Source organism: Platalea leucorodia (assembly GCF_965183815.1).
Source record: "Platalea leucorodia genome assembly, chromosome: 3".
NCBI classification, from domain to species: domain Eukaryota; kingdom Metazoa; phylum Chordata; class Aves; order Pelecaniformes; family Threskiornithidae; genus Platalea; species Platalea leucorodia.
The window spans coordinates 114,119,490-114,407,847 of NC_138825.1; the positions used below are offsets into that span (position 1 = coordinate 114,119,490).

Below are 288,358 nucleotides of genomic sequence, written 5' to 3' on the forward strand. Positions count from 1 at the left end.
TTGCAGCCTTTTGTTTCAATGTTTGCAGGAATACAGAAATATACATTACTATAAATAGCAACTAACTACACATTGAATGTTCGGAAATGCCAGAGCTTACCTCTGCAGAAGTCAGTGGACACAAAGGGTTTTTTCAACTGAAAGTCCAAGGCATGATGAATATAAAATGAAATGCATGGGCAATATTAGAGAACAATTTTTAATCATTTTATCTGACTTAATAAAAAGCGCTTTACTGTGTTAAAAGCCATTAAGAATCTCACTAAAAACAGGAAGGGAAAAATCCTTAATTCAAAATCATATCATCATTCCAGCAGGTGGAGAAAAGCAAACTGGAAAATACCAAAAACTTTACTAAGTCTTACCTTCACATTAAGAATGATAGAAATTGATCCTTCAGACTTTCACTTTTTTTTTTAAGGTACACAGAATATCAGTTTTTCATGTAAAATACAAATTAAATCCATCTATTTTACAGTTTCTAAGGAAAAAAAAACACCTACAAATCCATAAACATACCCAAAACGAGGAGACTGGAGTTCTGCCCTGTCTCAAATAATTTTGTGGAGCTGAGCAGAAACAAATTCTAACCAAAACAAAACAATAATTGTAATAAAGTTGTTTGTATCATTGATAATATCTCATTTGGATAATTCTTACAATTTAACGTTGACATAAAAATAACCAAAAGAAGTCATTTTGTAAAGTCATTTTGAAATAAAGCTTATATTTATTTTTAAACGACTTTAAAAGATTATTTGTAAGAATCATCAAAACAACCCTTTTCAATGAAAAATTTCTATTTCAATAAATTACTGTTTCATACTAAGGTAAAAATGTGGTTCAACTAGGTAGCTTTATCTGGCATCTGTCTAGATTTCAAAAAACTTCTACCAAGCCATCATAAAATTCCCAGTTTCCCAGACTGTTCCTCTCTGTTGATTTCTCTTATAACTTGATTCTTCAAAGTTTGACACCAGGGTTTTTATGGTGTGGGTTTTTTTTCCTTTTTGTTTGACTGGCAAAAATATTCCTCTTTAGCTATAACCTACCTTTCATGTTACTGGTACTTCAAATTGTGAATGCATTTGTATGTTTGTTTAGCCACATAATTTTATATATATCATTTTATGAGATTACAGAATTAGTTACAAATAAAACAGAACAGGTTATGTATATTTTCCATAGTGTCAGCATTTATTTTGCATTTAGTTTTGTGAGAATAATAAAACAAATAAGCATAGCTAAATCAAAGCCATTGTCATTACAATACCATAGCTTTTACTTGCAATAATACAATAGGTGTTAATCCACTAGACTTTTACCAGTAGAAACTAGGCAGGACCTAAGTGAAAGAAGATTGATTTTCTCCTTGAATTGTTACTGATCATTTCTCTTCATTAGACATTCAGATTCCACTGTGATGAGGGGCAGACAAAGATTACTATATTATTTCAATACAATCTCTGCTCAAAACCCCATCTCAAAGTAATATGGACTTTACTTTCAGGGACAAGACAGAGGTATTTTTGTGAAGGTACTTAAGAGGTTTGACAGCCCAGCTTCTACTTGTCTACAGTAAGTTGTTTAAACATTTTATTTGAAGGAATACAGTTATTTTTCAGGTTTCCTGAAAGACAGAGGAAGAACCAGAGAAACCTGAATATGCTTAGATCATAAGAAATAATTGGACTGAGTATGAGCTATCACCTTAAGCATGTAATTGCAAAGATAACAAGAAAGCACATCTAATGAGATGAGATTACTAAATAGTCATAGCTGACTTATGTTCTCATCCCAGGCAAAGGGACTGGACTTGCAACAAGATGAGCAGTTTCAAAGTAATTAAACGCTTGTGATATCAGCTGCAAGGTTGCCTCTCCAAACCAACAGCGTTTTTACTAGCATCCAGCAAACCACTAATAAGAGTCAGGAATGAAACGGCTGGGGGCTGCAGAATCGTGTTGCCATGGAAACCACTGCAGGTGCATGGTCCAAGGAATAATAAACTCCAGATTTTTAGAGTTTATAAAAAAATAAGGAAGAAAGGAAAAGAAGACACGGAGTGAAATAAATATCACAAACCAAGAGCACTGCAAACACTTTTGAAAAGAGAACAGAATAGTATTGTTAAATGTGATCTGTCAGAAAGAACATTGCAGGGGACAAAGGGATTTAGCTGAAAGATATCTCAGTGTATAAGCATGCCAGAAAAAGGAAGAAGAAAACAGAACTAAATGAAAGAAAAATACAAACACCAGAGGGCACTGAAACAGAAATAAAATCTATTACAGGTCACTGAGTTCAGAAGAAACAACAGGAAAAAAAAAGAACAGTTCAGAAACTGATGTGGGAATCAGGACCTCTTGGATTGCCTAACATAGTTCTGGTTCTTTTGTGCCAAAAATCATTTGAACATCAAGTCTTCAGTCATACACCACATGGACCAGCCTTTCCCAGAATAAGAGCTGATTCATCTATGTACAGCACAATGTAAGTCTGATGGATTTGATTTTCAAAGGTATTTAGTTAGAGTCCTGAAACTGTAGCTGGTGGGATTTGCTCAGCTCCCAAACAGGCTGAGCACTTAATTCACATTCACGTCAGTGGAACTGAGGTACCTCCTGTTCACCTTGCCTGTCTGCGGACTAATGGCACCCTAAATTTTCTCTATGGTCAAGTGAGGGCGATGTGTAGCTCTAAGACTGACTGAAACAATCCAGATGATTGTTTTTTTTCTCTCTTAAGTGACTCTATAGGACACATTATCGATGACATTTTTATTAAGACTATATTTATCCATGCAGCTTCCTATTTGTAGGGTTTATGAGTAAAAGGAAGAATGCTGTCCAGAGATGATGTAGAGTGATCTCACCCCAGTTCACAATAATCATGCAAAAGAGGAGGAGAGGTCTCAGAAGATCATGACGTTTGCAATCCTATACATGGTGATGGTTTCTCCACACGATGGCCACATACTGCCCTGCAATACATTTACCTTCACAGAGCAAGGAGAGGTGGAAGATTCAGTTATCAAGAACACTGATGACAAGGTTTGTGATACTAGCAAGAATCCTCTGGTGACTTTTCTGACTGGGGGCAGGGCGGGGTGGGGAGGGAAGGGCAGTTTTATAAAGCACCTTAAGAACAAATACAAGGACAAGACAACCGTTATGGTACACTGACATGCCAATGACCTAGAGAATGGTAAGAGAGGTTCTGGAGACAAAATACAAGTAGTGACTTGTATCATGGGGCACTAAAGACCAGGAACTTCATGACAGCATCTCCTGATTTTACCCCTTAGTGGATAAGCAGCCAGAAGGCAAAATCATAGTGCAAAGCTGAAAAATTAGATTAAGTCATTAAAACCTGTGTACCTTCAAATAAAGAATAGAACAGAGGACAGCAAAACTCAAACAGGAAAATATTTTGACCAGACTTGAACAAAGAGAGTACCCTTTAAACAGCACCTGAAAATCTGGGAAACTGGATGAAGTAAACATACAACCACACAGAGACTAGAAAACTTAAAAAAACCCAACCAAACCAAACAAAAAAAACCAAACCAAACCAAAACAAAAACCACCAAAACCACAGCTATATTAGCCAGCATGCTTGGTTTTCAGGAATGCATTCACTTAATCAGCATATTGAAAAATACCACCTCTTCTCCCCCAAATCCATTATGAAGTGGTTCATCTCAAAAGGCATATGGCATAAAAATAAGAAAGATGATTGTTATTTTCAGATCACAAATGAGAGCCAAAAGATTTTGCAGCTACAGAGATTGTTTAAATACACCATCCCAAAGGCTGAAAAGATAACCAACTGCTCTCCAAACAGAAACTAAGACTAGACAGCAGACAGAGATGAAGCACAAGGTTAGGGAAGCTGCTAGAAATAAGATGGTGTTTAGAGTCATGTCCAAGCGAGGAAGTAGAAAAGAACATACTCTGGAAGAAAAATTAAGGCAAGCAAAAAAAGTTGAAGAAAATATTACTTAAGGCATAAAAACAAATAGTAACTATGCTTTCAAAGAAAAAGTAGAAAGCCAGTAGAAAGCCTGGGAAGAGTGTCTCTTGGGCTACTAGATGATCAAGGTGTAAAAGAAGTACTCAGAAAAGATACAGCCATAGCAGGAAAGCTACATAAGTTCCTTGTAACTGTGCTCATCATGAAAGAAATCAGGGAGGAGACAGAGCTTTCAAGGAACAACAGACCAGTAAGGCTAGTGCTTGTATCACACAAATTGCACAGCTGAAACTGTTAAAAATATGTAGTTAATAGACATACAGATAACATCAGGTATTAGGAAAGATTACAGTATCTGAACAAATACCAGAGTTTTACTTATGTTGTTAAATTGAATTACACCCCAAGATTGTTTATTTTTCTCTGTAGAAGAACAGGATGATTTCTTCACATGTAAATATCCGTGCAGTAGATGTCTAATGCTGGGTGCCACAAATATGCCATGAAGAGAGAGGCCATGCCTCAAAAATCTGTTAAAGAAGTTCTTTGCAAGAGTCAAAAAGTGTATGGACACAGAGACTTGGCTAATGTAATCAATTCAGATTTCCCCCCCAAAAAAGTTATAAGGAAGCAAATTGTCTCATCAATTAGATAGCAAAAGGGGAGGGAAAGAAAAAATAAATAAATACAAAAAGAAAACAAAGGGCATGAGTAAGTCTTCAAGGGCATGAGTAAGTCTTCAGTTATCTCAATATAGGGGTTGATCTTTGCAGTCTAGGAACTTATGCTAGGATTTTTATTGTACCCTGAATGATTTACATGAGATCTTCATAACACAGCAGAATTTTCAGAGTACTAAAATCCTGAATGTGAAGAGCTGCAGGAGAATCTTGTAATACTGAGCAACTGGTGATATAATGGCAAGTAAAATTGAGTTCTGAGAAATATAAATCAATGTATCCATTCGTAGCGATGGACTGTGAATTAGATATTACTCATCAGGAAGAAGATTCCATTAGGGAGCAAAAGAAATGGAAATTTGCTTCTACAAAGCTAAAAAAAAAAAAAAAAAAAAATATCAGAGATAACCCACGTGCAAAGCTGTGGATTTCTATGCATGACAGAGGCAAAAAGAAGATTGGTGTCGTAGTGAAGACGAAAGAGGGGAGCAAAACCAAGCAAGAGACATAATAGACAATTAATTTTATATGACAAAAAAATCCCAACAAATATAGCATTCATTGGCAAAGGAAAGCAAATAGATGATGAGAAGAACTGAAATATTCAGTGCCTTTTTTCCCCAATTTTCCCAAGAAAAATTGTGTGACTAGATATTCAACACAATTAGCATTTGTAACTGGTAACAGTAAAACGAGCCAAAACAAAAAAATGCTTTGTTAAAGATAAGTGAGATACAGTCAAGGCAGCTAAGCCTCATGAAAATTTACACTATGTATTTAAGAAACAAGCCAAAGCAACCTCCAAATCATTAATTGTTATCTTCAAGAGGTTAAGGAAGGTAGGAGGTACTCCAGAGTAAAAAAGTACCTACCTTTAAATGAAAAGAAGTAAAAATACATCAGTCACTAAGGAACTGAAGATCAAACTCTGGTATCTGTAAGAAAGTTGAAAAAATATGAAACAATTATTTTGTAAGCTAGTAGATGACATTAACATGACAAGAAATATAAAAATGGAATGTCTAAAATACATAGTGTCACACTAATCAAATTTACTTCCCTGACAGGGCTCCCAGACTAGTGGGAAGAAGTTTAACATATGCATCTTGCCTTTAGTAAAGCTTCTGGCATTTGACATTTATGTAGGAAAATTAAGGATATATCATTTAAGTGAAGTTAATATTAAAATGCCTGCACAATCAATTGAAAATAATAAGAAAACAACATGTTCATAGAACAGTTATTAATAGTTACTTTTAGCCTGGAAAGGTGGGAGATGAAATGGAAGATCTGTCATAGGTTTTGAATTATATTCTGAATTTCCAGTAGTGATATGGTTGATGATAGAGCAGAAACAATTTGTGGATGCTGCAAAAGCCTTAAAGATTCTCAAGGACATGGTTAAAGCCTCTTATCAAAAAAATGCCATGAAATTTAACCAAAAAGATGGTACACCTGAGAAAGAAGAATTAAAGTTGCAAATACAAAAAATGAGAATAACTGTTTACACAACACAACTGCAGAAACATAGCTGGGGTTACAGTAAACCACAAACAAAACGAGTTCAGAACATGAGTACAGACCAAAAGTCATTCTGGACTGAAAGTAGAGGAGCATTGCATGAACGTAATGAAAAGTAGCTATCCCATTCTGCAAAGTATTGACAAGGCCGTGACTATGGTACAATATTTCAAATAAAATTTGACAAATCAAGGAGAAACCAAAGGATGTGTTCTAAAAAGTAAGAGGGGGAAAAAAAGGATAGAAAAACCAAAGGAAGAATTATAGTTGTTTAAACTAGAGAAGATTTTCTAAAAAGCCTTTCAAAATATAAAAGGTTATAATAATGAAGGAAGCAACACTGAGGTATTCTCCAAGATGCTAACAGTTAATTTGAGAAAGGGATATTTTTCTATTACACTTTTAGGAAAATTAAACAGAACAAAGCTTTTCAAAATGATGACAGTTAAGTACTAGGACTAATTATCTGTGGAGAGTACCTAGCATGGTTTCTAATTTGGCCTCTATTATTGTCAAATCACTGCTTGAAACAGAGTGGCAGTAAAAGTACCCAATAATGTGGAGCCTAGTTTCTGTCTGTTGTCACTAGGTTGACTTTCTCAGTGTTGAAGATGTTTGACCCAGTTTCTGTTTGGGTAATGACTGGGATGAAAAAGGATTGATCTCTGCAGGGAATTTATTTGTACTATATATTTGCAATTGCTTACTTACAAGAGGTTGTGAGAGATATTTTTAAAGTAACGAACTTTAAGAGCAAGAATTGTCTATTTGCTAAATGCATCAGAGTTCTTCCCACATTAACTCTGAAAATAGCACAGCAACAGAGTAGTAGTAGATACAGTGTGCCGCTTCTTCTGGGGTTAAAAAGGGCATTGTTTTTTCAAGGTTTTGCATTCTAGATAGCAGATTTCATTACCTCAACTAAGCATTTTGCACTGTTATGTCACATAAGATACCAGAACTCAGAGAAAATAATATCATAGAATCATAGAATCATTAAGGTTAGAAAAGACCCTTAAGATCATCGAGTCCAACCGTTAACCTATCACTGCCAAGTCCACCACTAAACCATGTCCTCGAGGTGGGAAAGGACAAGTCAGGACAGTGTTTTGTTAACCTGTACCTATCAACACGAACAGCAGACGCTATGCGCACCCTTTAAAAGATGAGCTTTAACTCGTCTTTTCATTGGCAACCTGCATACAGAAGGTTGAACAAGACCTATCAATTTGAACAGGTTAGGGAAAAGCACCCTATGGTTCCAGACCAGACAGAAATCATTGCCAAATCAAAGCACGGAGCTAATGCATCTGTGTAACGTCATCTAATTATTGGCAGATAGATTATTTCACAGTATTCTCCCAGGCCGAGTCATAAAGGATTCACAAACACGCTTTAGGATACAAGCCATGAATTCATAGCACTGGGGTCTGAAGCTCTTTTATTTTTATTCTAAACATCTGTAAAGGAGATTTTTTGCTGCTATACACAGGGATATCTATGGCATTTACATATCACAGATTCTGATGCACTTCTATCACCACCTTGTCTCCCTCTTGCAAAACATTAAAACAGCTTTAGCTACGTCATCCAGGAGCAAAACAATAGCATGTATGGGGCTTTTAAATCCTTTTAGCCAAATGAATAGATTAATTAAAAATACTAGAAGCTCAGAAAAGTAACAGGTTTTGGTAGGCAGTCTGGATAATAAAACTCGTGTAAAAACAGCCACTGGAATATTCAAAATAAGAAAAATCAGTAAAAATTTGAGCACGTCTAGAAGTAACTCAAACAGGAAAACCAGGCTACATTTGTCCATTTAATTTTCCATCAAAAATGGCTGGAATAGCTCTAAAAAGAGCTACTTACTTCCATTCTTTCAGGCCCATAATGTTTGAAGCCCTCATATGGTTCACATTGATGATATGGTTAAAAATCAAAGCAGAACAATTGGGATAGGCACCCATAAATGAAGTAACCACATGATCATTCAGAAATTAAAGGTAATTTCTAAAATAATGTTTGCACAAAAATAATTTACCTCTCTCTAATCCATCTTCTCTCCACTCTAAGCTCTAACTTCTTAAAAAAAGGCAAAAAGATGAACCAAATGGTCTCTTCTTCCTTCTGGCGCATATCTGGACGGAGCATCCAGGATTTGGCTGAGGGTACATTTCCTAATGGCTGCTCTAAAAGAGAGGAGCAGGCTGGACAAGCAGCAAAGTCTCTGGACACCTCTGGACAACTGCCTTCTTTTCACTCATAAAATCTACAAATAAGAAGCTGCGTACATAAGTGTAGTCTTAGTAAAAATAGCATTGATAAGGCATGCTATAGAGTCACTGGAAAGAGAGAACATGATTCAAATCCTGGTTGGTTCAGCCAGTCTTAGAGCTACATATCCTCTCCACTAGGCTGTAGGATTAAGTCCCTCAGAAAAGGATGTTTCCAAAAGTGACTACCAAAAATACATTAATAAACTTCCAGTTACAGTTTTGATACAAACACTTTGGCTCACTTGAGATGATTGCTTAATTTTTGGTAATGTCAGAAGCTCTGACTGTACATCCCTGCGGCTACAGGAGTAGTAACAACTGTTAAAATTCTCCAGGCCAGTGAGGAAAAATCTTGGCAGACTGCAGGAGAACAAGCAACCACAAAGTCCTCCTTCCTCTGCCCCACAGTTCGCTTTTTATAGCTCACCATGCAAACCACTAACTGCAACGATCAGGCAAGGGAAATTTCATCCCGTAAGGTCAACAGCTCAAAGTTACAAATCTATTAAGCGATGCAAACTGATCTGCAGCTCTTAGGAGCTGGAAAAGCTGCCAGCTCCAAGAACTGAAAGCTAACACTCTTGACGTCAAACACCCCCAAAGCATTATTTTCCACAGCAATGCTAAATACTATTATTTAAGAGGAGAGAGCTCTCAGGCCTAGGGTTAAGCCAATCTCATCAGTGAAGTAGAGCTTTGTGATGTTGGCTGTCAACCACCACCTCCCACATACGGTTGTGTGACACTTCTCGGTAATCTTCAGTGGCAGCTCTGTAAACACTGGAGGTTGTGTTATTCAAACTTTTCGTATGGATGCCAGGAATTACACCACACTTTTCCCCACAATTATGATGATGCTTTGTCTGTGGATATGCCTCTGGTTAAGCCTTTGTAGATTTGAAGTTTGGTAGAGCATAGAGGTGTTTTAGGATTATAAAATCCAGCTTGCTGATTTCTGTTCACCTGCAGATTTAACCCTTAATTATTGAACTGTGATTAAAACCAGAAGCTGAAACTAGCAGTTGCAGTAAGTAACATAGTAATGAAAGATCTTCCCAAATAAGTTAGTTGTTGGTACCAATTGTTTTTCTCTCGAGACAGATTACATCCATAGGACAACAGATCAGACTGGTACTGCATGCCAGAAAGAAGATTTATTTTGTACCATCAGAGGCCTCTCCCAACAGCATAGAACAGCGTTAAGCCCTTGATAAAAATCTCAAATGCCACAAAATGCCATGAAAAACAAACAAGAAGGATGCAGAACATTGCCAGTGTCTTTGGTCAGAACGACAGCAGGGAGTTTAACATAGAAAGGTGATTCTGCTCCCCCTTTTGTTCCTCTGTTGATAATCCTAAGGACCTTGAGCCTTTCCCAATAGGTGTTGGATACACTGAGATCAGTGAGCATCTGAGCGAACAAGGTCACACTTCAGAAGGTGCTCCCTGCATTTCAGGTCTGAAGTTTAACAGACTGAGCTGCGGGTACTTGTACTTTGCTGTGTATACAGGTCTTTTGGTTTTCAGGTGCATTACTCTACAATAAAGCCAGAACTAAGACATTAGCATAAGCACCACCTGTGCTCTCTTTCCTTACTTCTCTGACTTTTCAGCTTACAGGATGGGAAAAACAACTTTTTAAGTCAATAATAACTCACCACATTTAAAGCAGGATCTTGCAGTACAGAGAAGTTATCAAAAATACCAACTATTTTTAGAGGCCTCATGTGGGCAACTGAAAAGTATTTTATTGGCATTTCATGAAATTAGACGTAAATGTGTTAAAAAGCTCCTGCAGCTAGTAAAGTGCTAAGAGCAAAAGTTATTTTTTCTTTACCCCTTCTTTTTTCAATACTGCCAATTTTACACATAAATATGATTATGGAATGATAAGAAAAAGAAGGAACTACTCTTTCTGTCTTCAGAGAGGACTGATGGCTTTATTATGACTTCTGCAAACTAATCTTATGTGTCAAAAACAAGTATTTTCCTCTGTTTTTGCTCCTAAAATATTGCTTGGCATTTACTGAAATCTGAAGAAATACCCTACTTTCCATATCCCCTCCTGAAAGTCACTGAGAAAAGAAGTTCTGAAATAACTTCTTGTTCACTTCTGAATAGAGATGCTCTTAAAGCTGTCACTGATATTCCTTCATTTTCTTTGAAAGAAAGAGCCAGATTGCCCAGATGCAGGGCACAAACAGAGCACTGACATTTAACCAGAGGCAGGGTATCCTTCCTAGCCTGTAGTATTTTTCCCTGCTAATTGGCACATAAGACCAAACTTCTGTTTGAGCTAAGAATCATTAGATAAAGGTGATGAAAGAAACAAGCTCAATTTGGTGAACAAAGTGAAGAAGACATCTTCAACCTGGTATGGTTCATGTTGGTAAGGCCAGGCAGATGTTGAGCAGAATCTATGCAAAGATCATATTATCGCAATGTCTTCGCTGCTTATTTTCTCTAAGCACATCATCTTTATCACATCATGTAAATATTCTGTGCATACAGGTGCAGTGCTTTCACAGTATGAGTCTTTACTGGGGCCTCCAGGGACTACCACCATAATAAATACGGCCCTCTGAAAGCAAAATGATCTGAAGGAATCAACAGCTAATTAAAAAACCTAGAGCTCTAATTACAAACAGTGGCTTGTAGTCCCCTTCATTAATTTACCTTTGCTCGCTGCTCATCTCTATAAGAAAGATATACTACTTTCATTCCTCTCCAGACCAAGACCCTCAAAATCCTGAATTGTATGTGTTAAATAAAATATTTTAGAAAATCCCACAATTAATCTGAGCTGTTTGGCATGGTCATGCCAGTTGTTTTTCCATCATTATGAACAAGAAAAAAAAAAAAACTAACCACACCACTTAAATATTTATCTAGGAGTTTCCTTCCTCTGGAGATCTATCAAGTCATTGAAGAGATATAGATTATGCCTGGATATGAAACTAACAACAACCCAAAACTTAAATCTTTAAATATCTTGAGTCTTAAACCATCTCAAACTGGACCCTACTTCGTATGGGAAGCCATATCTCACAATCATTTTTAGTTTTTCATCCACTTATGTCCAGCAATTTTAAACAGTTTAAGAAAGTGCCAAAGACTGGGGAAAAAAAAAGAAAATCACATCTTAGGAACATTTTTGTTACAGAACAGCTCTAGCACTTATAGCTCCAAAGTCCAAAATGGCTGAGGTTAGTTTTTGCTCTGCTTTTCTCTGCAATGCCTTTACCAGAAATAACATTTAAAACAGTGCTATGACAAACATTCAATTAAGTGCTTAAATGAATGGAAGACATCACAAAAGAAACACTTCCAGGACTGGACCTTCAATTGCACTACCGTTCCCTTTTCAAGATTATATAGGAGACTGCCTATATATATTTCACGTACATACTATTGAAAGTTGCATACAGATACTGTTGTGTCTTTTTTCCTCTATAGCCAGAACCAGCGCAGATGGCACTACCAGATTAATTAAAATCACCCCCTGGTTTCACTCGCAGTTTGCGTTCTGTATTGTTCTCCCATTTAGACTAAACTCCTTCTGCTTATTTGTTTTCAAGCATTACTTTTTATTTTTAAACAGCATACATCTGCTTTGCTCATTAGAATAAATATTTTACACACACATTATGTAGATAAAGATTCTAACAGAAAAAGGCTGTCATGCAGTTTTCTGTATCTGGGCTGCAAAGGACATTGGATTACAAACCAGAACTCTGTGTGAAGCTGGTTTCCCTGTTACCGTGCCTTGCAAGCAAGGGAAGCCTAGGAGGGCAGACTAAGAGGACACTCAGTGACAGGGTGTCAGCACAGCTTGGCAGAAGATGCTGACTTTCAGAGGGAGAGGAATACACCTTAAGTAGACTATTCAGTTTTAATGGTAATCACATGTTTTATGTTAAGCCTTATATATACTGACTTTCACCATTAAGTCTTATTTCCCTTGGAGATTACCACTAATTAATTGTTTCACTCTTTTTCCTTATAAATAGTGCACCAGGTCTGGTATTTTATTACCTTTGTGCCTTGAGAAAAGAGGCTGACTTGCACCAACTGCTATCAGGAAATGTTTTAGCATTTCATACCTTCGGAAGAATGAATCTCGGTTTAATACTCAGCTTTGCTGGAACTAGGCATGCTGACCAGCAACTAAATCAGATATTTCAGCCTCTACAGCTATTTCAGTAACAACCACATATAAATTGATTATACATAAAAAATTTCTACTAACTGTCATGTATCTGCTATTGATAAGCGATGCAGGAAGCTGGGGTTTGGTAATGACGTGGCTGTGCAACAGGGAAGCTGTTGGGGACTCTGCCACCTGCTCCCAGGCAGCTTCAGAAAGCAGAGTCTCTATTTTTAGGTAGAAATGCTGACCAGGTTGTCAGATCTAGCTATGACTGAGCTGGACATAACATCAGACTTTATCTCCTGTTTGCACAGCTTAGTGTATCCTACAAAGGTTCAGTCAACATGATAAAACACCCTGCTTTGTTCAAATAGCATAGTCATTAGCGTGAGCACTGAGCCATTCCTTTTGTTAGCCAATCCCAAAGCAAGTGAAGAAAAATGAGATTAAATTTATTACTATAAGAAGAAATCAAAGTAAATAAGATTTTCATGTTTCTGAATGTCACACTAGTCAGAGAGGTTTAGAGAGGGCTTTTTTTTTTTTTTTTTTTTTATGAAGTCTTTGCTGTTATAATTACCTAATGAAAATACTGGTTGTACTTAAAAACCAACTCTCCTAAGCACTAAAGAAAGATGAGGCTCTGTACTTGTGTTGCTGAGGTCTTCCTGCTCTATGATGGGGTGCTCATTCATTCTGGAAACTCAGTACTCCATCTAGTGCAACAGAGCATCACTGAGGACAAACATAGGAGACCTTAAGACACTGAGGTTTTGTGGAGAATGGAACCATGTCAGTAGCTGATTTAACCAAGCTAAAGGAGTCTGTTTCTGACCATCTGTAGGACCTTTATCTACTCTTCTGCTTTTATATATGTGCCTCATCTTCAGCAAAATGACCTAGCTGTTTCCAAGTGCTGGCAATTGCTAAAGAGATTCAAGTTTACAATTTTCTGTGTCTACAAAAGGGGACCAATAGTAAAGGTGTTGAAGAGTGCTGATGAAGATAAGTTTTTGAGTAAGAACAAGGCTTGGATGAAAAACTGTTGCAAGTCTTTCTGAAACGTACTGTCTGGGTGATCAGCTGGTAAATGGACTTCAATCTGTAACTACAATGATGTACATGAAAAAAATAATCTTAAAATAAACCATAAAAAACCCATATAAAGTAATGTAATGTCAGATGACTGCTACCAATGTGGAAAGAGAGCTCAGGATCACACCAAATAATCCTATGCAAACACTACCTTAAGCGCTCAGTAACAGTTAAACAATCAAATTGAAAAACACTTTTATGCCACTAGATGAACCTTTGGTGTGTCTGCAACATTTGATACAAGGCATGGCTCTGCTCCTCCCTTCCATGTCTCAAAAAATATATCAAAAAAGATAGAGAGATAAATAAAAAGGATGACCAAAGGTTATAGAGAAATAAGTACGCTAGGACGCATCAGGTTGGAAAAGATACAACTAAGCCTGAGTATATTAAAAGTCCATAAAACAGAGAGGGTGAACAGTGATTTAGTTTTTCAGGTTTTTCTGATATAAGAAGTAGGGACATCATTTGAAGCAAATGAAAAATGAAAACACATAAATAAGGGAGGTGGCTCTTCTGACAGAGAAGTTTATGACAAGTTGGGCATACAGATCAAGTCATATAACCTTTGAAGTGAGACAAGTCTCAGGGCTTTAGTGAAAATCTGTACTCTCTTATAAAAATACTAGAACTTAGGAACCTTCAAATTTTTAAGTAGGAAATGTGGCAGACAGGGTGGGCAATGCCACAGCAGTAAATCCATTTTGAAGGTGGAACACTTCTAGTTTTGTGTTCATTCCCTTCCTTCAGAACCTCTAAGTCTACGATGAATCAGTACAATAAACCAGCAAGGTGTTAGATGTCACTTGTGTGTTTTGTAGTGAAATATAACCCTGGGAAAATCCTTGCCTTGGGCCCCTTTTTCACTTACTTCAATTGCTGTAGCTGTTTTAATGTTGCCCTGCCCTTGATTTGCTCTCCAGCTAGAGCTTTCTTGTTCAGTACTCACCTGCCGACAGATGAAAGCAGGTAAAATCTTCAGTTCCCATGAGGTCTGCTCTCATCCTTTGCTTCTGCATAAGCAACACACTGGGAGAAGAGCTGGCCGGGTGGTAACCCACCACCATTCTCAGGGGCAAATGGCCTAAGGTTTCACCTAGCACCCCCTGTTTTGTGGGTAACAGAGGCACAGTGACTGTCTGCATACTGTTTCGTGAAAGCTGACCCTGTGCAGAACACTTGCCCAGTTTGCTGAGTTTTGAAGGGAACGTAGAGGTAAATAAAACAAGCTTGAAAAATGATTGTGTTTTTGCAAGTGTAGGAATTCTTACTCATATGATGACGGTATCCATATTCTATGGCCATCCTCTCAAAGTGTCTTTTCACAGTGCAGCATGTCAAAAACAATAAATCACAGAAAGAATCATCACACAAGGAAAATATCTGAATCATATGTAGCCTTCCCACTCATTGAATTGCACTGGTTTGTTTATAAATACAAAAGTGTCTACTCTGCATACCTGTTCCAATGACGTACTGTCTCCACTTAGTATTTCCAGCAGAAAAACAAATTGTGAGTTATGATCTTTCTTCCCTAATCTCTGGTTCTACTTATACAAAAGAAAGGTGATACATTTTGCTGCTTTAGTACATCTATCAGACAGCAAAAAGCTCCTCAAAGATGTAAACACTGTCAGTGTTTTTCAGGCAAAAGAAGATTAATCGCACTACGAAGTATTACTCCTGGAGACACAACTGAACTCTTTATTCACTTACTTTTGAGAGCACAAACATCTCCAGAGCATGGACTTGTTTTGGGTAAAAAAAAACCATCAGCTCATGCTGTATTCTGAACAGGTCCCAGCTGCAAATCAAATGAACTGACAAAACTGTCTCAAGTGTCAGTTCAGCTCTTTTGTGATTTTTTTTTGTCTTAAGTACTATCAATAATACCAAGGTGAGTTTCTTAACCTTAAAAAAAAAAAAAAAAAAAAAGTCCAAAAAACCCCAACCCTCAAAACCAACACAATAACATTTGGCAGTGTATCTTGGTCACTCCCAGAGCCTCAAATGTTATTCTACCATACAGAAGATACTAAAAGGCTGGCACTGGGATACACATACCCTTGATACGTGCCTCTTCTTTCACTTTTTTTTTTTTTTTCCTTAAACTTTATTTTATTTGGAACATACACCAATATAGGCTGATCATTTTGGATGTATATACAAAAACTATTCCTTATAGCTAAAAGTTTTGAATACAGAATAAATCAGTAGCAGTCCTGGCTGCAAGGAAAACATTTATGATGGATCTGTAATGCCAGCAAAACAGAAAATGGACAGAAGATCAGTAACACTCATTAGAGCTTTATCTACAGCTCAGCTCTAAAGTAACACTAAGCACAAACTTTTCATGATCCTGAATGAGAATGGTCAGAAAATCTAGCACTGAACTTACTGACCCAAGAACAATACATGCAGACAGACCAAAAAGCTCCATCGTGAAGTACAGAAATATCTTCTACAGAATAATCCAATTCTTGCTGGAGGTAAGCCTCGTGGGTTGCCTGCATCTACTGATTTCCAGTTACATTACCTTTTTTAAGTTTTTCCTTTCTTTTGTCTGCAATTCCAATATACTTTGCTTTACTAGTCTGGGGCTCTTGGGACTGCTAGCATAAGAGAACAGAATTAAGGCAATATACCTGAATGATATAAATTTGAATTTGATATGCATGTCAGATACATGGATGAGAAAACCTTCCTTAAAACACTGAAGGACAGCAAGTACAAAAACCAGGGTAACAATCTGAAGAATTAAAGCATTGTTAAAAATCTTATTAAGAATTATATGTAAAGTGGGAAGTAAGGCTAACAACTGAACAATTTTCAGAGTCAGTAAAAGCTGATAAAACAAAGCAGATCCCAAGTCAAAGACGATGATAATAAAGTCAATTTTGGTTCCACAAATGTCATCACCCATTTCTAAACCCTGAAGTCTAGGAAAGAACTCAGTAATACCAATTTGTAACGAAATAGCTACTTCAAGCTTTTAACTCACTCTTCTTCCTTCTTTATGATTTAGGCTGACATTTAGGAAAAAGAAGGATTTTAGAAACTACTGTCTCAATAATAGTCAGCTTGTTACTACATTGCATAATGAAGGGCTGGCTATCCCAAACAGCAGAAAGCTCAAAAAACAGCGTTATTACCGAAGCACAGAGCAACTGCACCTGAACTGCATCCCTCTGTTGCCAAATTTTGACTGAAGTGTCTGTACTGTAGGCATGGTACAGACACTTAAATCACCTATGAACTGCAGTCACTGCACTAGAATTATTGTTGGGTTCTTCTTTTAGGTTTTGTTTGCTTTGAGGAGGGAAGGCTATGGGGGACCCAATAACTAAAAAAAGGTTATCAAGGTGATGGAGCCAGGCTCTTCACAGAGTCCATGGTGGGAGGATGAAACACAACTGGAAGAAGCTGAAATGAGACAGATTCAAAGAAGAGAACATACGTTAAAAGGTTTTCAACATGGGGACAGCCAAGCAGCGGGACATCCATCCTTGGAGGTTTTCAAGACCCAGCTGAATACAGCCCTGAGCAACCTGCTCCAACAATAAAGGAACCCTGCCTTGAAGAGGAGGTTAGATTTCATTATCTGTAGAGATTGTTTCCAACCTGTATTATCCTACGGATCCTATCATGTGTAATGCGTCTGTACATTATTACATCAAAATTAATCTGAACACAAGATTAGGCAAAAGATTTACAGATTAATTTAAACAACAAATTCCTATAAACACACAGAAACATCAAAACCTTCTGGTAATGCAGTGTAATAAACAGACAGTCCCCTTGTTAAAAAAACTCAGAAAACAATCAGAAATACTTTGCCTTATTAAAACAGAAAGGCATTTGGGAATAAATACATCTATGTAATTTTTCAAAACTCAAGAAAAATGTAATTAAAATACTTCGAAAGTGCATTCACAAAAGGTATCAACGAATGATTAGGATTTGAGATGAGGCTTCCCAAATTGTGAAGAAAAATACCTCAAAGACTAGAACTGTCTGCAAGCACAGAGAAGTTCAACTTGTCCTTATGAATAAACATCACTGAGGAGACAGGAATTTCAGAAAAAGTGGCGGACGAAAGAAAATATTTATCTGTCTAAAAGCAGGAAAAAAGAGACTACAATAAATGCAAAATGTTTTACTTATTGCAAACGAAAGCTGTAGTAAGAACACTGCATAATACCAAATTTCAAGGTTTTGAAATTCTTGAAAATTACTCTTCATTGTGATTTTTTTTCTCCATATATCTTCATAATTATATTTTTACATGAGTTTTACATTATGACAAGAGTAAGTTACAGAAATTAAGACAAATTGTATATAACCTACCAGCTTACTAATGTTTCATTTATACATCACAGAGTGTAATCATTTAACACTTTGATCTGAAAAGGATTATCAGATTCAATGCTTTGCTAGACATATAACAGAACGATACGGTCTGCACCAATATTTTTTTTTAAATGATTAGAAGTATATGGGAATTCACTGGAAGTGTGCTGTTTGCATTTTCTACAGAACATAGGCAATAACTAACTTTGTTACTTCACTAGAACAACAATTTCTCCCTTTTGTGTAAGATCTCCAGCAAAAAGGCAGACAAATGCACAAATCCAACATTTTTAGATCCAATGCTGAATAGCCTGGAGGGCAGTAGTAAAAGTCCTGAGTGCAGGATGAGTCCCTCGATGAGACATCAAGAGGGACCCAGCCTCTGCGTTGAACCCTGCTTCTTTAAGTTGTTTTGCTATTTCCTCTACATCCCAGCCTCCTTCTCCCTGGTTAGCCAGTAAGTGCTCAATAAGGCGAGGATAGAAGGCAGTAGATATGCACTTCACCACTAACTTGGCATTGAGGAGCAAGGAAAGTATTTCAGCGTCACAACTGGAATCATCAACCTACGAAGAAAGAAAAATCCAAAGTAATTAAAAATTAATTACCAGATACATCCATGAACTAGAACATGTCACGACTGTTCTAACTGCACAGTGTGACCTTGAAAGTGAGATGAGTATTCTATATGGATTAACAACCAGGATACACACTTTGCGCCTGTCAGAATATGTAAAGGTATGTCTTTAACAGTCGTCATCACATTAATATAAATATTTGACCTGCACAAAGTTAAAGAATAAGGATGCTTAACAACCTGGCTAGGATTACATGAACAGTTTTATAGACTCTTCACAAGTTCTCAGCCCCAGTACAGAACAGACCACACCACTTACCTCCGTATCAAGAATGACACCCTGAGGAAGGTCAGAGCAGAGTATATTAAATTTTGGTCACTTTATATTAATATGTTACATTCCACATATTAATATGATAAGCAACGTTTGCAGAACCAACCAGATTTTCCAGAGTTTCATCACTCACAGCAAGGATGAGATTTTCAGAAGAATACAACTTATATTTTAAAAGATTTGGAGCACAGAGCTGCTATCTCTACGAGGCACCCTGGATGCCTCAGAAAAACACGGTTACTTGATACATGAGAGCAGATATTGTCTTGAAAATCTTGTCTATAGCTTTACAAATAACACTACTGAATACTTCAAATTCTATTTCAGTTAATTTTGACATGTCTTTCCTGAGTTCCTTGAAATGCAGTGTTGTTTTAATCAGCTTAGGTGTCTTACCATTTCAAGAAGCGCAATGAAACAAATACATATAACAAAAAAAAGGGCCAAAGGAGGGGTAGGCAATAGTCAGTTTTCAATGACTGCATCTTACCAAGTTACAAATAAGCTAACCAAATTATGCTATGTTTACAAAACAACCTCTTAGCTTTTTTAAAAAAAAAAAAAAAATCTGTCTGGTTAGCCTTTGTTTAATTTTCATAAAAATGGTGTTTTACGATGTAAAACATCTTATATGGCTGGTACGAGGGTACCACCAAGTACCAGTGATTCAAGTACCCTTGAAGATCAATTCAACTGCTACACAGGACCACGGGACATCATTACTGTATAATGAGAGATTTGGCACTGCCACTTGACAGTTGAAATTAAGCAATTTTTAATCTAATTAGCATCACAAAACTTTTAACCCTGATTCTTTTTAAAACAGCATTTAAAGTCTCCTTGTCTCTCTGTTTTAGTTCAAGCTAAAACAGTGCAGAGCTTTGCTTACTCATGTTCACGTGCAATGGGCTGTATCCCCCCTTGCCCCACCGTTGACACCATGAGCACACTGCAACAGGCACTTCTTGCTTATAACCCAATTCTCTGTCCCGTGAAGTTTCCACAACCATTTCTTAGTAAGACGTAACAGTGTCAATTTGCAGTTGTGGTTTTTTTTTTTTAATTATTATTTTTTTCCAGAAAGATTGAACAGAAATACGATCTATTAGTCCAGAAAACCAAATGTACTGGTAAAAAAAAAAAAAAAAAAAAAAAAATCTTACCTACTCAGACACATACACTGTGAGAGATCATGCACACCCTTTAACATGGACCATCTACTGTGGGAGACTACTCTCTCCAGTTTCCCTATACAGGCAGTCAAACCAGAAACAGGATCCTCAAAGCATAAATCAGAACAAGTACCTAATTTTCTCTTGAATGCATGGAATTGCAAGACTCCCAAGGTTTGGCATCTTTTTTTGAGGAATCAATATTACATTTGCATGTAGAGGAATACAGAGAGTTCATGAAGAACTACCAGGTAGCAGATGAGAAATCTGCAACTAGCTTCAGGAGAAAGAAGCTCCTTTGAAGTAACAACAAACTCTTTTAGAAGAAAGATCTTTATTGTATCTAAATGGTTTTAGACTAATGAATATAAATTTCACTTCTGTGAAAGAGCTGAAAAGTCAGCATGATGACTGAAAGCATTTATGTGATAAGGAACAGAAACAGAATAATTTGTTGCTCTATTTTGGAAAAGATGCACTCTACACAAAATATAATTTAAAAAGGAAAAACACAAAACATGAAATATTGTAGCACGAAAAGCTGTTATACCTCTTTTTATCACCTTCAATTTACCATTAATAACACATAATCATTACTTTCAATTTACTATTTTCACTTCCTTTGGAACTTCAGAAGCTTTCCAGAAAAACAGAATGTATTTATCATGTTAACCAGGAAGAGAGTTTGCTGTTTCACCCTCATGCTACTTCTGCCATTACTTCATTTAGATATTTGTGTTTTTCTTTCCATTGAAATCTTTAAAATAAACTTCATTTCCTCCAAGTCTTTCAGCATTTCCACAATTACATAAACTTCTTATGGATTACAAAGCTAATGCAATAGTGGGTAGCGGTTATAGGTCCAGTTTACAAAACAGTTCTAAGAACGGTAGGCATGTCCAATCTTTAAGTTGCCCACTGTAAGTCTTTAATTATTTAATAATTCCTCTAAATTGTCATATGTTAATTACTGACATGTTTTCCTGTTGAAGACAGGTTGATTACTAAACAAAATTCCTAGCGTTGGCATCTCATAGCATACCATGCAGCATACTAAGCCATTATCCAAACAGCTCTCATCTTTTCTGAGATGGGAGGCTGGAGGGATATTCCGCCCCACTTCTGAGCTCTGTGTGCTCTATTCTTGACCTGTATGTAGGATGCAACTTTACACAGGGCTTCAGTGTTTGATTTTGTGAAGATAAAACGCAAATAGTAATTACAGTAATGAGATAAAAAGCAGATGGGAGGTTTAAGTAAGTTTTTAGGCTATTATTCAGTTAATGAAAAGTTCTATAGATTAGTGTGATTTCATATGCCAAAAACCTACAAATTGGAGAGAGACAAGTCTGAATGTAAAAGAACTTTTCTAGTATAAAGCCATTAAACATCTGAGCTATACTATGGGGATGAAGATGCCCGCATGCAACACAGAAGCAGAGCAACCTGTCTGTACCCATGCATAAATGAGATCATTGTGTCTTTATACATAACAAGAGAACACACAAAAGCCTCTTGGTTGTGTCTGACAGCTCATCCTTAAGCTCAAATAGTACAGTAGGTTTAAATTGATTAACATTTCCCATTTTCTGAATTCAAGGCCATCTGAAGACCTGGTCAGAAACAGGAGACCTTTGTAATGTAATTGTCTCCACACAACTGGATGGGGACACAAGATGGCAACCAGACCCTGTGAACGCATTTCACACAGCTAAGGCCACTATCAATTCTGCAACTTTTCATTAAATCTAAGCAGAGTCTGACAGGTGTGGGAAGAACACAGAGAAGCCAAGGTTTAATGAGAAATCTGTATAAAAATAGGCAGCTGAGAAAGATAGATTAACTATTTATTTTTATCAGTTTTGCAACTCCAGATCATGCCAACATTTTGGGTGTCAATGGCATACGAAGAAACAGTCATTAGTTTAAATAACAACAAATGCACACACAGAAATTCCTTACCAACACCTACACAGACAGTCAATAATGGGGCTACATCTGGCTGGTGACCGGTCACCAGTGGTGCTCCTCAGGGCTCATATTCTAGCACCAGTTCAGTTCAATATATTTATCAACAATCTGGATGCAGGAGTTGAATGTACCATTAGCAAGTTTGCTGACGATACCAAACTGGGAGGTGCTGTTGACTCTCTTGAGGGACAAGAGGCGCTGCAGAGGGATCTAGATAAATTGGAGCACTGAACAATCATCAATGGCATGAAATTATACAAGTCCAAATGCTGGATTCTGCACCTGGGATGGAGTAACGCCAGGCACAAGTATAAATGGGGAGAGGAGTGGCTGGAGAGCAGCCCTGCAGAAAGGGATGCAGGGGTGCTGGTCGATAGCAAGCTCAGTATCAGTCAGCAGTGTGCCCTGGCAGCCCAGGGCAAACTGCATCCTGGGGTGCATCAAACACAGCATAACCAGCCGGTCAAAAGAGGTGATTATCCCGCTGTATTTAGCGATGGTGTGGCCTGACCTTGAATACTGTGTGCAGTTCTGGGCCCCACAATTTAAGAAGGATGTGAAGGTCCTTGAACGTGTCCAGAGGAGGGCAACAAAGCTGGTGAAAGCGCTGGAAGGCATATCCTGTGAGGAGCGGCTAAGGACTCTGGGCTTGTCTAGTTTGGAGAAAAGGAGGCTGAGGGGCAATGTCATTGCTCTCTTCAGTTTCCCAAGGAGGGGAAGTGGAGAGGGAGGTGCTGATCTCTTCTCCCTGGTATCCAGTGATAGGATGTGTAGGAATGGTTCAAAGCTGCATCAGGGGAGGTTAGGACATTAGGAAGCATTTCTTTACCACAAGGGTGGTCACACACTGGAACAGGCTTCCTAGAGAGGTGGTTGATGCCCCAAGCCTGTTGATGTTTAAGAGGCATTTGGACAATGCCCTTAACAACATGTTTTAACTTTTGATTGGCCCTGAATTGGTCAGGCAGTTGGACTAGATGATCGTTGTAGCTCCCTTCCAACTGAAATAGTCTATTCTAATAAATTAATGTATATTTCAAAACCTTAATTAAGATAGTTTTATTTAAGCATTGCTGCTCAGTGTATAAGCTTGATTGATAAAAATAAAATTAAGTTAAATGTACCTTAAGACTATATCTATTTAAAATTAATTTTAAATTAGAACAACAAGCACTAAAGCAAAAAATTCTAGAACAATATAAAGGTAAACACACACAGCATATATTTAAAAGTAAAAATACACCACAGAGAGTATAATATGGTGCCTGTACAAGAAATGACTTGGCAAAACCAGGACTCCCTAATCTATAAAAGAGGCAGCTTAGAGGGTATAGAGCAGATAGCAACATCATTAGAGTATACAAGGATTGATTAAACACATTCTGTCATAAAAAAAAATAAAATTATGAAGCATCAAATGAATCTAGTAGGATCAGATTCAGAGTAAATAAAAGGAAATAGGTGTTTTTTTTACACTGTTGAACTCTTTGGCAAATGATACCGCAGAATGTAAAAGCTCATCCAAGTTTAAGGAGAAACCGGACAAAATGGAGAAAGAAAACCACTGGCAGTTACTTAGTACACAAATACATACAGCTGAAAGTGACTGGAAGTTGGGAGAGCAGTATGTCACAAAAAGAGCCTATATATTTGCCCTGTTCTTACTCTTGGCTAGATCTGTAATTCTTCCCTCTGTTGGAGCCAGGATACTGTTCCAGATGGACTTTTGATCCTCAGAATTTTACCTTTTAAAAAATATTAATTCAAAACAACCTTAAGGGTTATTTTTGTTTGTCAATGATTTCCATCATATTTGAAATGTTGTTTAAATTACCACAGATTGGCTGCAAGTATATACTTCTAGCACGCATACCAAATATTAGCCTACAGTAGACATAGACTCTCTAAATGGCATTATATTTTCTTTTTCAAAATCACTCTTTTGACAAGACTTGTTTACAAGAGAGTAAAACTCGATTAAGATAATTACTAAAAAGCAACCTTACCATCCCAGTGTTAAAAAGCTACTGCTTCATCCTACAGCAGAGGTAGGATCTTATTAATGAGTCACTTCTGATCTGCCTGCATGGGGAGAGCCCTTACTATCCCAAGATCCTAACTAAGTCTTAAAACACTGGTTCCAGCAAAGTTATCACTGATCCCAGAAACACTGTTCCAGTGATATGGAACGCAGCTGACTGCAGTTTAAGCAAGTCTCAGAGGTGCAGGTTATCTTCTGTACAAATGAATACACAACCACTTTCCATATTGTGTGAACATGTGAATACACTATAAACCACAACAATGACAAACTCAGAGTATATACAAGGGAGAAAAAACATTATGCCTATCTAGACTTCCATGTTCAGGCTGCTAAATTTTTCATTAGTATAAAACCTGTTACTTCTAGAAGGCGTAAAAGGGAGAGTATTTTTTCATATCCATCTCTTCTTCAGTAGGATTTGACAGTGCGGATTTAGTGTGGTGCCCACACACAATGCGCACGCGTACAACTAAAAGAATAGGGATAATTTTGCTAATGAGAGGATAACCATTTTTTTTTTTCCTTGACTTACATACCTATTTAGGTATTGCCTGAAATCTACTTTCAAACTGTAGGCATTCAAGTGGTTTCTCTGATGACTAGCTCACTCCTTTAGACTGTGATGATCAATACCTTTCCCTGCTAGAGACATGCATATTCATCTAGAAAGTGAGACAGAACAGAAACAGAATTGCAACAGATGCACTCATAATTTCCACTGAAGCAGTGCTGCAGCACTCTGCTTCACACAGCGCTTCTGCATTTTATCAAATGTATCTCTAATTTATAGAGAATTTATAAATGGATCTGCATCTACAGATGGAAAACCACATCTTTGCAAGGTTCCCCTCAACAGGTGCAGAAGTGAGGACCCACTTGCACTCTGTCTCCACAACTCCTGAACTCTTTCTGCACATCTTCAGCAGGATGAGTAGGAGCCTCAACCAAGGCTACTAAGTGCTGCTCTTAGAGAGGATACAGGATTCAAGCTGTTCCCCTAACGCCCTTGGCAAATGATCCAAACATGAAGCAGTTGTACAATCTGTATTCACCCCTATGCTGACTGCTGTATTTCTGAATCAGAATGGCAGTTTGTGTTTTATGCTGAACTCAGTGCTGTCAGTGCATAATTAGTAAGGGTTAAGCATGCCTGCCTGAGGCTTTGCCATCAGCACACTAATGTTACCAACTGCAAATGGGCTCAGGCTTGAGGCACTCAGCTCTACCAAGGCGGCGGGTCCCCTGGGCAAGCAGAGACAGGGAGCCTTCAAGTTTCAAGAAAGCTTGCGTGTGAAATAGGTGGGTGAAGATCAGCTTTGCCACAGATGACACCTCTTCTGATGTACTCAGATGAGGAACTTGAGGCACCTAGAAAGCTTTACTGATAAATCACTGAGGCCTCCACAAATTCATGCAACCATGAATGCAAGAATTTTGTGGATCTGCTCTCCAAGACCACGGACACATCTTATATCAGCATCCAGTATTTTTTTTGGTTGCTAATACACCCTACATGGACATTGTACCTGTACTTGCTATGATGCGGTGTATGTGAAAAGAAGAAGAAGGAAAAAAAAATCAACCTCCCCTGTAGTGAGAATTTCAAATAAGCAAGAGCAGTTCAGGTGGTATCTTTTGCCTAAATAAAGGGCAAGTCAGAGTCTGGGCAATTCCCTGTCAGCATTGTTGCAAGTGTCTACAGGTTCTGGTATTAGCAATAGGCAATATTTCATCCATAACTTATGCATTATAAAATCCATGCATTATGAAATATGGATACTAATGGAAAGATAAGAGCTGCTGCTGCTGTAACAGTAAAAAAGAACTGAACCTGCTATTTCCCAGAGTATTAGCTCTCCACTACTACTGGAGGTAAAAATGCTTTTCATTTTATTCTTGAATGGAGTCTATAGCTATAGCACAAATAAATGAAGGGAGAAGAAAACAAAGAGATATTTAAAAACCCTAGAAAACTAAACTAGAGATATTTTACCATAGTCACTGTTAGCTTATATACACATAATTTAACAAGATTTCTTTTACAAGGTAAGCCACACCAAGTGAGTAGCCATAAATGGCATAAGACACTGGAGACAACTGGAAATTCTGTTATTTCACACATTCTTTATGATTTTTCATATTACATTTTTCAATTAATCATGTTGCAAAGGTAGTCTCAGTACTTCATCATTGAAAGTATAGTATGTAAACTGAGCTAAGGTATTATTTTAGAGTAACTAAAAACATTTTCTACTTCTAGTTTCTACTAAATCCTTGGTTGAAGAAGTATTTGCATTGATTATATTAACTCCCATTTGTTGGCTGTTTGAACTATGTACTACCAACGGGTAATAGAATATTTACTTGCTCTGCCAGAAGTATAAAAATCAGTCTTAATCTTTGAAAGATAACCAAGTGAACAGACAACACCGAAACCATTCTCAAAACCAGTCTGACTCTTAAGGGCAAACTCTGAGCCCTATTGGCAGTAATAAGCTTCTTTGAGTAAACTGATTGTTAAAATTATTCACGTACCACAAAATACAGAGGAAGAATAGTTATTTCTGTTCTCCAAAAAAGACAAGTGCCAGTTTATAAAAAGATACACAATAAAAAGAGAGGTCGGCAGTTTCAAAAAAGCTTACACATAATCTTGGTTGTTTTATTACAGGCAAAAGCTATACAATTCCTAGTATCAGCACTTCAGCATCATCCTTAACTGTAAACATCCATAAAGCTGTCAGCACCATACAACAAATGGCTAACTAATACATTGTATCAGCAAGCAAGTGCTGTATTTTTCTCACAGCCATGTTTGTGAGCTGTGTTAGCACTATGTCAGGGAATCAATAGCTATGATTTCCCTTTGCCAGATGTTATTTGTGCTTTTCCTGTTTAATGTAAGCAGAAATGGGCTTCCTATGAAAAATTCATTAAGAATTCTACAAAAAGCATTAACAGTCTGAATACTGTTTTTAAAAAGCAAAAAGTATGCATAAAAAATACTGAATAAAGAACATTGACACGGGTAAGCAATATATGCACTTTTAATACACCACCAACTAATGCAATCATAAGAGATGCATATAAAACAAGGGGTAAGAGATACTTTCTAAACACTATAAGAACAACTTTTAAGTTTAGCATTGCACCCTTCTGTATAGTTGCTTTTCCAACACTGGCAGTGGAATGTCACATTCAAGGTACTGGATAAACTCTATGCCTGATGTAATGAATTCAATAGTTAAAATTTTCATTGACTTAAGATGAAACATTAGACCAAAGCTAAATGCTTTGAAAATTCTAGGTTATACAGCACTCTTAAAGAACTATGTGCTCAAATGAATACTCAATTTAAAAGGAAAATTCACAAACAGCTTATCAAGCTGCCTCCTGAATAAGAAGGCCAAAAAGAATATTATTTTAGGCATGCACAGGTGTACAAAGTGCTTTATATTAGTAAGAAGATAATATGGTTCCTGGCCCTAAAACCGCAATATAATGTAATCAACCTAGAGTGTAGAAAATTGAAAGCCATGGCACACTAGAAAGAAAAGGCCAGTTAAGAGAGCAATACAATTAGCAGCCATTCAGAAAGTGCTACTGCACAGCACTGTGCTTTAAAAATAGTTAAATAAAATGTACTCAGATACAAATTCCTGCTGGCAAGCTTCAAAGCTAGTCACTTACACAGCAGCTTTCATCTGTTAACAAAAAAGTCAATTTTAAAAGGTTAACAAGAACATATAGATGAGAAAGTGCAGGCATATATCAGATCCCCAATTGCTTTTCCATGAGATCATCTTGTTTGAAAACAACTGCAAAAAAACCTTGCTTTGCAGACACGAAATCTAAAGTTGCAGGTGGTAAAAGAAAACAAACAATATACTAAAGATAATCTACCATTGTTTTGGTGGTTAATATTTATAAAATTACGTTTTGTGGAAAATTCAGAAAATTTGTGGTTTATTTGTAGAAGGAAAAGGGAATAGGAACACCTTCATAAAACCCTGTGGTTCTTTGCTTAGAATGCCAAACTCAACTAGGAAATACTCCAAATTCATACTGGATACTAACTATGACGTTGGAATTTTGATACAAGCAGATGTGTATTACATATCATCTGCCCTGCCACCTTCCATGCAACCACTTTAAATGTTCATAGAGAACACGTTAAAAAAAGCTGGTGCCTCATCCATTTTGGTAACTAAGTCCTTTTGAAGGAAAATTAGCAACATCTGAGATGGAGCCTCTGCTTCCAGATCTATTGCTTCTCTGACTGGTCTTCACTGCTGTGTTCTGGAGTGTTCCTGAAGGGGAGGGAGATAAATCCTTTCTCAAGCTATCCAATGGATACAAAAAGCAAAAGCTTCTGGAATACAATGTGCAGCATAAGAAGGAAAGACACAGCACATGAGGAGGAATAAGTGAGAGGAGGAGAGACTTAAGGGAGAATCCTGGGAAGAGCAGGATGCAGAACATCTTTCCTAGGAACAGTGGAAGTTGTGAGAGCAGGGGATAGGATTGCACTCTTTGTTGCAACCAAGGAATCTGAAAAATTTGTTGCAATTAATGTAACAAGAGCAGAGAGTCTGCCCTAGAAGGCTCCTGCAGAAACAGGGGAATGTTTGGCTACTTTGTGTGTCTCAGAAAAAAGTTATAATTTCCATCTGAATTCCTATAAATCACATTTTTAAAGCTTTTGTGTTTTGTAGATGCTTATTTTCAAAAGATATACAGTTCCATTTGTTTCTATATGGGCAGTTTCATTTTGAAGTGGCATACAGGAAATTTACCATCAATTATTATTTTATACTGTAACACACAACCAAGAGCTCCCTAATATATGGTGCAGAATTTGAAAATTTAGAGATGTGGTATTCCTACCTAAATATTATGATGCCGGGAACTTTCAATGCAGTTAATTCAGCCAGACAGGAAAGCCATTCTCTTTCATATAAAGGTCTGAGACAATACCTCCCTTCTCTTTTGTGGTAGAGTGCTAGATCGTAGACCATAGCTAACACAAAATCCAAGAAAGTCAGGTTGTACATGCACAAGTTCAATCAAGAGCTTGAAGAAGTTTTAAACCCACCTCAGTTTTCAGAAAAAAAAGAAGATAAAAGATAATATAACGCTAGCAAATACACAGGGGAAAAAAGAGTAATGTAACTTTATACAACAACTGAAAAATATACAGTAATGTCTTTCAGTTCTTGTCAAAAAAAAAAAAAAAAAAGGGACAGTATTTAGGTTTTTTCTCTAGAAACTTTGCTGCAGTATTGAATAAAACCTGTTTAGAATTCCATGAAAGTCCCCAAACATATCATCTTGCATTTTAAGCTTTCTACAACAAAAACAGGGATACAACAGCTTTCCACGTGTATATGAACAGACTGCTGAGTTTGTCAGGAACAAGCTAACTCACCCGATGTACTATTATCACTTTAAAAACCCCCAAAGTGCTAGAATATGAACACGGAGATAACAATCTACTTTATATAACAGAATAGTTTCTGTTCCACCACTCTGACTTAAAATAGCATACTAGATAACTTAAAGAAAGTGCTATGAGTTTTAATCACCTCAAGTATATATAAAAGATCTTACTAGCCCTGAGTTACTGCTCACTGTGGACACAATAGCTGTGGAAAATCTTAATAACGATAAGGGTCTCAATAGTCTCTGCTTACTATATGAAGATAAAAGAGCTAATTTATTACCTCAAACTCTGAAAGGTGGTTAATTCAACTGCTCATACCTTAGCAACAGCTGTTATCTGCTCCAGTGCCACAGCGTGAAGATCTTGATCTTTGCTTTCTACCAGCAGTTTCAGGGATGGCAGCAGGAGGGACTGGTTAAGCAGCAGCAAACATAACTCTTTTATACACTGAAAATAAAAGTAAACTCATTCGGTGAGATCTCTGGAGATACTAACATCATCACTCACACTAAAATTTATGAAAATTCTATGTCAAATGCAAAATGAAAACAAACCTTTAAAACAAATGAACTCCCTGTTGGAAATAACTCTTTGGAAACTTGAAAGGACACATTTAAAAAAAATGTGGAATACAGGGTTATAAGTGCAATGTTTGTTATATTAAGACAAGGCAGGTACTGAATCACCATTACAACCTGGAGTTTTACTGAAAGAACAACAGAGCAATCACAGCTCGCTGTGGGACTAATATATTTGTGCCTACTGAAATACTGCAAAGCACAGGAAGAAACTTAACAGACACCTGTGACATTTCTGTAACTCAGTTATACAACCATAAAAGTGGAACAAAATAAAGAGGGAATAACAGTACATAAGAGTTCAACATTATAAAGCTCTGTTGCAAAATCTTTTCAAATTTTATAGAAATTTTTATACACAATTAAAACTTAGTAAATTAACTTTCACTCATCTAATTTCTCATATTTTATAATATAGCACAAATTTAGCATCATAAACCTTCTGTAAGAAGAAACTGGCCAGAGAAATATCTTAAAAACAAACAAACAAACAAACAAACAACAAACCTACTATGCATTTCCAAATCTTTACTTTGCCTTTAGTTAAAAATCAATCAATCAATCAATAAATAATAATAATTAAAAAAATCTCCTACACGTAACTTGTGGTTTTGTTTTTCCTCAACATTGCAGTGATTTATTCATTTATACACCAAAAAGTATTTCGACTAACAAATTATGTTATAAACCAAATTATAACTTCCCTTTACCCTTTTGTCATTTCCAAGAATTTCGGTCATTTGCCACAACCACTTCCCAATGAGGCCCATCAAAGATGTCCCACATCCCAGGACAACTTACACTATGTGCTCTGGGTATTGTATGATAGTCACCTTGAAAACGGTATCCAGCTCTTAGAGGTGCTCTCTGTTTCACTCCAACATTTAGAGAGCAATTGTCTAAGGAGTTCATCAGCTGAATATTAAGTTGAGAGAATGCAAATTATGTATTTTTTACATCTTTTTGAAGTTTAATGACAAGTTAACAATTTGATAACCAAAATGCAACCGCACTTTTAGCAACACGGTTCTAGTAGCTGCTTGTGAACTGGAAAGTCTAAAAATTATTTGAAGGCGAGATGTTAAATGCTCTAACTGTAACGTACTGCAGAGTCACCTGGCCTTGCCTGGCACAGGGAACTCTCTGGCTGCATGTTGCTCAGTCTCTTCTAAATTTATACCTTCAAGAAACACTGCCTAGACGGATATATTCTACCACACTAAGCTCTGAGTCACTGAGGCAAGGCTTGTTCTCTTACCCAGACTTGTTCCTCTAAACTTGTGTTCTGTACTGCTTCTGATTATGTTTTCGGTGAAGGATACAACATAGGATCAAGTAATAAGAACATTAAATAAATACGTTAAGCTTTGTCTGATCAGTCGTATGCTTATTAAACTGCTGATAATTTCATATTCCATTGTATTTGAGTAGTATGCCTGTCACACCAGCAAACTTACTGAATGCAAATTTAGAGATTCACACTACACGTCTCCTTTTCTTGAAGAGGTGTATCCACAGCAATAAACGCAGCTTATGTTCAGAAAAACTAATTCTGAGAGTCATAAGACACATAACCTGAACAAAAGAGCAATTTTACCATGCTTGCTTTTTCTGTCTGAAAGCCTCACAAAACTAAATGGAGAAGCAGTGTCATAAGAAATAACCCATATTATAAAAAGGCTCTCTAAAAAGAACCTCAAATCATATTTTGGGGTTGTGAGAGGAAGAAAAGGAAAACTAAGCAAATTGTAAGATGTAACTAGGTACTGTACATTTGTAAGGCAACAGGGCAGAGAGAGAAAAGATGCAGATGTTGGATCAGTTTGCTGCCTTAATGAGCCGCTTTAAAATAAAGAAAAATTTTATCTCTCAGCAAGCAAATGCAGTAATACAGATATTAACATTGCTATTTTCAAAGTAGTAACATTTAACTCAGATGAAATGCCAGCATTTTGTTTTTTTCTTAGATGCTTCACAATTACACTCTAGTACTGGTTACACATTCTAATGGGACATGTTCTAACACGATCTGCTTTGTTCATCACACAGGCATAAAGGCCTCCATATAAGAAAAACATGCTTAGCTATCCAAATAACCTCTGTTTATCTTACACTAGCAGATTTTGAAGCCAAATGTCATTAGATTTCAGGTAGGTACCAGGCAGATGACTTGATTAGCTTTGTGCCTGATTATAGCCCGTCTAGCAGACATATCTAGTCTTACCTACAAAATCCATCATCTCTCTTGAAGGAGAAATATACGTTCCAACAATTAATTTTACTTACTGTCAAAATATCGTGCCTTATGCTAAAAATTGAAATGGTATAAATTAAACTCAATTGGTTCTTGTTACGCCTTTCTTTGTAAATCAAGAGAGAGTTTTATTAGCTTTTGTTCCATCTAAAAATATCTGCATAATAAAAATCAATCACCTCTTGATCTCTGATAATACACTGCACTCTTTCGGTCTTCTACTTCAAGGTGTTTTCACTGCACGCTAATTTTTGCGGGTTGTCTCTTTTGTGTCTCGTTTTTCAGAGCCCTCTTAAAATGTAGCTATACTAACATGGTGTTTTATTTTAATGCCAGTCTCACTAGTGGTTTATGGAGAAGGGTACTTCTTATCCACTCTTCTTCACTTGATATCTCTTATAAAGTAAGACTGCACTGCCTCTGTTTTCCTGGTACACTTGTGATACATCATCATGATTAATGACATACTGATACAAAAATTCAGTAACAAAAAGCCAAGAAAAGCTAAGCATTAAAATATCTGTTTTGCTTCAATTCTAATTGAAAGAACTCAGTCAAATGAACAATTAAGAGTGGACAATAATAATGGGTGAGACTTCAGCATTGAAAATTCAGTCTCAAATAAAAAGAAGATATTTCTGGGGCTGAAAAATTCACTGCAAAACACCTAAAGAAACAATAAATCAAGTTAAGAGACATCACCCTTGAGAACACGACAGGTTACAGAAGACTGGAAAAGAGAAATACAGTCTGTCTTTCAGACATGGAAGAAAGTGGGCACACAAGGGAAAAAGTATTATGGACCTATCAGACATTCCCAGTCCATGAAAACCATCAAAAACAAACAAAAACATTGTACAGAAATACGTTCCTGAAGGCCCCTGCAACAGGTTCTGTAGTTAAGAATAAGGCCATCACTATGGCATATTTTAAGTTTAGCAACACTTTGAAAATGTGACATGAAATACTGTCAGAGGCACCAGAGAAATAAGGTGTAGGATAGTGTGGTCCATTCTGCAAACCTTTGGAGTAGCCTCCATCCCTTTTCCCACAGGAAGGGACTGGACAACTTGCCAAGCAGACTGTCCAAACAGTACAAACACCTCCTCATACGTCTGCCACAAATGACTGCACTGCTGCTCTGGACAGCAATTGAAAATCCAACCCTAAGCAGCAAGCTCACCACTCACAGCGCTTCTCAGAGCAACACAAGTGGCTTTATTTTCTACAATAAGCACTCTAGAGCATTTGAGTGTCCGCCTGCCTGCGGTGAGAGGCTGGGCGTAGCAGGGGTATGATGTTACCTGTGAGAGGGACAAGGGAAGTCCTACATCAAAACCTGGATTACCACAATTTAGCTGAAACTTTTCTAAGATAACCTTTGTCTTCTATCTAGTTACGCAGCTATCAATGGTTCACTGTAACACCAGTGAGGCTTACAAAATGGATTTCATAGGAGTCTGTTTTGGGTCCAGTATTATTCAGTACTTTCATGGATGGCTTGAAGGGCTGGATAATAAGTACAAACAGTATTGTGTCTGGAGAGGCTGAAAGCAGACCAAAGGGCAGCATTTAAATTCAAAATTATCTGAACAAAATGATCAGAGACAACTGTGAATGAAGAAAAACATAAAATGTAAACTCATATATAAAAAATGGGAACAACTAGCTGCAGAAATAGAAAAAAGGAGATCAACTGGCTGCTATATTATTCTAGGAGATAAGCATCTTATGGCCACTAGGACCCCGGGATGATTACAGATAAGAGACTAGATGCATTCTCCCATTTAGGTGTTTATGTTAACTGACACATGACCCATAGGTTGACAGAAAAACATGAGATATTCAGAGGAGTCACACTTTAACACTTACTGGGGGGAGAAGGATTTGCCCTTTTCTAAAGAGATTAATCAGGCAGTGCAGGAGATGTCAGACAGTCCAAACACATGTGCATTCCAAGCAAAGAAAACAATGCTTATTTCAACAAAGGGGAATGGAAAAATCTATCCACTGAATAATGCAAATAAACTCCACACACACACATACACAGATACAAAGATTAAAGCTATGCAACTCCCCAAAAGACATTAAAAAAGAACTTGGCTGTAAAAAATTAGAAAGACCAGCAGGAGGTGGAATAAAGGAAGAGAGAAATCTTTCAGACTACATCCGAAGAAACAGTTTTTCTAACTTCTACGCCATCATGACGAAGTTAAATGTTTTTTCCATCACAACCTTTGGACTTCAGAATGGCAAATGTTATTCATGGGGATAAATTAATCTCTCAGTTTTCAGAATTCTATCATTCTAGGTCTATCTTCTTAATCATGTATTTATTGAAATGTGAAGTCATCTAAACAGGTTAATTGTCAGTAATCAGATTTTCATCTTATTCAGCCACGTGATTTTAACTCTCTAATTTGTGCACTTAAGTACTGTAGCTGTGCATACAAATAACTTACTTAAATTTATCCATGTCATTCCTCCTCTTCCCAAGCAGAGACTTAAAGCAATATAGTTTGTGTTTGTAGGTAACTGTACAATTACACATTTTAGTGCAACTCCTGTTGCTGTACAGCATTCTAGTCATAAAAAAAAAAAAAAGTATTTTACATTGGTAAAGCTATTTTATGATTGAGGACCAGAATATCTTCATACTGTATCAGTATATTCACACCTACGCAGAGGGCTCTTCCAACATCCTGTACCATCAAAAAAGGCAGGCACCTCCAACCAAAGCTGCCAACCAATACCAAAACTGTGTATAAATAAGGACTCATTATGGAATTCAAGAAAAAGTTTACTCAATTAAGAGAACTGAGCAAACCACGACCCATTCTTGAGCAGAACTCTTGGTGAACTGACTGCTGTGCAACAGTGACCCTCGGTGGGATTTGTCTTCCTGGTTCACCGAGGTGAGTTAGAAAATTCTACTGTGACGAAGTTTGACTACTCCTGTGCATGAGTAAGATCATGAGTTTACAAGCTATGATGCGCCATTCAACACCTTGTAAAGAAAAGCTACATATACTTATGCAAGTCACAGGACAGGGAGACCTGCCTTGCTCCAAAATTTTTGGTGGAATGCATGAATTAATAAATGTATTTATCATTTCAGCTTACTGACACCTTCTGGAACCACGTTTTACTTAGATTTTGAACTTGACTCAAATCAGTCTGTTCGACTATTTAAAAAAAACCCCCACACTCCACCTGTCTGTATTTTAAACAGAATGTGTTGTTTCTATTCTGCTTCTAGTCTTAACATCAGCTGTTTTCTATAACAGACTGTGATTGCATGAAGATGATTATAAGGGATTAATCAGCCTACTAAAAATATGCACATGACTACTCTAAAGTTGTGTGAAGTTTATTAAGCATTTCTCAAATCTGTCTTCATTAGTATACAATGTTTACGTACAAAATACTTCAATAATTTTATACTTAAGAGATGCTTGTATTGAAGTATGCATACATAGTTAAGTAGGACAGAACACCAGGATTATTACAAGGCAATTACTTTTATATTAGTTTTTTTCACCACCAACACATTTTTCAAGGATTCTTCACTAAATCTTTATGTATTTATTAGTGAGAAAATTACTGATTATTTAATTAACAGCTTTTGCAACACTAACATCAATGACAATGCACTATTAAAGCCTTTCTATAGATACTTCAATGAATAATTCACACTGGAACAGCTAAAGGTCAGCTAATCCAACTAGCCCCCACTCAAAGCAAGTCCAACAAGATCAAATTGCCCGTGACATGATCCAGTCAAGTTCTGAACACCTCCAAGGATGGAGACTCTTCTAGAGTCTTCTAGATATCTCTTCTAGGCATCCACCTATTCTAATGTTTCACCACTTTAATGGTGAAAAACATTTTCCTTGTATGTAATGAGAGTTCTTGATGATGTGACTTGTCTCTATTGCCTCTTGTCCTATCACTGCGCATCTCTGAGAACAGGCTGGCTCCACCTCCTCTACATGTTTCATCATCCGCATATTTAAAGACAGCAGTATGATCTCCCTCAGCCATCTCTTAAGACAGAATGAACCCAGTTCTCTCAGCCTCTCTGCATTTATCGTGCACCAGCCCCCTAATCATCTTGTTAGCTCTCCATTGGACTTGATCCAATATGGCAACATCTTTCTTGTAGTTAGGACCCCAAAACAAGACTCACATCCATGACCCAAAGTTAAAACTTACCTCAACAGGGAGCATGTGCTTCGTCTCATACAAAGAACGGCAGATTTTCAAAATTTCATTTCCTGTGTTCTCCTTTTCCTCAGGTGGGCATCTCTGTAGCATAACAGTCCCCAGTTTCACCCAGGGATTATCATCTGTGCATGATCTGCCCAGAAAAAACAGACATGTATATAGAATATAAATATATACAACCCTACCATTTTCTGCAGGTGTGTTGTTGTTTGTTTGTTTGTTTGTTTGTTTTTGTGAAGTACAATCTCATGAGAGAGAGAGGAAAAAGTTCTGAGACAAGTTACTATCTTGATGCCATCCTTCTTTCAATGCAACAAAGAAGCCTAAAGTATTTTGAACTATAACATGCTGTTATAATCCCTGAGCAATCAGCACCAGGTAAAGACTGATCAAATTGGAATAGCATAAGAACAGCTTCTCCTGGCTTTTTTCCCTAGCAGCTGATTTCCCTAGCAGAATGGTATCGAAGGAGGGGTGACAGGAATCTAGCATTCCTAATTTTGTTTGCTTTGATCACATTCTAACAGCATCTGTTTCTCAAGTATCTGTCTCTTGCTTCTGAGTGGAGAAAATATTTCCAAGATACATATTTTAATTTTCAGGTCCAACAAGTACAAACAAAAATAAACTTTTTTTATAGCCCATCCAAACAGGGTAGGAGAGTGAAAGTAAAAGCATCTGCACTTGTCTGTTAGTAGATATGGATGCAGATACATTTGTTTTACATATTTAAAATGTTCTTTTCATTCAACACAGAACTTCATGCCGTGTCACCAGTACACAGTCAGACTTAAACAGACGGCAGACAGTAGATACAAGTAAATTTTATCACACATGATGGCAGACAATGTTCACCATAAAGTTTTGTTGCTGAAACATTTCTTGGCCTACAGCCACTATTTGCCAGGTGATGGAGATGTTTGGCTACTTTTGTTAGTGACAGGTGTACTTGGTAGGACTAGATGTACTGACAGAAATGGGTAGCAGATCGGAGCTTTTAAATGATAGCATGAAGTGCAACACTGGACCACATCCACACTGCCATTTTCCTAATGTGAATTAAGTTAATGCATTTCAATTCCCATGTACAATGGGCTAAAATCATGCAGAATCAAAGCTTAGATCATGATCATATTAAGTCACGGTAACACAACCTCTATGTTCATCTGTGCATAAACTTAGGAAGGCACAAAAGGTGGTTTAAAAATCACCCCATCAATCTCTTCGGCTATGAATCAGCATCCGAAAGATATGGGAAACTTTTAATTTTAGCTTGAAGGAAAAAATGAAAAAAAAAAAAGTCACAGCAAGACCAAATCTGGCAGGTTGGTCTTACAGTTTAGTGTAAATTAAGATAGTCATATTATCATAAAATCGTTAAGGTTGGAAAAGACCCTTAAGATCATCGAGTCCAACCGTTAACCTAGCACTGCCAAGTCCACCACTAAACCATGTCCTCGAGCACCACGTCTACCCTTACCTCCAGGGATGGGGACTCAACCATTTCCCTCAGCAGCCTGTTCCAGTGCCTGACTACCCTTTCGGTGAAGAAGTTTTTCCTAATATCCAACCTAAACTTCCCCTGCCACAACTTCAGGCCGTTTCCTCTCATCCTATCGCTTGTTACTAAGGAGAAGAGACCAACCCCCACCTCACTACAACCTCCTTTCAGGTAGTTGTAGAGAGCAATAAGGTCTCCCCTCAGCCTCCTCTTCTCCAGACTAAACAACCCCAGCTCCCTCAGCCGCTCCTCATAAGACTTGTGCTCTAGACCCTTCACCAGCTTCGTTGCCCTCCTCTGGACACACTCCAGCACCTCGATGTCCTTCTTGTAGTGAGGGGCTCAAAACTGAACACAGGACTCGAGGTGCGGCCTCACCAGTGCCGAGTATAGGGGCACTATCACCTCCCTGGTCCTGCTGGCCACACTATTCCTGATACAAGCCAGGGTGCTATTGGCCTTCTTGGCCACCTGAGCACACTGCTGGCTCATGTTCAGGTGGCTGTCAACCAACACCCCCAGGTCCTTTTCCGCCAGGCAGCTCTCCAGCCACTCCTCCCCCAGCCTGTAGCATTGCATGGGGTTGTTGTGACCCAAGTGCAGGACCCAGCACTGAGCCTTGTTGAATCTCATACAGTTGGTCCTGGCCCAATGATCCAGACTGTGCAGATCTCTCTGCAGGGCCTTCCTACCCTCCAGCAGATCAATACTCCCACCCAACTTGGTGCCATCTGCAAACTTATTGAGGGTGCACTCAATCCCCTCATCCAGATCATCAATGAAGATATTGAACAGGTCCGGCCCCAACACCGAGCCCTGGGGAACACCACTTGTGACCAGCCACCAACTGGATTTGACTCCATTCACCACCACTCTCTGGGCTCGGCCGTCCAGCCAGTTTTTAACCCAGCACAGAGTGCACTTATCCAAGCCGTCACGCAGCACATGTGTAGGAAGGTGTAGTAAAGTGCTGTCAAAGTACTGCTTTTCAAAGATATTATTTAGCAGCAATTGTTGAAAGTAACACATTAATATAACTGTAAATGAGTCCACTAAGGGAGTCTGTTAGATTGACATATACCACGGACTAGGTCTGACAACTCTGGAGTGGACAACTACCAATATCTACTATTTCATATATAAAAGCTCTCTCCTGCTCATCTTTCACTTTCAAAAGTACATACTGTAAACAAATAAACATGCTCCACATGAAGCTGACATTACATCCTAACAGGAAAACCAGACAGAGATGCTAGGAGTGGGTAACTTTGAATGCAAACTATATAGAAGTCATTATCTCTATTCCTTCTGAATTGAGACTTTCCATCAGTCACAGTCACTGAGCACAGAGCTGCCACAAGTCTGGCTGGGAACAGCAGAGCTCCTCCTCTCCTCTCCTTCCAACCTGATGGGTTGAGCCCAAGGATGCCAGCTTATTCAACAAGCAGAGCATGATGCACTTAAACTACAAACCCCCAGTAAGGTTAGGAGAAGAAAAAAAATCCCCACAACTCCATCTTTGCCAGTGGTTAAATTGATAGCTCCTGCTATGTGACCCATGTCTTTCTCAGAGGCACAGAGAGTCATAACGAATTTCCATTTTTATAGCTGCTGCCTCCAAGGTACATTAAGAAAACATGTAAGAATTTCCTATTAGAAATAGAAAACAGAACTCACACTTCAAAACACAGCAGTTAGAAATAATCAGAAAGATGCAAGGCCACAAGGCTTGCCATGTGCAGGTCTATTTAAGTATCAGACATATACTTTACAGATATAAAGCTTTTCTCAACACAATTCCTTATAATTATTTCAAATACTTGTGTGATCTATTAACAAATATCTGTTATCTGCCATCTCTAAATAAAACCAAGATTCGGCTAACAAAAATATGACACTTACAACTAGAATTCAGTTTTTTTTTCTCCTGAGTTTTACCTTAGTTCAACTATGGTTAAAAAAGAAGTTATTTCTCAACATGAAAAAAGTAATTATTTCAAAACCAGCATGAATGCATTATTTTTTGTCCAGAACCAAAAAAAGGGAAATTTTGGATGAAGTTAAAAAAAGAAAAGTGAACTAAGGTATTGAGTCACTAAAAGCTGGTCTTTTCGAGTTCCAAAATACCTTATCAATATTTAAAATAAATATAAAAAATGCCTTTTGAATGTAGGCAGCAAGTTCCAAAGGACTGCAGAGCTTCAAGTACTGTCAATATCTTTTTTTAAAAAACATCTTTATGAAGTGCATAAAATGACATCTGAATATGAGACACCTAGATGGAAGAGCATGCACACATAACAAGGGTGAGAAAATAAAGTTTTAAAAAGTATATGGTTTTGAGTGCTGACTGAAACAACCAAGCTACCTCCTCTGCTTCCTCACAGTCAACATGGCAGATTATGATACGAAGACAATCGTATTTGCAGGTGAATAATGAACATTATTTTAGCTGGAGTGTTTTAAAATACAAGAACTCAAAACAACATTAAAAAGCACAGACTTATTAACAGAGAGGCCACAAAAATTCTTTAAAAAAAAATTAAAGGCTACTAAAAAAACCCCCAAACTTCAGTTCTTTTACTTCCTCCTTTTGAGCCTTTATAGAATGTAAATTGTATTTTCTAGCTTAATATTCAATTATAAGTATTAGATATTTACTGTTAGGCTGAAAACCAAAATTCTAAGTATTCAGATGACTCAGACTTTAATTCCCCAGATCCCGCACATACAATTATATTGGCAGTAAACAATCAGTTAGCAACAACGACCCTTTGCTGAAGCAGAAGAGAAAAAAAAAAAAGTAAAGATTAAGCAAAAATCTTAATTCATATGGCTTAACTGCTTGCAGTTTTCCTCTTTGCTCAAGAATTTAATACAACTTGCTTTAAAATGAGATTGTTGCAAACCTCACTAACAAAACAGTTCCTGCTCCTTACTCCAACCCAGACATCAAGGTAGGTTTTTCAGAAATACAATTTCAGGAACATATATGTAAAAAAAACCCTAGGCTGGTAAACATAAATGAATGCTGTTAGCATGGAAGCATGCACCAGAGGCAGAAGCGTGCACCAGAGGCAGAAGAGGGAAGAAGGAGCAATGCAAGAAGAGAAGACCCCGGAGCAGAGCATGCTTGCAGTAGCCTTCCCAAAGATGCAGAGATGGGCATGTGACAGTGACTGTCAATAACAACAGGGAGAGAGAGGAGAGAAGGTTCAGATAAAGAAGGTGGAAAGTACCAAAGATTTTTTTTGATTGTTGCTGGGCTTCCTATTTACAGCACAGCCTTTGCTTCCTGGCTGGCATGAATAATTCCAGGGTTTACAAAGTCAAATAGAATCATAGAATCATTTAGGTTGGAAAAAGACCTTTAAGATCATCGATTCCAACCGTTAATACAAATAATACAAATTAATAACATTCAAAATAATAAAAAAAGAGATGTAAACTATTCCCAGCGCACTATATTCCCAGCGCACTATAACAACAGGCAGTTGAAAAGAAAAAAAATCTACTTCACAAGAGTTTATGAAATTAATTCTGTCTCATATCAAGGAATACTAAAGAGAGCTGTACCTGACTTTTTAAAACCAATCGTACTTGAGGTAGTAGGATTGAGGGTGGAATGAGGACAGAACTTCATTTCAGGAGTGCTAGTAGATGTTAAGACAGATTTTTTTAGTTCACACAAATTCATTTGAATGACAGCACACTGATTATAAAAGTCAAAATTTGAGAACATTTCTGCACACCAAATATATTATTTCTGCAGACAAAAGTAAGAAATACACATTTTAGTTATATATAAAATGTGTAATTATATGGCCTGGATTTAAATTTAGGTTAAGTACTTATAACAAGTACTTAATGTTTGTCCTTTAGACTTGTCAAACAGAACAAAAAAACCAAAGCACGCCAAAAAAGAAACCACCACAGAACTCCAAAATATATTTGACTAAGCCAATACAACTAAGTGGAGGAAAAGATAATTTACAAAAAGGACTCATAACTATGATCATACTGTCTACTATTAAAAAATCACATATGTTTTTTGAAAGCACTAGAAATGAGCTACAAAGAAGGACTTCCAAGTCACAATGAGTATTCCTGCTGACACAGGATTTAAAAGTACTTAACCAGTCTTGCAAGTATTGTTAGTAACAGAAACAAAAGTGATAATAAAAGGAAACCACAGAAAGACCCCAGGGAGTGAAAACGCCCCTATTTTTCTATCGGAACAACTCTTAGGAGGGAAGGGAAAACTGAACCATCATTGACTTACTCAAACGAATAAATAAATAAATAATGAAAGAAACCCAAACTGCAACATTCCTACTGAGACGAGAACCAATAAAAAAGGAGGGAAGGAGCAGAAGGAGAGCTACATCTCTGTCACTTTTTTCAAGATGCAGCCTCAATTGTCTTCTCCCCAAGGAAAACACTGCTAAGACAGGGAAGAGAGTAGACTAGATGATTCTTCCCATCCTTCAAGCTAGCAGAGAGAACTGAAGAATGAAACAACGGTGGCAACCATGCCCTGTACCCACCACCACCATCCCCCCACCAAAAAAAAAAAAAAAAAAAAAAAAAAAAAAAGCTAAAACCTAAAACTTTCCTATATTATGAACACAATTGATTGCTCTGCTAATTTTTTTTTTTTTCTTCATTTTTTTGTTGTCTAGACTTTCAGGCAAACTCAAGAAAATCTGGCAAATCTGAACTACTCTTTATTTCTCTGGAGATAATGACTGTCCGTTTTGGTGCTGAGCTTCAGAAAACTAGTTGGGAGTCCGCACTGTAGATCACATTTGGGAATTCTACGAGTCAGAGGTTCTCCATGAAATCAGTATAAGTGGCTATTACTAATGAAAGAGAAGGGGGCAATTTTCTCCTGAAGGCTTTCCAAAGCCTCCTGGCAAAGTCAAAGCAATGAAGAGAGACACAGAAATTTTAGTAATAACAGAAAATATTAAAAAATCATAAAATATGATTATTAAATAATAATAATTAAAAAATATCTAATCACAGGATGAAAGTTGTGGTTTTTTCTTAGCATAAAGTCTCAAGACATGTGCTGGTTAGCCTCACCTCAGTTCCTGGAAAGATGAAGCAAATCCTCCTGGGAACATTTCCAAGCAAATGGAGGATGGGAAGTAGACTGAGAATAGCCAGCATGGACTTAAAAAGGGGAACTCATGCCTCAGCAACCTGATACCCTTCTACAATGAAATGACTGGCTTCGTGGATGACAGCTGATATTATGTACCTTGAATTCATTCAGCAAGGCTTCAACACTATCTCCCACAATATCCTCATTGACAAACTGATGAGGTATGGGCTAGATAAGTGGACAGTGAGGCAGACTGAAAATTGGTTGAACTGCCAAGCTCAAATGGCTGTGATCAGTGGCACAAAGTCCAGCTGGAGACCAGTGACCACTGGTGGACCCCAGGGGTCTATAGTGAGGCCAATACTCTAACATCTTCACTGAGGACCAGGATGAAGATTAGAGAGTGCGCTCTCAGGAAGTTTGCAGATCATACAAAACTGGGAGAGAGTGGCCGATACACCAGATGGTTGTGCTGCCATTCAGTGGTACCTCAAGAGGCTGGAGGAACGGACAGAGAAACCATACGAAACTCAGCAAAGGGAAATCCAAAGCCTACTCCCTACCTGGGAAGGAATACCCATCAGTACAGGCGTAGAGCCAACCAGATGGAAAGGAGCTTGGCAGAGAAGGACCTGGGGTCCTGATGGACAACAAGGTGACCATGAGTAAGCAATGCACCCTCGCAGCAAAGAAAGGCAACAGCATCTTGGGTTGCATCAGGAAGAGTGCTGCCAGCAGGGTGAGGGAGGTGATCCTTCCCCTCTGCTCAGCACTGGTGAGACATCTGGAGTGCTGAGTCCAGTTCTGGGCTCCCCAGTACAAAAGTGACATGGACATACTGAAGTGAGTCCAGGAAAGTGTCACAAAGAAGATGAAGGGATTGGAATATCTGTCCCATGAGCAGAGGCTGAGAGACATGAGAAAGTTGGGACTAGTTCAGCCTGGAAAAGAGAAGGCTTGGGGGAATTGCATCAATTGTATAAATACCTGGTGAAGAAAGTAAAGAAGAGGGAGTGCGACTCTTCTCAGTGATGCCCAACAATAGCACAATAGGCACAAATAGAAACACAGTATGTTTTACTAAAACGTAAGAGAAAACCGTTTGTTGTAGTAGTTGTGGAGTCTCCAATCTTGGAGATATTCAAAATTCAAGGCAATGGCCTTGAGCAGCCTGCTCTAGCTGACGCCGCTTTGAGCAGGGAAGGTGGAGCAGACATCTCCAGAGATCCTTTCTCACCTCAGCTATTGCTAAATACATGAAAATCACAGAATCACATATAAGGTTGTGAATTAATTTACCCTGTTCTCTTGCCTCTTATCTTAGCCAGATTGATCTCTTTATGTCAAAATTGCGACTATGTAAATGCCCAAGAGCTACACTAACTACTTTAGATCCTAAATGAGTTATGATACAGGTGATCTAAGTATTTTGCACAAATTTTCAGACTTCACCGATCTTGGAACTAAGAGGCATCCCACCTCTGAAATTTAATCCACTGTTAGTTGTGACTACAAATCACATTTCATCATTATTTTGTTTTCTCTTCTTCATTTTAGGAAGTCAGCCTGAAGGAACAGAACACCAAATGGGAGATAAAATTAAATAATTTTTATTTTCCTCTGTTACAGAGCAGTAGACAAGAACTGTCTATACACAAGAAGTGTTCTCCTTTCACAAAATCTTTAGTCTTTCTGTTCAACACAAAGAAAAAGAGTTTTGCTAATTACAGCAATAGTTCACTTGACCCTTTGTTCCATAAGTTTAAAACTTTTTTTTTTTTATCTAAACACTACCTTAAACAAAGTTTGACAGTTCCCACACACTGTGAGACATCCAATTTTCATTTACAATTAAAACAAAGCTAAAAAGGAAAGTTGAATATGAAATTGTGACAGATCACACAGCAGTGCTGGTACTTCTTAATGCACTGAAGACAATTTTTGGCTCATAAAACTGTCACAAAGAATTTAGGTTAATGCTCATCCAGAAATTGCAAACAAACTGCAGGCTTGAAGGTGAACAACACTTACAGATTACCTTCTAATGGACTAGTTCTCTACAAGTACACAAAGGAGTTACTCTTCATAGAAAGCTAAGCCTTAACTTTTCTGACAAATCAATGCACACAAACACTTTGGGGAGTGTAGTCCCCAAGTTAAAACAGGTTGTAATCAATGCCCCAATGTAATCCAATGGAAGTATCATTTAGTGTCTCTAACCTAAATACCATCAGATAAAACATGGCATATTGTACTTGCTAGCCAAAAAATTATTAATATTATTGCTGTCCTTGAAAGATACATCACTTTTGCCTCATAACATAAGATTATATGAATCCTTGTATCTTAGAAGTGATCATCAGTTATAGAATAGAACAGCTAAAATTTTTACCTTTAAATGTGTTCAGGAAGTCACAGACAAAAAACAAAGAATCGGTAAAAAAATAATGTAGGTAAGATGTGCCAAATTAGCACTTTCAATAAATACCTATTTTGATGGGTGCAATGCTGAAGTTTTAAATAATTATTTAGATTTTAAATTGTTGGGCTAGGATATGTCTGCCCTAGCATATATTCTTTACTTTTGGATACTTTATTCAGAGACAGAAAAAATAGGTAGTCGATCTAGAAAAGAGAAGCACCATTGATTGGTACCATTACCCTCAGAGACCTCCTGCAGACTGTCTGCCACAGCCATCTGAAGATTAACTTTCAAAGGTTTTTCTGCAAAGTGTAACTTTGAATGGAAAAAACAGTCAGAACTTCCTACTCCTTTTCATGGTTTTTGTACATACTGTCAAAAATAAGAGCAAAATACGTAACTTAAATTTAAGTAGATAGAAAACCGTCATATACAACAGTTCAGGCAATAAAATGGTTTTCTGCCTCCTCCATGACTCATACTACATATGAATATACAGTTTTTACAAGAAACCGATTGATTCTATTCTGCTTTAAATAAACCCTTTATTTTTCCCAGTATGACCCTTTCCAAAGGTCATACTCCTCTTAGCCATGTTTGAATTCACTGACTGAAAACTACATGATATTATCAAGCAAGAAGACTTAGAACTCTTCTGTTACATGACTGAAGAAATGCTCACCCATTGCTCACGTCCATTGGTGGCCAAGCTTGAAGGAGTAAAACCAAGTGCTGAAACTCAGATGGACTGTGACTAGACTCCAGAAGTCCCAGGAAGAGATCATACCTTTTTTCTTCATTTTCAACATCTGTTATCTCTACCTGAAAGACAAAACAAAATCCAACAGATAATTTTTTTTTTTTAAGGAATCAATTATTTGAAAGCAATCAATCAACAAACTATTTGTGAAGGATATCACTGTTATAAAAAATTTTCCCAGAAACCCATTTTCTTACCTCTCATTTTCAATTATATGCAAATAAAATGGGAGAGCATGCAGATGTTGGGGAATGACTTAGGTGTTTGTTCCTAAAACAATGTAACCCCACACAAGTACATTTGTAAATTAGTTCAGAGGATCTTATCTCTGTGGCCTTCAAAGAACCAACTCCTTAAATTTCCTTTTCTCGATATATAGAATCATAGAATCGTCAAGGTTGGAAAAGACCCTTAAGATCATCGAGTCCAACCGTCAACCTATCACTGCCAAGTCCATCTATACCATGTCTTCAAGCACCGTATCTATCCGTTCTTTAAATACCTCCAGGAATGGAGACTCAGAAATATATAGATACATATACATACACACATATTCGTATTTTTAAAGAATGGGTATGTCTATTGCTTCCCTAATGTATATTACTCTCACTCACCTATGAAAATTCAATAGTTTTATCTGAATTTACAGCATCTAATCCTTTCTCCCACAGGAAAGATGATTCTAAATTAATTTACTCAGTGAAGAACATCTGCTGACAAGTACTGTAATATTTCTCTGTACAGGTGTTTGAACCTGAGAAAAACAAAAACCCACACCCCATCAGCCAGTCATCAGACAACTCTATCTCAGGAGAAGTGTCCACCTAAGTTTAAAACCTGCAGCTTCTGCCAGGACTTGAATTCACTTCAGTTGATGACAGGTTCTTTTACAGATAATTACTGCTTGCAGTTTGCATGGTAAAAAAAGTACAAGGCAAAAGGTCTGACTGTTGAAGGAAGGTTGCTACAAATGAGAAGCTGCTTTTGTTTAAAAGTTTGGCTATCACACTAGGAGGGCTTTCACAAATGGCATAGCTATTCACTCTCTACCTGACACACAAAAGTTCTTGGAGTTTAAAAATAATTTGTTACAATAACAAGGTAGCTTCCTCTGCGTTATTAACGCATTCTAGCACTGAATTTTTCTTCCAAAGTTCGAAAAGTTCCAGGATATGAAACTGAAGTGTTTGATCGTATAATTCCGCTGAAGATACACAGCATTAACTGTTAACTTTTCTGTTTCAGCCCAAGTAGTTCTAAGACATCAAACATGGACAAAGTTTTCCTTAGTTCTACAGCTACTCTAAAAGATTAAAGATCGCATTGCCATCTTTTCAAAGCGACTCTGATACATCAAGGGCAAATTTTTCAAAAGAGGTTGGAAAACAAATATTATTGATGCATTTATTGAGTTGCCTACAAAATTTGTGACTTTAAAATATTTAGTGCAGTAAAACTGTTCACTTCTGTCTCCAGGGTACATCTGAAAGCACCATATATGAAAACATTTTAGATAGTGAAGAAATGTTTCTGAGATCTGTCCATTTACAATATTTCTCTGTACTGCAAATGTCATACAGCAGACACCGGTTATGCACTTGTAATATCCCTAAATTCCATCTATACCTGCTAATACAAAATATTATCATCTTCAATATTTAAATCACAAGGCTGAAAAGAGAAGGGATAAGAACAGGAAAGGGTAGAAGGGACACAAGACATTCTGACCTCTAAGGATCAAAAATATTTAGCAATTTAGCAAATTACGTACTATCTAGACAACAGAAGCTCTCACACTGCTTCATCTGTCCCCAAACCCCTTTTTCAGACAACTAGCTCTTTAAATATTTAAACCAAGTAAGTAGCATTCTCAGTGGTCCATTGAGTACATTTTAATATATTTGCACAAACTGCGTGTTACTTCAAAACACAGACTAAATGTTCAGATCTCTCTAACGATAATGGTAAAAATGGAAAGAAATAGCACAGACAATATTAATAGATGAGAAGAGCTGTCACAGAAATTGAGCTATTAGTAGCAGAGAGCAGATGACAGTGGATCAGACATCCTATTCAACATGAACTGAATTCCAATAATTCTGCCTAATAACGCATCTTTACAGACTCGGGTTTACATTTTTTAATGAGGTTAATTAATCTAACATTATAATGTTGCGTTTTGGACAGCTGGATCCTTGCAACATGATTGCTCACATTAATACGATCAAAGTAACTCAGAAGAATTACCTTTCTATTCTTAAACATGGTGCGTGCATTTCTGCAATATTTCTTTCTACAATGGCCTTTTTCAAGTCACCTACATTTCCCACTAAACGTAATAAAAATAAAGTGAACTTTCTACAGTGTTAGTTATTTATAGTTTAAGTTTTTACAGACAACAATTTTGAAAATTCACTTTTTATACAGCATTTTAAATGCACGTCACTTCCATTTACTGTGAAACAGGCGAGATTAGAAAGTAGCAACATAGCGTATAAGTATGCAAACCTTTATGCGTGCATGTGGTGATCTAAAATGCAGGACTAAGGACAGAGGAAATGGAAGTTTATTGAAAGAGCAACAAACGGAAAATACCTAAGTATTGATAAATAGATGACAAGTATGATTACTTTAAAAAAAAAAAAAAATAGCTAGTGTTATCCTACCTTAAACTCCCAACCCCTCCACCTTCTAAGTCCTAGCCATATTCCCTTCGTCAATGTATCTTATGCTTCTGTTGCATCTATCAGTTGTGTCTATACTCCACATACATCTGCGTTTCAAGTATGTTTTAAGCATTATTTCACTCCTGTGACAATGTGGTTGTTGAAATAACTTTTTTTTGAAAAAGAAAAGCTGACATTCAGGTGTAAACCCATGCTTTAACACCAAGAATGCCTGACTATGTGTGACAATGGTCACACAGCCAACGGTATCAGGAATATTTTTCAAAAGTATTCCTGAATTGAATCATCATCAAATAGACACTGATTCTGCAAAGACTGTGTCCACACTTCACATTACACATTGATAAGCAGTCCTACTGGTTTAAATAAGATTGCACAATGTCTGAAACTGTACCTTCTGAGAAGCAGCTGTATTTAACTCGTGTGTATATGCCTTCATACAGTCATGATGACTGAAATCTATGCATGATTCATCCACTAGCATCACTAGAAAAATCCTAACGAGTAGAAGATCAACACTATGTACCAGAAACACAGACAAGAATAAAACATTTAAAATCTTCATTTCAAGGTATTGGTATTCTTATAAAACAGAAGAGTCCTTTTTAAGTTAAATATCAGTGCTATGAAGTAAATCAAGGCATTATCCTTAAAGTTTCTGCATTGCTTTATAGTTTGAATGACAAGATACCTTGTTCTGTCTCTAATTCTTTCCTTATAATTCTCCAGAAATAGAAGTTACAATCAAACCACGAAAAAAGTGATAGTTCCTTGCTACAAAAAAGCAGTAACTTAAGCAACAGGTTGGAATGAGGTTTTTTATTTATATTTACTACACATATGTATATGTGTTTGTGTGCATGTGTATGTGTGTGTGTATGTGTATATATACACACACACACACACACAGAGAACATAGGCTTTCCTCTGTATTGTCTTTACTTTCCAAGGCTGAGGGAGAGCATGGTGAGGAAGCAGCCACCTCACACAGCAGGAACAGAGCATGCTCTGTGTAAAAAGGTAGAAATTTCATCCAAACAGAGGTGAAAGCTAGCTGAGATGAAGTTACCATGGTTAGTTAAGCCTGTTGTTTTGTTGTAATAACACAGCAAAAAGATTAAAAATTCCACTTTTAACTGAACACCGTCTTTGTAGTGACTCTGAATGATCTATTCAGATGACTCTGAATGTTGTAACGCAACCAGGCACCGCATTTTTACCAGTATGATCAACTTAAACCATGGTAATGGGATACTATAACTCAGCTTCCCCCACTCCCCCCCCCCCTTTTTTTTTAAACAACAAAAAAATATCCTTCTAAAATACTCAAAGGCTATGCAAAGATGGCCCGCCATGAACTGCTCAGAGCCCTGATAGCACAACTGCCTGTAAAGAAGAATCTGTCACTAAACAGAATAATGAGGCCTATAGCAAGGCAGTAAGGAGTATGCTTGAACTTCAGATGATCCCAAAGGAATATGAAGAAAAGAAAAAAAAAAAAAAAAAGGCAAGGAAAAGGAAAGCAAAGACTTTCAATTTTAACAACAGATTTGCTCAATTCTGTTTTGATTTTCCCTCATTTCATGGCTTCTCTTTGGCAGTAGAACACAGCTGGCTTCATGTTTTTCATTAAAATAAAAGGCTGCACAAATATTTACCACAATGGGAAAGTCAATTAGGGGAATTAATTTTAGAAATTATACTCATGATAGATTATAAAACAAAATACAAATTAAGTAAAACCAAACCTTATGTTAAACTGTTAAAATACACAATTTCATTATCAACAAGGGACTACATATGTTTAAAATCAAGAATATGCAAACATCTGCATATGCTAATGGTCCTTAAAAAAATATACAGGAAATTAACAAAGCAAAACACAGGCTACACAAACAGCACTGAGTGTTGCTTAAAACTGCATTAGATATTACCCGCTGTCTGAACCAGTGCAAACTCCTCTTAATTGTATGTTCTCCTCCTGAGCACTTGCTTTTACATCTTTTCCCAGTTTCTCCTGTTATTAATTAGTAGTAGTTAGGATGGCCCATAAAGTTCTGACTCATCCCATATTATCACTGCTTAATAAAGGTAAAAATCAGTCCACCTTTCTCCAATATTGACCAAGACAGAAAATTAACCACATTTCTGAATGAGAGTGCAAACTGCGGCTACAGTGTGTAGCAGCTATGGTCTGCCAGAAGACAAAAGTCATATTTTCTTTTTATCTGAGATATATTATTTTGCATGTCTTTGAGCATGGCCACCCAATACACCTCATTGAACTAAATGATTTTAGCCATCAAAACAGCTATTTTTCCTCAAGCAGTTATGGTCTGCTTACCAGTAGCAGAGACTTGACATAGCATATGTTTAATCACCCATCCTCTTACAGGGACAGTTTTGAACTTGCTGTAACTTGCAAATCTTAAGAAAACTAAAACACTGCTGAAAAATTTACTGCTGGAGTCCACTTGTTTATCAAACGATTGGCCAAAATATCTCAGTTCTGACATCATTTTGCTAATAAGAAGTTACATCAGACAACATTCCTACAAGCTTTTTAAAACATTTGGTTTTATATAAAAAACACATGAACTATATGGGTTTGGGTGCTTCTACTGCTAAAGTATAAATGGTAAGAGGAATCTGGCAGTTGGTTGAGATACTTGTAATCTTTTCAACAGTACATTATCTGAGCACAAACATACCCTTTATCTGACTTCAGCCATCCTGAGCAAACTTGGAAGATGTGTTCTTTATATCCAGTGCTGAAATAAAAACTTAATGCACTTACAACCCCTCCTCAAATAAAATCCCAAACTGTTCTGCCTGATGATAAAATCTTTCAAAAATTCATATAGCTCTCTTTCCTCACAGACTAGATCCTATTAGATGCCCAAAATGTTGAAACCACTCAACATGCTTTATCCACTTTCAGCACACAAACTTTTGACTTCATCATCTCGTTCCATTGACTTGTTATTGCGTTATAGTTACTCATCATGTGACACACGTGAAGGAGTCCAAATATGAAAAGTTCCCTCAGATGTTTGTTCTGTAGCTTTTAGAAACCTAGTATTTTTTAAAAACTGTAAGATGATAGACTTGAAGAATGCTAAGGTTAAAGCAAGCTGTGGACATCATACATGACTGATAAAAACCTTTGGCACGGCAGTCCACAGATCAGTTGTTTAGTTCAGCACGTTATCTCACTCTTGAAAGTGAAGTTAGTTTAAAATCACTATGGACAGCAACAGTGGAATGTTTATGTATCTAAATTGTGTCCCTGAGGCATAGATATCCACTACATAATGTTCTCCTAATCCTAAAGGACAGAGACACCTGATAGAGTTGTAAATGCTTTATTGCTAAAGCTATATAATTTGAGAATCTGGCGCTGAACAATTCGGCTGATAACCTAGACAGAGTTTTGTTTAAGAAATGGAAATGCCAATAAAAAGATCCAGCCAATCCAATCCTCTCCTTCCCCTAAGATAAAATACAAAACGCTGCCTATTTACATATGAGAATGGTGCACCAGAAAGTAATGCAGACAGACCTCTGCCTCCTTCTGCCCAATAAAATCTATTCTGCAAATTACATTTTTACTCCCTGTGTGCATGGCAGAGACATGTTTTTCATCAACAGATTTTGTTCACTACTAATGTTCTAATGAAATAATTGATAAGGGTGTTTGTAGCCAACGAATCAAGATGTAGAAATCAGAAAAATATTTTCCTTCATTATAATCGCTTGTTTATTGAGAAAAGCTATATCCGTGCTTAAAACCAGCTCCCTATATTAAAGGCAGAGACATTTGTGGTTTCCAAGATCTGCCACCAAAATCCTACTGATTTACATGATTATACAATTCATTTTATTACGTCCAACAGATTGTAAATGTAAATGTTTCAAAATATGTTCATGTTCCTCACTGCAGCATAAATTTGAATTAATATGGCACTGAAAGCAGAAACACTAAGCAGGCATTTGAGTAGTGCCTTATTGCTATGATACATTTTCAATTCATCAGGACTTCCTTGTAAAATGCACTAGGTTTTTATTTATCTTCCCCACACCCCCTCCTACCCAAAAGCTCTAGTGGTAGAGAATTCATCTATGCTGCATTTGAAAATAATAGGCAGATCTGACATGACAGATTTTATTCAGATTCGAGATAGGGAATGCTGATGCTAACTAAAACTTGCTTCCACTCATGAGACAGAGCTTAACACGGTTTATAAGCAGTGACTGAAAGGATTGATAGCAATTTGATAGAATTTCTGTAAATGCCATCTTGGTGTGCTGTTCATGGCAGAAAAACAAAACAGTCTTGTCTTAAGGAGTTCACAATCTCATCGGGTAAATCAGCAAAGAAAATACTGCTCTTCCTACACAAACAGGCCAGACAGGGTTGGTCACTGAAGAATTTAATCCTCCCATCTTGTGGGTCAACCCGTAGTCCATTGTTCCCTATTCTGCTGGTATCTGTGCGACTACTGAAAAGCTTTAACAAACATAAGTTACTGAAACCTACTTCCAGTACAAGGCTGCAAAGCTAAAAGCTTGTTACAAAAGACATAAAATTACAAACTAAGTTAAATAGATATTTAAAAGTTAATTACTCACAATATGAACACAAATGTGAAAAATCACCAGTGAAAACACACTGCAAAAGTGTACAGCTGTTTCTGAAAATGTATAGCTACTGACCCTGCAAAGATAAGATTAGGAGCTTTTAAAGGCTATTATTTATTTCATTCTCTTCTAACTGTTTCAAGATGCCAGACATCCTATCAACCTTGATGTTAGACACATTACATACTTGTGAAACAAAGCAAAACCACAAGCACATATTGAAACATCTTATGGAGGAGGCCATTATTGATGATCTACGTATCACTATGTATAACTTTATGCAATAATTTTAAAATCGTAACATCTGTTCGAGCTAGAATGCTTCCCAATAGACTTACTTTTTCATAGAATCATAGAATCGTCAAGGTTGGAAAAGACCTCTAAGATCATCGAGTCCAACCGTTAACCTAGCACTGCCAAGTCCATCTATACCATGTCCTTGAGCACCACATCTATCCGTTCTTTAAATACCTCTAGGGATGGAGACTCAACCACTTCCCTGGGAAGCCTGTTCCAATGCCTGACAAACCTTTTGGTGAAGAAATTTTTCCTAGTATCCAATCTAAACCTCCCCTGCTGCAACTTGAGGCCATTTCCCCTTGTCCTATTGCTTGTTACTTGGCAGAAGAGGCCGACCCCCACCTCACTACAACCTCCTTTCAGGTAGCTGTAGAGAGCAATAAGGTCTCCCCTCAGCCTCCTCTTCTCCAGACTAAACAACCCCAGCTCCCTCAGCCGCTCCTCATAAGACTTGTGCTCTAGACACTTTACCAACTTCGTTGCCCTCCTCTGGACACGCTCCAGCACCTCAGCGTCCTTCTTGGAGTGAGGGGCCCAACACTGAACACAGGACTCGAGGTGCGGCCTCACCAGTGCCGAGTATAGGGGCACTATCACCATCCCGGTCCTGCTGGCCACACTATTCTTGATACAAGCCAGGATGCCATTGGTCCTCTTGGCCACCTGAGCACACTGCTGGCTCATGTTCAGGCGGCTGTCAACCAACACCTCCAGGTCCTTTTCCGCCAGGCAGCTCTCCAGCCACTCCTCCCCAAGCCTGTAGCGTTGCATGGGGTTGTTGTGACCCAAGTGCAGGACCCAGCACTGAGCCTTGTTGAACCTCATACAGTTGGTCCCGGCCCAACAATCCAGCCTGTCCAGGTCCCTCTGCAGGGCCTTCCTTCCCTCCAGCAGATCGACACTTCCACCCAACTTGGTGCCATCTGCAAACTTATTGAGGGTGCACTCAATCCCCTCATCCAGATCATCAATGAAGATGTTGAACAGGACCGGGCCCAATACTGAGCCCTGGGGAACACCACTCGTGACCGGCCGCCAACTGGATTTGACTCCATTCACCACCACTCTCTGGGCTTGGCCGCCCAGCCAGTTTTTAACCCAGCATAGAGTGCACCCATCCAAGCCGTGTGCAGCCAGCTTCTCCAGGAGAATGTTGGACTTAAGTCCCATTTTTTGACTTAAGTAAACAAGTTTAAGGTGTAAACAAGTAAACAAGTTTAATATCTTTCTGGTAAATTAGTCCAACCTGTCACTCAAAAGGTAACTCTTCCTAATTTGACTTTATCAAGACTCCACTTAGTAGATCTTGCCATGGTAACACTTGAACTTACAGCTTGCCTACACAAAGTTGTTGCCAGTTCCTATTCCTGACTAAACCCCTCTGACTACTCAGAGATGAGGACAATATTGGAGTAAATTTCATATATACTTTTCCTATTCTTCCTTCCATGTCTGTTTTTTGGCCACTGTTGGACACAGAATACTGGGCTGGATTGGACCTTGATCTGAACCAGCACTGACATTTTTATATACTCACACAGTAATTAAAATTTACATTATGAAAACACACTGGGCACACAATGTTTTGTTATACACAGTTTTCAAATGGAATGGGGGGAACACAAGGACTCAAGCAAGATTATAATTTTCAATATGTGAATTGTGTACTCTCACAAGGTAGCTGAACAGGAGTCAATGAGGTCAAGCAAAAGTTGCTTCTCAAGATATACTTTACAGATTTCACTTCAAACTTAGTATCTCTTTAAAGTTCTTTCCCTGGTATTTATCCAAGTTTTGAAGTTTAAACAATAAGGTGATACAGTATCTTTCACTCTACGTCCTAGCATCATATTGCCATGTACAGAGTTAAAGGCAATTAAGAAAAATAAAGAACACATTTATACAGCACTAGGTTTTATATACTTTAAATATTCACAGTGTTTTAGAATTAAATTCAAAAGATTTCCTAGAAAAAAGAATACTGCCAAATGACTGCTGCAAGGCACTGACACATACTGCCTCAGTTTCCTTACTCAGCATTCAGTCTTAGTACCGCACTTACTTCCTGTTTTTTGGAAAGCCGATAAGAACTTTTACTTTTGAGAAAACCCATGGAAAGCCATGGTTTAGATTATAAAAGTATTAGTTTACTCACACCGCTGTTGGATAAGAAAAGTGTAATTCGAAGACCACATACATACAACTAAATTGTAAACCTGGCAAGTTCGAAGATTTCCTTTGAACTAAATTACATTAACAAAATTTTGTATGCTAATGTATGTCATTTGAGAAGTCCATCTTTCCTTTAGCACAGATGAGTTTTACCTTCTCAGAAATATATTCCAAATATATTCCCCTTATAGCAGAGGAACCTGTCAGCTTTAAATAAGACTTTTTCATCTTACTTTTTTCCATCTGCCCAAGTTCATATGTGGATAATCCTACTTTCAATCCATTTTGGATCTTGGTAAATGGAAATACATTACATGGCAGTAAGCCAAAGCTGAGAGATGGTAACTTTTTAAAAACTGTTCTACTGGGCTCAAAAATGCCCCTGTACAATGATGGAATTTAGTTCTATTTTATGAAACAACACTGTAGGAAAAACGCGAGGTGGTTTGGAGCCTGGACCAGTGTTGTAGATTAAATTCCCTTGCTTGAAAGAAGCATTTTTGAAGCCATGCCTAAGGAGTTATCCCAAATAATAAAAAGCGACAACTTTATTAAGGAATATCAGTAAATCTGTATGTTATGATGCAGTTCAGCCCATGTTCTCCACTTTAAAAAACCAACAAACCAAAACCAACAAAAAAACCCCAAAACCCACCATATTCAAAATACTCTTGATTTCCATTACTAGGGGGAACATAACCTGAGACAGCAATGCAAAGGCCTACCGCACATCTCCTCTCCATCTGAGTTTAAGACCAACAAGCAGACAGGAGTTCTTGGTGGAGCATATTCCAAGTCCTGAACTCGGAGAACGCGGGCTGCTATGACCTAGACTTTGGAAAAACAGCCACTGCCTAACAGACCAGAAAGAAGTGTCTGCTGTCAAAACAACAATCTTAGAGCAATCAATACAAAATTAAAATTGAAGTCAAGAGTTTTGCGTGACAAGCTGTGTTCACAACCTATACCTTCGACCCCAAAGGAGGGCAAACTCTGAGGTCAGGCTTTCTTGCACTTTCAGCCAAAGCTGGCCTTCACATATTAAAAATTATTATGAACGCTGACCACATGTGAACGCCTGCTGCACACAGATAATAAAGGGATGGGCATAATCTCACAGGTCAAATCCTGCTCAAACTGAAGCCAGTGAAGAGGATAAGCAAGTTATGGGATTCAAGTTTAAAAACAAATCAACCAGAAGCCTACCAGTGATGAATTAAACAAAGCCTCTGCCACATGTTGAGTTGCCTGTCTTGTAGAAATACCCAAGAACTTTTTTCTTCTAAACTGATTTATATATTGCTTAATTCTTTATCTGCTTGATATGCAGCTCACTAAGAAATGCATATAGATTCACTAAACACAAATGCATTGCCTAATGCATAAAAATGCATAACTTGTGCGGAAAATAAAATCCATTCATTTGTATTCTGCAGGAGACTATGTCCTAATCTGCAAATACATTTTGGCACAAAGAAAACGCCTGAAGACTGTACATAGATATTGATAGAGAGATAAGGGCAAATAAAGAAAAAATTATGCATTTGAAAGATTTATATAACTAGCTATCTAAAACTCAAAAGAGACAGGATTAACATACGTATAATTTAAAATGTATATTGACTAGGTGTCAGTTAATAGGTAAAAATTTGGATCTATGTAAATCATGGATAAAACTAACATCTGTGCAACACAAGGGACTTAAAAAGATGTAAGTCATTTTACTTGTATGTGCCAACTACTAATCACTGTTTCATCTTTCATAATCTACGTATAATACAGATACTCTACATTTAGAACTGAAGAGGGTGTTGGAAGATGCAGCCTGGAAATGACAAGATTTTAGTCCTTAAATATTACTTTCAACTGTGGCATCAGCCGTTTCCCCCATACCTCATACAAGTGGCTCTTCAATTTACCTTTGGTGATCATCACTGCCATCAAGAAGCAGTGCGTGCACAAGCTCCCAGTATTCAACTGTATGTATAACTGCTGTCTTGATAATCAAAGTCTGCAATTCTCGCTAAGAGAAGAAAAATGATTTTAAAAGCTTTTTTCATGTCATTAATTAATCTTTCACAAATGTCATCCTGCAGATAGGCTAAACTGACAAGGTAAAAAATGCATTTTTAAAAAGAACAGCCCACAATAAACTAAGATACCCTCTTTTAGGAACAACAGGTTGTTGATGTTGACTCCAATTTTAAGTAATATTTATTTAAGCTGTAAACATTGAAATAAATGAGTAGCTCTGTTGCAGCCATAAAAATAATCAGAAGAAGGTAGTCAGCATCATGCAACTGTCATACTAAACAGCATTATGAAAGCACTGCAATTGGTGGTTTTCTTTTTGATTTGATGTAGTCAAAGTCCTAGCAGTCACAGTCATTACAGCTGAGTCCCTATGTAATATCAGCAACAACGTGGAAAAAAAAAGCCCTCAGTCAACATGAACTATCAGAAATTACAATGAAGTAAGAACGATTTTAGGAATACCTGAGTGGGGCTCCTCAGATGATACAGAGTTTACAGACCTCTAAATAAAAAGTGTCAGCTAGCAAGATGATTGATAGAATAAGATACGACAGACAAAAAGCATGGCATCAACTGAACATCACAGTTCTTAATAGAAAATACTCCTTTAAGATATTAACAAAATAATGCCTAAAGAAAAATATTTTTACCGTTTACTTATATTTTCAAAAGGCTTTTAACAACATCCCTGACTAGAAACCATGGAAGAACTTGATCTGCTAACACGAACAAAACCAAAAAAGACAAACAAAACCCAGTTGATGATCAAATGGTAAAGGTAAAAAGTAGAATTTCTCATGATTTTATGACTGCTTCTTTGCTTATATAAATTAAATGATGTTTTCGGAGGACTGCAAGCACTGAATAGATAATACGGCACACAAATGAGCCAGCTTATGTTCGTCAAGAACACTGTAGAAAGAAACTTCCAATTGACTTAAAAAAAAAAAAATCTAGGTTAAGTAAATGACCATATGATGCCAAATAAAACGTAACAATGGTAAAGCCACCACATTTTAAAACATGCTAAATTAGCCTCATCAAGTCAAAACAGGAATCTGAGCCTCACTGAATGAAATTCAAAGACCTCTGGTTAATGTACAGCTGAAGTCAAGAGATCAATCAAGGTGCCGGGATGCATAAGCATGCACTGTTAATTTCCACAAGGACACCACATTCACTTCTCCAAGTATCTCCTTTCAGGAGATATAATGCATATCACAGTGGGCTCTGAGATAGACGGGAGAATAGTATAGATGTAGATAACACTGTAGATGAGGTACCATGACTTGTTTACTTAGATTGAGTAAGCAACAGAATAAGGAAAAAAGTGATGAAGTACATAAAACAGAGCAGGGACTCTGAATTTTTGGATTTTGCTATCCTATAAAACATAGAACACCACCACATATCAAATCACATAAAGAGGTAAAAAAAAAAAAAAAAAAATATCCTTCTACAATGTTTCAACATGTTTTCCCCTCAATGCTGTATGGTGTACCAATTCCAAGCATTTGGCAAGAGACACCCAGGGTTGAATCGCAGTTCATCCACCAATTTCCTTGCGACATAATAAGAGAACTCTGAATACATCGCTAATGAGCTCTTAATTTTTCTGAAACTGAGATAGAAGCAGAATTTGCAAGGTTTAAACCATTCTCCACTTATACCTTCATTACAAAAGACCTATTACAGACAGAGAATTATCCCCCACGAATCCACTCCAGAGCACTCTCATCTTCCTCTGAAGCAACTGCTGCCAGCCACAGAATACTGTAGTACCCAGGGCTTGCATTCGAAACAGTCATGTTCACTCAAGCTATACTGCTTTTCTCTCCACTTTGTCTTATCCGTTTTACTTGTGCAGTTAATGGAAAATATTTCATTTGCATCTTAAAGTATTTAATTAATCATACACGCTACAATTTATGTTCCCGGAAAAAAATACATTTCACATGTTCTTATATGGATAAATTGCATCTGCAAGGAACGGAAATTAGTTTTTCAAAATATTAATTAAAACTTAAATTAGGTTTCTTAAACTTAATTTTTATGCATTACCAGTAGAGAAACAATGTCTCTAGAAGTATAAACAACATTGTAACAAATTTACTCAAAGTTGATAGGACCATAAATCTTTCTTCTAATTAAGCATGCTTCACAAATAAAAGATGGCTGAGGATTAAACGGATACAGCTCCTTCACCTATATTTTGCCAGATCAAACTAAATACAGGTCATTGTTACCTGACAAATTACTTCAGCAAAATGACTTGGGAATTCTTAAATCTCACTTTGCTTTCAAAATATTTAGGTTTAAATGTAGCTGACACAAGTACAGGCAATGGGAAAAAGCTGAAAATCACAGGACACCGAATTATTCCCATTGAGACCTTTCTTTATGAAGTCACATGAAGAAATACCATGTAAACGGATATCTATTTTTCATATACTGAGGGAAGAGGGATAAAAGAGTAATGGGCGCTTGAGAGCCACACCGAAGTTCTCAGAAAGTCATTAGGTTAATGTAGACATTACTATGGTTGCTGAGACACATAAAACTTGCATATGGCATACATAAATTGTTTATATGAAGGAAGGGCAAATGTGTGTGGGATGTACACAACACAAATACAAATTAATCTGGGAATTTTTCAAAGCTAAACTTTAGGGAAAAAAAAACCTTGATAAAATAAGAAAGGTGGCTAAAGTTACAATCTTAAATTCATACTAGATACCCCTTCCAGTTTTCAAAAATGCTTAGCCCTCAGCAGCTCTGTATACCCCAAGATCATGAAGAAACATAATATAACAAAATGAGGGGAAAGGCTAAATGAGATTACCTTCTCTAAATGACAAAGCTATTTGCATTTAAGTGGCATGCAAATAGTAATTACATTTAGCATTTGCATAACAATTAAACAATCCTTTTAAGACAAGGTGTGTCTTATAGAAGCTTCACAGTTATTAACTATCTTAAACTAACCCTTGGTTTACCTACAGAAGCTTTGTTAGTGCCGCTGTAACTTCCTGGGGCAAAATCCTAACTCTTATTACTGTAACTTACGTCTTGTAACTGGTCACTGAACTGAACAACTATGTACACACACATAACCTGTTAGTTGACACCTTACACGTTAGACAGTGCTGTGAGTCATTACAGACGATATTTTTATATATTATATGAAAACAAATGGATTTCCCATCTTAGATGGATAAAGCTAAAATTTGATACGAACATTCTAAGCCATGTTTTTCACTCCCCCAACATTTTTTTTTAATATATAAAAAAGTCAGTATTTTGACCCATATTTTTCATGCATCAGTTAACTAGAAAATTACAGAACCTGAAGAGCTTAGATAAAATTCATCATGGGGATTAAAACAATGCATGTCTCCTCCCTCCAATAGTGTGGGATGCTACTGGAATGTGAATTAAAGACTCTCAAGTCTTTGAAAAATGAGGACCCTTGAATTTTTAATTTTGTTAACTAATCATTAGAGAACTGGAAATTGCTGTGTTTCTGACTGTTTGATAGGTAGCTGCTTCCATAAAGTACATTTTTAATTTTGCAAAAGCTGGCCTGTTTCCCAGCAGCACATTGATTTGTGGGACCACTACTTACAGCACCTAGAGCTTAATTAAATATTAAGTCCCTCCTTGATGTATGCAAAGTCTGACTAAGAGGATTAGCAGACACACTGAGGGTGGCTTTCACACATTTTCTGGTAATTGAACACTGCAATATCATTAAACTTATCTTTACTCAATAGAAAACCACATTCATCCTTTACAATATCTGCTGTCCCTTTTTGTACTGAGGAATGGTAAAGGGAAAGAGGGATCCCCTAAAAGCATGTAAGGAGGCTGTAGTGAGGTGGGGGTCGGTCTCTTCTCCCAAGTAACAAGCAATAGGACAAGAGGAAATGGCCTCAAGTTGCGCCAGGGGAGGTTTAGGTTAGATATTAGGAAAAACTTCTTCACCAAAAGCATTGTCAAGCATTGGAACAGGCTGCCCAGGGAAGTGGTGGAGTCCCCATCCCTGGAGGTATTTGAAAGACAGGTAGATGTGGTGCTTAGGGACATGGTTTAGTGGTGGACTTGGCACTGCTAGGTTAACGGTTGGACTTGGTGATCTCAGAGGTCTTTTCCAAGCTAAATGATTCTATGATTCTAAGAAATGTCAAGCAAAAAAGAATAAAACAATCTGGAAGTAAGATAACAAATACATTTTTGAAATATTTACAAAAGTTCATTAAAAAAAAAAAAACCCAAACACAAACCCAAAACAAACCTTTAAATGCATTCCTCTACAAGCTAAATCAGCATTTGATTCACCCACACCCCTCTTTTTTTTCTTTCTTTTTTTTTTTTTTTTAACGTGATGAAGGGTTTTACTACTTCACTGGATGAGAAAGGATGACCAAATTAATAAAGGTGTTAGTGATGTTAGAGAAATTGATACCTACAGACAAGGCAGACAGACTGACACAGCAATCTGAGCACACATTTGAAAGATGTAATTCCTCATGTCTATTTTTTGACCCTGCTTCACTCAGGATTATCCAGCAACCTGAGAAAACTTCTAAGTTGTGCTTCAACATCCTCTTCTGTAGAACAGGGTTGCTTTTGAAGGTCTTTGCACCCGACATGTTAACTTGCACAAGAAATTTGCTTAACTAATGGTTTGACAAAAACTCATATACAAATCTCTCCACTTTTCAGCAGTCATGTAACTACTGAATTCCGCAGTGTTGTTTCACTAACATACCATGAAGGACTGTGAAATGTACAGTTTTCATTATGCTATTTTATTATGCTATTTTCCCTGTTTGTTAATACACAAAATAAGCAAACTTAATCATCAAATAAGGTCATCACTTGCTTTTTTCTAATACCAACTTGTAGACTAGCATTTGACATTAGCTGACTAGAAGAGAAAAAAAGAAAAAAAAATAGTTTAAGTAGTGGATTACTCATTTGTTTTCTTGGACATTTGTGAAGAACTCTGAATTTCAATGACTGGTACCTAACAGATAAACCAATATGACTCTTCTGCCTAAATCACATATTAGTTACCTAGCAAAAAATATGAAAAAGAAAAAAAATATTGAAAACAAAGGGTTCTCATCTATTACATTTAGCTTGAACTGACATGAAAATTAGATTAGTTTTTACATATATTCCAACAGGAGTCTTATAATTGGTATGTTTTCCTGCTCGAAACTAGGAGTAATCTAAAAATGCACCACTTTAGGAGACAAAAATTATTAACAGATTATATGGAGAGACCTAAACAGACCTAAACAAGAATCGCACAAGGTTTAACAGCTGTGCTGCACCCAGGGCAGCACAAGTGGAGAGAGCCAGGCTGGGGACAGCCAGGCCAGGGAGCAGCTCTGCTGAGAGGGCCCTGGAGGTCCTGGTGGGCGGTGAGCTACATGTGAGCCAGCGGTATATGCAATGCATTCAATTAATTCCTAAAACATCACAAGATAAAAGCAAATAGATGCGAGTTTCATGTTCTAAAGAAATATATATTTTGACTTAACCGATTATGGGAGAAAATAAAAGTGATCTTACATATTTCTCAAACAGGTGTAATGAGTCTCACAAAGTTTCTGTCAAATACAGGTTCTTTTTCTGTCTTCTACAGACAAGGCTGAAAGCTATTATCTACCCATAGCTTTATTCTTAAAACATACTCTAGTTGAATCTTTTAGACTTGAAATGTTTTTGGATTGGAAAGCAGGTCACAGGAAACAAATATTGACAAAGGACTGACTGAACTGAAGATGAGGAATCCAATCATAGACAGACACCTGAAGAGCAGTTGAGGAGTTCAGCGCTGGTATTATTGTGAATGCAAGAGAAAAAGTAATTTCTAAAGAAAGCAAAAGATAAGATTTTCTTTTTCTTTTAAGATTTTTATTATGATCATTCCCTTGGATGATCTTAGCACAGTGAGTCAAAACCGAGATATTGCTTTTGTTGTATATGAATATAAAATAGTTTTGTGCATAGACTTTTTGAGGAACTATTAGAAACATTCTATTTCAATTTCATAAGGTCTTGGCATGGGTGGGGTAGGCATTTAGAAAATGGATAAAAAGTAACTCTGCTTCTGAACAATTCTACATGAAACAAGTAATACTCATCTGATTTCAAAATGGCACAAGCTTCAAAGACAAGACTACTTCCTGTTAAGCCTTTAGTACATCTTCATTGTACTTAGAAATTTAGAACCTCTAAAAATACGTACATTGATATTAAGCACTTCACCAAAATGAGTCATGAAATAAAGCAGTTAAAATATTAATGAATAACCAACAAGAACCTTTTTGTATATATGGAATTGTTAATATTCTACTTGATAAACTCAAGCATTTTCACTCCTGAGAACATTCACTAGATGATCCTTATTAGTCTTAGATCAACTTTTACATATACTTAAAAAATTAAAGTTGGGCATTTTATCACCGTTTAATTCAGAAGGAAAATTAATCTGTTTTAGACTTGAAAACTTGAACTAGAAGCACTGTCTCTCTTAGTTGGAAACAAATAAATATAGCTACAGGTAACTTCTTTCAGCAATTATTTTACCCTATTTTTTTCCTGACTTTGCACTGAAAAAGACTTAAAATTCATCACTTGAGCAGTTAAAGGTATGAACTGTTTTTCTTTCAGTTGTTAGGTGCTGCCTCTGAAGAGACAACAGCACACTAACTATGACTGAATGCATTCCCTATCAATTAAGTCTTTCTATTTGAAAAGAAAGAATATACAAAAACTTCAAAGGCAATGCTTGACTTGGAGGAAAATCATTAGTGTTTAATCAAGTTTGGTATTATGTCCTCCTGATCCCAAACAAAAGCTGAGGAGTTCATTAACTTCACATAACTTTGTTTTTCAAATAATCATAATGTATTAGAAACCTGATTCAAAAGGAAGGTAGGATTCGTTCCCATACCAACAGGATGCATTGCAACCATATATTGCAAAACAGCATTTCATCATATAATCTGCGTATAAAACCAGTCTTATGCTATCATTTATAGCTATCAATATTAATACCTTTGTTTCAGGCCAGCAAGCTCTAAGAACAGCTTGCGTCCTGAAGTACACAAGTAGCTTGCTATCTTCATCACTGAGATGGAAGGCTTGCTCCAGAATTTGCAATACTCTGATGCGAGGCTTCACTGCTAAAGAGTCATCACCACAGAAAGGTCTCAACCACTCCAGAAGGTCATCTGAAGAAACTACTTTCTCCCTGTAATTAAACAATACTGTGTTAAACAGTCTTCAGTAATCCTAATGAAAATACTACATGTACTTTCAAAGCTGTTAACAAGTACATTCAATACATAACAACTACATAACACTGGAAATGGAAAAGCTCACCTCTGTGATGTTGCAGAGAAACTAGCCCTCGTAAAACAGGTGCCTAAGGCTAAGTGGTGTAAGAACTTTTTTTGAACTTCAAATAACTGTGTAATACCATAGAAATCCATCTATACAGTTACATGTTCTCCTACGTACTACCTTGACTGCCAACTGTATTGAAACAGTGCTGGATTTCAGCACCAGAAAATCCAAGCCTTTTTTATGATGTCTGGTCCTGACTGATGCCTGTACATCCACCTCATCTGGCTTTGTGGAAAACCAGCTTGACTGCTTGCATTTTAAGTATGACATTTTTATATCTGATGTGTGTTCATATTGTCCTATATTCTCTTGCTTTCCTTACAAATCCCTTCTTTACGCTCCACATACACAAATCAGTTTCTCCTGATTGCAGCTCTAGCCATTTCTTATTTTTTTCTGTATCATCTCTAGCAAGCTTGATTACTGTATGTTCTATTATGATAATGATTACAGAATGCCCGTAATCCCTAGAAAGAAAAAAAAGACTTCTAAAAAACTAAGTTTTGGCATTTTCCTAACAGCTAATTAGAAAAACTCTCGATTAAATAATTTGATTCAAAAAGTATATTATATTCAATACATTCTAACTGTGTGAAAGCATTTACAGTACACAGATTACTATGAACTCAGCCAGCCAGCTACCAGTTGCAGACAGAATAAACTGTTATGTCCCTTACAGGCTATAAACTAGCATGTGACAAATCAGTAAATGCTATTCTGCTATCTTTCAGTAGTACTTTAAACTAAAGCTATTTTTTTTCTTTAAAAAAAAAAAAAAAAGAAAATCAAGAAACTGGTCCCAGGTGGAATGTGATTTATAACTAATGTTCCCTTATTTGTCTTAACAAGACAGACAGGAAAGCAATATCAGACAGAAAACACTAATTTAACCTGTCTTGCAGATCTGAAATAATAAACATTGACAGCTTAGGTTTTCATATTACAAGGATTTCAATTTTACTTAGGCTTTATATTGTCTGAATGATGGTGCTAGAACAGAACTTCAGCTAAATTAGACATGCCTCTGTCGAACAGGTGGCATTCAAACTGTAAATTAGAAGTTTGGGAATTAAGAGGACCTGCTGGAATATTTCGAGAGTTTTGTAGAGCTCACACCTGATGTTTATATATGTTTTCCTGGGGGAAAGATTTATATTTTGTAAATTGAATAGCTGAGGTTTAAGGAGATAAATAAGAACAAGTATTTAAATAAATGTAAACAATCTCCTGTAATCACGACGACTTTCACTTCAGCTTATTGTTTCAGCAGTTAAATGTTCATGAAGTATCCAAATAAAAGACTCCAGAAAATGCATCTCAGAATAAAATAGTACCGACTCTCCCACTCTACCTTATAATACTGCAAATGATATTTACTGTAGATTTTGACATCAATTCAGTCTACTTCAGTATCCAGTATTTAACTGATTTAATGTCAGTGGAGAAGCCTCCACACAATAGTGCAATTGGTTTTGTTGGCTACCAGAGAGTATGGGCTTTTATTCTTATCATACCTGAGTTGTTAGCTTGTACATCTGGAAAGAAAAGGTTTTTTTGTTTGTTTGTTTGTTTTCTTGTCTTTACTAGAAATGCAATGGAAAATGTCAATGAGACATACAGACCATTATTTGACCTGAAATAAGGACATCCCCAGAAGAGAAGAAAAAAATGTGGTGAAGCATTATACAGCATTTGTGAAATAGTTCCTGCACTATACCCTACAAATATTGACAAATTTAGATATCTAAATTCAGATATCTGAAAGTGAGTCACTATTATTTGTAATTTATCTACTAAACTGAAACAAAAGCAGTGAAGTACTCATGGTATATATACAATCTGCAGTAGTCACAGCAGAAAAAACATTTTCTCAAATCACCATAATGCATAGTTATCTAAATTTTCAGTTCAGTGACTTGCTTTCTTCCACATGATCAAGTAAAGGCTTCTGTCAGTACTCAGATTTTGAACCTGATAAATGACAGCCTGTTCCAGAACAAAGTCTTAGAAAATTAAGTGTAAACCCATTATATACATCCATGAAGAAAAATCATCCATATTCAGTATCGTACCTTCAATGCTTTCATGAGAAGTATCTTTCAAAGTCTTAAGCAAAGAATTCATACAGTAAGTTCTTACCCTTTCTCAACACTTGCATGCACTGCAGAAACAATGCCTTCTAGGATTCCAAGTGGATCTTTCACTGATGTAGATGAGCCACCATTTCCACTGTTAAGGTAAGACATGAAATTACCATAAAAATGGTCTTTAATATCGTATCTAATTCTATCTACCTGTAGGATTTACATGAATTGTTCAATAATATAGCAATTTTCCACTTTCCCTGCTTAACTAGTACCTTTATTTTTATGTCAAAGTAACGTGAGGAGCAACAAGAAAAGAGTGGGAAAGAGAAATACTAACATGCTTAAGTGAAACTTGAAAGAAAAAGAATAGTTAAAATTTAGCACTTCTAATACAGATTAGGTCAGCAAAATGTCCACAGGTAATCTCACTACCTTAAAGATCTCATCAGTATCGACGAAACAGATTGAAGGTTACACATAAATGTCACCATCTCTTCTTTTCAAATATCTTGCAGTATCACTATTTTTAAATCACAAGTTTAAACAAACTTGACTGTAACCTGATTCAAAAGAATCCTATCTGGTGAATCAGCAGATTTCTTTTCCCACGCCCTCTGAGATTCATTTTCAGTTGGATCAACCAGGTGGATGCTTACCAGAACCAACAAAGTTAAAAAGGAGGGAACGTGTGGTCAAGAACAGCACATGGGAAAGGGGAGGATTAAGCCACTCATCAAATGACACCCACTATGCACGTGTAGGAATAGAAAAATGTGAATCACACTGCCCATCAGACGTTCCAGTTATACAATAATGTTCTTCTGCAGGTCAAAAGGTAGTAAATATTGTGGGGGTGGGGTGGAAATCACTCTAGTAGGGAAAAAAAATTGCATTAGGAGTGACGCTTAAGTGACATTTTCTGCTAAGATTTTCAGCAAAACAAACCTAAGATGTGACTTGGTGCTGAAAGAGGCAGGAATTTTGCACTGGCACTCCAATAAAGCACACAGTGTCTCTTCATGGAAACCACTGCAGTGGCAATGATGCCTGGATGAACTAGAAAAAAAAATAACAGTTTTGCCTCTCTTAAGAGAGTTTGTCAATGATGCGTTAAAGAAAGAAAGGCAAATAGTTCCAAAGTTAGTTTACTACAGATGACTCAAGAACCCAGAGATAAAGTGTATTTTCTCTACAGTTCATCAGCATATCAAAGCTCTTCTGCTACTAAAAATGTCTGCCTCTTCCTAGATGATTTCTTAATAAAAATGAATACATGTCCAGACTACCCTGACTGTTCTGTCCAAAGCCAAAATACATTGTATAGCTGATTGTAATGTGTAAAAATAACTGCAATATTTCAATTTTTTTCCAAGAGTTATGAGTGTGTTTATAACTTTGTCATTTATTACTTCAGAAAGATAAATATATTGCCTAAAAAATGATTATGCTATATGGCATAGCGACCTGAATTTTCAGAACCTTTAATGTCTTCCTGCATTCAGAACTTTCATCTTTTCTATTTTTATGTTAATAGGTGACCCGCACTTCACTGAACAACGCTAGATTTATAAACAACATGACTCCACTCAGAATAGATGCAAGATAATTTGTTGCATGATGTAATCTCAGGTTACCTTAGTATACGCATTTTATATTGCTATACTGCACTCATAAGTTCAAAGTAGGAATAGAAAGGTCATAACACTGGTCTTTTTCTCAAAAAATACTGTTACATATGACTATGACAGAAATGCCATTGTTAATAACAATACTATCATATGGCAGCCAAATAAATTTTAGAAGAGTGAAGTTTAAATCTAGATATTTTCCTAAACATCTTCTGAATATTTGGAAACAATCAAATTATAATGTATAGTAGAGAAATATCCAGGATTTTAGACTCCTGAAGAGAGATAATGCCTGTCCAAAAGATAAAAATCTGTTTTCGCCAAAAAAGACATAAAAAATTTCACTCTCAGAGGGGAGGCGGGGGGTGGGGGTGGGGGGAAAGAAGGTGTATTTTTTCACAGGAGACATAACAGAACTGAATGGTCTGTTCATTAAAAAAAAAAAAAAAAAAAAATACATTTAGACTACACCAGTACTGCAGAAGTGTGGAAATGGTAAAAAGAGCAGCAGTATTAAAGTAATAATTTTACGCAAGCAGCTATATGCATTAGGAGATGGTTTCAAATTTGTTTTAAAATAAAAAGGCTAAGAAAATTTAAGATATGTTCCCAGAGTGAAGACAGATATAAGCGACTTCATTAATGTTCTGTTTACAGGCCAAATTTAAATTATCCTGTGTTATTATGCTTTTTGTGGTTTTTTTTTTTTTTTTTTTCCAATTAAGTTTGTAATAAAAATATATCAACAAAGGGATTTAACATGGCATATCTAAAGAAAACTAGAAGAATACTGATAAAGCTTACAGACTAAGAAGAGAATGATGATTGTCTGACATAGAATAGGACATGGAGTACAGAAATGAAGATCTTGCTAGCTCTACTTACTCTAAATTATCTTTCGTGTATATAAGCAACTTTCATATCAAAGGAGAATGACCAGCAAACCTTACGTTTTGGGTACCCTCGATTTTGGAGATTGGTTCTGAATAGTTCTAGCACTTGCTCTTCAAAAACCCTTCATCTTTCTAATTAGAAATGAAAGTCTTTAGCTCCTATCACAACTAGGCTCTGAGCACCTCAAAAAAACTCGGGTCAAAAGAAACGTATACCCAGAAGTTAACGGGCATTTCTGAAAACAGGAAACCGCTGTTTCAGACAATACATCTGTGAAGCCAGTTCTCAAGTACAACACATGTATGAACATCCACAGAAAGCTTCAAGTTTGTCATACACAGACAGCTACTATTCTACTAAGCAGGAGGAAAGGAGAAAAAAATCTAAGCAGTAAGTTACAGTTATCTAGAATAAGAAAGTATTTTAAAAAGAAATCTAGAAAGATTGAAAGCTAGCTTTTTTTTTTTAAGCTTAATATTGCCTTTACTGCCTAATAGTTAGAGAAACTAAAAAGAGATTACAGCTCATGAGACAAATAATCGTGTCAAGTTTCCACAGATTGTTGCCTTGTTCTTTTCTTAATAATTAATGATTAAAAATAAGCAGCTACTAACAGAAACAAATATAATTAATGAAGGATTAGTCTTCCACATGGATTATATGCTATTTTATGCATGTTTTAAACAACAGAACAGGATTCAATGTTCACCTCAAAACTCCTAGGTATGAGCCTAGGTAATTACACTGATAAAGGCTTATTTCGATTTCAGTTCAGCTTCAGAAAAAGTGATGCATATTTAATCAAGTCCCTCAAACACAATAAAGTACAAAGAATGCTTCAAAGGAGAATAAATTAACTTCATCTAAATCTTTTAACCTAATTATGGTATTTATTGAAAAGACTTGATATCGTCTTATTTCTCCAGCCTTATTTTCCTCTTTCTGTTTGTGCTTCCTCTAAATATCAGGAAAATAAGAAAACAATATATTGTTGGTGTGATGATTCAAAGCTGGGGAAAAAAGTCACAATGCCAAACCACGTTTCTATCAGAAATACCATGAAATTATGATATCCAAGTTACAAAATTACTCTGTATGACCCTTGCTCAAATGAGACGAGATAGTAAAAAAATCTGCAGGTTTTTTACCTTCGAAGTTAGCTACTCAATCTAATAAAGCTGATTTTACCTTCTTCACGAAACATTGGCCATTAAACAAGAAGTCAAAATTTCACCAAACCTTTCCTGTTCATTGTCTGCTGAATACTTCCAAAATTTCATGAAATGCTGCATCCATCTGGATACCTAAGACAAGATATTTAGGAGCTGCAACTGAAGGAGGCCATAATGTCTTCACCAGACAAACTGTCTTCCCTGGCTAACCATCCACGCACATGCCTACAGACATGCACCATGCAAAGCCTCCAGTATATCATGTGAGTGATCTTAGCTAATGGGTAAGTCTTGGATAAGTCTAGTCAGACTACCATCATTATCAAAACCTTTTGGTTTTTTTTCAGAGGTTCATGATTTGTACTGAAGAAGCAACTGATTTTTATTTATAGTAGCTGTTTCCATAGGCAAACAAGGAAGTGCCCAATATATGTCGTATAAAGTATGCAGATATGCTCTGCTGGAGAGATTTTATACATACCAATGTAAGACTTCGAATTTTGACAAGAGAGTCAATGGAGATAAAAGTAATTAACAGAACTAGGCAATACTGCTCTTGAAATTACAATACAGGTACCTAATATTAGGCAAATATTTGTATGTTATATTTAACAAGAAGTCTGTTTCTGAGAAGGTGTGAGAGTTTTTAAGCCTGTGATATTGTACGCTGCTGAAAAATGAAGCCAAAAAGTAACTTAATTCATCTTTCATAAAGGCAATACTTTCTAGAAGGTTATTCTGCAATATTCAGTAAATATACTAATAACAAAAGATATTTTACTGTGTTTGAAGGAGGGTTGTAGTTATGAAACTGAAAGAAAGGATGCATATTTTCAATCACAGAAGCGGTGGATTGATGCCTAACTTTCAGGTAAATCACCGACACTACCATAATTTTTCACATCCATACATGCCTGCTTCACTTATGGTTACAATACCTTAATTACATTCTGTGTTACCATAGATACAGACAATTCAAGTTCAATACTATAACCTTGGAACTGCTACTTTGAAGGTTAACTGTCAAAGAAGGAATTTTTCAATATGATCTCTTTCAAAACTATTGTCTAAAATAACCACACTGTATAACACATCAAAGCTCCAATAAATAAAACTGAAGAGTTTTCCCTTGAAATATTACATTTATTGAATAGTAGTTTGTCATTTCAGGTACACAGGCAAGAATACTTCTTTAAGTGTAGTTTTTGCCCGTTAACCCTGAAATGCAAGTATTGCACCTTAACAGAGTGTGTTACGAACGGCAAGGTGAGCTAGAACTGAGCATCAAACAAAATCAAGGAAAAGCACCTTATTTCACTGAAAGGCTTTTAAACAGTGTGCTTTTAACAATTTTTAACAATTCTACGTTCCCAGAGATGACTACATTCTCCCAAATGCCAGACAAACTAAAACCGTTTCAGTGAACTTGTGAAAAAAAGCCATGTCCCTTCTGGGCTATAAGACATGAAGTACAGAGGCTGATAAGTAAGTAAGCAGTAAGTTAGTAAGAGAGCTAACCAAACAGGCAAGACTTCAATGCAGGACTCTCCTCCCTTGCCCAAGGGAGGGCTGACTAGTACTGAAGAATGCACCATGCCTACAGTAGTTTTAAACTGTCACAAGTGTTAGAACTGTAATTTGGAAGTAGGACTATAAAGAATATATTCAGCTAAAAGATTATCTCATTGAAGTTAATGCTAACTTTAAACTCGCTGTTAGTAAGATTAAGATGGTCAGCATCAACTGTATTTCACGTTCCTTTGTATCATCCAGGTCTTACCCAGATCTCAACAGAATTATTCAGGGATGTGTAAGTATAAACTGTGTGGAAGCTAGTTATTTTGCATTTTCTGTTCTCCTAGCCTATTTCTCCACAATATTTTAAAATAAGAGATGACTCAGTTTGCTGGGGTTGCATGAACAGGTTGGTTATTTGGTTTGTGTCATGCCATGGAAAGGACAATTGCTGAGATTTGAGGCTGTGAATCCCTGAAAAAGATGGAGACAAAGCTTGCTTCTGGTATAGCGTGTGGGATTGTTCATAGTATGATGGCACTAGTAACAGCAAGAAACGGTAACAATGACAACACTGAAAGAGTCGAGCAAAGCAATCCCCTTCCTCACATTACAAACCTGTTCCTCTCCAAGAAGTTAGCAGGTTGGGGGTTTTTTTAGGGTATTATTGTTCCTTTTAAGTGCTGTAGGAAGCATAAAGCACTCACACTTGCTGTTTAATTTGGAGGTAGGGTGTGACACAAAGGGAGATGGAAGAAGAGCAGCAAAAACTCTAAGAAGCATTATTTACGAGAACAAAGAAGAAAAACATATAGCTGATATTTTAAGGACGAACACATTTTTTCAAAACCTTGCAAATAGAAAAAAAACAACCTAAACCAACCCAAAAACCAGCTCCCAGAAATACCCCAGCAAGTTATTCCAAAGATAGAAATTGTACTTTTTCCTGCAGGACGAGCTGTTGTGGCAACAGCCATTGCTAGGCCTCTACTGCCCAAATACCCACATGAGCAGTTTTTGTACCCACCACTTCCAACAAACGTGCCTTTTGACTCTGTTTAAGAGGGAAGAATTATGTGCAATCGTAAATTTGCCAAAAATTCACAAGTGCACACACATGTAACGGAACAATATTGTACAGACAAGGTTTTTAACTGAAAAGCACCCTCCAGTGAATGGGATGAGTTCTGTGTCTTGCTGTGTTAGATTGCCCAGGCTTCCCAAACTCCGAAAAAATATAACTGTCTTATCTACATATGAAATTATAGGTAAATAGGAGCATAAACGATCCAAGAACTCATTTCCTGTTACTGCCCAATTTTCTGCAAAATACAGACATTCAAAGGAAACAAGTACTCACTACAAAAAGCCAATCAATCAATCAGACAAACAAACAAAAAAACCAACCCAAAACAACCATCCAACTGAAAAAAAAAAGACAAAAAACCCAGAAGAAAGGTTTTTGGACTTAATTGTGACAGTGTACTTACCTTAATGTACATACAATTTTTTTAATAGCACATTGGACAATATCCTTGGGAGAAAGACCTAGATCTCCAACAGCCACTTGTAACAACTGTTGTATCATGTCCAGGGGTTGACCATCTATACACATAGCTACTGCTTGTTCATGGATTTTCGCTTTCTCTGACCTTGACAAATCATATAAATAGCCATACTTCTGTAGTGCCTCCTGTGAACAGATAATTTTTTAACACGAATCAGCGTACTCTTTATTTACAGGGATGTATCAGTGTCTTTCTTTCTACCAAGATTTAACATATACTATGAAAAAGGAAAGACTGATGGAAGTGAATTTTCAAAAACCAGGTCAACAAAACCAAAGGTACAAAACATTAATAAAATACGACAGGAGATTGATGTCCCTCATTGTTAGTCATAGTAACACTCAAAAGAAGCATCTGATCAGTAATCATTACCTGTTTGCTGTTTTTCAAGTAAGTGATAAAACTATGAGTGAGTGTTTCCAGATGTGCAAGAGATTGCTGCAAGTGATTCAGAGTTTCTTCATAAGTAACAGATGGATTTTCAGCACCTTCCATGCCATTCTCAGAAGGTTTTTTTCTTGATTTCTCAGAAAGATGTTCGACTGCCTTAATAGCCTTCTTAGTCACTTCTATCCTGGCTTCAACTGGCAGCTGAAAAAGATTACTCGATATTTAATCATTCATCATCTGTACACTACTATTTGTATTACAGCAGTGCCTAGAGGTCAGGTGGCTTCACTGTTGTACAGCACAGCATAAAACTAAATGAAGTATTTTATGAGAAACAGCTTTATTTCTTATTAGTCATTTATTTAAAAAGGATTAGTATTCCATTGCTTTCTTCTGTTGCCCTTCCTTTTATTGATGTTGAATCTGGCTCATTTTAAACCATATGAAACTTCTTTCCCCTAATAATATATATGATTTTTTGTAGACTGCCACCTTATAATCTTTGTTTTTTAATTCTGCATTGAGAGATGTCTGGGGATCGTTTTACAAGATTAACTGACAATCCCAAATGCTGAAAATTAAGGATAGTTTTGTCAGGTTTACATCACTATTTAAAATATATCCCTAAGACCATAATCGTAAGCAAAAAAACAGTAGGAGGTCTACCACTTTTAAATCAATCTATTTAAAGAAAGAGTTATACGAACCAGCAAGTTACTATTTTGAAAGACCTGTACAACTAGATGTATCTAGCCATTAAACTGAAACAAGGAAGTCTGGGGGTTTTTTTCCCATTACACTTCTCATAGAGTTTGAATTTTTAAAGAGAGTCATATATACACTGAATGAAGTTTTCCCCTACCCCTCCACCTAGCACAGAAGGGTCATTCCAGTGTGTCAGAATGGAATTTAGGACTTCAGAATGGAGCCTGGGCAACAATCACAGATTGCCAAGCTTCCAGAAACCAAGAGTATGTTGGAAAAGGATATAGATAGAAATACTCTTTATATAGACAGTACTTGCAGCAAACTGTTATGCTTTTAAGTCAGGAAAGACACAGGTTCAGCTATAAGTCCAAACCAAAGTCTGAAATATTATTTTAAAAATTCATGTATAATTTGTTAGTTTATAACTTCAAGTGCAGTTTTAAGGATGCTTGCAATATATTTTCTAATGGGTAGGGGTCTCCTCTGCCTAAACCCACAGCATTAGGTACTTTAAACATCAGGTGTTTTGGTTACTAGAATACTGGACAAAGACAGGGAAACAAGTTTAACTTTCAAGTTGAAATACACAAGAAACTGGGGGAAAAAAAAAAAAGCTTGAATATGTATGACACACTGAATAAGAAAGAGGTTGAATTACCACAGAAAGAGGAAAATTAAACTGCTATAGCATTCTTCATAAGAAAGCCAAATTGAAGTTTACATCATGAATTAAACTATCTACTTATAAAGACACAGAAAGCTTGATAAGGATTAGTTACAGTAAAGTTTTACAGGTTATATGTTTAAATTATCCTCCCCACCCCCTAAAAACAGAGTGAAAGATGTAGGGGTTACTCCTGGGTTTTAGTGCTGTTGCTGTGAACCACAGCAATGGTCTACTAGACATTTTTAATGATAAAAGCAAAATGGGTGGACATTTTTGTAAGAGCTAAGGAAACATGCCAGCATTAACAGGGTAAATACAAAGGGTATTCTACCATTCGTTCCAAACTCGATTCAGTTCCATTCCCGCCAAAAGAAATTAGGTACAATTTTGTTACTTTGACCAAGGTCTCAATATCAGGTTTTACTATAAGCAGGGAAAAAGTGATACACTTCACCTTCACTATCACATTAAAATTTAATGACCACAGATGGATTTATATATTCATTTTGTAAACCTGATAAAAGATGAAACAGCTACATATTTCATTTTTCCCCTTCTACTGCACATTCTAATGTTCAAAATGCAATTAAGAGAGATGCAAAAGGCAAACAATTTATTTCATCTGTTATATCCTAGAGAACAGTGTGAATATACTGTCAGTTTAGAAGTCATGATGCCATAAGCATATATAGAATAGAGCATTAACAAAAAAAAGAATACAGGTTCTTCCCAAGACTATTTTAATTTTGCATTCATATCTGCATAGTGTCAAAATGGAGTGCTACCAATATATCATTTCTCTGATCATTTTATTCATGAATATGAACATGAATAGCTATCCTCCGTACTTCTACTCAGCTTCACTAATGAGATCTGGTATCATGCCCAATGATAGAAAAAGAAGTAGCTTAGGGGCTAGTTCAATCTTTGTTTGCATGTGAAGTGAAGTTTTATTTTTAAAAAGCTCTTACAGTTTAAAAAGAATTTTAATTCTATAGGCTATAATGTGTAATGAAAAATCCTAAAAATCTGTTTTATTTCATTTTCAAATCAAGGAACATCACATACAAATTCAGCTCAACAGATTTCACTCCTCAGGGCAAAAACTCATCTCAGAAGCCCATTCCCTTCAGAATATGTAAATATTTCTTAATAAAGTATTGTACAAGTACCATTCACTTGCATGTGAAGACACTGACCCTGCCATTCTTATTGCCAGTGATTATCATGCAACTTTGAGATGATGGAAACAGCTCCCCTCCTTTTAATGCCACCGGAACCTGGGATCACAGCAACATTGAAACACAGAATGGTTGAGGTTAGAAGGGACATCTGCAGGGCATCTGGTACAAACCTCCTGTTTAAGGAGGGCCACCTAGAGCCAGTTGCCTAGGACCATGTCCAGGTGGCTTTTGAATATCTCCAATGTGGGAGACTCCACAACCTCTCTGTGCAACCTTTGCCAGTGATCGGTCACCATCATACCGAAAAGTGTTTCCTGCTGTTCAGATGGAACAGTTTGGTCCAGTTCCCATCTCTGCCACTAAATCCCAGCTTTACATATTCTACCAACCAAATGTAATGTAGCTACAAGCCAACAAGATATACTAGAATGGAAAGCAAACTACATTAGTTAATTCAAAAGTAAGTTAAACAGTTATGGAATAACAAAAGCTGGTTCCCAGTTCCTACAGGGGGAGAGACAAAGAAGAGCAAAAGCACAAGAACTTGTGGATCAAGATAAAGATAGCTTAACACATGAAGGAGAGAGGGGAAAAAAAAAAAATAACAAACCAAAACTAAAGTGCGGTAAAGGCAATCACTCGCCACAAGCAGACCAATGCCCAGCCAACCGCCAAGCAGCAACCATCTCTGAAGACACCCTCCCACTCCCTGTTTTTTACTGCTGAGCATGACATTATACCACACAGAATGCCCCTGTGGCCAGCCCAGGTCAGCTGTCCTGGCTCTGTCCCCTCCCCACTTTTTGCCTACCTGCGGCCTACTCAGGGCTGGGGTGTTGAGAGAAAGAGAAAGGCTTGACACTGTGCAAGCAGTGCTCAGCAACAGCCAGAACACTGATGTGTTATCAACACTGTTTTAGTCAGAAATCCAAAGCACAGCCCCATAGGGGCTGCTATGAACAAAGTTAACTCTATCCCTGCCAGTCCCAGTACAGTTCATCTGGAGATCAGTGTAAAAGTTCTAATGCATGTAAGGAACTAGCTAAAGAAAAGACATTATTCATGAAGTTTCCTATTATGCAGCCCTGAAGCAGATTTAATTAAAATAACTATATTAATGGCAAGGCACAAGCAAGTATGTAAAAATGTACTGATATCAGAAAAAGAGGTACTGTCAATACCCATGAAGAAAACAAGGTCATACAAGACAAACTGACTAAACCGGAGCACAGTGATAAAAACTAATAAAAAGAAGCCAAGTAATTCAAAAGGTAACATCGGAATGCAGTCATGCTACATGAGAACACTATTAACACATTTCTTGTACATCTTGAGGCAATGTCATGCCTTGTCTTTTTCCTCAGCATTTTATACAGCGTTAAGAAGTCAATCAGCCAGACAAAGGATACTGAACATTACTTTGAGATTTTTTTTTTAAACTGAGCTTTTTATACAATTATTAAAAATGGCATTTAAGGTCATTACAATTGAAAGAGAAAATGATGTAGGTTAATATCCAGTCATAACAGGTTCCCATTCCACACTCATTTAGTGTGTGGTCAAAATGTGAATATTGTATTCCTGCTTAAGCAAGAAGAATATGGTCAAAAAAGCATTACTGACTCAGAGAAAATAAAAGTCAACCTTTCAATTAATATTAAGTTGCAAGCAAAGTTCTTCCTTTGCATCAGAAGTTGGAAAACAAGTTATAAAGGACGGAATAGTAAAGAAAAAATATCATCAGCCATAGTTTGAATGAATGTGGTAGAGCCTATGGAAGGCTGCAAGGAAGAGCCTGCGTAAGGAAAATTTCAACTTCTCTTTCACTACAGAAGACCTAAATGATGATACCACTGCCTTTTATTCTACTTTTGCTGTCTAAAGCTGTAGTCTTTTCTTCCTAATCAACATACTGTGCCCATCCCCATTGGCAGTGTGTGTTCAATAATGAAAACACAGCGATTAAAAAAGTAATTGTTTTCAGTAGTGGCTTTGTTTTTTTGGTTTTGTTGTGTTGGGCTTTTTTTTCCAGAGTACTGTTAATCAACAAACATCAGGGCAATGACCTATGAGCTCTGAAACAGATGGTTCTTTGAAGACATACACAACTATCTAGCACAACGAACGAAATGCTGGCAACAAAGGAATAAAAAAAATCCCCAAATTACCTAAAATGCTTCACACAGATCACACAAAGGGGAATAAATGGGAAATCATCAAGATAAAAAAAGTTGATATGATCATTAGCATAATTAAGAATCTATGAAGTCAGCACTATTTAAAAGCAAACAGAGCTGCTGGAAGAAAAGATGATAGACCCAAAATGCATGCAAAAATGTAAGCAGTAGTTCCACTGAACATTTGGAATATCTCCCTTGTAGAAAGAAATCTGTTCCATACATGCAAATAGCCTACGCTTACCACTCTGGAGGTGGACTGAATTATTATTTAGTCAGAAAAACATGCCGAGTTATTCAGAATTAAAAGCATTTCTGAGCAGAAGTGCCACAAGCAGGAACCCTCTTACTGCGTGCAGTAGTGAGCTGCTGTGGTCAAAGGATCAATACTTCAGTCCTTCAATGCGTGAGGGTACTGATGAAAATGACTTCACCTATTTACTTCACCTATTTCACACAATAGGAATGTTGCATCAATCTCCACCTTCTTCAATTGAAGACAGATGCTGATATACTGGAGCCAAAGAAGAGTTGTGATAATAATGGAAGAGTTGGGAAAAAAAGAAAACAAAACACCCCCCTGCCTAAAAAAAACCTAACCAAACACACACACACACACACAAAAAAAAACCCAAACCCCAAACCAAAACGAAGAAAAAACCCCCTAGTGAATAATTAGCCACTAGAGCAATCAAAGATTGCTTTGGATTCACAAGCCACCCTTACCCCCTCAAAAACTGTAAAACATCTCTGATGGGGTGTGCTGGAGATCAAAAGATGAAATTTTGGGAAGCAGTCTGATCTGTCTCGTACAGAATATCCAGTATATTAACCATGTTACTTTGTGTCTATGATTTATTAAAGTCCCACTAGGATGCATTTCTGCTCACACAATTCCCACCACTTCTCTAAACCCTTAAGGCTGGGGAACTGAATCTCATCTTCCAGGTGGTAACTCATTTCTGCTGATTGCAGGAAACATGGGAGAAGAGAATCTCTGAGCTCCTAGAGCTAAGAGCACCTAAAACCTTGTCACACCCTAAACTACATGGCAGCATAACAACGTTACTTGCCCTTTCACAAGCGTACACTGCCCATCCATCTCTCAAATTTAGACATTCTCTCAACTCCTTTGCCCAGTCAAGCACTGTTCATTCATACACCTTTCCACTCAGTTACCACTGGCCCAACTCATCAGAAGGTTAATTATCCTTCAATTTTCAATACTACCTCTTTCATCTCAGATGTTCATTTACTAGTAGCACAGAAGGAGCAACAAAGCAATGAGCAGCTATGGCATCCTCACACAATGCAAATGCAAACTATTTCTCTATGTGACCAGAAGGAAGATTCTGTAATAAATCAGACCTCCAGCTGCCCTCTCTTCTTTACCAACCCATGCTCCATGCTGCAATTATTGTGACATTACACACAAATGAAGTGTCTCATGCTAAAACATGAGATTTTAAAAAATAAAGTAAAAAGAGGAGCTAGCGGAAGGGGACAAGTGAAGAAGAGGCCCTTTGTCAAAGTCCAGCATGTTCCTGTCTTTCTCAGTAAGAACGGGAAGTTGCAGAACTGTGTTTTCATTCCCTTTTGTACAATTACACATTCTGCTCCCAGGTTCTCTGTCATATCAAGGGACATGCAAGTAGAAGAGGTTTCCTATTGCTTTGCTGGCCTGTCACCTGCCTCTCCTTAGTACTGTTGATATACTGAAACAGCGGGGGATATTCTGATGTCTACTTTCCAAGTTTCCATGAGGTGATAACAGCAATGGTACCCTTGAAGTTCAGCTCATGCAGCCTACACTGCTACACAGCCTATCTCCCATTACCCCTCATCACTCAAGACTTTTCTTGATTGTTTCTGACCAAGAGACGCTTTTCAATCGAGGTGCTGTTCCACAAGGATAATGATGGAGTGCATTTCACCACCTCCCTGGACTACTCTCTCTTTCCTTCCCCCCTCTCGCCTTTTGAAATTTTGAGGGGGTCGGAGGGGGGTGGTGTGTAGGTGTTTTTTTGGTTTTTTGTTTGGTTGGTTGGTTTTTTGGTTGGTTGGTTTTTTGGGTTTTTTTTTTTTTGCTTGTTTGTTTGTTTTTTTGCAAAGGGGGAAGGACCCAATTCACCTCTCAGCATTCCTAAAAAACCTACTTACACTATCTCACTTTAAGCTTCCTCTCAAGGTCCACTTAAAAGAACTCCACAAATTTTCTGTATGTGAGAAAACTCAGCTGTCTCAGTGAAAGCAGAGATTATTTCATGGTAATGACCATGGTTTTTTTGCAGTCCTTTACATATATTAAATATCAGTGCTTCCATGAAATACAGAAATGTGCATCTGTTACGGGAATGGGAAACTGATATAATAAAGTATTGGGCTGAGAAGAAAGCGCTGAATAGAGATTAAAAGAGTGATCGCATGACCAGTGCAGCCTCAAAACAGGATACAATTTTACGTAAAAGGTGCAAGCCAAAAGGCAGCTTTTACGTACGAAGCATTTTTCATATCAAAGTTAAAGGAAAGTGATCTCCAATAAGTTTTCAGGTTCTACAATGATAATTTTTCATTGTACACTTCCACTTGAAAACTGGATGGGATCCTGAGGCAAAACTAGTTGCAAGCTGGTTAAACAGCTGTTTCATTCCCAAATCCAGTGCAGGGGACACTAAATCAGCTGATTTGACCAAGTGTTTCAAACACTTTTTGAGTATCTTTCATGGCCAAAATGCTAACAGATTTCTGCTATGAAGTTCTGCTTAGCCACCAGCCACAATAATCCTGCCATCAATATTTCCTTCCTGCTACTCCTACTCATCTTAAGAGAGCAGAGAAACTGTATTAGAATCCTGAACAGAAATAAACAAATGAAAATAAACAATGTGTTTCAAAACAGATACACAGTGGAGGCTATCTATCTTCTCCCCGCATCATTCATCTGGAATAAATGAGAAATAATCTTGAAATGCCCAAGATATATCAACAGCAAGAGTTTCAAGCACTCACTATCGGTGATCATACGTGAAGACAGTATTTCCTTCTCATTAGACAAGTCACTCCCTTGCTACCTCAGTCCAGGGTCAGGTCTGGCAACTGAGATCTCAGGATGAGTGTCAGTCTTTCTGATAAGCACGAAACACTCAGTGATACAAAAGGATCAAAACACCTAAACAAGACAGTGGCTCTGCTGAACATGCTTAAGAGACAGCTGATGGGACCAGACTAATTTGGTCTATTAGCATGACAGACAGATCAAAGTACAAATTTGGTGCTGACAAAGCTTTTCATTTTCCCAGGATTTCAATGAATAGCAATTATTTTTCAACAAATTCTGGTATAGATACAGGTTAGATGGTTCTAATAAATTTATACTAGTATCATGGGAACACTAAAATACTATCCAGAGACAGAACAAATGACACCTTATTGAATGCAGTGAATAAACACCTCTGGAAAATGAGCGCAATCCAGAACAGAGAAGACAAACACACATTCATAGAATCATAGAATTGTTAAGGTTGGAAAAGACCCTTAAGATCATCGAGTCCAACCGTCAACCTATCACTGCCAAGTCTTCACTATTCCATGTCCTCGAGCACCGCGTCTCTCCATTCTTTAAATACCTCCAGGGATGGAGACTCAACCACTTCCCTCAGCAGCCTGTTCCAATGCTTGACCACCCTCTCAGTGAAGAAGTTTTTCCTAATATCCAACCTAAACCTCCCCTGGCGCAGCTTGAGGCCGTTTCCTCTTGTCCTATCACTTGTTACTTGGGAGAAGAGACTGACCCCCACCTCGCTACAACCTCCTTTCAGGTAGTTGTAGAGAGCAACAAGGTCTCCCCTCAGCCTCCTCTTCTCCAGACTAAACAACCCCAGCTCCCTCAGCCACTCCTCATAAGACTTGTGCTCTAGTCCCTGCACCAGCTTCGTTGCCCTTCTCTGGGCACGCTCCAGCACCTCGATGTCCTTCTTGGAGTGAGGGGCCCAACACTGAACACAGTACTCGAGGTACGGCCTCACCAGTGCTGAGTACAGGGGCACTATCACCTCCCTGGTACTGCTGGCCACACTATTCTTGATACAGGCCAGGATGCCATTGGCCCTCTTGGTCACCTGGGCACACTGCTGGGCACACAAAAAACCTCACAAAACATCTCTTCTTTATCATCTTTTCATTTCAGATTAAGTTAGTGAAGACATCTCAAGATCTTTTAATAAGGAAATATCTAAGAAATCTCATCTCGTTTTTGTGCTTGGCAGTAAAAGATACATAAGAAAGCATGGGTAAAACTTTATGTTAGAAATACCCTTATAAGCAAGTTTCACTGGACAAAAAGAAATTGCAGATCTGGTAATACATGTAACGGACACGAAAGCACGTTCTTTCAATTACAGGTTTTCAGCCAGATGGAGATTACGACAGAGTTTATAATTTATATTATTACAGTGCCTAGAAACCATATGCGTTGGCCCAGAACACTTTTCAGTGGAGCATCCTATTCAGAATGCAAAAGCCTGGTACTAAACACAAGCCTGCAGCACAATGGATTTTAGGATGAGCACAAGTTAAATAAATACAGAAGAAGAAAATCTTATTCTCTTCTGAACCAGAATACAGGGACTTTGGGGTTCCATTAAAACCTCTCTTATCCACAGAGCCAACTCTTCTAACTGAATACAAATCTTTTTTTATACTGGCAGTCATAAGAACAAGAGGTTGGCAGAGGAAGGTAGGTTTATGAATTTATCTAAAAACTGTACAATAAAAAAAATGTAAAATTTTGCTGGGACTTTCTCCTTGATACTCTATTCAACTGTGCCTCACCTGAGGCCTGAAATTCTTCAAATATATCTGCTTACCTTTGTGACAGCTTTTGAAGAAAAGGTAATTTCATCAATAAAAGTGACAAGATCGTCTGGATCAAGTCTATCGAAGTACTTTGAACACATATCATACGCATGTAGCCACTCATCCATGGTTTCTGGTATTTTTTTAATGAGATGGTGATCACCATTCCAAAAAAGTTTTTGTAACCAGACAGCATAAATAGAGCTTGGTGACAGCATACTGCCATCTTTTTTAGGAATTTTGGGAGCCAGTTTGGAAATAGATAAGATATTTTGACTTGTAAGGATGGGCTCCAGTGTCTCCAGAGGGTTTTCATTTTCATCTGTTAGCTTTTTGTAATTAAGACCTATTGACAGAAGGAGAAAGAGGCAAACAAAATAAAAGTTTTTCATAGTTAAATCTACTCAAACTCTACATTTATGTGTAAAACAATCAGTACTAAACCAGTATCTGCAGAACCAGACTCTACTCCATCTCATTTTACTATCATACATACTGACAAGACTGAGGAGGAAGACAAGGTTGTATACAGGTAACATTGGGATTTTATGATGTCCTGATGCATGTAAAAATCTCTCAGTCCCTGGAACATATTTTAATGTCATATATTGATACAAACTAAAAAAGTAAATTCTCAAAGAAGCAAGAATATATAATGTATAGAATTGTGCTACTATTTTTTTAATATACATCCTAGAAAACCTCATGCACTCACTTCCTTAGTTAAGTCTTCATTAATTAAAAAAAGATGTATTCTGATCATGTAACAATTGGCACTTACTACCTATCTCAGCAAAAATGCAAGGCAGATAAACTAAGTAAGGTCAACTAGAGACAGGACATGTAGATCCATTAACATGAATATATATATAACACAAAAGTCCTCTTACTACTTTGGTTCCTACAGGAAGAAAATTCTTGCAAATTATTCTAGAAACAACAAAATATTTCTAGCAACAACACTACTTTATTCTCTATGCATATAATTCCTAAAACAACTGACTTCTGTTGCCATGTGTTTCTTCATATACATAGGGCCTGTAACCTCTACAAACACTTTGATGTTGTTCCTTGCCTACCAGCTGTAAATTATGCTGAATACTGAGAATTTTAATTAAGGGTGTAATACAATAGATCTAATTTTTTACCATACAAAGTGACTGATTTATATCTGATGTATGGTCCTAGGAGTTTTTTGAGAAACATTTGAAAATAACTTTGAAGGCAAACAATAACTTCTTGACAGATTTTTCTTCAACAAGCACCGTAAAACTTGAGTGTTTAAACACATCAATGAGAACTGAAGGTAACCCCTCCCTCCCAAAAAAATTATTGCCTCTTTTTCTTCCTGCAATACATGAATTCACATGCACAATCTGTCAAATTCTGCAGCAAATTTAGTGTCCGATACACATGAGGTTCCAGTATTGAACAATTAATTCATCCCCACAGCAGGTAATCCTATACAGGGCATATTTTTCATTCTGAAACTGGATTCTGAGTTATTCAAGTGAAATTCAAGATACTGCTAATACTTGACTAACAAGCAAATTGAAAGTAGTATTCAAAATTTCAGAGTGCTTTCCAGCAGCTCATTTTTATAGGCATTGTCTGATAATGTAGGACAAATAATGTTGTAGTTCTGCAAAAGCAAAAGGTAACATCAAGCATAAAACACAAAATAAAATTACCCTCTTCAAAACAAACAAGCAAAAAAAATGCTTAGAGTTCCTGATATATTATGCAATTCAGACTTTTGAAAGGTAAACTGTGTTAAATTATTTGAGAATATTCATGTTAAACTTTCAGTGTTAAAAAATTATACTCTAGGAGGTCTGTATTTTTTCTTTAAAAATTCACTATGAACCACTGCCAATAATTTTAACTTGCATCACTAACAGAAACCTGTTTTTAAATATTTTTTGCTTGTTGTGATAAACTAAATTTCCATTAATTCAAAGAAAGAACTTACTCCTATAAGACATGACTAATCTACTAAATTACTTGCATTAATCTGATATGCTCATTGAAAAAAAAACTTACCTGGAGAGTATAAACTAGATAAACATAATCATGTCAACACTCACATAACAAAATAATAAATACAGCCATGAACTATGCTCCTACCTGGTGCAACCGCTTTGAATTTTTTCAGGAGTCGGATGTGAGTTTCAGGTTTAACAGCATGCTTCACCACTTCTGAGCAACCACAGTTTTCAAGGAGTGTAAAATAATAAAGCAACCGCTGGTGATCTCTACCTTCAATACTTGGGTAAACATATTTAACCATGTGTTCATGTAAGGTTTCAGGATTGGTTTTCAGAGTCTCAAACAGACCAAGAGTTTGTGCTCTTTCTTCTATTTCCAGTGTTGATAACCTGCATTTAGAAAGAATTTTGGCATTAAAGGCCTGGACATGCCATGAAAGACTCTTCAGCTGCACGCTTGGGAGGCAGGACAATACTTTCTTTTATTTAAGCAGTAAAGTTCAACTTTGTAAGACGTTTTGAAAGAGTAAATTCTCTTTCATAAATATTTAGATAGCTGTTATCCTCCATAAACATAAGGTAAGGAGCTCTTGTGTTTCCTGATCTTGTTATCTGTTGACTTGGACCTGCAGATTAAGGGTCATGAAAACTGAAGTGGGATTCAAAGCAGCATTTCACATCTCTAATTATAGCTATATGTAAAAGTAGATATATGTCCAGAGCTTTTTGTACAGGAAGCCTTTTTTAAAAACCAACCAACCAAACAAAATAAACCAAAACAAAACCTTGTGGCTGAGAGATGCTAGAAAATCATATTCCCCAATTAGAAGCTCTCCCAATCTATTATATTCTATTTTCTGTAGTAGATGAGCACCTGTGTATGCTTTGAGAGATATTATCACTGAAAATTGGCTCTTGCCCACTAGTTAATGTATTTCACGCTATTATTCATGCTCAGCATATTTCATTTGACAGTTTTATTAAGTTGCCTCTCAAATTGTCATCCATGAAAACTTATGAAAATATCAGCAAGTCTTGGGTTGACCTCAGCCAGTCTCACTGCTTCAGGAAATTTTGTTCTTGACCCTTTTGAAAAGAATACATTAGCTCTTTCACAGCATGAATTCAGACACCTCCAGCTGACTACATAAAAGATAGCTGAATGCAATCACTCCTTTTTTCCTCACCTGGGATAAAAATGGGTGCATATCAAGGAAGCCTCATCTTAAGTTTATACCTTTCTCAATTGAAAGTTTTACCTAAAATCTGAGGAAAGAAGTCACCTATGGATGACTACCACCTTGACTCTCCCCAGAGTCCAATCATATGCCATGTTAGGTAGTACGTTTCACTTGGAGATCTGATGTCTTCTAATCCCATTTGAATTTCTTAAACCTTTAAAAGTGATTAAATTAGAATTTCAACACTAATTTCTCCTACGTATAAATGGCACACATAAGTTAGTGCTTCTCTTTAATATCCAAGTAAAATATGTCTTAGTTTCATTCTTAAAGATGATTTTCTTGCAATAAATACCACTAACACAACCTTTTCTCAGTTTAAAATGAATCTCCGATTTCTGAGGGATTTATAGGTAAGGTATTTTGAGTTATTTTTACATCTAGAACCTACCTCAGTTAGGTTGTTAACCTCGTAGGCATTATTTTAAATCTCTACATTCTTGCTATTTTTTAAGTGTTTTACTATATTAATGGAAATAAGTACAATATTAATGGAAATAAAGCATCATTCACTCTTCATATAAGACAGAACAGACACTTGGGACTGATGTATTTCAAGAGTGGGATTTGAATACATTTTTCTGTCCACACCCAAAGTTCAAACTAAAGGCTAGATGGACACTAAATTATATTGACAGTATCTACAGAAGTTTGCCGTGTGTTTTTGGGATGTGGGGGTGGGAGGGTGGGGAAGGTGGAAGGGATCATTATGCTGTTCAGAAAGATTCTGGAATATTACATTCTGTGTCAGGCAAACTTAACGTTTCCTTTCACTGAAATAATAAAACATATTTTATAGGGTTTTGGTCCTCAAATTTGATCATATTCTTCAAAAGAAACAATTAAATTTCCACTGCATTAAAAAAAATAATTCTAAACCATTTTCATCAGACTCAAAATTACAGCATAACAGAAAAATGGGATGTTTGTCATCAAGTAATCACAGAAATAGTTAATACACACTATTTAAAGTGCTTCTTTTGAGCTTCTCCCTTCATAAAGTGGCTTATAGAAATACTGCATATTTGGTTAAAGAGATTAAGTCTTAGAATAAACTTCTTTTCAGTTCAGAATGAATGCATAACAAGGCATGCATTATTAATGCCATAATCTCAAGACTAAAATATACTGTAATGGCCACATGCTGTCAATCAACTTTAAAATGAGATTATGATACAACAAAAACATGCTCAGCAGCATATTATGCTATTACAGATCAATTTTCAAGACTTTTTTGAATTTCATTAGGGAAAAGGTTGTTACTTTGTATTTTAGTGATTTCAGAATTCTATGAATACTAACTCATGGAGGACAAGAACAAAGAAGATGATAGAAAACTGTTGCAAAATACCTTAGGTAATATTCTAGTCCCAGAAAAGTCAGTTGGCTCTTTCACACTCACCCCAGTGTCGTCATGTTTATACCCCGACTGTCTATTTTGTTTAAAGCACTAAATAATTTAGCAGCATCAAAATTTAGAGGGTATGGCTTCTCTGTTTTCTGGAGGAAGCAAAGAAAATCTCAGAATGTTATTTCATCTTCTCAGATCTTGCACCAACATCTATCAGGCTTTGTTTTTTTATACCTCATGTTTTATGAAACATTTTAATGCCTTTTAATTAATAGTTAACATTAAGAGAGGTACAAATACTGCTGCAAGCTAAAGCTGCTTTCACAACTTAAAATTTGAAACAAACTAGACTAATTTGATCATGTATGTCAGAACAGTAGACAAGAGCTGCTGTATTACACAGGGGGCTCTGCATCACTGACATCCAAATGCACTATTTGGGTAAGTAGCTTAGTCTTTCATTGAATGGGTTTACTCATCTTTCAGTGGGCAAAAAATACTTGTCTGACTGAGAAGATATCCAAGTTAAAAATAGCCCTGGAACCAACTCTGGAATAGAAAAGCATCCCTCCCCCAATGCCCCCAACAATGCCAGGTCTGGTCTGCCATATTCTTGTAGGCTAGAATAGTTCAAAGGAAATCCTGTAAAAAAAGGACTTCTATAAAAAACTGAAAATAAGATGAATAGATGAATAATGTGAATGTGAAGCTCCAATATATTTATTTCCTTTGCTGTTATGTAGAAGAGATCAATAAATAGCAAAATTTTTTAAAAAAATAATTATATAAAAATGATCAAGCTTCAGGACATATTCCAAGGGACTGTAAAAATGACTACAAGATAAGTTGCTATCAGAAGAGAGCACTAAGCATTCAAAGCTGTGGAAACCTAAACACTGAAACAAAGTCCCAGGATACTTATAAGAACACAATAAGATACATACGGACTTTTATCCTTGCTTGTAACACCTATTTTCGTGGCTGGTTACAAAAGCATCACATGGAAAAGACAAAAAAATTCTCAAACTATCACAACACAAGAAATATGAAAACACAAACCACACTCTACCCCCAATATACTTCAATTTTCTCATAGGTTAGCACATATTTCCGTGTAACAGAATCCCATGTGTATCTGCAGGGCAGACAACTTACCCACTGTCAGTGAATAAAAATTCCAGATGGGTCATATAAACTTCCCAAAGTGGAACACTGTATCGCTGAGCCAAAGAAACAGCAATCTTGTAGACATTTTCTTCAAGTGTTCTTATAGAGACATGAAAAAAAATAAGGAAAAGTTACACTAAGGCCCTAGAGACATGACATGAAAATAAATATTTACATTAGAAAAGTAATAATTTCTTTTTAATTTTTTTCATAAACCAAAAAACTAGATTTTATTCACTAGTTTGAATTACAGTTAAATAAAAATACACAGTGTGTTTTCTTGCATTTACTTATACTCAGTGCTGCATTTGGAAAAAAAATAGAAAAAGAAAGGAGAAAAAAAATCAAACTACAGAGCTTTTCCAAAGACAGGCACCTGCTCCACATACATTTTGGTTCTCAATGACAGTTTCTGCTTAACCTTTGTGCTAAAGTAAAAACCTCAGTTTTCATTTCATTTCAATTACTAAGTGATAAAGGATGTAATGTATCACAGTCAGCATTTACTTGATTTAGTTGCAACACCTACAGTCTTTTAGCACAACTGGTATGTAGGTCCTCAAAGCTCTTCCTAGAAATTCACAGACAGAAACACTGTTAGTATTTGCAGACTAAAAGGTGTGAAAATGTCCAGCTCCATTCTGTAAATGTCCAAAATATATTAAAAGCTGGTTTTCTGTTATTGTATATCCCTTTAACAGAACAATAGATGGAGAACCTGTTAAGTGATGAAAGCCTGAAGTTAACTTCATATTAATTTTTCCTAATCCACTGAAGCTAGTATGGCTCAAATAGACACATGTGGGTTTTGGTTTTATGATGGTATAGGAGCAATTATTAAGGCTGATGCTAGGGTTTTTTTTTGTTTTGGTTTTCGTTTCTGGTTTGTTTGTTTGTTTGTTTTTCCAGGATAATTCCAAGAAAAATACTATCTGTTTATAATTACATCCTAATAGACCTGTCACAAACAACTATTTAAAAAAATTATTTAATGTGAATACAGCTGACCATATTGTTTTAGATTCTTTAATTAAAAAGTCATGTGGGACTAAAGAAAAAAGTCTTACACAACATGAACTATTACAAAATACAGTTGCAACTGTCAGTAAATTAGTTTACGAAATTATATTAACATCACTTGTCTACAGACTCATGTTAGGTCCATAAACTCGAGTGACCTCACCATGTGTTTAACACCTTCCTTAGATCCAGTACATTGTTTTCTACAATATTGGAGGGTAGGGAGCAGACTTTGTGGAGCAACAATAACTTTTAGTACAACATTTTCTGCCCTATCACCATTATCCATGTATGACAATAAAAGGAAAGCAGAAAAAAAAGTACAGATTAGAGAGCATATTCTCCCAGTTCTTTTTTTGCCATTTACAAACGTAGATCTCTACCATATCTTGATCTATGCCAAACAGGGCTTACAGCTGGAGTCTATGATTTTCTCTCCACCCTAGGTGAACAGCTGACACATCCATACACCTTAATTCTCACTTTTAGACACTCAATCCAACATATCATTACTTTCCACTGTGACAGTTGCTATACATATTGTAGAATTAAAATAAGATATGGGATGCAGAGTAGAAAAGCAAAATGCCAAGAAAGAACGTAATGATGAAAAATCTTCACAACCAGCTATCAGAATAGCCTTTGCATTATAACCATTGCTCTAATAGTTTAAAAAAAAAAAAAAAAAAAAAAGGCAAAAAACCCACAGCCCTCTTGTAATGACTCTTAGTTATGACAACCTCTGAAAAATATTAGGCACTTTTCACTGAATACCATGTATGCAAATTAAAGGAGGGAGAACACAAGCATTAAAAGATATACATTTTAAGATAAATAAAATATTTGTTTAAATACATTTAAAAAGAAAGAAGAAAGAAAAAAAAATCCCACACTCTATCCTGTCTCTTCTGTTCCAATGGCCACAGCACTTTCCCTCTGATTTCCCAGCACCGCAAGGCTTCCTGTACCCAGCCTCTTGAAACTAGACTCCGTACTTCAACGCAAACAGAACACTTTTTAACCCAGCAAGCAATGATGTATGTTTTGCTGGTTTTGGCTGGGATAGAGTTAATTTTCTTCATAGTAGCTAGTAGGAGGCTATGTTTTGGATTTGTGACCAAAACAGTGTTGATAATTCAGGGATGTTTCAGTTATTGCTGAGCAGTCCTTACACAGAGTCGAGGCCTTTTCTGCTTCTCACCCCATCCCCACCAGCGAGTAGGCTGGGGGTGCACAAGCAGCTGGGAGGGGACACGGCTGGGACAGCTGACCCCAACTGACCAAAGGGCTATTCCATACCATATGACATCATGCTCAGCCTATAAAGCTGGGGGAAGAAGAAGGAAGGGGGGGATGCTGGGAGTGATGGCATTAGTATTCCCAAGTAACCGTTACGCGTGACAGAGCCCTGCTTTCCTGGAGATGGCTGAACACCTGCCTGCCCATGGGAAGTAGTAAATGAATTCCTTGTTTTGCTTTGCTTGCAGGTGTGGCTTTTGCTTTACCTATTAAACTGTCTTTATCTCAACCCATGAGTTTTCTCACTTTTACTCTTCCGATTCTCTCCCCTATCCCGCTGGGGGGCAGTGAGTGAGTGGCTGTGTGGGGCTTAGTTGCCAGCTGGGTTAAATGTGTTTAAGAAGATGATGATCTAGACTTTTTCAAAAATACTCAATAAAGTCATCTAATCATTAAAGGCAGATCCTCTATTCTGTTTTTTGACATTAAGGAGAAGTACCATGACAACACTACATTGTGAATTCCAGATTAGTAGCCACAGTTTGTGCAGGTTGTCATTCAGTACATAAAAGCAGATCTTCTTTTAACCAGGGATACACAACAGCTGCTGCCAAATCACTACACGTAAACTTACATTCCTTTGCCTTTTCCAGAAATCATTTGATGTACTGTCAAGCAAGGGACTACTAGTCAAAGTGAAGGCAAAGACTGATGCAAGAACTGCACAGCAAGTATGCCACTGGCTAAGCGGAAGATAACAGAGGATATTCAGGAAAAGGTACACTGGAGGTGATGAGGTTAACAGCACTATTCTGCAGGCTAGTCCTCAAAACTGATCTCAATACTTTCATTAATTATTAAAAAAAAAAAAATACAATATATTACTTTCCTTGTATCATCAATTCAGATACAGAATATCTTAACAGAAGGAAAAGGTGATCTTTAGGAATGATCTAATAACCCTTAACTTAAAAAGTAAATACTACAACTTCTGAAATGAACTGAGCAGTTCTGAAATGAATGATGGAGCTACTGGAGAGAGTCCAGTGAAGGGCCACAAAGATGATGAAGGCACTGGAGCATCGCTCCTTTGAGGAAAGTCTGAGAGAGCTGGGACTGTTCAGCCTGGAGAAGAGAAGGCTCACGGGGGATCTCATCAATGTATATAAATACCTGAAGGGAGGGTGCAAAGAGGACAGAGCCAGGCTCTTTTCAGTGGTGCCCAGTGACAGCACCAGAGGCAATGGGCACAAACTGAAACACGGGAGGTTCCCTCTGAACATCAGGAAACACTTCGTTACTGTGACTGAGCACTTGCACAAGTTGTCCAGGGGGCTGCGGAGTCTGCATCCTTGGAGGTATTCAAAAGCCATCCAGACACAGCCCTGGGCAACTGGCTCTAAGTGGCCCTGCTTGAGCAGAGGGGTTAGACCATATGATCTCCAGAGGACCCTCTCAACCTCAGCCATTCTGTGATTCAGTGAAAGAGGAAGATGATACGAATGCTTTAGTTGCACAATAACTCGGTCAGTCATACAAATCAGGAGTGGCTCTTGGAGCTAGTGGGATCCATTCCCCCTAGAACTTTATAAACCTTCCTAAAATCCTGTCTTTCTGTCTTAAGAGTGGCATGCCATGGCAGCATAAGGCAATGGAGGTTTAAGGAAATGATATTGTATAAATGAAGAACAGTAACAAGCTGTTCATTGCCTAGATAATACTGACAAGACAAGAACAAATAGTTGCTACGCAATGAAAAGCTGAAAAAACAGCCAGGGAAATCCCCACTGCAGGCTCCGGTGCAGGCACAGTTTGCATGTACTTCCTCTGTGTTGCTGCACCAAGACTGGTGCAAAAGCAGTCAGAAGCAGTTCTTGTGGATGGTCTCAGCCACCCTGCCTGTGTGCTAGCACGCATTTCCTAAGTATCAAAAAATATTCCTGTGAAAGCATCAAAAAAATATGCCTATGCAGTAGCATTCAGCTGGGATTTTGCTGACTATCTTCAGGCTCACAGAAATAAACATTTGGCAGCTCAGAGCAATTTTTTTTTCTGTCTTGTTCTCTAAAACCTCTGTCTATCACAGATGTGCATGTGTTTGCTCACAATCACTGTCTTCAACATTTTCTGTTGGCAATCAGCTACAAAGCATTAGAACCACCACTGGATTCAATCATAATAAAGGGACATGAGATCCACTTTTCCTGTCGTCTGTCCTCAAAAAATGTTTAAAAACAAAAAGAAATCCAACTTGGAGAAGTGAAACAAAGATTTAAGCCGAGAGCCTTTAGTTTCCTCTCATGTTTGAAGCAGGAAAATGAGATGGAAGGCTACGGCTGTTTGTTAAGTTCTGCAGCAGCAATGTATCAAGAAGAGAAGGCTGTCTCTGTACTGGCAACAGAGCAGAGCAGTATAGCAAAAGCATACACAATGGTTCAAAAGCTATTGTTACTAGTAAGAGCTGAAGTACAAAGTGGTTTTATACAGGACCTTCTGGTTTAGTCTTCTGGAAAGAGACCTAGTTCTTCTGCACCAAAATCATTCTGAGAACCCAATAAGCACAAACTGAGTTATGAAATTCAGATTGCTTGATAATTGCACAATTTTTCTAAAAATCTAAAATAAGTATTTCAGATCAGTGACATAAGAGAAGCAAGAAATTGGTATTAAAATCACTAAAATCAACTTCTGATTTCAACATTTTAAGAGAAGCAGTGACAGGCTGAAGACCTCAGAGAAGGTGAATGAAAAAAGAAATGAATGAAAAAAAGCCACCTAAAAGCTGGCCTCAAGTCAAAGAATAATTCAGAAATCTTATACACCATAGTTGGCTTGAAGCTACATGGGACCACCTGATTACTCAAGAATTCCCATTCAGTCTTGCTTTAGTTTCCCCAATTCCTTTCCAGATACATTCTGGTTCTGTTTTGCCCAAATAAATTGTTAACTGCTTGAGACCAAACCTTGATTAAGTCTGCGACGCACCCAGATCTTTAAATATTTGATAAATAATGCATAATAAGCTCTAATGACAATACACCAAATATGAAAGATAAAATTGACAACTATTTGGTAAATAGTTTTAGCAAATTGCTCATTCTAGTGCAAAGCTGTTTTGTAAATAAGATACCATCTCTTCCAGGTGTTGTTCCTGCAAACAGCACTTCATAAAATATTAAAAACATGAGGCACTTAATGATAATTCAAAAATAAGAAAAAATATGCTACACAATTAGATTGAATTTGCACATTGTTTTCATTAGAAAACGCAGATTAAGAGTCAGCTGAGAAGATTAAAGCAAGGAAGCTGTACGCTGAACAATTACTTAACTGGATCTTTGCAACTGCCTAATATGGAACTACCATGCTCACCCACATGCTATGAAGCCTTATTTTTACTAACCCTTTCATATGGTGTTTCGATCTCTACTTACTGTAAGGAACTTTCTCTTCATATTTACTTTATTTTTATGAAAGAGATTATCTAAAGGACACTTAGATGAGACTGTAAGTAAGCATGCTGCATCCAAAATAAGTATCTGTAATATTAGAAGGATTTTTATGTTGAAGTTACTGTAGATAATCATCAAGATGTAACATTCACCTAGTAACATACAACCAATATATGTGCTCAGTGAACAATATATACAAAACAGGTAACTCCAATGGAAACATTAAAAGATGCTTACTAGCTATTTTTATGAATGCAGTGCCAAAAATCTATGCAGATACAGATTTTATAGATGCAAAGCAGCAGCTTGCTTAGTGTTCAAAACCTGAGGTTATACTACTATTCTTATTCAGCATTTCATATCAATGTTTTTTTACTAACAAATTTCTATTGGAATTGTAGCCATAAGTAGCTACATAGGTGGAAAGCTGTAAACACCTAAATATGCTCTTCAAAAGCTTTATGCACAGAGATATCCTATATCTTTCCTTTTTTTCTACTCTGGGTAACTGAAAGGTGAGACAAAAGCATTCTAAATATCAGAACACGTGCAGTGAAGGCTTCAGTACTTCCAAATGACTACAAGGGCAAAATATTGGAACGTACATTACGTTTAACTAAATTATTAAAAATAAAATACAGTTTGCTAACTTTTTTTTTTTTAAACTATAGTTCATTACAAACTTTGATGCTTAGGCATACCCTAATAGACTGCTACAGCAGGTCTACAGGAAATGAAAAGATCAGACCTCCACCTAGGCTCTGATTTCATTCATTCCTGACTAACTTTAATATTAGCAGTTATCAAACAAAGAGTTCTAGCTTCCATTAAAAGTTATCAATCCATTTATTTGAGCAACATTTCATTTAAGTGGAGTAGTTGAACTGAAAAGTCTCCAATTGTAGCAGCATTACAGTGTAAATATCTAAAGCAAGTGGTAACTTATCCCTTCTAAAGGTCAGCGTTACTTTCAATTTACTTTCCTGATTTAAAGCTTAAAGTAATTCCATTTTAAAATAAAGAAAATAAACATAATAGACATTACTTACTCTGCCAAACCTAGTATTGTTTCTCTCTTGTACTGTCCATCTGCCGTAAACCTCTGCACATCCACTCCTTTGCCAAGTCCTTGCAGAATCTGAGCTTGAGTGAAATCCAGTAGTCGTTCATTGTAGTAATGCAGCTGATTGATCAAAGTTGCAATTTCTTCAGGCCAGTCTGTAGAGCCATACTGAGTAACATGGTTTGTGACCATCTGAATCAGCTCTTTTGGATCAGCCTGTGAAAATAATTGAAAATAAAATAAAAAAAAAAAAGCAGTGTAAATATCTGTGAAAAATTTACTATTTTGTAATTGATCCCTGCATTCAGAACTGAAATATTTTTTATATTTATTAGAACTTTTAAGTACAACAGAATTCCAAGCTTTTTGTAATCGCTATTTGCTATGACTTTAAAATTTGCCCTTTTGGAAAGTTTTAGGCTATTCCATATGCTACAAAAATTCACACAAACTTCCCTAACCAATTAATAGTAACAAATACTTCACTATGACTGAATTTATTTGGTTTTAAAGCCCTCATTTTAATTAATGTTGAACTAGGCAAACGATTGGTAAAACACTTCAACAAATCAAAGAAAACTTACCAAATTTCTCCTCAATTACAAACACTACAAGTAAGTTTACCCTAAAACAGAGATTCTATCTCAAAAATAAGAATGGAAGCAGTATTGCAAACTGGGTTTTTTTGTTACTGAATTTCTGATACACTTCTATTATACAGAATTGATAAAAGAACAGCTTAGCATTTTAAGTGCTGAGCACTGTGATACTTTCAAGGAACGAGAAATGTTACAGGATCTGCAAATTACACATGAGGCATTGCCTACACCCTGAAACCTTCAAATAATTAAATATTGATCATCCATGGATCAGGACAACCTTTGTTTTTGAAATACCTTCACCACAAATGAAACTTACTTTTCTGCGTTAGAAATGATGCACCAAGTGCATATTTAATCAACCAGTAACTTCTGTAGTCAAAAACCCACATAGCAAAGCAACAATTTAGAATATGAAACAAATACACTCTGTGTGTTTGAAATGAAAAAGGAATGCATATACTACAGAGAGTTCCCGATTATCTCAAAGTCTGGACAGTGGCTATGTCTAGGCACCTCCACTTGAACACGGCTGTGTGAGATATGTAATCACTCAGCACGCTCAATACCTTCATTTCTCTCTTCTGTGAAAAACAAGGCCACCAGCAGCACAATGCCCACAAGGCAGCACCGTGACTTTTGTGCAGCCCCTACTGAGGAAGGCGTGCTGCCAAAGAGCCACCAGAAAATACCTCAGGATGCCAACTGTAATTGAAATATTTTCTAAAACAAACAGCTGATTTAACTGCTGTGATCTCAAGAATGTTGAGTGTACTAGACAAATATACTTTGTTTTTATTACAGAATGATTCTGCTAAATTAGAAGCTAAACTTATGAACATCAACTAGAGCGCACAGCAGGGTAAAACTTGCACCAAATGTTTGAACCTTGAGGCATACTTGAATTTTTCTATGACTTGCAGGGCATTCTAAATTGATTTTTTTTCTTTTTTTCTTTTCAAGTCTTAGCTGACAGGCTGCTCACCGAGTCATATTAAACGCTACAGGGCATCCTTTTTCCTCTCCACATGATATTTTTCTGAAGCCCTCTAAACATTGCAAACTCATTGATTCCATAAACACCACCAGTACCTCTTTCAAGGTTGCTTAGGAGATTGGTAACAGAATAATAAAACCTCAGAAAAAAGATAGGCAAGCAGAGCAGTGCCTCTACAACACAATTATATCAGCTGGAAACCAATCCACTGCTTATTAGGTACCCTGGTATCTCATTTTAGGTGATACGCTAGAATGCGAGCATGGAGACAGGGAAAATCAGAGCAAGATGAGGAAACCTGTTTAACATAATTGCCTAAATCCTCTGTGCAGTCCACTGAGAAAGGCAGGTCCCTCTGACAACCTACGAGGGTAAATTTGCTCTCTTTTGCTAGGTGTCCCCTTTCTCAGTTAAGAAGAGTAGAATCCAATGTCAGCACTCTTCTTCCAGTACACAGCCCACTGGATTGTTCGTAAGGCACACAAAGAATCTTGGAAGTATTTCCAAACAAATACACCAGAACTCTTCCTTGAGAAATGGCTTCTGAAGATGAAAAGATAAAATTTTTAATAAGTTTCCTGAATAGCACATAATTTTCCACCTTGAGATAGAACAAAACTTGAGTATTTACAACAATAACTCAAAATAATACTAGTTACTAAGACAGGTAGATTAAAACCATTTTATTTTTGGTCTACCCTTGTCTTCAGTACATTGGCCAATCATCCTCTTTAAATGTGAAATTACTTTTTTAAAAAAGAAATAAAAACCTGCCACTTTACTTCCAACCATAACATTCTGACCAAGCTGTCACTCTCTCAAATGACATCTACCACTAGCACCAACCTTAATTCCCTGCTTGTTATATTTCCCTAAGAGCATGTGTGCAATCTTCCATACTGCCTGTTCCTGCTTCAAAGGAACACCTTAAGGCTATCTAATCAGCTTAATCATTTTCCTGCTAATACTTTTGCCAGATAATACTTACAAAGATGTAATAAGTCTGCCGTTCTGCCAGTACTGCTCTCTATCAAATTGGTCAGTACTGTTTCACTGTTTTTCTTACCTGAACCTCTTCTACGTCTTGTTTCAATAAAATTGAATAAAATTGTAATAAAAATAAAATAAAAAAAATCTGGATCAAGGACTACTGTGTTACAGTAGTACGACAACAAATAATAACGATGACAAACTGTTGGAGAGAAAGAGAAGGAAGTGGAAGATAATCTGATGTACGTGTTGTTTAAATGATCAATGTGATCCTTGGATGTACATATGAGGAACAAGACACAAAAAAAGTTGGTGAGACTTTCTAGGGGTTTTTTTTCATCTATTAAAAAAAAAAAAGTCTTTCCCAAGTTACTGGTGTTTGCAAAACTAATTTACTGGAAACACACACAGTTTTCCTTCTCTCACATTTGTCATCCTTTAATAGATTTAAAATGTTTTCTTAAATAATGATGTTGTTTGCATAGTATTTATTAGGCATTCAACACAAGCTCAACAAGAAAACATAAAAACCTAAACTGTTTGGTATCAAGCTGTGTAGAACTTGCATTTTGTAATTTTAAGTATTAATTCTTTCACATCTTCACATTTTTAATAATATATCCTTTTTAAGAGATAAGCACAAATGTTTCTACATCCATTAGATACCTAGTTCAATCAGACATGATTCCTGTTCTAACAAACACTAATATGGAAAGATCATTATAGCTGTACTGCCGGTATTGAAAAAAGTCTTAACAGTTTTTAATTGAGAAGACCATAATAACTGGCTAGTAATAATAGCTGGCCATAAGGGAAATTAGCAAAATCAGTAAAGGCTGACTCTTATTGCAGCATTCACAGGGTTTACAAATTCTTTGACTTTCTTAAAATTGTAACAGGCACTTAGAAAAATCTCTACAGCAATTTGTGTAAATACAAATGAAGTTTGACAGGTAAGACAGATAAGAAGTCATATTCAACTTGTTCTCCTTCTAATGTTATCTGTCAAAAACCAACCAAACAAACAAGAAACAAAAACCAAACTATAAGATGTGATTTACTCAGCACAGATCAGGACAAGTTACTGTCAGTATCACACCACCAGACATTACCAGTAAGCCTCAGCTGGGGATCAGGGCCTGCCTGACTAGATGTTTTAAAGCAGTATTTTTCTTTGACCATCCTCTGGGAGTCCCACCTGCGAAGGCCTTCAGAATCTGTATGTCACTGTGATATTATACAAGCAACACTCGTTTGAAAAAGAGATGAGGTTTTGATTTGGGAATTTCTTCACCTTGATACCTAAAACAGTCTTCAATTTGATTTTTTTTCCTGGCAAATGGCTATTTCTTTTTTCTTTCACATCTCTTTAAAATACTTAATTTGACTATACACATCAGTCACGAGTCAGTTTTTCTCCTGTTCCTCTCCTTCTCAGTCAGTGGAAACACTTCTACAGCTATGGGAAAAGATAAATACTAAAAAGCTCTAATGTATACACATCATTCAGATAACATTAGATCATTGTAAGGCTATTTAGCTTGTTTACTTATTTTAAGACCAAGAATATTTCAAAATGCTCTAAGAAGGAATATTATTCTTTTGGTTTTATTTTTAATGTAAATGATCTTCAGACTGTAATATAGAAATGACTAGGAACACTGATGAGAAAAGCTGCTCAGATCATTGAGGCTAATCTGCTCACAATCACCCCAAATACATAACTGATGTTATGGACCCTTCTGGATTAAAGTTGCAAAATATTTCCATCATCTTCTGAACTGTAATCTTTTAGTAATGGTCAAAAGCTGCAACTGCAGTGAGCTCCAGGAATACGAACGGGAACGCAAGAGGGCACGTCAGTTGTGTTCAGATCCTCGTAACACCAGATTTGTTCTAAATCATTTTAAGTGATCCTAAGAAAGAGATAATGCTACAGAGGAAGACACATACACCAAGGAAAACCCTAACGGTTAGCAAAACTAGGAGATGACAGCACATGAGCAAAGCAAGAGACACCAGGGAGCAGAGTGTAAAATTCCTGCTGCAGACACAGCTGCACTTTGATCACCATCCTGTCTCTAGTTGTTGCCCATCTCCAGTGCCTCTAAGGAAAGCAAACTACACCTCTGGAAAGCACTTACATTTCAAGGAGAAGAGGAGAGCTCTCCCTAACCCTTGCAGAAACTGCCACAATACCTGTAGCAAGAGATTCAATGTGCTATAAATTTGATGGAAGGGGAGGTGAGAAAAAAAGAAAGGAAGAATGAAGAGAAGCACATATAGGCTACACTTTTCCTCATGTACCAAAGCAGGAAAAAAATTTACAGGAAATAAATAGGTCACTGAAGAAGTAAAATCCTGAACGTGCCTGTTCACTCAAGAAGTAAAATCCATCCCACCATAGGACAGCTATTCATTAATTAATTCAATGACACTTGTCCTCAACTGAATCTGTTGTCACGCCGTGAGTCAAGAGTACATTAAGTTAGATGCAGCACCGTATGGATTTGGGGTGGCCTACCTTTCAGATCACAGCTGTCTCATGTCTGATTTGCTCAAAGCAAAAGATAAAGTGTATGGCTGAGATGGAAGACCAGAACATCTCAGAAATAAAACCTGTACTGTCACATCACTCAAGTGCAAGGATACCTCAACTTTCTTCATCCTCCCACTGCTGCAGCTGCGTATATTGTTGGGTGACAAGACTGGTTTGTTCAGGATCAGCTTTCACAACCATTTTTAAACGGATACAGGAAGCAGCAAATCCCACCACCCACCAGTGAAACCACACCAAGTCAACATATAAGGATACCTACTAGAATACCTTTTATAAGCTACAAAATGCATCAGAATAAAGTTGCACAAACTACCAAAAAAATGAAGTAGAGATGGGCTGAGCAATAAATCTTCAATTATCAAACCTGTAGGTAGGTCTTATACATTGAGACAATATTAAAACAATTTTCTATTTCAGATTTATAATCTTAAATGATCCATCAGAAGTTTTTGCAACATACTCTAATGTTTCAGGTATATTTAACGATTTTAAAGCATGTTCATACTCTTAAAACATGCTTGTCACCACAGTACTGTACATGGGTGATGCAAACAAGTAATTTCATACTGTACTCAAAAATGTAGATCTGGATTTTGTAGATCCAGGAATGCAGCCGTGGACTCCAATTCTGTAGCTTCCTTTCTCACCTTCACCACAGATTTAATTCAGATTTCTCTTTTTTCCAAGAACTGAAACTGGATGTTTTAAAACTTCATTCCAGATGAGTAGCTGTATAAAACAAATGCTCCTCGATCACAGTTTAAAAGCCAGTACCATTAGCTCTCATTTAAAGTGGCCAAGTTTAAAACACTCTCAAACTTACATGTTATACAGACACAATTTATAACATGTTATACCAAATGCAGATTACACAGGTGACTGAGGGCTTCACAGTCCTAGTCTGCTTAGGGGTTTAAGGCTAGTACTAACTTAAAAGGGTTATTTGAATTTCTGGGAAAATTAGTGAAAAGAAAATATGTACATTTGCAGAGAAATTAGAATAAACTAATTCATGACAAAAAAACAGGGAAAAATAAAAGAGTTGGTGAATTATAAAAGGAACATGAAAACACAGGTAAACAGTTTGTAAATAAGCACTCACAATTGCAATTAAATTGGAACAAATTAATTTTATTTCCAAAGTCCTGCCTTCTTCCACTATCAGGCAATAAGGATCTATGATAACAATTCAAACTGCAGACATATGACCATAAATGACATTTCATGCAAATGTGTTTTTTTGCTTTATGAACAGAAATACATTGGGAACACAAAATCTACAAAAGACTGGAAAATTAAAATATTTCAAAACTGGAGTCTAAAAAGAACAAACTATCTCTTTGTGCTGGTTTTTTTTTTTTGACTGCTTTTTTTAATAGAAGGAATGTTGTATGTTTTGAAACGTAATGGTTAAAAACTGAAACACTTGGATAGGAAGGCAGCATACTCGGCTGCTGCTTCAAGATCATTATGCTGGGAAACTAACTGGATCTTAAAAGGACAAAAGGTTGCTCAAGATGCTGGTATGATTAAAGATGTGATGAAAGTGGAATCTGAGGAATATTTTCTGCCAACAAAGCCCCCAGAAGAGACTGAATAAGAAAGAATTGAGAGTTAAGCTGTTAGTTTTGAATTATGAATCAGATGTTACTAGCACACAACCTTAAAATAATATTACCTGTTGTTTTTATTTCTGCTTCAGAAATTACATTAGAATTGGATTATGCAGCGTACAGCACCCATTATACAAAAGCACGTTCTGCAGGATTTTTTAACTCTATCTGCAGAGGTACCACAAACACTGGCTAGAATTATCAGAATACTCCAAACTGGGAAGAAAACGCAGTTAACAAATTTGATTTCATCTATACATTTTGTTTTAATGTCAAACAGCCATCCATCACAAAATTAAATCATATAGTTAACTAGGACATCTGCAGTATTTGTAGGCTACTGAATGTTAATATCTGCATATTCTAGAAATTGTCTTGAATTTGTACTGAAGATATTTCAAGGTAAATTCCTAGCAGATGAAACTTCGTTACAAAAGTAACACATGATGTTTTAATAGCCAGCAGCAGAAGAAACAATGACAACAAAGTGACTTTAAGCCCAAACAAAACTACTAGGTATACGTTAAATCAACACAGTTTCCAATAGAGAAGCCAGTACTGCTGCAGGAAAAAAAAAAAAAAGAAAAAAAAAAAAGAAAAAGCAAGAGGCTGCTGTTAAGTAATAAAACATAAAAATAATTTGAAAAGTTATCCAGACAATTATTTCCTCAGTTACGTTAAGTGACTTGTGTCTGAAGAGTTGAACAAATTGCTCTAGTGCTCTGTTTTAAATGTTTTTTTGCTTTGTTTTTAATCAGCTCTTCCAGCAAGAGTGAGGAATAATTTGTCCCAAGAGAAAATGTTTTGATAGATTCTTTTCTACCTTGTGTTCTCTTACAGACTCTCTCTTACTGGGTAAGACATTGAAAAGTCAGATTTAGGTAGAAAAATCTCATCTCGTCATTTCACCTGAAAGCTGTTTTACTGGAACTAACACATGATATATAAAAGGTTAAAATGTCAACTGAAAGAACACCTCTGAAAATAGAAAATTACTACATAATTTTGAGTAAAGTGCCTACTAAATTCATGGTACATAATTCATTTCCCATTTGCAGTCAGCATTACTCTCAGTAAATAATGTCACAGTTTAGGTAATTATCCTAACCTTCTGTCCATCTCCCTTTTCTCTAAAATAATCATTGTGTTTTGGTTTTGAATAAATTACGTTATTGATTATTCTTTCAGAATATGTCTTTAATCTTGATCTATATGGCAGCAGCTGTAGTCACTTACAGACTTTGGGACAAGTGTACATTCCTACTGCAAAACTTTAGTACAATATGTTTTAGCTTCCTAAGATATGGTATCCTTTTAATTTGTAGTTACTTGACTGGATACATGCAAATATTTCCATATCTTATTAATTTAAAGCTTGAAAACTAAATATTCTGTGAGCTACATGACAAAACAAAACACCTAATTTCCTCTTCCCTGACAGTTATTAAAATGCCAGAAGTCAAATATCTTTGCATCCTAATCCAGAGGCACTGTTAGCACTTCTGAGTAGAAGCGTGAGTTTCTCAGTGACCACCTTCTCTTATTGCAATACATAATTTCATTAATTGCTTCTTAGGCTAAATTTATTCAGGCTAATCTAGCATTTGTCTTCAACTCTCCAAGATGGGAAAAAAACAAAACAAAACAAAAAACCCAAACCAAACCAACAACAACAAACCCCCCCCCCAAATCACCACAAAACACCCCACCAAAAACCAAAGAGATGGAGGAGCCAGCTCTCTCACTGGATGGGAATTCAGTGCTGTCTGACAAGTTACCTATATTGCCAACCCAGATGAATAAATTTTGCTAAAATATTTTGTATTCTGAGATGAAGTATGTTATAGAAAATTTCAATCAGGCTGCTTGCAAAATTAATGATGTTCACTGACTGGAGAAAATAGTTACAGAAGCACAGAAAAGGAAAGTAAAAGAAAGATAAAGCCAACTGACTAGGGGAAGACTACTTCAAAAAGCTGTTGGTCACCTTTATACTGTTTCCCAGAGAAGAACAAAACCCTCTGCAAGGAGAGCATTAGCACTTATCCCAACTACCTCCCCTGCATGAAAAGCCACAAATATGTCTCCAGAGGAACACAGGCAAGCTAGACCTCAAACCTCTGCTGAAATGAAAGGCTAGTTTGAAGATTCTCTCTTCTAAAAGAGTATTTCTGAACAGCTGGCTCAAGAACAACACTTGCTCTGCTTTCAGAAGTAGGATTTAACAGAATAGCTTATGAGCCCTTGAGAAATAAATAAGTAACACTGTAACCATCTCTTTTTCTTAAGCACAATTTATCTTGAAGGAAAAAAAAAAAAGGGAACACACACACACACCCTAAACAACTATTTAACAATAGTGATTTTTTGAGTCACCTAAATATTATTTGGTCCCAACTAAGAATGATAATGCTTGGTAGTACTGTGTGTTTAACGAAGAAACATGAGGATCTGTGAAACACTGGCTTATCTATATCAAACGCACCTCAACCAAAGGAACATAGATGTCACAATCTGACTGCAGTGTCACTACTTGCTGGATTACTAATTCAGGGATCACACTGGAAGATGTTCAAAAATGTCCACAATGACTGCTAGTTCAGGAGAGCTTACCTGAGTTTTAAGCCTTCAAACATAGTAGCGTTTAGTGATCTCTCAATTTTTGTTAGCTTAGATATTAATTAGTTTTTAAAAATGTGAGTTTATTTGTTGAAATACCACTGAGGAATAAGTAAATCAATGAGGAAAACTCACAAAATGTGATAGGCCAAAGAGGAAACTAAAAGGGTTAAAAAAATGTACCTGGAAAGTGTCATATAAAGAACGGTAAAGCTGATAGCAAAAAGTTCTGAAAAGTCACTCAAAATCGGGAAGCCAGGTAGAGAAACGGTAGGTCACTTGGTGACAAGGTGTGAAAGGGACACTCATTGGTAAGTCCATAGCAGAGGAAATCAATGAGATCTTTGTGTCAGCCCTCACTGCTGAAGATGTAGGGGAGAGACCTCAGAAGTGCTAGATGAGTTAGAAGAAAAGACCTGGGAAGCATCAGGCCAATTAGGTAAGTTATGTGCTTGCACACCACCATGACCAGATGGCTTTCACCCCTCAGTTCTCAAGGAACACAAATGTGAAATTACATTAAACGGCAGGCTAAGGTGCATCAATGAACGTTATAAAAAAGTGCTGTGCCAGAGTGCAAGTCCCATCTAAAAATGGATCTCAAGGGGATCCTCACAGGGACCACAGGCCAGCAAGTCTGATTTCCATCCCGGTAAGGTGTCAGACTCTGTAACAAAGAATAAGACCACTGAGCACATGCATTAACAGAGCTTGGTAGGAAAGAGTCAGCATGGCCTCTGTAAAGGGAAATCCACTTTGTTAGCTTGCTGGAGGACTATGAGTGTGTCAGTGAGCACATGGACAAAGGGAACCCTGTGGCAAAATACACACAGATCTTCCAAAATTCTTTGCAAGTTCCCCCATCAAAGTCCAGTCAGGAAACTTAAGTTGCCAAGGGACTGGAAGAAAGGTCCTTTTATGAACTGAAACCTGGTGAAAGGAGAGGTGAGAGCTCAGTGATCACTTTTCAGATAGGGGAGAGACAGCAGCAAGTCCTCTAGGGGAAGGTTTTGAGATCACTCTTATCAATGACCTGGAGAAAGGATAAGCAATAAATATTTAAGTTTTCTGCTGATACTGAGCTCTTTGAATTATTCAAATGTCATGCTACATATAAAGACTACAGCGTCTGGCCTACTTTAGTACTTAAAAACAAAACAAAACAAAACCCAAACAAACAAACAAAAAACAAAACCCAAAGAAAACTTCTCCCAAGATCAGTTCTTAGTCTGCCAGTTAATGGCTCATTCGTGGTACCTTCCCCCACTGCCCTCCCTCTCCCTGTTTCTCCTCTCAGTCACAGGCTCCACACACACGCAGGAAGGTCAAAAGAAGAGATAACAGCACAGCATAGATTCAAGGAGTTATACTCTCATCTTTCCCACTTTTCCTCTTAGAACCATCAGATGGGCACTGGACTCAGAAATAGAAGCATATACCAAATGAGATAGATTTCCCCGCCCTCCCCTCCCCCCAAGTATTAATGAATAATAGTATCTGAACATGCACAAGCAAACAGCCTGGTATATAAAAAGATAAGAAGTGCTAGGCCTAAACAGCAGCATGAAAAGCAAGTGGAGCAACCTAAAGACCAGCAAAAAAAATTGAACTTGATGCAGAACATACAACAGAAACTTCAAACAGTGAAGCAAAGGGGAGAAATTACACCGTCAAAGAAAATTTGCTAGTTTTCAGCATCACTAACCAAACAGAAAGAATGGCCAAAGAGGAGTCAATAGCTTGATTCAGGACTGAAAATAGTAATGAAAGAAGGTTATGTTTTAAATCCATCATAAGCCAACAATAAAGAGCACTACCATTTTAGCGTCTATAGCAGACTTAGTGCTAGCCATTGAGTTTACAGATAAAAAGTTGAATGTCAAGACAGAATGAAACAAGACTGTCTGACACAGTTTGTCAGTATTGCAATCAATGTTAGACTCCAGTAGAACTTTATGTACACAAATTCAGTTTGAGATTAAAAATGTATATATTATTTCTAGTGAGTTAAGTTCATAATAATGCCTGACCAACCCAGAGGCCTTCTATGATGGAGTGACTGCATCAGTGGACAAGGGAAGAGCTACGGATGTCATCTATCTGGACTTCTGTAAGGCCTTTGACATGGCCCCCCACAACATCCTTCTCTCTAAATTGGTAGGATACGGATTTGATAGGTGGACTGTTCAGTGGATAAGGAATTGACTGGATGGTTGCATTCAGAGGGTAGTGGTCAATGGTTTGATGTCCAGATGGAGACCAGCGAAGAGTGGTGTCCCTCAGGGGTCTGTACTGGGGCCAGTGCTGTTCAATATCTTCATCAATGACATAGACAGTGGGATCGAGTGCACCCTCAGCAAGTTTACAGATGACACCAAGCTGAGCGGTGGAGTTGACATGCCTGAGGGACGGGATGCCATCCAGAGGGACCTGGACAGGCTGGAGAAATGGGCCTGTGTGAATCTCATGAGGTTCAACAAGACCAAGTACAAGGTCCTGCACCTCGGTCGGAGCAATCCCCAGTATCAGTACAGGCTGGGGGATGAAGGGATTGAGAGCAGCCCTGAGGAGAAGGACTTGGGGGTCCTGGTGGATGAAAAGCTGGACATGAGCCAGCAATGTGCTCTCGCAGCCCAGAAGGGCAACCGTATCCTGGGCTGCATCAAAAGAAGCGTGGCCAGCAGGTCGAGGGAGGTCATTCTGCCCCTCTACTCTGCTCTGGTGAGACCCCACCTGCAGTCCTGCATCCAGCTCTGGGGCCCTCAGCACAGGAAAGACATGGACCTGTTGGAGAGGGTCCAGAAGAGGGACACAAATATCATTAGAGGGCTGGAGCACCTCTGCTATGAGGAAAGGCTGAGAGAGTTGGGGTTGTTCAGCCTGGAGAAGAGAAGGCTCTGGGGAGACCTTATTGTGGCTTTTCAATACTTGAAGGGGGCTTATAAGAAAGATGGGGACAAACTTTTTAGCAGGGTCTGTTGCGATAGGACAAGGGGTAATGGTTTTAAACTAAAAGAGGGTAGATGTAGACTAGATATAAGGAAGACATTTTTTACAATGAGGGTGGTGAAACACTGGACCACATTGCCTAGAGAGGTGGTAGATGCCCCATCCTTGGAAACATTCAAGGCCAGGCTGGATGGGGCTCTGAGCAACCTGATCTGGTTGTAGATGTCCCTGCCAATTGCAGGGGGGGTGGACTAGATGGCCTTTAAAGGTCCCTTCCATCCCAAAGTATTCTATGATTCTATGATAATTTAGGAGTGTGACAGGTTGTTATTACTATTAAACACAAACCAACATGCAACCATTTAATGAGCATTTGATTTCCAATAAGAGATTACCTCACATGTACAGACTTAACTTATAGCTGCACTACAGTGCCATGTAATAAGGTTAAAGCCATTAGACCTCATACAACATGGGAAATACATCTGCTAGCCCATAAGATCTGTCTTTCTCCCTCCTCCTGTATACAGCCTTCTTATACAGTGTTTATTTCCAGTTCAAATGAAGTCTTTATTTTCAACATCCTACATTCAGAATATTACCTAAAGCTGTAGCATAAGGACCACGGATGAGAGTTCTGCTTCTCTGGCTTAATATAACTATATTTATAATTAAGGTCAACTTTATACAAATAAGCGACAGAGCTGCCTTAGGAGCCGGGTCAAGCCTGTAGAATGAACTCCAGTAAGATTAACACAAACTTCTACATATTCAGTCCCAAGTTCAAAGCACTCTTCTTTTGACCTTGCTTCCATTAATGCAAAAAAAGATAAACACATATCAGCATGTGACAATTTAAAAACCGTTCCACATGCTGTTTTTCCCCTATGGGAAAGGAGATGAGAGAATAAGACACACGACATATTTGTCACAGCCACTTAATGCACTTAAAGCCTACAGAAGCCATTGAGGTGAGGGCAGTATAGAGAGTCTAAATATGGTCTTCTGAAGTTAGATGTGAATAGACAGAAACAATGGTCTAACAATGACAGGAATAAAGAGAAACAGCACAGGAACTAAAATACACAGTGGTTGTGATACAAACAGAGAGATAAAACAAAAACAAAACCAGAAAAAAAAACCTACCTTGTAGACACTGAATTTATGTGAGGTGAAAGCAGACCTAATTCTGCCTCTTACAGAGAGACTGATAGAGGCTTCCATAAGCAGCAAGCAACAGAAAAGGGAAGCAGGCTAAGTGCACAGAGCACAAGTTCACTGTATAAATGCACCCTTTCACATAGTGACTGAAAAGCCAGTTATATCAGGCTACTTAACTCTGTGGAACTGAGCTCCCAGCTTCTTCACCAACTCTAGGCTGCATCAAAAGCATCACTAAGAAGAATCTCTGAGGTTACTGTTTCAACATATTGCCAGTTGCAATGCACAAAAGGACACGAATCAAATTAATTTTCTTGAATGAAAGTAACAGGTAAGGAATAAAAACCTAAGAATTTTCTGGTAAGAGCAACTTTCCTCATCTGCTATTAATTGCAAAATTCCCACTCCCCTCTGCAACTTAGCAGTATTTGTTAGAACTATTACTTGATGCTCCGAGAAAAAGCTTGCCCCCCAGCCAAGGTCAGTAAAATACTCCTCTCCAAAACCACAGAAACACCTCAGCATTAGATTATTAGCATGAGGACAGGTACATAACATATTAATTAACCTTAGGGTAATTAAACTTTTTCACTCCTTTCTAGAGCAAACAATCCCCTTGATATATTTATTCTAGTTACTTATCAGATCACCAGGATAGGACAAATAAGGAGATAAGCTGTTAACAGCAAAAATTATCCAGCACATTTCTTGCTCAGCTGTACGGCTTTTCTTCTCATCCATCAAGACTGGGAAGCAGTGAGCAGTGGATCAGAGTGGCAGTGGGGAGACAGCTCTGATGCTGTGCAAGCAGGGTTCAGCAACAGCCAAAACACTGGTGTGTTATCAACACTTCTAGCCACAAACGAAAAGCACAGCACCATAGGGGCTGCTATGAAGAAAGTCAGCCCATCCTTGCCAGGCCCAGTACAGACCTAAACCAAAAATAAATACAGCTTCTCCAAGGGTAATGAAGTCTCCTCACACCAATGCCTTCCACAGCCAGTCCATTTCTGGAAATTGTCTTCTCTTCTTCTGTCTGGCATTATTCTTACAGACCTTTATTTGTGGTTTTATTTGGTTGTAGAGCTCCTTTAACATCTTCCTCAGGATAAGAAACTAATATAGCTCAGATGCCCTAAACTATAACTATTATGTTTACATTATTATTAACAACTAAAATTCAAAATTGTCTTGGGTACAAAACTAAAGCAGTACTTTACACCCAAATCCCTTTTCTTCTCCTTAAAGCAAAGTAATAACTTCATCAGAAATAGAAATTATCAAGCTGATTTCCTTTTGGACATCAACACTGCAAAAAAAGTTAATGAGAATTTCTGGCAATTTATGATTCTTTTTTGATGTGCAGATACTAGCTGTCAGTATTTCATGCCATAGTAAAAAAAAAATCAGGTCTTCATCCCACAGACCCAATCATTCCTTCAAAATGTCTTTCTTGACTAACTAGCAAGTCCTAAAAGCCTGTCTGAGCCAGTGGAAGAGGATCTCTTCTCCCCCTTACTCCCCATTATCCTTATGACACATCTATCATTTTCATTCTGAGAACATTTCTCCCGTTATGCCAGAGGTACTCATGTACTGTTTTGAAAGATTTATGTTACTTTAAAGTAGACATAGGAAGTGTAGACCTCTCCATGCTTCTATACAGCTTCTTATAAATTCAGCTAGAGTTTTCAGACAGGATACTTGATTCAATGGACTAGAGAAATTACACCTACTGTGACTCAGATGCTGTTAAACAGAAATATGCACTCTATGATCTTGAGGATCCACCTTCTAAGCATGTGGCAGAAGTGCCGGATTTAGATCTTTACTGAATATGTAAAGATTTAGAACAGGGGGAAAAAGGATTGGTTATACACCTTCACCCACAAAAATACTCTCAGTTATCATATAAGAATAACGCATAGCTTTGAATTATACCATTAAAGGACCTAGGGACGCACTTCTGTTCTGAGAAACAGTCCGAAGATAAAAGGTGATTCAAGACACCAATGGCATGAGCTGGAAGACAATCTACTATGGAATTATATCTACAACTGAGTTTATCATCTTCATAAAAGTTTGTACCATAACAGTTTAAGATCAGGGTTTCCCCGCCCCCCCACCCCGAGCTCTTAGGAAACACAAAAATAAAAACCATGGCCAGATCTGTTCCCATGGATAGCAACTGGTATGGCATTTGAGGAAAGCAACTTGGAAGCAGAGCCATTCTTTATTACCAGTATTTAAGATGTACTTTTAAACAAATAGCTGATTTGCAGTGGAAACTGAGCATTTCAGTCTGGGTGGGTTGTGGGGTTTTTGGGGTTTTTTTTTGTTTGTTTATTTGTTTGGGGTTTTTTGGTGTTTGTTTGTTTTGTTGTTTTGTTTTGTTTTTTTTTTTTGGGGGGGGGTAGATGGGACTACTTATTTTGCTCAAAAGCATTTGTTTCTATTTCTCCTTTTCTACTTCAGTGACACTCCCTAACTGGATACTCTTGGAATTAGTAACAATGAATGTATTCTCCTGTGGTTTTTTTCTTATTGGGCATTCAGATCTCTTTTTTTTTATTATTTTATTTATTTAATTATTTATTTTTCTTGGTGTGCTGTTCACTCAGGATCTTCTCATACAGTTGTTTTCCAAAGCTACTGCTTACAAGTAGTACTTAAGCATATATTCTTTTCAGCAAACAACAGAATTCACTGCTTATCACAGTCACGTACAATATTTCACCAAGATGGAACAAAAGATTTAGCCAAAGATCATATCAGTAAGAGATAAACTACATGGTGCTACTGGTAAGATGTTGCTTATTAAACAGCAACTGGAGTAGAAATAGTTCAATCTTTAACGTCTCTGTCCTCCTTCTTATGACTTACTCTTCCAAAAGACTTCATAGCTCTTTCTATAAAGTAAGATTGTCTAGAAAAGCTAAACTAAAAAAAAAAAATCTTTTTTTTATCAAAGGTGTCTTGCAACAGGTGGACCTAGACTCAAAGAAAACTATTTAACAAACATGAATGAATTCCTCACAAGCAACCTATTTTGCAAGCCCCACAAATTTCAGTTGTAGGCTAAGTTTTCCTTTAGCTTCTAAACAGAAGATAGCAGAATGTAAATCTCAGCAGAAACATGAAAGGCTGCCTAATTGCAGAACTGGGCAAATATCAAAACTGGCTTTCCCTCTGTAAATTAGGAATAATTCTGAACATGAAAAAAAAAAAATCTCCTCTTATGCCACGGTGGTGATTAGTGGTCCCTCTTTTCAGAAAACTTGTAACCAGAAGTGTTCTTTTAGCTGTAATGCAGAGCTAGGCTGAAAACCAAACAGTCTAGAGAGAGCTTCTGTAGAGGAGGAAGGAACTGGTGTAAATTCAGAAAGGCTCTCTTGGAGTGGCAAAGAAGAGTTTTTACTCAGGTATCTTAGCAGGAATGGCAATTGGTGCCTTACTGAACTTTGGTAGGTCACCTCTGATTTAGTTCATAGTTTACCATGTAACTGCTTCAATCACAGGTGATGAATAAGAAGCAAAGCTGTGCCATTTCAAAAAGAGACACTTGTCAAAGGAAATAAAAAAATTCGTGAATGAATGAGGATGAATTTTCAGAACACCACAGGTAAACTAAAATACAAAACAACACACCTCAAGGAAGGCTACGGAAACTTTTTGAATAGCACTCTTGTTGTTTAAATGGACACTTGACTCTTCCTAGGAAGTACTATATTGTATCAGTATTGCAAGATGTCAGCATAGGCTATGCTCATTATTGCTTAGTGTTTATAAGCTACTTTGAAGACTGATAGTCTTATTACCTATAAATGACACTTGATATTGTGCTTCAAAAAACTCTTCCACAAATTGTGAAGTACTTGTCTGTTTACCGCACTGTAGAAGAACAATTACACGTAACTTAACAGGCTGCTCACAGTGTAAGTCAGATCAGCTCCTTAACAGGCTTAACTCATGTACTGGCTTTTTAGAATAGCTTTAATGCTGCACATTAATGAATATAATTTTAAAAAGAAAGAGTACTAACCCTGTAGAGAGGGTGACATTTGTCCTTGAAACATGGTGCCAAACGAGCATAGATCTGCAGGCTATAGTAATAACTTGCCAGCTGGAGAGATAACGCAGAATGTAATTGCTTTTCAAAGCATTTGTTGGCATCTACCACCTAGGAGAAAGAGAGCATTAATTTAGATGAAAGAATTAACAAGCACACAACATTAAGTGCACAAACTTTCTAAAAAGCTACTTGCTGTGATTTAGAAATAGCTCTGAATATGTTTTTCTGGCACAGAAGTAAATCAGTAACCTACACACACACACAAAGATAATTCTACATTATGATGTTTTTCTCCCCTTGCACAAATACCTAACCAGAATGATTTTTCCAACTACATTTTTTGCTGCTTCTATACCACAAAGTTATTATCCATATTTCTGAGCTACATTAGAACTGTCAGTCAGGTGGCCCAATTATTAAGTAAGAAAATGTGTCTTTTCACCAGTGCCATGCTCATAAGCCAGTCCAACAGCATTTGTTCAGAGTTTCCTTTAAATGCACTAGCCCAAAATATAAAAACATGTATTTAACTGAATTCAAAGACTTAGATTTTAAAGCCCTAAGGAAATTACATTGTCTTATGGAATTCTGAAATGCTATGAGTAGTCTTTCCTGGCAAAAACATACAAAGCAAAATCACTATCAACATACCTGCGGCAGTGCAAGTAGATAGGCAAGGGACAAGGCCATATCATTTGGTAAAGCATCACTTGCCAGTTGTAGCAGAACTGCAACATATAGGGAATGGAAATAAAGCTTTGATTACTGACCCATCTAGCCTTGACAGTTAGCAAATGAAATGTTTTCATTTTAACCGTATTTTATTAGACACTAGCTTGAAGCACCCTATACATACTTAATTAAATTAACACTTATCAGTGCAATCCAGAAACAGATAATATGTAATTAAACTGCAGCACAGCTTTACCTTGACTTCCAGGCAAAGCATTTGATGCATTAACCAAACAAGAATGAGACTATGCAGTAACAGATGCTAAACAAAGCCACTAAAATATCACCTGTACTGATTTACGACAAATAAATCTTCTGCTTGTAAAATCAAGGCAGCAATGTAATGTTGTAAGCGTTCAAAGATGCCAACCAGAGGAACAGTACAACATGTCTTCTCTTCAAGCCTGAGCTCTAATTCACTTATCACTTAACACAACAAACCATATTAAAAACTTGACTTAAAAAAAAAAAAAAAAAGACAGCTGTAAGTGTAACATGAATTTTAAATAAGAACAGTGAAACACCAAAACCAGGTCCTGCCACATATTGCAAATAGAAATATCAGCACAACAACAGAGTCAAAATTAATGCATTGAAGAATAATTATTCTGATTATAAAAAGATACGCTTCTGATAAAACTGACAGAAAAATTACCTGCTTTTCCTACCTTATAGATGCCAAACTTGGTTTTTTGTTTAAAAAACCCACTATATTTTTCACTATGCAAATAGGAGAACCAATACACAGACACAATGTGAGCACCCAAGATTTGTTAATTAGTAACAGGATCTCTCCTTCATGCAGTTATCTCCTTCTGTACTGAAGTCAAGCATCACTGTGGTTGCTAGGGAAGTTCCAACAAACAGTTACAGAGTAACGATTCTCGTGATGCACTTAATATTCATTTTTGGCAGTAGAGAATATAAGTTATTAGTTCCAGGGACAACTTCAAAAATCTTATGAAACTTGGACCAGAAATTGCATAAGAAATTGTAAGTATATCAGGAAAATAACATTATAGTTTCCTTTTTTTTGATAGATGATATTATTATTACTCTTCCAATCAGCAGAAGCCATCTTCCAGCAATTTAGCTCTTTTTTTATTTTAAGGAAGCCTAAGATACCTATATTCCCACATTACACAAACTGCTCTTGAGGGCACGCTGGCAAGAAACCTGATTACTTTACACACACAGCCCCCCAGTGACTTCTTTGTTCCAAAGAATAATTTATAAAAGGCTTGAATGACCAATTACAATTTTCAGATTATCATTAATTTGCCATCAGCCTGAAGTGGATTTACATGCTGGCCCTCAGCCAGATACAAAAAACAAATTTCTATGTGACATGTCATCACAGAGGCTGTCTACATGACAATACGTCACAGTTACTGCAAATACAAGCCTGTCCAACAGCACCTACACTCTCTGCTTCAAACAGCTTTACCAATAGTTTCTTGCTGCTGACAGCTTGTTTCTGCTACATTCAAAATAACCTGTATGCTGTCCAAGCAAAGATAACAGGACTCGAGAAATAACGACTATTAAAATCTTGATGAATTAGTTTGCAAAATTGGTATTTCCTACTCCGAGCACAAGCAAAGTTACTTTATATATTCTTACAACCACCCCTAGTTGAACAGAAAAAACTGGGAGGAGGGAAAGAAGAATTTGGGCTCGGCACTCTTCTCCCTTTCTCTGGAAAATGAATGATTGCAAAGCCTCAGTAATACACAATAAATTGTGGGTTCTCTTCCAACTTAACATCCCCAACATGACAACTGCCACACTAGCAAAAATTTATCTTCACCCTTCAGATAACAATCATGATAAAGAACATAGCACCAATACAAGGCCAGAAAACAATACGATTTTATTCATACTCTTTCATGAAGCTCAACACAAAGGCATCCCAGTTGCTAGAATGTACTTAAGAAGAAAGACCTGCCTCCACTGTCATCCCTTCTGAGAAAAAAAAACATCCCCTGTACTGATTCAATAAACGTAAATTTTCTGTGTGCTTGTGTGCAGACGTGTTCATGTATCCATATACAGATGCCTACTTTACATATATACAAACACGCGTATACACAAAGACTAACTTCATACAGTTTTCTGTCTCCTAGTGAAGCCCTACGGAAAATGGTTTACTTGTGAAAACTGGAATTTATCAATACCTAGGAAGTTTCAACCCTTTTCCCATGTTTTTTTCTCTGAAAAAACAAGCAAAAACTGCTTCAAGTGTTCAATTGTTCATCTAGCATGGGATAAAATCTCACTAAACTTAAAAGTATATATTTCAGTTAAACACCCATATCTGCAAGCAATTTCAAAATCATGGAAAACATAAAGCTATTCTTTGCTCTAAAACTCCTAAGGATTAATAGGTATGACCGACTTTCTTAGGTTTACTTTGAGTTTAGTACGTAATCTGGTTACAATGAAATTCAGCCATCAATTGTAGTAACTTCCCATTCAGATCCCATCTTCAACCTCCCCATCAAATCCTTAAGGGAGAAAGACAGCTACAATTAAACAGAGATGCACAACATTGCTTTGGTCACGCTAAGTCTGGATGCACTACAATAGTACAACTGAGGAAAGAGTGTTTTACTAAACCCAAAGTGATGGGTGTTTCCACTTAACTCGAAAATGCTCAGTCTACCACCTACATCCAGATAGAAAGGACAAGAAAAGTCCAAGGCTTGTGACCGTATCAAATCCCCAAAAGCAGCAGCAAACATTATCTTGAGTTTTATCATGCACACTGCCTCTGGGGAAAGTGTTTAGCCATTCCCTCACACCTGGAGCATGACACTGCTATAGTAATAGAGTGATGCATACTTCAGCTTCTCTTAGGACAATGTGCTAAGTACAACTAGGGTTTCTTTGCTAAACTGCATCTTCTTCCAGGTTCATTGATTCTTCTAATGGAGCTGAAACCTGCTGCTGTAGCTGTCCTAGAAGATAACTAGAAGGAAAGGAATAGGATTCAAACTTGTCAGCAAAATCAAACAAAATCTGCTATGTTTGTTAGTTACTAGTACAGTAGCCAATAACTCATATTAGCATTCGAGTTTCATATTGCAAAATCCTCCCAAAACCTTAGAGTAATGGTGAAAATATGGGAAAAACACAGAATAATAAATGGGGTTCATATCTGCATGATTTTTTTATTTAAAATTTTGGTGGTGTGCTATTAATATGCACATTTTCAAGCTCCACAATCCTGAAAGTGTTAACTGATCATAAGGACTTTCATGGGAACTGATAAAGCAAAGCATTAAGAAGGGGGAAGAGGTGGGATCCAAAACTGTTAATCCAGGGCTAAATGCATTACAATCAGCAAATTACCAATCCATTCATTTACAGAAAGCTACGTTACACTTATGTGTAAGAATGCTGTCTACTGACTACCAAAAGGTGTCATACAGCAGGATTGCTGAGTACAGAATAAGTATAGCTCAGTTTTCCAGAGGAAAACACAGACCTCCCAGTTCCATAGCACAGTTGGAGAGACTCATAAGTGAAATTCAGATTGACTATAGAATAAGAGTGGTGGAAGAGAACAGAAGTATTAAAATGGTAAAAACAGCAGCCTGCACATTTAAGAGGAGGAAGATAGAGGCTCAAAAACTAAAGCTGGAATCTAAAATTTCTTTTCTTCTTCAGGCAAAAAAGTCCCCAAAACGGAAATTTCCATCTCAAAGGCAGCCACTGAACTGTAAACAACCAGTTCCAATTACTCAAGTTGGAGCAGGAAGTATTACCAAAGATCTGCCAACTAACATCATTTGCCCTAAGAAAGCAATGAATGCTTTTTAATCCTTGCCTCCCCCTCCTTTAAGACACAAGCATCAGAGCTAGAAGCCTATGGGCTTTCACCATGCAAGAAAAGAGATTCTAAGTACTGATTTAAAACTAGTTTTGCATTAAGAGAGCATGAAAGGAACTAAATGGGGGTATATTCACATTTTTACAAGGTGTTGCTGACCTTTTCTAATTCACAATGTTATTATATTACAACCGTACAGGTTATCTGTAGAAATATCACATATCTCAAACTACTGAATCATATACTTATAAGACAAATACGCTGGTTTTCACTAAACAGTTGAAATAAAACTGTGTGGCTTATGAAGAAAGTCGCACTTGAAACTTTTCTCATATTGCAAGTGATTTAATATACCCATTTTTCATGGCGGAACTTACCATGGAGTAAAATATAATACAGATCTCTTCCTTCAAAGGACACTAACAGCACGTAAATATTTAAACAGTTCATTTCTTAAACCAGCAGGAGACAGCCAAAAGGAAAGACAAACAATCATAGGTGGTTTTGTGTGGTTTGTTGTTTTTTTTTTTTTTTTAAAAAGTGAAACTTTCCGTTAACAAATTATTGAGTATAACCTATAAAATGTAGAAATTTCAAAAGAAGACAGAAAGTTCTGGTGATTCCAGAAGCTGCAGCTAAGCATTAATTCGCAAATAAAATACTGTAATAACCCTGCAATACTGAAAGCAGTATATACAATGGCACAGAATCTGAACAAGTGAACACACAGGCATACATACAAATAACATTAACACTGGGTTGCAAATTTCCATTTAAATATCTGTATGCGGTAGTATTCATGAAACCTTCAAAATCCACCCCCCATGTTCACATCTTTGTCAGCCCCCAATTATCAATTTCTGCTTACTTAAAGCCAACTTTCAGATTTCAGATTTCTAGTCTTTACTGAGCAACTCCTTTTAAAAATACCACTTCTCTTGAAAACTCTGCAGCTACTTCTATCAAGACTACTTACCAACGTAAGATGTTAAACTCAATCACAATTCATACAAAATAACCAAACAATACATCAAGCCATTGCGTGCAATTCTCCATATTTAAACCCATCCATAGATTCTCCTATATTTACTATATATAGTAAATACAGGAGTGAATATACATGTACCCATACCTTCTGTAGTTGGAAGTAGGTCTTTTCCTTCACTCTTTGTTTCTGTCAGTTTCTCTGTTCTCAGCAATACTTCGGCAAAGCTTTCCAAAGAATTGTTCTGGTATGTGCCATAGCTGATTTCAGACTAAAAGTAAAATAAGGTAACTGACACATGCGCAGTTATATTTAATTCATATATATTCATATATATTCATATATATTTAATTCACTTGCAGCAGATGGAATTATCTACCTCAGTTCCTGCATTTACTTTCCCTTCTGTTTAATTCTGGATTTTCTCCTACTATCGCACAAAATTTCAAGTCACACAAATACTCCAAAATCCATATTATTACTTAATTATAAGATCTCAACAGAAAACTAACGCTTCAGAATTCTGTAACAGAAACTTACTTCTGCAACATATGGATCAGCAATTAGAGACTCATAAAATGGATGACAGCCTTGTTTTTCCACAGTGGCATTTTCTCCAGGCCCACTTTTTAATACATCTCCAAATTCTTGGCCCTGGGACAAAAAAGTATAGTTGAGTCTAGTCATAAAAAAAGCTCATTAAAAAGTCTGTAACTGCTCTTCAGAAGGGAGGCAACTGTAAACGAAAATATCATTGAATTCAGTGGGGAGAAAGACAGAAGTCATGTTACATAAACCAATGCTGAATGAGGTCCAGTATTTTTAAAAAAAAGAGAATCATGCTCAAAAGTAGTATCAGAGAAAGTAGTATCATAAACATTATGGAAAATCCACTGAAGTAGAGAATGTAGAAAAGAGAAACTGAAAAGGAACAGCTTTGAATATAAAATGACAGTATTTAAAGAGTGGACTTCACTGCTTTCTTCCCCAAAATTCTGAAGTTCTGCCAAATTTCAACTATGCTTTCTCACACTATGCTAAAAAGGCAGGAGAAAACAGATTAGAAAACAAGAAAAGGAAACAGCTTTAGACTCCTCCTTTCTTTGGGATTTGCTTGCAAACAATCCCTTGATGTCTCTAGTTCCTTTATCGATTTGAAGTCTCCAGTTATCAGATACCTATAAAGGAGTCCAGCTTTTATACTAATGTATCAGTGAACGTGTAAACATCTGCAGACACATCAGCAATCCCTTACATGTAATGGTCGAAGATAAGTTAATGATCTCTTCCACCACTGTCCATCACTGACAGCATGCAGCATGGCTTTTGTAGTCATAGTTGTGTTAGACAACACCTTCATGGTTTTTGATGTCGTCCAGTACAATAAATCAGCAGACTGGCTAGAGGAGACGTTGGTTTCGTCCTGTGAGCATATTCAACACACAACGGCAAGTGTTAGACTCATGCTTTAATTAGGCTAATGACCTAAAGACAAATGCATTAGAGATCAGGAACACTATGTTAATAACATATTTTAATGATCATTAATTTAAGCAACAGCTGTTGTAAAAATAAACAAAAAACAAGTTAAAAGCGATTTAGAAGTTTCAACGTGAAGTGAGTAGCGTGACCGGTAGAACATTTTGCCCCTTATTCAACTATAACCTCTTGTTTCCACAGACACCAGCTGTTTTTAATTCTGAAGTTTATAGTGGTAATGTTTTACACAATTGTTGAATGCTTCTGTTAGAATAATGATCTCTCTACAAATGAGGAGATTGAGTATGCTAAAATTAATCTTCACTAATTCAAGAAAGCTGATAGTAGAGACAATCCTGTATTTGTACAGAGGTAGCATTAATTAAGTTGAGTTCTCAGTAGGGGAAATGGTGAAGACATGTAAACATTCATCTCCACACCAAGTGAAAAAGTATCATCAAGATCTGAAATTCTGCAGTTGGCACTTACAAGGTACCAAATATAGCAAACATAAAAGACTGCAAAAGAGAATCGAGACCCCAGCCTATTCTCGCTCCCAAACTGCTTCTACAATACGTGACATATACATCTACGCATTATCCTACAAAACATCTTCACTTGGTCTTAGTAAACTCACATGTAAGTCAGTTCTTAAAAGCAGAAGACATGTTCCACAAATGGAGCTTTCTGTACCAGCTCTTCCTCATGCAAAGCATCTAAATAATACCCAGAACATCCATGTTGGTTGATCTGTGCTATTCCAGTCCTGAAAGGTTTGTGTTAATTGCATGCTTTACAAAGCTTACACATTAGACATAAATATATAATTACCATGCTAATGTAAACACACTGTCTTCAGCAATAGAAAATACAAATATTTTCCTCCATACAGCAAACTTCAACAGCTTTATATCCAATATTTCTCCCTTAACAACTCTATTATTCATTTCCCCATACATACTGAAGTGTATTGAAATAGAAAAATGTTACCTGTATAACTAAATGTGGGGTATTAGTTTACAACTTACTCATGACAAAATTTCAGACAGAGCAAAAGGATGCCAAGTTATGCTCAAGTGAATTATGTCCCGGCATAACTTCAGTGACAATACATGTTAGCTTCAATAAGGCAGAGTTTCACTGTAGACGAACTTATTTTTAGTACCTTTTACTGTAGTATGCAGTAAATCACTGCCTCAAGCTGACCACTGAAGTAGCAGGTCCATCTTAAGTCATCCTTTCCATTAAGGCTTCGGCTTTTTTTTTTTTTTTTTTTTTTTTTTTTTTGCCTTCCCCCCCCCCCCCCAATCTTTTCTGAAATTATATTCTGCATTTCACAGATGCACCACTAACTGACTGGCTAAACTGGAAATTTCAGCTCTTAGTTCACCAAATGAAGAAAGAGCATGCCAAGTACAACAAGCCAGAATTTTTATTCCTCTGAAAAGTAAAAAGCAAGAGAAAATCCTAGGTCTGGTGGCTTGGTGGGGTGGAGGAGAATTTCTTGTTTGTGTTTTTTTGGTTTTTTTTTGTTTGTTTTTTTTTTTAAATAAACCACTCTTGGTACTTAGTACGAAAGCTTTTTGTAATTTAAATGTTATATACAGAATACTAATTTTTCTCTCTGTCCCCATTTTCAAGCAGATGTTGCAAGACACCTAACTGATTCTTCATGGGGAAAAAATAAAACAAAATCAAAACAAAACAGAACCAGAAAAAAAAATCTGCCCCTCCCTCTCCCCCCAAGTTCTCAACTGCATTTGAGCAAAACACATTTTTTAAAATAAACCTCCTTCAGCAGTGTGAAAACTAATGGGCTAACTTGTATGCTGGTGTGTATGTTTCTATAGGTCTACCGCTATCAGATAAACTGTATTGATTTTTTCTAAAAGAATTTCAACTCTTACGAGTAATTACAGTCTTTTCTACACAAATAAGAATTCTGTTTTCTGAAAAGGCATTCTGCTGTGTACCTGGAACAGCAACACTTTCAGGCTATAACTTTTTGCTATCCTGGATCAATCTCTCATAAAATAAATGATTTCTTAAAGACTGCTGGAGGTCTCATTTTAAGAAGATAACTTTAATTGTATCTTCAGGAAGAAGTTATAGTTTGGAGGTTTTGAGGGGTGTTTGGGGGACATTATTTTCTTATATTATTTCTTCATATATCCTTTATAAAAGTAAGCACTTCTGATTAAAAACAAAATAACAGCAACAACTTATTAATCCTAAATTAGCAGCTCAAAAATTTGTATGAATCTAAACTGATGTAAAAAACCCCCCAAAATTCTGAATTATCAAGATACTCTAAAATAACAGCTAAAATTTTTACATATACACGTGCTCATATATACACACATATATAATTCCAAACAGTCTAATGCAAGGACAAAAAACAAAGCCAAGTATGTTTTAAATAAGCCACAAAAGAGGAGTAATAAATTAGTAATAAATTTGAAACAATAATTTTTTTTTTCTTTGGCAATTTGAATGACAATTAGTCAAGGTGCAAAACATGCAAAAACCACACACTGTATACACTTGCATTAAGAGTCATTATGCATTAAGATTACGAAGGAAACAAAATGAGGTGGAACAGATCCTGTTCATAAGACAGAACATCAAGTATTAATTTTCCTTTTTTCTTTTTTCTCCTTTTTGGTACCTCCATTAGAAAAAAGGAATTTAAAATAGTGTCTTTTACGTAACTATTCATGCTTAATCTACATTTGTTTTGTGCCTCGGAGGGTTTTGGTTTAGGGTTTTGGGTTTGTTTCTTTCTTTCTTTTCATAGTGTATGTTACAGCTAATCATAGAATCATTTAGGTTGGAAAAGACCTTTAAGATCATCAAGTCCAACCATAAACCTAATACTAACCAATCAACCAATCTAATTGAAAACTACAGTCCTGCAAAGATAAACCACACCCTAGATAGGAGACTATGGAAAAGATTCACCTCAAGATGACAACACAAATTCAGGTGTCACTGGATGTCTAAGCTCTTATTAGAGCTATAGTGTCACTGGAACTGAAAAAGTAACCCAGCCTTAAGCATACACAATGCATTTGATTCAGCTGCTTAAACACAGGCTTTGATGACTGTCCGAGATATATAGCGGTAATTAAGATATCTGCTTAATACTTGTAGATCTGACAGAGGACCTAGGCTTTTTGGGTCAAGTAGCTAAAGGACAGGAGGATAACTTAGGGCATATCAAATTGTTGATATCTATGATTACATAACTGAATCAAGCACCTAATGGCTGATTAACTGCATTATTCTCTATGCACCATTGACTGGATCTCCACTGACTACAACAGGACTTTAAACAGTGCACATATAGAGTTCCACGTTGAGATTTTTCTCTTTCTCTGCACAAGAGTTCAGTGATACCGTAAATGAACATGATTCCTTTAGGAATTACAGCTGCCTCTTCCTATAAGAATAATTCTAATTTAGTTATTACAGAATTAAAACCAGTACATTTACTACACCACAAAACACAGCTCCAGTTAATCGCAACAAAAAATAAAATTAAAAAAAAAAAAATCAACTATTTGAAACAGCAGCTGGAGCATTACTTTTGCTCTCAGGTTCCAAAGACCACAGGTGGAAGAGTTCCCAGTGCATGCTACATAAATACAACATTCCCTAATCATTTCTAACCAGCAGTGATAAAAATGCATGACATACCAATTTAATGTACACAAATGTTTTAAAAGATCTTGTCTTTTCCCAGATCTAGTACTTGGGAAAAATGCAAAAGCAAAGAAGATGCTAATGCTCTGTTAATCAGAAATTTTCTTTTCTTTAAGCAACACTTAAGAAAATCATTCCTATAATTTGAAGATAGCCACCTCTAGAAATTATGTCTGCTCTCATATCGAAGTGTTTGGTTTCAAAGCAACTTGAAACTGCAAATTTCTCTTGTGCTGATGTGCCACTTTACAGTAATTAAGTTTTCACATTCAGATATGTAAAAGATAATGATTTTATTTATAACAGGCATAATGCATGTTTTAAGTACTATGCAGATTTAACATAAAGTCAGAGCTCATTTACAAGGCAATTGATGGTTATTGTTTCTACTGTTAATACACAAGACAGCATCTCATGACTAAGAATTATATTTTAGTCTAATAATGATAGCAATAACATGCTGAAATGCTCTTTCTTAATGAAGATATTAATTTTCTCACTAAGATATATTCTTTGAGAAGCACAAGATTAGTTGTTGAGGCATTTGTAGCATACAACAAAGAGAAAAAAGGGGGGGGGTTGTATTTTGCTTAAAAATAATCTGCTATGTTGGAATCATTGTAGCTTCCAGAGGATAATTTCTCCAACGGATCCCATGAGTTCAATCAACAGTGACAAGTTGGCACTAAGGTAATGAAGTACATCATTGTACAAATGCATTAGTTCCTACAGAATAATTACATGCATCTTTATCATAGCAATCAGGAATTTCCTTCAGAGTAGGACCACCAAAAACTTGAAGAAAAGTTATACTGAAATCAATACGACAGCAATGTTAAATAACACAATTCTATGCAATCTGTGAAGATATGTAGCCAGCTGCTATCAAGATTTCTGCAAGTTTCATGGGGAAAAAAAAGTTTGAGAGGAAACACTTAACAAAAATGAAATTACTTTAGACATTTCTAGAGAGGAGTTCATCAAGAGAAGAACGATTGACAAGTATGACCAGCTAGTGATGTAGGTTGGTATACGACAAAAAAATGGTAGTGGCAACTAATGATTCAATACTAAATAAAGGTAAGAAGAGGTAGAAAAAGGTCACTAAAGCTTTGAAAGGGAAAACTGACATACTTACAGATAGGTATTTTTAATGCAACAGAGAAAGGGATACCCAAACACATGTATGCTAGAAGAAGCTTAGTCAAGTCAAGATAAGGAAAATTACATTTAGAGCACCAATTTGAAAAGGTATCAATAAGTGAGAAAGAAGAACATTTTTCAACTCTTTAAGAAAAGGGTGGTATAAGTTAATCAGGACATAAGCAAAAAACAAAGGAGTAAAAAGAAAGGGAAAAAAAATCTTTCAGTTTTTTTTTTTTTTCTTAGAAGAAACAAATTGTGTGCAAGACAATGAAGGTGAAGCACGAGGAATTAGCTGAAGTGGAACTATGGGAATTGCAGTTATGGGATTCAGTTAAGTCAGAGAAACTGAGTTATTGAATATATTGCTTTTCTAACATTTCAGACTTCTGTAACAAAAGGAAGGGTTATACAGTGACTAAACTCTTGGCTATGTTTCCTCCTGTGTCATTGCAAGAAATGAAAGAAGCTATAAATCCCTATTAAGTCAACTGGGAGAGAACAAAAAGACAGAATTAGCAAATATACAGAACTCATTTCATAGTGTAACAGTCTGAAATATGACATGCCATGAAGTTGTATTAAAACAGGAAGAAAAAAACCCAATGCAGCAACACACAAACTTGCCAGGTCAACTGTCTGCCTACTTCCAGTTCTAAACAGACAACCAACCACAACTAGGGGGGGGGAATGAAAGATATATTGGAGAAAATAAGAGTGGATAATTTTCTGAATGTGAATTCCCCAGCATAATGAAAATTGCTTCAGATATCCAAACTGAATTGATAATGAAGTTAATTAGTGAGTTTACTCAACTCTGATAAACCCTTGAATGAGTTTCTGAATCATTTATATGCATCTATAATTTTTGTGTCACAACATACAGTCAATAGTACTACAGCATATGAAAGGTGATAAATGACAAATTTGTTATATACATTAAAATATTGTAACCATATGCATCCACACCCACATCAGAAGGTTCCACAATTTTATTAATGTCTACTTAATGATCTACCTCTCTGAGATTCATTTACCACTTTCCAGAAAATAAAAGCATTCCTGCCAGTGAACAGACCTATTCTTCATATCAATGATTCTAACAGATACATAAAGTATTTAGCTCTCTTTCTCTGAATACTGTTTTCAGCACTATTTTACTTTCCTGCCCATTTATTTTTTATATATGTATACAAAGTATGCGTGTATGCCTATACATATATAAAAAACATACACATAATATAGACATATACATAGAAGTTGCCTGTTCCCATTCCAATAACATGAAGGAGAGGCGTGTGGTTTTTAAGCTACATGGTGTTAAATACACCAAAGGCAAAGACTAGCGTGTTCCACCTACAGCTGTCATTGGTAAAAATTCCCCATGGGTATAAAGACATTAAGGAGGCTGCAATTCAGATATTTTGCTCAAAAACCCAGGCTATACATCATGAACCACCTTTTTTTCTTTCTTTCACTATTCTTTCCTATATTTCATTAAGGTTTTTGCCCTCCCTGCCCCGATCTGTTTCACCTAAAAAAAAAAAAAAAAAATTAGAATTTTCCACTCTGAAATGGATGAAAAACACACTCCTTTCTTTCATAAATAGATTATTACATCTTCTTTAAAGAGAAATGTACTTGCAATTGTACATGTACACACTTAATTTGTTAATAAGCACGGAAAGTAGAAAGAATAATAGCAGACATTTTTCCTGCTGCCCTGCCTCTATTTCCCACAAAACACAACGTTCCTTCTGATCTTGCACACAAAAATAATTTCACAAGTTATAAAATGGCAAAGAAGTCATAAACTTCAGAACAAAAGGGGAAAAATAAGTTTAATTCAAGACATTTTTTAATTAAATACGTAGCTCAGGTTTATTTTCAAATGTCTTGCTTTGCAATTTCCATAGATCAAAAATCAAACCAACATTAATGTATTTTATTGTGTTAAGTTTTGTTGCACTTTCCTCTTCTCCTGCCTCTGGGTTTATATTTTTTTCCTGTGGTGCTAAGACTGTGTAGGAAGGAGCGATGAAAAATCAGAACAGACTAAGCATAAATACATAAGCAAAATCTTGAACTTAAAACAATGTAAGAACAGAAATTAGTAGATACATTTCATGTTGTGTATTTTATCTAGTAAACAGGTAGGTGTTGGTAAAAATTCAAATTCAGCTCTTCAGCGTAATGCAGAACAAAATCATTACTTTAAAAACTCTCTTTAAAGCTTACCTCTGTATCCTTACTGATCAACAAAGAAGGTCCTGAGATATTTATATTCTCACCTCCTTCTGAAGGAAGGAACTGGTAATTCACAGCCTGATAAAGAATCTATAAACACAAAATAAATATAATTTCTTACCGGTCAAATAATCAAATGTAAAAATTGTAACTGATGTCATAGGAAACACAAGAAATTCTGATGTAAAAGCTTCCATGATAGAAAAACAAGGGTGCAGGGGAAGACAGCAAGAATACATAGGTATCTTTGACATCCTCTCACTGTTGTAGTTCCTAGACAAAATGACCTTGCCTTCTCTGTGATTTTTGTGCGATATTTTTCATGCAATATAAGAATATTTTTATTTTTTTAATTATATACACCTTGCTGTAATACGTAGGCTAAAGAACTTCTACAAAAAACATCCATTATCTGAACTGTGCCTCTGAGGTGTTGGGCAACTCCACAGCAGGAAGTGTTACACAAGATAACTGTTTTGTGAGCAGAATTTCCACAGGTCATAGAACTGATGAAGGTGCACAAAAGACACTTACATATATCACCTGGTCAGCGTGACCTTCTGATAAAGATTTTTTGCTTATATCTATCTATCTACATTCAAAGAGAGAGTGCTTGGACCGAACATGTAGAACCATTAATGAGCAGAGCTGAAAAGCTTATGCTTAAGTTTATAGAGAAAGTAATCGCAGAAGAAACTGGTTAAACATGCTTTGACAGAAATCATGACTTGCGTTTGGCTTCCTGGGGCAAACACCAAATTAATTATTACTGCACTTTTACTACAATGATATTGCACTAACAAAGAACTCTTAGCAACAAATTCAGTCTCAAGTTTTGTGAACAGAGAAGACAGAGAATCATTTCCCTTGAAGAAGTGGGATGCAAGAGGGGAATAACCAGTGGCTGAGCAGCTGCACTGCACTACAACTAACATGACATGAACCCTTTAAGAGGAACAAGACAGTGATATAGAGGCAGTGAACTGACAGAAAGTCTAACAAATTCTGGCTTATACAGTGCTAAGAGTTTGTTTGACTTCAAATTCTAATTCCAGGTATAGGCACATAAGGGAGGAAACAAGTTTTTATTTCTATACTGTACAGGTATCAATTCTGCAAAGATTCCACTTGCATTTAAGCTCATAATTGTACCTACCTCTCTCAAATTTGAGTGCTTTCATGATGAGAAAAATAGTTAGTAGCTTGCAGGAGCTAGACTTTCTTTCAAATCTTTTGTAGTATTTTAGTCTGATGTTATCCTGTTACTGAAGCAGCACAGACTGCCTTCACATGTTGCCTGTATTTCTCAAACACATTGCTATACAAGCAATTTTGTAAAGAAAAAGGCTACGCACTTGCAGCTGTCTTAATTAGACTATGTATGTACTGTATTACTCCCTTCTCCCCCATTCTTCAGACACAGAATGCAAGCACTCTAAGATGGTTTTATTACACAAAGGTAAATGTATAAACATTGTGAACTCTTAGATAACTTAGACAAATAGGAACTCTTAAACAAGTAATAGTACATAGGCCAAGCCACAATTACACTGAACAGAAATCTAACATTTTGACAACCTAAATTACTGCACTACAGTTTCAAATAAAACTTATCAACAGGTTTGCTATGTCATCTTGCCATAACTTGTATTTAAATGCCACAATTATGTGTTCTCACATATGTAATATGAACAACTGAACACCTAAGATCTGATTCTATGAAGAAGTCAGTCATTGCAGAGTTAATAAAGATGGCTCAGACATAAAGCCTGTTGTAGCTGTTAAAACCATTACATGGTCGCAATCAGCAAGAAAAGAATTTCATTGTATATTGGGTAGAGATCATAAAAATGTAAGGATAAACATGTAATAGATATTTATGTGGGCATTTAATGAAGTTGCATTACAAGATGTAAACAGGTGACAGAACCTGGAAAACACTGAAAAAAAAAATTTAACTGCATTTGCAAATAAAATGTTTAAATTAGGCAATAAATGAAGAAATTAAAAGTACTGAAGATCAAGAATACAATTGCACTCCTACTTGAGAAGCCAACTCATCATATAAAAATGCTTATAAAGAGACCACATTTGTTGAAATATAACAGTGAAAGCAGAAAAATACAGTAGAACAAATATAAACCTGCTGGGGGTGGAACTTAAAGGAACAAACTTAAAAATGAGCACAAGTCCCCTTTACTTTGGTAAGCATTGAACTTGCATGAAAGAAGTTTCAGAAGCACCTACCTGGGTTTGCAGTGAACTGCTCACTCCCAGCAATGCCTCTATGGAACTTGGGGGACAGTGTGTGAGAGCAAAAGCCATGAGTTCCTGACGCATACCCAAATCATGGTAGCCTTCTGATTGCCCAAGCTGACTGCACACTTCCCAGCTTTTAGAATAACCTACAACAGAACATAAAACGTACTTCTGAGGTTGGTAAGCTTCACAGGCGATAGTAAGATGCGGCATAATTCTTACCAAATAGATAAAAGGAGGGCATGTGGCATTCCTGCCAACATTTATCCCCTGGGAAAGGAACCATAAAGGCTCCATAAAACAGAGATGTAACGCAGCTTTAGACTGACCAAATGCAAAGATTCATTATTATGATATTATAAATATCAGTACAATAGGCATCTAAAAGCCTACACACTACATTTTTACATATTGCAATAAGAAAATCATAATTTACTTCAGAGCATGATATTAAACACCTTAATGGAGTGGCTGGAAAAAAAAAAACAACAAAAAACTAAAATATATCACTTGATATAATTAAAAGAACCTCAATTCATCTCAGATTTCCCCCCCTCAATCTCAAGGCAGAAAAAGGAGCCAAAGAAACAAAACCCATCTTCCTTAGTATCTTGACACATATGTGTCATTTACCTCCACTCATACCCTCATATATACAAATTACATAAATATCAAATATTTTAAGAGTTTTGATAGAAAGGTAGACATCTAAAAGACCTGCACATTCCTACTAGCTGCAGTCATATATTTTTACCTATTTGAAAGGGGTACAGTGTAGAAAGAATGAGAAATTCTGGTTCCCAGAGGCATACAGAAAACCCCCTAAGGTTACATGTCTAATAGTTTGGTAACTGTCTTATTACGTACAGTATTTGCTGTGTACATCTCCATTCCATGTATTTGTGCATTACATATGGCAAAAATATTTGCATGTTTTCGTCTTGCAAAAGAAATATCACGAACAGCTAGGATCCATTTTCCCTGCATTAGAAGATTACAGGAATCTGGCTGTCACCTTGCCTCATCAGCTCCTATACATCACATGCATCTTTTGTCAGAAAGCCAAGAAATTAAGTTTGGAGATATCCAAACGGACCTGGCAAATGTCTCTGAAAAAGTATAAGTCCAGACTAGAGATACCTGAACTGTCTTTTATAATGTGCACACAACTTAGTAAGAAACAAAACTCAATACTTATTACTACAGCCTGTAGCATTGTTTTCAGATTGAAAACTAAACACAAGACCCCTGCCCAGCTGGCTAACAAAATTTTGTTTCTTATAATTATTTCCAGAGATGAACAAGTGGGATAGCAATTGCAGAGAAAGATTTTAGACTACGTGAATGAACTTCTGCAAACTGAAACACATCTTAAGAAAGATACTGAAGTATGTTTCCATAAAGAATTTTACAGAAAAGAAACATGACTATGTATAAATGATAATGAATGTGTATGGACCAACATACATGTTCAATCTCAATAGTGTTACACATGAATGTTCATTAATAAAAACATAATACCAAAACCAGGATTTGAACAACAAGGCAAATCAAAACTTTTTCCTTTGCTTTCTTACAGGAAAAAAAAAAGTCCTGAGGAGACAATTAAAAATGGAATCCCTACTGGGGTATATTTTGAGCTTCTGATGCAAAAAATAAAGGATTATATGAATAACAGTATGCAACTTCTGTTGAGAGAGCTCAATGAACTAAACTGATTTAGAAAAAGACCAACATTGCTCCAGAAGTCACTGTGGCTTAAGTTTTTTGTAGTATCATGACTACATGGAGTTCCTCCTCCATGACAACAGGATTTGTCATATTTCATACCAGCTGCCTTCTAACATTTGACATGCTGATGTCAGTTGACTTCCACAAACAAAATGTAACTGATATTTGAATGAAATGGACCAATTTGAAATACCATACTTCACAGTAAGCTGAGAGTCAGAACTCAGATTTCCACTATCACCACCCCACACCACCGTATTTATTCACTTCACCTGTGGCCATGAGCTCCTGGCAATGCATACTAGCTGCTTTGTAGTCCTGGAAACTGAGAGCTTGTTCCACTAAAAGTATTAAAACTTGACCTTTTCTCTCCATCTGATCATCTCCTGTAAGAAAAATCCAACATTTTTATTAGTTAATTGGAATTAAATGGTCAACTTAAGCTTGCTACTTTATTTCTTAAGAAAACTATATGACACAACATGAAAAGCCGATCCTGAAATTGAAGCAGAAGGATCTGAGGGAAACAATAAAAAGTTACGTATTTTTAAAAAATACTGGCAAAAAAAAAAAAAATACACAGCATGTTATGTCTAGGTTAAAAAAAAGTTTTGAAAACTATTTATGTGATGGCCAAGACATAGATCAAAACTGATATGTAAGATAAGTGACATATAAATCAAAATCCTGACATTGAAAAAAACCGTCTGTGAACTATAACAGAAGAATGTTGAAATTTTTAATTGTTTTGTTACAGTATACAAGGCCCCAGTTTAAACTCCCACTTCACAAAGCCAAATAATTAATGAGACGTAGAAGACAGGCATTTAAAAATCCCTACCCTCATAAATTGAGCAAGTAGAACTGAACCTATTTTTTCACACCATACACACATCTTGGTCACCAGACCTTCTGGACAGTGCCTCCTCCCCCAGTTATAAGTCAAAAGTAACACTTCAGATACTACTGATCTCATGAAAGTTATTTACTTTACTGACACCAGTAGGTCCAGTCTTGTGCTCAAAATAGCGTGTATGTACATGCACTATATGAGAAGGTGACTAAACATACACAGGAAAAGTAACCTCATGCTATTCATTTTAATTTAGGAAAGAAGGATGGCAAGAAGCTCATAAAAATGAGTGGATTTTTTTCAATACAAGCTTCTTGCTCATGTTTCTCCCCTATTATTAAAAGCGATTTTACAGAGTCACTGCTGTTACAGTCATTTGAAAAGGGCACTGGTTTATGAAACTATTACTACAACTTGCAAAATGCAAATATTTCAGAAGGTTAAACATATCGGGTTCCAACAGCCATTTAAAAAGTACATGTTCTTAACTTGCAAAGCTGTTATTTTTAACTCTACTTTGCAGGTCCATCAATGCAGTCAAAGCAAATTTCATTTTGAAGCTTTCTTAAAAGAAAAGAAATAGCAGTTGCACTAGAATGACATTCAGGGAAGTGAAGTTACCCTAATTATTGATCTCACTCAAGATTCCGCTAATCTCGGCACATCATAACTAACTCAGCTGGGAGAACAGATTGGCTTCCCATCATTTCACCTTTTGGGCTCTTACTCTACATACTGCCAACATACAATGTTGCAAATTAATCACATCCAAGGCTCTTCTGTTGCAAATTTTTGCCCTCTGGAACCTGGGAACTTCTCATCCGGGCAAAAGCAATTAGAGATGACAGAGAGGTGCTTCTGTCTACACAAGCTAAATGTGAACTGCCATTTCTATAAGCAAGAGATTCGTACTTGCCACTCACCTTCCGATGCTCACTTCGCCCTGACAGGTTTACCACTTGGAGAGATTTGACTAAGTAGCAGACACAAATAAAACTCAAAAGAAATAATCACACTATTGCCCCTCAGATTTCAGCTAGACAAAATAATCACTGCTATTTATTACTACTTAAAAATCAATGGGATTGGAGGGAAGAAAGGAGGAACACTTAGAGCAAGGAACAGTTTTCTTAACTGTGCTTGAGCAGCCATATGCTGAGAAGCCCCGCATCCTCACTGTTTTAGCTAACTAGTTTTGATGCAGTAGGAGACATCTCCGCATGTCTTACAAAAGCACAAGCATAAAATATAAGGATTGGTTTTCTTTCAGTCCATGGCTATACTTGCTCATCTTATCTCCACTGCTCACTCATTTAAACTTCCATTAACTTGACACACGCTGTTATGCCACAGAACAACTGTCAGCTCCGTCATGACTAGTGAATCCCTTGCAACGCACAGCCCGAGCCCTCTTTCACGTGGCTTGCCTCAACAGTGCAGTCACTTAAAATACTATCTGCTGCAGATTAGTGGCAAGGTCTTGTTCTTCTATTCAAACATGTAAAAATTCACTGCTTCAGATTCATGATGCCTCATTTGAAGGCATTTTTAATTAAAAAAGTCTTATAAAAGTGAAAGTTTTGAATTCTAAATTGTTCCCCTTGCCACTTTGACAGACATCCAAGATATAAAACCAAAAAAGTTTAAATGAGAAAAAACATTAAAAAGGTGACCTTATTATATTACATAGTAATTCTGCATTAAGCCTTAATGTCTGACATCAAGACTCAAACAAACCAAGTTCAGAAACTGGAAAAGGTATCTTAATTTTTGTTTCCCTTTTATTATTTGTGAAAGTTTGCATGTGTTCAGCTCCTTCGACGACTGCCTCCTTACATCATAAGGAAAATGCATTTACGGTCTAAGGGTTACTCCACTCAGTAAGATTTAAGTCTCCAACGTTCTTTCCATCTCCTTTTCTTCTGATGTTTAGCATTCAGATAGAAGTTGATACAAGCAGATACGACATTATACCTGAAAGGAGGTTGTAGTGAGGTGAGCATCGGTCTCTTTTCCCAAGTAACAAGCAATAGGACAAGAGGAAAGAGACTCAAGCTGCGCCAGGGGAGGTTTAGGTTGGATATTAGGAAAAAATTCTTCACCAAAAGAGTTGTCAAGCATTGGAACAGGCTGCCCAGGGAAGCGGTTGAGTCCCCATCCCTGGAGGTATTTGAAAGATGGGTAGACCTGGCACTTAGGGACATGGTTTAGTAGTGGACTTGGTAGTGTTAGGTTAACGGTTGGACTTGGTGATCTTAAAGGTCTTTTCCAACCTAAATGATTCTATGATTCTATTACAAATGATGAGAGGAAAAATATGGAAGCTCAGAAATAATAGAAAATAATTTTTTATTGAAAAATAAAGGATGTTCAAATACTTTTTAAAAGTTTGGATCCAATTTGGGTTATATAAATTAAAAAAAAAAGTTTATTGAAACACTGAGTAAGATGCATGCTGTATTTGTGAGTGGATGAAACAACATTATCCTGAGTGAAACCGTGTCATAAAAATTTAAAAGTCAAATGGTATCAAAATTGTATGTATACTCCAGAAATTCCATGTCACCACATTTAGGAGACCAGAAACCATCTGTATGGTTACTTCCACATGTGTTAAGCAAGAAAGTCAGTGTTAAGGAAGGTGGATTTCAAAAATAAGCTTTGACTTAGGAATGTGAGCAAAGCTTAAAATTACTAGAATTAGCTTATGGATATTAAAATTAACTAAATTACCATAGAAAGTTGTGAGAAAAGAGAATAATGAACAGAAAACATTTCTAGAGAGCCTGACTCAAAAAATAAAGAGCAATGCTCACTAGATCTTTTTGATACACAGTTACAGTAGAGAAGATGCTCTTAATTTCTGATATATAAGCTTTTTTTTTTTTTTTTTACACTCTTTTTTTGCTCCTCTATTTTGTAAGCAAGCAGTTACATAAAGTTAATTCTTTCACATCCTTTCTTAACCAAGAGTGTGAATTAAGTGAGGACTGCGAGACATAGAACAGCTCCAGCTCCCTGAGCAGGTGCAGATTTTCTGGCTGTCATGCTGAGCACATTCTCCCTCACTCACTTTGCCCATCTGTGAAATTAAGATAACACTCATGTGCTTACTTTACAGAGGCAGTGACATGAGGCTTAAGTAGAGTTTACTGTCATTAATCAAATATTGTAAAGCAATTAAGCAGCTAACTGATATATCATTACCTAAGCAATATTTTAGCTTTGATAAGTATGAATATAAATTCTATTACTCACTTTCAGTGCTGCTCTCTAAACAAACTGTATTCAGAGAACACAGCTCTCAAAGCTCTTTGAGGATGACCATGTGCACTGTACCCTTGTATGCATAGCAAATGCATTCTTTTGAATTGAAATTAGAATATATATGCTCATTGTATTTTATAGGCTCTATATTATATATAGTATAACATAACATATTCTATATACTCTACATATGCACGTATGTATAAAATTTATATAGGTATGGATAAATGTACCAAGCAGGTCTTTCACAATCAGTAATCATATGGGGTAGGGTGGCAGAGGGAGCAAAGAGGGGGAAAGGCTGAAACAAATTCCTCCAGATCACAGACGAAGCATAAGAGAGCACTCTAGTCGTAGATACACACAGTGGATGGGCAACGGAAGGGACTGAGAATTTGAGCATTCATAACCAATACCAGTAAGTATGTTCCACTAGACAAAATTAGAACTTCTTTCACAGCAAAGGTGACTCATAAATCAGGATAATTGTAGAAGTAGTGAAAACCAATTAGGAAGAAAGAATTGTTTTTCGTCCCAGCAGCGCTTTATCTAATTCTTCATTAAGCAAGTCCATAAAGTTCATTCCCTAGATTCTTTTTCAATATCCACACTCATCCCAATATATCTCCATAAAACTATTCCCTTTCATCATAAGCTGTTAGAAACCAAGTTACCCTTCCTTCCCCAGTAGTTTTAAACCTGCTAACAAAGACAATCTATGCTAAAACTGCAAGGAACATTTTCCTTTTCTAATATTCAGTTTAAAATAAAATATACTCATTCACAAATCTCAAGATCTGTATGCGTGAGCTGCCCTTTTAGCTACAAACTAATTTGTGGAATAATACTAGCATTTGTTATCATTCTTACGGTTACCAAGCCCTAAAATAACTCTTCATCATATTAATAATTAATTGTAACTCAATAACTTAAATTACGAGTGAACAGATACAGAAATACCATTTCTACATGTGTTCCTTGACTTTTTTTTTTATACCTACTATTAAATTTTACGAGGTTCTTCATTTACAGACTATGACTAAAGCTATGCCAGCATTCCACTTAAAATCTGTTTTTAAAGGTATTATTAACCTAGCTATTAAAATCCTATGCAACTTTAAATTCACTGTAAGGTTACCTTTTCCAGCACTCCCTGGAAGTACATACAGCAGTAACTGAGGACTAAAGAGTGAATCAAAAAAATCTGCAGTAATAGCGGTATGCTGTTTATAGCTTTCAAGTCCAGAAAAACTAAAAAAAGATTAAAAAAATACTGAGTTTCTTAAAATGAAAGAAACCTGTTTTCCGTAGCCCATCCCCTACAACAAATAAGTTTAGATAAAATTCACAACTATGGCATTCTCATACTGAATCTATATCTTGCTTATAACTTAACATCCTGTACAGAAAAATAGTATTTCTACATAAGTAATATGACTAGTCATCCCTCAGTGAGTGAAATTGTTTTTAATCACAAAAGCATAGAACTACTTATTAAAACAAAGAAACAAACAAACAAAAAAAAAAAAAACAAACCCCACCATAAAATAACACCACCACAGAAAGTGACTACTGGAAATGTTTTCTTGCTATTTTTTCCTTTCAAATAAATGTTAACCTATAACCAAAGGACAACTTTGAAAGTGACCAAGTTATTTGTTTATTTAGCATAAGAGACAAGAAAAGCAAGCGTCCAAATAGTATATTACTTTCCAAGATTCACTCTTGAAATACAGTTTTACTACTGTAATTCCATACTTACCACAGAAACAACCATTAGCATTATTCCCGAGGTTAACCATTAAGGTCAGAGCACCTAACACTTAGAGTAAATATGTAATTTGTAGTGTAAGTAGTAGTTTTTAAACCATTCACCTGTTTAAAAATTAATCACTTCACACATCCATCTTCTGGTTTTCTCCAGCCCAGTGATCACATGGAAGAGAAAATCAGGAGGCCATTTCATCATCTGGCTTTAAATATCTCTTTTAAATCTCTCTTTTCAGTGGTGTCTCAATAAGTGCCACTGTGATTATAACACTAGCACATTACCATATCAATAAGCTCTATACGAATTCCCTGAAGTTCTCTACCTAATATACGTTGCCCCTCATCTTTCAGTCTCTGGAGATGGGAGCCATGAGTTTGTTCCTTATTCAAAGGTACATACCAGGGCACTACAAGACACTAGGATAACACTACTGGACAAAATACTTTGTGTTTTTAAGCTTCATAGAATCACTGTGGATTTTGCTTTTCCTTCTCTCATACAAAGAGAATCATTTAGATTCAAAAAGAAGGTAAAACAAAAATCAGCAGCACTAGCCTAAAGAACCCAGAATATTAAGAAGAAAAACGACAGATTTTAACTTGATGTGGGAGGAAGCAGAGAGGAGAGGGAAAGAGCTGTACAGCAATCTTGTCTTATTAACCAGCATGGAGATATTTTTTTTTTCCAAAAGTCTTGCAAGCAAAAAACAAAAAAAAAAAGAGAGAAGTTATGACTGTCATTCTAGTTTTTCTATGGAACAGGAGATTACATGTAAAATGAACAAATACATAGATTGGACCCAGCTACCTAACATGGCACCATCCCCTCCCCTCTACCATCTTTCAAGTAGCAGCGCTATGTAACAGGAGCGCTGAGCTTACCAGGGTCACGACAACATTTCCAGTGACTCCTTTCTTTAGGACCTAGGCATCTCGGGAGGTCAACAACCTAACTTCTGTACCTCTGTTCGTAAGCTCACCCAACTCCCTTGAATATCTCCCTCTCTATATATAATACTATGCAAAAATTGCTAATACTAAGCTTCCTGAAAGCATAAGAAAAAATTCTTAAATGATTTAACAAATAGAGAGAGAAAGGAACTAGCCAGGCATACATCAGTGACAAAGCTGGAATGCATTGAATTTATATACCATGCTGCATGAAATACGAATTTCTATTTTAGATTTTAGATTTCTATACTCTATTTCTAAATCATAAAAATATAGCAGTATTGTACTTGCAGTTGTACTGATGAAGTATTTTTCAAAAATCAAAAGGTCTGCCAGACACTTTAGGCAGGTTATCTTAAAAAAAAAAAAAAAAAAAAAAAAAAAAAAAATCTCATATCCTTGGGATTCAATCCTTGAAGATGTTCAGCTCCTCAAATGGATACTCAAGCTACTGCATAATTTTTAGCGCACAAAGGAGATACACAAAGCATAGCCAAAAGTCTAACAGCTGAAGTTTATGCATTAAAGATGACTTTTTTCCCCTCTAACTTAAACAGGACTATTATTAAATCAAACCACCATATTTGACAGACACAATTAGATCTACTGGAATTTTAGTACTACCAATTAAGTGTAAGACAAAATATTCTCAGCCACAACTCCTCCAATCTGAAATGAGCTTTTACTCAAAATCCACATTAGACAAGGCTGTTTTTATTTTAGGTATTAGTAGAACGTCAGAGCAGCTGACAATATCATCTGCTCTACAGATAAAATACTTCATTCGTGTAAAATATTTCATTCCTCCACAATGACTGCTCTTCCAGATGACTTTTTAGTGATATCCTTGAACACACATTCTAACCATCAACTCAAACTTCCTAAAGCATAAATACAAATGCATGTTGCATTGCAATTCAGTGTTTTATTAACATAGCTTACCTGCAACTCTTAGCAAATTTGCAAGTCCCAGGAGCTTAGCAGACTGCTTATAGTTCGTTGACAACTGAGCAAGACAGTCCTTGATGAGATTAAGTCGATCCGAACACAAACGCACTATTGAAAGAAGAACTGGTGTTAAAGAGACTGTAGAAATGAACCCTACTGCTGTATTTCTGGTTAAACAATTAGATGCAGAGAGTGCTAGGGAACATAAGAATGCAAACACAATCGGAAAACCAGCCCAAAGTTACTTGCATGGAGATCCTCAATTATACCTATAAACAGAAAGTTAAAACAACGCCAATATATCCAGCCCAAATCACTAGCAAGTCAGTTAGGGAAGGGAAGAAGGAGGAGACTGACTTGAATGAAGACTTATTTTTGTTTCAGGTTTTCAGACTCAATGTTTTTAAACTGATATGACTAACCATATGCCTTTAAATATATATATTTTTTTTAAATGTCATTTTTGCAACATTCTCAGAAAGACTGCTAAAACAGACATTAACTTTCATTCAGAATGTTGTAAATAACTAATATTTCACACTACATTTTATTTTAGGATGGACAGGATACATCACACAGACTGAAAGAACTGTCATAGGCAAAATCTTCAGGTTGTTTTAATTTACATAAATATTTTCTGAGCAAGTGGAGCAATAGCCTGCAGATCATCAGGTTGTGTAAACCATATCCTGAGAAGCTTATAATAGGTACTGTGTTTCAAAAAAGACTTTACCAAGAATTAAACAATTACCTTAATTGTATAATTTAATATCATGAACTGATTTCAGTGCTCTTTTTAGCTAGATAGTGGGTGGCTAACTTCAGGCCGCTGCTTTAAAAAGATAACGTTTTCATACCATGCAAGTTCTCGGAACACAGAGGAATAGCATGCAGATCTTCCACTTAACATTCATTAAGACATTAATGTCTGCATGGGGGATAAAATGTGCATTAGCATATTGGGCTTAAAATATATGATATTAGGCCTCTCAATAAGAGCAAAGAAGCACTCGCATAATGAAAACTCTATTAATAGAGTTCTGGAAATCAAATTAGACTAAAATGAATTAAGAATGGAGGAGCAGGAAAAGGTTACACTTTTAGTTTCATTTTTAATATTCTATCACACACATATATTAGTATACAGCAGTAAAATGTTTTCATTCACTGATTGTATAAGCAAGATTTTTTGACATATCTAACAAAACAGAAAGTAAACTGAAATAATACCATGGGTCAAACGCTTGCATTAAAGATGGACTTTTCTTCACCTTTTATGTTAACGAGGGGTCTCCAAACCATATTTTATTAAAATACATCATAATAGTAGTTCACCACCTTAACTGAGTTTGTTAAAATACAAGTAGGGGGTGAAGCTCTATCGAAAACTAAACATAAAAGTTGAAATAAAAGTCTACTGCTGATTCTTACTGTGGGAATAACTGATCCTTAATGTTATTTTAATGACATTCCATCAAAGTAACTGACCATTTAAAGGCTTCCATTAAAACTTTAAAACATAATTTTAATCTTATTAGATTAATTTGAATTACATGAAAGATACTGAAGAAAGAATAAGTCAGGATCATTAATGAAATTACAGACATGATTTCACAGATCATAATTAATCTAGATCAGGTGTATTACAAATACTGTTAATGAAATACTGTGTTGCCACTTTTTTTAAATAATACCTTCATGTTCACACCAAAAAGAGAAAAAAAGATGAAGACAGAGGTGTACTTTTCTACAGGCTGAACAAACTGACTAAAAAATAATTCTGCTTTAGAAGTCAACAGCACAGTATTGCAAGATCTAGAAACCAGACTTATTCTCAATCCAGAAATGGTAAGATTTCTGAATAGAACATACAGAGCATCAGCTCACTTTGAGGGATGTAGTGGTTTAACCCCAGCTGGCAACTAAGCACCACACAGCCGCTCGCTCACTCCCCCCACCCCAGTGGGCTGGGGGAGAGAATTGGAAGGGTGAAAGTCAGAAAACTCGTAGGCTGAGATAAGAACAGTCTAATAATTGAAGTAAAATGAAATAGAATAATAGTAGTAATAATAATAATAAAATACAATAATAACATACAAAGCAAGTGATACATGATACAATTGCTCACCACTTGCCAACTGATGCCCAGCCGGTTCCCGAGCAGCGATCGCTGCCCCCTGGCCAACTCCCCCCAGCTTATATACTGAGCATGATGTCATATGGTATGGAATAGCCCTTTGGCCAGTCTGGGTCAGCTGTCCTGGCTGTGCCCCCTCCCAGCTTCTTGTGCACCAGGCACAGCATGGGAAGCTAAAAAGTCCTTGACTGGTGTAAGCACTACTTAGCAACAGCTACAACATCAGCATGTTATCAACATTATTCTCATGCTAAATCCAAAACACAGCACTATACCAGCTACTAGGAAGAAAAAATCAACTCTATCCCAGCTGAAACCAGGACAAGGGAATACTTGGAAAAAAAGACAACAAAAAGAGAACACCAAAGTAACAACAGCCACTAAGAACATTCACTTTGTTTTCCACTGGCCCACATAAACCTAGTACCTTCCATAAATCCCAGCATTTCTCTGCACAATGCCAAAAGTAAAACACAACCATCAGCACATTTCATTGGTACTCAGTGCTCTTCTCAGCCAATTCTTTTAGAGTGCTTTCAATACCAGTACTCAGGAAGTTTCGTATAGCTGTCCACATACAATACATTCAAGCTTCACTGAAAGCCAAGTAGATGAGCTCTCTTAGAATCATAGAATCGTTAAGGTTGGAAAAGACCCTTAAGATCATCGAGTCCAACCATTAACCTAGCACTGCCAAAGTCCACCACTAAACCATGTCCCTAAGCACCACATCTATACGGCTTTTAAATACCTCCGGGGATGAGGACTCAACCACTTCCCTCAGCAGCCTGTTCCAATCTGTTCTTTCGGTGAAGAAGTTTTTCCTAATATCCAACCTAAACTTCCCCTGGCACAACTTGAGGCCATTTCCTCTCGTCCTATCACTTGTTACTTGGCAGAAGAGACCAACCCCCACCTCACTACAACCTCCTTTCAGGTAGTTGTAGAGAGCAATAAGGTCTCCCCTCAGCCTCCTCTTCTCCAGACTAAACAACCCCAGCTCCCTCAGCCACTCCTCATACGACTTGTGCTCCAAACCCTTCACCAACTTCATTGCCCTTCCCTGGACACGCTCCAGCACCTCGATGTCCTTCTTGTAGTGAGGGGCCCAACACTGAACACAGTACTCGAGGTGCGGCCTCACCAGTGCCGAGTACAGGGGCACTATCACCTCCCTAGTCCTGCTGGCCACACCATTCCTGATACAAGCCAGGATGCCATTGGCCTTCTTGGCCACCTGAGCACACTGCTGGCTCATGTTCAGGTGGCTGTCAACCAACACCTCCAGGTCCTTTTCAGCCAGGCAGCTCTCCAGCCACTCCTCCCCCAGCCTGTAGCATTGCATGGGGTTGTTGTGACCCAAGTGCAGGACCCGGCACTTAGCCTTGTTGAATCTCATACAGTTGGCCCCGGCCCAATGATCCAGCCTGTCCAGGTCCCTCTGTAGAGCCTTCCTATCCTCCAGCAGATCGACACTTCCACCCAACTTGGTGTCATCTGCAAACTTACTGAGGGTGTATTCAATCCCCTCATCCAGATCATCAATGAAGATATTGAAATTTGTATTTGAAGATATTGAACTCTTGTATTTCTTTCACTTAGAAAAGCAGGGGTTTTTCTTAATAAGGTGTACTGGGTTTGCATGGCAAGGTTTTCGTAGCAGAGGGGGCTACAGGAGTGGCTTCTGTGAGAAGCTGCTAGAAGCTTCCCCTATGTCCAATGGAGCCAATGCCAGACAGCTCCAAGACGGACCCACTGCTGGCCAAGGCCGAGCCCATCAGCAGTAGTGGTATCACCTCTGAGATAACATATTTAAGAAGCAGAGGGGAAAAAAAACAAGACAAACAAAAAAACAAAAAAACCCAAACAAAACCAAAAACAACAAAAAAACTCAAAACTGTGGCAAAATAGCAGCCGGAGAGAGGATTGAGAATATGTAAGTGGGACAGCTCCGCAGACATCAAGGTCAGTGAAGAAGGAGGGGGAGGAGGTGCTCCAGAGCAGAGATTCCCCTGCAGCCCATGGTGAAGACCATGGTGAGGCAGGCTGTCCCTCTGCAGCCCACGGAGGTCCACGGTGGAGCAGGTGGATGCCCAAAGGAGGTTGTGACCCCATGGGAAGCCTGCACTGGAACAGGCTCCTGGCAGGACCTGTGGACCCATGGAGAGAGGAGCCCACACTGGAGCAGGTTTACTGGCAGAACAGCTAGGGCACCCACGCTGGAGCAGTCTGCTCCTTAAGGACTGCACCCCATGGAAGGGACCCATGCTGGAGCAGTTTGTGAAGAACTGCAGCCCATGGGAAGGACTCACGTTGGAGAAGTTCATGGAGGACTGCCTCCTGTGGGAGAAACCCCATGCTAGAGCAGGGGAAGAGTGTGAGGAGTCCTCCCCCTGTGGAGGAAGAGGCAGCAGAGACAACGTGTGATGAACTGACCGCAATCCCCATTCCCTGTCCCCCTGCGCTGCTGGGGGGAGGAGGTCAAGAATTCGGGAGTGAAGTTGAGCCTGAGAAGAAGGGAGGGGTGGGGGGAAGGTGTTTTAAGATTTAGTTTTTATTTCATACTATCCTACTCTGATTTGATTAGTAATAAATTAAATTAATTTTCCCCGAGTCGAGTCTGTTTTGCCCATGACAGTAATTGCTGAGTGATCTCTCCCTGCCCTTATCTCAACCCATGAGCCTTTTGTTACATTTTCTCTCCCCTGTCCAGCTGAGGATGGGAGTGATAGAGCAGCTTTGGTGAGCACCTGGTGTCCAGCCAGGGTCAACCCACCAGATAAAGCAATGAACTTTGTTAGTTTGGCACAATTTATAAGCAATAAAATATACTGCAATATATTCCATTTTCCCCTTTATCTCCTTGTCCATAATCATCCTTTCTTTCCAACTTCTCTCCAACAACTTTCCATACCACTGAAGTCAGAGTTCCAAAACAGATTAAAGTTTTAAACAAGTCATCAGAAGAAACACCTTGTAAAAGTTCATTTCCACTGTCATTGGATTTTATGTACTTCAAAATGAAACAGCCTAGTGGAGACATGAAAACTGCCTACACATGAAGTACCTCCCTCCCAACCATTATTTTAAAGCTCATCAGCACATGAGCAAGGGCAGATTATTTTGCACATAAAGAGTGAGCTCAAACTATTTCTGCTGAAGTCACCAAGAGCTTCTGATACTCAGTACTCTAGTTATTAAAAAGTCCTGCTAAAACACAGTCTCAAAACACAGATTCCATATGCAGACATCTTTCTTATCACACATCAACTGAAGAATGTTTTTAAAAAAATCATTTTTTGGTGTGTGCCTGTAAGCTGTGTGGAGGCAGGGAAGGAAACCTTCAGTTTACTCATGAAACACTCACGCAATACTAAACCATTTGTCATGCATATTTATGCCTGTGATTCAAGCAATCAAATAAAGACTAAAAATATGCAGTACCTTGTAATGGTAATATTTTCACGCCAAATTCTTCAAGGTAGCCAAGAGCACGAATGAGATCTAGCTCCTCCTGAATAGCACTCGGACAGTCTACAATAAGTTGTAGACAGCACCTAAATAGGAAGGAAACAAATTTTTCTAAAAATTGTTGAATAAATTCAAAGTTAAATTTTTGGAAAAAGTTCACCTGAGAGTGTTAAAAAAACCAAAGCCACACCCACACAAAAACCACCCGGTAATTTACTATGCTTGTGAAATGTCAAAATACTCACTAGTCCTGTACCACACACTGTAAGCATTTGGCACTATACCCTGTTATGGCTGGCTAAACATTTTAACGAAATTCTTGTCTTGGATTGCCACAATCTTCTTCATCTAGTTGTGATAAGCACATTGCCTAAACCCTCTTGAATTTAAACCTGCAATGAACTTAATGAAAGATGGTGAAGACATATATACTTAAACATGAAATTATTTACGGAAATATTTCTCATATCACTATTGTGTTTTGGTGTTGCCATATACTAAAAGACAAAAGCAAAATTCTGTAATAAGTTGATTGGAAGTGAAATGTTAGAGCGGTTGTCATAAATTGTTTCCTCAACTAGGTTCAGCGAATAAAAACAAAGCTGAAAAAACAAAAAAACAAAAAAACAAAAAAAAAACCCCACAAAATTGCTCTGAAGATGAATTAATGCATACACCACGTTATTTAAAATAAGCTTTTTTAAAATTCATATGTTTTATGAATATTATATAGACATAATCAGCTTTTAGATAACTTTTTAAAATAAATTTGCATTCTGGTACAGTGTGTTCATATGTAGTTTTATTAATACATGTTTAACAAAAAAATCCACATGCAAAATAGTCTCAATGATTTAAAACTGGCTTAATTCATCACGCACATTAAATCAGGCAAGTATTTTATTTGTGCAATTTGTCATATGGCTTTTCTCTCTACATGTTAATTAAGAAATAGATATGTTTACATGAAAAATAAAATTGTATGTTACGTACATTCCCATCTGAATGCATCACATTTTTCAGGAGCATTGACAAACATTTCAGGAGTGCAAGGAAAAAGAACTAGCTAAATTGAAGATAAATACATTACGCCTAAAACAACTCATACAGGAAGGTTACTAGGAGACCTACACACTGTGATATCACTCATGGAAATAAGTTAAGTTACCATAAAACAATTCATTGGAGAAAAGTCAGAGAAGGACCAAAACATCTTACTAAACAGAATAAACACACAGTCACACATTCATAGCAAGTATTCGAGCTATAAACTGCATATTTTGAAGTATCACCGTAAAACGTAAGATAAAAGTTGATCCCAGGGCTCTTATGAGATATTAAAAACAATGATCCATTGTATTTCCACAGCCTGCAAATGGAAAAGACTCTCAATAGGAGATTCGGAAAAAAAATTAGTAAATAAACCCTAATTTTATGACATTAAATCAGTTTTGCATAGTGATTATAGAATCATAGAATAGTTTGGGTTGGAAGGGACCTTTAAAGGTCATCTAGTCCAACCCCGCCTCGAAACAAGCAGGGACATCTTCAACTACATCAGGTTCCTCAGAGCCCCAACCAGCCTGGCCTTGAATGTTTCCAAGGATGGGGCATCTAACACCTCTCTGGGCAACCTGGTCCAGTGTTTCACCACGCTCATCATGAAAAATTTCTTCCTTATATCTAGTCTACATCTACCTTGTTTTAGTTTAAAACCATTACCCCTTGTCCTATCACAACAAGCCTTGCTAAAAAGTCTATCCCCATCTTTCTTATAAGCCCCCTTCAAGTATTGAAAAGCCACAATAAGGTCTCCCCAGAGCCTGCTCTTCTCCAGGGTGAACAACACTAACTCTCTCAGCCTTTCCTCACAGGAGAGGTGTTCCAGCCCTCTGATCATTCTTGTGGCTCTCCTCTGGACCCACTCCAACAGGTCCATGTCCTTCCTGTGCTGAGGACCCCAGAGCTGGATGCAGGACTTCAGGTAGGGTCTCACCAGAGCAGAGTAGAGGGGCAGAATGACCTCCCTCGACCTGCTGGCCACACTTCTTTTGATGCAGCCCCGGATAAGGTTGGCCTTCTGGGCTGCGAGAGCACATTGCCGGCTCCTGTCCAGCTTTTCATCCACCAGACCCTGCACTTGGTCTTTTTGAACCTCATGAGGTTCACACAGGCCCACTTCTCGAGCTTGTCCAGGTCCCTCTGGATGGCATCCCGTCCCTCAGGGGTGTCAATTGCACCGCTTGGTGTCATCTGCAAACTTGCTGAGGGTGCACTCAATCCCACTATGTCATTGATGAAGGTATTCAACAGTACTGGTCCCAATATGGACCCCTGATGGACACCACTTGTCACCGATCTTTATCTGGACATTGAGCCTTTGACCACTACCCTCTGGATGCGACCATCCAGCCAATTCCTCATCCATGGAATAGTCCGCGCATCAAATCCATATCCTTCCGATTTAGAGAGAAGGATGTTGCGGGGGACCGCGTCAAAGGCCTTATAGAAGTCCAGATAGACGACATCTGTAGCTCTTCCCCTGCCCACTGATGTAGTTACTCCATCATAGAAGGCCACTAGGTTGGTTCAGGCAGGACTTGCCCTTGGTGAAGCCATGCTGGCTGTCTTGAATCACCTCCCTGTCTTCCATGTGCCTTAGCATAGCTTCTAGGAGGATCTGTTCCATGACCTTCCCAGGCACAAATGTAAGGCTACATTATATTACGGTGCCACATGCAACAGCAAAGGACTGGACTGCTGACCCTGCTGACCCAGAAGGTCTGTTCCAAATAACCGTGCATTTTGTTTCTGCTGCTACAAAATAAAGCTACTCACCTATGTAAACCAACCAACCTCTCTGCCTCCTAGCTTAGCCCAGAGGACGGCTTCTCTCTTACACCTTCCCTTCTCCCACCACAGTGTCCTCTCCCCATACAAGTAAGTAGCTAATAGAGAGATTTTAACTGTGGCAATTGTATGCATATAGATAAAATTCAGTTGCAATTTGGATATTATAACACCAGCTTCATTGTGATCGCAACTTTTGCACAGTGTATCTAGTAGCCCTGGTGTCCAAAATGTAAAAAGGCTCAATTGATTTAAAAATAATAATAATATAGTCATATAAATATTCACATATTTAAAAATAAAAATAAATTTTAAAAGCCAGTGACTCTTGGGCCTTTTATGCCTCCAAAGCAAGTATTTACCTAGCTCTTATAAGCTGTAGTGACAGTCAATAAACTGTGTTTTCAATAAAAAGGTAGAAATAGAGCTAACATTACATAATTAATACTGTAAAAAGTGACTGTATTCCAAATTGGACCTAAGGTAATAATACCTTTATTAAAAAAGCAAACAACAAAACCCCACAAAAATAAAGACAAAAAACTCATCCTTATAATCTATATTTATGTATGTGTGCATTTGAGAGGGGAAAGAGGAACAAGCTGCAAGCAATTAGAGAGAAAAAAAATGAATGCTTTTTCAGTCACTTTCTAGTTAAGTTATGGAGAATGTAACCGTCACTCAAGGCAAACTGCAAAAATATTCTTCCTTCAATTCCTGACAGAAAATATATGATTTGTCAATCCGTAAGACTTTATAATAATGGTATTTTACTGAGGAAAACTTCTTAATTTCAAAATGGATAATTAATTACAAACAGTTGGACTGTATTACTGCAGTCAGTACTCAAAAAGACTGGTAACATGTATGTACATACCATTATGGGTCAAGATGAGTTTGTATCTTGAGGGGAAGAAAAATAATTTAATCTTTTTCTGGTAATTAGTAGGTAAATGTACTCATAAGTATTTTTGTTTGGTTATGGGATTTTCTTTTGGGCTTTGTTGTTTGGTTTGGGGTTTTTTTGTTTGTGGTTTTTTTGTTGGTGGTGGTGGGTTTTTTTGGTTTTTGGGGGTTTTTTTGTTTGTTTGTTTGTTTTTTTTCCCCGTAAGTGCCTTAAGGAAAAAGGAAAACTCACTTGGATTAACACATAACAAGAATACCAATGAAACAGCAAATTCTTAGAATAAAAGGGAAAGGCTGGAAATAGTAAGACATGTTTCTATTTTAAATATTTAGGGTAAGCCAAGGCATCAATCTTCTACATAGGTAATACCCGATTATTTTACCTATCTGCATCTAAACTGTAAAAGAAAATACTTCCATATCTAAATCTATACAAGAATGAACACCCACACTGAAACCTCCAAGGCTGTTCTATGCCTGAATTCCTTTCAAAAGAATTATTTGACTAATTTCTTAATGTAACAAAGAGAGACAGCCTCAAATGGACTCTCAGAATCGGGAGAGATCAAAGTAAGAAAAGACATGAAAGAATCAGCAAAATGCTATTTTTCTATTGTGTTAATAACTAGGGGCCACAATTGTGGTTCAATGCCGTAACGTGGAAAAGGTTCAAATGACACACACAAAAAAAGCTTCTTATCCACAGAGAAAGATTTGTACGTTTCTTCTTCAACCTGAATTCTGTAACAGATCGTTCCAGCAACAAGGGACAGCAATGGTGCACACACACACAAAGCAAGGCGAGGAAAAAAAATTACAAAAAACAAAAAACCAAAAATCTTACAGAAGCCAAAGATATTGTTTCTATTTACCATGCAATTTTACATGAAAAGAAATAAACCCACATAAGATTCACTCCCTCTTACAGGGAGAACAAAATTCAAGTTTCAATTAAAAGAGCAATATATATTTACATATATGATAATTCTAAAGATACCTGGCCAAATCCATACAGCTATCGGTCAAACTCGTTGAAGAATTGAAATATTCTCTGCCAGCAGCCAAAACTAGTTCAATACTTTTCGCATAGCTGACTCGGTACTGTGGCTTTCCTTTTGACGAACTTGGTAGATCCACTGACCAAATACTGCCATGCATCATTTGCCCAGCCAAGTGGATATTGTCTATACTGCTTGAGCATAAAAGACTTTCTGTGAATATCTAAAAGAAAGAACAACTGATTTAATAATCTGCAGCAGCAGCTTCAAGTAAGTTTATCTGCATTGCATGGAACAAACCCCTTTGAATAAACATATCTTTGAAGTCAAAAGAACATTTTCTGCTTGGACTGAATATGTAACTTCTACCAAGGAAAGTATTTCCACAATTTAAGTTAAGCTCAAATTAACTAGTAGCTAGTTATTTCTACTTCCTGCAGAAAAAAGCTTATTAACTGCCTTTCTACAGTACGACTCAGAGATCAGAAATTATTTATACCTACATTCTGAGGTGTTAATAGGATGTAAGAATCTGAAAAGGCAGTTCAGTATTAAGACCTCAAAACTAACAGCATATGAGAAGAAGTTTTGTATCCCTGAAGAAACTAAAAATATTTAGAACTGAGCATAGAAGATGTTTTTTAAGTTTCAATCAATACTATCTTCAAAGAATGCATACTAATACAATGCTGCGTCTGCCACAAAACACCTGTTATTTCCAGGTCAAAGTTTTGCCCACTTTGAGACACTTGAAATAATCTCAGTTCCTTACAAAAATAAATTGGGTTTTTGTTTTTGTTTTTGTTTTTTTTTTAAACATGGTCAGTATTGTCCTAATGAAGAGCAACATATGCATTTAATCATTTCAGAAAATATTGCAGCTACAACAATATGGCCTTTATCGAAGGTTTCAAATTTCATAACAAATTAAATAGAATCAATGAATCATAGAAAAGCCCAGGTTGGGAGAGACCTCAAAAGATCATCTGGTCTGATCTTTTGTGGGAAAGGGGGCATAGACGAGAGCATCTAGCACCCTGTCCAATCGCATCTTGAAATTAAAGTCTTTCTTCACTAGGAAGAACTTCTCCAAACCATCTCACACTCTGGGAAGGAACACAGTTCAGTGTGTCTTAAAAAACATTGTACAACTGCATCATCTTCCATTTCACAATATATTAATCCTCAAGGAACAGTGAAAGATACCAAATATGATAACTGAGCCTTCTTCCTTGAAGATCACATACATACAATTTACCTCTCTCAAAATTTATGGACATGAAGTCCTTCTTCAACAGGACAGGATTCACTTTGCATTGAGTAATTGAGTAAGCATCATGCTAAAAATGATCCCACTCTGCATTGAGCAGAATTGAGTAAGCATCATGCTAAAAATGATCCCAATACAAACCTCACATGTGATTACAAATCCTTACTGCCTTATCAATTTTTCAATTTTGAAGTTACCAAAGTATAATTGCATATGACAGCACTACATTTCAAAGCATTTTCAACATTCCTAGATCATTTTTCCAAAACCCTTTGTTGTGTTTTTTCAATCATACAGTACAGAGGTTAAAAATAAATTAATATTAATAAAAAAATTATATTAAGATCAGAGCAAAACAAATGCTATTATTTTCAGAGCGTTCTAGTACTGTAATTTTTTAAATGCACTTAAAAAAAAATCCAAGTACACTAAGTCTTAGCCTGTCACAAAACCATGAACATTAAATACATTGTAGTTCTCTTTGAGCAAATTCAAATTGTACAACTACAGAGAAAGAGTGACTTTTTTATGTATAGCTTGAATAGCATTGGTTTTTCCCAACTTTTTTTTTCTAATTTGCTTTCAAAACTTCTCCCAAGAGCTAATCAGATTGGTAGCCATAAGCAATTAAATCTGCAAACTGTAATAAAACACTCCTAAACTTTTAAAAGATATGACTATTTAAACACCGATTACAGTAGACAGGGCACTGTTTCTATAATAAACTGCAGTATATTGAAGTAAAAATGTAGGTAAACAACACAGGTCACAGCAAATTCTACATCAGTCTAATAGCTGCCCTTTGCAAATATTAATGACATAGGTTTGGGGTTTATGCACATGCAAGTTTGTTTTGGGTTTGGTTTTTTTTTTTTCCTTCAATGAAATTAGATTTCTCATCTCACATTATTTTACTTCAACTGCAAGCAGTAGAAAGTCCATAATCCTATAATGATCTTGGATAATATTATCAAACCAGAACTTCGTGTTTAATAAATGCTTGGCTGAAGATAACATTTAGCTAAAAGATTGTTTATTCTCATAATTTGAAGTGTTTATTACTAAACACATTTGTACATAGAATTACAAAGTCTCGAGAAGTTGACTCAATTTAAAAAAAGTTGAATTCTAATAAAAGATATACAGGATATTTATTAGAAGGCCTTTTGATGAAATGAATTAACACAGGAAGTTTCTGATTTGAATGAAAATACTGTAAAAGAGCCAGTAGACAACCAAGTAACGTAACACATGAAAATGTATTTAGATTTGTGAGCAATAATATGAAACGAGAATTTGTATCTTACTTGGGACATAAATCAGTAAGAAAACATAAAACTCACCTCATAGCAAGTATCTGAATGTAAGCATGTATATACTTTCTGCTGCATGTCTAACATATCCTGGAGCAATTCCTTCCAGTGTGTCTCACTGACTGATGGTTGCCTACAAACATTTTTAAAATTAAATATTCTCTTCCTCAACAAATTTAAAGAAAAGCAGTAGATAACACTACAGTTCCATCACCAAAAATATGAGTTTTCTCAAATGCTATTTCAATCTTTAATTGGACTTTTAACCAAGAAGTGATTTAAAGACAGAATGCTTTTAATATTAATTAGCATTTAAACAGTGTCTGTGGGATAAAATTGTTTGACAACAACAATGCAGTACCCAAAGTGTCTTTTCTGTTTGTTTTCTGTGGGATAAGACAGGGTTTAAGCAATCTTTATCAAGATCCCCCAAGTAGGTTTTGATAACTTCCAATAGTAGATCAGGAAGTTGAAAATGCTATCTTCCTGCTGATCCAAGAACAGCTGGGTAAAGACAAGTTTGTAACAGCAACTGAGGATCATTAAAACGCTGTTCATTGTAGGCAATCTCAAAGGACTAATCAATTGCATGCAATCACAGGCAAATAGAGCTGCAAGTTTATTTTGTTCCTTAAATTGGAATGGTATTCAGATTCTTGACCCTCTGGATCCATGGATCTCTGTTTACCCACAAAGCTTCCAATACAACTTCATGTGCTCTATCAAAACTTATACTAGTAAAAACACTATGAAGGTTTTTTGACATTATCTTGAGCCTTTCATATTAAAAAAGACTTTTTTAAGCTACAAAAGCTAGTCCAGCTAATAGTGATTTTTCTCATGTGGCATTAGCTTTCATTCTGGCAAACCAAAGGGTCTCTACAAAAAGTGAAAAATCAACATTTTTCCTACAGAGGCATTGACTTGATCTTTCTAAAGAAAGATTTTTAGAAGTCAAAAAGCTTTCAGCATGTCCAAGCTAAATACTACCCTCTCATCACTGATAAACTGTTATGCATGTTTACTTTAAACAAGAAAAAAAAACCAACCCGCAGTGATGGCTGTTTTTCCCAGGCTTCAATCTTTTTACCTGCTTATGCCAAGCGCCACGTAATAATTCATCTACATTTGGAAGAAGGGTTAAATGAAGTAGTTCTTAAACAGAAAAACTGAAAGAATTATACTGGAAATAGAAGAGGTAGGGTAATTTATTGATTTTACATATTAATTCTATTAAAAGAGCTCCTAAGAAAACATGCCAAAAAAAAGAAAGTGGTATTTTACAAATCCTACACTGTCAATAAAATTTAATAGGTCTTAAAGGACCTCATTTACAATCTGTTAACTTTTACTGTTCATCATCTTGCAGTATTTTGCAGCCAGTATGCCTTTTAGGCTTGTTTACTTGAACACAAACATATTGAAACAGGTTTGAAGCAAGATAGAGTTTTCTGAATACAGAGCATGCAGCCAAAACACTAATCATGTTAATCATGAGTTTAACAAATGTGTTTTACGTACATTGTGTTCAGTTTGAACACTATAGTTCCCTACTGCAACAAAACAGGCAGGTACGCGCTCTGACAATAAGTACGTGTTACCTTACTGTCCTTTCCCTCTTATCTCCCGTTCCCCTTTGAATACTAACTTGCGACCTGTGTGCCTTGTCAGCCTAATCATCAGCTTCCGTGCCTCCTCCGCATTGTCCTTTGTGTCTTTCACAAAGGAAACAGGTTTCTGAAGTCCATGTTTCTCCAACAGCTCTGACACACTGCAAATGAATAGTCAACATTTTTTAATTCTACACAGTTATACAACTACCTCTGCTGCAGCAGTCTTAAAGCTGTCTCAGACAATGTACTGCAAATGCAGTCTCCATAAAGTCTGTAACAGTATAGACTAGCCAAAGTAACATTATTTACCCAAAAATTTATTACTGTAGGGTAAATGCATATCACCAATAACCTGATGACATATCTTCACAGCTTTCAGTTTTTGATCACTCAAAGCATTACAGAGTACCAAGATCAAAACAACTTCCCCAGATATTTCAGAAGTAACATTCTTCCCCCTCAAAAAAAAAAACAAAAAAAACCAAAAAAAAAACCAACCCACAAAAAACCACCCACCCTTTTATTCCATGGAAAATATCTGTGCAGTTTTATAACATCCAAATAGCTAAAATTATTCAAAATTTCTAAATTCTGAATATAAAAACCTTACAGATTAACTTGTCGACAGCACTAAAAACAAGATAAATATTCTTACTGCTTTCTTGCCATAAAAACGTTCTTGGTTATGCCTACTGGCTTCTGTAAGAATACATTACTTATTTCAGCAAAATTAAATACCTAAGAATTTGCTCCAGTTCATCTACTTCATCATGAAGAGTGGTAGTTTTATCTGTTTCAGGCCTGCAAAGATATTATACAATTAATATTAAAAATTTATAATTTCCATACTTCATATAATATAATAATAATGTAATAATTCATATTACATAAAGATAAGCAGTTTGAAACATTCCTTGATGAAAATCAAGTATCTGTTTGCTTGAAAAGATTAAAACTATTGGCTTCTTGCTGGAAGGACAGATAAAATTGAGAGGGTCCTCAGTCTTCCAAGAACAGAGCTTTTCCTTCATCCTTAAACTTTTCTCAGGCTCTCTCTTTCCTACATGTAAAAGATATTGGGAGAAGAGTTTACATCTCCTCCTCATGCTTTCACTTTCTCGAGAATTACTTGTCCTTCATATAGGCCTTCCATATAGAGACCTCTCTCACAGGGTCATATTGCTGCTTATAAGCTAAGTGCTAGACACCACTAACTAACAAGACCAATAAGACAGCACTAACACTTGGTCTCAATTCACCAGGATATAAAAGTCTAAGAAACTAACACAGAAGCCTTGGTCTAGGCTGCTACTTTAAATCATGTTTTGTTGCATTATTTGGTAGAGGACATACACAGCACAAGCATACATATAAAGCATAAGTGTACGTACAACCACGGCAACTCAGATAGGAACAGAATATTCCAGTAATATTACCTACCCTTTAGTGACTTAACTATTTTTAAAGCATTAATTCACAACTATATTTAGCATATCTAAAATATTTACAAATAACTAGCTGAAAATGTTTACCCATATCCTCTTTGTGGAAGGCATTCCAAAATATCGTAACAGAGAGAGAGCTGGTCATCTCGTTCACAACTATAAATACATTCCAACGCTGTAATCATAAGCTGGTCTTGATCAGGAATAATTTTTTGCTGACACTAACAAGAAAAGAAAGTACATTATTTTTAGTTTTCTGTTTCTAATTCAACAGCTAAGTTTCTTCTGAATATAAAAAGATGTGTACTCCAAGTAAATAAATTGTCTTTAGCTGTAATTAGAAGGTCTCTTGCTAACAACTTAGTGACATACCCGTTGAAGTTACAACCTGAAACATAACTCAGCTAGTTTCCTATACTGCAGACACTGGAAAGAACAGTGGTACGCCATTATACCCTTTTTGAATTTGAGAAACAGAGAAGGTGCAGAGCAGAGGAAGGCAACTGCTGCAAACATTTGTCAGATTTATTTAATACGTACAACAGTATCAATATATATAAAACAGCTGTGTTTTTCCTCCACTGCTTGATTTCTGTCCATACACTTAGAACATTCAATAGTACGCAAAAATGTGCTTATGCACCCTGGAATAATTATTTAAACTGTAGAAGCAGCATGGAATACTCTTGTGGAAGGTAACATCAACCCTTACTCTTTGAACTCTTGGCTCCATCTTAATGGCCTCTACTTTATTCTTTACATTTGTTGTGGAAAGAGAGGGGCGGGGAGAACAGGAAGAAATAATTTGAAATCTCCTGCTAGTAAATTCCTCAGGAAAAAATACTAGTGAGATCAAACTCTTCCATATCCATTTTTTAAAAAGCAAATATGTCAGGAATTTACTTTAAACATGTCACCATAAAATTACTTCAAAGAAGAATCTTCACAACAATTTTTGTTCTACTAGGTCAACATCATAATTACATCAGTTTGACAATCTCATCAAGGACAGTTCAGTTGCATCATAACTTATGCTATAATACTCTTTAATTTACATTTTCTAAAACATAACAATTCCTGGGTCCAAGAAGGGAAAGATCAGAGAGATGATCTGATTTAGAAGATGAACTAACTCTATTTATGAATTCAGCTCTTCAGGATAAGAATTTCCAAAGAAACCAGTAGAATCATCAGGGCTCTATACTTACAGCAGGTTTGGAATTCTGAAATATCTTCAGAGGTAGAGTCAGGTCTTCCTTTGCTAATGTTACTAAATATTCTTTAAAAAGTGAATTTGCAAGACCAGGGGACTGATTTTCACAGCGGTGGAGAAAAGGGATCATCCACTGATAAACATTCTTCACATATTTTTCGTCGGAGGACTGGAAAGCACAATGAGTTACAGAGAGGAAAAAAAGAACAAGTTCAGTTTCATGGTCCAAAACAAACAAGAAAACCAAAAACCAAACAGAGTATATTTTGATCAATATAACTGAAACAGTTATCTTCACCTATGACAAACAGCTGAGGCCTGACATTCACCACTGCTGCACAGATCACTACATCATGAAGCACTGAAACAATCTGTCGTCTTTCTACTACCCAATGGCTTGGGGAAACCAAGCTGTACAGGAGTAGAGCCCATTACATGAGGAAAGCCTAGCCGTCTTCCTCCTGCAATTTCAGAACGAGTGACAGATCGACTTGCGTACATGTCAGAGTAGCCTTACTTTCAGCATGCAAGAATGCAAGATAGAAAAACAAATGATGAGTGGTTACATAAATCCCAGCAAAATTTTGAAAATTCTGAGGAGCTTCTAGTGCATGAGTATTCTCCTCTGGTGCTTACGTATTCTTCAACTGAATTTCAGAGCCCTAGGTATTTTTCAACCTTTCCAAAAGGTCTGTTTCTATTCTGAAATGCCATGAACAGGCTGAACACAGAGAAGATGAAAAACACACATGTGCTGTAGAGGCAAATATTAAGTTTTTTTGCCAATATTTAAAGACACCAAAAAACATCCAAGGAAAACATTCAATGTTGTTGTATCCACAGCATCATCAACAACTACACTGAAGATCCATTAGAATGGGTCAATGGAAAAGCAATTCACAGCTTTCAAAAGACTGGATTTATTAATGTTTAGTCCTGTGCCTAGGACAAAGAAACAGGTCTTCAAGAAAACTGAGCCATTTTAGCATTTGTTAAAAACAAATAATAAAAAAAAAAAAACAACACACCACAACAAAAAAGGAACAGTAAAAGTGCTGAATTCTTGTTGAATTAAAGATGGAGGTTCATCAGAAAAATGTCAGCCACTAACAGTATCTTTATATATATATATATATATAGGATCTAGGGTAACCTGAATTACTGGAAATAAAGGCATACTTACTGATTTATTCAAAATACTTACATTCTTCATCAACAGTCTCAGCTTTTCAATGTCTTTCATCTCTACAAGTTCCTTCAAAGTTAAGGTTCGATCACCGTCAGTCTCATAAACCACCGTCTCAAGAGTGATCAGATTGTCACAAAGCACCTGCAGACCAGGAATATTCCTCTCCATGCCAAGACGAACAAGGGACAGAGCACAGTCCACCTGAAAAATAATAAACCCCCCCTGCTGTACAACTGTTTGCCAAAAAACATCTGCAAGTCCAGCCTGTGTCCATTTTCTTTCCCTGTTCCTTTTGCTTAACATGCAATTCTAAGTTCCTAGAAGTTTTTGTGGACTGTGTATTCCTAAATGGACTACTCTTCTCAGCTTTATAAAGACCAAATAAAATGCTTAATCTTAGTGAATGATGTCATTACAGGCTTTTGACCCACGTGCATCATATTGATGCATGTAAATTAGGAGAATACTATTCCTTCTAGAGATCACACACAGAGATACTTCACCTCATCTCACTGCATGGAGTATGAACAATTGCTTTAAACTAATATAATCAGTTAACTAACTGAAGTTATGCATACCTCTGCATGTAACATGGCTTTTCTAGCTGACCATGAATTAATAATTTTAATTGTTGCCTTTTATTTCACAGAAGATAATAGCAGTCTTTCTCCCTGGTGACTGAAAATACCTTTATATGAAAGATTCTGTTTCAATTCCAAAGAATGCAATATTGACTGTCCGTATTCAGTGAGGCAGACATAAGTCTGGAAGAGTGGGATGCAATTTCATTTATATGTTAGTAATTTAATTGATCCTTGGAAGTTGCTTTTATTTCCATACCTACTGACAAGCTGTTAAGATCACAGAGAACTATGATTAAAGAGCACTGGAGGACTACAAACTTGAAGAATAAAAGAACTTGCCCATCAGAACCAACCCATAGTGATACTTCCAGCCAATCTCCTTTTCATGCAGCTAAATTGGCTTCAGAAGCAATAAAATACTCAAGCACGTCAGTGATGAGCTCTATTCCTACTTGCAATGTTTACAATATAGAGCTTTAAGCATTTTTAAAATATGATGAAAATAAAGCAAAGATAAGCTGCATGGTGGTCCCACCGACATACAATAAACCTGCCAAGAAGAAATCATGACAGTAGTACATATTGGCATATGAGTAACACATGTGACTGCCACATATCGATATATATGGCACAGTATCATGTGACAGATAATAAAATATGTTTCCTGATACCCTGTGCACAACATTCCCTCCCTGTTACAAACATAAAATGTAATGGTAAACATTTTTCATGGACTACGAAAGTGCTACTGTCTGCTATGGTAAGCCAAGCAAAAGGGAATCTACTGGCTTCCTATTCATTCCTATCGATCAATTATTTGGCTGAGTAAACTTTAGAGCAAGCATAAGTACACTGCAAAAGAAAAACCAAATACTTCAAAAGCCATTATGAAGAATGAGACACAGGGTATATTACTGATGGAAAAGTGTCCTATCAATATGCATTAAGACAGGATTCGGTTGATCAGCCCAAGTCAGCCATCATCATTTCCTCACTGCTATTCTCACCTGCATCGCGTATTTTTCAATCTCCTGTGCTCTGCTCAAATACCAATCGGTAACGAGATCCACTGAAAGGTCAGTAGTCCTGTATTTCAGTAACTCAGGTTGCGTTTCATACAGAAATTCACCTTCATCTTGTAATGTTGGTTCAACAATCATCCTTTAAAAAAAAAAAAAAAAAACCACACACACACACAAAACAATGTAAGTATATGTTTAAGTATACATTTGCTTGCATTTTTTTTTTTTTTACATCAGTATTTTTCCTAAAACTTCTGGTTGCTCTGAAAGAAAGTGATACAATCAACCTACCATTACACCAATAATTTGATGGGACTCAAATGCCAATCATAGTAAGTATTAATTTTTGTCAGCAAAGTAACTAGTAAGAGATTCCAAACATGAGATAGACTGGGAAAGAAAGAATCCTCTCTACTAAAGACACAGATACGCCCAACCTCTGCTTTCCATCTGTTCCTCACACAGTGAAAGGCAGTTTTGTCATCCATTGATGCTGCTATGATAATATTATGGTTGACACATAACAAGGCAGAAGGAAAAGGGAGGGGGGAAGAAAAAAAAAAAAAAAAGAAAAATCAGGATTTCCAACAGTAACCTCCCACCCCCACTCACATGCATTTGCGAAAGTTGCTCATCACATAATCACACTGAACATAATGCTGCAACATGAAACAGCATTTGCTCAGTCAGTCTCACTACGAAAGCTCAGAACACAAGTTAGTGTGCACAAAAATAAGAAGTGAGTCTTCCTGGGTATTTCCCACATTTTAAGAATTAGTAAGTAAATTCTTTATCTGAAATGTACATAAATATAGAAGAAACTTTTTGCTTTTTCTATATACTTACCTGCATTCTGCTTTTTCACACCAGTCTTCTTCACGATGTTTCTGCTCATTCCAAGGAAGAATTTTCAATGTCCCCTGCTTGTAACTGGTATAACAGAAAAGGGAAACTTTACATATTTTTTTTTAAATTGTGATGGCATTCAATTAATGGAATAAAAAGCATACACAAGTATTTCTGTGAATTCATAATAAGCATGTAGTTCAATACAGTACCAATTCTATAAGATTTATCACTTCTTAATGCAGCTATACAAGTGTGATTTTGCCTGTATGATATTACCTGTACAAACACATATGCTAACTATACCATTAAAGATCCACTAAAAAAAAAAAAAAAAACGAAATTGATTTTCTTACTGACTGTAACTTTAAAAAAAGGAAAAAAGCCACTACATGCTTTAAGAATTTTTACTGCTTCACAGTAAGTATTCTGACTTCATATGCTGTCACTGAAGACTGAAATGACCAAAAACCTAGGATCTTCACAGCTTAAAAAAAAAAAAAATTCTTCAAATTTTAGCACAAATCCTTGTACTGAACCAAAACAAGATGGGTCCCGATGTACTGATCTTCTCAATTAAGTTTAATGTGGTCTTCTCACTACAAACTTCCACAGTGAAACATTCTCTAAATATTGAGGTTGAAGAAAACAAAATCTGTTTAAAATGCAGTTTAAGAACACCACAGGTTATTACTATAATGATTACTTATGGCTTGTTGTTGTAGGCTAGTTGTTTAAGCAGCATAAAACCTGAGAAAACCATGTCAAACTATGCAGAACTAAGGGGGAAAACAACAGCCACATAGGTTCTGGCATTTGTAGAAATAAGAAACAAACCACGTACAGAAGTAAAGACATTAAAGTTTCAGCATACTGGAGCAATAAGCCATTTTAAATCTCATTGATTTCCTCCTGACCCTGATAATAAACAGCAATAGCAATACTGCATGGACAATCCCTATCTATGAATTAAAAACTGACACAATCTTCTCATCCCTTGAAGAGCAGCACTGTAACTCAGTAGCTTAAAAAGAAACACAATTCCAACAAACAAATCAATTTCATGATATAGTAAGAGTCAAAACAACAAACTAAAAATCAGTAACTCCATCTCATTTAGCAACAACCATTAAACAAGGCATGTCCACACTAACTGCCCTGCCCCGTACACACACGCGTTTCTCCCAGGAGGTCAGCCACCCTTTCTTTCCCTCCTCTATGCACTAACAATAATACCCCATGTTTTATCCACAGTAGTTCCAAACCTCCAAATGAAACATGGAGTAGAAATCCAGCAATAATTGGCAGAGGCAGATTTGCAGGCTATAAAAATCAAAAGAAAGGAAGGGAGAAGATGGAAAACTGCTAACTCCTGTGTCTCAGCTATAGTAACATCTGTGTTCAATTCCAGTTCAGTTGGACAAAATGCTCCACAATTATCTTTATAATTCGGCACCATGTAGTAACATCACCAAAAAATAATAAAGAAAACTCCAAATTAACATTTATGGTATAAGCACCAGGAATAAAGTCACTTTCTGACTTTGGAAAGATTCATCATCAGCCCATGTATTTTGGGGAATGGGCAGGCTGTGGTTTGTTTAAGTCTTAGATAACATAATTTTCCAATTAATTTTAAATATTAATGTTTAGAACTGGGTTCATAAACTAAATTAATAAGGTCATATTTCAAATGTCATGAGAATGTTATTATGAAAGGCCTAGTTTGTAGTGGAAAAGTTCTCTTTATCAGTTGAAATGTCAAGTAACAGAAAAGCCAAAGTGTGATTAACACTCTCTTCCAAAATATAAAATCAAGACAGTATGAGCAGGTCTTTATGTTATAATCAATAATGCTCTCCTTTTCTGCATTTTATTAAACATAAAAGAAAACTGGATAAAATTTTATTGCCCAAGACAATTTCTTTTCATTGTAAAATTTTTCCATTCACTTCCCAGTAGGCTTAAGATGACATTTCAGGGGGATTGGGTGGTTGGCTGGTTTGCTTGGGTTTTGTTTTGCTCGGGGAGGGTCTTTTGGGGGTTTGTTTTGTTAAAAAGAGAAAACAAGAACTTTCATACAGCAGACGACAGACAAGGGTTTCATTTTAGAAGCTGTTTCAAATCACGTCTGCAAAATTGGAGAACTACTATGAGAGAATAACAGTAAGAGGAGATTTTCAGGTTTTCAAAAGAGGAAGGTCTAATTCAGGTTTAAGGCCAGAGTCCAAATCTTTCTATTACGAATGGCAACTCTGTATGTTTTGTTTTGTTTTGTTTTTCCCCTTCAAGCATTTAATACACCAGGCTTGTCTCTTGAGACTCATCTAGTTGAGGATTAGCAAATTTTTTTAAAATCTTTTCCCTTGTAAATTTGTGCCTATCAAATCCAGACTCCAAGACAAAAGGCAATTCACCCCAACACATTTAGGAAACAACATCTTTTTGCTGAAAGACATGCACATTTTATGAGTAGATTTGGGTTTTTTTCTAAAAATATTTTGGGAGTTGACAAATCTTTGCTTTTTCTTTTCTTTTAAATCATGTCTCATTGTCTGAAAAAAGTGTTATAAACATGAATTCTGCATTTGAAAGTTTATGCGTTACATACTGGAATAGTTCTGAACATAACACATTTAAGTAAGACACAAAGTATTGATCTGTTATGAGGTAAGAAAGCTTTATATGAAAGATACTGAACTGTAAAATAAAGTAGTGTTTCCGTCAAATGGTTTTGTTATGCACTCAAAATGTTTTTGAAGAATGTGCCTGATTCCAACTTTATTACATTTATTTTTAAAATTATCTCAAATTTGTTTTGTGATAAGAGGAATATAGAATCCTGAACCTTCAAATATTCTTTTCCCCCTGCTGACACTTGTACACTTACCAGAATTTATGATTTCCATATTTTACTGTAGGTACGCTGTAAATTATTTTAGACTTCACATTCAAACTAGCACTTCCATAACCCCACTACATACAGATATGGAAGCATTAAAAGTAGGCTATATATAGGACATATAGTTGTATATCATATAGGATCTGCAAGGGAAGTTTTATGAAATATTCTTTAATTTAATCCAGAAACTCATTTGTCCAAAGTCTGTATCTTCTCAGACAGCAATGGGGAAATCAATGCCAGTTTCTGTTGCTCTGAAATCTTACGGCTCTGAAACAGTTTTATTATGTCACAATTATTCTATAACTGAGGATGAAATATTATAAGAAACACATCCCAGATATGTAGTCTTTAACAGCTATGATATGTATTGCATTTTTCATATTGCATGAAAACATTCTTTTCTACCACTATAGTAGTTTAGTAGTGAATTAGTAAATACAACTATATAACTGATTACACGTATATTTAGGCTTCCAATTATTCAATATACTATGTGATACAAAAGTGGTGGGCAGAGAAAGAAGCTCTTCATTTTCCAACAATATCCACAGGGCATGTGACAAATTCATCAAGACTTAAGTACAGCTGGTGCCTAAAACACAATGCCAAAACCACCACACATTTTGGGAAAACTGCTCTACATAAACTAGTGGAAAAGGTATCCCAGCTGCTTTTGGCTACCACAGTTAACTGCCCTGCAGAATTCCTGCTGTGCACGTTGTGATGACAGGTCTTTTGAAGCAACTCTGCAACCAGAGAAGAAAAGTTATATCTGAATTCACATAAACAAATCAAGCTATGTTTTAATGACGTGGTTAACCTTTAATAGAATCTGGGGAGAGGGGAATATTTTCTTCTCCTAAAACAACCTAGACTGAATAATCTAAACGTTAGAAAAGTCAGCCAACACTACACAACCGCAGTTGAAGCTTGCTGTGTTTTTTTCTTGATGTACACAATTAAAATTGTGAGGGAATAGCATTCACAAAATCAAAATGGGCAATTTTAAAGACACAGCTGAACTCCGAGTAAGATCAAAGCTGTCTGCCACCATATAGTGAAAACACTCCTTCAGAACTGTACATTTATAAAGCATAATGAATGTTCATGGAAGAAATTTTGTTCTAAACCCTGTAAAAAGGCAACAAACAAGTAAGACGATAGCACTTTCATGAGAAGACTGGGGAAGGCAAGCCAAGGTACAGTTCAGGACTATGCAAGCAAAGGACACACATTGTAGATGAAGACAGGACAAGTCAGACATGAACAAGCCACAAATATAAAGAAAATCCTGTTAATGCTCTGTGGATAAATAGCACAAGCATAGTCCAGCTCACATGCTATAGGAAGGTATGCAAAGGCTGCTACTGGCCTGCCTGAAGCCTTCTCCAGGCTGTACACACCCAGCTCCCTCAGCCTTCACATGCTCCAGTCCCCAGTCACCTTGTTGGCCCTCTGCTGAGCTCACTCCACTTTATTGATGTCTTTCCTGTACTGGGGGCCCAGTATTCCAGATGCAGTTGAACGAGTGCAGTAGTCTGATTGCTCAGTCTCCTGGCTGTGCTTCTGTTCATGCAGGACAGGATGCTGCTGGCCTTCCCTGTTGGCTCACGTACTGCTTGTGCCCACCAGGACCTCCAGGTCCTTTCTAGCAGAGCTGCTTCCCAGCCAGCCTCCAGCCTTTATTGGTGCAAGAGTTTCTTCAGTTATAGGAACCTGACTTCGCATTTATCCTTCTTGAACTCCCCAAGGCTCTCGCTGGCCCACTCCTCCAGCCAGTCTAGGTCCCTCTGAACAGCAGCTCAGCTCCAGCATAACAGCTCCTGTGAAACTTCCCTCCTACCTTGGTGACAGCTCATGTTCTCCACGGCTCCCTCATAGCTTCAAGTTCTCATTTTCCTCTTCAAAAACTCCTCACAACTAATACCTACAGTACTTTTGCCAGCTCACTTTCTGCAGCAGTGAGCAGCTCCTGCTGCTTTCCCAGATCCCCACATAGGCCAGTCTGCAGAAGGGCTTCTCTTCCTCCAAACCACTATAACTTTTACATGGACCACAAGAACCTTTCCTGCTCATACCAGAAGTCAATCCGTACAGGAACACAGGTGCCATCATGAGAACTTAATCTTTCCCTCAAGAGTTATTTTTTCTGTTTCATAGCGGAAGGTAAGATCTGAGATTTTTTTAATTATTTTTTTCCAAACACATCCTTGAAATAATATTAACTACGTTGATCCCTCTACCTCTAAACTGTTTTTCTTCTTTCCCTTAGCACAAAAGAAAGGAAGAGCATACAAAACTTATGCCCTTATTTATTTCACTGTGCACTATACAAATGAATTTAAACAAACAAAAAGAACTGACCATGGGAGTAATTCTTTTAACATGAACACTTCTGACCTACATTGAAAACAAAAGCAGCTCAGCTTCAGAAGAGAAGAAGAAAAACTGATACGAAAAAATGAGGACTATATATCAGACAGTTCTGCAGACGTTCAGTCATCAAACCTATTTACATACATACACTAAGAAGAGAAGAGATGAAGCTGTAAGAGCTTTTTCGAAACTGCAGTGCCACAGGCAATAACTAAAAGTCTAGTTCAGGAGAAGGTATCATTATAAAAAGGCAAAGTTAACTGCTTATGAACCTCTTAGTTTAATTGTGTAGTATTTATCTGCTTGTAGATGAGTCTACTATGTGGAAATTTTCAGGTTTTAAAAGCTTCACTAAGTTCTTAGAAGATATTTCCACTCTCACCCCAGTTCATCAGGCAAATGGAGTTCCTCCACAACTCTCCAGTAAAAATTCACTTTAAGCCATGACTGAAAACCAATATTTGAGAAAGGTAAGGAGTAAAAAAGCAGAAACATATAAAAAGTTGCTATCTTAGAGGGAAGATTTTTACTGCTAGTGTAATGTGCAATATAGCAGACTTATGGCTGCTGAGGGAACCATACATTTGAATTTCCCAACTTCTGTGAGTTTAAAATGTGAGTGGTAATGTTGCAATATAGCAGTTAAATGTAGTAAAAAGGATAAGAAAATTAAAAGAAAAGGAAAAAGACTCTGGTTATGTATTTATAATGGTGGTAAGGCATTATTCTCCTCTGAGATCACCTTTAAAAACCTGAGGGCAACAGTCTTAACTATAGACTAAGAACGCTAGCTGTAGCTATTAAAATAGAAAGAGCTATCATCTCCTTTGAATACCTAAACTTTTACCATCTTCACTCTAGTTGTCTTAACAGATGAAGTCTGTGCATCTGATGGATCTTTGAGAAGGAGCATGAATGCCAATGACTAAGAGACAGCAGATATTCAGGAGTCATCATCATAACAGAAGCTGAGAAATAATACAAAAAGAAGTAGGAAAACATTACAATCACAATTCTGCAAAAACACATTACTGAGTAATGTCAGTCTATCACAATACCAATCCGAAGCCGACAGGCATGTAGAGCCACCGATGCATCTTAGTATTTTCAGATTCCTTCTCAACTCCGGGAGCTGTTGAGCTTATATAACTTGCAGGTCTTTTCAAGAGTCGCATGAATACATAAATCCTCTGCTCTGACATTATAAACCTCCTCCTGAACAGTTTTGAGAGCAAGCCCTAAAGATGCTAAGCTACAAAACATGCCAAAAACAAGAAACAAAAGGACATCTACCACTTGAGACTTTTTACAAGCAGACAGAGGAAAAAATATGTATCTATTTCCTAACAACCTGGCCCAGTAGACAGAAAAAAAAAAAAAAAAAAAAAAAAAAAGAAATTCTTCTGCCTTTTTTCCCCTGTTTGTTATGCCAACTCTTCCTTGACTGATAAAACCTTAAAATTTTTGTGACACCAGTCTCTAACTGTCATCCTAATGTAAATGACATGTGCCAGTAACAAGAAAAACAACTGCATTATGCCTATAGAATGCACTAGCAAAACAAGCATTTCTTTCACCAGGTACTCAGAATTTACTATCTGCAGCTGAACTGGATGCTCCAGACAAAAGGAAATGGCAGTTCTAATGCAGCCTTTACGAAAATATTTCTTACAGCTAACGAAATTCTTCAGATATAGCACTTCTATATGCATTCATGTTGGTGGTGGTGTACAGCAAGCAATTGTGTTTCAATACTTTTGCTTTGGCAATAGCTAGAGGTGCCTATTTGTCCCACCTCACCCATTCCATGCATAAACAAGGCAACACCTGCTATACAATCTCAAGTTTTTCCTCAGCCAGATTCCCCTATGGATGGAGGAACTAACAGAACAGAGAGCAACGTGGTGAATTCCCACAAGGATAGGTGTCACCTCAGAGAGCTCCAGCTGGGAACCAACCCTCTTATCATTTAAAGTGCTCCATATACACAGACACAATATGGACAATTCCCAGCAGTGCTTCATCCTACACACACACAGGGCCACAGATGAAGACCTAGAAGACAAACTACAGTATTTTTCACCTCCACCAAAATCTTTTCTGCCTCCAGAGCTGCACACTGCTCAGCAAGAGATCTGAGCTGCAGGAGGCCGGGCAGCAAAGGCATCAGCAATGCATGAACAAAGGTTTCTTTAAGCAAGACCAGTAGGGCAGGCTGCGCTCTTAACACGGGCACTATCATGCAGTTGGTCCATCTTAGTGGTCTCATCACATGCACCACAGCAACCAATTACCCTATTGGAATCTCTCAGTACAGACAATTATGGCCTTGAATTTTCAGAAAAAAACAATGAGCTAAAAGAAATCACAAGAGAGATCTGTCTTTTTTGCAGCTGGAAGTAGAAAATCCTTCTAGTATCCAGCACACACCCTACTTCGTAACTGCAACAGTGTGAAATTTAAAAAGGAAAACCAGACTGTCATTTCCTGGCTCAGAATCCTTTATAAGATTTGTCTAGAGTCAAAGTTCATGAGGACAGACTGAATCTTTCTCACCCCTTATCCCAAGACCACTGTAATTACAAGCTGCACAAGCTGAAGAGACACTAGGCCATACTGCTACATTTTTTCCTACAACTTAAAACATTGGGGTTTATATTTTTGCAATGTTTTCCTTTTGTTCTGAAGTTTATTAATTACAGTAAGTACCTGCAATTTTTTAATATTATGGGGGAATGAAATAGTTCCATTAAGTTTATATCATAACCTTGTTCAATCGTTTAATTTAAGGCAAATTTTGTACACATACTGTGTTCCATAGAGAAGTAAACTAGATAGCACATTCATTTAAACTGGATTTCACAACTACTACTACGTATCTACAAAATACCAGTAATTCTATTCATATTAATAACCCATTTAAAAAATAAATGCTAGAACTAAAAGCCCAATTAACTCACTTAAAATGACCAAGAACTTCAGTTCTCTTTGATTCACATGGATTCATTTTGAATCACATGGAACAAGAATTGCCAGAAGCTGAAGCTATTTGGCCTGGGGGGTTGACTCATCCCATTTAAAAAAAAAAAAAACAACTTCATAAATCAATAAGAAAATGTTACTTTGCATAACTTATGTCTATTTCATTAGTATATTATTTTCACTAATAGATATTTCCAACAATACGTATTTAATTATATTACATTAATAAAATGAAGTTTTAAGGAGTGTATTTAGCAATACTATGAGTAATCAGTTTTGTAACAGGGAAAAGTTTTAGAAAGTGGTTAGATCAAATATACAGTATATTTTTATAAATATATGGGATTTGCTCTCATCCCCATTTTGTAGTTGTCTGAAGACAAACATTTCAAAGACATACAATATTATCTGTTCTACAACCTGAAAAAAAAAAAGTGAACTGCACATACCTGATTCGAGCACTGGAAAGTTCTGTCTGCCATGGGAATAAAGATTCAAACTATATACTTCCATTTTTTAACAGCAGACAAAACTAAGTTCTTAACCCATAACTGCACATCTTTACTACTAGATCACTGGTGAAATATTTTATTTTAACTGTCATTTTGCCTCTTGGCACCTAAGTCAGTTTCTTAAACAAACGAACCAACCAACCAACCAACCACAACAACAACAACAACACCAAGAACAAACAACCCTTCAGAAAGAAGGGGAACCAGCTTATGAACACCAACAAAACATCATAACCACATTTAAGACCCTTCTTCTCTCCCTCTCACATTATAAATCTTGTCAAAACAAAAGAGAAAAATGGGAATATATTTTACCAATTTTATAAACACTGCAATAATTTCTCTTCATGGTCCTAACTGCTACCTTAAAGAAAAGGATAAAACAAGTGTTTTCACACCATAACTAAATAACCAAATGTGTTCCTAATACTACCAACACAATAAAAAGGGCACTGGTAAGTAGTAGATATCATGAAATAAAGACTAACTTCTGCTTAGAAAGGACAAAAGTCATAAGTATCATAAGCTAGGAAAAATGTCAGGAGAAGAACTTGATGAATTAAAAAAACTTCTTCTACATGGAGAATTATCCAAATAGGACTCCTAAAACTTCGAAATGAAACACTTAACCATAACGCTGGAAGACAAAAAAAAAAAAATTCTCTTAGTTACTCCAAAAACTATCCCTCTGAAATAAGGCTTCAAAGTCCTATTGTAAAATATTGAATAATGAAATCTCCCCAATTCTTTATGGGCACCGAACAATATGCTTCAAAACTAATTTCATAATTGAAGTGTTTGAAAGAAACACTCTAGAAGCAAAAAATTTGTTTAATTAATACACAAAACATTATTATGATGTTCAGGGAAGACTCTTATGAAAATGCACATGAAACTGGCAGTAAACTAACATTTTATGCTGAAATGAAAGAGTAAGAAAGTCTGGATTTAAAAGCTTTTCACAATTTTACCTTAGCAAGCTGCCTAAGAATCAGTAACAAGAAGATTAATGATTTTGAAGTTACTGACTGCTTAAGTGTTAAATTACATTTCAAAACAAATCCAGAAAAACACAATTGCTTCTAGGGAGCTAAACGCTTGTGTCATTAATTTGCTAATGCTGGCTGTTATTACAAACCAATTACAGACTTGTACTTACACCTGTGAAAATCTGGGCAGTTTCAGGTCAGGAAAGGCCATGCTTCCTCTTATGTGTAATGGAGGCAAGAGCATTTAAAGTCCCTAGCTTCCTGATAATAACCAAAAGAGACCAAAAAGCTTTTTTTTTTTAGTTAATATCCATTGATGCATCCTTACCAAGCTTCAGGCAACAAGAAAGCATATTCATGTGGTGAAGTAGTCTCTGGAAAATTGGAGAGAATTGCCTGTCTGTGTGGAAGTAAAGCTGATCCATGGAAAGTGAACAAAATTTCCAGGGCTCTGACATTGCTTTCCTAAAGAACAAAACATTAAGTTGCAGAACTAGCTTAAGACTGATTTAGACTGAAAATGAGCAATGAAATGTAAGCTTAGGTCATGCAACAAACATTTAATTTAAAATTTTCTTTAGCAATAAGGAAAATTAGCTCAGTGTCACTGCATTTATTTATTTGAAATCAAACAAATACACCCCCCACCTCTTAAATTCCCACTGAGATTGAACCAAGTTCAAAGGGGGGGAAAAAATGCACTTTAGTGAAAACAGCAATACCAAACCAAAATTACATTCTAGCAAAATAAATATTAATACCCGAGCATAAGTTCTTGCTGAAAGTACAATATTCTGATTTCTGAACTTCTTAAAGAATTCGCCATCATAGTGCTGTTCAGCTGCATGAGGCCCTCCAAGGATTTCCTTAAAACAAACAAACAAACAAACAAACAAAAACTTATAAAATATTCGGTTTTATGCAAGATTTACGAAAGCATCAAAAAGCCTACACGTTTTTTATCTTAGGATGAATAAGCATGAGATATATGTGGAAAAGCATGCTGCTGTTTTTTATTTGTTTCAGTAGGAAAAAAACAGATACATCTTTGATTGATAAGCTAAGAAAATTCTCTGCCTTATTTTAATTAGGGTTTAGACAACTTTAGTTACAAAGAGATGTGGTAAAAGTCATTATGTGACTAGTGCCAACTGTAAAGTTAAAGTTAAAAAACTAAGCAAAATACAGTTTGACATTCCAAAAACTTTTACTTCAGTAAGCTCATGGAAGAAAAAGATTTGTTGGAGAATCTGAACAGAACTTGCTAATTAGACTAACAGAGGGAAATAATAGTAATCCTGCACCAACTCCACATCCCATGTTGCTGCATAACTTAATTCCCCGCAGACACAGTATGTTCAAAGCAGGCTTCTGCCCAACTACACCACTCAACACTAGAAGCCGGCCATTTGCAACAGTGAAGCAGGAGAAACAAGACAGCTTGAACAGAAAACAGCTTACTTTTCTCAAGTGAGAGACTGTAGCATTTCAAGACTATAAACATTAATACTACAATATATAACAAAAAAGATATGACAATGGGACGAAACAGTTGCAGGAATACCTATGGAATGAGAACTCAAAAGAACTGTCGCCAGTTACCAAGTGTCCTCACCTCATAGGTTTCAAGGCGATCAAGGTAAGTTAACAGCTTCAGCCTGCTACGGCAGAGTTCTTTTTGTTCCAGTGTCAGCCTATGTTCAAAACAGGAATTTTCATGCTTGCAATTGATACTGTACATCATGTGCATATGAAGACAACTGTTACACATTTTAATGACTTTGTGCATTGGAATATATCAAGAAATTAGAGTAAACCGAGAACTTCGACACAATATAATGGCAATTAAAATTTAAACCATTTTCCTATTAGGAATAACATACATGAGAGTAATTACACTCTTGCAATTGTGTAGTTACAGTAAACCTATAACTCTGAATAAAACATGGCCTAACATTTCATTTACTTTGAGAAGTTTACTGATAATAGCAGTTCTTGATGCTTCTTGGCCTCTTTTTCCTTTCTAGTATCCATTTCTTCATCTGGTGACAAAAAGTCTTCATAGGGAATTTCAGTGTCCACCTCCCCCGGTAAGATGAATCTGGAAGACAAAACCAACAATGTAATCAACATTGATAAAAAAATGACAACAAAAAGATATGACGAACTAATTTTTGAATAAGCACATTAACACAGCTTTCCATGACTTGACTAAAAATCTAAACTTTTATAGAAAATGATAATGTTGAGTTTTGCTGTTGTAAAGCAGCAGGCACTCATCACAAGCCAACAAGAGGCATCATCTCTTCTTTCCACCCCCTCCCTAAAACAAACCAAAACAACCAAACCACCAGCCACACAGCTATGATGGTTGATAAAAGTTTCTAAATTCCACAGGCAGCACTGGGATTGGCAGCAGCTCTACAGCATACAATGGTAATAGATGACTGCAGGAAGAAAGAACAGCCTCTTCTATTTCTACCACCAGGAACTGAATACTGAAGAGAATACTGAAGAGAATTGTCACTGCATGTATTTCCCCACTGATCCACTGTGTTTTGCTTTGTTCCCCTCCCTACTTGAACAACAGAAAATCATTACAACAATTAAGACATACAACAAAACACATTTATAGGGGTAGTTGCAGCTTCCAGAAGACATAACAGAAACAGATTCTCATCGAAAAATAGTGACATCGGAAGTTCTCTATAATGAAAAAATAAAGGGCATCCAGAGAAGAGGGAAAATTCAGTACAAAATAAACAGTGATTTTACCTTTGTAAAAGGTAAAATGTGAATAGGTACCTTGTGGACATCTTTAGAATAGTTCGATTCAAAGCATTACCTTTCTTTATGTCCTGCAAAAGCATCTTAACATTTTCATTAGTGGTTAATAAAAAAAAAAATTTACCAAATTATTAGAAAAGACTTCATACACCATTCTTTAAAAAGAAAAACAAAAAACCACTCTTCCCAAACCTGCCGCCATCTTCTCCTTTTCCTATGGCCACAAGAGCCTCCAAGTCTGTGCCTTTCAAGCCATACTGAAGCAGTTTCTTAGCAGCATCCACATTCTCTGGAACTCTTTCCAAGCACTCATGAAGAACCCATGCGCGCTTCTTAATTTTGCTCTGTCCAAGAACAAGAACATAGACACAATGTTATATGCTTCAATTTAAAGCAATGAAACTGGAGATGTTAAAAATCTTCTAATGTGTTTCTTCCACTTAAGAAAATGTCAACTTAACCTCATGACTGACAATGTGAACCAACAAAAAAAAGAGGTGAGAATGCAAAAAAAACATAACGCCCTCAGAGTGTATGTGGCAGAAAAGGGCACAGAAATGCCAAATGATTTAGCAGAACTTTTACAACAACTGGAACAGAAGTTATTATTTGTATTCCCTAGTAAGTATCATTCCTCCTTACACTAAATAATGTGTGACGGTTTTGGGCTAAAATGCAATTGTTATAAGCTGATTGTATCCCACAATAGCAGTAGAGTAATTTTTGGTATCAAACTCTTCACGTGTCATTACGATTCTGTGACAGGAAGGACACACCAGGGTCACAAAATATTATTGGTCTCATCTGCTAATCTTCAGTTTACATTACAAAGCACATGGAGAATGGCTACTTGCAAAAATCCTACTTGACATTCAATTAATATCTGACTTGAAAAAAAAAAATTAGATTATATTTCTCTTGATCTCTTGGAAGACTTTACCCTATAGCACCATTAGGTTGTGCATCTTTGACAACACTTGTCTGCTGAGTTTGAATTCTTTCTTCCAAGCCAAAAGAAACCCACAATAGATTCTACTGAAAAGCTCCAGTTACACATAGCAGAGTACACTGTAAATTTTGTTATTCAAACTTTGCTGTACAGCTACTGATACCAACTTCACCTTCCCATTTGATTTTCTAAAATACTTGGAAGTTATTTAAATGCTTTTTATTTCCAATTATTATTATTATTATTCATTTGCCAGGCAACAGTCTACTGCTGCACGTGGGGGAAATATTACACCAGAGAAAGCAAGCTGCTATTAACAGAAATTAGAAGATACTTGAAAGGAAAGATTTCCATTAACTTCCAAGGTCTCCGGATCAGACCTTCAGTTAAATTAACAAGGTCACTTTCTTCCACATGACAGGAAATGGAATTTGCAGGACAGCTCTCCAAATTGCCACCAATTTATGTTGTATAAATTAGAACACAATTGAGGAATTCAATTTCTGTAAAGATAATGTAGCCATTCTGATAAGAAAGCCTGAAAGTCACAAAAAGCAAACCCACCAAGTAGTCTTGAATTGAAGCGACATTAACAGCTGACTTCCTCCACTGTCTTTGATACACAAGATCAGAATCAAGACCATATGCTTGAGCCAAAGACAAAGCTTCCCCATATTCTTCATTATCAATCTAAAAAGCAAACACATGAAAATAAAAGTCATCTGATTTCCATATTAAACAATTAATTATTAATTCTGTGTGTTGAAACAGGTAGAGGGATAATTACTGTGGGTATGCCTAAGCAGGTAGGAAAGAAAATGGCTCAACATACAGATGAGTAAGACTGAGATCTGATGGACATCTCTAGAAAAATCAGAGATTTTTCCTCAAGAAAAAGGAAGAAGTTATTTAGGTAACCAGTATGACATCAGCACTCCCTGGAAACTCTAACAGCTATAGAGTGGGCTGGTTTACCATCAGAACAATTGAAATGGCCAAGACAAAGTACTGCCTAGAGTAGTCATAAAAATGAAGAAGTATCTGTTCTTCAGTAAGAGTGAATCACAGGCCTAATTTCTATGTATGCCTGAAAAAACATGCAAGTAAACTACATTCACATCGGAGTATAAGTTAACCCATTCCCTGGCCAATAACAAGCTCAAGTGATTTCATTCAATACATTTGCCAGGTCTTTCATTATTACATGAGTACACTTCCAAGTCTGGCCAAGCTAACGATGCACAGTGTCTCCTCAGTGACCTGTAAACATTATCGCATTTGAATTATTATAACGCTAGTTTTAAACAATGATCCCTCCGCTTAGGTAACACAGTACGCTGTCAACTAAGAGACCCTTAGAAATATGTGCCTAAATCCTTCTGTTAATATAGCAGGGATTAAAAGAAAAATAGAAAATTCTTTTTAAATAAAACTGATTCTGAGACATATGACCTTTCCTTCTATACTTACTTTTCTCTGGTACAGTTCCTCTGGAGTCGTGGATCTCAAACTGACAAGGCGGAAATTCTTTGTAATAGTACGTGGACGTTTCCGTGGAGGAGCAAATCGTTCCATTTCTGTCACAAAGTACAGGCCTTGCTTTAGGTAGGTGAAGTATCTGTCCTTCGCAGAAGTTTCATCATCTGAGTCAGAGTCATCCTCTCCCTCATCTTCATCACCAGGCCTGCTCTCCAAGCGTAATCTTTTTGGAACGAGTTTTATCTCACACTGCACAGAAAACAATTCTTAAGGGTAGAATATGAAGTGCCCATCTACTACATCTCAACTAGTTTGGCAAGAATTGAGTGCACCTCCACTTCCACTACTTCAAACTTCAGAATCAACATCCTTCCTCCTCTTCTCTTTTAAACCCTTTATTTCTCTGCTTGCTTAATATATTCCACAAACCCTGACTGGGTCTGTCTCCTAGATCTGAGGCTTCATCCCTTACCTACTGAAACAATGGTGAAGGGTTCTTAATAGTAACTCACTATTACACTAAATGTCCCTCACCACCCTGGACAACACAGAACTGTGGAGACATCTTAGTACACTGTTATATAGCTTACTGCAGTGTACAGCAATATCTTCAACTCTTAGCTATCCAAAGCAAGGTTTTCGGTATGCTGGTCAGTGGCTAGATGTGATTTCCAGAATAATACAAATCATTCCAAAAACATACATGCAAGCTTTAATATGTATTGAGATATTCTGATAAATATTATTTTAAACTTTTGTTTAAGATATTTAAGACCTATTTCAATGTAAGCCTTAGGAAATAATCATTTTCTTCATTTCAAAGAAAATACCTGGTTAACTTCTTAATCAAAAATATGTTCTACTCCTTCCTGGAATCCTACTAAAGATGGACAAAAATAGATCTCTTACACGGCTTGGTCTTAATTTAAATGCGTTCCTTATTTCTCTTAAATATACTCCCTCTGTAAGAAGCATCTGTTTCAAAATGGGAGAGGGATGCCTGCAGTATTCTTCAAATGCACTACCATACAAAGCAGTGAAAACTGTCGACACAAACTGTTTCCAGCAGCAACATTCCTCTCATTAAGACTCAGCCTTCTAGAAGTTTTGCATCTACTCTCTAGAAGTTACCTGACAATTAAGTTTTTATTAAGACAGTTGAATTGTAGCAAGTTCAGAATTTCCCTGCAATACCTACCTAAAGATAAGGAAATAGAATCACTTTTCCTATTAGTAATAGTAATTTATATTTTTTTTAAACCATACTCACACACACACTTAAAACCCTTAGGATTACATATAGAAAAGCAAACTGTTTCTACTGCATTCCAAAAAAGATAACTGCCTGTGCACATTCCTCACCTCCAGACTTAGAAATCCTCCATCATGAGCTGAAGTGACCTGAGGAGAACTCTCAAACCATTCACATGACTTTCCCAGCAAGTTTCTTAACGTCTTGACTGATGACACTGTCAATGCACCAGAGCAGCGAGCCAGGATGACAGAATTATCTGCCCACCAATTTACATCTATCAATGGGTAATAGGATTCTTTATCTAAAATAAACAAATAAGAAAGTGCCATACGAAGAAAGATAACTTTAAACACCAGATAAGAACAAAAGTGACTTCAATTAAGAGATTTCATCTGATGGCCTAATTCGACATTTATTATTGTATATGCATCCTTGGTTCACTAAGTTTGTATTTTAGATCAATTATATTTTATTAAATCAGTTCTGCATTAACTAAAGCTGTTGAGGGTCAAAACACTTAATTTTGGACTTTTTTTTTTTTAATATTATTTGGTAAAAGAATTCATAGTAAATAGATTTATTTTCACATAACATGACAAATTTTAGGTATTTGATAAAAGATCTGCTTCAATACCTCCCAGGCCATCCTTAAGCAAGTCTCCATGACTACAAACATAATACTGATAAAAATCAGAAAAGGTTACACTACTTTTGAGGACAAGTAACAATCACGAACAAGGCTTCTGAAATAGCCTACAAGATGAGGTTGTTAAGATTAAACAAAAAAAAAAAAGTCACCACAACTGAAGATCGAAGCTGTGTCATTTTTAAGATTATTTTGATTATGGTAACTGGATGTTGGGACAAAATGTTCACCAGAGAGTCAGCTCAATTTGTTCACTACCCTGTCATTTCCCACCTCTCTGATGAAAACTACCTTCCCCCAAACAGCACTGAGAAACAGATCAGCTTATCACTTTTCTGCCACTTCAGTGCTTAGTCAGGACCTATGAAGGTCAGATGCGTTAACTCAAAGACAGAATCACCAAGAAAAATAGTACAAAGAAACAGGGATTTTTTAATAACATAGAAGTATACAAGCAGTAGTGAATGGATCATGGAACAGCTATTGATCTCTGCAATAACCAGGCGACAAACAGCTGCACACAGTGGCCTGAATTTTGGGAAAAGAATAGAGAGACTGACATGAGGCAAAACCAGTTGGAGGAAACAAAGCCCTTTTGCTTCAGAATTTTAAACTAATCTCCTTAAAGTACATTAGCTTTCAATATTTTTTAGACATTCATAGAAAGAAAGGGTAAGTTCAGTTTTTTAGACTGTAGAGTCTCATAATGTGTTACCTATGAAATTATGATGCAGTGGCTTCTTATATAAGCTGAGACATCTGCTGAATATTCAGCATTCCACAGAGTCATAATCGCATGATTAATAATAAATGAAGTCTGAAATATCCTCTTATTTCCTAACTGATATATCCTCTTATTTCTTGTTATGGCTAGAAAAGAATTCCTAAGAGAGGATTTAAAAAAACAAAAACAAACAAAAAAACACAACAACAACAACAAAAAAACCCAAACACCCTATTGTGACACTCATTTAGCTATGCCATGCTACAAATTCAAATCATACATACAATTTTGGCAACTATTCTAGTTGATATTTAATTAAGCCATTTCAGATCTTTGTATATTTCTGTAAATACTTTTACCTACAGAGTGGTATAAAATAATGATCTAACTGAACCACATACCTTTTATTTTCTTCCTTTTTTCACTAGAGAGTCTCCAGTCTGGGTTGATCTCATCATAACCTGGCTAAAAAAAAACAGGGCAAGAGGAAAAAAAGGATTATATGCAAGTCAGTCTTTGAAACACAATCTGTTTATTTACTCTATTGCTGACCCACTCATTTTTCAATGAAAACGCTCCCACATAAATTCACACTTTTCCTGAACATAAACCATACAGCTGCCGTAGTGACACTGTAATCTTCTCTAAACAGTTAAATTAAAAAAAAAAAAAAAAAAAAAAAGAAGAAAAAAAACCCACACAGCAAAATAGACAGCTGGATTCCTAAAACACCGTATTAGAAAACAAGAATACCATCAGACCTGGCCTAGTCAGCATTAAACAGATTTCTGAAATAAAGGCTCTCCAGCACTCGGAATCCCACCAAGTATTTCTTTTTCATGTCTATACATAGGACTGTAAGCATATAAAAAACAATCTCCAGAACAGTCCTCCTGTTTGCTCTGTGTAGTGCCCCTGAGCGCCAGCCTAATACAGTGCTATATATATTTACTCTAGTTATTTTCATAAACATAAAGCCCCTTTCAAGACTAGTGCAGCAAGGGAACCAGCATCATTTAACGATGCACTGCAGTATTTAGAATCAGTAAGCGGTTGCTGTGTTGTTTTTTTAAACTTTATTTGGTAATGTTAGAATACACAGGAACTACACTAACATAGATGACAGTAATCCTACCCCCAGCTGCAAGTAAATTATACAGCTCAGACAACTGAAGCAGTTTTGGGTCATGCAAAAGGTGATTTTCAGGCTTAATTTTTTAGTAGAAAGAGAGAAGTCTACTAATTAAAAGTAAACATGAGGCCACTTTAACTTAATTTAACAAGTATGTTTGGGTGACAATTAAGTAGGAATTGCATACGTTAAGAAAATATCTATTATACTTGGACACCAATTTCACCTCTAAAAATCATTCTGAAAACAGTCAAGTACTGTAATACTCCTTTATATCACCCTCACTAGATGACAAAGTTCTGAAAACTGCTTCAGAATACATATTCATTATCGCTAAAAACAAACAAAAAATAAAACAAAAATATAAACATCGAGCAAAATCTGTATTGTCACAAAAATATGAAATACGCGTTAAAAATATAGAGATATATATGGAGATAGATATAGATAGAAATGCATACATATACACACAACACTTGCCAACACTGGAGCTGGATTTTTTCTTTGTTTGTTTTTTAAAAGTACTTTCCTAAATAGGCTTGGAACTACAGTTCTGTTATGGTTTGACCTCAGCTGGCAGCTAGGCACCACACAGCCACTTGCTAATTCCCTTCCCTAGTGGGACAGGGAAGAGCGTAGCAAGAGCAAAGGCAAGAACAATCATGGGTCAAGACACAGATAGTTTAATAGGCAAAGCAAAGCCAAATAAAAAAGAAAAACAAGTGATGCAAAGGCAATCTTTCACCACTTCCTATAAGGAGACCAACGCCCACCCAGTCTCTGAGCCGTGCCTACCTACCCAAAACCTCCCCCTGTTCCGTTTTGATAGCTGAGGATGACATTATATGGCATGGAAAATCCATGGGGTCAGCTGTCCAGGCTGTGTCCCCTCCCAGGTTGTTGTGCACCCCCAAACTACTCATTGGGGGAGGACAGTGAGAAACAGAGGCCTCGAAGCCGTGTAAGCACTGTTGAGCAATAGCTAAAACACTGAGATGTCATCAACACTGTTTTGGTCACGAATCCAAAACCTAGCACCATACGGGCTGCTCTGAAGAAAGTGAACTCCATCCCTGCCAGACCCTGTACAATTTCAGTCAATACAGCCTAACCAGATCTGACTGCTGACCTGTAAGAACCAAAACTTACACTACACCACAGCCACATTTCCAAGTCTTGCAATCAGAACAAAAAGATAACAGCACACCAGTGGTGTTCAGGATGGCAACATACCATTATCTCTACAGGTATTTACTACTACTACTTGTCTTTCCTATAGTCAAAGTTTTAGCCTTTTTCTGTAATTTTTCCGGAAAACATTCATTTAACCTCATTGTCATTATGATACCCAAAGGAAGACGTCTGCCTTCATTTTGTCCTCTTCCTCATTATAGAAACCTGTGCCTATATGTAACGTCAGGAAGTGTTTTGTTCTGGACCTTGTGCTGCCTACTGTGCAATGCATAGACTGAGGAGAAATTCAATATAGTGGGGGGGAAAGCTGTCTGTGTTTCATATGAATACATAAACTTGAAGAATTTAAAACATTCTACAAAAACTGGAGGAAATATTTTTGTACTGGAATTTCTAAAGGAAGCAATACACTGTACAAAGATTTACCATGCCAAACAAAGTTACAGATAAGAATCAGAAACCACAAATATTTCATGATAACATGAATTTATTAATCAGCACGTGCACTTAAACATAATTGCTTACTACTAAGCCACAAATGTTTCATTCTACAACAATTTTCTAATAAGAAACACACTTCTGTACAATAAAACCATCTGAGATCAATACTGTGTAGGAAATATTGGTAGTAATTTGTGCCATCTATGTCTAGTGACCAAAGATCCCTTTTGACTGGTTACCCTGTTTGGACATGATGTGAGTTCATGTCTTGTACGTTTAGAACACAACACATGGTACTTCAAGTGAAAAGCCTTTCCATACCTATTAGTCAGGAAATTAATGGGAGTAAAACCAGAATACTTTGCATACTAGTGTGCATCATTTCAGATTTGTCACTTTTCAAAATGCAGATATATTTTCCTCATTAAAATAAAGTGTTATCTTTACCCAGAGAGCCTATTAGTTATTTGGAATTTTCTTTGAAAACTAATTAGTTTTCAATTCCCAGCATTCAAATTCACACTAGTCATGTAAAAGTTTGCCAGTGTCTGGGCAATTCCTAACTTAAGTTCCCCAATTCAGTCCTGCAAACAGTTCCTGTAGAAAGCATGTGACTTACTAATACCAATCTGATGAACAAACTATTCTGGAGTGTTATCTGGCAGAAGGTAAGGCAAATTTTGAGGGAGGAACAGAAAAGCACATTAGACATCCAGCAGAATTTCATTTCAACCATTCAAAGTTACCTGTGTTGGCCTCCACTTAAACTTTAAAAATAGCATTTCAGTCCACCTCTACCAGTGTCACCCACTTGGCACCAAAATGCCTCATGAAAAATTCCAACATAACTAGTTCTTTTTCTTAATTTTTAAAGTTTAAGTTTTAAAGTTTAAGGGTTATAGTTAAAACACAGAAAGACTACTGTAAAAGTAAATACAGGGCTCTTGAAAAATATGGAGTTGACTGGAAAAACAGTATGTAGCTAAAGTTACCTGAACTTCTCTCATCTCCTAGGAACACATATCTCTACAGGATTAAAATATATACTGCAAATTTCTAAACATCTACATCCTTCTTACCTGATTGGTTTGGTCCCATTCTCCTTGTTGTCTGAGAGACGGAATAGACCAGATTGTCAGTTTTCCTGAGAAATGAATAGCTGCCAGAAGAGCTCCATCAGGAGAAAGATTCATCTTGAAAACTCCATCCTGCCAAACATTATGTCAGCAAAGTAAAAAAAAAAAAAAACCCACCAAACAAGCAAACAAAAATATCCCCCCATACATCAAGACATAGCAAAAAGACCTCCCAAAAAAGCCCAAACTATTTTTTTTTTTATTTTAGGAAAAAAAGTTGTACAATCTTCCATCCAGAAAATTTAACATGCTTTAAATTAAAAAAAAAAAAAAAAAAAAAAAAAACACAACCAACCACCCACATCACTATGCTAAAAGTCAGAATAAATGTAAGATATCAGCTGTGGCATAGAAGAGTAAAAGCAACCTGTACAAAGAACACTACCGTAACACTAATAAATCATTCGGAATCTGAACTTCTGTATCACACTGTCATACAGCAAATAAAATGTGAAAGTGTGGCATTCCTAGAAGAAGGCCACAAACAGCAATGCAGAGCTACTTGGAGGAAAAACTGCAGGTTGTTCTCAAATCTTCTGTTCAGAGAAAACATTCAGCAACCTCAGTTTTCTACTGTCCTGCCTCTCAGGTCCCTCCAAGGAAGACTGTCACCCAAACACAGCTTAGGACAGCTCTTCCTCCCTGGGAGGAAAATTTGGGTGAGCATTATTACAATTGGAAAAAAAAATAAAAGGCGGGGGGGGGGGACGAAATACAAGAGATACATAGGTGAAGAGATCTTGGAGGAGCACATTATTCATTTCAGGACACTGAATCTGAATTTAAGAATCTCTTGGGTAACAACAGACTAAGCAGTAATATAGCAAACATCAGATTAAGTCCATACAGATGAAATAATTCAACAACTGTAAGTAAACCTCATCAAGGTTACAAAAATTCTCCTGGATTAAGTTTTCCTTCAGCTCTGGATATCCTAAGAGGCAAAATGTACTTCAAACTGAATATTTCCTTAAGGATTCACAAACTCCCACACAATTACAACTGATCTATACACTATTTCCATGAGACAAGAGCCTCTAAATATACACTCAAATTTTAAAGTCAAACTTAGTGCCACTGGCAATGTATAACAATTTCTGAAAATACAATTTATATTATTTCCCCTGCCCCCAACAACAACTTCCATGTTTTCAGAAAGATCATTAGGTTCTCAGAGTCTAGTCTTTACTGAAAGACAGCAGGATATAGATTCCCAAAATTCATATTGTTTGTAAAATCCCATTTTGTTAGTGCAGTTCACTTTTAAAAACTTCCTAATAAAGATTCATACTACAATAATATTAGAACTGTCCAAGTCTGCAGCTAATCGACTTTTAAGCCAGCACCTCCCCTCTTGGAAAACTACCCCGACATAAATGAAGTACAGAAAAGTTACTAGACATCCATACGATTACAAAGTTTTAATGGAGTTTCTACAGCACATTAGTGGTAATTATCATTTGAAGATAATAATATTCTTTTAGGGTTTGTTTGTTTGGGGTTTTTATTATTTTTATTTTATTTCATAGGCTGTTTTAAGTTCTAACTATGCCACAGAAACAACAATGATCAAGTGATCTGCTCATTGCTGTACAGTGGTTTGCAGCTATTGAGAGCACTGCTTAAATCCAAGCTTAAAATGTGTTTTTAATTGAAAAGGAGAGCATTATTAAGGTTTTTTTAAACTAGTTAGGATTTTTTTTCTAATATAAATAATTCGGAAGTGTTCTCTGATTATATTCTTAAGCAGCTAGAGCACTGCAATCTCTACTACAGTTTGCCAAGGAACAGTACTAATGGCAATTCTCGCTTTACAAATCAAGTTGCATGCACAGAGGACCAAGAACAAAAGACCGTGAAAGGACTTAGAAACGTATAGCCAAAACATATAACCCATTAAGATAAATGGTCAGTAGTATACATCACAGGTCTTAACAAGGGTTAAACATTTACTCAGTAGTCAGTAATAATTCTGTTCCTGTTAAATTTAGATGTTGGATGGCCATTGACACATTCAAATTTACCACCCAAGCATTGTTATCTATAGAGATTAATCAGTCCTTTGGCAAAGCAGGCAATGCTGCCTCAGTAAACAGCTTGTCAACTTAAGGGAACTGCAGAAAGATACTGAAAACATCAGCAGGTTGGCACTTCACATTTTCTAAGTATCATTTAAGTTAGCAACACTAAGAATCAAATCCCAATATATCTAGATCTAATACACAAGTCCTCCAGCTGCTGTGTCTGTCATACCTTAACACTGTTGCCAATTTCCCACTTAGAATATAAACTATACCTCACATATTTAAACCATAATCTCTGAAATCGTTCAAGGATGAATAACAACCTCTGCTTTTCTTTGTAAATTTAGCACTGGTAAGTGCAATGAAGTTAAAGTTTAGTATAGCTACACTCAGTACTAGCCTTCCAGTAAAAAAAAGTTTACTTCAGCCTTCTCTTTTATATTTGCAGTGAAGGAAATAAAATCTCTCCCCATTCTACCCTTGAGAGAGATTCAGAAAGATTTGTTTTCCCCTTCCAATCAAGCATGCAATTTCTTCTTTTAACCAGTCACCTAAACATCCCAAAAATCTATTAAGATAATTTCCAAAGTCCATATAACTTCAGATCAGCCATTTTCCCCCTCAGGAGGGCACAGTAAGGGTGGTAGACAGATTCTTTACTGCTTTTTCCTTGTAAAGCAAAAGAAGGGAAAACTAATTTTTTGCAAGGAGGGAAAGGGGGATAAAAAAAGGAATCAAGCAAAGGCTACACACAACTAGTAGACAAGAGATAGGAGAAGGTGGTGCAGTACTGCATGGGTAGCTCCTAAGGCATGTAGAAGAAAGCCACAAGCACTGTGTGCAAAGACTTAGAAATACAGAAAACACACACCTACACCTCAGCATGACACTCAAGATTTAACACTCACTCATTCATGAGAGAGGAGAATACAAGACCCATACCCAGCATTTTTTAAGAACAAGTTGATTCTGATCAGCAGTTTCATTAGGTTTGCATGTGTCCAAGTTTAACCCATAATAAACCTTTGAAGCTGCTCAGCACAATATATCCGTAGTATCTCATAACAGACTTAAAAAAATAAGTCTTAAAATAGGTCTTTGTGTCTGCCCTATTTAAGCCATTAATGATTAGTTTGAGGCCACTCATTTTTTCTTCTCCACACTGTATGAAAGTTTTGGGTTGTAAGGTGATGGGGTTTTTGTTTGTTTTCTAGTGGAAGTGGGGTAGTGCAGAAGGCTGGGTTTTGGAGTTCCTCTTATTTCTCTGGTGCATGCTTGAGAAACATCATCACAATCTACTCTCTTCTTGGAGAATATATAAAACGCCTAACATGCTATGATTGTTATATTCATTAACAAATAACTAGGTGGCTTTTTACACATTCCTTTTTGAATAACAGTTTACATTTAATATTGAACTTTACATCTCTAGACCTGTTCCTGTCAGTATGCTGAAAACCCAAGATTCAAGCTTCAGCAGATGAACTAATCGGATTTTTAAAAAGCCAAATAAATGGCAAGCTACTCCATTTAATGCTAAAAGCCTATTATTTTTGATAAGTTTTATAGAAATGTTAATTCTTAAGTTGCATAAATTAAAAACTACTTTCAATCAGTCTCTCAGGCAGTCATTAATGGACAATTATGTTAGTAAAATACATTTCTGAGGTAGACCTAGACCTTAATACCTGTTCTGTTCCCCGCCTGCTGTAAAATCTTATATTCATAATCCTCAATAATCCTCTTCTCTGTGCCTGTAAGAACAGAAACATATCATACAATGAAAGACAATCTCATACATTGTTTTACATACCAAAAACTAAGTCATATCTAAAGTACTAAAACAACTCTGCAGGATTCTTTAAACTTCCCCAAGACTGCCTATTTTTAAATAATGCAAGGATAATAAAACACAATTTGTATAACTTTGCCTATTTCATTAGGTATGTATCATGCCACAGAAAAGCACTAACCATTTGCAATGAAACTAACAGCTCGCTTTTAATACTAAGCAATACCTATATAAGAGTAAATACTGGAATTTATCCTAGTATACTGTAAATTGATTTCAGTATATCCACACAGTACTTGTTGCCAAATCAAACATTTACCTCTACTAGAAATAAAAGAAATAGAGAGTCAGACTTAAACTGAAACACTTATTTCAGGTGTGCTGCCTTTTGTTATGATGTAATAAAAAGACAGGGATAACTGCAATTGTTCCAACAAACACAGGTAACATATCCCAGTACACAAGTAAGGAGTTTGTATGTCTCCATGCTACTATTTTGTTGTTGTTGTTGTTTCTCATTGTTTTGGTTTGTTTTGGTTTTGTTTGTTTTTTAGGGTTTTGTTTGTTTGTTTGTTTTTTTAAACCACAAGTTATAATCAAGAACTTAAAAGTTCAAATCACACTACAGAAAAAACAAAAATAGACAGACACTGGAGGGGAGGAGATAACTTATTAGAAGTTCAGATCATAGCTTACAAAATAGCAAAACATTGCATTAAATTCTTCTTTCAAAAAGATTCATATTGAACTTCCAGCTAGCTAATTCTGCCAGTGACAATATTCATCTAATAAAATGAGGAAACATACTTACTGTTCTAATGTCATCTTCATAACTAGTGACCTGTTTATAATGGGGAGAGCCTGACAGAACTCTCCAAGCAGATATCCCACAACCAGTTGCTTTAGATACTCCATCTTCATCTGTTTCACAGCCTCCTACAAGTAGAAGTCTATAACATACATAAAGGCATGTTATGGTTTCATATACTGCCACATAAGTGTTTTTTAATTGTCTTAAGTCAGAACTATAGCACTTTGCCTGCAGTAACAAAAAGATTAAGTATATTAAGATATTAAGTATATTAAGATTCCTAACAGCCCCAATAAGCTTTAAACTTCAGAGTGTTTGTTCACAGACAAAAAGACTTAAATATTACTTGGGTAACACTTGTTATTTGTGGCATTTATCCCTATCTATTCTCACCTCTAGGTTTCCAAACAAGGCATAATTCCCAACATTTAAAAGAAAATATGTCAGGCTACAAGAGTTTCTCCTATACCATCAAAGAATGATAACAATTTCATAAGCTTAAGCTTATGAAAAGCTCTGGTCATTCTGTTTAAGCATTAGGTTACCATTTATTCAGATGTGGTACAAAAACTACTTCACTTTTATTGAGGAACTGAATGCGTCAAGGTTTTTCAATTTTGTTTTCTAAAGCCACTCTACCAATTATAAATGTGCATGCAATAATTTCGTTACACACAGTAGATGATGGTTTTAAAACTTTGAGGGAATTCTTACAATTATTACTGATTACTGCTAAAATGTATCAAAATATTTTCCTTGAAGCCCTTTCACCTTATTAACAAGCAGTTTTATATTTACCTGCTGATTACTTTGACAAAAACTTTGAGAACAGATGTCTAAATTTGTTTGGAAGCATCATTTTAGTGAACAACCCATCAAAAAGTAAAGTATCAGCAAAAAAAGGCATAGATTGGAAAAGCCAGTAGTTCAGCCCTGAGAACATTGCTTTATCAATTTTCAAAGTCTGCATTACTCTTGAAATGCTCTACCACCTAGCGGCTGATGCTCATATAGCTCTCAGCTGTGATTTCAGTGTATTTCAAAATATTTCCTGCAAGAGCCAACTGAAGGGGGGGGGGGGGGGGGAGAAAAAAAAAAAAATTCCCTTCCACATTTAATCCTTTTTAAGCGGTCAGTAGAAGTTATTGAACATTCCCAGGTCTCATGCTACTCACAAACATATAGCAAGACGACTTCTACCATGGATGCTTGCAGTCTGTTAAGGTTCTTAAGAGTTTTAGTTATTTTGTGGTGTAAAGTGTTGCCTAAGACAGCAAAAGAGAAATCATTTTCGCTATTTTCCACAAAAATACCAATAGGAGACTCTCAGTCTACCATCATAATTAACAGGAATATGGGTAATTTTGCATTGTTCTTATGACCAGAAAGTAAATCATAGCACAGCTAAAAGGAATTACTTCTCCCTTAAAGAGGTGCTGTTTAAAGTTAAAACATGTATAAAGTTTCTGACTGAGCATCCATGACGCAGTGGTTTCTTGCTGTAGTATACCAAGAAGAAACCATGTTATCCTAAACAGATTCTTAAATCTCTTATCCTAAACAGATTCCTACCAAAGTCAAGGAAATCTAGCATGAGTAGCACAGATCATATTTCAGACTCCTTAAAACTGGTAACCTGAACGAATAGCATGTGGAAGCAAACGTACTTCATGCGTAATTAGCATACATGTTTTGTAGCAATAACATAGGAAAAAAAGCAGACGTAAGCTTCACCTATCATAGCTCTCCCGTAGATACTTAGCAAAGCATTTGGGTTATGAAGATGACAACAATTAGCAAAGCATGATATTAGACAATCCATGAGAGAATTGCAACACAGAGAAGCAAGGGAGGACTGTACTTCAGCATTACATAGAGTGCAGAAGAAACTTCACTATAAATACTACTTGTTAAACAGAGAATATGACTGTTGCTCAGTGAGCACAGCAATCCCAGCATTAAAATACCAAAGAACTCCTACAGTGCATACCTCTTTTCTGAACAAGCTAGTAATGTAAGACCACATTAAGCCTTTTATGTGACAAACTTTACATCTTAAATGAACCCACGTTGCTTTGCATTTTCAGTTTCCAACCGACACCAACTGTTTGGTTTTGATACTGGTTGTTCATTCTGGTCAATTGGTTGGACAGCTCTCAAGTAAATATTTGGACAGGAACTCAAAGGAACTTACAAAGACACCACTTTAACACAAAATACTAGTGAGAGTACTTTGGTCTGCAAGTCATACTAAGCATGAGCTTGATCTGAAGATGTCTCTGGTACCCGGACTCTCAAGGACTATAGGGGTTGGTTAAAAATAACAGTAATGGAAAGACAGACATTGGAAACCGGAATATTTAAGCAATTCCATACACAAGCAACTGAGGAAATCAGAAGCAACGAGCACAACAACATGGCAAGTTTAATTTCATTCAACTTTGGGACATCAACAACTACTAGAAACTACTTGAACAGTTTGTTATTCTTTCATGAAGGAAGTGACTTAAACCCAGGAAGGCTTGGAGAGAAGAACATAAATGCTTGGAAATGGAAAACAGTAACACATGAGGTACAGCCACCAATAAACAACACAGTTCTCAGAACTACACAAACTATTTTAATATCAAATTTTCTGCTGATTACTGGGGAAAAGTGCATTTGGGAAGAAAAAAAATCACACAGATTAAATGTCATACACTTAATAATCCATTTGTTTGTTTCCCTTCTGCATATTTTTATTCTCCTTCTCCCTGATGTTTCTGTTCTGCCACTTCCCTCTGCCTACGATTGTTCTGTTGGAGAAGCTTGACACACTGCCACTGATCAAAGAACATAAGAGCCGCCCCTAACTCATACAAAAGCCATCTTTTAGACATGCTACATAGTTCTTCTGAGGAGTTTCACTTAAAAACAAGGAAGTAACAAGTTTTCAAATATCTTGCAGCACATACCTCTACCAAACAAATGAACTTTCAGCAGACAGCCCACCACATGAAAGTCCTTGTAACAACTCAAGCAAGTATTTTGCTCTAAAACCTATCTACCCTATTGTACATGATGCAGTTTATGTCCATTTTAGCTAGTCAAAAATAAACATGTTAGGGTACTCATGTGTGAGCACACAGTCTAATATGCGTGAACATGAAATCACATCCTAATTCTGAAAGATGTTGGCAAGGTCAATCATTACACATAAAATTATTTCCTAACTTTTTTTTAGCACAGAAAGCAAGCTTCACATGTGTCTCTTTCACAGCCTGTCCATGAGGAAGGCTTTAAAAGAAATAAAATTTTTAAAAATTGGTAAACAAGAACTTCATGAAATCGCTACACCACAGCTGTCAATTCCTAATTACCAAGAGAAAGCAGGCATAATCTTCTCGAAGATTAATTTATCTATAGTCTTGCCCATCCATAGGGACCTAAATTCTTCCATAAGCTCCAGCTTCTATTGCAACATGCCACTGAATTAAAAATTTCAACAGCAGCAGTGACTAGAACTCAATTACAATTGACCACACTGTGCCAGAGGTGACTAAGAGACAAATAGTAGCACAAAGACCAAGAGAAGAATTGTCAATAATAGTGACAGCAGTATCTCCAAAACTGCCTGAACGAGCTCTCAGAAACTCCATCAAGATAAATCTTTTCAAAGAAGTTTTGGAAAAACTGTCACATACAGTGCAACATATTTATAATTCAGAAGTATCTTTTAGGATAAATGAAACTCAATGACAGCTGGAATGAAGACGTCATATCAGTTTAGACACACACAAAACACACAACCTCAAGACAAAAAGCCTTCTCCCAGGACTGCAGAGAAATTCATCATGGCAGCATGTACTTAAAAATTTAAAAAGCTTTTTGGAAAGCAAAATGCAACAGCAGGGACAGAAATTATTAAGATGAATAACACAACTGGCACCAAAAGAAAATGAAAGGTACTCCTGAGAGCATCCGCAAAGATCTAGCCTTGTTTACCAATTATTTTTTCAGCACTAGACAGGAGATGACTCCAAAATAACAAGTTGACAGGTAGACTGGGAACAGCAACAGGAGAGGGTTTTCTCCTGTTTACTATTATTATTTTTATTAAGTTAGTCCCAGTCTGAAGAAGAAGATACCATGCCAATAACTTCTTTTTGTCCCAGTAACGTGAAAAAACTACTTTTCCTGGCCAAATACTTGAGTTCTTAAATCCCACCATATCAGCTGCAGTTTTATGCCACTCCACATGGGTCACAAAGCAATGTTAAATTAATATATGACACTTAATAGTAACTGCCTAGAAGGGAAAGTTTTGTCTGTCACGCTGTCATGGACATCCAAGATCAATGCAACATCCTTTAGTACTTAAAATGTTAAAATATTAAATAACTTTTATTCTTGAATGTGTTTTCTACACAGAGCACAGCTAGCATGCAGCAGTTTGTGCAGCAGTTTCTGGGCTCCATTTCTAGATCTTCTTAATCTTCTACATACTCCTGGGAAGCCTCTGAGGAACTTCATGATGCCTGCCATTGCCAGGAACAGCCAGCCAGCAAGCTCCGGAAGCTTGTAACAAGGTCTGCCAGCAGTTCCTGATCAAAGGGTGCTTTGAGTTTTTGTGCCAGCTGACTCCTGATTAGTAATGGTCAGGAACCCTTTCAACAAGTTGTAGAAAAAGACCTATGCAAGTGCCAGGCCTAGAGCATAGCCAACGGATGCAGCATTTTGTGCAGCCATTTGCAGAAAATGACAGCCAGAAACACTCTCTGTACATGTTCCCAACAGCTGTGTTCATGCACCAACAGGCTCAGTCCCCGGCACCCACTGGAGCAGCTACCCCAGAACATCAGAGGCCTTGACTCAGACCATGCTCCTGAGGGAGGATAGAGATGTGCAGGTCTTGGACTGCAAGGACATGGCTCCAAACAACCTGCTCTAGTTGACCCTGCTGTGAAAGGGAATGGATTAGATCACCTCCAGGGGTTCCTCAGTCTCAAAAAACGTGGCTGCCCTTGCAGTACCTCAATTGTACTCTATTTCAAAGGTTTATACAAAGTTGGGCTGAAGGTAACTAGTATAATACCAGTCTCAAGAACAGCAAGTTCCACTGAGGCATCCAGGAAAAACTTGAGACTTCTACACAAGTCTTCATTCATCAATTTTGGTACAACAAGCAACTGAATCCAAAACTCTTCATCTCCTATAGCCTTCACACATTTTAGGCTCTAATATCAAACATTTCCTGTAGCAATTGCAGATAACCCTGAGGTAAGACATCCACCTCCAGAGTAAGACAGTCAAAATAAGCAAGGTGTTGAACCTTCCATTAAGGGCCTACAGAGAGCTCACACTGAAGCAGACATTTAAGTTTTGTAAACTAAAGTGCATCATAAATTCCATCATAGATGAAGGCTGGATCACATGAGAACACCAATATTAGGTGTTTAAATTAAGGTATAACACTTTTCAACAGCTGTGAAACTCATTATTAGGCTTTTTTTCAAAGCTATTGTTTCAAGTTTTCCTACAGATTCAGATACATTCCCTACTGAAATATTCTCTTTGTAATTATCATACATCTAGTTGAAAAAATTAAGCGTATTAAGTTCTTAAGCACTGTTTAATTGCATTGTAATAGGTAACGAGCAAATACATAGCAATACAGAGTGCAATAAGTCAAGGATTAGAAGCAGTGGAAATAGACCAGTATAATTTCACCATCTGAAACTAAATGAAATGCAAGAAAGCACAAAGTGACAAAGTTGAATTTAAGCAATTAAAGTTCACATTCTTGAAAATTAAAACTTTGAAGCATTCATATGTATCTACAATTTTCTTTAATGCACAATTTAAGAAAACTGCCTCCCTTTATCTCCTTCTGGGTTTTGAGGTTTTTGGGGTTTTTGGGGGTTTTTTGGGGGGGTTTTTTTGTTTGTTTGTTTTATAAAAAGACAATTTCAGGAATAGACTCTGCTCATAAATTTAGAGTCCTCTATTGTCAAATTTAGAAGTTTTCTACCACAGAGTAAATTCAAAACAGAAAAGACTTGCCTACATGAGGGTCAAAACAATGGTTCTTTGTATTTTCCAACTATTCCATCCAATTGTGCATTCTTTCAAATACCAATTTTTCAACTTTACAAGCAAGACAACTGAATGCACATAGCAGGAGCTACTACGATCACAGGGGACTCCACCTGACTGTTTTTCTTTTCTTGGAAGGAGTCATATTTTATGGTAAAAACAAGTAATTCCTAAATGTGTATGCCACACACATTACACAAACTTATTACTTCAGCAGCAGATTATAAACACCTTTTCATGTAAGGAAAGGGCATTTCTCTCCCTAGAAAATATGTAATACAGAAAACAACAACAACAACAACAAAATTATGCCAGCCATAAGCTTCCATAAAAAATAACTTTAATTACTAATATTCTGAATAAACTATTCTAAGCACAAAACTAGCATTGTCTCCTGCTCTTTTACTTCACACTAATATCAAGTTTTAAAAACGTTAACCTAAGAACAGTAGGAAAATCAAAGCTATTACTTCTCTTGGAGGTGGGAGGAAAGAAGCAAAACAAAACTTGAAATTTTTGCCTTCCCCCCACGCTCCTATTTCAAACCTCTATGGCAGTAAGTTGCCATTAGCATGCACAAAGCAATGCCCATACTACTTGGTTGACAACTAAGCCAGCTGATTTTCTACATATTTTCTTGTTAATGGGTTTAGCCATTGTAAGAGTTTAACAGTTCTGACATCATTTGCTCAGAAACGCACCAAAAATGAAAAGCAAGTACATCCATCTATTGCAATTGTCAGAATAATTATTTGACTGTACTTTGAATATTAACCACTATTCTTTGCAACACTCACTGTTATAATCAATCTACTTCTTAATATTAGGAGCAGAAAATATAACTTTGGAAATACGTGTTAAGAACCATTAACCCTGGCCTGATCAAAGGCAAGAATGAGTAAGTTCTGTTATCTGGTCAGATAGCACTACCAAAGCTCCATAACCCACACCTATTACCTCAAAACTCCAGATTTAGTATACCAAGTATTAATTATGTGGAATTACTAGATACAAACTAGGTAGAAAGAAGAAACCATACTCAAAATTAATCTCTTAAAGTAATAAGCTAAAAGAACATTACTTCTCATTAATAACCATTTTTTTCCTAAGATAGATAGGACAGCTCACTTAACATTGAAGAATGAGAACAAGTTTTTAAACAGTTAATTTATTCTGGTATTCTACAGCCAAGCCTAATTTTCATTTAAAACAATACAGTGATATAACATATGGAGCTCACAAATACAATTCTAGTAGATCTAATAGAAGAAAAATATCTAGAAGGAAGTTTAGTTCCTACAACTGAAGAGAAATAGAAAAATTAGTTGCTGAGTTTACCTTGCTATATAACAAGTAGATATTGAAAAGGTTAACACATTTTTAACATAAGTAATTGGCTAACCAGGACCTATTCCAACTAAATCCAGTTCAAGAGCAGGCAGTCAATTAGTCCATCTTTCAAGTCTGGTATCTAACAGAGAAAACGCATCACAAGGCAACTCCAAATACCAAAGCCTGGCAATTCTAGTCAGAACACTAGGGAAAATGGGCTGGCCAACGAGTCCAACAATCAAATCCAGAGAGAAAACAAACAAACCAACCAGACATCAGCCCTTACCCGCATAAAATTCAGAAACATCTTTTGAAACTATACCTGACATTCTAAAAAAATGTTGCTTATGCAAGGTACTCGTACAGTAGAGGACACAACTTGATTTTCATTATTCGATTAGTAAAGCAAGATCACCAACTAGGGTTTCTTTCATAGGTACAATGATATATGACTTGTTACTACTGATTCACGAAATACCAATATTAAAATATTTTTTTTTTCTCCCCCTCCTTATGCATTACACGTCAATGTTTATTTTGCCACTTTTTTTCATCATTTCCACATTATTGGCAGGTAGCAAACAGAACGCTTACCTGTGACCAGGATGATAAATGACAGTAGTTATTCCATGGGCATAATGACTGCTAAAGCTGAAACTATGACTTTCTTGAAAGCTTTGATTTGTTCCAACACTAAGTATGGGGGGAAAAAATACATATATTATTTCAGATTTATTTTCTTTAAAGAGCGGAAAGAATTCCTTTGAAGTTTATGGTACCTTCTTAAAGCAAGTCAAAATTTATGCTTACCTTACAAGGTAACTTCTCAGTTCTCCACGATAATTAACGACAAGCAGTTCAGCTGACCATTGGGCACTTGCTTTGTATTCTAGAAAGATCAATCCAGCAATAGCATAACTCAGATCTCCTGGAAAACTTGCTGTCTTTACCCAAAAATGCAGATAAAAAAAGGAGAAAGTGTCTTGGTTACTGAAAGAGCTAGGAAGTTAAATTTACTATATTGTATAAAAATGTATTAAAAAAAATAAAATTTCCTAGTTTGTATTAGTAAAATACACTTCCTTTTATCTTGATTTTAAAGAAATCTTACTACTGTAAAGTCTGCAAAGACAATATACTAAGGAAACACACCTGAGCCACCTCCCCAAATTAGTTTCATACAACCTTTGAATATACAAAATATAAAATATATTGTGTGGGGCAAGCCAACAGCAATCATCTTTCTTATACCAAGAAAAAATAATCCTCATATTGCTCTTTCAGCAATATTTCTTGATTTATAACTGACTCTGCATATAAACTGCAGCTTTGTAATCTACTACTACAAATTGTAATTATTTGCACACAAACTAAGTAGGTGACTCTACTTTCACAATCTGACGTACCTGCAGATCTACCACAATTCTAAGAAAAAGAAAAGAAAAGATGAAGTTTCTGACTTGATACAACAGCACAAAATACATGCTTTGAAAGTGCTACACGACTTAAAGTTTAACTATAATATATCCACCATATGACAAACACTTCATGGTACATTTGTGCATGGTATTCATACTGTAAGCCTTTACACTAAAGCAAGCCATGATTAAATAAAGGCCAAAGAGTGGAAAATACCTTTTATCCTTACAAAAGGTTCTACTATATTCATATTTAATCTAAGAGAGCACCTACCGGTGAAATGACCAAAAGCTCGCTACCCATTAGGTCAAACACTCTCACTGTTCCAGTGCTTTCAGCATAAGCAAGTAATGTACAGTCATGACTCCATGCCACTCGCCTCCACTGCGGGTTAGGATCCTTTGGCACTGTGAAAAAGGAAGAAAGTTATTAAAAAGTTAAATATAAATATAATCCCTTAAACAAAACACAAGGTCAACTGCATAAAAAATGCAGGGTGCCTACCATCATTAGAAGCTTATCTTGGAAGGGAAAAAAACCCCACCACCTCCATCCAACACCTGCTGTGTCTCCTAAACCCATTAATTTTAACTATCATGTCATTTCAGATTCAGGTTTTATATGTTAATCATCATGAAAAGAAGAGGGAGGAGGGAGGGTAATGGAGCTATTCACAAAGCAAAATTATTAAGAGATTCTTCCCAACGCTTTTAAGAAGTTACAACATTATCTTTATAGTAAACCGACACCACCACTTAGCAATGCATGAATAACAAACAATAATGACACTAAGTAATGATGCAGAGGTTGCCATATTGCATACCTTGACATTTTCCAACTATGGATCCAAAGTCATCTTTTGCAGACCTGCAGAAAAAGATTCATATGGATTTAAGTAAGAAAAAAAAAAAAACAAACCACTCTTCAATTTTCTAGGATGAACAGAATACTATGAAAACACTCTAAGTGCACAATTCAAAGGCCTGTATGTATTTAACTACTTGTTCAAAAAGGCAGATAGCAGCCTTCACCCTTAGGCAGCTACAGTAACTAACAACAGTATTTTAGAAACCCTCCTCCCATCACATAAACACTAATATCCCTCATTTAGTAGTAATGCTGTTCAAAATAGGATAGCAGCATTTCAGAACTTCAGCATGTAACTTTAGGGAAAAAAAAAAAAAAAAACTAGTCAGTATTCTCTAGGTTACAATTTTAGAAACAATGCAAGAATATGGTTACATTAATACAGTTGAAACACAAGATCTATTTTACAGTCTATAAGCTGACATTTATGGTGTTCACAGCACTTCTGATTGAACAATTTTCACACACTTGCTTCTTTTACATATAAATAGAAGGTCTGACCTTCTAGCAAATGGATTTTTGTGAAGCAAGTAAACACACTCCATCAAGATCTGTTCTACAGCTAAATGTGTTCTTGAACTGGCAAAGGGGAGCTTGTTAGAGAGCAGAAGAAAAAGGGAAAGCATCAGTCTTTACAGCAATCCACATTACTTGTAAAATAGGGTGAAGTATCATATATCCCAGCTACTCTACAGAGAAGCAGAATACTAGGTCCTTGTCCCATTTATTAGGAGAGAATTTCTATTCTTTAAATAGACTTTAAATAGACTTTAAAGGGGAACAGAAAGGCAAAGGTTAGAAAGACCATGATTTGGGTTTAGCACTTTGATTGTTTTTCTTTCACCTCTTGAAAAGAGGGAGAGAGAGAGACAGATAGATACTTACATAAATTTATCTATAACATTAATAATTGGGGGAGAGGGGGAGGGGGTTCTTTTTAAATGGGGAAGGACCAAAAACTAAGAAGAAACAGTAGGCTTCTGCTTTCTAAGTGATAATATATTTTAAGATTATTCCATAGATTACTTTCACAACATATAACATTCCCCCCCGCCCCCAAAAAAAAAACAAACAGAAAAATCTTTAAACGTACAGACAGTAAATGACTAGAAACATTCAGAACTCCACAACTGTGGTCATGAAGCAATAGATAGTACTAAGGTACCTGATTTCCACACATTGGTCTTGAACAACTGCCAACAATTTACCATTGCTGAAAGAGAAAAATAAAGGTGTGAAATTTCATTTGAAGTCCAGTCCTTACAGAATGTGCATCAGAGCTCTAGGTGCTTTTCTGCAAGGTTAGATACAAGTTTCCTCTTTCATAAATCAAAACAAATTGAGAAATACAAATTTTTATACAAAAAAAAAGTCAGTGCTATAATAAGATTCCCTTCATGTCACTGAAATGTATCCGTCATTCTTTTCTAGTAGCACTAAGAAAACAGAAACAATGTCTAAAATCTTGCTGCAGGGGAGGTCAGAATCAGACATTGTTTATGGATAATTTTATAACAGCAATATCTAAAACTATGTATTGCTTTATCTGGAATAAACAACTATCATACTTCAGTAAGTTATGCCATCTCCTTAGGTCTCCTGTCTTTGTACCTAACATACAACACTGCAACTGGCACGTTGTGCATCAAAACACAGCATCGCTTCCCTCGAAGAATCACCATCTCTCTCAGCAGTACAGAGCTCTTGCTGAACCACTGATCAGATTCAGCGATAATAAGCTAAAACAGTCCATGCTACCTTCATGTCATTGAACCATTTTTCTGTACATATTTATGCTTATTTGTAAAAGCCAGTGATCTCACTGATGCTGCTAAAATTACTGCAGAACAGCTGGAACAGCCTTGGAACTCTCACTTCTCCTCTAAATATACAATAGCAGACAACTCTTGAGGGTATGCATTCACTTTCTACAAATTTTAAAATAAGTAATTTATATTACATGTCCTGCCAAGTTATAGGTCTTTAACTGACCAAATTCAGGACTTGAGTTTGAGAATGATTGCACTGCAAGCCACTTTGCCCCAAAAGCTAGAAGGACATTCAGATCTGAATAAGATATGCATGAAATGAAGGGAAGCAGCACAGAAGCCCCTAGGTAGCAGACTGACCTTTCTTCCCCAGGGCTACCCGTGAAAGCCTCCAGTATTTCTCTTGACCAAAAAGAGTAACATGACTTTAGCACAATTATCAGCTCAGCATTGTTACCAATGGCGGCGGCAGGGGGAGGAGAAGAAGCATTGATACATTTCACTACTGTTGCAAACAGAAAAGCATGTAAGCTGGTTACCTTGCAAGTACCAGGTGCCAGTTGATCTGCTTACTAACCAGACGAACCAGTCCAGTGGGCAGAGAAAACTTTGCAGGGCTGAAATAACAACATTAGGCTAAATCAGAACATACACTTAAGAAAACCAGTACCCAAGATACACATGCCAGACAACTTAGCTTTAAGGCAACCATCAATGACCTGGGAGGTTTTAGCAACTAAACATGAATCAACACGGCACCCTGCCAATGACAAAGGCTAACAACATCCTTGTTTGTACTAACAGAACAAAACCACATATTAAGTAAACTGATCATTTACTCATCACTCTTTATACTCTGGTCAGCAGCCAGTTTCCCCCCCCACCCCCCCAAGAAGAACACCAATAAACTGGAGAGCCACGAAGATGGTCAGGGGACTAGAGCCCTTGCCCTACAAGGCGATGCTGAGGGAACTGTGTTTGTTTAGCCTGGAGAAGGGAAGGCTTCAGGGGGACCAAACAGCAGCTCTTTGATACCTAGGAGGTTACTGTTAAGATGGGAACCACTGAGGTGCATGGCAGGAGCACAAGAAACTGTGATCAACCTTTGGTGGACTGGGCAGTGTTAGGTTAACAGTTGGACTCAATGATCTTAAAAGTCCTTTCCAACCTAAATGATACTATGATTCCAAAACAGAGGAGGTTCCAAGCTGACATAAGGAAGAGAATTCTTTACCATGAAGACAGTCAGGCACTGGAACAGACTGCCCAGAGAGTCTTTGGGATCTCCATCCTTTAAGCTTTTCAAGACCTAGCTGGACAGAGAGAGCCCTAAGGAACCTAGTCTGACTTCAGTATTCTCCCTGCTTTTAGCAAGACTTTAAACTAGAGGCCTCCCAAGCTCCCTCCCAAACACTTTTATTAAATACATAAAAATAGCAACTGGAATGAATTACAAAAGCTAAAAATCAGACTTCAAATATGACTACTGCGCAGGAGGGAAGACAAGCAAGTTAATTCTGTCTGCAACTGAATCCTTACAACTAGACTCACATGATGGTATGGAGCCCATAAATACCACCCCACCCCCCAAAAAAAGGGGAGAGGGCTGCAAAATAAAGTAGAACACCAGCAATAGGGAAAACAGCATTGCCTGCTGAATTCAAGTATAGCATTGTTTCACAGGGAGTCACCTTAATGTCCCTTTCCATATATCCCAAAGCCAACAGAATACCCCTGAAAAGGGAGAACTGATATCTTCAAACCTGTCAAGTGCATCAACAGAGTAGTATAACCATAGAGCTGAAATTCTCCAGGAACACTGTATTTACCCCAATATATTTCTGGGACCATTTAAGTGCCTTTTGAATCAGAAGTTAAATTTATAAATGGCCGGATTGTTGCTCAACTAATTATCAAGCTTTTTGTATGACAGTTTGAATTGTCAAGAAAAAAAAAAAAAAAAAAATCCAAATTATTACTCCAAAGGAAGCTAATCCTGCCATGCCATCATACCTGTCACTGAGGCTTAAGAAAAAAAAAAAAAAAAAACAGCTTCACTTGCAATATCTCAGCTGGGAGTGGGAAGGACAAATATGTGTTTTGAGAAAGATGACATTCCAACTGCAAGTTTACTTAGGCTTCTAATAGAAGCGAAAAGTCAAATTAGTATACACCAGCTCTTTTCTAGGCTTCAGCTGCAACTCCAGTGGTTACAACTTAAACTTGAGACAAGAATATTCTAAGCATTGCTTGAACAATATTCTAAACAAGTGTTCAATTTTACTCTCATTAAAAATAATTTTCCATCAACTCAAAAAGCTATAAAACTATTACCAAATAAAAAGATTAAGCACTATTTTCATCAAACCTACCTGTACCAGATGTACCGAAGCAAAAACAATGCAGGACCTACAATGGAAAAAGCGGCAAAAATTACATCTCTAGTTTTAAAACACTCTCCAGCTTACTGCACACAGAATCTCAGAAACTCTCACAAAAGAAAGAGGTATTAAAGGAAAAACCCTCTATGCTTGGCCAATGAATTCTTATATTAGAGTAAATGCAAATGGCAGATCAAAAAAATCAGTACACATTTCTGGAAAGTGTAAGAGAAATTCTTACTGGATGAAAAAGTAATTCAGTTACTGCATACACCAAGTGTTGAATGGCAATGCAATATGACCATAATGTAAAGCTTCCTTATAGAACTAACTAGCGAACAGCCCAATGCAAGAGCTGGCAGAGAAAAAAACCTCAACAACTTTTTTTCAAAATTCAGAGTTTCTAAACTTCTTAAATGTATGGCTTATTAGTTTGTCCCAATAAGCTAGTAGAAACAAGAAAGCTCACAAAAATGACATAAAAATAACACAGCAATATTGATAATCAGAAAACACCTTCCTGAAAACACATCCTGCACTCTATTTCCATTACACTAGCCACCCTAAAGTGCAGAAATTGTAAATTTTACAAGCAATGCACACATCATTCTTATGAGTTATGAACATAAGAACAAGTCATATTTACCTGTAATGGCTCTAGTGATGATAAATGATGCACCATGTTTTCTGTTGCCTCTTGGCTGCAATTACAACAATAATGGTCAAACACTATGTTATACATTCTAACCTAAATACAACATTCATACCTATATTCATGGATTAAATTTAAGTTGTCTGCTAGCCTACAAGATCCTTATGTATCTTCTATTACTCACAATTTCATATAGTGAGTAATTTAACTGCATAAGCTATAACAGGCTATAAAGCCAAATATTTATGTGCCAAGATGTAATAAACAAAATGTACTACAGATTGTCTGTTGATTCAGCTTTGCCTTGATCTTTGGGTTGTAACAGAAGATGCTGACTTCTGATTATGTTCTCTCCTAAGGTATTATAAATCATTCTTTCTATGCGAAATGAATGCCAGATTGACCTGTAACGTCCAGCAGAAGTCAAAGTAATTGGTGTTCAACATATTATGCTAATATGTAACTGCTAAGCTACATAAAGACTGCTCATGAAAGTTTCAGAAATTTTAAGACAAACAAATAACTTTTGAAGAAAAACTCTTTCTATGCCAATTTGTATTAGGTAACACAGCCACTCAGATCACCACCTCTACTCCATACCATCTCACATAGCCTTTCCAGCAGTCCTGTTCTACTTAAGGCAGAGGAGAACTACTCTCACTATATAAATGAAAGCACTCTTCAAACACAGAAAAAAGAAATACAAACCAACATAGGATGTAAATTCTCAGCTATAAGAAGGGGTAAAATTATTTGCCAATAAGAAAGTAGGGAAAAGGGATTAAACTGAGAAGACAACAAACATAACCAATAAGGAAGGCATCACACACAGATCTTCAAAATAAGCAGTCATGCTTATACTTTTCTAGTGAAAATACTAGAGCACCACAAACTGAGCATTTGAGCAGGCAATGAATTAATTTCCTCTTCCCTTCAATATAGAATAAATAGTGCAGATCATTACTTGTTAACTGAAATATTCAGACCTCTCACTCGAAGTTACAGAGCAGCAAACACTGAAAGACACACAAATTTATCAAAATCACAGAATATGTCCACGTTTAAAAAAACATTTGGGCTCCCAATAATTGAAGTCAAGATTAGCAGTTTTCTATGCAAAGTTTGCAATCCAGAAATAGTCTTTCAAATAATGAGGCTGCCATCTCACAGCATGTAAGAAGCCAACACAGCTGTACCAATAGATAATGTTCCAAATTCAGGTTGATCAACCAGGAAATAACAAGGCATTACAGTAAAATAAGAGAGAGAATAAATTATTTCTTACAGCCATCATAGTACCTCGGGGAGAGCTGCAACTTCCTAGGGAGGTTAAAAGCAGAGCTTGTTAAAGTTTCTGGATTAAGAAAAGTTCCTAGTAAAAATTCCTCACATCTCTTTAGAATTTTTTTTAACATTCTTAGTGTCCACTTCTGAGCCTAAACTACAGGGTTCTATTCCACCCATCTTAAACTGTTCACAAAGCTGATTTACTATTATACTCTGAAGACCTGAATTTTACTTTTTATAATATATTCCTACCACCTCAGCAACAGCAATGGCTACCAGATCTGCTACATTTCTTTTTTAATTCATTCCCATTTGGGAAAACAACATCAAGTTCTCCTTCGCTAGAGCATTCCAGAAATAAAAACTAAGTAACTTCCTCGCTGACAAGACACCCACTTACTTTTGGATTTTGTTGCACACCCAGCAAGCTTGTGGGGGGTGGGGGTGGGGAGGGTGTTGGGGAAATCTCAAAACTTTAGATGGCAACGAAAAAAACCCACAGAACAAAGTGATACATTCGATACATTTCAGCAGACAGACAGTACTTGTCCACCGGAGAAAAGGAAAAGTTCAGTCTGCCTCTATTTACACAAATGATTCCAGGAGTCCTCCCCTGCCACCTCCTCCACAACCACTGCCTCATTCACTATTTTCACTGATCAACTACTCAGTAATTCCTTTTATTCTTGTTATATATTTTGGGTTCCCAAACAGTGCATTATGTACAATCACATCACTACACTGAATACAGACTGCTCGATATCGACACCAGTCTCTTCTCTGGCATTGTCAGTTCCTTGCAAATTACTTGCATAACAAACATCTGTTATTTCCTCCACAAAAAAAAAAAAATTATTCTTGGGAAATTCAATACAGGTGAATAAGAATACTAACAAGAACTAAAACTAAAGCTAATTTGGGGTACCAGCTTAAGAAATCCATGCCAGTTTTATCAGCGTCTTGAATTTAACATGACTTTATGTGTTCGTCAGAAGGTTCATCTTCCACAGGTCATAATTACAGCTGTAAATGCTCAGCACTCTACAATTAAAAATGAATCATTCCAAAGGACATAACAGAAAAATAAAACAAAGTCAATAGAGACCTGTGAAAAGTTTGCTTTAAGGCCTTGCTGTGTATCCTGGATGACTGCATAGGAAGACATTTAATTTCATTTTATAGTACAGCATTCAACTTCCTTTCCCTTCCTGCTGTTCCCCACCTCACTCATTCCAAACCAGTCAGTTCTACAAGAAGTAAGGCAGGGAGTGTTTTGTGACTTTTTCTGAAACGTGTGAATAAACCAGGATTAAAAGAGACAGGTGTTCCAAAGGGAAAGTCACAATCACCTAAATAATACCACTGTTAAGGCACCTTAAGGCAAAAACTGAATCATGCTGACAAAATAATCTGTTTGCCTATGTATGTCAGTGTAAAATCAATTTCCCACTAAAACTGTAAAGAGAATATCAGAAGTGTCCTTGGCTACTGACAGTCTTCAAGAGGGATGTAAATCCAAACAAACTACATAGTGTAATATTTTCAAGCCTTCTTATTTCTGCCATTCAAAATAGGAATTATGTTGAAAATAAATAGGCAAGAAATATCAAGTTTAAAATAGCCTGTACCATTTGCTGAAGTCGACAAGCAGAATTCTATGATGCTTAGAAATTCTACTGTCAGGGCAGATGAGGACCCTCAGACTGTGGGTCCACAATCACTTTAAATTGGCATACCCGCACGCTGCCTCCAAAGGGAGGTCTCACACTTCACTCAGCTTTGACTGACACTTTATTCACCCCCTTTGGTACCTATGCGAGTACTAGGGTGACCACTCAACAAAAGAAAATGAAACAACATAATTGTTTCTCAGGCTAATCAGTTCTTTAATCAACTTACCATACAACTTCAAGAATACTAATGGCAGCAGAAGAGAAGGGATACTTGTCAGAAATGTGCCCCCTTAACAGAGTTGTAGAACCACAGTATAAGGCACCACACTTAAACCACCTTGTGGTTTGCACACATGTAAATTGCTTTCATATATTACTAGAAACAAACACTGCTTACCATCTCTCAAAACACAGGTAAATAAAAATAGGTGCAACTGTCTACTCACCTGTATGAAAAATCTATAAAGTTAGTAATTGATAACACTGTAATCATAGTTTCCAAGCACCCATACCTGTTGCTGCAAATGAGGATTTACAGACGAAGAGAAACGAACAAACAAAAAAAAGTCTTTCTGATAAACAAACACATATTTTTAGGAGAATGACTTCAGTAATTACGAATAGGGACATTCTTCCACCTGTGACATTTTTACATCTTCTCTGTTCAGATGTTCTCACCAAGCATAAAACTTTGTTAAAATACTGCCATAAACTGCTCTTAGTGAGAAATGCATTAACAACTGCAGTGGACTTGAAAAACACTATAAAAAAGAAACGAAACCACGTTGCTTGCATGCTCTATGTCCAAGTACAACAAGAGTAGACATAGAGGCAGCTAGCTCAGCATGTTGCAGGGAAAAAGATGAAAAAGCAAAGATGAAACAGCTTCTCAGCTTTTCCACTGACCCATGAAGACGAATAGAAGCGAGCAAAAACTTGTATTACAAGAACTATGTTTTCCAATCTTTTAAGTTTTGGCATCCATTTGTGTGCCTTGTAGGCACAAAGTGATATAATTCTCCCTTTTAACCCACTTCTGAAAGTACAGATGCGGCCCTTCTGACATACACGTCTAGAGAGGGATCTAGTTTTCCTTATGCAAGGTAAGCTCGACAAAGACCTGGTTTTCACCAGTACAGCTTCCACTGCTCTCAGTGCAGTTGTTTCTGGGGATGAGACCGGGACTTCATCACAGCTTCCCTCGTATCAGCTAAACAGTAAAACCTGGTGTACACTGTTCACAGGTAGTGAGCAGGAAAGGCTTCAAGGCATCCCAGGCGACACAGACACGGGTGAGAACGCGGGAACAGAGTGACACGGGACCGTGACAGGAGCAGGATGACCGCAGGGACACTTTTTGTGCTGGCCCCTGCTGCCCTCCCCGCTCTGGTGCCCATCAGGAAGGGGGCGGGCAGCCCGGTGAGCCTCCCTGGAGGCAACAGCCCGTCCCCACGGCCCTCAGGGCCGCCGCAGCCCCCGGGGCAGCGGGGCACATCCCCGCCCGCGCCTACGTGGCCGGTCCCCTCCCCCGCTCCCCGGCCGCGCCGCGGCGACACGCACCTGCACCTCCGTCTCCGGAGGCCACTCGGTGTTAACCAGCAGGTCGTACAGGATATTCTCCTCCCCGTCCTCCTCCTCGCCGGCACCGGCCTTCCCCTCCTCTCTCGGTGCAGCTTCGCTGCGCTCCCCGCCGGCGGCGGCCATGCTCGCCCCACCCACCCGCCGCCGCGGCAGCGACGGTGCCCGGCGGAGGCCAAACCAGCAACGCCCGCCGAGCGGGCGGCCTTTAACTCCTTCAGCGCTGCCGCCGGCCGAGCCCGCCTGGCATCGCGCCCTGCTCCTCGCCTCGCAGCGGGGCAGGAGGCCGTGGACTTCCCTGCCCGAGGGGCTTTGGGGCCCTGACAGGGCGTCTGCTCCGGGGGAAGCTCGAAGCTGAGGGCAAGGGAGCGAGGCCGAGGAGCCCCCACCGCCTCCGCGGCTCCTCTGAAGGGCGGCAGCCGCAGCTTCAGAGACCTCAACCTTCCCTCTAAGCCATGAGGGGTGGAATGCATTTTGGGGCAAGAAACGAGGAAACAGCTGCCAAATATTGCATATGATGTACACCTATAGAGAGCATATATAAGTGAGCCTGCGTGTCTGCTGCCCCAGGGCTCCCCAGAGGCCTTTTGTCCAGCGCCCACCACTTCTGGCAGCAAGGTGGCACGGTGAGGGCCGCCCTGCTGTCATGGCCGCCCCACCAGCATGGCCGCCTCAGCAGCACTGCCCGGGAAGTGCCTGTGGCTGCAGCCTGGTGTTGGCTGTCCACAAAGCTTACAGCGAGACAATTTAGGGTACGGCACACCTAATGTAGGCAAGGCATGAGTGTATTAATTAAATCCTTACTGAATAGGAAAAAAAAAACAGGAAAAAAGCAAAAGTTATGTATTTCTCAAAAATTACTCTTCCAACTTTAATGATGCTATGTAGAACGTCTAAATATTTAAATCCCACAAACGTTTGCACTCATAGAGTTCAGCTCTCTTAAGCAGATAAAAATGAGCCTGTTTATAAATCACTATGAAAGAACTAAGGTTTCAGTCTCTTCCCTGCAACTTGCTAAAGCGTTTGTAAAATTGAAAGAAAACTACCTCACACCCTGCTACTTCTGCTCCTATACTCTAATTTTAACTTGTATTTAGTAGCCTCTCAGTCTTGTAGGCAACTGTGCAGCCTAGAAGTAGGTTAAACTAAAAATTGAATTCTGAAACTAGGGATTCAGGGCAATACGAAAGCTGTGTTGGATACTTGGGAAACACTTCAGGAAGAAACAGCTACTGAGAAAAAAATGCTTTCTGGCTGTCTCTTAACATTTCTTTAGCTGTATTTGACAATGTAGCTTGTAAAGCAATGACAAATAGTATAATAATGTTCATAAGTTTCAAAGAATTGTGGGAGATTTACAGTAAATTACACTCTGGATTCCACACCAACAAGCAGCACTACGTATTGATATCGAGGTCTGCCTACAAACACGTTTTCTCAGAATCACAGTTGAATCTGCAGATTATTCATATCTGTGTCTTTAAAAATTATTAGATTTTCTATTTATCCAAAAGCAAGCAAAATAGTGATTAACAGATACAGCAAATAATAGTGAAAGAAAGGAAGTGCATCAAATTAAGATACTCCCAAAGGAATTATTAATACATAAGAAGCCATCATGATGCAAACAGCCTGGTACTAAAGATATAAAATAATACCTGCTGTCTTTTTCTCTGCACAACACCTTGTTTCTACAGCGTAAGTTAACAGTCAGTAGAGCTCAATGAGTGTTTTAAAAAATGTCTTGGAATTTGAAATAAACTTCCAGGGCAAAACCAGTACTCAAATTGCAACACAGCAGTCAAGAGAACTACGTTGTCAGAGATGCTGTTGTTTATTTGGCCTTTGAACCAGATGTGTCTGTATCTAAGGTCTGCCTTAGAAAAGATTGAAGTTGTGTTTCACGATGGAAAACAGTAGGTAATACTTTATTATGTGCCTTACGCTTAACAGACAAATGCACCATTGATTTGTGGTGTAACTGTAGAAGCTGCAGTTTTTCATTTGCAGTCTAACTTTATTTTTGTAACACCCCAGGGATTTTTGCCTTTAACTTCACTAGACGTTAACCTAGAATTGTGCAGAATTTGAAGAAACTTCTCTAAAAACTGGAGAATGTATGCCCATTAATTTATGTCTAAAAAATAAATTGGTGTGTTATCTATGTGTGAAGGTACTTTTGTTCATATAAAACCCTGAATACTTTCTGCCAAGCATGTTTATTGTAGGCAACTATGCAAATGAGAATTACACCAACAAAATGAAAAGATGACAGTGCTGTATGCAAATACAAAGCAGATTCTCATTGTATACACACACGTTGTGTTTAAAACATAAGTTACCCCGGGTGTAAAGCAGACTGTTGGTTCTCATGACTTTACTGTCTCTATGAAGCTGGAGCTACGAGGCCTGGCACCACAGGCAGACTCGAGCTTCGATTTGCAGGGGAAAAAAACACGCTGGGCTTCCAGGAAAGTGGTAAAATGGTGAGCAGGTGACCTGAGTGTACCCTAAAAATCCGTAAACAGAACAAAACTAATTCCTCCTTGGGTTTTGCCCCTGGTGCAATAGCTGTAGGGCCACGTCTGACCCGCGCCCCTGTGCCGAAAGGGGCACAAACGGGCCGGGGCCGGGGCCGGGGCCGGGCCCGGGCCGGAACGCGGGGCGCGGCGCCTCCTGTCTCCCACCCGGCGCCGTAAAGCCGCGGACTGGCTGGGCGCATGCGCCTTGTGCGCGGCGGCGGTTGGCGGTGTTCGGGGTGCGAAGATGGCGGCGTTTTCGGGTACGTGGTGCTGAGGCAGGTGGGGGGTGCCGCCGGCAGCAAAGCATCGGGAGAGCCTCTTGCCTCTGGACCTGTCGGCGCCTTGGGGTCTCCCCGCGGCCGGCGGGCCCTGTCAGCGCCGTAGGCAGCTCCTCGGGCCTGCCCTCGGTGCCGGCCCTCTGTCGTATGTGACTTACCACGTAGCAAGCTTAAGGTCGAGGGGCCTGTGGGGATGTAGGTGCTCTTCCCGGCTCCTGGGGCTTTGGCGGGCCTTCAGAAATGGTTACCAAAATGGATTTGCTGATTTTGATGTATATGTGGTACGCATGCATCCAGCAACTGGAGCTGCTTCAGAGTCAGACTCGTTCCTCAGGCTGACTGGTTTCTATAACAGGAGGCTTATCATAACTGTTCTGTGTATTGCAATGGATAATAACTTGTTTTTATAGGAGTAGCTCTGTTCTGTGATATGGTTTGAAATATGTGTGTAAACTGTAATAGAAAGACTTACTGTTGAAGGAGGAAACATTACTGTTTGACCTTCCACCATGTACATACGTGCATACATAGGCAACCAATCAACATTAAGGTACTGTAAAGTTTTAATGTATATGAGGTTTTTAATTTGTTCCTTTTAACTGAATTCTTTATATCTAATCACGAGGGAAAATGTTGACACTTCTATAGATCTAGAGATGAGTTTAGATGCTAGACAGCAGGATTAATGTGGTTGTAGTTGAGGAAAATGTCATAGTGCTATTCTTTGATTAAACCCTTGTACTGTATATTGGATTAAACTATGTGAACTGGAAGTATATTAAAAATAGAAAAAATAATGTAGGGATTTATGTATAATTTACAATCAATAGCTATTTTCATTGCTATGGAAAAAGCTTTTTGCTTATGTGGGTTGTCTAATTTTGTAGGAGTACAGGCTAACACTTGAAAATATTAAAGCTTTCTGAAATCATATTACAAATAAGACATGTTTCTTACAGCATTCGTATTATAGTGAATGGAACAATAATTTTTGGCTGCATACATCCGTGTATGTCAGCCTAGCTCTTTATGTGTGTACGTGTGTGGTATACGTGAAACCCAGCATGTGACAGTGTAAAGGCTAGCACGTAAAAGCTCCCTTTAGAAAGGTGCATATTTATACTTAAAGAAATCGATTTAGAGTAACCCTATACACCTGAAAAGATAACCAGCAGCTAAATTGTTATTTGGGTGGTATAATACCATCATTTGGGTTGGTTAAGATCTGCTTTCCTCTTGCTCTTATTGAATAGCTACAGGTTTCTTACTTTTTTTTTTCTCTTTTAAATAAAATTTGTTCATCAACACACAAACGTTATTATGTGGCTTCATATTTAATTTGTGTCTGAAGTATGACTATCAGACCTTGATATGAGTTTGCCAGAAGGGGCATCTAAGGAAAAAAACCTTTCAAAGCTGGATGTGATTAGTAACTGTATGAAAATTAAAGCATTGTCGAGTTAATATACATGCTGTAAATGTGTGAAGCAAGATTTGGTGAAAAGATACTAAAGCGTCTCAAATTTGAGGCTTTATATGATACTTTTTTTTTTTTCCTTTTTTCAAAAACTGTTTGCATCTAAACTGTAGAGAGAGTCAGGATATTTGTGATTAACAAAGTCTTCCCTGTTGTTTGCATAGGCAGTTTCCTTAAATGTGCAAAGATAAGTAACTTGCCCTTGAAATGGTGCTCGGTTCCCAGTGTGTTTGCTTTGCTGCTATGTCAGCGCCTGCCCCTATGCCTACTATATGCCTGACTTATTCCACTATAAGTGGGGGCAAGCGTCAAAACTGTATGTGGGGAAGGAAGAATATTTCTTATCTATCACTTGAGTTCTATAGAGAAGGCTGCATGTGCTGTTGCCAAACAGAATGCTTTTTTATTTTTGTCTGTAGTTGGAAGTGTTGACACTTAGAAATCTTTTGGGCTATGTTGAAGTAAGTAACAGTGCATGTTCCTTTTTTCTTGTCTTACAGAAATGGGTGTTATGCCTGAGATAGCTCAAGCAGTGGAGGAGATGGACTGGCTGTAAGTAGGAATGCATTTGGGCCTGGCAAAATCTAATTTGCCTTTCAGTGATATATGACATGCTTCTAGAAATACCTCTGCTGTTACATTAAAACAAAGGAGATATGTGTTTTCCTTTAACTGTTGCTGCATCTCATGCACTTCCTTTTAGTGTGAATGACTGAAGAACACAACTTGTAACTGCAGTGGTAACATTTAAACTTGGACAAGCAAAGCACGACTGCTTATACTTCAGTGTCATTTGTTTGATAAAAGCCTCTGTGCTTCTCTTGCTGTGCTTCTGGTTTGTTTGTTATGTGTTGTGAGATTATTGGATGAAATACTGTCACATAATTGATGCTAGTTCAGTAAATGTTTTCCAGACTGTGGTCTGAATTTGTGTTTTTCAGAGTTGGTGCTTGTGTGTCAGTCTTCGACAAAAGTTATCCTTCCTGGTTTTAGTTACTTGTTTGGCTAAAATATTTTACTTCAAAGCTTGTTTTGAGTTGTCATTCAGAATGTTATCAGTATGGACAATCTTAGTGTTTGTAGTTCTTCTTTTCTCATATGCATGGTATTAATTAGCTGTGATTGTCTGAAAATGCTGGTTACATTTAGTTATCTTAACTTTCTTTTCCAATTTTGAATAGGAATCTTGTAAATGAACCTTGTGTAAGTGGCTTTAAAAGTGAAACTCACTTGAAGAAAGGAAAACAGGGAATATATAATTAATCTGTTTCTTTTATAGTTTAGCATAGTGATGTGAGATGTAGCCCTCTTGTCAGGGTGCAGCTGAATCAGCTGCATCCACTAGTCATTTCCTGCCAAGGTACATCTCCTGTTCCAAGCTCTCCTTGTAAATGGAATCCTTTTCACTTCCTTAGCTGCAAGCCAGGAAGAATAGCATTTACCTGCTATTTCCCATTGTGCAGATGACTGGTTTCTGTGAGTTCCTATGTAAGCAAAAATCCTTTCTTCTACTGATAACATTGATTTGTCTTAATGTGTTCTTTCCTGTAGTCTTCCTACGGATATCCAGGCAGAATCCATCCCACTCATCCTGGGAGGTGGTGATGTACTTATGGTATGTATGCAGGATAGCCCTGTTCCTAGAAAGCCTATGTCTTTTAAGTTTTGTGCGGTCAATTCCCTTCTTTCCAGAAGTCTCCATAGTTAGACTAGATCTCCTGTCCTTCTTCAATAGAAGGTATATTCTTCAGCTCTTTGAGTTCCTGGTGTGTTTCCAACTGTTCTTCCAGATGATATTCATTCTTTTTAGGCTTTATTTTTTGACTACTTGACAGGCACTGCCACGTAACTGAAAGCTATCTGATTTCATCTACTCTACTTTTTGTCGTAAATACTTGACATAGATCTGCATGGAACGTGACTGATACTGCCTGAAAAAATGCTTCGGTATCGATAACGTTGAAGATACCAGATTAGTATGCTGTGTTCATCATGTCTTTTGCAGATCTCTGTGTTCTTGATTCCGTAACCAAAGTAATGCTTCCTGTCATCTTTTGTAGTGCCTCCAGAGATCAGACATACATAGATAGTTTTTGTGGTGGACTCTGAGAGTTTTTTTTATATTTCTTTGAAGTCCACTGTAAAGGTTTTCCATGTTTGTATTCGCATCTAATTTGTGTGAAGCAACGGCATTACTCTGTAAGATTTTTCTGTATTGTGCAAAACTAAAAGTAAACTTAGTTTATAGTTTATTAAAATAGAACTGTAGAACAGTCCTTACAGTGTAAGTTGCAACTCTGGTTAAACTCTTAAATTTTTCTTCCTATAGGCTGCTGAAACAGGGAGTGGAAAAACTGGTGTAAGTAATCAAATTTAAATTAGCAGAAAGTAAAAGTCTTTAAGTGGTGAGAGGTGGTGTGTGTGTTTGTGTGTATGCGTATATACAGACACAATGTGTATATGTTTGTATATGTATTTAAGCAGTATTATTAATAGTGTTTACAAACATATGTGTAGGCATGTTTTGAAGTGTTTCTGGCCCTGGGTATTGCACCTGAAAACTAGGCTGACTGTCTATCTAGAAATATTTGTATAAATTGTGGCATGAAAATAACTTTCCATTTTAGGCTTTTAGTATTCCAGTTATCCAAATTGTTTATGAAACGCTGAAGGACCAGATGGAAGGCAAGAAAGGAAAAGCAACTATTAAAACTGGCGGGGCAGGTAAGTTTTTATATGTCACACTCCTCAAGTTTGGAACAGTGTCAATTCATGTCTATTCCATCACCTCCCAAAGTAAAATTAACCTAGCTTGCCATTAGATAAGTATTTTTCCCTTAATTTAAGATAATGTAAATAGAATATCATCACCCCAGATCCTATAAAACAGTGAATATAAATTTACTGGTGGAGTCATGGAAACAACTGGGGTGAGTTTGACTGCAGTGTCTTAGTAATGCTCATTGTCTTCAGCCTAAGGCTGGCTGATCCACACCACGCTCTTCAGTGTTCTTCTGAAAGCCATACGAGTTTAGTGCCTTGCAAGATGTGAAGTGGTAGTACTGTCCAGCTTAAAAAAAAGGAGTTTAAAAAATCTTCCAGTTGCAGGGATAGATGAGACAGCATCAGTGACACCACATAGTTGGTATGGGCCTCTTAAGTGAGCTTGAGCAGAAAGCTCTACTAGGCTCAAACTTTTTTTTTTTTTTGTGGCTGGGGTATCACTGTAGTGTGTCTTTCAGTTCTGCTGTGCTGAATAAAACTGTTGCATTCCTTTTGGCACCTAGCTAGATTTGGAAGCTGAATAACAGCATCTTGAGTTGCTGCAGATTTGAAGTAGCAAACATTGAACGGAGCAGGTAATGCACAGGGCCAGGACCCACTGATACAGAATGGACTGTAACCATGATAATATCCTCACAGTATTTGAGGGTCTATTATAAATCCATTTAAATAAGCTTGCAACTTGAAAGCTAGTAACCATGTCCAGTCTGTGGTGTTTATAGACTGAGATTTATGCAAGTGACAGTAGCTGTACAGGCAACACCCTGAAGATATTACATAAGTTCTCATCTTTCAGCTTCATGGTAACTACTGCTACAGTGGTGACAGTACAGTCAACTTAAAAAAAAAAAAAAAAAAAAATACTCCTTGAAAGAAGGTAATGTGAATACACTCAGTAATCCTAATTGAAATGTCATCTAGTTTTAGAAAAAAATTATATTGTGGAAAAAAAAACTTATATTGTGGAACCTCTAGACTTTGCAACATGTTATTGGGCCTATGAAAAATGAAGTTGGAAATCCTATGTTATATGTGCATGTATGGGCTCTCTAGTAATGGCATGTTAACTGATAGCCTGAAAAATATCTTAATGTAAACTTGGAACAGAAATAACAAATAAATTTCAAATTTATTGCTCTTAATGTAGTTTTGGATATTTTCTGTATGAATGTGGTTGTGATTATGTGGAATTCTGGCTTATTCTGGTCTTCGTTGTTTGCAGTTGTATTTTTAAGTAACTTAATCTGTGCTCTGCTTAATGGAATAATCTAAGCTTTCATAGAATACCTTTGCATTATGCATCTGTGCTCCTTCTTCAAGTTGTAGGCCTTCATGTTGACCTTGTGGTATGAATTGCATTGGAATGCGGCTGTCTCCCCAGAAAATTAAGCCAGATGCTGTAAAGCCAATGTGAACTTCTAATTTGAGTTCTCCAGGCTTACCTTGTTGGTTTAATGCTTTTTCTATTGCTGTCTTTCAAACCTAGTGCTCAATAAATGGCAGATGAACCCATATGATAGAGGATCAGCTTTTGGTGAGTTGTCCTAATGTTCACTTGAAAATGTTCACTTGAAAATGTTCACTTGAAAATGTTCACTTGAAAATGTTCACTTGAAAATGTTCACTTGAAAATGTTCACTTGAAAATGTTCACTTGGTGAAAAAACAAATAAACTAGAAGAAAGTATGCATGAAAGTTTATTTTAAAAGCAGTTAGGCAATTTCTTTAACTAAAACTGTCTTGTAATTTTCAGCAATTGGATCAGATGGTTTGTGTTGTCAAAGCAGAGAGGTAAAAGAATGGCATGGATGCAGAGCAACTAGAGGCGTGACTAAAGGTAGATATAAAATCATGTGTTTTGAAGACTCTTCTAGAAGTTTCAGCTGAAATGCCTGCTTGTCACCCATTGTTAGTGTAGACGGTTGCATTTAAAAGTTGTTATCCATCTGAGCAACTGTGCCATTACTCAATTTACTGCTAGCTGAAGATGTCAGAATGACAAATACCTCTGTTTTGCTTTCCTTGTGTTCTAAATTACCTTTTCCCTGATAGGGGATTGAGTCAGAGGAGACAGAATCCTAACTAATATTCATTAGAACACATTTTATTAAGGTGTTATTAATAGGAAATAGCTACTCACACGGTGGTTTCAGTTGTTCCCTCACACACTTCACATAGATGCACACGCAAATTTCATGGTTACATGGTTGGAGCAACAGTTGAGAGGCCAACCCCAACTCTTTACTCAGAAGCAGAGTCATACTGATACTCCAGTGGTTCTAGGTGTGTCTTCAGAAAGACCCTCAAACAGTCTCATTTCATCAGGTGTGCAGATAACCCTGTAGTCTGTCTGTACGTAGCAGCCAGTTGGATGTGGTTCAAGTTACACAGCCAGTTGTTGATGCTAGTGCATGCTGGTGATCTTGTACTGCTTCAGCAGACCCCTGGTGTTCTGAGTTTATCAGTTCTTGTGTATTCAGTAGAACCACTGGCCTTTCCAGCTTATTGCTCCTTTGGAGCCTTTCACACGCTACCTTCTCAGCATGTATGTTTTCTCTCTTTTTTTCTGCTGTTCTCTGATAATCTTTCTTTATTACATACATAGGTACCTACAGAACCTTTTCACACTAACACAATAGGGGGTTTTGTGACATTTTCTGCAGGGGTGGAAATGTTAGACTTGCATGGTCTTGGAAGCAGCAAAACTGAACCACCTTGATGAAACTGAAATTTACGTTTTGTTTTAGATCCTTTCTTTCTTTTTTTAAAGGGAAATACTACTATGAAGTTTCCTGTCACGACCAAGGCTTGTGCAGAGTTGGTTGGTCAACTATGCAGGCTTCACTAGATTTGGGTGAGTTTCCTTCAAAAGAAGAATCCCATAGACAGTTCTCATATTCACATGGAATGGCGGGAGTCCTGTTCTAGTCTTGCATAGAGTGGGCTTCTTGGGAAGGATAGCAGTATCGTGGAATTTAAAACTTTTTGTAGAGATGTTGTTCTTCCTGTAAGGGGGAATCCGCTAAGATAGCGGCAATGTTTCTTGTCTCTTGTGACTTTTCCCTTTTATTTCAATTTTTAAATCAAGATGACTAGAGACTAGTAAAATCAATAAACGTACTGGTACAAAAATACTAATTTAGCATATATCAAAGCTAGAATTCTTTAGTTAGCACTGTATTATTTTTTTACATGGTAGTGTTAGAGATTTTAGTTGCCAATACAAAGAGGAAAAAATGTAACCAGTCAGCAAAGATAAAAAGCTATACTTTATCTTGTCTTCAGGTACTGATAAATTTGGCTTTGGCTTTGGTGGCACTGGTAAGAAATCTCACAACAAGCAATTTGACAGCTACGGTGAGGTAAGCTTGACTTGCTTATTGGTAGAAACATTATTAAAAGTTTTGCATGTCCGTTCTGTGTAACGATGAATTGTCTTTCATAATAGTGCTGACTTTTTAAGGGAAGGTCACTGGGCAAAAGTACCATGAAACATTGAAGCATTTTTTGGATAAAAGCATATTAACAGATTTAACAAAAGCAGTTATCAGCTTGAGGCTTATGACTGTGGCTAGACTGATAAACCTTTTCTGCGTGTTACAGGTTAGAGGTTAACAGATCTCTTGGATTTATTTCTTGACTTGCTTCAGTCTTAGCTTGAACACCACCAACCTGTCTGTATACCTTGGTGAATATCTTAAGTGAGGACATCGTACCCTGTTTACTAGTAGTTAAAATAGAAGTAATCACACAACTCTAATATGTCAAAACACATACTTAAATGCTAATAAGATATAGTTAGTCATGCTCTATTTCTGGCTATTGAGTTGGGTTTGCCATTAGAACTGTTACCTTAATATACACTTCTGAAAATGTCTACCAGGAATATCTGTAGCGTTTTTTGTGTAGTGTGCCAATCAAGAATTCAGATGTTTAAGCATAATTTATATAAATATGAATAATACAGCAGAAACTTAAGTCTTCTTGTGGTATTAGTGAACTCTCAATGCCATAAAACTTGCAACTTTTTTGACTATTGTGTTGTAGCTTTTTTATAGTAGTGATTTCTGAGCTGTTGAATTAGAAGCACTTCATAATACACAGATTTTATTGAATACCTTTACAATGAACAGATTTCAAAATATTTAAAAGAAGTACTTAAGTATACATAACATGCATGTAGCATCTCCTGCATGAGTTAGTCTTTTTATGTAGTCAAAATACAGGTTTCTGTTATGGTGTTTCGTGCTCTACGCTTAGATTTACATGGGCTAATAAATACATGATTAACGCACTTTTCCATAATGCAGAGTACTTCCAGGTAAATGACTTAAATTTATCATTGTCAAAGTGTTCAGTTCTAAAGTAAATTTAAAGCAGCAATAAATGTTTAAGGATCTAAGATGAATTGGGCACTTTACTGAAGATTTGTAATCAAATAAAAATACGCATGCTATTTACAGCGGTATTATTGAAATAAAAATTGAACTTGATTCTCTCAAAAATTAGTATTTAGTAGGGAGAACTGGGAAAACTGTAAAAGTTGACAGAATGTAAGCACTAAGTTTTCTTAGTACACTGAACACTAAAATCTCTTAACTTCACAAACTTCTTTCTGCTGTAGGAATTCACTATGCATGATACAATTGGGTGTTATCTAGACATAGATAAAGGACAAATAAAATTTTCCAAAAATGGTAAGTTTTATTCACTTTCTTCCTTGGAATTTTATTGGGATGCTTGTATTGGGGGAGGGGCAGGGAGAGAAATGCACGCACATGCAGAGTCTGACTGAACAAACCCTGCTTTCAGGGAAGGACCTTGGCCTTGCGTTTGAAATCCCACCGCACATAAGGAACCAAGCACTTTTTGCAGCTTGTGTACTGAAGGTAACTTAGGAATATCACAGATATGTAAGATGGTGAAAATTGTTCTAGTTTTAGTAACTAACTACTTCTGTATGAAATTTGCATAGCCACCTACAATTACTGTAGTTGTGCTTGTACACTCTGTTTGCTTTGGTCTACTAGTATTTCACTACTGGAGTGGTCGCCACAGTGTGCTAGCTTTGATGAGCACTGTTCAAGTTAAAATATTGAATGTTTAACTTAAATTTAAATACTTAAACTTGAATATATGGGTAGAATAGCATGAATAACTAATTCCTAATACTAGTGCTATCTTGCCTGTATTAAACTTCGATATATTATGGTTCAACAAATATAAGCAAATAATTTGAAAGTGCAGAAATTCCTGTTTCCTTCATTCTCAACTCTAACATTACAGTAGCGTAGTATGTCTTTCTGAAGTTAGTCTCTCTGGGATGATCTCTCAAGTAAAGGCTTTAACAAGATGTTTTGGTGGTGAGAGAAATGTAACAAGTCCAAAAAAGTGTGTTGGTTTTTTTCTTTTTTTAAATTGTAGCTTGTCACTGAAAATGAATGGAACATAAAAGTTCAAAAAAGGTTTCCATGAATCTGTAAAAGTAGAAGAAAAGAGTTTTAAGGGCTAGAACCACACACAAAATGTCTGGCAGGCTTTAGATGACTTGGGGAAGGGGAATGTGTAGGATGGGAGACAACACCACCTTCCCCTCCTTGTCTAGCTGGTTTCTCATGGGGAAATTATTTACGGAATTGTTTCTCATTTTACGTGGTCTCCTGAATCTGTCTGTGTGACACAACTTTGTTGAAATCTAGAATGCTGAATTGAAATTCAATTTTGGTGAAGAAGACTTCAAGTTTCCACCAAAAGATGGCTATATTGGTCTTTGCAAGGCTCCGGATGGTAGTGTTGTAAAATCACAACACTCAGGTAGGTTAGATTTTTAAACTTCTCTCAGTTCTATATTCAGATTGTGTTACAGAGCATCTTTTGATCACTTTAATTGCTTCATTACTGCTATATTCAAGGTCTTAACAATGATCTTACTGGTAGCAATATTGGTGCTTTTTTAAAGTATTCCAAATTTTCTTCATTTTAAACCACAAATAGTCTAATATTTTGAATTTAGAAATGCATCAGATAAAAAGAGAAGTTCAGCTAACACTGACTGAACAGTGTCATCTTGAAAATAAGTGTGTGTGTGTGTGTGTGTGTGTAAGGTCTGCAATAAAGTTTATTATGCTGCAACGCCAGTATACCCACTATAATGGCAAGATACAGCTGTAGTCTCTGAATATTAATCTGAAGCTATTCATAATTGAGTGAGCAATAACATCACCCTTTAATGGAGCATTTAGAATCACGAGATTTTAGATTATTAGTAGAAAATCCAAGTTTGCTTCCACTAAATAATTCCAGGATAGGAATGTAGTTTGTCTTAATGGCATATTTTTTTCACTTAGGAAGTGCACAAGTGGTTCAAACACAGAACCTTCCAAATGCTCCAAAAGCATTGATTGTAGAACCGTCAAGAGAGCTTGCAGAACAAACTTTGAACAATGTGAAGCAGTTCAAAAAATATGTCGATAATCCCAAATTGAGGTAACAATGCATCTGTTATAATTGTATTTATAGTATTGTCCATGGATGTAACTTTGCAGGGGGGGTGGGGAGCGTTCTGCTTTGTAGCTAAGTGGACCTTAATCTGCAGTGCTGCTGATAGTAGCGTCAGTAATATCTGCTACCAACCAACCTTCTGACTTTTCAGCTGCAATCAGACCAGTTAGGGGTTTTTTTGATGTGTTTTATGTATGGACTACTTCCTTCTGGTATGACAAATCTATTTGTTTGTTTTTTTTTTTTTTTTCTTCAGGTTATCAAAGGTGTATGATACTTAATGTTTTTAATCAAGAAATGCTGATCTTCTGCTTACTGCCCTTCTTTTCTGGGCACATTCCTGTGTCCCCCACCTTCCCCTGCCCTCATTTTGTTTGTTTTTCATCTCCAACAAATAGTTATATACCAGGTCTGCTCTGTTTACATTAGTTTGCTCACAGGACAAATGTTGCAGTGATTAGCATGGGGATGCAGTTCTGAAAAATGAATCTTCTACAAGCTGCTTTGGTCTAAAGTTCTTTCTCTTTTGACTGTGCTTATAAAACTTAAACAAGTGTCTCCATATTCTTAACCACAGTCAATTCACAAGAGTGCTTTTACTAGAATTGCAGGGGGGTAGCGATGGGGAGAGGCAAGCTATGATGTAAGATTCATTTAGTTTACTGTTATTTGCATTTCTAGCTTTCAAGAACACAGGAAACTTATTAAACCAACTTATGTTTGAGATTTTTAAGGAACAGATTCTTTTTTAAGATTTATTTCGTTACGGTGTTAATGTGTTTAATACAACAGTGATAAAATAATCCAAATCAAATAGAGCTCAGTAACAAAACTTTTACTTCTTGAATTAAAATACAATACACTACATATGAAGGGACGAATTTTAAATTTTTTTTCCTATTCTTTTGTTCTTAAAATTACTGTTCAGAGCTGTTAATCATTTGCTACTAATAAAAATCAATCTTCAGCCAAATGTTTAATGTATCTTATGAATATAATAAAAAATTAGCAAATGTCAAAATATGTTAATGTAATTTTAGGGAGCTGTTAATTATTGGTGGGGTTGCTGCAAGAGACCAACTCTCTGTACTGGAACAAGGAGTAAGTTGGTTTTTTTTGTTCATATGATTTAATAGTTTGGGTTCTGAATAACTAGAGAATAGTAATGATGCTTCTTGTAACTCCTGTAAACCTGTTTAAAAAGAAATTGTGCAGTCGACAGCAAGCTCATGTTGCACTGGTCTAGCATCTGTTGCTTTACTTCCATGGCAATTGTCAGTACAAATGCTTATAGTAATTGGTCAAATTCTGTTGAAGCCTGAGTACTTCTGAAATTATAAAATAAAGGTGTAATTTTTGCCATTGGTCCTTAACTAACAAGACAGAGACAGTTTTCCTATTACCTTCTGCTTCACATTTGTGTGAATAAAACTGGTCTGCAGTTGTCAGGGTCAGCCTACACCACAGACCAGTCTTACATAGAAGGAACTGGTCTAGCTTCAGCAGCATGGGGTGTACAATCAATTCAGTCACGCTGCAGGGAGAGCATAGTCGTCTTTTTTTTTTTAAGACTTGCTTTTGGAAGTGAAACCACATCACTATTGGTAAGTTTTTCAGTGATTCTAGCTGCCAAAATACAAATTTTCTCTTAAGCAGGCTTGAACTGGAAGATTGCTAGACTTTCATCTGAATGCTAAATTCATGAAAGTGAACCCTTCCATCTGGCAAAACCTTAAGTTATTTCTATAGTTGATAGGCTTGATAGGTGTATTTCCACAGCAGGAAAAGTTGAATTTATTTTATGCCCATTTAAAAACAAATCTGTTGGCTTCAGATAACAAAGTTGCACAGCCTTTTTTTTTTTGGCGGGGGGGAGAAGGGAGCAGGGGCACAACACTTTGCAAAATAAGGGAAGACTTCCTGACTAAAGCAGGTTCTGCTAAGGAAATGGCCATAGAACTGAAATAAAGATTGCCCAGAGAGGCTGTGGGATCTCTATCCTTGAAGATACTGAAAATTTTACTGGGCAACTTCCGGAGTACCCTAAAGCAGCTTGGATATTGTCCTTGCTTTGCATATGATGGTGGGAGTGGGGACCAGATGACCTCAAGAGACCCCTCCAACCCTAATTACTCTAGGATTCTGTGAAGTTATAATTAATAGAAAATAGGGCATCATACTGATAATAGTCTCATAATCCAAAATTTAGGCAAAGCTGGTAATGCCTTTAGTTAGTTATGGGACCAATTAATACTCTTCTGTATTTCATAGGTGGATATTGTTGTTGGAACTCCTGGAAGACTGGATGACCTGGTCTCAACAGGAAAGCTTAATTTATCTCAAGTTAGATTCCTGGTTCTGGATGAAGCTGTAAGTAGAGAACTAAGTGATGCTTAAGTTCTGTTCTTAAATGCAATATTACATTTCCTAAAAGAGTCAGTAAAACATCATCATTCTATATCATTTGGTACTTCAGTGGAACAACAAGTAGCTACCTATAGGCCTTTTCAGATGAATCTTCTTATTTCTAACCATAGTAACCTACACATTTTTCCCCTTGTAGCCTCTCTGGTAAAGCTGTTTGAATTTTTTCTGCTAGAGAAATATATTTCAGGCTGTATTCACAAGATTAGTGAAGTCTGCCCCTGTCACTATACAGGGAACTTGAAAAGACAAAGACGAAAGAAGCATTTTTGATTACCCAGCAGGTCTTGGAGCCAATGAATGTTGTAGTCAATATGCTGTGAAATGAATGCCTCTCTCTCTCTGATCTGGTATAGTACAACTGAATATTCACAAAGATGGAATGCCTTGGGGTACTAGCTAGGAGAAGCTGCTGAGACAGACATTCAATTTCTTGTGAAGCACAGCAGCTGTACTTGTAAATACTCCAAATTTTTCTTTTTTTTTTTTTTTTTTTTTTTTTCCCCCCTCCTTAGTAATAATATCCCAGCCAAACATTGACCTATCCAGCTAATTAAAAGAGAGAACTTCTGAGGCTACAAATGTATTGCTTATTTAACTCAAATGTATAGACTGAGAAATAAGAATTGCAGCTTGCTTTCTTTTATTTTATTCCAACGTAGGATGGCCTTCTCCTCCAAGGTTATTCAGATTTCATAAACAGGATCCACAGTCAAATTCCTCAGATAACCTCAGATGGAAAGAGACTTCAGGTATATAGTTTGTTCTTGGTTTTGTGGCTTGGGGTTTTTGTGTGTGTGTGTTTGGTTTGTTTTGTGTTGGTTGGGGTTTGGGGTTTTTTTGTGTGGTATGCACTGCTTTCACTTGTTGACTATTACATGGCATGGAGCGTGCTGATTTGAGGTAGAGTTTTTTTACATCTCTTGTCCAAAAGTAACACTTGTCCATTGATTTCAGTGATTGCCTGTGAATATGTATTTTTAGGATTCTAGATCTTGAAGCCCAGTGTTTAGCAGTATTTGGGTTATTTAGATATAAAAGTAGGTGAAAAATGAGTGATTACATGCATTATGATTTCTAATGCTCTAACAACTTGATTCAACAGCTCCCAGTAATTCTGCTTTCTTCCTCTTAAATGATTGGGTTTTTGTAAGAGAATAGTTAAGTAACTTATTTTGTGTCTTGACTCTTGTCAGCTGGGTAGTTCCTGTGAGCCAGTTGGGAACTCTCTGTTGTTCTGCATTATGCTATTCAGCTACATAACATTCTTCCAGTTCTACTCCGACCTTTTTTGCTGGGAGAATCTGATCTTCAGTGGTATCCGTATGGTTTTTTTTCTTCTCAGGTGATTGTGTGCTCGGCAACACTACATTCTTTTGATGTGAAAAAACTATCTGAAAAGATCATGCATTTTCCCACCTGGGTTGATTTGAAAGGAGAAGATTCTGTCCCTGAAACTGTACACCATGTAGTTGTGCTTGTAAATCCAAAAGCTGACAAACTCTGGGAAAGGCTCGGCAAGAATCATATCAGAGTAAGTGGTCTGTAAGTGAAAATTAAGATTATTTGCCCATGTTTACTTATTCAGCCTTCAGAATTGCGGCCTAATGTTGTAGGATCTTTGCCAGCTATTGAAACAGCTTAGTGTATCTGAAATAGTTTGTTTCATGGTAGTCAGCATCATGATATTGGTAATGTAATAACACTGTTTCTGAACAGCTCAGTCTTACAAACACAATTCGGGAAGATCTTGATAGAGTAACATTCTGATTTGTACTAGAGAACAATGGTACTGCTTTTTCACTCATTTCATGGCTAATTGTCTGTGGCCTGACTGTAGAATCATAGAATCACAGAATCGTTAAGGTTGGAAAGGACCTCTGAGGTCATAGAGTCCAACTGGTTAACCTAACTGCCTGGTCTGCCTCTAAACCATGTCCCTAAGCACCACATCCACACATTTTTTTGAATATTTCCAGGGACTGTGATTGTACCACTTCCCTGGGCAGTCTGTTCCAATGCCTAACCACTCCCTCCATGAAGAAATTTTTCCTAATATCCAACCTAAACTTCCCCTGCCACAACTTCAGGCCGTTTCCTCTCGTCCTATCACTTGTTACTTGGGAGAAGAGGCTGACCCCCACCTCACTACAGCCTCCTTTCAGGTAGTTGTAGAGAGCAATAAGGTCTCCCCTCAGCCTCCTCTTCTCCAGACTAAACAACCCCAGCTCCCTCAGCCACTCCTCGTAAGTCTTGTGCTCCAGACCCTTCGCCAGCTTCATTGCCCCTCTCTGGACATGCTCCAGCACCTCGATGTCCTTCTTGTAGTGAGGGGCCCAACACTGAACACAGGACTCGAGGTGCAGCCTCACCAGTGCCGAGTACAGGGGCACTATCACCTCCCTAGTCCTGCTGGCCACACCATTCCTGATACAAGCCAGGATGCCATTGGCCCTCTTGGCCACCTGAGCACACTGCTGGCTCATGTTCAGGCGGCACCCCCAGGTCCTTTTCCGTCAGGCAGCTCTCCAGCCACTCCTCCCCCAGCCTGTAGCATTGCATGGGGTTGTTGTGACCCAAGTGCAGGACCCGGCACTGAGCCTTGTTGAATCTCATACAGTTGGTCCCGGCCCATTGATCCAGCCTGTGCAGATCCCTCTGTACAGCCTTCCTGCCCTCCAGCAGATCAACACTCCCACCCAACTTGGTGTCATCTGCAAACGTACTGAGGGTGTATTCAATCCCCTCATCCAGATCATCAGTAAAGATATTAAACAGAACCGGCCCCAATACTGTAGTTAGTACCTGTCTTTCCCGATTGATCAGAAGGAAGTAAACCTTCCAACATAGATCATTCTGTAAAGTTTTGCCTCTCAACCTATGTGAGACAAGCAATCCTTAGAGGAATGGATTTCATCTCGGACTACATTTGAGACCAGTTTGAATTCTACATTAACCTGACACCTATTCATGTGAGAAGGTGGTGGTGGTGGCGGCGGCTGTTGTTGAAGTCTTTAGTTTTCAAGTTCTGAATAACCTTGGACTGTATTTCATTCTCACAACTCTTACGCAGTTAAAATCGATGGGTTTTCTTAACCCCTCGTTATCTCTGGAACATCCCTTTTTTTAGGTCTGTTACAGCCTTTTCATTAAATCTTAGCATGAATTTATTTCACTTGGGTTTTAGGTTTATGTCTAATTCAGCCTAGCATAGAGAAAAAGATAAGGAACAACTGTGTGTGTACGATTTAGCCATATTTATAGTACATTGTTTTCAGGTTTGCTGTTTTGGTTTTTTCATTCATCACTTTTTTCAAAGGTGATTTCTATCCAATGTCTACATAAATAATTTTATTGCCTTTTTTATGAACAAGTTTTGTGTGCTTACAGTCAAGATTTTTCTTGAGCTAAAGGTAGCTTAGCATTCTGTTCTCCCACCAGACAGAAGTTAAGATTACTTTTAAGCTATTTAATTTCTTGCTAATTGTCAGTTAATGAAGTTTCCTCTATGAAGTATGGACTAATGACTTGGGGGTTTTATTTGTTTGGTTTTTTTTCCCCTAGACTGATGAAGTACATGCAAAAGACAATACGCGACCTGGTGCTAACACTCCAGGTAATCGGCAACACTAGTTAAGTAATAGCTTGTGAAATAATCCTTTGTGAGTATTATGAAGTAAAGCTAAATTATAGTGCATAGCAGACTTAAGTCATGTTCTTCCAAATTTTTATTTCTACGTTTTTGTAGTTGTGAAGTGAAATGTTTTTCTGTAATTAGGGGGAAGAGAAAAAGACTTGAATAGATTTTTGCATGTGTGTAAACAAGAAGTGGTTGGTGCGTATAAGTAACTTGAAACTCCTTAGTAGTTTTGTTCTTTTTTACCTTGCAGCAGGGGAGCATGGGGGAGAGAAGAAAAAACTCAAGGTCTAGTTCACTTGCTCTGCTAATAAATGTTTAACTGTCTACTGAAAGGCTAGAGAAAACTTTAAATGTATGCTGTTGAAAGATTTCATATTTTTAAACAATTTGGGTGAAATAACTTCTTTACTTTTACTTAGAAATGTGGTCTGAAGCTATTAAAATTCTAAAAGGAGAATACACCGTTCGGGCAATCAAAGAACACAAGATGGACCAAGCCATTATTTTCTGTAGGACTAAAATAGACTGTGATAATATGGAGCAGTACTTCATCCAACAGGGCGGAGGTAGTATTTTTCACCAAAACCTTATTCTGCTCACTTTCCTGTTTACTTCAAAGCCAAAATTATATGATGGAGATCACCAATGTTCAGACACCACACAAATAAAATTGTGCTTCAAGTTTTTTGACACACTGATTGGGCATAAAAGTCAGGGGTTTGCAGCAGGGAGCTACGGGGGTGCCCTTTGTGGGAGGAGGCAGTGAACTGCCCTGTACCTGTTCCAGACAGCTCTGAAATGGCTGGAAACAACCCATCATGCACCAAAATTTGAACCAATGAGAAGAGCATATAATGCCTTTGCTGAAATGTGTATAAGAAAAAGCAATAGTTGCTAGGGGCTAGAGATGCAGGAGGAAATGTGTGTATAAAAGTGCACACATAAGGAGGCATGGAAGGAGAAATGTGGAAGAAAACACCAGGGGACATTGAAAGGGGATGTGTGAGGAGAAAGGTGAAGACCCATGTTTGGAGAAACAAGGGAAGTTTAGACTAGGAAGGAGTGAGGAGACATGCCTGCACAGACCTCCTCTGGGGAAGGGGGAGGAAAGGTGTTTGTTTAATTGATTGTCTTGTTTTTCCCCAATGTCTGTATCAGTAATTAGATGTTTATTTTAATTGGTAATAAATTAAGTGAAATTCCCCTGAGTTGAGACTTTTGCCCACAAAATGTACTTTTTTTCCAGTTCTGTATGATGTTGTGTCATAACTTTTATATATGATGTTATTAATGCATAGCAACTCTTTCAGGCCCTGATAGGAAGGGACATCAGTTCTCATGTGTCTGTCTGCATGGTGACAGAAAACCTCAAGAAAGAAAGCAAAACCTGGAAAGATTTAAGGTGATGCAGCAGATTCTTGAAGGCTTTTCCCTCACTTCCTGATATCTGAAATCATATGTGTTGCTAGTTCTCCATTTAAATTAAATTGCATTCAAATGCTCTATGACCCACTTCCTAAAACTGTGTGAGGCACAATTTGTGTAGGTGGAAATCTGTACTGTCAGTCAATATGACCTTTGAGTTTTCATTGGGAGGATAGGTGGGCTTATTTTAAGTAAAATCTAAATGTAAGCTCTGTAACAGATTACATTGTTTTTTAAAGCCTTTGGTTCTTGATTAGGCAGTTTGGTTTTGATTAAGCCATTCATGGATTTATATTTGCCTTATGCTGTTGGGGAAAGAAATAAGGATGTAAATTGACCAAGCTATTCATGTTCAAAAAGCACTGTTGTACTGTGGAAGAGCTTTATTTGAAGTGTTCCTAAATGTACGGAGACACTTCAAGGTGAAGTAAATGGGAAGGACTACTGTTTCATTGCCTAGGATTTTATTTGGTTTATTTAGCACAACACTTCTTAATACTGTTTTCATAGAGAGGAGATGTCCGTTTCTTGATCTGCACAGATGTTGCTGCTAGAGGAATTGATATTCATGGTGTTCCATATGGTAAGACGTAACTTTTTAAACTAAGCTGTTGAATTGCATATGGCTTCAATATATTTGCAGCCCTGTCAACTAGTTAAAACAGGTATATGACTTACAGCTTCATTTTAAAAAGTTTTAGATGTTAAAGGCTTGAAACTAGGCAACTTTTAATTTGATTGTTCACCATACTTTCTCAAATACCGAATGATGATCTGCATTGTTGAGGATTCTTTGTTTGTTTTTCCACTCTTGTCAAAAAGTAATCACGGAGAAAGCAGTTTTATAGTGGAAGCCTTAAGTGTAGGTAGTGCAGGTAATGACACCTGTAACTGCTGCAACAGAACATAACGTATATGGGCTGAGGAGAGTGATTGCAGCAATCAAAATGATATTTATTTTAGGTGTCTGGTCTGTGACTTTAGCTCATGTATTTAAAAAACCCTTGTATTCTCTGTGGATTGTGTGTACCTTACACAGTTATCAACGTCACACTCCCTGATGAAAAACAGAACTATGTTCATCGAATTGGGAGAGTAGGCAGAGCTGAGAGGTATGTATATGTTCAGAGTAGTCACCATGTTTTCTTGAGTATTTTGTTGTTTCATAAGTTGGCAGTAGTTACTGAAATACATTTTTCTCTCTCTCTTCTCCCCTAATATTTCAGGATGGGTCTGGCAATCTCCCTTGTGGCAAAAGAAAAAGAAAAGGTAGTTGTACTCCAAAGCAAAATTGAAGAGACGTTATTTACTGAAGTTCTATCCACAGCTGATGTCTGACTTTAATATCCTGTATTGCAAAACTGCTTGTTCATTCTTGTTTAATTGAAAGGGAATTTAAATAGATGTCTGAATTCTTTTACATGCTATAATTAAGCAAAATGAATGTAGTAAACTATTTCAAAGTTAAAAAGTTGTTTTGCTTTATTTCTAGGTTTGGTATCATGTATGCAGTAGTCGTGGAAAAGGGTGTTATAATACTAGACTGAAGGAAGAAGGAGGTTGTACCATATGGTACAATGAGATGCAGGTAAATGTTTTACTTACCCAGAATGTTCTAATTCGTCTAAAAGACTGTAGGATATAGTTCTTGTTTTAGCCATGTAGTTGAAGTACAAAGCTAGTTTTGGGGTGTTTATAACCTTTGATTCCATTTGAAGAAGAAATTAGAAAACTTTGAAAGCTATACTTTCTGTATTACTTCTTTAATTATAAAAGCTTATTTTAATACTCCCAGCCAATTCTGTTGGAGTCTTATTTTCAGCTTCTCTGTGGTCTTCCTAAACAAATGCTGTTAAGAGTTGCAGATTGTTAGTTACACATTTTTGTTTAGATGGTTTGTTACAAAACTGTAAATAACTTAAAACTGTTGTTCCTCTAACCTGGAAATAGTGTGTCACTTAAGTATATTTTCATTGTGATTTATATACTAACTATGAATGCTTGTTAAATTCACAGTGCTTCCCTTCTTTCTACATTAAAGAAGGGTGAATGATGTATCGTCTGTGGTAAAATAAGCTTGGACTGTGAGCTCGTATTGTAAAGTATCCCCACTCACATAAAGTGCTATGTAAAATAAAGTTTTCTAGGTAGAGTAAAAACTTACTGAAATTGGAAATTAACTTGTATAGTCCATTTGAGAAAAAATTGTGTCTTTGGTGTCGTAGACCATACTGTTTTCTGTGTACAGTTCCTGTTGAAACTGTTTGAATGTGTCTGTTCAGAACACTAGTCTGACTAAAGACTTGGACCATAAGAGTACTTTAAGATTATTTTTTTTTCCCCTTTAGTTGCTGGGGGAGATTGAAGAACACTTAAACTGCACTATTGCCCAAGTTGAACCAGACATAAAAGTACCAGTAGATGATTTTGATGGGAAAGTCACATATGGGCAGAAAAGAGCTCTGGGTGGTAAGCAATGAACTACTCTTGAGTTATCTTGCTATGTGATGCTCAGTTTCTTCGTTACCTGCTGTGTAACTACAGAATAGATAGATTAAAAAAAAAAAAAAAAAAAAAAAACAAACAAAAAAAAACCTGCTAGTTCTTTGCTGTCTTCTGGATTAGTTACGTGTAGTCTATGGGTTGCAAGTGACCAAAGTGTGTCTATGCCTGTATTTTGTTTTGTTTGTTTGTGCTTTTTTTTAACAAGTTAACAAAGTTACTTTAACTTTCTAAATAACTGTGGTTGAGCGTTATTAGTTCTGCTGAAAAATGGCTTTGAACACATCATTTAGATTGGGTCTCTTTTGGCAGGTGGGCTGTATAAAGGCCACGTGGATATTCTGGCACCTACAGTACAAGAGTTGGCTGCCCTTGAAAAGGAGGCTCAGACATCTTTCTTGCATCTTGGCTATCTTCCTAACCAGCTGTTCAGAACATTCTGATTGTGCCACACTTGAGACAAGGCTTGAGTTAATAAACGCTCTACCCTGCAAATACGAAAATCGTATGCTGTCTCTGAGTAGCAGTAGTTAGAAAAGGATTAAAATAAAATATATGGATTAAAATTAAATATACTTTTTGCATGATGAGCATCGTGCTCAGCATTGTTCACTCTTTATTAGCTGTTGTCTTGATAAAATAAAACACTTCAAAGATGAAATGGATTCTTTTGCTCTTCTTTTGCCTTGCCTTGAGGATTAATTTGCAGAATCATTCTTTGCATAGCTTTTTGATTTATTGAAAATAAAGTGTAGTTAAGCAAATCTGCAAGGAGAGTTTAATTCTTTTCTTTGCAGAATATATATTAAAATTTATTTAACTAGCTGTGTACTGTAATTTTTAATGCTGTGCTTTTTAAAGATGCATCGATATTGCAACACCTGTTTATATTGAAGAAGAAAAAAAACTTCCTGAAGTATGTATTTGAAGTTCTTGGTTATCCTAAAACCCTAAATCTAGCCTCATAACTGTGTTTTGATTCTGTAATACTAGACTTCTCAAAGTTAATGTGTCTTAAACTTCTACAATTGATCTTGTACAAAGAATTCTACAATACTCCGAGTTCATAGGAAAGTAACACACCAGTACTGGAGCAGTTCATAAATCTTCAGGAAAATCTTTTTCATGCAGCAATATAGGGTTGAAATACTTAATGCCTCTTGTGCTGCTTTCAGGCAGGTTGTATTTGTTCAAATGAAGTTACTGTAGTCTAACTTGCATTTTTTTTTAGTTTCCTTTTTTTCTCTAACGATACTTCAGATATTTCAATGACTTTGCCTGCAAATTGTCACCTAAAATATCAGAGGTCATTGGGAATGCCTGACAACCCAGAATGAAAGTAACCTTTTCCCCTCCTCGTGAAGACTTCTAGTCACAAAACATTCAATCCATTTCCAGAAAATGGTGAAAACCAGATTAAACTCATGTTGAGCAAAGAAACAAATTTTTTTGTGTAGGGTTACCTGGAGAGGGCAGACTGGGTGTCCTAGCTATCGTAATAAAATACATAGATTTCTCATTAAGTTAAACAAATTTCAGTATTCATTTTACTGTGACTATGTGGTGTTAGTGATCCTAAACTGGTAATCATGGAATCCTTCCTTTAATACTTTTTCTATACCTTGGAACTGGGTAGGTGGGGATGAAATGCTTGTATGCTTATATATTTAATTTTAAATTGGGAGATAATTTTTAAATCAAGGGGCAATGGGGTAGGTACATAGAGTCAAAATCTTACCAGCATTGATCTTTTGTTAGGGAGTAACATTTAGAATAAATTTGCTACATGTTCAAAGTGATGGTATCTTTCAAGATTAGCTATTGGGTATCCAGACTTCAGTGCGTGATTTTAAATTGTGACTGCTTAGCATGGCTTTTTTTTCGGTCCTAAGAATGAAAGCCACTTTGGGTGTAGAACCTTAGGCATGCTGATACTTATTTAAAATTTGTATTTCCTTGGTTTAGGAGCTGAAATTACTGAAATGGCCTAATTTATACTTTTTTTTTTTTTTTTCAGGAGGATTTTACTGATGTGCCTTCAAAGGCTGTAGCATGAGGGGAGGTACAGGGGGAAGGAGTTTCTGGTTGATAAACTTTAAAGGTTGACTGAGATGTCAAGAACTTAACTGTACCTTGTGCTAAACAACACAAGATCCCAACTGCCCTAATGAGTAATCCCTAGGAAAAGTATTTACATGAGATGGCACATAAACTGCTTGCAATTGTTTTGAGGGATCTGGTCTGGGTTTTTTTTATATTACTTTCAGTTAGTGGTGTCTTAAAAGACTAAAAAAATGAACTTTCTGGAAAACATCAAGTTTCCTCAGAAAGCAAGTAAGGTTATTTAAAAAAAAAATTAAATCTTAAAAAAAAAATTAAACTAGAAAGCTAAATGGGATTATATCAAATTAAGTTCAGACAGTTGTCCCTGGATGCTCATTGTCTTTTATTATTTTTATTTCAGAATGCACATGCCTTTACACCTGGTAACAGTAAGTGACAAGCCATATGTAGCTCGATAGGTATGATTCCAATTAAAAGCTTTAACTACCTTTCTTGAACCAAGCACTGACTTGCTTTCGCGTCCACAGTCAAGATACGAGAATGTTTTCAATTGGAAGTTGAAGTCAACAGATGTATAAGAACAGAATTTCTTAGGATCAGGTGATGTTGCACATCCAGGTGCCTAATTGTGTGTCTTTGTACGTACATGTGTATGTACACGTAGGCTGCTCTGTATCTGTATACTACATGTATATGATGGGGGGGGGGGGGGGAGGGGGAAATGAATGTTCCAAATGTGCTTTTTGCTTTTTTGTTAGATGACTAACCATTCACTGCCTCTTGATGGTGCTGATGGTTCACGTATGGCTAGAGAGGCAGTTAGTATACCAGCCTACTGCTTCCAATTGGGTCAGTTATATTCTCCCTCTTCTTTTTTTCTACTTAGAAACAAACAAACCCCTAAACAAAAAAGAACTTATAGCTGTTCAAACTGTTTGTGTGGAGCACAAACTCACAATGACGGGCCCTTGCTTTGCTGGCTGACTTCTTGTCGCAGCTTGAATAAACATGCAGTTTAAGCTGTTAGGATGGTTAATCCACTACCTTCTGTTTTAAATGGCTTGTTCCTTGTCTGGATACAACGCTAATTCTTGCTACTGTACATGTCAGAACTATGTTTATTTTTCTTCTCAATGTTGATTTCTAGGGCTGGCTAACTGAAAACAGCATGAAAAGATAGGCTTTCGTAAGTGCCCCCAGCAGTGTTTGTCACAATTTACTGGCTTCAGAACTCTGTAAGCAAATCCCATGCACGCATGCTTGCTGTGCTTCAGCTTTTCTGACCAAAAGGGGAAAATATGGGAAATTCAAGATTAGCTTAAGTAAAATGAGCAAAATAAAAATAGTAGTTTTAAGCTTTTCTCCCTAGTTGTATTTTAATAACAGCTGTGAAGTTGGGCTAGGGAGAGATTTTTGTTTGGCTTTTTGAGTTTATCACTTGCTTATTGGAGCACCCTTGTTCAATAGCTTTGTGTTTTCAACTAATTTGCCGTAGTACAATGTCTTGAGAGAATTCACATTCTTATTGGATGATTAACTATTCATTTGAGTATTTATAACTACTGGTAGTAATCTTTCTTTGTTTTCCTTTACACTCCTATAAAAGTTCCTTTTATGGAAGGGAAAAGGATACAGATGGTGTTTGCCACTCAGTGTCCAAACTGCTGAGCTGGGGCCCCTTTTTACTATACTCCAAAGGCAGGAGTTCTCTGGTCTCTTACGCTTTAAGTGTGGTTCTGTTTTGCTACTGTGAAAGCAGACAAAATTGCTGCTGGCAATACAAACTTATACTCCAGTCTTCTCATGTTTATGGAATCACACATACAAATAAACATGCCTGGTCTATTTGAAGAGGTAATTGGCCTGTGGTCACTTCCATATGTGAATATCTGTATAATGCAATAAGCTGGGCTCCTACTTAAGCCAGTTAGCAAAATAACTGCATCTCAAGTAGATCAGATAAACGTAAGAAAGGGGGAAAAATGGGGTGGTGAGTTCAAAGGGTGAACTTTACCAAGGAGTGTGTACCCTTCTGCCTTGCACCTCTGTTTGTAGACAGGGAAAAGTGTGAAAGCTAGAGACACTTAAAGAAACCCTTTATAATTGCAATTACACCAACACTTGCCAATAGACAAAATGAAGATATGCAAAGGGTGATGGGCAGGAAAACCTATGGCTTGTGTAAGGAACCCTCTTAACAATAGTACTTCTTTGACAAGTGGCTTGGAAGCAAAGTTGCTACTTTGCAGACCTGCTACTAGTTGCAGATACTAACCCACTCTGTGATGATGAGCGAGCTCTTAATCACTTCTTCTTAAGATGTTTTCAAAAACTGCTTTGCATCTTGCAGTGCTTTTTGTCTGTAGTTCCTGGTTTCTTACAAATGTGGCCAGATCCACAGATGGAGAAACTGAGGCAAAGGGATGCAGTAATCTGCTGAATGTCAGCCAAGACTGGCAAGAACTTTTCATAATTTCTTTGCAGCAGTGATACGTTAAAGGCTGTTTCATGATACTCAGCACGTGAACGAAATAGTCGTTCATAATGGTTGTTATTATTGGAGAACATAAAAGGTACATTCATGGAGCATATCCTATGTCTGCTGAGCACCGCTGCTTACTGCAGTGCCTAAGGCGTATAGCAGAGTATTTCTCTTGTCCTGAAGGGATTTGCTTGATCTAATATTTGGCAGAAAAATTAAAAGGACAAACAGTTAACTGATATATGGAGAACAGATTGCTGGAATTCAGTTGATTCTTGTTAACATTAACCTAATACCATTGTGGGTGACAGGATACGCTGCCACTCCAGAAACACAGGTCTCCCTCCTGTCGGTGCTATGTTGTACCTGCCAGTGCTGTACAGAAAATTCAGGTAGCCTGAAGCATCTAAACATCATCAAGAGTTTCCATTTAGGCAACTTGAACCATCCTATGTATGTAAGATCAATTCAAAAATTCTAACATATGTGGAAATGTCGTATTACTCATATTTCCTAAACTGTGTTGCCCCTGCAGCCTCACTTTGTTTGCTATCTTCTGACTGGGTAAAAGCACTGAAGTGTTGCAAAATTGTCCAGTGGGGACTTTCTTCTGTTTGCTGCTGGTTGTTGCAGTACACAGAACTCAAAATGGGTGATTTGGGCAGTATCAGTTAAAGCCATCCTTCTACAGATCTGGGTTTGAGAACCAGCATCCTTTTAACTACAGCTTTGTTTGTGTTAGGATTAGTTCAAATTATTGTATGAGTTATGAAGAATAGCATGAAAGACAACAAAAAAATAAAAACAATAGAAATTATACCCAAATTGCTTTTGGTGGCATTTGTGACTATCTGGTATATTATCAGTATTATGTATGGCTATCTGTTATTTAGGTTTTAAGCAATGTGTTCTATTGTAATAATTTTTGTGAATTTTTGGTTATGACATTTAGTTTCTTTGAAAAATAATGGTATTTTTAAATTAAGTGCTTCAAAATAGGAAGTGGAGGATTTCTCAGCATTCAGTAATATATAATTATGCTTTAAACAGCCCTGTACCAAATGCAGTAGTAGGTTTAGGGATTTTTATTGAGTTTTAACCTTTTTTGAAAAAACACTTAAATTGTTCCTCACTCCCTTATAACAAAAGTTTAAGCGGTGCTTGGCTGAAATGGTTAAAAAGAAGTGAGTTTTACAGAAAGAAAGTTTATTCACCTGGAAGTGCTGATCTTTGGTGGTATTTCTAACATCCTAAAACAATGAGAAGATAATTTAAATTCAGTAAAAAAATTTGTAAAATTATATTTAGTCATCTGAAGTTTTGTCAGGGGCCCAAACTCTGGTTAGGAGTTTTGCCAACAGCCATTGTAGCCAGGTCGTGCTTTTACACTCGTGTCTCCATTTAGTCCAAGTTTCTAAAACACAGTAATTCTTAGTGTATGGTAAATACACCTAATTTTTTTGTAGTTTCTTACTAAGCTTTAAGTTTTCTGGTGTGTATGTACAAACGACGTTTTCCTGATGGCTTAAAAATAGTCTTCATAGCTAAAGAAGGAAAAAGTTTGTTGTTAATCTTTCCTTATTAAACTAGACTTTTTTCAATATAATGCCTATGGTATCAGAGGCTTCCTCCATGTATTTTACTTACCTCATTTAATCGCGTAGGTAACTTATGTAAACGCTACGCTCCAGGATGCGGTCTCCTTAATAAAGCAGGAAATCCCTGGGAAACTGTCCAAATAAACACTGCACAGGCTACCGAAACAATCAGAAATACGGGTTTGTGTATGAAATGTTTTCATCAAGCCTATATAATACCCCCTTAAAAGTCGTCTTTTTTCCTGAGAAGACATCCAATAAAATGACCTTTCTACTTGTCAGACCATGTGTGTATCCAGTTGCCTATCCTGTTACTCTGCTGATGAAAAGTGAGTTAACTTTTACTCCTATATCAACAGAATTGTTTGCATGGTAGCTTTTAGTTTACAGCTCTTGAAAATCAACCAGGGGCTGGGGGGAAAATGTGTCAGGGTAAGACGGGGAAGAAACGTAAGCTCCCTGAAGTTAAAGAAGGAATGCAAATCAAATCCTGACTGAGACCTAAATTGCCAGTATGAAAATAATCTTCTAAATAAGTGTTTCCATAAGTGGCATGATTTGGGGTAATTAAGTTTGTGATGGCCAAATAAGCTGTGGTTTTAATGTTACGACCTTCAGAGATCGGTGTTTTAAAATCTTAAATGTATGTGATAATCTTGACTATGCAAATTGATACGCAACAAATAAATTGTCTTTACTCTCTTGCATACTGCTATTGTCTAGAGCAAATGAAAATAATGTGGTTTGATATGCCATCATGAAAAATCCTCTCACTGAAGTATCTGTATCTCAGCAAGATGTCAGTCTTTTCAGCTCATTCAGAAATCCCAACCTCAGCTATGTGCTGCTTCAGATGAGGTTTGTACCGAACAAAACAGAGTGTAACAAAAGTAAGCAGGAAGCAATTCCACTCCCCAAAAGAGGCCATTCCAGTTTTTGTAAGTGTTTAATAAGAAGCTTAACAAATTGCCAACTCCGGTAGAACTCGTGGGATGTTATTCTCTCTCCTTTAATATAGTGATGCTCTGTTGTACAAAGCATTACATCCAAAAGCCACGCTTTCTCAGGCAATATTTAGCAAACTCAAGTCTCTAACTCATTTGTTTGACGAAGAAATCCCCAACTCCACTAGACTATTTCCTGAATTAAACTAATTTACCGTCACAGAGAAATTAGGTCTTGCAAAGGTGGTTATGTTTCCTAAAAGAGCAGCCCTAGCACTCCCAACAAGTGTTTGATGTGGAGAAAAGTTTTTAAGAAGAATGAGTTCATTTCCAAAGGTGCTGCTGCAATGAGAAGCAATTTCCAGTACTACATGTGTTCCTTGCTTATCTTTGCTATGTGGTGAGATACTTTTTGTTATAACAGCAGCAAGCACTTGTGTTATGTTTGCCAGACAGGCTTTAAAAGGTTTTATTCTGCAAAGTTTTTATAGCAAAAGGTATTATATACCAGGCAACCCCAGTATCAATACATGCTGGGGGATGAAGGGATTGAGAGCAGCCCTGAGGAGAAGGACTTGGGGGTCCTGGTGGATGAAAAGCTGGACATGACCCAGCAATGTGCACTCACAGCCCAGAAGGCCAATCGTATCCTGGGCTGCATCAAAAGAAGCGTGGCCAGCAGGTCGAGGGAGGTCATTCTGCCCCTCTACTCTGCTCTGGTGAGACCCCACCTGCAGTCCTGCATCCAGCTCTGGGGTCCCCAGCACAGGAAAGACATGGACCTGTTGGAGCGGGTCCAGAAGAGGGACACAAATATCATTAGAGGGCTGGAGCACCTCTCCTGCAAGGAAAGGCTGAGAGAGTTGGGGTTGTTCAGCCTGGAGAAGAGAAGGCTCCGAGGACACCCTGTTGCAGCCTTTTAGCACTTGAAGGGGGCTTATAAGAAAGATGAGGACAAACTTTTTAGTAGGGCCAATAGCGATAGGACAAGGGGTGATGGTTTTAAAGTAAAAGAGGGTAGATGTAGACTAGATATAAGGAAGACATTTTTTACAATGAGGGTGGTGAAACAGTGGACCAGGTTTCCCAGAGAGGTGGTAGATGCCCCATCCCTGGAAACATTGAAGGTCAGGTTGGACAGGGCTCTGAGCAACCTGATCTGGTTGTAGATGCCCCTGGTCATTTTGGGTGGGGGGGTGGGGTGTTGGACTAGATGACTTTTAAAGGCCCCTTCCAAGCCAAACTATTCTATCATTATTCACATATCATTCTATGGAACCAATATCAGGAATTGGCTTTAGTTTTAATAATTTAGTCAGTTTCCTTAAGAAACAAGGAATGAAGGGGGAGATGGCCACAGCAACGGGCAAGGGTCGCCCAGCTGGGGCTTAGTCTAATGTAGTGGTGTGAATAGTTTTCACCTGGAGTGATGTTTACACAGTCTGTGTGGTATATGTAAGCACTCCCTTTTCCTCCAATACCCTGTTTCAGCCTTCCCTTTGGATAATAGGTTGTATTTCCTTGCTCTTGGTTCATCTGCATGTGTCAGGTGCTGTGGTGTTGCTCTCCCTTTCCTGTGGCGTAGGGGATGTGTGCAGGGGAGGAGGGAAGATGCCAGGGAGCAGTGTAGCAGGGGTACGGCAGCACAGTGTTTCTCTGAGGAAACTTGCTAATGCGAGACCTAATAAAGGAGTGAAATTAAGAGCACTAGCAAGCTTATACAAGCTTATACAAGCTCTTAGGCTCCAAAACATTCTTTTAAATGAACAGGCAGGAAGGTTGAGGTAGACAAGTAGTGAGCCTAATGAAGAAAGGAATGAATTTAAGATGATCCTAGATTTCTCTGAGCAGCTACTCTGTCCACCACAAAACCCATTTCCTATGCCAGTGGAAATTATTTTTTTGTGTGAGAAAGTTCTGCTGTGCTAGGAGAGAGATGTTTTTCTTTCTGTGCCAAACTGTCCTTTAGATACACTGGTTTCTTTGAGAAACCAAGGAGTGAGTGGATCAGGATACTTTTTCATGGAGCACTTCATGTAACGAATGAGATCGTTATGGTCGAATGAACTGCATAGCTGAGCAAACACACTGAACTCTGAATTTGTTGGAAATGAGTATAAACAGATTTCATGCCCTGGGAGGTAATTCCTGAATGGTGGCAAAGATGTGTAATTATTGCTAAATTTACCAGCATAATTGAAGTCCTGTAGTCAATTATAGGTGATAACACTATTTGTGCACACTGACAAGAACTTATGGAAATACCTAAATTGTGGGTTAGTTGGCTGGCCGTGTGTGTGGCTGCAGCCGACGGAGGTTGCACTGTGTTTGGAAGACTCACTAAATTCCCTCTTGTGCTAAGGAGTGGTCTGCCACGCAGCCAAGGACTAACGCAAGGACTGTATTTTGTTTTATGCTTTCTCTCATAGCAAAGGTCAGATTTGCACAGTTTGTACATTGTAAAGGTCTAGAACAAAGTTGCAAGGTTGATCTACTTATTTATTTTTTTATTTCCTTCTCTAAATAATTTGTGTTCCTAAGTGTATAAGTTTGGGAGTTAACACACGAGTGGTAAGAGATACTATTTTGAGATGTTTTCACACTTGAATTTTTTTGAGACCTTATGACTTTTTTTTTTAATGGATGACTATGATGTTGGTAAAAATCTTTTTTTCCTGTTCCTTTCCTCTTTGACAAGGGCATAATTGTAATGTGCAGGTGTTATGAAAGAAGTGTGTGTGTAAGTACCAAGGAAAATAATATTTTCAAGGTCAAACTCCAAATAAAATTTTCAAGACAACTTTGATTTGTAAGATGCTTTAGTCCTGAACTGAAGCTTGTTACAGTTCAAGTGCTGAAGCAGAGATCAAAACAAGAAGCTGCGGGCAACTGCATTCAGAACCTGATTGCTTTGACTCATGTTTTTGAAGGTATTACCATTCTAGTAAATATTACCTCTGACACTTTTTTGCACACTTTCCCTTGCCCTCTGGTTCAAAAGTAACAGCTGAGGGCAGACTGAGCAAGTGGTGTTTTATTGTGTATCCAAACTGATAGATCAGGAACAAGAGATCAGCCTGGATGGCTCCGAACCGGACCGATCATGCTTCATGCCAAATAAAAAATCTCCTGGACAGGTGGGGTGAAATTGAAGGAATCCTGTTTTTTATTAACTAAATACACATTGATATGTCCTTAAAGAAGAGTGGGAGAATATAGCCTGTTTGTATTGCCACTAAGACTCCCAGATAGATTACAGGCTTGACTGCTACCACATTAGCTGGGAATGATGTTGCAGCCTGTCTGGGAAAGGAACCCTCATGAAGAATTATAGCCACCGCTCTTCTTTAGGCACCATTTTCTGCTGTTATATTGGATTTGATTTTTAATTATACCCGTATATATTTGCAAAAGTTTTCAAAATGGCAAATTTCCAAAAATGCCTTTGGACAGTTTAATTGACCTCAACATTACCTTGCTGTCATTTTACTTGAGCAAATTTTTTCCTTAGATAAGGAATTGTAGCCAAACAAAACTCCTCTCTTGCTGACATGCTGAGGGAGAGCAGTAAAGCAACACATATCCAGTTGCCATTCTACGTAAGCACTGGAGAGAAATACAGGAATAACTCTTCAAAAATGTATTTCAAACAGTAAAACCTAGCCTGTACGATCACTTTTTTAAAAGTCTTTGCGTGCTACTGTGCTTTATACGTGGGTGGTATTTGAATCATGGAGGTACCCCAAAAGGGCTGTGTAATACTGGTCATTTGTATTGTTCTTCTACAAATACTGGGGATTTTTTTAACAATGCTAATGACAATCAATTTTAAATGCTTGTGTCTTTAGCAGTGCATTTTTTAATGGAAGGTTTAAGTCACAGAAGTCTAGAAGATACTAATATGTTGATGACCAAAAGTGGTCATTCTTTAACTCAAATTGCTTGTTGTATTGCTAAACAGCTATCTAAAAAGCTTTATTCTGTAACACGGACTGCAACTTTCTGAAACAGCACAGAAAAAAACAAACTCTCAGATTTAAAAATTAAATTATAACATTTTTAAAAAAAAATCAGTCCTGCAAGCAATACTCTCTAATGATCTCCATCTTGAAATTTAATTTACAAAGGTGATACTAGGACCACACATACCTCATGTTTCTATGTTAAGCTCCTTTGAAGTTGAAACTGGTTGAGGGATTTTCCCTATCTATAAATTTGGTCTCTCCATGAAATGTGAGTTCATAGAATACAGAAAAATTCAATTCATACATATGAATCCTCTTGTATATCAAGGAAGCTATTACTTTCATACGCTTTTATGCTTCTTGCAGTGTACGATAATGATGCTGTATATATTAAATCTTAAATATTTTATAGATGCAATCAAAAAACATCTAAATAAAGTTAAGGGTCTGACTAAAGTGTAGAAGCAAAGAAATTTAAAGCTCAGATAGGAAATTCTGGTCTATATTATATTCTTCAGGATTTTCAAGACCACTATTGAGCACTACCAAGTAGGCTGCTTTGTCTAATCTTGCATTGGCCTAGGAATAACCGTATGTAAGTTCAGTTTGTGAAGTCTAATTTTTTTTCAAAGAGAAAAGTGGAAATACAGATTTAAAATTTGCATTTTGAAGTTTACAGAGAGCTGCCTATCAGATATATTTATGTAATGAGGCAAAACTATAGATTATTGTATTAATTGCTTTTATTTTATTACCTGCTTTTTTTTGGAAAATCATATGCCTATCAGAGAAGACAATGTTCAAATCTGTATGAAAAAATACATGGTTTTATTTTATTGAACTTCTTTGCTTCCAAGTATACTTCTGAACTGATTACAAGGTAAGAATTGCACCCATGATAGAGCATTCTGGACTAGATCTAGAACAGCAGTGAAGTGTAGCTTAATGTTTAAGTTAAGTTCCTGATATCCTGAAAAATATTTTTCAGTCCAAGGTTGCCTCATTTCTGCAAATAATTTCCATATCGAACTGCAAGGTTTCCAGGAGCCTGAAGTCTTCCTTCAGTGAGTAACCAAAAGTGGATCAACAGGACAGTGGAGAAGTTGGAGATTCAGTGCATATTCAAGAGCCACAAATTAAATATTTCTTCTTTTTCCATCTAAATTACCTGTAGATGCTCGTAGGAAATAGCAGATAGGGATATTCTTAGACAACTGTGTTCCACATCAAATGTAGCAGCGTGCATTGCTTTCTCTTCAAAAAGTGGCAGCATCACCAATGATAGATTTTGCCCTATAGCTGTGGGTGGTTAGAGCATTAGCCAAGGTGTAGGAGAATGAAAGGCACATCCTTCCGTGTAGAAGGCTCAAAATCCTTATCTCATATGTCCTGAGAGATTACACCACCTGATCAGCTTTAGGCTAATTTTGAGTGAGAACACGTTCACCTCCCTGCACGACTGTGCAGAATAGAGTTCAAGATTCATTGATCCGAGGGAGAGGCCAGAGAGAAAAGGAAGGACTCTATAAACAATGTTACTCTAAGTTATTTTTTCAGTTATTTTTTCAGTTTTAGCTTACTGTTAGTCTAACCTTTCCAACTCTACGCTCATAGAAATGGGAGCGTGTTAAATCCTCATGTGGACTGAAAAGCCCTCTATTATTCAATTTTTTTCCCTAAATAAGTACCTAGAGAATATGGTATGGTCATGTCTTTGCTTTCTTTGTCATAAATTATTTAACCGAGCTCTCAAGTACCTCAAAAAGAAGTAAGTTTTCTAATCCTCACATCATTCTCATGACTTCTGTTCAAACTCTTAATTCCCCAGGATGGTTCTTTGCCTCTGGGTACCACCACTGGGAAGTGCTCCAAATTCAGCAGCACAATTTCCAAGCACAGAGTTAACGCAACCTCCCTTTCTGTTTGAACATACTCTTTCTGTACCTAGTGATTGTATTTGCCCTTTTGAGTAGAGAATCGTACTGGAAACTTGAGCTCCACTGATAATTCACTGATACTTCTCTCTCTCTCTCTCTCTCTCCCCCCTCCTCCTTCTCCCCTCTTTCTTTTTTGTTCCAGAGACTGTTTGAAGTTGTAACCTAGGTGTAGTGATTATTCTCAGAGGTACTACTATACATGTGGCCATATTCAGGATCAAAGTGCTTGTTTATGGTTAGGTTATGAGGTGGCTTGTACCACTTTGTCATTCTCTTCATTAGTTACTAACCCTGATGGATTCATATAAATACATGAGTACAGGTATATATTTATAGAGAAAGTGTTTTTTTCAGGTTATTGATACAAATAACTTGTGGGGATCCAAAAAAACCCTATGTTCTCAATGATGCATGTTCATTTGCAGTTATGTTTGAAGAACTGTCAGTCATAGTTTTACTGATACGTGCTATGCTGTATTGGTGTCACCATGTTTCTTAGTTAATAAATAAATAAATCAGGGAGTGCCAAATCAATGCTGTAAAGAGGTCTAAATATATGAATTCTCCATTATTCTCTTTTTAACTAAACTTGTAATTTCATCATAAAAGATATCAGTTTATCTTGACGCAAACCCACACTAATTGGCATTACCCTCCTTTAATTTATTAGAAACATAGAATCATAGAATCATTTAGGTTGGAAGGGACCTTTAAAAGTCATCTAGTCCAGCGCCTCCTGCAATGAGCAGGGGCATCTTCAACCAGATCAGGTTGCTCAGAGCCCTGTCCAACCTGACCTTCAATGTTTCCAGGGATGGGGCATCTACCACCTCTCTGGGAAACCTGGTCCACTGTTTCACCACCCTCATTGTAAAAAATGTCTTCCTTATATCTAGTCTACATCTACCCTCTTTTACTTTAAAACCACCACCCCTTGTCCTATCGCTATTGGCCCTACTAAAAAGTTTGTCCTCATCTTTCTTATAAGCCCCCTTCAAGTGCTAAAAGGCTGCAACAGGGTGTCCTCGGAGCCTTCTCTTCTCCAGGCTGAACAAACCCAACTCTCTCAGCCTTTCCTTGCAGGAGAGGTGCTCCAGCCCTCTAATGATATTTGTGTCCCTCTTCTGGACCCGCTCCAACAGGTCCATGTCTTTCCTGTGCTGGGGACCCCAGAGCTGGATGCAGGACTGCAGGTGGGGTCTCACCAGAGCAGAGTAGAGGGGCAGAATGACCTCCCTCGACCTGCTGGCCACGCTTCTTTTGATGCAGCCCAGGATACGATTGGCCTTCTGGGCTGTGAGTGCACATTGCTGGGTCATGTCCAGCTTTTCATCCACCAGGACCCCCAAGTCCTTCTCGTCAGGGCTGCTCTCAATCCCTTCATCCCCCAGCCTGTATTGATACTGGGGATTGCTCCGACGCAGGTGCAGGACCCTGCACTTGGTCTTGTTGAACTTCATGAGGTTCACACGGGCCTACTTCTTGAGCTTATCCACGTCCCTCTGAATGGCATCCCGTCCCTCAGGCGTGTCAATTGCACCACTCAGCTTGGTGTGGTCTGCAAACTTGCTGAGGGTGCAGTCGATACCACTGTCTGTGTCACTCATGAAGATATTCAACAGTACTGGTCCCAATATGGACCCCTGAAGGACACCACTTGTCTCCAATCTCCATCTGGACATTGAGCCATTGACCACTACCCTCTGGATGCGACCATCCAACTAATTCCTCATCCACCGAACAGTCCACCCATCAAATCCGTATCCTACCAATTTAGAGAGAAGGATGTTGTGGGGGGCCGTGTCGAAGGCTTTACAGAAGTCCAGATAGATGACATCCATAGCTCTTCCCTTGTCCACTGATGTAGTCACTCCATTACAGAAGGCCACTAGGTTGGTTCAGGCAGGACTTGCCCTTGGTGAAGCCATGCTGGCTGTCTTGAATCACCTCCCTGTCTTCCATGTCAAAGAAGTCCTCCATGTCCCTCCATTGCAAGAAGTTGCGTACGTCAGCCTTCTCCTTGTCCATTGTTACAGAGAGTTTGGCAGTCTTGCTCATCAAGGGGTATGCTTTCTTTGACCTTCCTTTTCTGGTTGACATACCTGTAGAAGCCCTTATTATTCTTTGCATCCCTTGCCAAGTTCAGCCCCATCCACACCTTGGCCTTCCTGATCCCATCCCTGCACAACCAGGCACCATCCCTACACTCTTCCCAGGATACCTGTCTCTGGTTCCACTGCCTGTGCATTTCCTTCTTGCACTTTAGTTTGACCAGCAGGTCTCAACTCAGCCATGCCAGTCTCTTGGCTTCCTGTATTAATCAAGTCCTGTATCAGCCAGCTATTTTGCTTAGGATCAATGTCAGTGTGACAGGCCTATAATTACCCAGGTCATCTTATTTGCCATTTTAAAATATTGGCACAACATTCAGCTCTCTGCAATGTCTCCAGTGTACCATGATGTATTGAAAATCAACATTAATGGCCCAGAGAGTTCCTTCACAAGCTGTCTCTGAAATCTTTAAATAAAAGTTATTTGGACACACTGATGCCTGCTTTTAGGAGCTATGTTTTAATATCTTCTTGATCTACTATTAAAATGGAATGTATTTTGTCATCATCATCAGCTGCATATACTGGGAGGATTTTTTCATTAAAGTATTTCGGAAATATTTGGGAAAAGCTTCTGCCTTTTCACTGTTGTTACTGATCTTTTTTCTGTTACAAATCTTTTCTTCATCTTTTCGTAAAGGTTGTCTGATTCCCAGTCTCGCTTCCTCACAGGATCAAGGAAAACTCTGTTGCTGTGTTTGACATCCGTTTGCCATAGAAATCATTGTAACATCCTAGGCTTAGCACTAGAGCTGCAGTGTCAGAGGAGAAGAGTGAAAGAGGATGAAGTTTTGAGGTAAACTGGCTGCTCATGGCTTGGACGGATATACTCTTTGCTGGGTAAAAAACTGGCTGGATGGCCAGGCCCAAAGAGTTGTGGTGAATGGAGTCAAATCCAGTTGGCGGCCTGTCACAAGTGGTGTTCCTAGGGCTCAGTATTGGGGCCAGTTCTGTTTAATATCTTTATCAATGATCTGGATGAGGGGATTGAGTGCACCCTCAGTAAGTCTGCAGACAACATGAAGTTGGGTGGGACTGTTGATCTGCTGGAGGGTAGGAAGGCCCTACAGAGAGATCTGCACAGGGTCGATCAATGGGCTGAGGCCAACTGCATGAGATTCAACAAGGCTCAGTGCTGGGTCCTGCACTTGGGTCACAACAACCCCATGCAACGCTACAGGCTGGGGGAGGAGTGGCTGGAGAGCTGCCTGGCTGAAAAGGACCTGGGGGTGTTGGTTGACAGCCACCTGAACATGAGCCAGCAGTGTGCTTAGGTGGCCAAGAAGGCCAATAGCACCCTGGCTTGTATCAGGAATAGTGTGGCCAGCAGGACCAGGGAGGTGATAGTGCCCCTGTACTCGGCACTGGTGAGGCCGCACCTCGAGTCCTGTGTTCAGTTTTGAGCCCCTCACTACAAGAAGGACATTGAGGTGCTGGAGTGTGTCCAAAGAAGGGCAATGAAGCTGGTGAAGGGTCTAGAGCACAAGTCTTATGAGGAGCGGCTGAGGGAGCTGGGGTTGTTTAGTCTGGAGAAGAGGAGGCTGAGAGGAGACCTTATTGCTCTCTACAACTACCTGAAAGGAGGTTGTAGTGAGGTGGGGGTCGGCCTCTTCTCCCAAGTAACAAGCAATAGGACAGGGGGAAATGGCCTCAAGTTGTGGCAGGGGAGGTTTAGATTGGATACTAGGAAAAATTTCTTCACCAGAACGGTTGTCAGGCACTGGAACAGGCTGCTGAGGGAAATGGTTGAGTCCTCAGACGTGGTGCTTAGGGACATTGTTTAGTGGTGGACTTGGCAGTGCTAGGTTAATGATTGGAGTTGATGATCTTAAAGGTCTTTTCCAACCTAAACAATTCTATGATTCCGTGATTCTAAACATTATATTTATGGTGTTATAGGCTCACCTGGCGGGCACAAATAAGATTTCAGTCTCTGTATGGTTTCAGCATTGGAACACATGCAGTCAAAGCATAAGATAAGGGACACCTAATAGAGCTGAAAAGGGGACACGAAGAGCCCAGTGACACAACAGTCTTAGTTAATGTAATGGGGAGGACAAACATGTTTGACAGCTTGCGCTGAAGCATTACTTAAGCCTTGTAGCATAGTTTTAAGATAAATGTAACTCGTGAACTCTTAGACCCACTGATGTCTGTCAAACCTGGTGTTCATTTGCTGAATAAGAAAAATATCAGAAAAGCAAATATTTCAGTTAAATTCTCTGGGATAAAAAAGCCTCTTTACAACTGAGTAATGAGCAATAAACTTGATAGAGGGGATGCTTGATGGGCTCGCAGCCTTAGTGCTGTGAACAGCTCCATTGTCAATTGTACCCATTTCTCTTAACGTCACTTCTGGTGCTCTGGAGCTGCAGGTCTCCTCGCCAGTGGGGTCCTGCAATGCATAAACACCATCAAGCTGCTGCTCAGTAGTGGTAATATCGGGGAAGGCTTCCCGCGCTGCTGCTGCGGCTGATGGCCTGGAAAAGGAATGCTTTTGAAATGGGCTGTGGCGTTTGCTGCTTCACTTGATTGTTTCCATCTCTGCATCAATCCCTGTTTCAACAGTGTGAGCTGGCTGTGGGTGAAGGTGGGTACCCTTTTGGAAAACAATGAAAACAAAATCTTATACCATCTTTTATACAAAATGGATGCTGTCTTTATTTTAATTTCCAAAGCAGGCTGAGTGCACCTAGCTTCAGACAGATTACTTGCGTCCTTTATCACTTTGTGGCAGTAACTCTCTCTCTCTCTCGGCTGCATCTGCCCAGCTGGATTAACAGCTTTTTTTTTTTTTTTCAGTCTTTTCCCCAGTCCCTTTTTGTTAAGACTGTGGAGTCACATTCAGTTAAACGTAAACCTAGGAAACCAATGCATCCTATTGCTCAACTTCCAATAGTAATCCTTGTATAAACCACTATAAAATTCTGAGTTAAAATAAGGTAACAAAAGGTTCAGGTTTTACCAGAAATACATGCCGTTCGGTATCTGACTTGGGTAACTTCATAATGAAAATTATCCCCTTTATTTCATGACAATGTACTTTCCATTTCCTAGGGGGCTAGATCCAAAGCCTGCTACAGCCGGGAGAGGTCAAAGGAGGCATTCCTTATTCTGGTAATAAAATCTCCAAAGACATGATAGTTACATAGCTTCTGTTCACTTTTATCATCATGGAAAGATCATTTTCAGTACAGGAAACCAACAGACAAACAAATACTGTTTATACAGTGTTTTTCATGAAGTCAAAGCACATTATAAAGCATAGAGAAATGAACATTATCAGGGAAAAACCCTATGAGGGAAAACACACTTCTTTTACAAAACTGTTGAAATATCTTTTTAAGATTTTAAACTCCCAGTGCTTGCATGCTTTTCCGTCTCACACAAATCTATAAAAGAGGTATAAATTAAACACAGAAATCATAGATCACAACCTTTTTCTTTCCATGTCTTCTAACACAGGAATAAAATTACTTTCACCAAAAATGAAATGAACTTATATCCTATCATTCTATGTTCTCCTAACAGATACAGCCCCGTGTCCCAGGTATTGTGCTGGTCCAGAACAGACAGTCATCCCTAGGTACACAGAGTTTTGATATAACTATAGTATAAGACAATAGATAATATGTAAGACAGATAAAAATCAGAGGAACAGTGGCAGCATGTTAGCAGTGTTAATTGCAGAGGGGCATTCCAGCTGTTGCTGCTGACATTGTGGAATTCATCACCACAGAAAATAGAGGAAAATTCAAGATATAAAGCCTGCATGGATATATAGGATATCTGTACATGGATAATAAACACGTATCCATGGATGTTATTGTTAACAATAACAAAAACATTGTGATGGATACAAAATTTTCTGTTTTCTATTGGATTAGGAGAATCTCTAGTTTGATCATATAAGGCAGTAGCAGTGTTCATATCCCTGCCACTGGGGAAAAGAGACTGATCATTTTGGGAAACTGGTGATAGGACTGTTGTATGTTTCTTGCAAAAGCTTAAAAGAGAAAGGTAATGAAAGGTAAAGGAAATACAGGAAACAATTCAGCAAGAAAAGCATCTTACTAACAGTAAAATTCTGTGTACAGTTAAGGTTGCTGCTTCTTATCCATGAAGCCCTAAATCTAGTCTTTCCCTCCAGCAGTCTCTTTCTCTCTTGTGTGTTATCACCACATTTGCAGATGCCAGTGGGGCTTGAATTGTAACCTTAATATGAAAGAGAGTAAATTTCCAAAACTTTGTACTAAATAGTCTGTTATCATTTAAATATCAGGGCATGTTACAGAGCACATCTGTTTTTCTGGACGTCTGGGAAGTGGGGGGGGTGAGAGACTATGGGATGGACAGAGTCTGAGATAAGGTGGACTATCGGTATTCATTAATAACAGATAAATATTTAAACATTCAGAGATTATGACAGCTTGTATAGAAGGTAGCATCAGACCTTTGTGTTTTGTTTTTGAAATAAGTATTAATAACCATTGCCAAATTTTTCCATCTTGTTGTCGTAGTTACAGCTAATAGGCCCACACAGTTCCTCTGTCAATTTTCTCTACATATTTCCCCTAAATTGCTCATACTTGTCTATTTTTTTCCATGTTCTTGAGTCCAATAAGAAACTAGCAATTTTCATGTGCTTTCATCAGTCTATAAACTGTAAAACTATGGTGAGCACTTCACTGGTTTGCAACCAGCCATTTGGTTTCTAAGGATATCATGAAGTACTAGATTTAATCCTTTCATTAATAATACATTCCTGTTCTGTAAACCACAGAGACAGTGTGCTGTGCTCGCAAGGGGAGTCACTGCTGCAACTCTGGTTATTCTGTTCCAGAACAAGACGCTGCTAATATCTCAAAATTTCCCATGGATAACAATAATAGTCATATTGTTATATGATTTTGACTTTGTTCTTTAACTTTGTTTTATAATGGGATCAATCATTTGACTTGATCAGATTCCTCCCTCCCCCTTCAAACAGACAAACAGGTGATAGTAAGCAGAGACCCATTAATCTGGTATATTTAAGAAGTGCAGCTGCTTGGCCTGCATTCCCTATCTCAGTAAACGGGATTGTAATATCCAAGTTTTCGTGGCTTATGGTTGGATGTTTAATGTGCTCTTTGATTACTGATGTACTTCTTGCTGCCAGAATTCACATATTGTGATCAGCGTTTTTGAATGGCTTAAATTATAACCCTGAATTCTGTTTCCTACACTGGCTAAAAAAAAAATAAAATCAAGGAAATAGGAAGTAAATTCTTTCTAACAGCATGATTGGTGTTTCCCGAACTGGGGAATAATGATATCAATTAACATCTTTTTTCTTTTCTTCCCTTTTCTTCCCTCTTTAAAGTATCCAAATGCACAAACAGGAGTCATGCCAGGTTAACTGATTGGCTGTTAATGAAACCTCCGTGTGAAGACCCTCCCTAATCTACTCAACCCTCCAGAGATCAAACAGAGAGTTAACAGAGCAGAGCAGGTTAGATGTGATGGATGTGTGTGTATAAATCACTTCCTCAAAGCTAAATTGTTCCAATTCACTCAGTGGCAACAAACTGCAAAGGTTCTCACAGACATGTAACACTCCCTCTTTCTCCTCTGTTAGGATTATTGGCTGAGAGTTAGAAAACTCCTGGGAATCCAGGTAATATAGTAACAGGGTAGAAAGCAGCAAGTCAAGTAGGGAATAAAAGCAAACATGTAAAAGAAATAATCATGATTTTTGCCTTCTGATAAGCATTTCGTTGGCCCTGAGGGAATCCATCCTGTTGCTCCAACTTGTGGTGTTGTGCAGACAGCTTTGCTTAGATGTTCTTAAAGAAGGTAACATTAAAAGAGACATAATGGCAAAAGAAGGAGTGAAAGGCTCAGACTCTTACCGCTGTTCTGTATTTTAAGTTTATTACTCACACTAAAGACAATGAAGCTGAATATGCACATTTCAAGACCACAGTCATAGATCCAAATGTGGTAAGTTCCGTCTTTGTCCAGAGACAGAATATTTGTAAATTAGATTAATGAAGAATAAGTTCCTTGACTATTAAAAGTCATTAACAATGGAAAAAAAATCCTAAACAGGTCATTACTAGGATAAAAAGTACCTTCAGAACATTAAACTTCTGGTCATTCCAGTCTACCATACTGATGGAGGTGAAATTCATCTCACCTCACTTTAGATGACTACAACTTGATCACCTTTAATTCCCTTCTTACAGGTACTCTTCTGTGTGCCTATGGCATGATTTATCTCACTCTGTAGTTGATGTCTTTGGGTTTAAATGAATCACATCTCTTTTCTTCTTTGGTTTTGTAGGGCATGTGATTAATTGAAATACTGACATCTACATATGAACATCTACATAAGTCTACAATATAGACATCTACATATGTCTATATTGATATATAGACATATATATTTGGTCAGAAAAATCCTGCTCGAAGCAATATGTTCAGCAACCCCACCTTTTTCCCTAAAACCCCCTACATGTGCATTTCTAAAGACATTCAAAGTATAAGCTTTCAATTTCAGAGTGGCATGCACAAGTAGACAAGATTTGAGACTTAAGTCAAATATCATTTGTAACAGCTGAGCTTAAGAACAAAAAAGCTCCAGTCCTGTTTTTATAATGGACATACTGACAAATCCTCTGTGTTATAATAAGCGTACGGATGAATACAATAAATTACAATTGAAAGCCAACCAATGTCACTTCCTTCCCTACACTGTGGAAAACATAAGTGTGTCTTTGTATGAGACAAGAATTGGTTTGGCTCAATTTATTGTGCGGGTAAATCCAAATCTTTAATCAAATCCCTGCTTAGTCTTAATGCCAACTTTTGCTCCTAACTTTGAAGATTTCATTCCAGAGGTTCAGACAAGTCAGTCCAGAGAGCTGTGTACTTCTCACACTTGATCAGCGGGGTCATCTATATCTAGGGGAAAGGGTGGTGGTGGTGGGAAGTCAAACAACAGTGCAAAATAATTGCTCTTTCTCTTTTTATATAGAAAAAAGGAATTTTGCTGAAATGGCTAAGTCTTCAAAAGGCCATTTTGCAAAACAGAAATACACTTAAAAGCATATAATCTTTAGCTGGAGGCCAGACTGAGTATGTTTCTGATTACGCTGGTGACCCTCACCCTAAAATCCCTTTGTAGAAATGCCTTTATTCTAGACAACATACTGACTAGCAAATGATCTAACAGATTTCACAGCACATAAATTAAGACCTAATAAATTATTTCAAATTCAGACTCCCTAATTACAGAATCAGTGAAGCATTCCATTTACAATTGCAATTATCTAAACAATTAATAAATACAACTAAAATGAGGCATCACAGAAAAATATTTGATACTATTTACTATGGAAAAGACAGGCTAAAATTTTAAGCACTGGCTAAAACTTGTGAGGACTGGTTAAAACCTATTATTCATGGTTGGTCTAGATACCAGAATGGGAACATTTCATTATGTTAGCTTAGCTGAGTGTAAATGCTCAGATATTAACCTCTGTTACTGATTAATTTTTATACTTATTTAGAAATGTTCAATTCTTCTACTACTTTTACAGTGTAGTAGTGTACTCACTTTAGCAGGAAAGGTTTTGAAATACAGAATATATATTCTGTATATTAAACATATAATTCCGATATTTTGCTTGGAATTTATAGATACGGAAAGAGCACTTGAACAATTAGGAAATTTGTTTATAGGTATGGCTGTGGCTGTATGTGGATGGCTCCAACATGTATCAATGTAAAAGATATACATTTATATTCTCTCCTCTCCCATATAAATCTAATAGTGGAAACGCATTTCACCTATAAAATATAGAACAGCTCGCCCTTTGCACATAATAGTGTTTCCAAAATATGCTCGTTTTGTCTGCTTTTTTTCCCATGCCCAGTAGCAAAGATCAAACCAAGCAAAAAATTAAGGAAAATGTCAGCTGCTGCTATCAGTTAATTTGTTTTGGATATTGGCATATCTGCAACGAGAAAATTAAGACAGGCTATCAACAAATGACAAAGGAATCTATATCGTGTGTAGGTATAAGGTGCTTCTGTCCCAGAACTTTGTATTACCTCAAGCAGTGTTAGTGAACAGTAGTAGCACTGCTGCCCCACAAATCTGTGTGTCTGTGATTTCTTAGGTTTTTGTTGCATCCAGTGCAGTGGGACTTCATTTATTTCTGCACTGCCATCAGAACAAAATATGTGAAGATGTTGAAATGTGGTACTGAACTTGTAGGAGAGGTCCCTGCTGCTCACCCATGACCCCAAGCAGCAGAAGGTTGTTCATCAGAGATGGAACTGCTGACTTCTCAATGACCATGTCAAAAAAAGGGAAAGTGGAAACAAGAATATAACTGCTGTTGTTTATTGGCTGCCACATGTAGGTGTCTTCTGAGTCAGATGATGCGTTAATTTGAGAAGATGTTGGGACCTCAGAAACTGTGGGGCCACTTGTTTTGCTACCAGATAGAGTGAGGGTTCAATTCAGAGTGCTTAGGAGCTTTCAAGATTTCTGTGACTTTTGTTCAAATAATGGGCTCAAGCTTTGCCAGGGAACTAACCCATCTGGACCACTGAAATCATCATCTAATACCTCTGAATTATTCCTTAGGAGAAAGTTTTTCAATTCTGTTAATTTTTATTGGCTGAGAGGAAAAGTCGGTTCTTTCCAGAAGCTGTGGCTTAAGTCTGAGAGAACATGTTGGCACTGTGAGTCAATTAAGAGCTTGTTACAGAGTTTCAGGGTCTAGTTAAGGAACTGGGACTAGGGAGGAAGGTTCTGGTTTCCTTTGCAATTGCTGCATGTAGGGCTAAAGGAGCTCTTGCCATTGCTCTTTCCCAGAGTCTTGGGGTTTTCTGAGATCATGGACTTCTGGTAGAAGAGTGATAAAATAATCCATTCAACTGACCAAAACAGTGAAAATGAATCTCTGTTTTAAGTTGGTAGTGGTCCAGCAGAGTAATCTTCCATATCTCAAATATGGCATTCTTGTTCATGCAAAGTCTGTATGATTTTGTGGGCATAGATTACTCCATACAAAACCTGAAATAACAAATTTCTTTTTACCATAAATATTGTATTAAACTTTGTACATTCATCCTTGATATAGTCCCTAACTATGTTAAGCCTGCTTGTTATAAACCAATCACATCTGAAATATTCCATAGGAATAGAAGAAATCTCATGCCGTTCAGACTAATGGCTAACATGACCTCATACTCTGCCTCTGACAGTGGCAACAGGACACTGAACATCACCTGTGCCCACCCATCTTCTCTTCATCAGCCACCCCAGATTCCCTCCCTCACACTTTTCTTTTGTAACAGTAGGTGGTAGGTTTTTCTTGCTGGTGAATTTAGCACTGCCTGTTTCAAGGGGAAAAAAAGTTCTACAGAGTATTTACTGGAAAAGGACTTAGAAATGTGAATTTTGCAGCACAATACCTTTCTGATGGAAAAAACCTTCCACTGAATTAACATCAGTGCTTTCTTAAAGACTATATTGACTTCAAAGTTCACTTGATTCAAGGCATTTAAGTAGTGCTTTCCCTCATGTAGCTGTATATATTTTTCATTCCACATAACAGCAAATCCTAATCATATCATCTCTTTCGAGAGTCAAATCCTGTGATCCTTACTGAGTCAAAGCTTCATCCTGGAGTGGATGGAAGTTTAGCCTCAGTAATAATACAGTAGTTCTGAGGTTTGTCCCTTTATAAAGTAATTTGTAGCTTTTCACATATTGCTGTAATATACATTCATTTCCCTTTTTACCCTTAGCCTACACTGGAAGACATTTATGTATTTTATGGAATGCCAAGAAAACAATCACAAATCATCTATTAGCAATTGGATTACACAGTCTTCTGAAGCTGGTTAGATTTTCTTTGCCAAATATATTCTACTCCTTTTAATCCAGCTTGCTAGGAAAGAAACCCCATCAAGCTGCTATACATGTTGCCTTTTCATTTTAATTGCTGGCATTTTATAAAGAATGCACACAGGTCCTAATTTGCACAAAGAACTTACTGTACATTCATTTGCAATATCAAATTCCATGTCTTGGTGGAAATTATATTTGCAATAATGCTTCATGTCATAAAACTGCAGTGTATTATTTATTATACAGTCTTAATCTTATTACATTCAGTTGTTGAACTTGGTTTTAGCAGACTGAAACAGCAAGAGAAGAATTCATGTTAAAAGTCAAGGGGAATCGGGGTTGTTAGGCAGGGATAATTCACTGCTTGTTCAAGTCATTAGTAGAAGGTGGACACCCTCCTGAGCTGCAACTGAGGAAAAAACAAAAAACCTCATCTTCGACTGAATCTAAAAAGACTTTCTTGAATAAACTAATATCAGTAGGGACAGTGGCTGTTCAGCACTCTAAAAATGGATTTTTCCACTCCTCCAGTTATGAATGCAATATGGAGGCACCAAAAAATTGGTTGCCAAATCTGGCAGTCCAGGCCTTTGGGAGTAATTTGTGCTGTGTGGACACTTCTGTTGAGGGATAGCTGAAACAGGTAGAGTTGCAACACAAACTTCTCATTTGGGAGTCAGCAATTTCTCTGGAAGGCTGATCATTGATGTTTTAATTGATGATCATTTGTAAAAGGGTAACAAAAATGCAACAGCTTTCATTCTTGTTAGAAAATTATGTTGAGTAGTACAAATTATTAGTGGCTCTTTCATACCAATTAAAAGCTTAAAAGTTGCTCCTGCTACAGCACCTACTCATTTCATCCTAGGAGCATAAATTGGTTCTCAGCAAACACCCAAAAAGGCTCTAAAATAAGAGAAATTCAAAATCAATCTCAAGAGACTCTTATGCCTGAATTACTAAGCAGTCTAGTACACTTTTTGAGTAAGAAAGTGGAACAATGAACCTAAAAGCCAAACTCCTGACCTCAGCTCCTCTGAATTTTGTGTGTTACAGAATCTTTGCTTGAATTTTGCATCTCAGTTTCATTCCAGTAGCCTGCACTATGAACCAGATACTGTCTCTGAACCAAAAGCATTTGTAAGGAAGATGAGGGGAGCTACTTATAAACACGTTTAATAAAGCACATGAACAGGCTAAGGTGTAAAATGCGGACCTATATTTGCTTTGAAAAAGTAACAGCTAAATCTGCTTTGCCACTCTTATATAACAATGTAATTGAACAGTAAAGTTTGCCCATTAAAAACCACCACCACCAGATTGACTTAGATTGACTTAGATTGACTGTACCTCTAACTGCCTTTGACTGATGGAGTGTGTTTCTTTGTTTTAAAATGGCATTCACAGACATGATTATAATTTTGATTTTAAGGATCCAATCGTACATTCCTCACACATCTGAAACGCCCAACGAAAACAGCAAGAGCTTTGTATTTGCAAGGAATGCAGGAACCACAACTTTGTAGTTATTGCTCTTCTTTTATCTTTTTTTTTAATGTTTAAAATGTATACTAATAGGCTTGCTTTACCATCAGATGGCTTTATGATTTATATGTATTCTTTTTCATTGAAGGCATCTGTACCAGAATAATAAGAATGCTCAGATAAATACATTCTCTGCATTAACTTCACTGTACCTAACAGAGTTAAACAAGGAAGAAAACTGAGTATAGATTTTCTTTGTAATCAAACTTTAGACTGATGTAACTATAGAAAACAAAAGCAATCCTAAAAGCCTAAAAACTACCAGAAATATCTAACATACAATTTGATCTTCTGCTTATGCTATTTTGCTTCGATTCACAATAAAGTAACATTTCTGCTTCACTAGCACCTGCTGTGTATCACTGCAAATGATTACACGTAGCAGCACAGAAAAGGAGAATATACTGTTTGGAACATACAAACTACTATATTTGAATTTATTAATATCATAATTCCTTCTGAAAAATGCGAACTGTTTAAACAAATAATCCTTTTGTGTTTGTTCTAGAAAACCATATTTTCTTTCCCAGAAAATTACATGCAGCAATGGCTGACGACACTGGTGATTTGTCAACCATGGCATTCAAAGAGATGAGAGATTTGGGTTTTTGTATAGAAACTGGAAAAAAGAGGCTCTGGTACCCAACTAGAAAGTGCTTATGAAAACAGTCTGAAAAGAAAATAAACAAATACCTACTGCAGTGCATAGTTTAAGGTTAACCTCAAACTCATTTAGACTGTTGCACGTGATGTTTGTCTCCAGTCACTCTTTTGTGAAGACACCAGGAATACACAGTTTCATATCTACATTTGGTCACCTGAGTAGCTCAGTACCCCAGAAGTGCTGTGCATAAAACCTGTGAAGAAAGAGGTTTTCCTGCAGCCCCCTGTGCTGCTGGGAGCCCCCATCCCTGCGGGGTGAGTGTGAGGACCTGCTGCAGACTGGGGTGGTGACTGGGACACACCACAGCCAGGCTCTATGCAAAGAAAAGGAGTTTGCCCAACCCACTTAGGTTCTCCAAAGTCCTGTCCATACAGGCGTTAGGCTTATTGCTATTATATAGTTTGCCTCACTGATGTCTCGTGAAGGAAAATAACCTTTGCCTTTGAGAAAGAAAAGTGATAGTGAATGATCAGCCTAAGAATATCCCCCCCAACCACCCACAGGCATGCCATTGCCTGTTGCTGCCACTCTTGATGTCTTGATGCTTGCTCCAAGAGCAGACACGAACCTGACTTAGACATCATAGTTCAAAGTACAGTGAACAGGAGGAGACAGATAGGTTTCAACACCCAGCACATCCAGCTGGACAGTGTCCTGTGAAATAGCTGTTCTGCTGGCAGTGGAATTATTGACAACTTAAGGCATCCAAGAAATGTAAAAAAGGGAGATGCCTATGAAGTTTGGTGTTTCATGTTCGGCTTAGATGCCTACCTGCAGCCTTAGATGTCTCCGAAGGCTAAATTCAAAATAACAAGCTAAGTCTTAAAATAAGACATCTCTCAGAATACAGGCAGCTGTTTTACATGTATTTTAGGGCACAGCCAGAGAAAGCAGAGCTGCATGCCTTTCACACAAAAGCTTAGTGGCTACAGAGCTTGCTGAGGATCTGAGATGACTGGCTTTTATATCTTATGGGACTAAGGAGAGGAAACAAGAGCTGGGTTAGCTCTACAAATGAATGATTAGGTTACTTTGCTGAGGGAAGAAAGTTTTTGGGTTCCAGTCATTACCTCAGTATTTCTGTTTTTATCCAGTGCTTGCTTAATGTGGAATATATAAATAGCTGAGGTACCTTGCAAGTTCCTATGTGATTAAGTGGTTATGTGGGGATTTTGTGGATCACTCACCTAAACTGCTGTTTTCAGATTTCACACTGTGCCTGAAAGAGATCTCTTGTACTGTACATCTGGCTCCAACTTACTGTGCATAATAACAATACGACCTTCGTAGCACTGCTGTATGGGATATTTTTCTTGTAGAGGTACTACCAGTAATTTTAGGCATGATGATTGTAATAATCTACAAACAACCCCAAAACTAAATGCACTAGTATGTCCATTTTTTGCTCTGCTGTCTGTCCCAGCAGGGCATTCCAGGGCTGTTAGCACTAGCCCTGTGTAAAGGCAGCAGAGCTACTTATGCTGCTCATTTCCATGACTTGAGATAAGCAGGGGATTCTGCTGCATCAGCCTGCTGCAGGCATTGCCTGTGGGAGACCATCTCTTGAGAGGGAGGAGATTAATTTCTCTTACCCCCCAGGCTCTCATGAGACTTCATGGGAACACAGTCTGTTGTTCCAAACTCCAAGCAAGATTCATCATTACACCTTTAGATGTCCATGATATAGATGGTTACCTCTGGGCTACCCACAATGGCTCTTTTTATAGTCCACAGAGACAGGCATTTCCAGCAAGAAATTCATCGCTTTCTAATCTTTGGGTGAATCACACCCTATTTTATTACCTGACTAGCTCAGGTGCAAATGTCTGTTTGGCCAGAGGGTTCCCACCCTTTTGTGCGTAGCTGAAGTGACAACTTCAAATGACTGCTGAGCAAATGACTGCTATCACCCAGTGCACATTTGGAGAGAGAGGTGGTAAAAAGAAGGGCTTGTGCACCCTTTTCTCTCCATCAACACCCTCAGATTCTACACGTATGCTCAGCGTCATTTGAAAACAGTAAAGGCTGTGCTGCCCTTCCAGCCAGATATCAGCAAGATCCACATCGTTACGTTTGCAACTATTATGTCATATGAAAATTATGCAGAATATTTTTTTTAGATGTTTTGATACCATCTGCATCGTTATAACTCTGATGCTCATTGATCACCCTTCACAGCCCTGGCTTATTCTGTATCCAGTTCCAGGGTTTTTTTTGTGTGAATCAAGAATCTGTGATGGCTAAAAAGGTGGCAAATTTTGCCAAAAAAAGAGAATTGAAGAGAAAACCAAAGAAGACCTTTCTGAGACATCATCTCCAAAGGCTCCAAAGTTTTCTCTAAATGTGTTATTCTGTTCTGTAGTATTGAAATAACTTTAAAATGCAAAGAATGTCTTGTCCAATACCAGCTGCTGTCTGTAGTGCTCCGGGTGTATTCATATGTGTAAAATATTTCAGTGGTTCTGGAATGGCATTAGTTAAAACATTCACTTGATTTCTCTATTTACCTGTTTCTTTTCGAGTGCAGTGCAATATTGATGCTGTCGGTTAATACAGAAAGTCACATCAGCAGCTGGATAAGAGTTCATCACAAATAATGGCACTGTTTAAAAGAATGACCCTTATAATCTACATAGATTGTTTTCTGCTTTGATATATTTTTATTGCAAAACCAAATAATTTTCCCTCAGCGTTTGTTAAACAATAGATTACTCCTAATGTAAAATTACCACAAGGCAACTATTTATATATTGCCACTCTTTAAAATCACATAGCTAATGGTTACAACTGCAACATTATACTGACCTTTTTCTTTTTTCCAAATGAAACCATCGTAATTACATAATTTGAAGCACTCTTTAAATTGCAGCTTGTTACCTATCTTCTGCAATAACATGTTTTCAAATTATAATAATTCAGTGCTTTTAAATCTGATACTCTCCACCCTGCTAGCACAAGGGCTCCATGCTAGATGTCAGTGGCATTCCATGCAGGCACAGGAATCTCCACTAATGAACCTGAAGCAGATGAGGGTCATCGTTAATGTTTGACTGTGTATTTACAGAGGGCGGTTTGATGGGGAGTATGGGCAAAAGTAATAGATCTCCCACCTTGCTTCCTTAGTCATAAATACTGCTTGAGAACAAGTGGCTTGTGTTTAGGTATGGACTTAGACAGATTTCAGTCAAGCTAATGACCAAATATCACTGAATTTCCACAGGCACATGAAATTTAAGTGTTTTTTTCCTTTTTTTCCTGAATAATGTTGTGTTTGAACTTGATGCAACACAAAGTGGATCACAAGCATGTCACTCACTGGCAGCAGGAAAGGAGTACCCTTCACAGGCTGGTAAATTAGAGAGCAAATTCACGCGAATCCTTCAGGAGAGAGGGTAAGCACTGAGCAGCTACCCCAGTGAGGAGACACCTGATTGTAAAACTACCACACCACCATCTCAAACATGTACCCGCACCACCTAGTTTCAAAGGGCAGGGAATTAAGCAGGGAATCAGCCCATTGACTTCAGCTGGCTTTAGATCAATGGCACTTCTTTGCTATGAATCCATGAAACCACTGTGGGAGGCTTTAAAACATTGTTGGATATCCTGTTCCCCCATTTTGCAGAAGGGCAATTATTTGGCAAAGCAATTGTCAGTTTAGTATTGCTTCTGTAAAACACTTCTCCTTAGCTTTGGTGCCCTTTATTATCTGCCTTATAACATTTTTGTAATAAGGTTGGTGCAAAAATATTCACTGGAACTGCTGCTAGAACTACTGGCAGTATGCCACTTCTGAAGACAGTAGAAGATTTGTATTTTTTTCCTACTGAATCTTATTGCTTCTGAAATTAGACCTTATTTATGCTGGATAAAATCAAACATGCCACGGAGCACAGGGCTGGACAACAAGGTGATAAATATGCTTGAATCCCACCTACGTTTTATTTTTCATCATGAGTGCCAGCAGCCAAGTTGGGTGATGGAGAACTGTGTCACTGCAGACAGTGGCACAGGCAGTTCACAAATAAATGCTGTTGGTTTCATGCGGTGGTGGCGAGCACTGAGCTGGGGGTGAGGGGGGAGAACATGACTGTGTGTGTTCATGGGGTTGGAAGGGCCATCATGTTTCACAGATTCCCAACAACAAATTCTGACAAGTGAAAAATGTTTGATTTTAAAAAGTCACACAGCTCGCCTTTTTTAAACACTTTCAGTATTTATTTAACCTAGTAAATAGGTTTATTAGCAAGGTTCCATTCTTTGTAGTTTAGGTAATGGATTTACCATATGTTTATGCTTTAAGGACTTGTGTAAGACTGCTAACACCTATATCTCCACCTCCTGTCTCAGGGGTTAAGACCTTGGTATGTTGCCAGTTTACTGCTGTGGTCCCTTCCCCTTGTATAATTACCGTCATTCCCAGAGTGAAGGAAATTCCCTGAGCTTTTGCTCTAACTAGCCACAATATTTCACTACAAAAAGGCACTTCTTTAAAAGAAGAAAAGTAATAAAACTTTCACATTATTAACTTTTTCCCTTTTAAAAGAGGCTGAAAAATGCCATTGTACCACATTAAAGACCTTTACATAAGACTCACCATTGGCTAATGAGCCTTGTTGTACAATCTACCACATGCAACTGCCTTCAAGTGCTGCTTTTAACTTAACCTTGATGTAGTGCCAGGAATGTGCAAAGGATATACTTTGATGGTGGGGGCAGTCTACTCCCCCCCCCCCCCCCCCCATCTCTTCCATATTGATGCACTTCAAAATATCTGTAAGATTTAAATTTTACTGTTGTTTAACAGGCAACTAGTTTATATCCCCTAAAGGAGGAATGAGTAATTATCTGTCCTGTGGAAATAAGCAAGTGGATTAGTTATTTATAATAGAAATGATAGGAAGTTGTTGATACTTTGTACTTTCACAGTGACTTTCTTCCTGCAGATGCAAAGTGCTTCATAAGCATCCTCACAACTCGCCTGTGAAGAAAGTATCATAATGTCTGCTTTATCATCAATAAAACAAGTTCAGTGACTTTCCAGAAGATGCCACAGAATATCAGTATCAGAAACAGGATCTGAAGAATTTTTACTTGCAGTTCCCTCTTTGACTGAGTCATTTCCTCCCATCACTGGAGTGAATTATTTTGGTAGCAGTGCTACTGGAATTTGTTTAAATTTCATGTTATGGCCACAGAAACACATATTTGATTTTTATAATAATATTTGTAACAGGTAATATTCTGAAGATATTTTGGAGGCACTTATCTGACAGTACTCTTTCCTTGAATAAAATGACTATGATACTGAAATTGAATCCTAAACTTTCCATGAAGAGTATTTATAGAAATGTTAATTTTCTTGAGCTTTATAGAGTTGATTGACTTAATTTTTGTCTGTTATTTCTTTGATTGCATACTCAAAACATATAGGAGCTGTTATCTAAATGTTTTAATTTTCCGTCATTTGAGAAATATGTGAATGAAAAGAGTATCTGATATTCTTGAAACAAGGCATGAAAGGTCATTCACAAAGCATATATTCAAGGGTGAAATGGATGACAGAGCATGGGAAAATGAATAGCAAGGGGCCAACAATAAGTTTTGCTAAATGCATCCCAAAAGTCAAGACAAAAAATATTCTCTTGATTTGGATATGAAAAACTTTGAACATCTTCACGAGACAATTCAGAGGCTGGTGGAAGTGGAAATTGAAATTCCTTTTACTTTCTGCCATGCTTCCTGCACCCATTGTGCATGCCAGGTAGTTTACCATTTTCTTTAGATTTGAAGACAAAAAATCCAGGTTGATATTTTGAGTAGCTGAGGTCTTAACAGCAGCAAAATTGGGATCATGTCGTAGCTTCTGAAAATACCACCCTAAGTGTACAAAAGTAATAAAAAATATCTGGGAAGCTGTGGGGTTGTCCAGAACATTTGATCAGGATCTTCTATGAATTTTCAAGTTAACAGGACAGGATGACTGGTAAAATTACTAAAACTGAGTATGAATTGCCTCCTTTAAGTAAAGACTGAATTAAATCTATCAAAAAATGTAAAGGTGATTAAAAATGAGGCTTCATTCCATTCCATCCTCTTCAAAGTCAGGAAGGAAAGCATTTTCCACATGCCAGCTTCTGATACAGTGCGAGGAGAACTGGTGCTCAATTTTGCAAATTACCAGGTGGTATGAGTGCAACAACACAGTTGAATCAACGTAAAGTGAAAACCAAAAGATTGCAAAAGGGCATTGTATCTTTTTTTTTTTTCTTTGTGTTACTGTGTATTTACCACTCACTGTCATTGTCTTGAGCTTTTGATGATCCAGTTCTCTGTCTCTCTTTCTAGAATAGTCTTCTAAAGAAGAAAATTCCATTTTCCAAATATAATTTTAATTTCTTCTTTAAAATACTGCCAGTAAAGATGAGCAATTTTGATGACTCAAGAAAGAAAAAAATCCATCAACTTTAAAATATTTATGATAACTTGAGACTTAAAATGGGGATTCTCTGAGCAATGGATAGTGATAGTATATGTAAGATGAAAGTTAACATGATGGTAGAGGCATGAGAGAAGCACGTACAAGTTGAAGGGACAGCTGGAGGGGTAAAGGTAAAAAACCAAGAAGCCTGAGGCCCAGACAGGGCAGGACTTAAAAAGTGTAAAATGAACAGTTTCCCTGACCAATTTGTCTTCACCCTGCATCGAACGTCTTATAGTTATTATAAACATCAGGACAGTTTGGATAATTACAAAAAAGAGCTATGCTGAAATCAAACAGCTTGATGTTATTATAAGCAGGAACCCTTAAAAGAAATATATAAATATGTCAGAGAACATAGCACTGTCATTTCCTGAAAAATTACCTGTATGTGCACAAAATGTGATTTTTGATGGAGGTTTGAATAAGAATCCATATGAGCTCTGCCTGTATTGCATGCAGTGTGCTTTCACAGGCAGAATTGTTTTTTCTCTGTTAGTCCACCCCAAGTGGTATAAAATCCCTGTTAACATTCTTCCTTGCACCATGTTTGCTAATTAACTCTTCAAGCACTGGCATGTGTTAGAGATTAGTCAAATATGATTTGTTTTGTTAATATGTTTATGGAGAAGGGATCAGGCATTTCCAGGTAATCAATTCATCATTTTTAGGCAGAATTTCATGTCATTCAATTTATAATATACTTAAAATAAAGATATTTTCTTACTGGCTGAGGAATTCTGGGATTTCCCAGAATCCTGCGATTTTCATGGCCTTCATGTAAATAACAGAATTGTTGATCTTGCTTTGCAAGGCACAACTTTGCAATCAAAAATTGATGGTCTTGCTTTGCAAAGAAAAAAGATGTTCAAATGACTGCTGTTCTTCCCTCCACCTAGAGGAACAGAAACCTCCACTGAAATGTGACCAGACAGTTTATTTGAGCTGCACAGATGTAGAAATAAGTGATTGGACATGCATGAGGAGAATCCTATACAGTTGTCAGCCAATTACTATTTCTGTAAGAAAAAAAAAAAAAATGTATTTAGTTACTATCTAATAGCTTATGTGAGTATTATCCTCCAGCCAACCATGCTTGTGAATTTATGGGTTAAGAGCACTTTAACAAAATCTAGATCCTCCAATGTTTTGGCTTACTGGTGTTTGTAGGAGTGGCCGTAACTCCACAGGTTGCTGCAGCTCCAGTTCAGTATTAAGGCCTTGAAGCTATGTTGTTCTGAACTTGTTGAAGTTGCTTCACCTGTCTCACTTTTGCACTGTACTATAGAGTACTTTCATAGTGCACTGAATGGCAACTGTGAGTGTAAATGGTAAAGTGAAAAACTGGAAATTCACTGAAGTCTCTGGTATGCAGTATAAACATCATGATGGGTACTGTAGGAGGAAACTGAAAAGAACTGAAGTTAGAAGGGACTTCTGGAGATCATCAGGTCCAAGCTCCCTGCCCAAAACAGGGTCAGCTAGAGCAGTTTGCTGAGGGCCATGTCCAGTTGGCTTCTGAATATCTCCAAGAATCGGGACTTCACAACCTCTCTCAGCAACCTCTCTCAGTTCCAGTGTTTGACTGCTCACATAGTAAAAATGTTTTTTCTCATGTTTAAACATAAACAACAGTTTGTGCCCATTGTTGCTTGTCCTTTCACTGGGCACCACTGAGAAGAGTCTGGCTTTTTCTTCTTACTCCCCCCATCAGGTATTCATACACCTCAATGACATTCCCCCCAAGCCTTCTCTTCACCAGGCTGAACAGTCCCAGTTCTCTCAGCCTTTCACCAGAGGAGAGATGCTCCAGTCCCTTAATCTTCTTAGTGGCCCTCTACTGGATTCTCTCCAATGTCCATGTCTCTCTTGTACTGGGGAGCCCTGAACTGGACCCAACACTCCAGGTGTGTCTCACCAGTGGGGAGAAGAGAGGAAGGATCATCTCCCTCAACCTGCTGGCAATGCTTTTCCTCATGCAGCCCAGGATGCTGTTGGCCTTCTTTGCTGCAAGGGCACATTGCTGGCTCATGTTCAACTTGCTGTCCAACAGGACCCCCAGGTCCTTCTCTGTAAATATGCCTTCCATCCAGTCAGCCCCTACCTTGGTGAATGTGGGTATTTATGTAATTGCTTCTGTTGTATCCAGGGATTCAGGAATGATCTATTTTTCTGTAAATAAGTTTGCCAGCAATATTATGATCCAGTCTTAGACAGAAATGGCAACTGTATTCTTACTTGCAGTGGATTATTCACTGTCACTGTGTTGTACAGACTGACAGAATGCAGTCCTTGCTAAATGAAGCTTAAACATGCACACTCCTTTTTACCAGGAAGTTCCTTGGTCTCACCAGTTGGTTTCAGTTATATCTCTAGTATTGGTTCATCTGGAAAGAAATATTGGAAAATCAGTGCAACAATGAATGTCTGGTGTCTTCTAAAACCAGTCTTCACTCATCTCTTTATATTACATCGTAGAGAAACACAGTAGAGGTGGAGTGAATACTGTGCAGAAAAGGGGTCATGAACTGGAATTTTACTCAGTGCCTTTGGCAATTTTTGCCAGTTGCTTGCACTGTCAAGGGCCACCCCTGGCCAGAACAGAGGGATGGCATCATCTTTCCAGTCATGCAGATATTCTGTACATAATCTCACTGGATTTTGCCTCCTCCTGTCTTGGCAATCTTCAGGTTTTGGCACAAGCAAGGATGATTCACTGCTGGCAGAAAGTCACCAGGTCTCAGAGGAAAATGAGGGTCAGCCTATGTGCTCAAAACTGGAACAGAGCACAAAGGCAGGCAGGATCTGTCTTTCATAGTGTGCTTTACGACTAAGGAAAAACTTCTGGGAGCTACTGAACATCCACCAATCCTTACAGCCCTTGGAGACGAGAATCCACATTAAAAACTGTATCACGGCAGTGTCTGCGATGTCAGGATTACTTCAATAATTCATGTCCTTACACTCTGTATCATGTTATAAATATTAAAAAAATCCATTTCATCCCATGTTTACCTTTTGCTTTATCTTTTCCTTTTGTCATCATTCTGTGGAATAATGCTCACACGGTTGTCTTGCATGCACAAGCTCCCCAGATTTTCTATTATACACAAGGATAACTCTTTTACACAGAGTTTTCCAATTCACTTTTACACCATGTCAACAGACTGAGTTGTGATCTCTTGGCTCATGCCATCAGAATGGGAATGTAATTATCAGACGAAAGGTAAAGGTGCAGTGATTTTGTATCTCTTTACTTTTGGGGCCACCAAGGAGGATGAAAAAGATTCCACGCACCTTTTCAGTTAGCCAGACTGTCTGCTGAAATGTGATTTTACAGATAATGACAGTAATAGCTCACACAGCACATTTGTATCTATGTTTAAGAACTATGTAAAGCAGTTTGAGCTGTTACACAACTCCTTAACCCACAGTTTCTCCTGTCATAATCTAAGCTCTTCAGGTCCTTGCAGTAACAGGGTAAAAAAGACTGTGACTAGGGAGGGGTTGGTGCAGCAGGGATTGCTCTCTTACATGCTGAAGGTAAATTAGCCAGAGAAATTATATTCTTTTGGGTTTTGTTGTTGTCTAAGTCTCAGACTTTGCCACTGTTGTCAGCCAAGTAACCCTGGGATTTGTGTATCACTTCGCAATTCACTGGAGAGCGATGTTCAGTATAAGGCGTTCAGCCCACCTGATGCCTCTCCCCATAGCTCTCCCTTGCACACAGCACTTTGCACGCTATGTGATATAGGTATAATTTCTGTCTTGGTACTTTAGCTTATAATATCAGATAGCAGCAGAGCTCTTGAGATTCATCACGATAAGACAATCTCTGAAATCTTGAACACTGTGACTCCTGGTAGGTCACTGAAGAACAAAATACACTTGAGAAATTTTGAAATTCTTCTCAAAAATGGATTTTTGTGGGAAAACTGCTTTGCAAGATCTACTCCTGCCTTACATAGTGGGTACAAAATGGATCTTGTAGCTGAGTTCTATTTCTTCTTTGTACAAGACTCAAACTCCATTTTATATGAAAGCACAGTCCTATAAAGCAGGCAGTGGGAGACAGAATTAGTGCATGGGAATTTTGAAAGGGATTGTACATTAGGGGGTCATACCTCTCTCTCAGCTCACTGAGGGATTTGAAATCATCCTGTAGGTATAATATTAATAGTAAGCATTGTTCATATAGATTTTGATGTTCCACTTCGTACTTTCTAGCTATTGTGCTACTTAAAGCATTATGGGTGAACAGTAGTTTGAAATACTTCAAATAACAGCTATTTCACACCATTTTCAACTGACAGTCAAAGAAAAATGTCTTGCAAAAGTATCCTGGCAACAGGGCTTATAGCATCAGCATAATTCTTGTACATGTATTAGCATGCTGTGGAACATCACTGTGTTCAGAGAGGAGAGCTGCAAATACATTTTTTATTCTGAAGTAGCAGTTTTCCTGAACTATAGCAGTAATGATTAACTAACCATCCAAACCAGGGTATTTGTGTGGAAAAGACAATAAAAGTCAAATAAAATCAGGTTGCATAAGCCCTTTGTAGGACTTTACCATTATTTCCGTTAAAAAGCTCTCCCCTATTTTAGAATCAGCAATCCTCAGCCACAGGGCTGTTAATCTGAACTCTCCATGTTTAGATATTCATATGATGCCACAGATCTTTAAAATGCTTATGAGTGGTTTAGAAGTACTTATAGGAAACATTCAGCGGTGAAACCTGCAACTTTGTGAGGGAGGTGGTAATTTTCACAAAGCCCTTCCATTGGGAAAGAATAATAGTTTGAGCCCAATCAACAGTGCTTATTTAGTCACAGGCAAAGTAAACAGTAGCCTGCAATGACAGACTGCCTGAGATGGCAGATGAGGACATGCAGTGCATTACTTGAATAGCCAGTCTCTGCCTCCTACCTGCACAGCCTTCTGCTCTTTCATTGCTGTCACTGAGCAAGGGATTGTGTTTTTGCAGCAACAAGAGAGAAGCAGTGGGAGTAGGAAGCTTAAATTGCCTGGGTTCTTCCCAGCTTTCTGGCCTGGCCCTGCTCCTTCCCCTCCAAAGCGCCTTGTCCTCATTTCTGCAGTCAAAATGTCAATTTTGTGTACACTGTCAGGAAGCCTTGAAACCAAGGAAGAAAGTGCCCCAAATGACCCCAAGTGTAGAATCAGTTCCAAAAAGCAGAGTGCCAGGGAATGCCACAGGGTCTGCTAAGGACTCTGCTGATTTTTAAGTAAAAGGAAGAGGTTCAACTGCAATGATAATAGGTAGTGATATGAAGCATAAAAAGACATTGGATATATCCAAGCATCTCTTAAATGTTTCTGTAGGCAGCCAAACTTCAATGGGCCCAAATTTGTGACATAATTCAGAATAGAAGGGGGAAAAACAAAAGCAAAAAAAGGATGTGATATGCGACTGCTTTAACTATGTGAAATACTTGAAATAAATAGGATCTCTAGAAGTGTTGAACCAAACAAACAATTTATTTTGTGTGTTTGTGTGTGTGTGTGCGTAGTGTCCCAGCAGAATTAATCCCAGGTCAAGTACAATCTACACATGCTCCTTACTTCAGCCACCACAGGTATCACCTATTTTCACATACCCAACATAAACCAAATATAAACGTATCATATACGTTGGCTAATTCAGCAGGGGTGTGATTCTGTGATGATGTATGATTCAAGCTGAATTTGTACTGCAGGTGATTTGGAAGTGCTTGGATCCAGTATTAATAAATCCAGGACCACACAGACCACACAGTAAGAAAACCTGAGTATATGGGCTACTTGATTAAAACCTGAGATTTCTGGGGCAGGGTGAGTGAACTTGAATAGAGTGAATCTTCCATTAAGTGCTTCACTGGTTTAACTTATCAATCAAAACCTCATTTCCTACCTGCACAGAAGTATCTGTTGATAGCAACGTTTTTTTGTGCTTTTGTGTCTGTAGCTACAACAGATGTTATGATAAGGAAGATAATCGACTGTGCAAAAGCTTAGAAAATTTAGTTAAGCTTTTAGTTTTTGACTGATGTTCTGTGTGGCTTGAGCATATCTGTGAATATCTCTTCTCCCTCAGTAAAATAGGGATAATTATATATCATATATGAATCATTTGAACATTAAGGTGTCCAGGATTGTGTAGGTATGCAGAGAGCATCAGAAGTGGATACGTTCTTTGCATAGAATCATAGAATGCTTTGGGATAGAAGGGACCTTTAAAGGCCATCTAGTCCACCCCCCCTGCAATTGGCAGGGACATCTACAACCAGATCAGGTTGCTCAGAGCCCCATCCAGCATGGCCTTGAATGTTTCCAAGGATGGGCCATCTACCACCTCTCTAGGCAACGTGGTCCAGTGTTTCACCACCCTCATTGTAAAAAATGTCTTCCTTATATCTAGTCTACATCTACCCTCTTTTAGTTTAAAACCATTACCCCTTGTCCTATCGCAACAGACCCTGCTAAAAAGTTTGTCCCCATCTTTCTTATAAGCCCCCTTCAAGTATTGAAAAGCCACAATAAGGTCTCCCCAGAGCCTTCTCTTCTCCAGGCTGAACAACCCCAACTCTCTCAGCCTTTCCTCATAGCAGAGGTGCTCCAGCCCTCTAATGATATTTGTGTCCCTCTTCTGGACCCTCTCCAACAGGTCCATGTCTTTCCTGTGCTGAGGGCCCCAGAGCTGGATGCAGGACTGCAGGTGGGGTCTCACCAGAGCAGAGTAGAGGGGCAGAATGACCTCCCTCGACCTGCTGGCCACGCTTCTTTTGATGCAGCCCAGGATACGGTTGCCCTTCTGGGCTGCGAGAGCACATTGTCGGCTCATGTCCAGCTTTTCGTCTATCAGTACCCCCAAGTCCTTCTCCTCAGGGCTGCTCTCAATCCCTTCATCCCCCAGTACATATTGATGATACCGGGGATTGCTCCGACCCATGTGCAGGACCTTGTACTTGGTCTTGTTGAACCTCATGAGATTCACACAGGCCCACTTCTCCAGCCTGTCCAGGTCCCTCTGGATGGCATCCCATCCCTCAGGTGTGTCAACTCCACTGCTCAGCTTGGTGTCATCTGCAAACTTCACCCAATGTAAAAATAACAGAATTTACTGAGCAAAAAATAATTTCTATAGGGCTAATTGACAGCTGTTCGTGCAACCAACAAGATGAAAACTCTGAGCTCTCGTCATTAATTAGCCCTGAGCATTTTATCGGTAATAAACTTGTAAAGTTTCAGATGGGGTAAATATGTCCTAGCTTTTTAAAATCCCTCTAAGTGCAGTTGGTTAAGAAGCTCTTCTTCCCCCTCTGAAGTATAATAATATGTAATTTTGAGTAGCTGCAGCACAGTGCACTCCAGGTGGTGATAGTATTTCAGTGGCAGATGAACGTCTTCCTACTGAACTGGATTCTCAAGTGAAACAGAGCTTTGGATAACTTGAGGCTTTTGGAGTTTTGAGTCCCACTGCATTTTATCAGGATCCTTGTATGTGAGGAGTGCTTGACAAAGAAACAGATAGCAGAGAGTAGACTATGCTGTCTTTTTTCATTTATTTATCAGGCATTTCTACACTGCAATTGTGAATGAGAAATGGAAATAATACTATAGCCTTGAGGATCTAATGTCAATGATCTTTAAGATGTCTCCTGATGTAGAGCAGTAGCATTAATATCATATGTCATAGCACCTTGTTTTAGCCACATGTTTACTTGTTTTAATTTAAAAAAGAAGCTACAGTTTGCCTTTTACATAAAAATTAAGATGATTAAAACCAATTCTGTCTAGTTCAATCTAATGATAAAAGCAGGAACTATAGACACTGGGTGCAGAAAATGATAGGCAATGGGATTTAGGTATGCAAGTACACAATTATATTTTTGAAAATATTTGGTTTTCTGTTTTCTGTACCAGTAAAGAACTAATCTAGATAACAGTCTTAATAACATAATGAAAAGAGTGCTTAGCAAGCTGAGCAATTCTACTGCCACCCCCCATCTACTTGTTGTGTTACTGTGATGACACAGTGAAAAAGGATAAAAGAAGCTCTCAACAAAGAGAAGTATTCCTGCTAAACACCTGAAACATTTTTCATGTAAGACAAGGACAGATGAAAGAGGGAGACAGGTAAGGAAGAAGGCTAGGAAGAGAGCTTTGCTGAAACCCTGCTTAAAATGGGATGAAGTGTGTGAGAATGAAGCATCAGAGGGCAAGGTAGAAAATGAGAACCGTCATCAGCAGGTTGACTTGCTGCAAGACCTTTTGTATTCTAAAGAGGACCACAGGAAATTTCCTGAGGGCAGAGACAGCAAAATATTGAAAGGCAATTATAGCTGTTTTAAGTGGACAGAGCTCCTCTAAGCCTACACAAATTACATCCTTGAGTCTGAAGAGGAAGCAGTAAGGGAAGAAATAGGGAAAACCTTGGCAAGAGTTTTGAAATCTTGCCAAGGATGGCAGTGACCCCAGAGAAAGGGACAGATGGCTAACTCAATTCCTGACACTAAGAAATTAGTAGGAGCAACATGTCCATAAAGTTGACTTCTGCTGTGAGGAAGAATTTGGGATAATCAGCAAGGTTTTTCAATCATTTTCATCACTGTTGTGTATGTATTATTATGCTTCCTAGAAAACAGGATGGACTAGGTGATCTCTTGGCGTCTTCTGAAGTCTTGCATTTTTAATTTCTCTGATTTAAAATAACTTGGCAATGTCAGCTGTACTGTGAGAAGAAAATGAATTTTAAAATAAAGAGAATTTTCCTTCATCCTGCTATACATACAGACCTATAAAACAACTCCATTAGCAGAAAAAAATTGAAAAACAAAAATGATGTGAAATATGTGAGTTATCATGCTGTATATAGCAAAGACAAGGTAACAGTATATTTGAAGTCATTCAGATGGACTCTGAAGCATGGTGAGAGGGTGGAGGTAGAGAGGACCAGCAGTGTAACATTTTCTACACATTCCCCTATTACCTGTTGCTTCCTTTATGTTTCTGTTTTGAAACACATCTAACAAGGTACTTAACTCCTACAGAAATTATTACTCCCTCACACACAACTGAAAATACAGCTTAGTTTATATTCTGGTATTTAGCATCACTAAACCGAATAATATTCAGGATAGGGTAGGAGAACTTTGTAAAAACCTCTTCTTGTCAAAGGAATTGCTCTCAAGTATCAATTAAGATTCCTTTCACTTAATGGAATGAAATATTCCATTCATTGTGCCTGACAAACCATCCTGAAAAAACTGCTTATGAAGATTGTGTTCAATCACTTTATCTCATGTTTCCTCTCCGATGAAAGAAGAAATGGACTTAAAAAAGAAAGACTTAGCAGGTAAAGATGTAGTATTAAAAAAAACAGCTTTTATTGACTGGACAAGCATAAATTCTACAACTCACAAATGATTACGTTTCCCAAAATACCTTTACACGTACAGTCTCTTAGTTCAGTTATGGACAATTTATTTTCAGTAATTATTTTTGAAAGGCTTAGTAGTAATGGTCTCACAAAGATGAGGAAGCAGGAAAACATATTGAACTTTATCCTCCTGCATTAATATACAGGGAGATTATTTACTGCTAATAAGTAGAAAACAATGACAGTTCTTTGCAGGACAGAAAATGATACCTCAAACCTGGCATTTTTTTTTTACATGATTTTTTTTTTCTGACATCATGTCATAGGAATGTTGTTGCATCAATACTAAATATGTTCATTTCCAGATTTTTTTTTACTTTGCTAAGAGCAAAAACCTGAAAAATCTGCTAAACTTACCTTCTTTCCTAGACAGTGGCCTATCTTCACCAAGAAACTTTCAGAATATTGTTTCTATCCAGTAAAGTGTTAGAATAACTGTTCCTTTCCAGGAGGAAACTGCCTACTGAGGTGGAAATTATAAATTTAAAACTTCTCAGACTGAGAATAACTGAATCTGGCTCTTGCACTTCCTCTTGTCTGAATACTATAATCACCTTTTTGTTACAGAAAAACTGGGTAGCAACACCTCTTCTGGTCATGTTTTAAAGGGCAAGCTATAGCTGTGATCAGTTACTTTCAACGGTACCTGGTATTTCTCTGGAGAGAATCCATGTCTTAAGTTTCAAATACATCGAGACATCTCTTGGAGTTGTCCTAAAGAGCTCAAAGCAGACTGGAATTTCAGAAACTGGGATTTCTAAGTAGCTTCTTGCTCAGTGTGTGAGGTTTCTCATTGCCTTTCTGAGGTGTGTGACTCTTCTCAGTCATCATATAAAGAAGGGAAATAATCCAGTCCTGCGTCCTTAATTGAACAAATTAGATGGTGCAATCCCTCCTTCTTATCATTCTAAGTTTCTTTTATTCGAATTACTCTTTAGCTGTGGAAAAAAGTACATGAAATCGTCTGTGAACAAAAACTCTATGAAGCTGTTGGAACATTAATGAGATAATCGGTACTGTGGGCTTTGCTATACTCCAGGCTTTGTAATTCTGACAGCAGTCTATCTATGTCCATCAGTCTTCCTTGTAACTGTTCTCTAAGTATAGAACTAGCAAGGACTTTTTTTTTCTCTACAAAGATGCTTCCACCTTTGTAAGATTTTTGCTTGTTTCATTGTATATATTTATGCGTAGGGTCTGACTGATAGGCAATAAAATTACCCACTGGAAATAAAAAAAAAAAAAAAAAAACAAAACACAGATCCCAGAAAAAAGCTGTTGAAATCTTACTGGAATCACTGGTGCAAAGTTGGTACATTAGCATCAGCTCTCCCTTGAAAATAAGTGAAGGTTGAATGCAAGTAATTAATCATTCAGATTCTTTATCTGGCCCTTGCAACCTCGAGATCATTTGCCTGTTCCTGACTAGACAGAATTCAAATGCAATTTGTAACAATAAACTATGACTTTGAATGGATCAAACACAATTGGTTCTCTTTGTTACTTTAATTGAACCACCTTGTAATTATTGAAGTATTTATTTTTAATTATCAGTTATCATTTGTTCTGAATGAATGTATTCTTCTTCATTCCTCCAAGAACAATTTAGAAATATAATATGGAAACCTCAATAGGTTCCATTGTGGAAAAATAATAATGAATTTAAGAAGTGAATAAAGGCTAATGATCATCCCAGAGATCTAGCTGTTAAAATATCAGGGAAAATTATATTTCCAAAGTAAAGCATTACTTTTCACACTTTAATAAAAGTGTCACTATCACATCATGAATATCCCTAATAGCATTAATTCACCAAGGGTCTCCTTCAGCTTTGTCTGTCCTTCTGAGCTTAGACAGTCAAATGCACCACTCTATTCCTAACCTGATATCAAAGCTCTCTTATTCCTCTGAGTATATAGGTCAGCGACTATTCCAGAAATGAGTCAGTTACCTATTTCATTTAAGTTCCCCTAACATTTTTACTGTTAGTTTAATGAAAAGAGAGAAATAGACTGGTTGGGCACTGCAGTAAAATTCCAAGGTAGTATGGGCTTAGCTAAATTTACAGTATGGAAAACTTGTCTTGGCTTTTGCCACAGCTCAGAATATGTTCCTGACTAACCACTTTTGAAGCAAAGAAAGAAGTCTGTCTAGAAGAAACAACCTTTAGCAAAGGTGGATGTAGTGATACACACACCTCCTCCACCTCCACTTTTGTGGAAATGCCTGTCACCAGACAGAATAGTTCATTCCTCTGAAAGGTATTCATAATGAATAGAGAAGCATAAGTATTTTCAGATATTCTGCGTTAAGCAGTGTCTTTTCCATGGTCATTTGAAAGGCTATCGTCTGTGTCAGAGCATCCACTTTCCCAAAGCTGTTTGTTGATGCCCATTAGGTGCTTGGTTACACTGGTAACATTGGTAATGCAGTACTGGGGGAGGCATGGGCTCTAGCTATTCAAGTGCATCTACTTGTCACTGGTTTAAATGAGACATCGTGAGTCACCATATGAAATGTTAGAAGGACCAGTATGGGAGGAAAAAATACTGCTGTGTTGTTCTGTCATCCAATTTTCTGCCCGTGGAAATGGCCAGAACACCTCTCTGAAGTTTCAGTATCTCACACTTGGCTGTTCCACTGCTTTCATCAAAATGGTGGAACAGTAAACTCATTGTTACTCAGTTCTCGTCCACAGTATTTCTTTGCTTATTTGGGATTTTTGGAGACAACACACTTTACAACGTACATTCTTTGATTACAAGACTGACTTCTTTATTTTTGATTTGTTTTCACAGAGAAATTAAAGCAAAGCTGTGGTTTTTGTAACGCTACAAAGTTCCTCATTGTGGTTGCTCTGAAATAGGCTGACCTGCAGGGAGGTACTTCTCCTGGGAGCATATTGATGATCCTTATGAGTCCCTTCTAACTCGAGATATTCTGTGATTCTATGATCACTTAGTTCTACCTCTTTGCTTTCTATCTGTCACAGTTAAGTGCACAAATAACTCCCTATGTATTTTCTGAGCTGAGGAAGCAGTTCTCTTTCTGGTAAAGTTGCACATCAGGAAAACATTTCTCGACAGTCATGGTAATTAGTTGCCAATGATAAGGCTCTGAAGGCATTTGATTCACAGTCACTAAAGGTCTCCAAGAGTAGACTATATACAAAGAATGAGAGACAAATATAGATACAACCCCTTTCCTGCAGAGGACAGAGAGAGATGATCCAAGTCCATCAGGTCTTTTCCATTGCTATTATGTATGATTAATTCAGGAAAATAATTTTCCTCCCCTCTACAGCTAACTTGTTTTCTGAGGGCCCTGTGTTTCCCTTTCTCTCACTTAGATCATTAACTGTTTGTTTTCCTTTCCCTATGTACATGTTTAAATCCCATTGATGCTAATGGAAAATACATGTGCAGGGGATAATAAATATCTAAATATTTGGATTCTGCTAACACTCTTCCCTAGGGCATAACAATAAAAATGTTATAGGAAAATACGTTTGTACAGAAGCACCAGAAGCACAGAAGGAGCAAATTTGACATGTCTCCTTTTTCCTACCACAGAGAGATAAAGAAACAGTAGAAAGTGTCTTTTGATTCTCTTTAGATAAATCTGTTCACATAAAAAGAAATAGAAATTTTAGTATTACTCCAGCAACAGTGTTTGAGGAACATGGCTTAGTTCTGCCTAGCAGGGATAAACATGACATTGATGTATTTCTTAGCTTCTTGGAAGGAGGGAAAAGCTCTTCATTAGAAGCCTGGCAGAACTAGCATGCAGAAAGATGTGGATGCAAGCACCTTACTGAGACAACTAAACTAAGAGCATGGCCGCTTTTTGTTTCATCTGTCATCAGTGATGAACAAGATAATCTGACTTCAGGGCAACTGAGATCACAGGTGAGATGAATCCTGTTTGGGGTGGCAGGTGTCTTAAAAACTATTAACAAATGTATGGTTTGTTGTTTCTCTATATAGCATAATTCTGCTATCGTACCACAACACTTAAATGGTATCACTAATGTTTCAAATTTTGGCCCTGTTTTTCTACTTTTATTGAACTAGGACTAAAAGGGACCATCTATGTCAGCAAGTCCAGACCTTATCAACTATAAGAAACCATGCACTCAGTGACGAGTGGCATTCCTCAGGGGTCAGTATTGGGACTGGCACTGTTTAACATCTCTGTCAGGGATATGGACAGTGGGATTGAGTGCAGCCTTAGCAAGTTTGACGACGACACCAGACTGTGTTGTGCAGGCGACACGTTGGAGAGAAGGGATGGCATCCAGAGGGACCTGGACAGGCTGGAGAAGTGGGCCCATGTGAATCTCATGAAGTGCAACAAGGCCAAGTACAAGGTCCTGCACATGGGTTGGAGCAATCCCCAGTATCAGTACAGGCTGGGGGATGAAGGGATTGAGAGCAGCCCTAAGGAGAAGGACTTGGGGGTACTGATAGACGAAAAGCTGGACATGAGCCAGCAATGTGCTCTTGCAGCCCAGAAGGGCAACCGTATCCTGAGCTGCATCAAAAGAAGCGTGGTCAGCAGGTCGAGGGAGGTCATTCTGCCCCTCTACTCTGCTCTGGTGAGACCCCACCTGGAGTCCTGCATCCAGCTCTGGGGTCCTCAGCACAGGAAGGACATGGACCTGTTGGAGTAAGTCCAGAGGAAGGTCATGAAGATGATCAGAGGGCTGGAGCACCTCTGCTATGAGGAAAGGCTGAGAGAGTTGGGGTTGTTCAGCCTGGAGAAGAGAAGAGTCCAGAGGGATCTTATAGCAGCCTTCTGGTACCTGAAGGGGGCCTACAAGAAAGCTGGAGAGGGACTTTTTACAAGGCAGCATAGTGATAGGACAAGGGGTAATGGCTTTAAACTGAAAGATGGTAGATTTAGATCAGATATAAGGAAGAAAATCTTCACTGTGAGGGTGGTGAGGCACTGGAACAGGTTGTCCAGAGAAGTTGTGAATGTCCCATACCTGCAAGTGTTCAATGCCAGGGTGGATGGGGCTTTGAGCAACCTGGTCTAGTGGAAGGTGTCTCTGCCTATGGCAGGGGGGTTGGAACAAGGTGATCTTTAAGGTCCCTTCCAACCCAAACCATTCTATGATTCTATGATTCTATGCATGAAGTGGCTTAGTTAGGAAGATCTTATCCTGTATGCCTCTGCAAAGCCCTCTCTAGCACCTTATGGCAGATGCTGAAGATCTGTAGTATGAGAGCAAAAGCTGCAATGACAAAGTGACACAGAAAGTGGAGACTGAGTGGAGACTGCCACTGCCTGAGAAGGTGATGGGATTTGTTAAACCCTCTAGATAATCCTAGATATGTCATCATGATGCATGCTGCAGAGAGGTAAAAAGCAAACACACAACTGTCCTTGCTAATATGACCCAGGGAATCAAATACCCAGCCACATCAGGTCACCTGAGTGTGCAAGCAAACTACACAAATTACAGCTTAACCACTGGAGAAAATGCAATGTTCCAGGGACACCAGAACAACCTGCCTAGATCTGGCCAGTCTTCTGCATCTTGGGAGAAGGTTAATGTGTCCTCACACCCCTTGTCGCTGTCTCTGAAGCCAAATCAGCGGATCAGCACAGCCAAAAAGTATGGAAATAGGAGAGTATAAATAAAGTGACAGCAAGCCAATATGTTTTCAGACTGCTGTGCGTACAGCAAAACGCCAGATAGCCCAGGTTTCATTAGGGGAACCAACCCAAAAGCAGATGCTTTCCTGCCCTGTGGGTTGCTTGGGAAAAGGGTTTGTGTATGTGTGTCAGGGGAGCGAAGGGGATTTGTTGGGGCAGGGAGGCATATGGTGACGTTCTGCCACACTAATCTCCCAATAGGGTGGTGGCCATTAAGGAGCCTACACTGCTCGGATCCATCTGGCAGCTGCTCCGGGGTGCTCTCGGGCCCTCCAGTCCACACCAGCTGACATGGAGCGTGGGAGAGCTGCACTGAGCCTTCGGCACCGCCATCCCGCTGCCTCTGCTGGGCCATGCTCGGGCAGAGAGAGGAGGGGAGCCCAGCCCTCCATTGCTCGCTGTGTAAGACAGAACAGAAATAATTCTTTTTTTAGAAATCTTGTAGGACTGCATTTTTTGCTGGGGAAATTCAAGCTAGCATGAATGTAAAGATTTGTAGCAGCATGTAGCACATTTGTTTTGTATCCAGTGAAGCCTCTGGGGTACCTGGCTGAGTGAGGAACAAGCACTTTTCTTTAAATCCAGGGATCTCTTACATAGCCAAAACTCTAACTACCAATACGGCCGTCTCCCCTAGGGCTAGCTACTGGCAGCAAAACTATAAAAACAAGGTAACTTTTCACTCCCTTTTATCATTTCCCTAACCCCACCCTCCTGCAAACCAGCCAGTGGGGAGAGGAAAGTCCTGACACTCCTTTTCCTGAAGGGACAAAAACAGGAGTAGGAAATAGCTGGGCAACTTTGTGCCCTGTTGGCAACTGTAAATCCCCCAAAATACACACATTTATTGTAGTAATGATAAGCAAGCTACCAATGTTCACATTTCACATTTTTATTTTTTATTAAATTTGTAGATATTTTTTCCCCTAGCAATGCAACAGATGTGTGAAATTGGGAACAAACTGACTGAAAAACTGCAGAACACTTTTATCGGCAAGGACATTCAGACAGCTACAGAAATGATAAACAGCTTTCTGAACAACATTATTTAAATCCCTTCGGCAGCGTACCATCCCTTTTGAAGAAGGGTCATGGGATTCCTTGAATGCACCAAAATGCTATTGCAGCTATCATTACTGTTATGAACTTGCATGTTTTCAAAATGTTCTCAGTGGCACTTAAAGTGTATCCCAAATAATCTAAGACATAGTCAACCTTAAGAAAATGATAAATAGTAGTGAATGAAATTCCAAAGCAAGAAAAAAGTCAGGGGAAAAAGAGCATATTTGAATATTCATGGTCAGACTTCTAATGATCAAAAAGGGGTAATTTCCAGTTTTCTCTTCAGTGGTCTCTTCAGTCTGTGTTTCAAAGAACAATATACTTTAAAAAAATGAAACAATAGCTTGACAGTGCTCACCTAGAAGCTGTGCCTTGTTTTCTTGAAATAAAATCTCAGTATTTTATGGGGTAAGAACTAGAGGCAAACAGGAAGCCTGTGTACAAGCTACTTGACCCAGTACGTCCATAAAGACTGAAGATATAGCCAGTTATTTATTTCTCCTGAAAAAGTTCACTGCTAAACCAAGCAAATTAGAAACACTTTTTGTCAGTATTTTCTAGTAAAACATAAAAAAACACCTCTTCCACATCCTTCCACAAAAACCTTTGCTTTTTTTTGACAAAGTCACTTCTTGATTGTGGGAGAGGGAATTAAGAGGGTAGGAAAAGAATGGAAAAAGGTAAATAAAAGTCAGATAAATTGGGTATTTTTTACACAGAAAACAAAATTTTGTTGAAAGATTTCCCTTCTTCCCCTCATCACTGTTATGACAAGTTTTGAGCCTTCCTCGTTATAATACATACACAACAACAAACTGCTTGTGCATATGGATGCCTCTTCCAAGTTGCTCTTGTTGGTTACTGTAATTCTTTCTGGCTTTTAGCAAGCACAATCTCCTTTAATTGTGAGCCTTCCCTAATGAAGACTATTCTTGAAACTGTCATTTAAAATAAGTCATTAATTGTTTTCCACCCCCCATTGAATATAATAGGAAGCTATACCATTAATTCTATCACTGCTAAATCCCCACATTGCCAGATGCTGAAGCAGAATGGGACTATGGATTACAAAACATATGGATTTATTTACACTAGGTAACTTCTTTATTAAAATATCTTAACACAGTCATTACAGAGACTTCTTTCCCAAGCCCCTGCTGTCACACTCCGCTCTGCTCAGGAACACACACCACATCTGCTTTTCACATATGCTCTCCAGCTCCAGTCCACCCACATGGGCCCCATTCGCAGCAGTATGTGCCCCTCCTCCCGAGCCTCAGATGCAGACACACAATGGGGCTGTAGCACTAACAGAAGTACGGTGGGTTCACATTGGCCTTGGCTGGCTTGGAGAATATGCTTAGACCATCCTTGTTCCAGCGTAACTGGTCTTCAGCGATAGACTCTCTGGCTTACGCCAACTATGCAGGGCCTTCTGTGATAGCAGCGCTCCCCAGAAGCAATGCAGCTTATCCAGCATAAAACTGCCAAGGCAGATTTTTCACTGGTGATTCCACGACTAGGGGTTTCTAACCCATTAAAAAAATTTAAAAAAAACAATCCCACTCCTTCCTCTCTCCTTTCCTTTAAGCCACAAGTGCCCGAACTGTAGAATAATGCTAAACGCAGTCCCTTGCTACTGGGGAGTAAGAAAAGAGAAAGACCTTGGGATGAACTACCTGTTTGGCTTTCCTTGAAAACTGCTCAGACACCTTTCTGAGCAGTGTAAGAAAGGTGCCTGCTGGAACAGATAGATGGAATATTCTGAAGCTTTCAGTTTGTGTATGGTTTGCATAGGTCTGATTTTCTAGCTGTAAGAGCAGGCGTGCCCTTCCCCTCCCTATGTACTTTGTTCTAATTCTGCAAATAGATAACCAGTAAAAAGTGGAAAATATTTTTAAAATGTAGACTCTTTGTTTCCTACCTGTCTCCCCTTTCCTTAGTTACAGACTGTCTTTTCCCTATGGGCAGCATGCTTTTGCCTGACTTTCTAATTCTCCACCCCTTCAGTGATTTTTTTTCCTTTCTGGGTTATCATTTTTGAGCCAAAAATGTGTGACCTTTTTTTTTTTATTAGCAGAAAACACATATTCTAACAAAGGACTTTTGAAACTGCCTCCATAGCAACCAAGGATTCTTTATAAAAGGGGATGTTTAAGATCTCCTCATTGCTTAACAATGTGTTGCAAACCACAGCCCCCATTCTAATGAACTACATTTACAGTGCACACCTCACCCCCATCAGCCCCACATTAAAATGCTAAAGATGCAAAGTAACACACTCTAAAATTAGGAAAGAGATAATTAAGGCTTTTTACTAAGGCCATTCTATTTTTTCTTCCCACCTTTACCCTCTTCTCAGTGGCATGAAGTTCCTAGTACCAGTCCCATACTTATATCTATCTGAGCTGTCAGTATGAATTGCTTCTCCCTGGTGTACCTCCTTTGAATCCCTTTAGTCCAGTCATTTCCACAAGTTCAGCATACATCCTTTCTCATTTTCTATTCATGAACTCTCCACTTAACCTCAACCGAGTCCCCAGGTCTTCTTTTACCTGGTTCCCAACCCTGCCTAGGATTCGTGTCAGGTTCTATTCCTTCCTCCACTCCCAATCTAGACCTTGCTCCTCACCTAACTCCTATTTTAACTCCTTGCTCAGTCTTAATTACCTTTGTCCTACCACCTCTTGACTCTTGATCCCATTCTCTGCCTTCTCTTGTCTGGGTTCACGAGCCCTTTTGCCTTCCTGCCTCTTCTTCTTTGTCCACTCGATTCCAATTGTCCAGATGGAAAAATTATTCCAGCCTAATTGCTCCTAACCTGAGTTCTGTCTTCCCTCATTGGTCTATTTATCAAATGGTCCCATTTGCTCTAACAGGCTCTTCAGTCTGGCCTCTTCTTACTTAAGCATTTCTTTTGTATTATCAATTAAGTTTACTATTGCTTGAAATATCAGAACATTCTTATTAACTTTTTATCATTTATAATATCACCAGCATGGATTCCAATATAGTTTTATTTACAGATGCCTGGTAGATAGAAGCTCCTTCCTTACTATCTAATAAATAGAAAATTTATTTAATTATTTTATATTGAAAAATCTATCAGGGCAGGAAGAAGACAGGAGAATCAGCAACAATGAGCCGTCAGTGGAACTACCTTCCAAATACAGGCATTACAGGCAAGTGTACTTAAACTTCAACAGTGTGGCTATTTCTTCTCTCTGCATTCCCCTTACTCCTCTGATGTGGACCACTAAGGCTTAGTTTTATAATGTTTTTTAAGGGGTGGGGAAGTCTTCTTTTTATGTACTCCTGTTACCATATCTTGGCAGAGTTGAGCACTGAACATACATACATATAAACAGTGATGCTGTGCTTCAAATGGAAACATTTAAGAAAATCAAAAGGGGCTTGAACAAGAAAGTAGGTATTAATGATGTGGGTCTTTACAAACCCTACCAACATGATGAAAAAAGTGGAAGTAATACTAATGAATTATTACAATATAAATGTGTTTTATATACATCAAAACAAAGATTTGCAGAACACACAGGTAACATCAATAAGTTGCCAACAGTAGCAGTGTCCAAAAATATTGACTGAGAATTAGAATTAACATCTAATACAGACCAGATGTTAGCCCACAAGAGCATTGGACATATTAACATCAATAGGCTTCCGCATAGAACAGTAACCATTTTTCATTAACAACAAAGTAAGTTGTCACTGAGCTGTGCTTATGGTGCTAACTGATACTTCCATGTTGGGCCTTCTTCATAGGGGGTTAAAGCAGGATACAGGATACAACAGATTTCCAGAGGAAATTAATTAATTCAAACCATTTACAGCATGTTGACGAGGTTAGGTTTACAATGCGGTCACTCAGCTTAGATAAAAGCACACACAGGTTTGGCTGATCCCAGGATTTAGGAAGGGAGGGAGGAAAAACAAGAATTAAAGACCTTATAATGCCAACAGTTTTCTTTTTTTTTTTTTTTTCCCATAGCAAATAAACACATTGTTCTTCTCCGTGCACACATAGTTGAATATTACCACGTTTTAGAGTAGCTTTTGCAAATCTTCTTGAAAACACTTGGCTCAAAATGTCCCAAATTATACTGTGAGGAAATAACAGGTACTTATATAATTCCAAAAAGATTTAAATCTTCAAATTTTGAAGATCATAATCTTCAAATTCTGCTTCCTGCATTCTTAAGCAAATCTCAATGAAGACAATCTCATGTCCTATGTAAAGTCATTTCAACCGATGGGAAGAAGATAGCACTAGCTGTACCATCACGGGACCTTCTCTAGATTAAGATAGCTAATGAGAGTGCTGGAAGGATGGAAGTGGATTTTCCTTTTCAGTATCTTAGAGATCTTTCAAAGGCATATTTTGGCTTTTTTTTTGATGACAGAAACAGAAGTTAACAGTGCTCACTGAATGCTACATGCTGCCTGAACAGCCATCAGTCCCTCTAAAAAAGAAACCACATGTACGAGTAGATGCCCATTTAGACATTTTGATTCTGCGAAAGCAGTCTGGTACGTCTTCTCTCAGTCCAGTATCACACATATCTAGGACATCACCTGAGCAGTGGTTACAAAGCCACACTGGCATAGTTAAAAATTGTTGTTTCTTCTTTCATTTTGTCTGTGAGAGTGTCTGGGTTTACTCAGATTTACTCACAATAACAAAGCTTTTAACTTTTTTCCCTCTCCACGCTTTCTCCTCACATGATACTCTGTTTCTCTTTGTGCCGGTTTAAATAACCAACTATATATCTATGCATCCATATAGCTGAGTTGTTTTCCATTACTTTGGCACTTAAACAAATATCAATAGTGAAATAATTACTGAAGTTTTTAGAGACCATGTTCAAACTGGAGAAATGGACTTTTGGGTGAGGGAAAATTCATGAATGAGGAATTTTTCTGAGTGTCAAGTAAAGGCTGTTAAGCAGTGAAGTTTTGTGACATACTCTGAGCTCTTCATCTCCCAGCCAAACTGGAGGTGTCTTTATTCACAGAAATCACTTTCTTCTTTCTAGAATTCTTCTGCTGGGGTGGGTACATGGAGTGAAGAACTGATCCACTTTGATCATTTTGGTGTGAAACCTAGGAACTGGTGAGCTTGCATGTATCTGTAGCAGCTGAGTCATGAAAAAAACAGACAGCTGTTTAAAGCTGCAAGACTCCATTCATTGTTTCTGCAATGAGATTTAGAGACCATGAGGTGCAGTGCACCAGCCTGGATGGATATAATGCAATTGCTGACTGTCAGATCTAATTAGAAGAAACATGGTTTCCTAGGAAGCTATAGGGGATGGGAAAGGAAAGAGGAAAGGAGTTTTTGAAGCTGACTACAGCTGATTGCTCTTTAGAGTCTGATGGTCTCTATTTAAGGCAGAGGGTCTACCTGCATGAAGTGTCCTGCTGCAATCTGGTACCAGCATGCTGTCCTGAGAGGGAGAGTGGGAGTGAAGAATAATTCCAGTAGTGATAGAGCAAGAGGTCATGAGATGCAGTGCAGAACTCCAAAGAGGAGGTGAAAGACAGAATTATTTAGTAGTCGGGTCCTGAGAGAGTTGAAGTGATCCATGTGGTTACTGGACTTGACATCCCGTGATATATATACCCTGTCAGCACTCTAAACCCAAGATGGTATGGAAAGCTTGCTGAGGCTCATCTGGCCCAGTGGCTACTACTTTGTGCTGCTGCTCATCCATGTAGGAACTCGTGATAGTGCCAGGAATAATACTGAATAGATGAGAAGTCATCATCTACCTCTGGGAAGGAGCGTGAAAGAGCTGGACTCAGATGATATTTCTGTTAGACCTTCTGGGAGTGGGTAAAAGTCTGAGGAGAGCACAGATGTATCCTGAAGATGAAGCCACTGCTGAACATATGGTATCATTGGGAGGGTTTCAGACTTCTTACAGTTATGTCTAACTCGTGATGAATGGGGAAAGTGGTGAAATTACTATTACGTGACTGTTACCACATCTGATGAGTGTTTTAGCAGTGGTTCATAGTCAATCTAGAATATATTCAGTTTTGGACTAAAGGGTCTGTCCTGGATTAGAAAGTTTTTGTGATAATCAGAAGGCAAGAATAAAGTAATTTTATTAAAGTTGCAAATGACACAAGTTGAGAAAGCTCCAAGTACACTTTAGAAGAGAATTCAAGTTCAAAATTATCTCAGAAAATAAGAGATTCATAGAATTATTCGAGTTGAAAGGGGTTTAAGGAGGTCACCTGTCCAGCCTCTGGCTCATTGCTGGGCTAACTACAACATTAGATCAAGCTGACGAGGACCTTTCAAAATCTACGTACAGAAACAAGATGCAGTTCTACAAGGACACACACAAAAATCTTCTCTGCAAGTACAAACTGAAAAATGTCTGGCTAAACAAAAAGATCTGAGAGTTACTGTGGCTCGCAAGCTGGACATGAGTCAAGAATGTTATGCTTTTCTGAAAAAAGTAAATAGGAGTGTTATCTCTAATTCAGCTGAAATATTTGCTGTATTTGGCACTATTAAGGTGTCAGCTGGAGTACTAATGTCTGATTTTGTGTACAGTTCAAGAGGGATGTGGACCAACTAAATAATGTATTGTGATTACAACAAGGATTTCTAATTAGCACAAGAGAGATTAGATCAGATGACAGGATAAACCTTGTAACAGAAAGGTTAGTGCAACACTGGAACGCATTGCCTAGGCAGGTTATAAAGTTTCCATCACTGCAAGTTATTGAAAAACAAGTTGGACAAGAACCGGTCAAGAATGACATCGAAATATCTGGTCTTCTCTTTGGGCATAGGAAGGGAAGAGATGGCCAGTTAAGATCTCCTCCAGGCCACATCCTACCTGTAATTTCTAAATGTGTCATTCAAATTTAGTGAAAAATTAAACTCTGTGACACTGAAATATTTAGATATATCCCTTGGAGACAACAACCAGGTTATTTCTTTCTTATCCGGATACAGTTGCTGCTCATATGCGGATGGTGCCTGTTCTGCTTAAGTCTTAATGAGCTGGATTTGCCAAGATCCATTATCCAAAATACTTCAGCTCACAGCCCTTTACTTTAGAAGATACAAAGTGCTCATGTGAGCAAAGTGCTCTCCGCAAGCAAATTAAAGTGGGAGTAATAACTTCTGCAAAAGGGGCAGTAATGACCAGCTGGATGTGGGCTAGTATATGGCAACTTTTTTTTATGTGCACTGTTTGAGTACTGCACATCTGTACGCACTCTTAATGATTGCTTGCAGCTTTTCTGTACACTTCAGCACACTGGGACAAAGTGACTTGGTATCCTGTAATGAAAAATGTACTTATCCTTTTCCAACAATCGGTACTTTTCGTTTCAGTAAAAGTCAAACATCAGTAAAGTATTAGAACATTCAGTGCATAAAAACTAGAATTAGACCTGAAATACACAAAAAATGCATCACACACTTCCTCATGTTTTCAAGACAAAATAAAGCTTTTCTTTCTGGAATTTGGAATCTCGGGGGTTTTTTCTTGCTTACTTTCCTTTAAATAAACTTTGTATGAAGAAATGATGCTTCCCAGCAGCTGGCATGGCATTTTGAGAGCTGGGAATTCAGGGTTCTCTTCTAGGGGCAGTAGTTGACTTAATCTGGGATTTGGGCCAAGTGACCTAATATCTTTTTGCCTTTTCCACAGCTTTTAAATCTTCAATACACTTTATTCTTTCAGAGAAAGGATGATAGGAGTTATCTGAGAAAGCAGATGTTGCTTGTGCTGTTTTCCTGCTCAAACACAGCAGTAAGCACCACTGCTTACTAAAATCCTAGCTTTAGTTAGTGCCATCCACCGTCTCCAGCCATACTGCTAGCTCAGTCTTCTAGATCGTTACTGAAGCAATTTTGTTATTTGTTTAGGACCTTGTCCTCAATGAGATGAATGCAAATGAGATTTATATTCCTTCCACTGATTTCAGCTCGTGCACCATTTAATTTCTGTGACCTCAAGCCACCTGTATTATAGACTGAATATGGAATATACTTGGAGAAACAAAGGATAACTGAAAACAAAAAGAAAATCAGTGTAGGAGGCAGCGATACAAATGTGACTGTGCTAATACATATGACTGTATATTATTTTTATTGTTATTATTATATTATCTTCATTGCTACTGAAATTATTAATAACACTTCATGGCTATTACTCTTAACACCTGTAACCTGACCTGGAAAATATACTGTCTGACAGTAGCAATGAAAGAACCTTTACTTATGTTTTATTGAAGTGACTCTTTATTAAAAGATAGTCTTAAAATGGTTTCTACAGTAATAAATAACTGACATGAGTTTCGTGAGTTTATTCATTTTTATAAAAAGTAACT

General features: G+C 37.5%; 2 protein-coding genes across 6 annotated transcripts; one reads left to right on the forward strand and one right to left on the reverse strand.

The window, feature by feature from the left end:
* Window positions 1-17,886: 17,886 nt before the first annotated feature.
* NBAS (NBAS subunit of NRZ tethering complex) lies at window positions 17,887-206,679 on the reverse strand (the record flags this gene model as incomplete). Of its 2 annotated transcripts, XM_082306639.1 has the most annotated exons (52): window positions 17,887-18,613; window positions 29,907-30,035; window positions 36,636-36,780; window positions 46,363-46,502; window positions 65,349-65,544; window positions 67,839-67,928; window positions 74,486-74,688; window positions 74,936-75,154; window positions 84,555-84,889; window positions 86,671-86,921; window positions 90,279-90,389; window positions 97,051-97,280; window positions 114,595-114,732; window positions 115,276-115,352; window positions 120,324-120,447; window positions 120,717-120,830; window positions 121,432-121,599; window positions 128,742-128,840; window positions 130,998-131,155; window positions 133,013-133,126; window positions 140,524-140,637; window positions 146,111-146,223; window positions 150,891-151,114; window positions 153,505-153,607; window positions 155,123-155,245; window positions 155,826-155,888; window positions 156,620-156,753; window positions 157,741-157,914; window positions 158,950-159,135; window positions 160,526-160,679; window positions 161,387-161,470; window positions 171,479-171,615; window positions 171,912-172,016; window positions 172,766-172,844; window positions 173,117-173,251; window positions 174,130-174,281; window positions 175,451-175,576; window positions 176,357-176,614; window positions 177,728-177,921; window positions 179,392-179,455; window positions 182,837-182,965; window positions 186,606-186,671; window positions 187,521-187,659; window positions 195,522-195,620; window positions 195,738-195,871; window positions 196,620-196,753; window positions 197,170-197,213; window positions 198,379-198,426; window positions 199,522-199,599; window positions 201,355-201,391; window positions 202,010-202,064; window positions 206,536-206,679. In XM_082306639.1, the coding sequence occupies 52 exons, from the start codon at window positions 206,677-206,679 to the stop codon at window positions 18,338-18,340; spliced, it is 7,146 nt and encodes a 2,381-aa protein (XP_082162765.1). In that variant the 3' UTR covers window positions 17,887-18,337. The 2 variants fall into 2 exon arrangements, with proteins under 2 accessions (XP_082162765.1, XP_082162766.1); XM_082306640.1 differs by lacking the exons at window positions 187,521-187,659; window positions 195,522-195,620; window positions 195,738-195,871; ... (5 more) ...; window positions 202,010-202,064; window positions 206,536-206,679 and having other exon boundaries at window positions 179,392-179,451.
* Window positions 206,680-209,263: 2,584 nt separating this feature from the next.
* On the forward strand, window positions 209,264-230,842 carry DDX1 (DEAD-box helicase 1). Of its 4 annotated transcripts, XM_082307242.1 has the most exons (26): window positions 209,264-209,338; window positions 211,334-211,385; window positions 212,385-212,448; window positions 213,163-213,192; window positions 213,461-213,557; window positions 215,104-215,151; window positions 215,371-215,454; window positions 216,388-216,471; window positions 216,903-216,979; window positions 218,242-218,314; window positions 218,430-218,506; window positions 219,317-219,431; window positions 219,965-220,103; window positions 221,159-221,219; window positions 222,390-222,488; window positions 223,205-223,294; window positions 223,888-224,076; window positions 226,107-226,158; window positions 226,602-226,748; window positions 227,493-227,584; window positions 228,118-228,190; window positions 228,647-228,719; window positions 228,834-228,876; window positions 229,100-229,195; window positions 229,956-230,076; window positions 230,422-230,822. In XM_082307242.1, the coding sequence occupies exons 1-26, from the start codon at window positions 209,323-209,325 to the stop codon at window positions 230,550-230,552; spliced, it is 2,223 nt and encodes a 740-aa protein (XP_082163368.1). In that variant the 5' UTR covers window positions 209,264-209,322; the 3' UTR covers window positions 230,553-230,822. The 4 variants fall into 4 exon arrangements, with proteins under 4 accessions (XP_082163368.1, XP_082163369.1, XP_082163371.1 ...); XM_082307243.1 differs by lacking the exon at window positions 222,390-222,488 and having other exon boundaries at window positions 230,422-230,825; XM_082307245.1 differs by lacking the exons at window positions 228,647-228,719; window positions 230,422-230,822 and having other exon boundaries at window positions 229,956-230,073.
* Window positions 230,843-288,358: the final 57,516 nt, after the last annotated feature.

Bases quoted from the DNA above. Each gene is read 5' to 3' on its own strand.
- DDX1 (XM_082307242.1), top strand. The intron at 218,315-218,429 runs GTAAGTTTTATT...CCCTGCTTTCAG, and splicing joins AATAAAATTTTCCAAAAATG to GGAAGGACCTTGGCCTTGCG. The intron at 220,104-221,158 runs GTAACAATGCAT...ATGTAATTTTAG, and splicing joins GTCGATAATCCCAAATTGAG to GGAGCTGTTAATTATTGGTG.